A 288358-nucleotide genomic window follows, 5' to 3' on the forward strand; every position below is an offset into this window, starting at 1 on the left:
AATGGAACAAAATCAGAGACAAACACAGCAAAAGCTTCAAACGTTAGACATAATGGAACAAAATCTTCAAAAGTTAGACACAATGGAACAAAAGCTTCAAAAGTTAGACACCGAACTTGAACAAACACGTGAAGATTTAACTAATGAGTTACATAACATCGAATCGAAATGTCAAAAAGTCTGTAATGACGTAAAAACACAAGTTTGTGAGCATTTCCAACCTATTTTTTTGGCGGCATGAAAATGCATTACAGAATCACGAAGCAGCCATAAAAGAACTGCAAACTATTGTTCATGAAAATCATAAGACCTTGCAAGCTAAAATTTACTCAGTTGCATCTACCGATTCGGTTACGCAACTTGCAAAAACTCAAGCGAACTTAAAGGACACAGTAGATACTCTGAAAATTGGTTCAGAAAGACACACAGAGGAAATAATTTCACTATCGGATAAAGTAGCCCAACTTTCAGATCATTTCACTAACTTATCTACAAAGGTAGATGATGATCTGAATGACTCAAAACCTGTAGCCTTCACTGGCACTGAAGAGTATGGACAAATTAGAAAATTCAAACAGAATCAAAATCAAATCAACACACAGTACAAAAGCGAAATGCGAGAAGTACAAGATCAGTTGGCGCAAGTAATACAAGAATTACATATTTCAGAGGACACTCGCGCCCCAGTACGGAAAGAGGGACATAGCAATACAGAACAACCACAAAATAATAACACAGGGCATTTCGGAAATCATGAAAGGAATTGGCAAGGTACACTGAATTTTGAGATGGAACCGCCGAAACGGTGTAACAATGACCGACATGCGACTCGCCGACATGATGATTTTTGACTATAAGCTGTTCATTACTACACGTAAATTACAAACATTTAATAATTCTGGCAACGACATTCATCCACAAGCGTGGCTCCATCAATTCTCTCATTGTTTTCCTCCCAACTGGTCACTAGAACACAGATTAGAATTTATGTGTGGCTACTTAGAGAATGAACCAGTTGTAAGAATGCGATCGGTCATTCACGATTGCCACAGTGAAGGAGAATTTTATCATGCCTTCCTCTCAGTATATTGGTCTCAAGCTACACAAGACAGAGTAAAACATAGCATCATAATGATGAAACATTTCGAACAATCTGAATTTTCCAGTCTTGTCAAATATTTTGAAGACATGTTGCATAAGAATCAATATCTTTCAAACCCATATAGCCCTTCAGAACTCATCCCCATTTGCATAATGAAATTTCCTGAACATTTAAGGAATATTATTTTGGCAGGACGCTGCAAAGATGACATTGAAGCTTTTCAGGGACTGTTACAAGAATTGGAAATTGTCACTAAAAATCGCGGAACGCGAAAACAGGGACACTACAATTACAGGTCACATCCGTCACAATTCCTTGACGACAGAAACAATAACTGGACACGACATGTCTATTCTTACAACGCAAATCGTGACCAAAACAGACACCACCCATATGACAACCACTGGCGGAGTAATAATAGTTACAGAGAAAGATCGCATTTCCGTAGTAATGATTATAACAGAGACAATCGTAGAAACAGACAATATGGGAGCCAAAACAATTACTATCAAGGGAGAGAGAAAAACTTCAGACGCAACAGTTCAGCGCGCAGTTACGAGTCAGGGAGATATTCTCCACCACCTGACCGACAAACAAGAAACTATGTAAACTACCGACAAAACGACAGACCAGAACTCCATCAGAATTGGCGAGCTTCAAACAGAGCAGGGCCTTCTCGTCAAGGTGAATTTATAGAAGTTAGGTCTCCTAATCCCAATAACGGCGCGCGCCAACAAAGAGACAGACAATGACTTCCACTGCAGGCAGCCGCGTGCGCCGGCGGCCTCAGAGAAAAATAACATAGGCGCTAACCTTGAGCAACATTCCAGTGTTCCTTACTGACGTAACCACATGATAATTGCTTTTCAGTTGACAGTCTGCGTAGTAGGAAGAGTAAAGGTTTACACCACATTTCACATGTAAAACCATTTATTGAAAGATAATCTGCTTTTTAACTTTGTCTTTGCCATAAAGCTGTTCACATCACGTTACTAGTATACTTTGTCACACTAAGAATCTGTTAACATGCAACAATGTTTTAAAGTTAACTATCCAGTCTAGAACTTAGAGAACTTATTTAGACAGTATTTACGAGTGCATTGTTATAGTGAACAGACGTCACAGTGTTATTGTGTGTGTACATTCTTGCTTGTTAGTTGCACGATTACGTAACGACTATAAGGCTTACATACTTAGAACATTTACCAGTACTGCTAATGAGATCTTAATGCAACATTTTGGTTTACTTGAAAACACATTCTTTATTTGTTCATTCGGTGAGATTAAAGATGACTTAGCATTTGGTTTCTATAATAGCTACACGATTATATCACGACGCTACTAATATGTGACACGATTTACATTGTTGCTTTTGCGGTGTATCTGTTTTATATCTGTATTTTATATCTGCACAGTTTTTCTGTATTATTCTGGAAAGTAAAGCATGGTTTACTAGTAACTTTTGTGTGTATAGCTACAACGAGACAGCCTTTTCTGTAGCACAACAATACGTTACAGTACAGTACTTACTTCATCACGGCAATAAGCGTAGTAACTACGATATCTATACGCAAAGCATTTCACTTTTGTGTATCATGAGGTAAGTACATTGACTTCTGCAGAACTTAGTTTTCGGAGGACGATAACTACGACACTTCCACAGAGATTATCTTACAACAAGACGCACAGTTTAGCGCTACCCTTAAACGTATTTGAGTGATTAATTTTGTACTTAAACATTTATTCTTAAAGATATTTGAAATACAATGATACAAAGGTTTTCCATGATACATTTCATTCCATTGCTGTAATCTGCAACACCTGAGGATATAATTACATTAATCCTCAGGGGGGCACACGCCTACTTTGTGTACTATGTGTATGGCAAGCACAAGGAGCCCTAGCTAATATGGTATTTGCTTATACAACTTTACACATCGGTACCATATTTCTCGAACACATTAATTACACAGCTATCTGATCATTTAACTGGGAGAGACAAACATTCATTTTACTACATCAGTGAGAGATGTTTACGTAATTACAACGTTGGATAACTTCACACTTATGAAATTGTATTTTGTCTGTACTTTATGAACTGTTCATATTTTTTCGGAACCATTGTGATACTATGAGAGCTTTGAATGACATATTTGGTATGGGATCATGATTTTTAAAGTATGTTTGAGGCAGATGACACTTTTGACATGAACAGTGAATTTTTTTAGGTTTTCAAATTATTGGAGGAAGCTACGACGATTTTGAGAATTGACTGAGGTGTTATGATGTTATTTTTACGACGACGATGTGTATTATGCTGCTGAGGTATGTGTAAGCTGATGCTATATGAGTTATTTGGTTATGCTACGTATCTGTTATGATGAAATATTGAAGAAATGTCGACGAATAAGGTAAGGAATAATGAGTAGTGGTTAGGGACTCTGGTTTGTGAAAAAGGTTGTTGGAAACCAGGAATCGTACTTTAAGAGTTATGAAAACTATGTATATGCGTGAATGTATCACTATGCTGTCGAAAATTTTTTAACACTATTATTTTTAAATGATTTTATTTCTACAGATTTGCAACGGAAATTCTTGACCTGTGAATTTTTTTTATATGAGACTGCCACTGTAGAGGAAACTGGTGTCGTAAATATTTCGGTAAGACAATTAAGTGACCACCTGCACGTAATGCGTCGTGGGCACCCAGTTGCGCGACAACCACCTGACAAAAGAAAGCCATTAGTTTGTGCCTTTCAGAGGCACAGGTAAAAAAAAAAAAGGGAGGCCATTATCCTCGCTATTGACATTCCTTTGTAGAAAGCACCGCAAATACGACACGCTCATTACTGAGAAAGATACTTACATCTGACACCTGATTATAACAAACGTCTTTCTACGAGAGTTGAGAGAATTCTACTAACTTATGAAATGTCACATGAGTATTGAATGATATTTTTATGCTTTGTCCATAGTTGCTTATTCCATTTGATATCTAGTTTCCAGCTGTGTTGCAGCATTGGGTTTATAAAATAAAATTAAATGCATTTGCTAATGTGAACACTTTCTGTCAACATATCTATTAAATAACGATTTTATGATCCACATTCTTCAAAAAGGAACACTTGGAAAGGAAATAACAATAAGAAGGGACTAGTAACAGTAACTGCATACATAATTTTCTTTTCAAGTACATGGTAATATTTTTTTTTACAATAAGTTGTTGTGGTGCACCAGTTTAATTACATAGATATTAAGATCTGAATATACATTTCCCTTATCTGCATTGTTGTCTTTAGTGTAATATTTTTATGCTTGAGCTTCACCATGTTTAGATATAAGTTACTGCATTTGCTGCTGCTGTTTTCCTGGCATAGTGCTACTAAATATCACTTTGTATTACTCTGTTAAACTAGTTTTACTACTGATTTATTTTTCTTGTTTGCTGCGCATTGCCTTATATTAGTTGTAATATTGCTGCCTTTTTTGGCCAATTTCCATTTTTTTATCATTGCTTTTTGTGTAAATTGTTTTGTGCTGCTGCATTGCCTCATCCCTTAGTTAAGCATCTGAGCTCAGTAGATTTAAGTTAACTTAAGAGGGGGTAGCCTATATAAGAGAATGATTTGCGATGGATTGGAAGAAATGCATTGAGAAGTTATACGAAAAAAGTACAGAAATCAGGTATAGATAAGACTTCTTGGAAATAATGAAGAACGAAGGGAGATCTCCGAGAAGAAAAGAAAGTTTTGTTTGCAAAATACTGCAGTAAAACAAACCCTGTCCTTTCCTTGTGTTATCCCACTATTTGTTTGTGTATTTGTTTTCTTCCTGTCTCTGTGTACTGTTTCATAGAATTTTTTCTCTTCTAATACTAAGCTACATTCACTATGATGAGAAATACTGTTATCCTCAAATACAATTTGCATTAATAATATGCTATTTACTTCGTAAAGATGTTTAAACATTATTTATTCTGTTTTGTTCTAATGCTCATGTGTGAAGTTGATGTTTCAAAAGTTATTCTGATCTTTTATGTATGTACTTATGTCGTAATTTTTTTAACACTGATGTATATGTTATTTCGATTCTTTTGTAAAGCCTGTATTACTGCAAATGTTATCTGTACTATTACGTTCTTTAATGATATTTTTTTGTACCTTTGTTATTGTATTCTCATGTTATAAAATTGTAATTGACACCAGTTCATCAAATTAAGTAACTTGTAAATTACATTTCACTGCACACGTTTCCATTGGTCATAGTATATGGACAATATGTGAGAAGTAGGGACTGATAGTGTTTGCACATATGTTAATAACTTAGCAAGGGACTGGTTAACAGCATTGCTGGTTCTAAGGACAATTCCAAAAACTTTGTGAGTGGACAAGTGGTGGGTTATGGACTTGTTATGTTATCCGCAAGACTCTTCAATGGTGATTGTGCGCCTGCACAGTCAAACAGATGGCTGCTGGCCATCTCTACAAGGACTACAGTGGGTCTACACCTTTGACGACCCACCGGTACCATTATTTCTACAAGGACTGCAATGGGTCTGCACCTCTGGTGGCCCACCAATTCCGTAATCTCTACCAGGACTACAAGGGGTCTACTCTGTGATGACCTACCTACCAATATTCTTCAAAACTTCGACTGACTCTGCTGTGGGTTTGCTCTGTTGTGGCCCATTACCTGTCTGCATGTCAAGAGTCAGCACTGTCTTTCGTTGGAAGGACAACACTACTTCTTCAAGACTGCTTAGAAATCCACTACTTCCAAGTGCAATTTCTTTTATTGCTCAGACTTTGAAAAAAACACTGCAATTTTACTGTGATGAACGATCAGGACTGTCTTTATGGACTGTGAGAAAATTTTAGCTTCTGACCAACATTGTATCAATAAGTGTGTGTATTTGATATCTTTGTTATAGTAATTATGAAAAATTTTATCAAATCATTATTGGCCACTGCCCAAAACAATTTGTAAAAATTTTTTGTGGGGAGCATGGGGGCTATGTAAGTAGGCTGTTTAGGTTTTCTTATTGGTAACGCCACATAGCGCTCGGTATGAAAAAATCACTGGCTGTGCCGTATGCAGTCTGTGTTTAGTCTGCATTGTTGTCTGCCATTGTAGTGTTGGGCAGTGGCAGCTGGATGCTAACAGCGCGTAGCGTTGCGCAGTTGGAGGTGAGCCGCCAGCAGTGGTGGATGTGGGGAGAGAGATGGCAGAGTTTTGAAATTTGTAAGAATTGGTGTAATGAACTGATATATATATATATATATATATATATATATATATATATATATATATATATATATATATATATATATATATTATGACTATTGTTCTGTATTAAAATATTTCATTTGCTAACTATGCCTATCAGTAGTTAGTGCCTTCAGTAGTTTGAATCTTTTATTTTGCTGGTAGTAGTGGCGCTCGCTGTATTGCAGTAGCTTGAGTAACGAAGATTTTTGTGAGGTAAGTGATTTGTGAAACGTATAGGTTAATGCTAGTCAGGGACATTCTTTCGTAGGGATTTTTGGAAGTCAGATTGCGTTGCGCTAAAGATATTGTGTGTCTGTTTAAGCACATTCGTGTGTAATTGTTCAAAGAGGACGTTTCACATAGACCAGTCGTGTACAATTTTTCTAAGGGGACGTTTCAAAGTGTGAGTGTGTCTGTCACTAGTTTCGAGTGATGTGGTAAGATTATTTCATGATAACACCAGTTGTATAGCATCATCAGTGATTGAGTTTTATTGCCATAACTGTATAGCCCTATGCACATAGTTGTGTAATTAGGCCCGATATTTACGATTAATTATGTAATTAGGGTCGATCTTTGCTTCAATAAAGTACACTAACCTAACCTTCGTCTCCTGGATCTGGACAGTTTCCATATGTTGGGGTGTGCACTTGGGCTTTCCGTCCAGGAGGACAAGAGTTCGAGTCCCAGAAATGGCACTGCCATATTTAATTTCCCATTAATTCCAAGCGCCTCTGATGGTTAATTTGTGTTAAGGGGGTGCACTTGGACTTTCCATTTAGTACGACTGGGGTTCCAGTCCCAGAAAGGGAACCACCAATTTTAATTTCCCGCCAAATCCCGATTCAAAATTTCCACCTTTAGCAAGGGTTAGCAGATGGGGAGGGTGGAGAGGGGAAGGAGGTGTTTGGAGCCCAAGTGCAGGCTGAGAAAAACACATGACGTAATTGGGGAGTAGGGATGGTCTCGGTTTGGTGCAGGGGCGAGCAGGGGTGGGTGGGAGTGGGTGAAGGTTACTGACTGATAAATTTAATTAATTTCTATATCAGTCTGATATACCCCCATCTCCCTACTACTAACATGTACTGTGAGTATTCGGAATAGATTTTTAAGTTCCTCATCTCATACTGAGATATTCTAACACTGAGCTCTGATCATGGTTTCTTCATTGACAGAAAAAATTTGTTATAGGTCTTATATCTGAAGTGAAGACTTTAGGATTTGTTATGCTTGAAGTATGTGAAGCGGTGATTTATGGATTTTTATAACGAGGTTATTTTGAGACCATAAGAACAAAGGACAACAAACTTTTTATGATTGGCACCCAGATATTATTGATTTATAATATGGAGTATATATAAATAAATCTGGGTGCCAATCATAAAAAGTTCGTTATAATATGGAGTACCCCCCCCCCCCCCCCATGAACCATCGACCTTGCTGTTGGTGTGGAGGCTTGCGTGCCTCAGCATACAGATAGCCGTGCCGTAGGTACAACCACAATGGAGGGGTATCTGTTGAGAGGCCAGACAAACGTGTGGTTCCTGAAGAGGGGCAGCAGCCTTTTCAGTAGTTGCAAGGGCAACAACAGTCTGGATGATTGACTGATCTGGCCTTATAACAATAACCAAACTGGCCTTGCTGTGTTGGTACTGCGAACGGCTGAAAACAAGGGGAAACTACGGCCGTAATTTTTCCCGAGGGCATGCAGCTTTACTGTATGATTAAATGATGATGGCGTCCTCTTGGGTAAAATATTCTGGAGGTAAAATAGTCCCCCATTCGGATCTCCAGGAGGGGACTACTCAGGAGGACGTCGTTATTAGGAGAAAGAAAACTGGCGTTCTACGGATCGGAGCGTGGAATGTCAGATCCCTTAATCGGGCAGGTAGGTTAGAAAATTTAAAAAGGGAATGGATACGTTAAAGTTAGATATAGTGGGAATTACTGAAGTTCGGTGGCAGGAGGAACAAGACTTCTGTTCTGGTGACTACGGGGTTATAAACACAAAATCAAATAGCGGTAATGCAGGAGTAGGTTTAATAATGAATAGGAAAATAGGAATGTGGGTAAGCTACTACAAGCAGTATAGTGAACGCTTTATTGTGGCCAAGATAGATACGAAGCACACACCTACTACAGTAGTACCAGTTTATATGCGAAGTAGCTCTGCAGATGACGAAGAAATTGATGAAATGTATGATCAAATAAAGGAAATTATTCAGATAGTGAAGCGAGACGAAAATTTAATAGTCATGGGTGACTGGAATTCGAGTGCAGGAAAAGGGAGAGAAGGAAACGTAGTAGGTGAATATGGATTGGGGCTAAGAAATGAAAGAGGAAGCTGCCTGGTAGAATTTTGCACAGGGCACAACTTAATCATAGGTAACACTTGGTTTAAGAACCATGAAAGAAGGTTGTATACGTGTAAGATCCCTGGAGATACTAAAATGTATCAGATAGATTATAAAATTGTAAGACAGAGATTTAGGATCCAGGTTTTAAATTGTAAGACATTTCCAGGGGCAGATGTGGACTCTGACCACAATCTATTGGTTATGACCTGTAGATTAAGACTGAAGAAACTGCAAAAAGGTGGCAATTTAAGTAGATGGGACCTGGATAAACTGAAAGAACCAGTGGTTGTACAGAGTTTCAGGGAGAGCATAAGAGAACAATTGACAGGAATAAGGGAAAGAAATACAGTAGAAGAAGAATGGGTAGCTTTATAGGATGAAGTAGTGAATACAGCAGAGGATCGAGTAGGTAAAAAGGCGAGGGCTAGTAGAAATCCTTCGGTAACAGAAGAAATATTGGATTTAATTGATGAAAGGAGAAAATATAAAAATACCGTGAATGAAGCAGGCAAAAAGAAATACTATCGTTTCAAAAATGAGATCGACAGGGAGTGCAAAATGGCTAAGCAGGGATGGCTAGAGGACAAATGAAAGGATGTAGAGGCTTATCTCACTAGGGGTAAGATAGATACTGCCTACAGGAAAATTAAAGACACTTTTGGAGAAAAGAGAACCACTTGTATGAATATCAAGAGCTCAGATGGAAACCCAGTTCTAAGAAAGAAGGGAAAGCAGAAAGGTGGAAGGAGTATATAGAGGGTCCATACAGGGTCAATGTTCTTGTGGACAATATTATGGAAATGGAGCAGGATGTAGAAGGGCAGCTCGTTTTGTATTATCGCGTTATAGGGGAGAGAGTGTGGCAGATATGATACACGAGTTGGGATGGAAGTCATTACAGAATAGACGTTTTTCGTCGCGGCGAGACCTTTTTACGAAATTTCAGTCGCCAACTTTCTCTTAAGAATGCGAAAATATTTTTTTGAGCCCAACCTACATAGGCAGGAATGATCATCAAAATAAAATAAGAGAAATCAGAGCTCGAACAAAAAGGTTTAGGTGTTCGTTTTTCCCGCTCGCTGTTCGGGAGTGGAATAGTAGAGAGATAGTATGATTGTGGTTCGATGAACCCTCTGCCAAGCACTTAAATGTGAATTGCAGAGTAGTCATGTAGATGTAGATGTAGGTGAAGATGAAATGGGAGATACGACACTGCGTGAAGAGTTTGACAGAGCGCTGAAAGACCTGAGTTGAAACAAGGCACCAGGAGTAGACAACATTCCATTGGAACTACTGACGGCCTTCGGTGAGCCAGTCCTGACAAAACTCTACCATCTGGTGAGCAAGATGTATGAGACAGGCGAAATAACCTCAGACTTCAAGAAGAAAATAATAATTCAAATCCCAAAGAAAGCAGGTGTTGACAGATGTGAAAATTACCGAACAATCAGTTTAATAAGCCACAGCTACAAAATACTAACACGAGTTCTTTACAGACGAATGGAAAAACTAGTAGAAGCCGACCTCGTTGAAGATCAGTTTGGATTCCGTAGAAATACTGGAACACGTGAGGCAATACTGACCTTACGACTTATCCTAGAAGCTAGATTAAGGAAAGGCAAACCTACATTTCTAGCATTTGTAGACTTAGAGAAAGCTTTTGACAATGTTGACTGGAATAATCTCTTTCAAATTCTAAAGGTGGCAGGGGTAAAATACAGGAAGCGAAAGGCTATTTACAATTTGTACAGAAACCAGATGCAGTTATAAGAGTGGAGGGGAATGAAAGGGAAGCAGAGGTTGGGAAGGGAGTAAGACAGGGTTGTAGACTCTCCCCGATGTTATTCAATGTGTATATTGAGCAGGCAGTAAAGGAAACAAAAGAAAAATTCGGAGTAGGTATTAAAATCCATGGAGAAGAAATAAAAACTTTGAGGTTCGCCGATGGCATTGTAATTCTGTCAGAGACAGCAAAGGACTTGGAAGAGCAGTTGAATGGAATGGACAGTGTATTGAAAGGAGGATATAAGATAAACATAAACAAAAGCAAAACTAGGATAATGGAATGTAGTCGAATTAAGTCGGGTGATGGTGAGAGAATTAGATTAGGAAATGAGAAACTTAAAGTAGTAAAGGAGTTATGCTATTTGGGGAGCAAAATAACTGATGATGGTCGAAGTAGAGAGAATATAAAATGTAGACTGGCAGTGGCAAGGAAAGCATTTCTGAAGAAGAGAAATTTGTTAACATCGAGTATAGATTTAAGTGTCAGGAAGTCGTTTCTGAAAGCATTTGTATGGAGTGTAGCCATGTATGGAAGTGAAACATGAACGATAAATAGTTTGGACAAGAAGAGAATAGAAGCTTTCGAAATGTGGTGCTACAGAAGGATGCTGAAGATTAGATGAGTAGATCACATAACTAATGAGGAAGTATTGAATAGGATCGGGGAGAAGAGAAGTTTGTGGTACAACTTGACCAGAAGAAGGGGTCGGTTGGTAGGACATGTTCTGAGGCATCAAGGGCTCACCAATTTAGTATTGGAAGGCAGCGTGGAGGGTAAAAATCGTAGAGGGAGACATAGAGATGAATACACTAAGCCGATCCAGAAGGATGTAGGTTGCAGTAGGTACTGGGAGATGAAGAAGCTTGCACAGGCTAGAGTAGCATGGAGAGATGCATCAAACCAGTCTCAGGACTGAAGACCACAACAACAACAACATATAGAGTATGGACTATTGAAGTCAGTTATTGTTAGGGATTATGTAATTTTACCTTCAGGTAATGCCTTTATTGATTGTGGTTTGGTGTGTTTCTCTGATGGGTAGTATTTCTAATGGTTTGCGACAAGGTGTCATGAAACGATAATACAAGTCCATGAATTCACAGGATGATAAATACTTTGTTTCAAAAATATGTATTTTTTCTCTGTAAATAGCTACTTGAAGGACTGTACACGCTTAGTGTCATGTACTAGCGACTTTTAAAAAAAAAACATTCGGTAGAAATTGCTATTAAGCAAGAAGACTTGTGACATTGTTTGCCTTTTAATATTTTCACAATCCATTGTACATGTACTGGATACTATATTTCAATGTTTCTATTCTCTCACACGTTAAAAGAGATTTCGATTGTGATTATTTTCAATTAGATGTCACAACCGACACATCTCTATAAAATGTTATGTCAATGTTCTTAAGAAATGTTTGTTATTCTTTTTCACGTGATTTTAGAGTTTCCCATACGTAGTTTTAGATAAATCTCTCAGCTTCATTTTCTTTCTCTGTACTTAAATAGAACATATATGTTCTGCAAAAGCAAGACATTCATGGATTCACTTAGAGTTACTCTCTGCACTGTGAGAAAGTTCGACGTTCTCTGAATGTTTTAATTACCACGACATGCCACATCTGTTATCATTATTTTAGATTACTTGACAGATATTTGGTGGAAATGACAATGCATTGTCTTTTGTGGGTGGTCTGGATCTGAGTTTATTATGGACAAGCACTGCATCCACTGAGTCTGCTCATAGTCGCCTCACGAAGAGTAATGGTTCATGGTTTTCACTTGATAACCACTGATAAAGTTATAAGTGCTAAAAGACACTTCAACAAGTGCTAGGTACAGCTCTTGTACGAGATACATGAAAAGAAAATGTTTCCATACACATTTGCTACGACTAAAAGACAATGTAATCACAGTCAGTCTCACAAGCTTTTCTGCAGAATAACTACAGAAATAACAACCCTAAAATATCATTTTTCTGCACCTGATCACTTCAATGCGCCTGGCTACCAATGTAAACAACATTTGCAACTTTCCTTGGAGTGCAGCTGAACACGAAATATAGAAAGCTTTTTGCAAAATAATTGATGTGTGACTGAGCACTACTACTTACAAAACAAAAGCATTTTTCATGACTTCTTTACAGTGCGTAGATACATGTCACACAAACACACACGCACGCACGCACACACACACACACACACACACACACACACACACACACACACACACACACACATACATACACACACACACACACAAACCAATATAGTATATTGCCTAATCTTCTCATGTTTATCTACGATGTATTGTAATACTTCCTAGATTACTACCGGTACTACTTTTGTGTAATATTATGTAGACGAATTTTTCAGTATAATTGTAGTTTTGGGAAAAATCAATTCCTTTATTCCCACATATATTTATCAATAACGTAACACTAGACTCATGAATGAATTATGTAGACATGAACAGCATGGAATAACTAACAAAAGCTAAGTCAAAGAATAACTATATCAGTGCACGTAAATTAACACTTCACGGAATGTTTATGAAGCACTGTACACTTGTAGGGATCGATTGTCAGAAATAGGGCACTCCATAATCTTTACCATATTCAAAAATCATCCTTCAAAATTCTGGCAAGAGAGGCCGTTGGATAGCGAAACAGGTCTATTGTGAGTTTGTTACTTACATTTCTGTAATCTGGACATGCATTCGAAATCTTAAACGCTAAACGAAATTGTTGAGTTGCTTATTATTCGCGCAGTCTTTCATTAGAGTAGCTACGTCACTGGAAGATGCGCTTCTTTTGTCATTGCTGCTCGGTAGCGAGGAGCGTGGGAGTTCTGTCGTTAGATGAGTAGTAAGATATGCGCCGAGCAGAGGACTCGTTGCAATGTAGGCGTAAACATAATACATCAGTGTTTAAGTTAAAAGACTTGTGTCTGAATATTGTGAAAGAGAGGAGAAAGATTCGACTAGTGCTTTAGAATGAAATCAAACGTAATGAGATTAGAAAAGAATGTAAAGAGGAATGAAGGGAATATTTTTTATTTAGTTGCATCTCAGTCGCACGTAGTTGGGAATCATCGTTGACTGAGACATCCATATCAGGAACCTTAAGATTTTTTATTCAGGATTGCGCAGTTTTCACTGTAAGGTATTTCACATGATTATTAATTATATGTCTAACATTTGTGAGACAAAGAGTTTGATCAATGTTGCCCTTTGTCAGTGATAATGAGTGCTGCAACATGAATTTCAAACTAGTAATAATGTGAAACTTCCTGGCAGATTAAAACTGTGTGCCCGACCGAGACTCGAACTCGGGACCTTTGCCTTTCGCGGGCAAGTGCTCTACCAACTGAGCTACCGAAGCACGACTCACGTCCGGTACTCACAGCTTTACTTCTGCCAGTATCCGTCTCCTACCTTCCAAACTTTACAGAAGAGCTTCTGTAAAGTTTGGAAGGTAGGAGACGGATACTGGCAGAAGTAAAGCTGTGAGTACCGGACGTGAGTCGTGCTTCGGTAGCTCAGTTGGTAGAGCACTTGCCCGCGTAAGGCAAAGGTCCCGAGTTCGAGTCTCGGTCGGGCACACAGTTTTAATCTGCCAGGAAGTTTCATATCAGCGCACACTCCGCTGCAGAGTGAAAATCTCATTCTAGTAATAATGTATCAGATAACTTAAAAGCAGTTTGTCAAATAAATATTTTATCTACTAGCATCGCCTACATCCTCGATCCAAGTAATTTTTATTTAAAAACTCTTTCTTAGTGGTATGTATAAAATAGTTGTTTTCTAGAGCATTGCACTAAGCTCTCAGCAACTGTAGTTAAAAATTTGCATCTACCGCACAGAGAGTAGCAAACATCGCGTATCCAAGTGATTAAATTACGAGATAAGAAATTTTCATTTCAGGAACAGGTTGCTACGAAAATTATAAACGCACAGGGACAATTTCATCAACAACATTATTAGGGCAGATCCTTAACGCACTGAGACCACTTTTGTGTTTAAACAGATTGATGGTAAATATCAAGATTTAATTAGTTTGCGCTTTTTTAGAAAGATTATAGAAAAGAGCCAAATTCATGTTGTTTCTCGCTGGCAAGATATATTTGGTTTCTCTCGCACTTCTAAATGCACGAATTCACCCACAGCTATGCAACAGCTAAGTTACAACCGACCAACAAAGGTATACAATAGCACAAGTGAATTTATTTTAAACCGGAAGAAACAAAGCTCAGTTTTAAGGAAATCGTACAGTGCACATACAATTTCACAATACATTCACAGTAATTGTTCAAAAATTGTTCCACCGAGTTCAGTACATTTAGCTACATGTGTATGAATAGATTTAGTTGCTCGTTTCAATTTCACAGGGTTGTTCTTAATTTCGTATGTTACGTTCATAATGGCAGCAAATAATACCTCACGTGTATTGACTTCATTCTCATAAACTATATCATTCATCCATCCCCATACACAAAAATCCATTGGTGTGTAGCCACAGGTGAGTAGCCCCATGACCAATGGGGAAAATGTAATTAAATGTGTAGTAACGGCGTTGGTGAAATGTGGAGGAGCGCCGTCATGTTGAAAATTCTTTTGCCATCACGTAGCGAGTGGAACATCTTCTAGCAAGTGGGTCATTTCTTCTTGAAGGAATCGTAAGTACCTCTCGCCAGTTAGACGTCCTGGGAGAATGAATGGTCCAATAAAGTGGGTGTTAATTACACCACACCACACATTTATGTTAAATCGCTGCTGAAAATTGCGTTGCACTGTTGCCATGTGGGATTGCTTGCCCATATGTGCCCGTTATGTAAATTGTTTATGTCTGTCGAGTAAACTGTGCCTCATCAGTAAGTAAAATGTATTTGTGTAACTGTCGATTAATATTTAACCAGTTGCACATTTCCAAGCGTAGTGCAGGATCTGCTGAATGTAAATAATGCACATTATGTTTATACTAAGGATTCAGATTAATGTACTTCAGTGTATGCCATACCTTAGATTGTGAAATGCCCAATCGTTGATACATCTTGTACTGGTACCCGGGCTACGTTGAACAACATCCACAATATAGTCTTCACGAAACCAGCGTTAGTACTGATTATGAACGCTAGGTAGAGAACCTGTCTCCCATAACATTCGGCGCGTGAGTGGTGCTTCGGCAGCTCAGATGGTAGAGTACTTGCCCGCGGAAGGCAAATGTACCGAGTTCGAGTCTCGGTCGGGCACACAGTTTTAAACTGCCAGGAAGTTTCATATCAGCGCACATTCCGTTGCAGAGTGAAAATCTCATTCTGGAAACATCCCCCAGGCTGTGGCTAAGCCATGTCTCCACAACATCCTTTCTTTCAGGAGTACTAGTTCTGCAAGGTTCGCGGGAGAGCTTCTGTAAAGTTTGGAAGGTAGGAGACGAGGTACTGGCAGAAGTAAAGCTGTGAGTTCCGGGCGTGAGTCGTGCTTCGGTAGCTCAGATGGTAGAGCACTTGCCTACGAAAGGCAAAGGTCCCGATTTCGAGTCTCGGTCGGGCTCACAGTTTTAATCTGCCAGGAAGTTTCATATCAGCGCACGCTCCGCTGCAGAGTGAAAATCTCATTCTGGAATGACATGAATGTTTCTACATTCTTAATGGAAAGTAAACAAATTTTACTTGCATAGTAATCTTTGCCTCTCTAGATGTTCTGGAAAACTACTGTAGATAGACGACTGTGACATGTTTTATTAGATTCACCAGACTAATAACAACTAAATAATGGAAATCGTGCATTACTTTTGACTTCCTACAGTTTTGCGATGGTTTCATATTAGTGAAGTTGCTACGTTTCAGGCAAAATCTTTTATAAGCCGTAACTCTGTAACTAAAACTTTGCAGCCCTATGTTTATGGGAATTTTTTCTTTAGTTTTAGTTGTAGAATAACATACCAAAATATCTGAATATCTTCATGAATAACCCTCTTGTTGTTGTGGTCTTCAGTCCAGAGACTGGTTTGATGCAGCTCTCCATGCTACTCTATCCTGTGCAGGCTTCTTCATCTCCCAGTACCTACTGCAACCTACATCCATCTGAATCTGTTTAGTGTATTTATCTCTTGGTCTCTCCCTCAACGATTTTTATCCTCCACGCTGCCCTCAAATACTAAATTGGTGATCCCTTGATGCCTCAGAATATGTCGTGCCAAGCTATCCGGTCTTCTAGTCAAGTTGTGGCACAAATTTCTCTTCTCCCCAATTCTTTTCAATACCTCCTCATTAGTTATGTGATCTACCCATCTCATCTTCAGCATTCTTCTGTAGCAAATAACCCTGCATAAGTCCATAAAATCGGAATTGTCGTGCTAACTAACTACACCAATATCCGTTTGAAATGAGAGATATCATCGCCGGGTGTAAGACTGGTTCTTGTAACTACAGAACGTCTTATGCAGTTTGTCTCTTAACACGCTATATGACATTAAATTAATCCTACTGGAGCACTTATACTGTGGAACGAATGGTAGCGATGTAAAGGGTACCTGACTCTTTTATAATGTACAGATCTGAGCTTGAGCAATGGCTGTAACAACATACCAGTTCAATTAAAGAGGAACAAAAATATCTGAACAGACCATACAGTCTACGCGATCGAAAGAGTGAGCGCTGAGATAAACTTATTGTAATTTAAATTGAAGGTGGAAGGGGATACAAAGAAGAGGGAACGAAGTGAATCAGCTGGATAGGGGCTTCATGCGGAATAAGTAGCGACGAGCGAAAAGTTTCGGCCGGCCCGAGTCTCGAACCCAGGATCTCCTGCTTACTGGGCAATTGCGTTAACCACTGAATCACCCGTCAAAAATGTGCCGACTGTCTCGGCACACTCCCCGACAACCTCACATACCCACCAAGCTCCACCAATCTTCAGTCCCATTGGACATTCTGCATGTTTGTTAATTTTAGATTTCCGCTGGTGGTCGAACGTCAATGTGCATCTCCACTGAAGGTTGTGCTGTCATTGCCCATCGAGAAGAATCAGTTATACGAAAATGTGGTGTCTGTTCTTCCCGACATGTCTGAAAGTTCAGATACCACGTGAAATCCTCAGTTGTGATACATACTGTGTAAACTGAAGGCGTAGGGTGGAGAAATGAAAGAAAAGGAAAGGAACAAATGATGAGGAATCAGCAGCGACGGGTGAAAATGTTTGCTGGCCCGGACTCGAACCTAAGACGTGTCCGAAACAACAGAAACCACGATTTGATATAATAATATGTACATTTATTTTGTAATGTATATTGTGCCCCGATAGTAAATATAGCTCTGAATAGAGCACATCTAGTAGGCGAGAGTCGTGTACCTACCTCAAAGGCGCAAAGGATCGAGTCATTTAGTATTTGTACTAAAGTGGCAAAATTTGAGTCAGACGACTGACGTGCCTTAGCCGTACTTCTGATGCTCAGTAATGTCCTTGAAAGAAATTTGCTGACTTGGCTCCTCTGTTTCTTTGCCCAGTTATTCCTCGAGTGTTTTGTACACCATTTTGAAACAGATTCACCCGCGCCACATACCGTTATATTCTGAAACGTTCATCCGAATAGAATTTCTAATTCGGCTGTGCGTAGCGATCTCTTAGCTACTGCGGTATCTCATGTTTAAAATGTGCAGTAAGGCTAAAGATAATTATACAGAATGCTGGTACCATGAGAAATGTCATGCACTGCCTTCGAATTATCCCAACACTGCAACTATTTCGGTTGTGATTGACTGGAGGAAACGCATTACTCCAACAATTTTTTTGCTCTCACTGTCTGTACTTTAAAGTAAACATTCCTTGAACGAGACAACTGCTGTTAAAATACTTCTGTCAAACCGAGTCAGTCTAAATAAAGTAATGATTCTTTACGAAATGATAACTGGATGTCTATGGAATTATATTGATTTATAAGCTTTCATTAATTATTCTTTTACCATTATTCTTTTTGTAATTTGGAATATTTAGCTAAGCGATAAGTCACATATAGCGTTGCAGTCCTTAACAACTATCCTTTTCTTCGGAACCAACGTTGCTACACGTCCGACACACGCGTTTACAGCACAGTCCGAGTGGAACAGGCGAGAGCATCGAAACGTAATGGATAAGAAAGCCTCTACTGATACCACTGTATAACACGCACATACTCACGAAGTTTGCCTCCTTAAATCTTCGATAATATCGTTGAGAAGTACTTGTACGATAGAACAGAGGCTATCCCTAACGAAATCTATTGATTAACTGATGATAACAGAAGATAATCTAACTTTTCTTTTTGAGACTTTGTAAACATCTTACGAAACTACAGCGTAGCTCCATTATATATAGATTTAAGGCTGGAGCAGGTCACATAGAGGCATTGGACATTACCAATCATGAGGTTGCTGACCGCCTTTGCCGCTGTGTTGGCCGTTGCTTCGGCACAGGCGCCTACTGACCGATTCCCAGATGACTTCATGTTTGGAGCTGCGACAGCCGCGTATCAAATCGAAGGAGCCTGGAATGAAGATGGTGAGTTCAGACCGACTAACAGTGTTCCGCAGCAAAGTAACGAATAACGAAAGAAACTGTGTGTTACAACACGTTCCATTATTATTTTCCTGGCGTGCAGATTCACAGCCTCGACGCAATTTTTGAATGTTAAAACAATTTTAAGCACACACCTAAGGCTGCAAATTTCCTTATACTATATGACATTTATTGTATCGTATATTACATTACATTATTAGCCAGTTTCGGCCCATACCTATTTTGAAATGCAGGTCCTGTCTAGTGCGACGCTAGTACTCGTCTGTGTGTGTGCTAGTGTGTATGTGTGTCTGAAGGAGGGCGCAGAAACAAGTTTGTCTTCTTACTTAGAAAAAATAGTTTTGAAACTTTAAACATATACGAGTATCACGGCCAGAAGTGCCTTTGAAAATGGCCACACGCCGGAACTGACCAGAGAACGTAATGTAACTCATGACGCAATAAAGGTTACCTTGGGTAAAGAATTTGGCAGCCTAAGCTAAATGCTTAAAATGATTTTTACCATGTAAACTTTCAGTTAAAGAAGTCATCGTGTTGTGTTACATACTGTACTGTTCTGACATATCTGTATAGGGAAGGGAGAGAACATTCAAGACTACCTTTTCCACAACCACCCGGAATATACAACAGGAGACACAGGGGACGTCGCTTGCGATTCTTACCACAAGTACAAGGAGGACGTGCAGATGCTGAAGGCCATCAATGTAAGTATACTTTCCAAAACAAAGAAAACTATCTTCTACATTTTCAGATCGCAATATAACGTCTCCCTTCATTTTGTGTTCAATTCACTCTGGACTACGAAAAACTGGTGATTTATTCACTCTCCTTATGTGCTGCAGGAAGTGTTCTGTAGCTGTGTAAGAGGGCAGCTTTTCGCGAAAACGGATGTCAGTTAATTTTCAGGTAAAGTTCCTTTGAGTAAAAATCTAACGGTGAAATAAGTGGTGAACCTCAATTATGCGGAAAATAGTTGAATCTAAGAAAGTCTAATATCAATGTGTGTTCTGTAGAGCTACAACAGAAAGAAAATATCTGTATTATCTATGGGTTAGACGAATAAAATGAAATACAAGCAACATTACAGCAGCAGTTTCCAATTTTATGAAATAGACAATGAACAAGAAAGTAAAAACAAATCGGTAATACAAAAACGAAAGGACGGAAGTTTATGACATCATGTCCCGTCTGGGGGTAAATCCAGAAACGGGGAAGGATGCTGATGCAAAACTACCGTGTTCTTTCCAAAGAAACCATTGTAAAACTTGTTGATCGATTTGGGGAAACATGGAAAACGTAGTTATGCTGAAAAGGGTATCTGAATCACGCTGCTTGTACATACGAGTCAGAGCTTCAGACAGTGTGTCACAATCTCTTTCTTCCGGAACTTCGTACTCATCTTCATAGGTGGTCGCATTAAGTCTACAAAAATAGAAGTACAGTGCTTCTACATTCCTCACTGTATCGAGTGTGTGTTTCTGCCCTATAAGTGACAGTGATGAGGGCTTGTAAATTGTCTTGGTTTTTCCCGTTACTACGGTCGATTATGATAATGAAGAAATTGTAATCGAGTAGATCAAATACTGTCTCACAGCCTATTCCTATTCCATATTGCCGAGGGAGACTAGGAGCTTTAACGTCTCCGTGAGAATGTCATCGATCGTGAACGTTCAAATGGCAGATACTTGAAAAGTTAAAAAGAATGGTTGAACACGAAACGAATTGCAGTGAACAATTGAGATTAGGAAGAGTTTCGAGCACGTATTGTCGCTAGAATATTTAAGGGAGGGGAGGGGGAGAGAAAATAATCTTCAAAACAACAAAGTAAACTGTTTTCGCGAAGAGATTATCTGATACTCAACAAATCTCAACGATTCTTGTGAATAGGGCTGAAAAAATGAGAACTGTTCTTTATCGGGAACAACGTAAAATGCCCATGTGCAGACATAGAAATGACAGCAGCGGAAATTCGAACTGCATATCTGATTTTCTGTGAATCATTTCATTCTTACAGTAACAAATCCAATATCATTTTGAAGCTGCCATCGAACCCTATGTCTTCTACTGAGTGTCGTTCACAGATAAAAACCCAAAGGAATTACAATTAGCGTTATTCACCATTATTTCCATGTTTGTTTGGTGGGTCCGCAAACTGGAAATGTAACTTACATCCATTACCTACAAAATAATGTGGTTGCCTTCAACATTTTCTTTTCTCCGTTTCAATCTTCCACATTATTTTGTGAAGCTCCACACAATCTGAAATTCTTATTGTGCTGTGTTTTTAACTTAGTCCGCTCTATTGACCTTCATTCACGTTAAGGATAGATATATTTCTTTTTCAGGTCATGATTGTAATATATTCCACATAAATTACTCCTGATCGACAGCTTCTTTCATTCTGCAGAAGAACTGCTGTTGTAATTGTAAAAGATTGTGGGTATAAATTACTAATCCACGTCTGTATATTAAAAAAGAAAAGAAAAAGAAGCGTCATAAATGTTCATCGTACAGCCATATTTACAAATTACACTGTGACTGTAAACTGAGTCGTTCCAAATCATTACGAGTTATGGTGCAAAATTATTCATGGGACAATTCCTGTCTTTGTATGTTTCTTGAACCTATCACGCCTTCCTCTGTCGCTTCTTAGAGCCAAAACGTGAATTCCACACAGCACGACAAGCATAGTCATTACTTTGTGCAACTTCTTAATAGTTCTTCCTTAGTTCTCATTCGTTAGCAGCGATGCATTTGGTTGCGTTAGTCAAAATGGTACCTAGTTCTGCGCAAAAGTTCCTCCTGAACCTGTACCAAGTGATAACTTATTACGCGTACAGTACCACCTAAGCTGCGTGCTTCGTTCTTAATTTTGTTATGTTCACTTCCGTATCCACTAACCAATTCGATAATTACAGGGTACCTTTCTTGTATATTACACAGCTCAACCTCTCACATTTTTCGTTCTTATTGCGTGTATTTCTAAATCATTATTCATAGCTTTCCACAATGACAAAGACTTTTGTGAGGTCATTTCATCGCATATTTTCAGATATACAAAAATTAAAGCTGGATTTATCTTAAATATTCTGTTTCTTTTTTTCGTTTGTAACACAAAATGTTGAAATATTTTTCACGTCTGACCAAATTATGTGAATACAATTTCTTGTACTATGAAACTGCTTTCTCCAATACTGGTTAATCTATTACAATCTTAAATTATCATCATTCCGTAGTTTAGCATTAGTATATAATAACGATCAAATATCAACTAGTAATCGACAACTTTTCTTTGAAGCTGTTAATACTTTGTGATTGAACAGGCGAACGTATACCGATTTTCAATTTCCTGGTCACGTGTGTTGCCTACCGGGGACGTGGACGTTATCAACCAACCTGGTATCGACTATTACAACAACCTCATCAACGAGCTGCTCGCCAACGGAATTCAGCCGATGGTACGTAATAAATAATATTTTACACAAAGTTTATCTCGTAGAATAAACCTGTGTTGTGCATTCCAACACTTCCACATACTATGATATAATTGGTACCTGGAATCGATGAAAATATAAATAAAAATGACAGCTTTTAAACAACTGTAACAGGATCTATAAGCCATTGTCAAATACTGAATGTTTCCCTTCGCTCATGCAAGTATTAAAGCTAAAATTGGTCATAGTTTCAGATTATCTAGTTCACTATCTAATTGGGCATATTGAGAATGAAGCCCCATGCTTCTTGACAGAGCGTAGGCGGAAGATGCGGGAGACCCGCACTGCCGTAGTAGGCAAGGTCCTATGGGAGGAGGTTTGCCATTGCCTTCCTGCGACCGTAAGGGGGTTGAATGAGGACGATGAAGACGACACAACAACACCCTGTTATCTCGGCGTAGGATTCCATAATTATTTACCATACAGCATTTCACAAATTTCGCACTGTAGTATGCCATCTACAGGTCACTATGTACCATTGGGATCTTCCCCAACCACTGCAGTACATCGGAGGCTGGCCCAACGAGCTGCTGGCAGACTACTTCGTTGAATACGCCAGGGTACTGTTTGAAAACTTCGGAGACAGGGTAAGTAAAAAGTTTGAAAACGTTTATATTCTAGTCTCACATTTACTTCGCCTAGGAGCATAGTAGTGGTGTACGGTTCCTTAGGTGAAATGGTGGGTCACGTTCAACGAGCCAGCTACCTTCGTGCACGGCTACACAACTTTGACGATGGCCCCCTCTCAGCCCGCCAAAGGAATTGGCGACTACCTGGCGGCACACACCATCATCAAAGCCCACGCTCGGGTCTGGCACCTGTATGATGAGCAGTTCAGAGCTTCCCAGAATGGTCAGTACCTGAAGACAATTGTAATATCGCCTGAGGCAATTAAACATTACATTATCTCATCAAAAGCAGCCTATTAGTAGACATAAATATAAGTGGGTCAACTCTTCATCTTTATGAGGGCTTCAAATTTGCTGTGGGCACTTTCAATGAGATCTGTTACTGTCTTGGTATTATAGTAATCCATCCCCAAAAGACGAAACCTGAGAAGGTAGTGGTGGTGGACATTGGGTTATGAAGTGAAGCCCACATTCAGACTCATCCAAAAGAGTTCAGGACAAAATTCTTGGCGGGCTAGCCCATTGCACGAATGTTATCGGCCACAAACAATTCCCACACAGATGCTGCTTTACGACATGGTTCACTGTAATGCTGATATACTGATCGTCTATATTTCTCTACTGCATGCAGAACAGAATACAGTAAAATTTGTTCATATCTCTCCGCGGTTGGCATTTTATTAAGTGATATTAATTGGACTGCACGAAAACCACGAAAAATATTCCTGTACGCTAACGCTAGCCCCTCTATAGTTCACTTTTAGCACCACACATATTTATATTTAACATTCTCCAGGTGTTCACCAAACCCAAACTCTTCCATCGGATTGCCGCTGCTTACAGCGATTCATCACTCCAAATCACTCCTTTTCACAAAACTTTGTGGATTATGAGGAGCTACTTTGCCACTGCAGACCATGCTTTCTAACTCTGTCCACAGTCATGGTCCTAGATAGACTGATTAGACTGATAGTAGCAGTCTGGAGTGATTCCATCTGCTGATTTCGTCTCTTTTTTTTTTTAATTTATTTTCATTCCGTTCGTGCCCGTTGGCCCATTTCGCAATTAGAAAGACGGTACGACAGTGTATTAGAAATCAAGTTCTTGTCAGGTACATCGATTCGAACATAAGGACAATGGAACAACAAGTGTCCGATCAGAGAACAGCTCCGACTTGGCTGATAAACGGGCCAGGGGGCCATCGTTTAGCATCCCCTGATGGTTCAAATAGCTCTCAGCACTATGGGACTTTACATCTGAGGTCACCATTACCCTAAAATCATTCCCCTAGAACTTAGAGCTACTTAAACCTAACTAACCTAAGGACATCACGCACATCCATGCCCGACGCAGAATTCGAACCTGCGACCGGATCTGTCTCGTGGTTCGAGACTGAAGTGACTAAAGCCGCTCGGCCACAGCGGCCGGCCTCCGTTGATTTCATACCACTATTTTTACAACCATCCTTAGCAGTGACCGATGTGCCTGTTATCAGTACATCAAGTCGGCATGGTCTTGGTTTAGCTACGGCTGTTCGTTCGCATTTCTACTTTACAATCACCTCACCAACAGCAAACGTATTCAGTTTTAGAAGGGTTGAAATGTTTTCCATAGGTATGTTAGTCAGGTGACATCCATTGATCAGTCCAGTTTCTAGGTCACTGTACTTTCTTGGCCGACTTATTCTGCTGTAAGTGCCTCTCTGCTGACAGCATACTACACTACACTACACTTGTCCTAACGAGCAACCTTTGACTTGTGTGTGGGCAGAGTGAGCGTCGAGCGCTATTCCTATAACACATGATGTCATAATGAAAAGAGAACTGACTTAAGTGGACTGGCCTATCGGATGCGATGCCTCCATTGACTGACTCACAACACGGCCCTCCCCGTCTCCTTATATACTCCGTTACATCTAGTGCTCAGTTCTGAATTACATAAGAGTGTCCAGATACTTCTGATCAGAGAGTGGTAGGTAGATAAATGCACTGACAAGCCCCAATACATTACAATCAATGCTCACCGTAGTATTGAATGCTCATGTTTACGTTGAGAAAGATGATGCAACAAGGGAAGTATACAAGCGAAGTAGAGATATTCAAGGAACCTTTGTAAGGAAGATAAAAATCGCAGATGGGAATACACATTTGTGACGAAGGGAAGAGGGCTATGCCCGAGCATCTAGTAACAGTTATCTTGGAACAGCTGTTTGCACCTGATGTAGTGACCAAGAGTATGGGACAAGGTGTTGAATGTGGATGCCTCGTCGCTCATTGTCGATGTTAGAAGCTTACCTGTTCTGAAAATCTGGGCGGGCGGCGATCTCTCAGGTCTCATGACAGAGTACAGTACTGGCGTAGGCACGAGTCTTTTGGGGCACACTGATGAACGGTGCACATCGTTATTGATTGGCCTCTCAGTTAGACGACCCATGTAAGTTCCCGTGCTTGCCCAAGTCAGTTAAGGATGCAGGTAGTACGGGATCATCGCGAACGAACATGAATCAACTGGAACGATTCAGCTGGTTGGATAAATCACGTTTCTTGTCACAGCCATCATCCACGCAAACAGATGCTCGATACATGGACAATATCATGTATTCAGGCTCCTGGGCATAGTTTTCTATCGCCGGCTGCGGTGGCCTGGTGATTCAAGGCGCTCCAGTCCGGAACCGCGCTGCGGCAAGGGTCGCAGGTTCGAACCCTGGCTCGGGCATGGATGTTCAAAAAATGACTCTGAGCACTATGGGACTTAACTTCTAATGTGATCAGTCCCCTATAACTTAGAACTACTTAAACCCAACCAACCTAAGGACATCACACACATCCATGCCCGATGCAGGATTCGAACCTGCGACCGTAGCGGTCGCACGTTTTCAGACTGTAGCGCCTAGAACCGCTCGGCCACTACGGCCGGCCGGGCATGGATGTATGTGATGTCCTTACGATTAAGTAGTTCTAAGTCTAGGGGACTGATGACCTCAGATGTTGAGTCCCATAGTGCTCAGAGTCATAGTTTTCTATCATTGTGGCGGGGGGGGGGGGGGGGGGGGCGGCTGGGTTTCCATCGAGTACATGACGACAGTAGACTAAGTTACAGTGATACCAGTGGACTACGTGAATGTTCTCGACGATCACCTGCAACTTCTCTTTATCCGAATCCATGATATGCAGAAACGGTGCTCTGTTGCGTTCCAAACTTAAATAGACACGCTATTAAACAGATGGTTATAATGTATAGCCTCATCAGAGCCGTGCAAAACATGGAAGAAAGAGTCATACGAGAATGTACACTGCTTAACAGTTGTTAAAGAATACGCACGTGCTCTGCCATCGGTAAAATTTAAGTTCAAACTTCCTGGCAGATTAAAACTGTGTGCCCGATCGAGACTCAAACTCTGGACGTTTGCCTTGCGCGGGCAAATGCTATACCAACTGAGCTACCCAAGCACGACTCACGACCCGTCCCCACAGCTTTAATTCCACCAGTACCTCGTCTCCTACATTCCAAACTTCGCAAAAGTTCTCCTGCGAACCTTGCAGAAATAGCACTCCTGGAAGAAAGGATATTGCCTACACATGGCTTAGCCACAGCCTGTGGGTTGTTTCTAGAATGAAGTATTCACTCTACAGCGGAGTGTGCTCTGATATGAAACTTCCTGGCACATTAAAGCTGTGTGCCGGACCGAGACTCGAACTTGGAACGTTAGCCTTTCGCAGGCAAGTGCTCTACCAAATGAGCTACCCAAGCACGACTCACGCCCCGTCCTCACAGCTTTACTTCTGCCAGTATTTCGGTCCGGCACACAGTTTTAATCTGCCAGGAAGTTTCACATCAGCGCACACTCCGCTGTAGAGCGAATATTTCATTCTAAAATTAGAGTCGTTTATACTGAAGTGTTTAGTAATGACTACAGTTACATGGTGGCACAATGCCTGCTCGTGAAAATGTTAAGTGATGGGTAGCCAGACTGTTCTATTATTGTTCGATCGTTCCTCTTATGCCCAGGACATATGTCGGGGTTTGGTCAGTGGCACAGAAATCTTGCTCGAATGCGTCTATATAGAAGGCCCTACTGCACAGAAGGTAAAACTACTTGTATCATTACAATCTTCCCACATATGTCAGTCATGCCTCAGGGAAGTCTCATTTAATATGGACATGGCAGCCAGCACTGGACCCATGCTATTTTGCCTTCTGACATGCTCGCATTTAAATGGGTTGCCGGACAGTATTTTTAATCGATTTCATGTGTAAACTGCACTACTCGACGACAGGGAGTGAATTGGCACCCCACTGTGAGCAGTGATTGGAGGAACCAATTTCTCTGGTGTGAAGAGTTAATTATCAGTTACTTTAGGTCCTATCGTAGCAACCTAGTGTTTGTGTGACTTTCCTCACACAATCATAACCAAAATCTGGTATGAGGGGATGGAGCAACCACTTGATACGGTGAGGAAACGTATATGAACCAATATTTACGGTACGTTAACACTCCTACGAGGCGAATACGACGCCTCAGTTAGCTGCCAGAACGATGTGAGTTTGGCATTTATTACCCTACTTTGTCTAGACGAACTCATATCATGCCGTTGTCTTGTAGCAAACGTGTAGTTCAACTCATCACTGCAGTCACCATGGACTTGGAGTACAAACAACGGTGGTATTTCTTCGCTTTTGCTGTGAAGCGTCCATCACACAGAAAGTATGTTGGGACAGTACGGTTACCCACCAACTGCTGGCTTCCATCACTAAATCGTAGACTGTGTTGCAGCACTTTAAGCCGTCTATACGGTGTTTCAGTTCGCTAGAAACTATGACGACGCATGTCATCAATAACTTGGTGTCCTCAGAAATCAACCTCTGATGGCAATTTGCTTCGAATTAAGGCACTGGCGGTATCTGCAAGACAAAGTAAGATGTGGAATACATAGTACGCGCCACTAAGACGACATAGGCCTGTACGAAGTATCACGCTGTCGCCGCCATGCTAAGATATTCCAGCTGTCGTGGCAAAGGAGACATCTTTTCCCAAACGAGAAAATATTTCTATCTAATTTTTAGTAAGTCTAAATATCAAACGAACAGCAAGAAGGTGTTACAATTAACGTAAAAGGGCAGTATTTTTCGCAATGGGTGAAAGAAAGTGAAATCTACATATAAAGAAAGAAATGGCGAGGAATATCATTTCTCCTTGAATAAAGTTCAGGTCAGTTAGGCGTATGCTCCACGGAGATTAACATGCATGGTCTTGGTACTTTTTACGCTCGTAGTTACCTTAGTGTGCTCCCATTCCTCCATCTGTGTACTTTACAAGGTTCTTTCTACACTGAAGCGCCAACGAAATTGGTATAGGCATGCGTATTCAAATACAGAGTTATGTAAATACCCGGAATACGGCGCTGCCGGCGGCAACGCTTGTATAAGACAACAAGTGTCTGACGCTGTAGTTAGAACGGTTACTGCAGCTACAATGACAAATTATCAAGATTTAAGTGAGTTAGAACATGGTGTTCTAGTCGAGGCACGAGCGATGGGACACTGCTGCTCCAATGTAACGATAAAGTACATCTCTCAGGTAGCGATGGAGGAGGGCTTTTCCCCCATGACCACTTCACTAGCGTACCGTGAATATCAGGAGTCCGGTAAAACATCAAATCTCCGACATCGCTGCGGCCGAAAAAACATCCTGCAAGAACGGGACCAACGACCACTGCAGAGAATCGTTCAACGTGACAGAAGTGTAACCCTTCTGTAAATTGCTGCAGATTTCAATGCTGGGCCATCAGCAAGTGTCGTTGTGTGAGTATTCAAAGAAGCAACGATATGGACCTTCGAAGCTGAAGGCCCACTCGCGTACCCTTGATGACTGCACAACACAAATCTTTACGCCTCGTCTGGGCCCGTCAACACCGACAACGGACTGTTGATGACTGGAAACCTGTTAATGGATGGAGGAGTCTCGTTTCAAATTGTATCAAGCGGATGGATGTGCAGGGGTATGGAGACAACCTCATGAATCTTTGGACCTTGCAGGTCAACAGGGTACTATTCAAGTTCGTGGAGGCTCTGTATTGATGTGGAGCGTGTGCAGCCTGAGTGATATGGGACCCCTGATACTGGTGACACGTATGTAAGCATCCTGTCTGATCATCTATAACCATTCATGTCCATTGTGCATTCCGAGGGACCTGGGATATTCCAGCAGGACCATACGACAACCAACACATCCAGAATTGCTACAGAGTTTTTCCAGAAACAGGCTTCCGAATTTAAACACTTTCACTGTCCATCAGACTCCTCAGATATGAACATTATTGAGCATATCTCCGTACTCTTAAGAATATCTGGACAGCCCTGCAGGATTCATGTCGTCAGTTCCCTCAGCACTACTTCAGACATTAGTCGGGTCCATCCCAAGTCGTGTAGCGCTACTTCTGCGTGCCCGCCGAGGCCCTACACGATATTAGTCGCCTGTACCAGTTTCTTTGGCTCCTGAGTGGAATATTAACTATGGAGTCATTCTCAAAGATATAATGAAATATCAAGTGACATGGGAATACTATCGGATCATATTCTAGTGTATTCGAACACTTGTACACCAAAAAATAGTTCTTAAAACCACTAATAGGAGAGACAATTACTGACAATTTTTATTGAAACTGGGTTATTAAAGAGTTTCACTGGGTAATCTTCAAGCTTATATTTTGTGTCAGATATCCGGGCTGTATTCGTAAAGTAACCATCCTCCGACAATACGGCATTTTCTCTCCAGTTTGAACTGCTTGCTTGGCTAAACAATAAGCAGAGACCACTAGGTACCTTATTTGATTTAACCCTGCTATTCCGTTTGGATCTATATGGCACAAATATGTTATAATTGTCGCTTCTTATTATTTAAATATCCAAATAACTTTATAAAATTCTGTAACTTTGTCTGAAAATGCATTGGCAGTATGTGGTTAAAATAGGTTTTAAAGTATTTTAAGTCATCTGGTCATAAACGTCGTGAGTTGCACTCAAAATGTTTGTGTCAGTATGACCCGACATTAATATGATTAGTCTAAACTCAAATACTTCTTGTTGTCTCATATTTTATGGTAGTAATGGCTTTCATTGTTCATAGTACTCTCAACATTCAACAAGTCGACAAAGACACTGCGTTTACAACAATGGAAGTGTCATTAGGACTCGTCAGCTGTTCAATTATCCGTTTTCTCTACTCAGGTTGCGTTCTCTATAATTTGGAAGTAGTCTGAATTGTGACATAATAGCGATTATCTTCTGGTAAACCTTCCGGGATGTAAGGTCGTGGTCCATGAAACTCTTCAGCTCCTGATTATATCAGTTACTGGCGCTGAGTTGGAAGAACCGATAAATATCTCAACAGACGAAAGACAAATTTCCTAGCTCGAAGATCATGTTAGTAATGCATCAGAATGTGCGTGTTCCGATGATGTTGACGACAGGGCTCAGCCTGTTCAAAATAGTGTACAGGACTTCTGTTTTTAAAAACTGGAACCCGGAATGGCAGTTGCAACCACCAGCACAATACAGCCGTCTGCCTGCTTCGGACTTCGTCGGAAGTACCCCGGCAGTTATCAAGTATGTAAGCAGCAGAATATGTGATGTAAGAAGTTCATTTGGAGTATTATTTTCTACAGTACTTCACAATGAAATAATAGAGATGTCAAATACTCAGCAGCAACGAGTTATTGTGAACAATGGAAAGACACTGATGATTATCTTTTTCACGCATACTTAGGACTCCTGTTCCTTGCTGCTCTGTATCCCTTAAATGGGGAATCTACTAAAAGTTTGTGAAATAAGAATTTCGAACAACAATGTCCCTAGGAACATTCTGTAAAATATCGCTCGTCTTGCGATTTGATAAGAAGTCCACGAGAGAGGAAAGACGACATACTGATAAACTCACCGCAATTCGAAGTATCTTGAAGAATTGGTTACAAGTTCTTCCTAGACTGTATAATCCAGGGGAAAATGTGACCGTCGACGATCAGCTGCTAGCATTTAGAAGCCGCTGTCCATTCAAGCAGTACATCCCAAGCAAACAGGCAAAATATGGGGTTAGGATGTGGTCTCTGTGTGACAACAAATCTTCACATATACTAAAAGCCCAGAGGAGAGTGGAGCGCCACCAGAAAAAAAACAGGGAATGAAAGAAGTTGCTGATCTTACCTGTTATTTGCGAAGTCAGAATGTAACACGAGACAATTTTTTTACGTAATACAATTTGGAACAGCTGCTCCTGAAAAGGAAACTGACAGTGCTAGGAACCACACGTAAAAACAAGTCAGAGACGCCACAAAATATGACCGACAAGGAGGTTCATAGCTCTTCATTTAAATTCACAAATAACAGTACGATGGTCAGTTATATCCTTAAGGGAAATAAGAATCCAGTACTAATGAGCACTCTCAACCATGGTGGAGAAATAAGTGACAGTGCTGATAAGAAGCCAACAATGATTTTACGTTATAATTCAACCAAAGGGGCTGTAGAAACGCTCGATCAGCCAACAGGAACGTATATATGCAAATAAAAGTCCAATAGATGGCGCATGATAGTTTTCTACAATATTCTTGGTGTTGCTGCTTATAAACTGTATGTCTTGTGGACTTCGATTGACCCTAACTGGAATGCACGAAAACTGCCTAGACGGAGATTATTTTTGGAGGAACGTGGAAAGTCATTGGTTGCAGAGCACATTGCATCAGGGAAGCATTTTCCAAGAACAGGAGATTCTTTGAGAATGGTCAGAAGCATCCAGGATCCTGAAGGAGTGACAGGTGTGGCTAAATCAGCAACAACAAGAAACTCTACTAAAAGTGCACGCTGTATATTCTGTCCTTCGTCCAGTGGCATAAAATAACATGTTGGGAGTAAAGTTTAATAAACATGTATGCAAAACACACGTCGCTTACTTGCGTCTAAACTGCAGTGAGTAACAAAAAAAGAAAGTAACTTGGTCAGATGGACAGATGGTTGTTAAGAATGACCATTTGGGGGAAATTTGTGTTTGTTTCTAATATACCCAGCATGAATATTAAAATAATGAATTTTCTTTAGTGAAGTTGTGTGTATTATTATTATTATTATTATTATTTCACTATGATAATATTCTTCTCGGGTATGCAGCCGGATCATAACGTCTTCATGACACAATATTTCCGCGGTCCAACTGGCCGCCATCTTCAGGTGAGAGTGCTGGTGCAGTTCCGGCGAGACCGTGCACCAGCACTCTCACCTGAAGATGGCGGCCAGTTGGACCGCGGAAATATTGTGTCATGAAGACGTTATGATCCGGCTGCATACCCGAGAAGAATATTATCAATTATTACGCCGGGAAAGCCTTCGTAGTCACATTATTTCACTATGATTATTAACAACATACTTCAATACAACAACAATGTAGACGGCTTACAACTCTACTAAAAATAAGCTTGAATACGAGTTTTTCACCTTATGTCGTGACCTGAAAAGTACCTTTCTGTAGTAAAAGTGAACAGAACATCAGTGTTAAAATATTTATCTTAGATTCCGCATATATTGGATACTTTAGAACTAGGGAAAAGGTTCCCCAGTGGTTCATCAGATATCTAGCAATCTGGAAACAGAAGGCTGTCCTCAATAAATGTGGAAGAGATCTGAAACTGACTGGAATTTGTAAGAATAAGAGGCCACAGCCTCATGACTACATCTGTTATTTCTTTTTCCACGTGAAACAAGATTCATTCTCAAAGATGAGAGTCGGACCGCAAATAATTTAACTAGTAGTATAGGATGTCGTTGCTTATATTGAATAGAGAAATGTTCAAATGTATGTGAAATCTTATGGGACTTAACTACTAAGGTCATCAGTCCCTGAGCTTACACACTACTTAACCTAAATTGTCATAAGTACAAAAGCACACAACCATGCCCGAGGGAGGACTCGAACCTCCGCCGGGACCAGCCCCACAGTCCATGACTGCAACGCCTTAGACCGCTCGGCGGAATAGAGCATGTTGCATCCAGTTTCAGTCAATAAATTCTAAAAAAAAGTGAAAAGTTATTATGTACTCAGAGTATTAAATAAGCAGAATACTTTAAGTTCCTTTCGATGTAAAATTTAAATTTTTACCAAACATCTCGAATTATATAGTGATGGGCAGAAATGTCAATGGTAGAATAATATCTTCTTATAAAGTAGGAATCGTTAGGAAGTAAGTAATCTCTCGTGAGCTTACAAATGAAGCACAAATATTCTGAGTAAATTATTTATCAAGGCACTTTTGTTAACTACCCCATAATACTTTTACACAAGGATATTATATTTTTGTAATTATGCCAAGAAACACACCAGATGTCTTATCCGAGAACTCTGAATATATAAAAGGTATAGTTGATAGCATAGCTGTACTACTTTGTGCATCATACCAATCACTATACACTATGGTCTATAGTAAGATAATCTGATGGCTATGTGTTTTATAGGTAGCGTGGGAATCACGCTTAATATGGATGGGCTTGAGCCAATGACGAACTCGACGGAGGATGTAGAAGCTAGTGAAAGAGCAAGACAGTTTCAGGTGGGTACTGCAGCTCTGCCGTCAACCATTAGCAATTTTTCAGTGTGTTGCTACCCGCTTAGAGGGTGCAAAAGATACTAATCACTTCACATATATGGCCTATAAGTAAAATAATGATGTCCGTTAGGAAAGCTAATGTGTAATTTGTTTTGCAGCTGGGTCTCTACGGACACCCTATCTACACTCAGAGTGGTGATTATCCGGCAGTGGTGCGACAGCAAGTCGATGGCAACAGTGAGGCTGAAGGACGACCGCGATCAAGGCTACCAACCTTCACACAGGAAGAGGTCGAGTACATTAGGGGTGAGTATTTAAATACATTGCACTTGAAGAAAATTGAAATTGATTAATGTTATCCAGCACTGTCCAGAAATGATTCTCCAATAAATTATTGTCACATGTTCTCCGTCTTAGATCATTAGTACCAGCAACGTTTTCTGAGTGAATAATGTCACATCCGAAAATGTACGGTAAGAGCTACTGGTTTCCGAGATTCTGGAACTTCTCAGAATTCATAGGCAACTTTGATACAAACATACTGAGTAGAACCATGCCTGAAGAGAATAGCAATACATTATTCGTTAAAACTTCGAACAAGCTGTAAAGTATGATAAGACAGCATTCTTAATTAAATACGGAGTGTCAAGTAAGAGTAAAGAGAAGGACTTTTAAAATGTCGCCAAATAGCTTTCGGGAAAGTAGCCGCTCGACACCGTCAATAACTGCCGATATTTTTTCAGGTGAAGACTCTGTGATCCTCAAGGCACAAACACTAATAGAGGGAGCTGAGCAGGGAAGTACATCGGTATGCGAGGCATATACAGTAAAACAACAAACAAGGACGGTAAACGCGCCACTACATTGAAGTTGCGTAAAATCCTTTAATTTTTTATATGAATAGTTGGTTAGTACTTAGTAGCGTCTTCTGAAGAATCGCGTACACATCGTTGCCTCTGTGCGGCGGCGGCGCCTGATGACCAATATTGAAATCACGCTACATGGGTGCTAAAGCAAACCGGTTCAGCCGTCCTGAGTTGTCGTCGACGCATCTTCTTTATTGGTCGACTTGGATTTTTTATTAGGCAAGTTTTATATTTATTTGACAGACAAGTTGTGTGGTAACCATCTTTCTCGTTTGCGTCGTGGCCCTGTCCTGCTTGCCTACTTGGTTCTTGGTGCTCATACAATAGTGTGGCACAGTATTCTTATCTTCCCTACTGGATTCTGTGGTTGAATGTGCGTGATAACATTTGGTGTGATTACGACCCTGATTTTTATTTGTTGATAGAACTGTAGCGCACGCAACAGATGACAAGATACACACACAAGACCAGCGCCCATATCCCTACTGGGATATCAAAAGAAGGGAAGCTAGTTAATTTGTCATTATTTACTAAGATAATAAGGGGGTTCTTACTCTTACAATTATGGTTCTGAGCTTTCGAGATGAGAGGTAATTGTGTGACTGAAATTTATTAGAAATTTTTATGCTATTATTGAACATAATATGGTACCACTGGTCCATACTGTTATCGATACTGACAAGTATTGAAAAAGCTAATTGATCTCGTATTATCAGCCGATTAATTGTCACACTATAGGGAGGCTGAAGGGAATTCATTATTTTAGAACAACATGGTTTTGGAGAGAAGCAGCGATTAGTATGATTAATGAATAATTCAAGAACAGTCCTAATCGCATTTATTATTGTTGTAATACCTGCCGTTATTTAGACAGGAGTGACACCACCAGTAGTCGACCAAAGGTGTAAACGCCCAGAAAATGACCCCTACGTCGGGTTGAAACCGGTGGTGGTATTATAAGAATAATAAATTCTATTACGGCTGTTCTTCAATTATTGGAATGCCATTCGTCGCCTCGCCGAAGTACACCGCGATGCACAACGCGAAATGATGCTGCTACACAAATTAATGCGCAAGCGCGACTGCGCAGAACTGTGAAGCTAACCATAGAGATGCTTGAGCATATAATTTTCAAGTAAGCTCGTGAGACGAGCGAAAGAGTTGAGGTTTGGTTCGCGAGCTGTATCTACACTCCTGGAAATGGAAAAAAGAACACATTGACACCGGTGTGTCAGACCCACCATACTTGCTCCGGACACTGCAAGAGGGCTGTACAAGCAATGATCACACGCACGGCGCAGCGGATACACCAGGAGCCGCGGTGTTGGCCGTCGAATGGTGCTAGCTGCGCAGCACTTGTGCACCGCCGCCGTCAGTGTCAGCCAGTTTGCATACGGAGCTCTATCGCAGTCTTTAACACTGGTAGCATGCCGCGACAGCGTGGACGTGAACCGTATGTGCAGTTGACGGACTTTGAGCGAGGGCGTATAGTAGGCATGCGGGAGGCCGGGTGGACATACCGCCGAATTGCTCAACACGTGGGGCGTGAGGTCTCCACAGTACATCGATGTTGTCGCCAGTGGTCGGCAGAAGGTGCACGTACCCGTTGACCTGGGACCGGACCGCAGCGACGCACGGATGCACGCCAAGACCGTAGGATCCTACGCAGTGCCGTAGGGGACCGCACCGCCACTTCCCAGCAAATTAGGGACACTGTTGCTCCTGGGGTATCGGCGAGGACCATTCGCAACCGTCTCCATGAAGCTGGGCTACGGTCCCGCACACCGTTAGGCCGTCTTCCGCTCACGCCCCAACATCGTGCAGCCCGCCTCCAGTGGTGTCGCGACAGGCGTGAATGGAGGGACGAATGGAGACGTGTCGTCTTCACAATGAGAGTTGCTTCTGTCTTGGTGCCAATGATGGTCGTATGCGTGTTTGGCGCCGTGCAGGTGAGCGCCACAATCAGGACTGCATACGACCGAGGCACACAGGGCCAACATCCAGCATCATGGTGTGGGGAGCGATCTCCTACACTGGCCGTACACCTCTGGTGATAGTCGAGGGGACACTGAATAGTGCACGGTACATCCAAACCGTCATCGAACCCATCGTTCTACCATTCCTAGACCGGCAAGGGAACTTGCTGTTCCAACAGGACAATGCACGTCCGCATGTATCCCGTGCCACCCAACGTGCTCTAGAAGGTGTAAGTCAACTACTCTGGCCAGCAAGATCTCCGGATCTGTCCCCCATTGAGCATGTTTGGGACTGGATGAAGCGTCGTCTCACGCGGTCTTCACGTCCAGCACGAACGCTGGTCCAACTGAGGCGCCAGGTGGAAACGGCATGGCAATCCGTTCCACAGGACTACGCCCAGCATCTCTACGATCGTCTCCATGGGAGAATAGCAGCCTACATTGCTGCGAAAGGTGGATATACACTGTACTAGTGCCGACATTGCGCATGCTCTGTTGCCTGTGTCTATGTGCCTGTGGTTCTGTCAGTGTGATCATGTGATGTATCTGACCCCAGGAACGTTTCAATAAAGTTTCCCCTTCCTGGGACAATGAATTCACGGTGTTCTTATTTCAATTTCCAGGAGAGTAGTACGATACACAGCATTTGACATGTTACCACCTTGCAGACGGAGCGCCTCCGCACTGCGTCCTGTCCGCAGCACGTCCCAGCTACTTTCTACCCGCCACGCTACCGGCCAACCCTATTGATCGTTGCTCGAACGGCCAAGTTTGTATTGGCTGCCAACCTCCGCCCTCTACACTCCTCAGAATCGATCTTTCCGAAGTGCCTCAAGCAATGCCTGTGTTCAACTTCCTTAGTTTTTCTTTTGAGAAGCATACCGCATCTACTGACAATCCTTTTGAACAGCCCTTTACCTTTCTAAGCCCAACACATTCACACAGCATGCCCTCATACGTACCGGATAGATACAGGAAGACGATGAAATGTGACATATCGAAACATACTCAAAATAAAAAAAATTAGTTGCCTCCTACATGTCCTTTAGCTGCAATATTCATGAAGCGTACTCACACTATCGCGTCACAGTGTGGAGACGCATTATTATTATTGGAACAGTTTAACAGTATGTCGAAGAAACTGGCGTGTCATTATATTTTCGGGAAGTGTCTAATTTTTATTATTCAGATAATACTGCTCCTTATATGTAATTGTTGTACTATCACGCAGATTACTATATTAAGGATATTCTATCCTTACACTATAGATCTGATGATGGCGCCTAGTTACTATCGAAACTAGTCATGAAACAAACTTTTGAGATCAAGTAATCTTGGTTTCTAATATTATAAAACTCTGACTTCTTCAGTAAATATCAGTGAGTAATAGCGAACACTCTGTTCAAGAATCACAAGTGGAGGAGGTAAACTTGGAAAAGGCCGGGAGATATGGGAATATTTCAAATTGATTGCGTCGTAGTCAGACAGTGATTATTGAAACAGATACTGTATTGTACGATGTCTCAGAGCAGATAATGACTCAGATCTCAATTTAGTGATGATAATGAATAAACTGAAGTTTAAGAGATTAGTCAGGAAGAATTTGTGTATAAACAACAGAGATAAAGAAGTACTAAGGAACGAAGAGATACTCTTGAGTTTATCTAAGGCTTTAGGTACTGGCATAAGGAAAAGCTCAGTAAGCAGTTCAGTTGAAGAGGAATGGATATCCCTGAAAAGGGCAATCATAAAAGTTGGAAGGAAGAACGTAGGTATAAGGAAGGCAACAGCGAAGAAGCATGTAAAACAAATGAAATACTTCAGCTGATCGACGAAAGAAGAACGTGAATCTACAGGAAAATCCAGAAATAAGGATATGTAATCACTTATTAACGAAGTAATTACGAATTTCAGAGGCGTTAAGGTGGAATGGCTGCCTGAAAAATGTGAATAGAAATAATTGATGGTCGGAAGAACTGACAGGCATGTAGAAAAATCAGAACAAAACATTTGCTGAAATTAAAATCAAAGATGGCAACATTATGAGCGCCAAGAGAATTCTGCTTAAATGTAAAATGGAAGGGAGGGGGGAGGAAGCGGATAGTTGGAATGACTATATTGAAGCCCTCTATGTGGAGTAGGACTTATCTTATAAGATGATAGACGAAGAAGCAGTAGTCGATAGGGATGAGATCGAAGATCCAGTACTATAATCAGAGTTTAAAAGAACTTTGGACGACTTAAGTTCAAATAAGGCAAACAGGATACATAACAGTCAGTCTCAATTTCTAAAATCATTTGGGCCAGTGGCAACAAAACGACCATTCACGTTGACGTGTAGACTGTAGGAGACTGGCGATATACCACAAGACCTTCCGAAAACCATCATCTACACAATTCTGTAGACAGTAAGAACCGACAAGTGCGAGAATTATGGCACAGTCAGCTTAACAGCTCCTGTATTTAATTTATTGGCATGAATAATATACAGCAAAATCCGCAGTTGAGCATGGTTCAGATGACGATCGGTTTGACTCTAAGAAAGATAAAAGCACCTCAAAGGTAGTTCTGACGTTGCAGCTGTAATGGAAGAAAGACTGAAGGAAAAATCAAGAGTTATCATACGATTTTTTCATCTAGGAAAATGCTTCTACAATGTAAAATTCCTCAACATGTTCGAAATTCTGGAAAAAATGTGGATAAGCTATAGGAGAACCAGATCATGTAAAATACGTACAAGAACCAAGAAGAAGCAATAACACTGGAAAACCAACAACGAAATGCTCGGATTAAAAACGGGGTAGGACAGGAATGTAGCCTTAAGTTTCAACAGTGGGTTACAATTTAAAGTGAAAGGATTTCAGTAATAATATTCGCTGATGCATCCTGAGTGAAAGTGAAGAAAAATTCCATGATCTATTTGATGGGACGAACAGTCTAATAAGTACAAAATATTGAGAGAACATCGACGGACGAAAGACGAGGATAATGAGAGGAGGTAGAAATGAGAACAGTTAGAAACTTAAGATTAGAGTTGGGGTTCATAAAGTAGACGAAATAAAGGAGTTTTGGTAATAGGCAGCCAAATAGCCCATGATGAACGGAGCAAGGAGGAAATAAAACGTCGACTAGCACTGGCAAAGAGAGTTTCCCTGGTGATGAGAAGTGTGCTAGTATCAAACATTGGCCATAATTTCAGAGTTTCTGAGAATGTACGTTTGGAGTACAGCATTTTACGGTAGTTACAAATGGACTGCGGGGAAACCGGAGCAGGAGAGAGTCGAAGTATCTGATATGTTGCAAATTCGGTAACTGATAAGGTAAGGCTTTAGGACGTTCTTCGCAGAGTCGTCGAGGAAAGGAAATTATGGAAAACACTTGCAGAAAGAAAGAGCAGGATGATAGATTACCTGTTCAGACATCAGGGTAAACTGCCGTGGTACTGGTGGGAGATGTAGAGGGTAAAAGGCGTAGAGGAAGAGAGGGATTAGAATATACCCAGCAAATGCGTAGATTGCAAGTACTACCCTGAAATGAAGAAGTGAAGAAGTTGGCACAGAAGAGAAATCATGGCGGGTGGCATCAAACCGATCAGAAGACCGATGACACAAAAGAAAAGGATCTTGATAATTCAGTGTCAACGGTCTCCTTAATAATTCTATGCCAATAGCTGTAACTACATTGCAGAATCCCTGTACTGTTGTATTCCATAGGGATAACAATGTCAAGGAAATAATCATCAACAGGATATTTTTTTCGGCTGCTGTTAGCGCATGTGACACATGTTCTAAGCACCCCAGTCCTCCGCTATCCCGATGGTCCGACCAGTATATGACGTACAACAACTGCAAGGGGTACTGTAGACACCCGCATTACGCAAACCAAGATCGTCGCTTAGAGATTTTAAAATGGGCCCGAATGTTGGGTGGTGGTCGAAAAACACAATCCACACTATGTTTCTGCAGAATATGACCAATCCTGTGGGGAATAGTAGCTACGTAAGGTAAAATTGTCATAGGTTTTGCTATCTCGTTCACTTCGTCACCCATCCGACTAACTGTTGACTGATAGAGCAGTCTACGACCTTTCTGGTGAAAGGTGACTTCGAGGAGAGATAATTCAACAGACAAACTTTCAGCGTCTGAGACAATGTCGGTCTTGTTGCTGTTGTGGTCTTCAGTCTAGAGACTTGTTTGATGCAGCTCTCCAAGCTAATCTATCCTGGGCAAATTTCTTCACCTCCAAGTAAGTACTGCATCCTTCTTAATCTGCTTAGTGTATTCATCTCTTGGTCTCCCTCTACGATTTTTACCCTCGACGCTTCCCTGCAATACTAACTTGGTGATCCCTTGATGCCTCAGAACATCCTAACAACCTATCCCTTCCTCTAGTCAAGTTGTGCCAGAAATTCCTCTGTTCCCCAATTCTGTTCAGTACCTGCTCATTAGTTATGTGATACACCCATCTAATATTTAGCATTCTTCTCTAGTACCACACTTCTAATTTATGTCACATATTAAGCTCTTGGCCTCTTCGTGCAGTGAAAATTGTAAACTTCTCAATCAGTTCAGTCAAGTGATACAGCCTTTTATGCCATGTATTTTGATAGTTGAAAAACACTCATCAAAACCCATATGGTACTTTCCTTTGATCTAGTACTAAGAAATTTGGCAAGAAGCCAGATTTCGCAGTACAAGCCAAGAAAAAACTCAAAAACTGTTATTTGTAATTATATCACACGAAAAAAAAATTTTTTGTTGACATTTGTTATTCGACTTCAAACCGGAAATTGCAATATTCTGAGAAGTCTTGGTATCCGTGGGACCGATATCTTGCCAGTATCATATAATGAATATTCTGAATTCTCTGAATGGATAAACTGTCTCTACAAATAGTTAAATTTGTACGTAACTCTCAGTGCTCCTGCCCAATTTTTATTCGCTGAGCAGTGCTATGAACAGACAATTAGAGATGCAATGTGGAGCACTTTGTCACCTATTATTGCCAATATAAGAAATCGAGGAACGTGTCCTTAAGTCGGCAGCACTAACACCTGTGTGTTTTCTAAAATACGTGGGCAATACTTTCGTCGTTTGCTACCATGGAACTGCAATTTTACACTACGTTTTGGAACATCTGAATTGAATTCACACGAAATTCACTTCACGATGGAGATGGATGTCTTGGTAATGTGTAATGCTGACGTTATCTTGGGTCTTGCTGTACAGAGGAAGCCAACTCACAGTGTTTTTTGTCTTCAGGCTGGGTGTTGTCACCAGGTGCTTCAGCGTAAGGGGATACTTGGTACCTTGATTCACACGGCCCTCGTCATTTCAGTTTCTAAAATTCATATGATATACACTATCTGGAAGTCACCTTTCACCATAAGGTTTATAGTGACAGATCAGGCGCACTTTTTACTATCAGCCAATTCTGAATTGGCTGAACGAAAACAATAACGAGGAGACCGGAGGCATTTTTGCATCACGCACAGATTTTTCAACAGAACTGGCCATATTGTGCGGGGACATGATGTTAATTGTGTTCTGACCACTATCTAAAATTAGGGACCACATACTATTTGGTGATCTTACTTTGCATAAGGCGGGCATGTACCATATCCGTTGCAGTTGTGGTATCTCATACACTGGTCAGACCTTCAGGACAATGTAAGAATGGTGTATTGAAAATAAGCGCCACACACACTCATAACACTCGATTACGTCTACTGTTGCAGAACATTACCTTGCAACCATGGAATTTCACAACGCGCAGATTCTGGCGTGCACTTCCAGCTATATGGATAGTGTTATAAAACGAGCAGTTGATATTAGGACAACAAGTCATCGTGTGGTTAGGAATTTTTTGTTCTTAAATTCTGCTTGGAATAGTGCTCCCTGTCTCTTGTCAAACAGTGCTACTTGCTCACCTATTGGCGACTAATAGCCGCAGTCGATAACATCTGACGTGTGTCATCTTCGGTTGTGTGGTGGCGTTAGTGCCCCCACATACCGAGGTTTCAAAATTCCTTGTCCAACGCTCTCTTGTTCCATCTGTGCCTTGAAAATGACAGGGAAGAAATTCAACTTCCACTTTAAAAAATTTGAGGATTATGATCTTGCAGTCTGTCAACCTCTAGGGTGATATAAAATACCATATCACAATTGTAGTAATGGCCTCATATTTCCAACATTATCATTGTTCTTCGAATATTAGGCTTATACTCAATACATATTTTTTCTAAATTGAGTCATTGTGAAAAATAACTTTTGTAGGAGTTAGCCTCATTGAGGAAGGTAAACTCTACACCTACATTTACGTACACACGCCGCAAGCTATCGTACGTGGCGTGGCGGTGGGTACCCTGTTCCACTGCTAACCATTTCCTTTCTTGACCCACTCGCAAACAGAAGGAAGGAAAAATGACTATGTGCCTCTGTATGATCCCTAAGTTCTGTAGTCAGCATGAAGCCTCGGTTCTCTAAATTTTTTCAACACTTCTCCTCGAAAATAACTCGCCGTCCCTCCAGAGATGCGCATGTGAGTTCCAGAAGCATCTCCGTAACACTTGAGTGTTGTTCGAACCTACCAGTAACAACCCTGTGTGCCTCGGTCGTATGCAGTCCTGATTGTGACGCTCACCTGCACGGCGCCAAACACGCATACGACCATCATTGGCACCAAGGCAGAAGCGACTTTCATCGCTGAAGACGACACGTCTCCATTCGACCCTCCATTCACGCCTGTCGCGACACCACCGGAGGCGGGCTGCACGATGTTGGGGCGTGAGCGGAAGACGGCCTAACGGTGTGCGGGACCGTAGCCCAGCTTCATGGAGACGGTTTCGAATGGTCCTCGCCGATACCCCAGGAGCAACAGTGTCCCTAATTTGCTGGGAAGTGGCGGTGCGGTCCCCTACGGCACTGTGTAGGATCCTACGGTCTTCGCGTGCATCCGTGCGTCGCTGCGGTCCGGTCCCAGGTCGACGGGCACGTGCACCTTCCTCCGACCACTGGTGACAACATCGATGTACTGTGGAGACCTCACGCCCCACGTGTTGAGCAATTCGGCAGTACGTCCACCCGGCCTCCCGCATGCCCACTATACGCCCTCGCTCAAAGTCCGTCAACTGCACATACAGTTCACGTCCACGCTGTCGCGGCATGCTACCAGTGTTAAAGACTGCGATGGAGCTCCGTATGCCACTGCAAACTGGCTGACACTGACGGCGGAGGTGCACAAATGCTGCGCAGCTAGCGCCATTCGACGGCCAACACCGCGGTTCCTGGTGTGTCCGCTGTGCCGTGCGTGTGATTATTGCTTGTACAGCCCTCTCGCAGCGTCCGGAGCAAGTATGGTGGGTGTGACACACCGGTGTCGTGTTCTTTTTTCCATTTCCGGGAGTGTAATAAAGATTCTGTCACAGTTCCGTGGGGCAATCCTGACGATACCCAGCAGTTCTGGATGTATAATATGCTTATGTACGGAGAGTGAATTTCGACAGCAGCTTCATTTTCAAGACTGCCGGTACGTGATAAAATATGACGTCGCTGGACGGGGGAATGCATTGCAGTATGAAAATGTAACTGTGGAACTGATCATAGATGAATTGTTCGATTATTAGGATTGCAAATCAAATAGTTTAGAAATAAGAGGCAATCGTTGACGCTCTGCCATTATTTGATTAATATACAGAGACGAAAGTTTTGTGTACAGGACAATTTTCTAAATGGGTATAAACTTTTGGGATCGGTCCATAAACGATATGAAGTATAAAAGGTCAGATGAATGTATGACCGCGAGTGCATTCGAATGGAGGTACGTACACTTGAAGATGAAGTTTTTTGACAGTGTAAGTTTCCATGATTGAAAACACACATGAGAACGCACGAGGCATGTGGGAATACTTCGTCTCAGCTAGTGTTTTCGCCCCAAGTTCAGTAGGGCAGAGATATTGTCCATGATGGTGACACGCTAACAGATGAGCACTAAGGGACATCCGTTTCATAACTGTTGCCAATTCACACTGGCTTAAACGTGTGTTGTATAGCGCAGCGTTGGGAGACGACGATACATCATAACAAGCGAGGCGTTAAGCAGAGGACTTTGCGCAAATCCTCCACGTCGATTGCCACTATCATTACCAGTTACAGCGCGTGTAGGCCTTTCTACCCACATGCTTACCTTTATGGTGATGGTTTTGTCGCTGGTACGTCGCACAGGCCAGAACGGTGAGGAGATTTCTTGCATCCATCCTATTCACCCATGAGGTTACCTTTACGAGGAGCGGGGCTTGGATGAAATACTAGTTTATATGCTGAAGTAATACATATACAAACATTCTTAACAAACGTAATAAATGAATCATTCATATCAGGGAAATTCCCAGAATATTTGAAATAGGCAAGGCTTGTACCTCTGCTACAAACATATAACGCAGAAGACATAGGTAACTACAATCCCACTTCGGTACTGTCATCATTTTCAGAAATAGTAACCCTAGTTATGTAAAACAGATTAATGAATTACTTGAATAAACACAAGATCTTAAATGTATTGGTTTCGAAAATCGTAGAAGTACTCAGTCAGCAGTAATAGCATTCACAAAAGTGGTATTTCATCCTGCTGACAAAGATGAGTTGGTCGCAGGCACAGTTTAAGATGTTTCAAAGGCTTTTGATACTGTTGACCAGAGGATTCTACTATAAAAGTTAGAAGGAATTAAAAAGCGTTGATAGGATGGTGTGGGTATGTGGATCCGTCTCGGAGGTGGGTGGATATGTAAACGATGAAGACAGGCGACTTTACGTAGAAAAATTTTATTAACAATTATAAACAAACGTAGAGCAGCGTGTTCGCAGCAGGCAGACAGCAGGTAGTCGGAAATAAAGCTGGGATCCAGGCGCGCTGCATGGACGCGGTGATAAAGGCGTTTATCGAGGCGGGAAGCAAATAGCTTTCTGCTTCCACTGCTTTGTGACTGCCAGTGCTGGCTACGACGGGACGGCGGAGTGGGGACGGGTACTAACAGATAGGAGGGCCTGGACATGCATGACTGTTCAGGATGTTGAACACAGGCCTGACAGACTGGTAAGCGGCTTTGCTGTTTTGGATGGACCTCACTGCTTGCCTCAACACACGTGGCCGGGGCACAGCGGCTTGCTGCCGGGATTCCAGGTAACCACGAAGTTCACGTTCTGAAAACAGCCATGGTGTTTGCGTCATTACTACAGCGCTGGCTGGCACAGACACGGCGTCATATTACTACACTACTGGCCATTAAAATTCCTACATCACGAAGATGGCGTGCAACAGACGCCAAATTTAACTGAAAGGAAGAAGATGCTGTGATATGCAAATGATTAGCTATTCTGAGCATTCACAGAAGGTTGGCGCCGGTAGCGACACCTACAACGTGCTGACACGAGGAAAGTTTCGTACCGATTTCTCATACACAAACAGCAGTTGACCGGCGTTGCCTGGTGAAACGTTGTTGTGATGCCTCTTGTAAGGAGGAGAGAAAAGGTACCATCACGTTTCCGACTTTGATAGAGGTCGGATTGTAGCCTATCGCGATTGCGGTTTATCGAATCGCGACAATGCTGCTCGAGATGCTCGAGATCCATTGACTGGTAGCAGAATATGGAATCGGTGGGTTCAGGAGGGTAATACGGAACGCCGTGCTGGATCCTAACGGCCTCGCGTCACTAGCAGTCGAGATGACAGGCGTCTTATCCGCATGGCTGTAACGGAACGCCGGCTGTGGTGGCAGAACGGTTCTAGGCGCTTCAGTCTGGTCGCAGGTTCGAATCCTGCCTCGGGAATGGATGTGTGTGGTGTCCTTAGGTTAGTTACGTTTAAGTAGTTCTAAGTTCTAGGGGAATGATGACCACAGCACTTAAGTCCCATAGTGCTCAGAGTCATTTTTGAAGCGCTGTTGCAAAAAGACTGTCCTTGTATTCGGGAGGTTGGAGGCTGCAACATGTATCCGGCCATTCTGGTTCAGGTGGTGTGTGGTTTGCCAAAATTACTTCAGACAAATGCCAGGGCGGCATCTCCTGTAAGGGAACGATCGAATACCTTATCCCACCAGTCTGTAAGTATGTATAACGTTATTTTTTGTTGTTCTAAAATTGCAGTACTAAGACACATACAATATCCTAGAAAACGAGCTCTATGGATGAATAAAACTACTATTACTACAAGACATTATCACACGTCTGTGAAGGCAGGAATAAAAAACTGTTTTGAGTGGACAGTAAGTCTCGGTACGTCATGTGTCACTTACATGAGAATGTGAGTGGCGACAATGACGTTGCTTTGTATTTTCTCTGACCACCAGTTCTCAAGGAAATATTCAACAAATGTTTATAATGAAACAATTTAAAAGGTGCTTGTTTGCACAAGTGGTAACAGTTGAAAACTAACTGATTTTATATTATCGTGACACTCGAGCGAATTATATAGAGAGGATTTCTCAAAATCTTGACTAAGATTGCTTTGGAATCGATAGCGCTGCACATCTATTCGCCCAAAACAACACAACAACTTTCCATCTTTCACGATGAAGAACATGAGCAAACTCAACAAACAGTGCTTTACATCTACACGGTAACAATTATTGAACTATATGTAAAATAAGGTAAATTATTTACAAACTAGTGCGTAGTTTATTCAACGTGTAAACGTCACTACAGGTATTCGGATTTAAGTTACGAAATGTTCGATATTCCTGTGTAATTGGCGATGATGTGGTGTACACGAATAGCGAAATGCTGCATGACCCGCTGAAGTGTCAGAATATCGATGCTGTCGGTGACCTCCTGAAAGGCTTGTTTCAGCTCAGAGATGATATTGGGGTTATTGCTGTACACCTTGGTTTTAACATAGACTCACTAAAAGGAGTCGCATTAGTTGAGATCTGAAGAATATGGCGGCCAATAGAGTTCAATGTCTTTGGTTACTCCAGAGCCAGAATGCGGTCCCCAAAGTGCTATATCAGGATTTCAAACACTCTCCTGCTTCGATGGGGTCTACCTCCATGGTGCATGAACCACATCTTGTGACAGTGTCACTTTGGATAAAGGGGATGAAAGCATCGTCTAAAACCTTCACGTACCGCTCTGTAGTCACCATGCCGTCAAGGAATATAGCACCGATTATTGTGCAACTGGACATTGCTCACCACATAGTCACCCGCTGATGGTGAAGAGACATCTCGATCATGAAATCCGGATTCTCACTCCCCAATATGGGCCACCTTTGGTTTTTGACGAACACATCCAAATGAAAGTGGGTTTGGTCGATAAACCAGACCATGCTTGCATATTAATCCCCATCATGCCCTCCCTCGGTGCAGTTTGAACGTCCTAACGCAAACCGTTCAGACATTACGACGATTTTATTTCATATAGTTCAGAAGTTGTCACCCTGTAAGTAGAAGGTCTTCCTCCGATGTTAAACATTGTTACAGCAGCGTTGTAGACCCAAACGCTGCTTTAAACATGAACAATGGCCGTCCAGAAACTGAAGTGATGCGATTCCTAAAAAAAAGAAAAAAGAAAAAAAATTAATTAAACAAATTCTGGTAATACTGAACTATTAGAGTTCTGTTCTGCACATCACATTCTTTAATCTTGGCATAGCACGTAACTATCAACCATTGCAATAGTAGTGTCCTGTAGCATTCTGTGCATGTCCTTTATCACGCGTTTCTTCTAGCACTGCTGTGTCATCCGTATAAAGCGTTAAGAGACAGAGTAATTTCATCCACTTCTATTTGGTATCAATTTAGCGCGTAGTGAACTACCAGTTACGATCTACGCTTCGACCTTAAGCACCGACTATAATCTTTAACACGTCATTGGTTCCTTCGTAATGTACCTGTCTTTACAATACACAGGCACGTAAATTATTATTCGTATTCGGTTTTCACTGCGCCGTTGCTACGGCGTGGAAGAATGCGTTACGTGAGGAAAAGTCAGACACACCTGCAGTACTTTGTTGTTAATGTTAGAGCTGTCGTTTCAGTTTATCAGAAAACCGAAATAGAGAAATTATACCTTGTTACAGGGTCAGCGGACTTCTTTTCTATAAACCACTACAACACAACTTTCGTGACGCCAGGACTCACGGGCGATTCACCTTCCAAACTGCGTGACATGGCTGTAAATAGATCTGAGGGTCAGGTAAGTTTGGTGGAAAAACGTTTGAGGCAGGCAAGTATTCATAAATTGGTGAGGAGTGACATGTTCACCTCGAAGTTAAAATAGATCGAATGTTTGATAATCAGATTTTTCACATTGTCATAGCAGGAATCATCGAGGTTGAACTCGGGCCGTCCTATAACTCTTCACTTTTAATAACACAAAATGTTGCCGAAAATAAGGTCTTCCATAGGAAACGAGTTAGCTGGAACATGGGCTGATATATTTATTAATGACTTGCAAAAATTTCTTTTAAAGAAATTCTCAAACCGTATACATCACGTAGTTTGCTATAACATTATGTAGATGATATCTTGGTTATGCCAAAACATAGCGCAAACGATATCTATATCTTTGCACAACGTCTGTGTTGTAGGAACACCAAAAATTTACCTTAACACCAAAATAAAGGAAACAACTCTATTAACTATTTGGACCAGACGATCCCTGAAACTAACAATAAATGTATGTTCAGAACTTATAGGGAGACGTAAGTGGATATATAATATTATTCATGACAAATCCTATCGCTCACTGCGCCATATAGGAGAACATTTTATTGCCACGATGTACCGACTTGTTTGCTTGCCATTAGACAGCCAAAAATACCAAACGAAATAGCCTTGGAAAACGGGTACACATTCTTCTTTGTCTTGAGACTGTACCATAAGATAAAAATTAAGTCCATTAACATTCAAGAGCACAAGAGGCTAAAAAAGTAACAAAAATTTTGTACAGATTACATAGCATGGAAAAGAGTTTCAACAGTTGGAGAAACAGTTTCAAAACAAAACCTTCTGATACGCCTTCCTAATAAATCATATTCTGAAAAATCTTTTTAGATACAAGATGGGTAACATGTGTAATTTTGTATTGCAAAGACAGTTAGATATTTTAATATCAGAGTTAGGGAACATGCACATCCGCAGCACAGAACTGCATGTGGACTACACCTTACTGAATACGAGCCACTGTAACCAACTATAGGTAACAATATGAGTGTTGTACATACTGTGACAAAGGGCGACCTATTGAACGCTCTGGAGGAACTGAAAGACTACAGCTACTAAAGGCGACACCTTACTAAAATTCTAAATTAACAAATCGAATATTCACCGGACGCTGTTAGTCACTTCAGGGCAGGCTGCTGCAGTTCTTGCAACTCCTTATGTTGGGAAACAGCCCACTCAAATAGTAAATATATCTTTATAAAGATGGAGTGAAAGATTTTTCAAACTCGTTCACGTAGTTGGGAAAGAGGAGAAACCAAGATCTGCCAACAAGACTTATGTTGCCTAAACTTTCTGAATGCAAGAAACATTAATAATGTCGGACTTCTTCCAACTTCTTCCTGAAAAACTCACAGCTTCTCGTGCTCCGAGCGCTTTGAGAGCTATGTCCTTTTCAAAAGAGCGCAAGGTTCTCCACAGATTCCATTACTAGAACTTTTATCTGCACCCAACACCAAGGGTGCTATAGTTTTTCGAATTTGGTGCAAAATGGCGAAATACGTAGTTTCTGAGTACTTTTATTTCCGTGTCTGTTTATAAAGTAGAAATGTATTACATATTACGTTTCAGATTGGAAGTGAACATCTCAATGTTTGATAACAATTATTTCCTCTACAAAGGGATGAATCACAGGAACGGTGAGACGGCTTCTTCCTCTTCGTAATTGGCCGTCCATTTCCTCAATAATTTCCATAAAATATACTTCTCCATCACTTTCACTGGTGTATTTTCACGGCTGACTACTCTGTAGTTATTGCAAATGGTAGCAAATTTCAAATCTGCTTTTCTACAGGACCACGCTCCGCCACATCTCAACTTACACATGAGCACGAAACAACGTGAAGAAGACACCCAGGTGCTGAATCTTGCCTCGTTACGAGCCTCGGACCTAGGTCACTGTGAGCCCCACTCGTCGCGAGGTTTCCAGTTTCCTATGCAATTTTTGACTTTCTGGTAATTCCGTAAGGAATGCTATTTCTCATCATCTTCTGCGGGTGAAAAGATTCATTTCGCTCTTTGTGGCAAACTTAGCCAATAGCTGTTACTGCAAGTCGTCAAGTATGTGGGAACTGCTGACCGCTCCACTTTACAATGCGATAATAAATTGTCCTCCGTTGTTGTTGTTGTCTTCAGTCCTGAGACTGGTTTGATGCAGCTTTCCATGCTACTCTATCCTGTGCAAGCTTCTTCATCTCTCAGTACCTACTGCAGCCTACATCCTTCTGAATCTGCTTAGTGTATTCATCTCTTGGTCTCCCTCTACGATTTTTACCCTCCACGCTGCCCTCCAATACTATATTTGCGGTCCCCCAGCTGCTATTAATTCTTCGCTGGTAGCGTCTGGTTTCTTCAACGTGCCATGTGTTGAGTTTAGGTGTTATTTTCCTCCATAATAGTGCAAAACTTCACTTTTCCTTGAACGAAACCAAAGGATGTTCTATACATCCACTAACAGCGTGACTGGATAAAATCTGTTCTTCCGCTTTGGTCTACAGTTAGGCTAATATTGCCTCCATCCCTTCCTCTGTTTCTGTTGCAGGTAGGTACTCTCGGTCAATGGCATTAATATTATAGTTTTCAGGGTTGGTAGAAGGTGCTAGACCTAGATATGGAGTATTTTTAATAGTTTGGGAGGCGAATAGAAACTTTTAAGTAGCCATTAAAATTCCAATAATATCGACTTTTAAATCACTTTATTGACAGAGAAGTACATGAATATACATATTTTTGTTTCCTTGAGAGCTAGGGATGCGCCCTCCCCCCAACCGCACCTACACCCCTCTGCCTTCACCACTACCCCTTATGGGTAGGGGCGCTCTTCCCTTCTTTCTCTCGAGTAGTTGAAATACGTTGGAATATATTCTTGTAGCAAAATATATGATACTACCCACTTGCAGCTACCAAGTCATTCACGTTTTGAATGTAATCCACCTCTTGTCGGCCTAGTTCATCAACAGGTCGTTTAGCTTATTTTGGTATTGTAGATTGCAGCTGTAATGTCATTCCTTAACATAAATTCGCTTGGCATATGGCAGTTTAAATTACTTGGTTAGAAAGTCATCAGGATTTCATTTTGCAAATAAGATGCACTATTATTTGAACTTCCGTTTTCCCTGACACTGACGTGACACGCCTGTTGGTTCGTTAGGATGCCGAATGCTAGTTGCTACAATTCCCCCATGAACGTACATTTTGTAGCATAATTCATGCATTGTCACTTTACTAATCCTTTTCAATAACATGTGTAAGCAAATTCCTTGCTGCGTTTAACACTGTTATCCATTACTGTGCTCAGTCCTTTCCTTTCTTCACCATAACAGGTTCATCACTCATCATATTTTTTTAACTAATAAACGTGAATTCTCGGTATGCGGACTCACTTTCAGCATCAAATATACCGAATTTAATGAATTACATTACTCCACGAACCTTATTATTTTGTGCCAGTAGCTCTGAGTGTGATGTAAATATTAAATAAAATAGCTCTATTCGCGCCAAGGAATAATGCAATGTTGTCCGCTAAATAAAAGTTCCTACACACTTTGTGTTATTACTGATCATTAACGTCATTGTTTGGTAGATCATGTACGACACCTGTAACCACTCTTACATGCAAACAAGAAGAAAAATAGAATTCACGCAATCCCTGCCTGACTGTGTTACTAGCTACTGACTTAACCTGCGCGATGCTATATATGCTGTCCGTGCACAAATTTCAGTTGCAGTGTACAACACAACGTACAATATACTTCACTAAATAAACAGAAAGTTAAATGAAGGTGCTATAAACTTGGTGTTTTTGCGATTCTGCACAAAATTTTAAAAATTATACTTTTCTGACGTACTGTAAACCCACTGGTATCGGGTATAGAAAAACAGTTGTAGCAATCAAATTTGTTGAGAATTTTGTTGCATTTTTGAAAAGGAATCAGGCGCTGAAGCCCTAGGTGCTCACGAGTCTGAGTTTTCTCGAAACAACTATAAAAAGTTTTACATTTTCAAAGTTTTTGGACAATAGGAACTTCAACCAACATAAATTTAGTTGACAAAACTTGATTTGCAATACTTTCCTGCTTAGTCTCATTCACGTTTGTTATTCAATCTTCCGCCATACAATTAAAGAAATTTCGTACAATGAGAACGACATCGATAACGCTAAATCCAGTTACATTTCTGTCACTACTACTAAGCAGATACAGAGGGATGTAGGTTACAGTAGATAGTGGGAGCTGAAGAAGTTTGCACAGGATAGAGCAGCATGGAGAGCTGCATCAAACCAGTCTCAGGACTGAAGACCACAACAACAACAACAACAACTACTACTACTACTACTACTACTACTACTACTACTACAGAATCAGAATAAATGATAATCTATTACGGGTTTATTGTCAATAAAGAATAGAAACTGTAGAACGTAGCATGGAAATCAAATTCGCAGAGTGCAACAGACTGCTACCGAACAAACAACGTTACTCCATTTAATAAAATGGTAGACTGCTAGTAGGCATACTTGATTTACAACCTAAGTGTAAAATAATAAAAGGTATTATATTTGCCCCCCCTCCCATCCCAACTTTTTGAATTATGAAAACAATTGGCTGAACCCCACAGAAACAATCATTGTCTTAACAGTTTGCAGTCGCTAGTAATATTATTAATTAGTGTTTATGTTCATATTTTTCTCTTCCTCATAATACTCTCACTCATAAATATGCACGTCCATTCCTTTCAGACCACTCCGAGGATGATCATAGTGACGGGAACCGGTTACAGAACAGATTAAACTAATTTGTCAATAAAGACGCCAGCTTTCGATGACGCACACATTGCCCATTGTCAAGTGGTATGACTGCTATTGTGCTCCTGGCACGCCCTTACATACACTACCTGCCCGTTGGTGCCTGCAGCATCGCCATTTATAGGATAACGCTGGCCCGGCATTCGATGTGCCCGTTTTGCCCGTGCTATCGCTGGATCTCAAGTCACACTGATCTGCTGGCCAACGTCTCTATTCAGGGTGTTTTGGGTGACTTTAATTTCGATGACTTCTTCAAGTACATGGACCTAGGTGCGCAAGGTTTCGCCAGATTTTACCCAATGGCCGTTTTCTAAATCGTGCTTAACTAAAGCGGGACCGATATCTCCGTGGAATCGACATCGATAACAGGCATAAACCCCGACAGTCTTGATTCCCAGGATGGCTGAAGTATCTATACACATAATGTAGTTAGTATGGAACCCTAAATGCGAGAGATCTAGTAGCACTTCACCAATTTTTTTGATAATTTACTGGATAGCAGCTGAGGTATAGTCATCTGCGAGTTTCTCACTACACTTTACGTCCATAGTTTCTGTATGCTTATGCCACTACGTCTGTTTTCTCCATCTTGTTTCCACATTTTTGCCACAATCTACGTTTGTGCAGGAACTTTGTCCATGTTAGTGAGGGGATTTACCATCTCTTTGACTTCCTTGTATGTCAGAGGAGGGATGAGCTCGGTGATGGAATTAGTGGATTCTCCAGCAACTCAGTTTTATATTCAAAGTATGTTGCACTCTTTATATACTTCATTGAATACTTTCATGTATGTACTTTATATAATGACCAGGCTGCTTGGTTTATATTTTTTTTATTTACGAGGATGATATCGATTGTATGTTCATCATCAGCAGCTATTTAGAAGATTTATAAAAATAATACACAATCAAAGCTATATGCATTTTAAAACACACAGAAAATATTCAAATACTCAAGTTGTCTTTTCATTTCACATGCAAATAAAATATGATTCACAGAATTCCGTTTCTAATATTTATATTCGCATTTTTACTCTTTAGCGAATTCACTGTGGTAGGTAAGAAACTGAATTTAAACTTGCAGTTATAAATCTGTAATGGTAAAACGTATCTGTTTCTGCTGTTATTATTATCATCATTTGTAAGACAGCTTACAAACTGTTAATTTTTGTCTACAGGGTAAAAAGTATTTAAACTGACAAACTCTGGGAGATTGTAGGGGACATCAAAACAAATATTTTTCCCTACTATCATTTTTTCCTATGAGGAATATTTAAACCGTTAGAGGCAGATACCTCTGGCGGCAAATTAAACCAACAAACACTTTTCCATTTTTTATGACCAAGAGACTACACATTAAGACAACCGAATTTCAATTACAGCAGATTTTCAAAAATGCCTCCATTGACACGTAAACAAAGGTTACACCGTCAGATCATGTTCTGTCTGACACGTGCAGAAACCCCCGAAGTATCCTGAATTGTTCCTGCTGCTGCAGCTACTATCCGGACAAGCAGATCCTCTTCTGATTCAACAGGAGTTGCGTAAACAAGGTTGCGCATCCCTCTCCACACAAAAAAGTCCAGAGGAGACATATCTGGCGATCAAACAGGCCATGGTACAGGACCACCTTTGCCAATCGACGTTTCTGGGAACCGTCGGTCCAGGAATCGACGCAGATGACGGCTGAAATGAGCTGGGGCCCCGTCATGTTGAAACCACATTCCTTGTCTTGTAGGGGCAGCCTCCCAGAATTTGTCGGTTTAAATACTTTTCACCCTGTATATGATCCTCTTATAATATCTCATTAACTGGTTAATCTAAGAATAAATTCACCCATCTTCTAGATGAGGTGCACATATATTTAGGCCCACTGACCACTGATTTAATCTCTTCATCCTTTTATATTATAATATATAACCGCACATTGTCAATGGAAATCGATTTGTGTGCCTCTGATGCTGTAAAGTTGTATTTACCTCTCATTTAATTCCATATCCATGTAGCCTTATGATTTTCCCATTTCATATTTAACGAATATGCAATAAAAAATAAAGACTGCCCAAAATATAATAAGGATTAATAACATAGATACAGGAAATTCAGGAGCTGCAAAAATGATATTACCGAATAGTTTACGAAAACTTCTCGATAGTGCTATTATATAAGTGAAATGTATATTAAGATAGTTATATTTTGGGACTTGTAAAATTTCGCTATTTTCGCAAATAAACCAATTCCTTGTCTGTGACTGGTTAACTATTAATGAATTACTCGAATGTACTTCATTACTGTGAATACAATAGTGTGTGCCCACAGTCAATTGAGGAACTGTTTGTAAATCAGAATAAGTTTTGCAAAGGGTGAATTACTGACGAACTAGTAGAAGAAGTGATTTACAAAACCGAAACCCTCCTGCTGGCAAGTTTTAAATAGGTAATATAAGTAACTGGTATGGAAAGCTTCAGTACTTCCCATTGAATATTAATAATTTTTGTTGGCTTTTAATGTCTTGTAAATATGAAAGATAAATTTATACTCTAAATTAGGAACTTGGAAGCAAACAAGTATATAATATAAATTCGTCACAACATCGTAATACCCATTGCACAAAATAAAGGACATTAAAGAATTACCTAACTCTAGTAATTATTGTAACATGTCAATTAACAACAGGATCAATTTACAGATTAATTTAAATGACTTTTCATCAACAGATTACGCTAAGCACTCAGTGAAACTAACAACTGCAACATTGAAATATTGTATGCAGTGTGCCTTAAGTACTAGGATGAACAATTTCACAGAGAAGAAAGACTAATGTGGGAGATATAACACACTCAGTATCATAAAAAAGTAACATGAAGATACTAATAAATGTAACCTAAACTGTAAAAAATTTCTAAATGTTACCTTTGTACATAAGAAAGATATATAATAACATACTCAGCAATAATTTTTGCATGAAGACTAGGAATAATTATGTCTTACATAGTAATGTGAAGATTTAAGATATAAGAATAAAAAAATTAACGAGGAAACAGAAGAAGTCATTTATGTTATTGGTGGAGCACAAGAGATGGACAGATATGTTTCCTCAAAAACGATAGCCACAGTTAGGTTCAGATTTGCAAACAAAAATACCTTACAGATTTTGTCATGTGCTCCAATAAGAATGGGGATGGGAAAACGTGCAATGTACAAAAATTCCCTGGTGTGCAGAATTGAAGCAAAACCCACTGTTTCCACATCCTGTGACTAAAACACGATATAATCATACAAACTGTCTACAGTTGTCCGTACAATCGGTGTTTTGCATGGAAGATGTCAGTCCAGTCAACGCATAACCATGACAACGATGACATCAGGACTCCTATGAAATGAGGTAGTTTTTGATGGGTAGCTCCACATCCACAATCTCTGTGTACACAGGCACAGACGATGCAGTATGGCACTTACCACTCTCTGCGGTTGAGGGCCATAGGGAGAATGGAAGCAGAGCAATAGCAAACTGATTTGGTTTAAATGGCTCTAAACAGTATGGGACTTAAGATCTGCGGTCATCAGTCCCCTAGAACTTAGAACTACTTAAACCTAACTAACCTAAGGACATCACACAACACCCAGTCATCACGAGGTAGAGAGCGCCTGTTACACATACGTGGCAACACTGTTGGTATCCCCACGGTTCATCTAGGCGGTCAGTTGCTCAACAGTTGCACCTCTATTCACCCACACATATTTCCGCAACATAGTTAACCGATGTCATTTATGGTCCATGGTGCACCACAGTTGCCGCTGTGCTGGTTTTGGACAGCGTCTTTTGCCATGCATGATGTACCTTAACCACAGTGGGACGTGAACAGTTTATAGACTTAGCCGTTTCGGAAACGCTTGCAACATTGCCCTGAAGGCCATTTATCATGCCCACTTGGACTTCGGACAATAGTGGCTTTCTTTCCACATCACGGCAACAATCGCACAGTTTTACGCCTCCCCCGACACGATTTATGGACCCTAGTGCTGCTATTTGCCTTGTAGGAATCGTTATTGCACGTTGACGTCGAGCATATGCAGTTGTCACATTAGTGTGACTGGACCTTGTACTTTCAAAAGAAAAGATAGGAATGATTGCATGTAAGTAACTAAGCAATGTCAGGTTGTAACTAATCCATACATAAATCTTACAACAAGCTTAATATTATATCTGCGCGTTCATTCAGAAGAAGCAGGTGGTGACAGAAATAATATCTATAATATGTCTCTCTCCTTTCAGCGATTACCTTGGGGATTTCGGAGTCAACTAAACTGGATTGCCAACGAATACCCAGGATATCAAATCATGATAACAGAAAACGGTCTCTACAATAACGGAGGAAGGAACGACACTGACCGAATCGCATACTTTCATGTAAGTAGGAATTGCTACAGTAATATAGCAGCCATTTCCGTCTTCTGAAATTCTTTTCTTTACCTATAATGTGCTGCATTATTTCTAGGCATACCTTGGAGCTGTACTGGAGGCGATACACATTGACGGTGTTCCGATTATCGGATACACAGCTTATGGTCTCATGGACAACCTGGAATTTAACATGGGATTCTCGTGAGCAATTACGATATTTTTATATGCTAACAGAAAGAACGTAGTCTACATGTGGTCTGTGACTAACGTCCGTGTTTAGTAATCAAAACGTGTTCGTGCCCTGGTTCGACACTCGTCATTGCTTCAGTATTGATTAATGATCAGCGTTGGTGGCTGAAGCTTTCCGGCATAAGAAGCCATCCTCATTCGGCGCACGGCCCTGTCAAAGAGGGCGGAAGAGCGGACAGGGGTTCAGAGCACTCTCTTGTCCTTGGGGTGGGAAACTGCCCCTAAAGGCGGAAAAATCATCAAAGATCAACAGCATGAGAATGCAGAGGGCAATGGAAACCACTCTATTAATGACACATAACGTGTGTCCACAGGGCATGTGGCCTGTAACTGAAAATGTGTCATGACGAACTCTCCATTGGCAAAAGATTCCGGAATAGTTCCCCATTCGGATCTTTCGGAAGACACTGGCAAAGAAAAGGCGACCATGAGAAAAAATCGAATAACCAACGAAGGCTAATGTTTTACTAGTCAGGAATGGATGTCAGAAGCTGTAACGTGACAGGGAACTGTGTTTGGTCTAAGGTTATACTTTCTAATCTTGTATTAACTGCTGTTGTAATATAGTTTACTGAACCCGGAATTGATGAGACACCTCTTAAGTGTAATGAAATCATGGCTAGATCTACAGATGCATCTCAATGTGCGATAGCTGACAGAAAATCTGATAAGAGGAATGCAGAGGCTCCATCTCGATCAGTAGGGGTCAATGAAGTGAAACGGAAAGGCAAGGACTTATGGTAAGACGATTGTAGGGTAATATCAACAGTAACAGAAAATGGTATAACGGGAGTTAGATTCGTTATGAGTAGGCAGGTAGCGTAAGGAGAATAGCTCAGTATGATATACAATTGAAGAAGAGTGAACATTTCTAGTATGGGCAGTCACAGAAGTTGGAAAGCAAAACGTATGAACAAAGAAGTTAACTGCAAAGAAACCTTGGGTAACAGAAGATATACTTCAGTTGATCGACGAAAGAAGGAAGTACAAAAAAATGTTCACCGAAATTCAGGAATACAGAAATACCAGTCGCCAAGGAATGAAATAAATAAGAAGTGCAGGTAAGCTAAGACGAAATCGCTGCATGAAAAATGGAAGAAATCGAAAAAGAATGGTAGTCGGAAGCATGTACTCAGCATATAGGAAAGTCAAATCAACCTTCGGTTAAATTATAAAAAGCAAGGGTGATAACATTAAGAGTGCAATGGGAATAACACTGTCAAATGCAGAGGAGGGTGCGGATAGGCGGAAAGCGTACATTAAAGGACTCTATGAGGGGGAGGATTTGTCTGATGTAGTTTTTTGTATTGCATTAAAGCAGGGACCTAGAAAAGACGTAGCTCTCCATGGTTCACAATCTCACAACAGGGCATAGCAGTCCACCTACCCCACCGCCGCCCCACACCGTACCCAGAGTTATTGTGCGGTTTGGCCCCAGTGGACCCCCCCTCCCTCTTACCACCCCTTCACGCCCCTCCCCCCTCCCCGTCACGGGAACGTCTCATACCAGTCGACTGTAGCCCCAAATGTTTGCATGGTAGAGTAATTGTGGTAAATGCGTACGTGGAAACCGTGTTGGGGCAGCAATCGCTGACACAGTGTAGGTGTAGCGGAATAAGGGGAAGCAGCCCGCATTCGCCGAGGTAGACGGAAAACCGACTTAAAAACCAACCACAGGCTGTTCAATACACCCGACATCGACACTAACCCGCCGGGCGGATTCGTGCCCGGGACCGGCACGCCTTCTCGCCGGGCAAGCAGCGCTTTATGAGAACTTTAGAGGGCTTAAGATCAAACAACGCAAAAGGAATAGATAACATTCCGTCAGAATTTCTAAAATCATCGGGGGAGGTGGCAACAAAACGACTATTCAAGTTCGTCTGTATAATGTATGAGTCTGACGACATACCCTGTGACTTTTGAACAAATATCATCCACAGCATTCCGATGACTGCAAGAGCTGACAAGTGTGAGATTTATCGTACAATCTGCTTCACAATTCATGCATCCAAGTTGCTGACAAGAATAATATACAGAAGAATTGGAAAGAAAATCGAGTATGTGTTAGATGACGATCAGTTTGGCTTTAGGAAAGGTAAACGCAGTAATTCAGCAGCTGACAATGGAAATAAGACTAAAGAATAATCCAGACACAGGTTTTTTCGACGTGTAAAATGCGTTCAACAATGAAAAATGGTGCAAATGTTCCAAATTCTCCGAAAACAGCGGGTAAGCTATAGGCAGAGACGGGTAATATCCAATATGTACAAGAGGCAAGAGGGATTAATAAGAGTGTACGACCAAGAACGATTTTCTTGGATTAAAATGGTGTAAGACGAGGATGTAGTCTTTCACCATTGCAGTTCAATCTGTATATGAAAGAAGAAATTGTGGAAATAAAAGAAACACACTGGAGTGGGATTAAAATGCAGGGTGAAAGGATATCAGTGATACGATTCCCTAATGACGTTGATATCGTGAGTACAAGTGAAGAAAACTTACATGATCTGCTGAATGGAAGTGGTAATCTAGTGAATACTGAATACGGTTGCGAATAAGTAGACGAAAGAGACAAGTAATGAAAAGCAGCAGAAATGATAACAGCGAGAAATTTAATTTCAGCATTGCTGGCCACTGAGTAGCTGAACTAAAGGACTTCTGCTAACGTGGCATCAAAATAACCCGTGACGGACGGAGAAAGGACATGAAAAGCAGACTAGCATTGGCAAAAATGGCCTCCTGGTCAAGAGATTTCTACTAGTATCAAATATAGGCCTCATTTTGAGGAAGAAATTTATAACAATGTGTGTCTAGAGCACAGCATTATATGATAGTGAAACATGGTTTGTTGCAAAATTGGAACAGATAAGATTCGAAGGTTTTGAGATGTGGTGGTCTTGACGAATGTCGAAAATTAGGTGGACTGATGAGGTAAGGAATGAGGAAGTTCTGCGCAAAATAGGAGAGAACTGCAACAAGTGGAAATCACTGACAAGAAGAAGGGTAGGATAATAGGACATCTGTTAAGTCCTCAGGGAATGACTTCCACATAGTACATGCGGGGCTGTAGAGGAGAAAAACCGTGGAGGAAGATAGAGATTGGAATACATCCATCAAATTGAGGGCATAGGTTTGAAGTGCTTATCTGTGCTGAAGAGGTTGGCACAGGAGATGAATTCGTTTCGGGCCACATTGAACCAGTCAGAAGACTAATGATCCAAAAAAATTAATAAAAACAGAAAAATAGAAGCATATTTACTAATCAATAAAGTACAGCGGCTTCCTGTGAGCTCAGTACAACATAGTGGAAAGTCGATTATTCCACCATATCTTATAAAAAATGTCAGTTAGTTAGTGGGAGATGATAGAAAATTGGGAACAGAAGCAAACTAAGTGTAAAAGAGTGACCTGCTCGACATGACTGATTGTGTTGGCATGTGTTGGTGTATTGACTAATTTAGCATCCAATATCATAACGTTTATCCCACTACAATGTGAATAAAATATCTTCCGTGGATAATGCGAAAGTCATTCGGGTGTAAGGACGGGTTATAGTAATATAATAAGACGACTATTAAACCGACATTTTGACCATGTGAACAGTGATCATCCTCGATTGGAGAAGACTTTTGTCCCGGACGGGGACAGCCACCAAAAACGCCGAGACGATTGTTGTATGAATGACCTAATTTTTGAAAACTGGTCGGCCGAACAGCCAAAAGGGGTTTATTAGAATTGACACCAGACATGTAAGTGTATCTGATTGCAGAAAGAAAGTCGATTTTGGGCCAACTATGATATACAGTGTGATTCCGAGATGACGTTCCAAACTTTTAAGGATGTTGGCGAACCGTAAAATTGTCTGTCTCATGTAAGGGATATATATGCAGGTACTGTTACTGTTAAGATTGTGAGGTAGGCAATCCCGTCGAGCACTTAGACGTTGGGATAATAACTCTACTAATCGAATGCAGATGGCGTGCTGTGTACTGACATGAGCAGTTCTGCTATACGATGTCTGTAAGCTACACAGTGTCTGTAGCGTAGTACTTGCAGTCTGTGTGTAAAAGTTGTACTAATGTCTATTAACACTAACCATGCAGAGTTGCACCCAATGACGAATTTTGGAAAAATCATTTTTGTATATGGCTATCAAACGGAAGCAGCAGGGAACCGGATAGGTGCAGGACCAAGTATGCGCTTAGAAGACATCATGCTCATACCATATTTGTAGTACTGTTCTCACGATTAAGTTAAAGTCAGTGATTGGTACCACTGCACAAAGACCGTGAAAGACGACGAACAACACGGGGTTAGGAAATGCAGTGCCTGTTCGAGTGGATGAGGCTCCTACAACAAACTGTCGCTAGTTGCACGTGAAATGACCGTAGAGAACTGTGAGGTGAGTATTACCGAAAATGCAGCTATACCCCAGCATCCACAGAAATTGCGTACTTTGACTCCTTGCAACTTCGGATTTCGTGTCATGTTCAGCCGATAGCTCACGCACTGCCTTACAATAAATTCTCAGGTTCCGGGGTATGTATTCTTCATTGATGAAGCCTATTTTAACGGAGATGGAATGCTAAAGGCAGTTGTCATATTTGAGTCCATAAGGGACGCCGCACTGGAGTTGTGAAGAGCCAACACAGACTCATCAGGGTAGGGCACTGTTTAGCACACTAGACTCGCATTCGGGAGGACGACGATTCAAATGCGCGTCCGCCCATCCTGATTTACGTTTTCTGTGATTTCCCTAAATCGTTTTAAACAAATGCCGGGTTGTTTCCTTCGAGAGGGAATGGCCGCTTTCCTTCTCCATCCTTCCCTAATTCGAGATTCTTGTTTCATCTCTAACGACCTAATTGCCGGCGGGACGTTAAATTCTAACGTCCTCTTTCTCCTCCTCCTCCTACATTAACAGAGATCATGAGCCAATGTGTGTGCAGACGTTGTCAATGACTACATAACAGAAACGTTTCCCCCTCCTCCCCGCTCAATTGCTACAGTGAATAGAGTGTTTATCAGTGTCATACCATCGAGGTTCCAGGAACATATCATACTTGATATTGGTCAACGGATGTGGTCCCCATATGATAAAGCCCCACTTGACTTTGGACTGAATAACACTTTTGTCCGACATTCCCTGGAAAGTGGAGAGAAACAGGAGGTCCTGTTTCGTGGCTGCACGGTAACCTGATCTTAGTCAAATGGATTTATTCTTATGGATCAATGTGGAAACTCTTGGGTACGAGAGGCCTAAAGTGACTAAAAAGTATCTCTTGTCAAGAATTCTCGCTTCCTGTGGCACTATTTACACTACATAGGGGATATTAGAAGAAGTGGTACAACAGAAAATGTGCGACGATTCCATGATTACACTGACGCTGCGGGACACCATTTCGAATACCTGTTGTAAATATAGCAGCTCGTGAAACTTGTACAGGTAAATGATTTATGTACGTCCGACATCAATTGACGAGTGCTGTTACTAGTCCAACACGGAATGTCAACTGCGGGTATTGGGGATTTCTGAGTAGAAATTCTGTATGTCATAATCACGGATCGGGAGGCCAGGCCTTTAGTTTGAGCGCTACGCGGCTTTAAGGGGGAACCTGAGTAGATTTTCGCAGATGCTTGTCTAGTCGGTCTTCTCCAGACTGGAGTGCCTTACCTCTCGTTGGTACATTCACCCATCTTCCATGAAAGTGTGTAACATCTTCAAGGAATCAACCTGTGTATTATACCTGATGGCTTGTAACATTTCGTTATTGCTAATACATGTTTTAAAACATACTTTGGATCTCTATTTATTTACTTATGTTCTGTAACATTTCTCGTATCATCTAATCAGAACAGTCTCATATACACACTGGTGAGTCAAAGCATTACGACCACCTGCTTCTTAGCAAGTTATTTCATCCTTGGAAAACAACAGAGCAGCGAAATTGTGTAGTATGACTTCGACAAGGTCTTATTATGTGGCACAAGATGCCTAGCGATCCCCTACATTATCACAGAACTCATTTAGTCTTTGTCCTTTCTCATTCCTTGTCCTAAGCCCATATTATCCTGTCAGCTTGTCCTCTACTCCTTCCCCTACAACTGCATTCCAGTCGCCCATGACTATTACATTTTATTTCCCCTTGCGTACTGTATTACCCTTTCAGTACCCTTATGTTCGTTCTCTATTTTTCATCTTGCTACGTCGGCATGTGTACCTGAACTATCGTTGTCGGTGTTGGTTTGCTGTCAACAAGAACAAACCTATCCCTGAACTGTTCACAGTAACAGACACTCATCTCTAACTTCCTATTCATGAAAATCCTAGTCTCATTATACCTTCTTTGCTACTGTTGTTATCACCGTATACTGATCTGACAACAAATCCTTGTCTTCTGTCCATTTCGCTTTACTGAACCTTACTATAACTAGATTGAGGATTTGCATTTACCTTCCAGATTGTCTAGCTTCCGTACAAAATTCAAGCTTCTGACATTCCACATGCCGACTCGTAGAACTTTATCCTTCAGTGGATGCTGATAATGAAGGAAAAATTAAGCTGTGTCCGATTTGGGAAACGGGACTGTGAAACTTTTCATTATGAATCAATGAACCTACCCCCAGACCACGGGTATCACAATTGTCTTTAGTTTTATAAAATACGCTACTGGCCATTAAAATGTCTACACCAAGAGGAAATGCAGATGATAAGCGGGTATTCATTGGACAAATATATTATACTAGAACTGACATGTGATTACATTTTCACGCAATTTGGGTGCATAGATCCTGAGAAATCACTACCCAGAACAACCACTTCTGGCCGTAATAACAGACTTGATGCGCTGGGCATTGAGTCAAACAGAGCTTGGATGGCGTGTACAGGTACAGCTGCCCATGCAGCATCAACAAGATACCACAGTCGATCAAGATTAGTGATTGGCGTATTGTGACGAGCCGGTTTCTCGGCCTCCATTGACCAGACGTTTTCATTTGGTGAGAGATTTGGAGAATGTGCTGGCCAGGGCAGCAGTCGAACATTTTCTGTATCCAGAAATGCCCGTGCAGGACCTGCAAAATGCGGTCGTGTATTATCATGCTGAACAGTAGCGTTTCGCAGCGAGCGAATGAAGGGTAGAGCCACGGGTTGTAACACATCTGAAATGTAACGTCCACTGCTGAAAGTGCCGTCAATGCGAACAAGAGGTGACCGAGACATGTAACCAATAGCACCCCAAACCATCACTCCGGATGATACGCCAGTATGCCGATGACGAATACACGCTTCCAATGTCCGTTCACCACGATGACGCCAAACACGGATGCGACCATCATGATGATGTAAACAGAACCTGAATTCATCCGAAAAAATAACGTATTGCAATTCGTGCACCGAGGTTCGTCGTTGAATACACCATCGCAGGCGCTCCTGTCTGTGATGCAGTGTCAAGGGTAGCCGCAGTCATGGTCTCCGAGCTGATAGTCCATGCTGCTGCAAACGTCGTCGAACTGTTCGTGCAGATGCTTGTTGTCTTGCAAACGTGCTCATCTGTTGACTCAGGGATCGAGACGTGGCTGCACGATCCGTTACAGCCATGCGGATGAGATGCCTGTCATCTCAACTGCTAGTGATACGAGGCCGTTGGGATCCAGCACGGCGTTCCGTATTACCCTCCTGAAACCACCGATTCCCTATTCTGCTAACATCCATAGGATCACGACCAACGCGAGCAGCAATGTCGCGATACGATAAACCGCAATCACGATAGGCTACAATCCGACCTTTTTTCAAAGTCGGAAACGTGATGGTACGCATTTTTCCTCCTCACAAAAGGCATCACCACAACTTTTCACCAGGCAACGCCGGTCAACTGCTGTTTGTGTACGAGAAATCGGTAATAATTTATATACACTCCTGGAAATGGAAAAAAGAACATATTGACACCGGTGTGTCAGACCCACCATACTTGCTCCGGAAACTGCGAGAGGGCTGTACAAGCAATGATCACACGCACGGTACAGCGGGCACACCAGGAACCGTGGTGTTGGCCGTCGAATGGCGCTAGCTGCGCAGCATTTGTGCACCGCCGCCGTCAGTGTCAGCCAGTTTGCCGTGGCATACGGAGCTCCATCGCAGTCTTTAACACTGGTAGCATGCCGCGACAGCGTGGACGTGAACCGTATGTGCAGTTGACGGACTTTGAGCGAGGGCGATTTGTTGGCTTGCGTGAGGCCGGGTGGACGTACCGCCGAATTGCTCAACACGTGGGGCGTAAGGTCTCCACAGTACATCGATGTTGTCGCCAGTGGTCGGCGGAAGGTGCACGTGCCCGTCGACCAGGGACCAGACCGCAGCGACGCACGGATGCACGCCAAGACCGTAGGATCCTACGCAGTGCCGTAGGGGACCGCACCGCCACTTCCCAGCAAATTAGGGACACTGTAGTTCCTGGGGTATCAGCGAGGACCATTCGCAACCGTCTCCATGAAACTGGGCTACGGTCCCGCTCACCGTTAGGCCGTCTTCCGCTCACGCCCCAACATCGTGCAGCCCTCCTCCAGTGGTGTCGCGAAAGGCGTGAATGGAGGGACGAATGGAGACGTGTCGTCTTCAGCGATGAGAGTCGCTTCTGCCTTGGCGCCAATGATGGTCGTATGCGTGTTTGGCGCCGTGCAGGTGAGCGCGACAATCAGGACTGCATACGACCGAGGCACACAGGGCCAACACCCGGCATCATGGTGTGGGGAGCGATCTCCTACACTGGCCGTACATCTCTGGTGATCGTCGAGGGGACACTGAATAGTGCACGGTACATCCAAAAGCGTCATCGAACTCATCGTTCTACCATTCCTAGACCGGCAAGGGAACTTGCTGTTCCAACAGGACAATGCATGTCCGCATGTATCCCGTGCCACCCAACTTGCTGGAGAAGGTGTAAGTCAACTACCCTGGCCAGCAAGATCTCCGGATCTGACCCCCATTGAGCATGTTTGGGACTGGATGAAGCGTCGTCTCACGCGGTCTGCACGTCCAGCACGAACGCTGGTCCAACTGAGGCGCCAGGTGGAAATGGCATGGCAAGCCGTTCCACAGGACTACATCCAGCATCTCTACGATCGTCTCCAAGGGAGAACAGCAGCCTGCATTGCTGCGAAAGGTGGATATACACTGTACTAGTGCCGACATTGTGCATGCTCTGTTGCCTGTGTCTATGTGCCTGTGGTTCTGTCAGTGTGACCATGTGATGTATCTGACCCCAGGAATATGTCAATAAAGTTTCCCCTTCCTGGGACAATGAATTCACGGTGTTTCAATTTCCAGGAGTGTACATTCCGGACCCTGCACAGAATAAGAAATGTATAGACCACTCTGCTACTATATTTGTACCGTATAAACGACTAGGTTTGTCATATGTGTGTTTGAGATTAGTTACCAAATATCGCACTTTTTATTTCTTTTAGATGTTTCAAACATCCGATGATGCTGAGTGCATGAACTAACTACACTATTAGAATCCTATCAGATTCTCCAGCCGAGCTGGTCGGTCGAGCGGTAATTTTAATTCTTTGTACTCAAATATTTTCTGGGTTGAATTCAGACATGTCCTTAGAAAAATTATAAAATATGAAACGTCCCCTTAGAAAAATTAAGAATTACTGTACTAGTAAGCTTCTACGTTATTTGATACAAAGGCAGCTGAGTAAAACTGAACGTACTCATACAGTTCTCTCTTTACTTATTCTGATCATATCTAAACTGACACACAATATCTTCAGCATGATGCAATCAGACTTTCAAAAATCCCTACAAAAGGATGGCCCTGACTAATAACAACCTATACCTTTCATGAATCACTTACCTCACAAAAATCTTCGTTACTCGAACTACTGCAATACAGCGAGCGCCAATACTGCCAGCTAAATAAAAGATTGTATCTACTGAAGGCACTAACTACGGATAGGCATAGTTAGCAAATGAAAGATTTTGATAGAGAACAACCAATGTATTTACCTTAATAGTGTTCAAAAGTTATCATATACATGTCTATCAATTCATGAAATCCATTCTTACATATTTCTTTTTTCTGGCGGACACACGTCCAGATCGTCCGCTTATAGTAACCTCTCAAAACTCTGGAATCTCTCACTCCACGTCCACCACTGCTGGCGGCTCACCTCCAGCGAATATTCCAACAAGAGTCCAACCAGCTACAGACTGCATACAGCACAGTCAGTGTTTCTCATACAGAGGGTTACGTGGCGTTACCAACATAAAAACCTAAACTGCTTTCTTACAGTATTCCGTGGTCCAACTTCTGGTGATCATCCGTGAAACGTCTCAAAGAATTTTCGACGTTATCTATTATGTGATTTATATACATTGTGAAAGGTAATGGTCTCATATCAGTTTCCTGGAGCTTCCTAGAAGTTACTTTTACGTCTGAAGCCTTCTGTCCGTTCGGAACAATATTTTGTATTCTTGTTGCTGGAAACTCTTCAACCCAATTATACAGTAGTGCCGCTATTCCGTACGCCCGTATTTTGCTCACTAGGTGGCAGTTTGGAAATGTATCCGAAGGATTCTCGGAGTCAAGGAATACGGTGTCCACCTGGGCGCTGTAGCTAGTGCTTTCTGGGTCTCGTGAATTGACGGAGTCAACTGGGGTTTACGCGAAAGCTGTTTTCAGAAACCATGATGGTACCTACGGACGAGATTTCTGGCCTCCAAAAATGTCACAGTGCCAACCGCTTGCCGCAGCAGTAACATCGGTTCCCGTCAGATCAGCGAAGTTAAGGAGTGTTAGGCTTTGCTAGCACTTGACTGGGTGACAGATCACGTCTGCCGAGCGCAGTAGACAAGCGGCGTGCACTCATACTTTATGACGCCAGTTGAGAAGCTACTGTACTGAGAAGTGCCTGCTGCGGTCACAAAAGCTGACAACGACTCGGAGAGCGATGTGCTGGCCACATAGCCGCATCCAGTGACGTATTCGCCTGAGGATGACACGGCGGTCGGTCGCCACTTTTGGGCCTTCCGAGGACTATTCGGGCGGAGTTTGGAAATGTCACAGTATGTGAACATCACAGCACTACAGGTTTTAGTTTTGTGTGTGCGACGACCCGTCTTGGAAAGGGAAATGACCTGTGTTTCTTCCAACCATCAGGAACACTTTGCTCCTACAAAAACCTACGGTACACTGCAGTTAGAAGAGGGGCAAGTACTTTGGCACACTCGTTACAGCATCAATACGTTCCGTTCTTCAATGACACGTCGAAATAAAGGTTGTTGATTAACTGCTTTATGAGCTGTAATTTATGTGATTTTCTCGTCGTGGTCGTTACACGCGATGCACTTGGGAGGAATTAATACCCTGTACCATTCCTCTAGAATCGTTCGCTCTTAGAGTTTCATAAGGCAGCTCTCCGTGATAGACTACACCTCTCTTGAAGCGTCTGTCACTACGGTTTACAGACGTGTGATTTGCACGTGACATAAAGTGTTGCAATTTGTTTCATCTCCAGTATATATTCTATTAATCCATCCTTTTGAGGATCGCAGACGTACGAGCAGTACTCTACAACCGATGGAACAACTGCTATGCAAGCGGCTTCTTTCCTGGTGCAACACATTTCCCTATGATGCGTCCAGTGAATTCCAGCATGGCCTCTGGTTTTCCTACAACTAGTTTTAGATTGTCTTCCACTTTTATTGCTGTGTTCAGTAATTTATCTTCAGTGGCATAATCTAATAGTGTCGGATCTCCATGTCTATTTGTGCGCAGTACGTTAAATTTATTCAAATTCAGGGGAACTATGAGTATCTGCTTCAATGATCAGTGCTCCGGAAGTCATTTTGCATTTCGCTTCAGTTTTCTGGTATTCACGCAACATTGAGGGTGTGGTTCTGCATGTGATAACTAGATGTTTCGTGTGTTCTCTGTTACAGTCTGCAGTAGTCGGCGTACAACTATCCTATTGACACGTCGTTGCCTACCACACACAGCCCACTCTGGAGGCGCTGCTTCCTCCTCTTATCGAGCTGTTCACGGTTTGCCCTTGACACTGTGGCACCTGAAAAATTAGAGGCGGCCAACACTAAGAGATGAAGAGTTCCGTGCGTCACGTTCCCATTAATTAGATATTATCAAATCGATGATATCTAGCTTCTTGTCTAATCTCCTCTCTTCTTTTTCCAGTCCTGACAACATCTCAACCACGTGACATGCCCATCTGTTCTACTCTCTCCTACAAAACACGTAATTCTATATCTGTTTCTTATGACGGCCCTTTGCTATGTAGTCTCCAACCCTGATCAACAGGGTATACAAAAGGAAAGGAAAAAACCAGGTGACTACTGAATCCATCAAAACGACTGTTTGAACTTAGGTTTGTTTAAATGACGGTAAAATAATACAGAAATTATTTGAACTCAATATGTTGAATCGTTAGGTATAACATGTTTGTAACAGTACTACGACTCATTTATCGGCGTTTGTGTCACACTAGGTCATCTTGCGTCATTTTCTCATGCGATTGCATCATAGAGATTTACCATCGAATTGTGTTTTTATTAGTGACTCGGTTGTTAAAATAATAGAAAAGTAAACAACACAGTGGAGACACAGATTATCAACGTCGTCGACGGTACAAACACCCCTACAACACTAAACACGTTTCTGCATCCATTGACAATATTGAAAGTGTAAAAGAGGATTCAGTAACTCATTGAAGTTGCAAATAGTTATCTGTTGAGTTCTATGGCAGCTGAAGTAATCCATGTTTTAGAAATAAACCGCTTTCATATGTATACGATGTTTTATGTTTACTGGAGCATGATAATTTTCGTGATATGAAATCACATCTTCAGGGGTACATACGTCAGTAAAACATTAAACAGTCTATCTCAAAAGAACTAGGATTACTGTATCCTAGTGCTTAGGCCGTATTGCAATACAACCAGAGCTGACTGTTGCCTAGCCTGTCGGACGTTGATAGTAGGAAAACAACACAATGTCTGACAATGCACTATTTTCCTACGCAGGTCACGTGTCCTTAAATGAGCGAGATCTCCAACCTTCCACACAGCCGCTACTGGCGCCGCACACTTCAAAGCCAGTCAGTTTCATTTCCGCTCCACTACTTCGTGTTACCTTCTAGTTCTATGAGTCACCAGAATGGTCACTAGGAGGCCATTTACCGAACATCTTAATCTCTCTGAAGTATTTATGTTGGACTGGGGCCCAACTGATAATTTAATTTTCATAGTTTAGACTTTCCTTCCGTGTGGTAATTTAAGTTACTTTATTTGGCCTTTGCATTCTACATAATTATTTGCCCGTATTACTGGGAGACTTAGCACTTAAACGATCATTTAACTCTCCTAATTTGGAATTGTATCAAAAGTGCTCGCTTGACTGTATAATTTGGAGTTTGCATCAATGTGATAATTTGGGACATTTTGTGAGTCACATTTCGGCTTTTCATGAAAGCAAACCGTATACGCTGTCTGTTAATTTTGATAGGATTGTCATTGCTAATTACGTAGCCACCTGTAGAAACAGTGGAAATTTAAGGACTGCAATTAACTACTCATTAACAACCATATCAAAAACCACCAAGAAGCGAAACGATATATTTGGATGTACCTCAAAGAAGTTTGTGAGCACCGCCATCTACCAATAAATTTGCTTGTACGACTTACTTCAATGACATAGTAATTATTTCTGATCATTTTTGCAAATGTCAATATAGATGGCAGTCATTTTCGAGTTTTCACCAGTGAATTAATTTGCTGTAGTAACAGATTTCAGTTGCCTTCGTATCTTCCCCAGCAATTGTAGAACTATTTGCTTTCCACCTTCCAACCTACCCCCGTCGCCCGACATAGTGGCCACCTGTCGTAACTCTGGCCTTCCTCAGTTGCAACTTGTACACGTAATTTTGAACAACACGTCCTGTAGTTGCTTGCAATTAACATTTGTGTAAATGGACAATCAATCTCGAATATATATTCGAGGGCAAGTTATTGATGTAGTTAACACATGCATCTATCTAACATATACTTTCAAAATAACTGAAACATTGAAAGCCAATGCTCATCGAAGATGCACCGAATATATAAGAATACCGCCGAAAGTTACTACGATTTTCGATTTATTTATGAAAATTCTGGCTCATTGCACTTAAACATGGAACTGAACTTCGCAGTACGATTGAGATCACAATGCAATAAATTAGCCACTTTCACTTAAAAGCAGTTTTTAACTGTGACATATGGCCAGTGTCGCAAACCACATCATTTTTTGTATATTATGTTCGTAGGAAATACAAATATGGATGAAACAGCCAATCGCTATCTAACCTACATGGTCACTCTGAATAAATTGTATGACTTTTTTAAAGAACAAGACCTGTTGTGGAAAGTGACACTATATTTTACAAAAAGGAAATTGCCTGTATTGTTCAAATGTTCAAATTTGTGTGAATTCCGAAGGAACCAAACTGTTGAGGTCATCGATCCCTAAACTTACACACTACTTAAATTAACTTATGCTAAGAAAAACACACACACTCATGCTCGAGGGAGGACTCTAACCTCCGGCGGGAAGGGCTGCGCAATCCGTGATATTCGCCTGTATTGTAGAATTTCCAAAATACTTAAGCTTTAACTGAAATGCGTAAACTCAAGCTATCCCCCCCTTTTCTCTCACTCCCTCGCTGCCTCTCCATTCCTACATCCATCCCTTCAGCCCCCCCCCCCTCCCACCTCAAAAAAAAGTCTCTCTCTTAAGCTTTAACTGAAATGCGTAAACTCAAGCTATCCGCCCCCCTTTTCTCTCACTCCCTCGCTCCCTCTCCATTCCTACATCCATCACTTCAGCCCCCCCCCCTCAAAAAAAGTCTCCCTCTCATCCAAGTTAAACAGCTCTTGTTAATGTCTTAATCCAGTGTTTGTACCACGATTGAAGTAAGACACAATGGATGTTCAAATTATATATTTCCACATCTCAGCTGCTGTATGGAACATCTTACGCTTATCAGGTATCACAATGCTATTTCCCCACACATACACATAACTGTCAAGTTTGATATTTGAAACATGACTGTGAACACTTAGATTAAGTGCCCCAATGGTATTTGCGTGCGTAAATTGCTATAAATCCTGTAACTGCACAAAATGCATGTTGATGAAAATACTATGGTGAGCATGCAACCAGTTAAAGCTGACACATGCAATCAGACATTCCAGATTACGCTCAGCTCCTGGTAGAATGCACTTAAATTATAACTTATGGCGTGATTTTGTGATTTCATATTAATTTCCACAATGTTAATTCCTGTCTAAATTGTTCTAAAACCGCACAAATCCAGCATTCTAAGTAACTAGTTAACATTTCATCCCAGGCCTGAATGAGAGTGCCTGAATATGCAACATTTCAGGGTCAAGAGGGTAATGCATCATGTTCCACACTAGAGAAATATAAATTGATCATAAATCTACATGCATTGATTCTCCACTGATATTCAGCAAACCAACAACATGTCTTTCGACACTTCCGCACAGCACATCGTAAAAATATTCCACTTCTGACGATGTGTTGAATATTGGCATTTCGATCGTAGGCAACTTGAAACTCTCTTACACATGGTGCCAAGATCAGATTATGAACACCTGACCTTTTAAGTTTTTTCATAATGCATCACATTACCAAGCATCAGTTTAGGGAGGAAGAAGATAATGCATCATGTTCTGCCTTGAAAATTATAATCAATCATAGTGAAGGGCTAATATTGTTTCTTATTACATTTTATTTTCACCTACTAAAGGTTAGGAACGAAAAACTGGGCAACTATGGACCAGACACATGATCTGAGGCTTCCATACAAACTGAATTACGACTAATAGTAACAACTTCGTGTGGATCAATGGCTTGGTGCGAATCTTACTATTGGGTTCCTCTTTGGCGACTTGCGTGTTATTAACCCACCTCAGATACCCAGCTAAGGTTAGAGGACTTGCAGTGTAACGTCGAATCCGAACCACGTGTTGTTTGTGGTGACTCCTCACATCGTTGAGAGGTGAAAGCTAAGTTGAAACTCAGATTGAAACGTATGTAGATTTGACTAGATCCCGCGACCTCTTGTTTTCCTAGTACAGGCTTTGCTTCTAGACGATGAGGACTGACATGTAGATCGATGGGGTCTGCAAGTTAATTTTTGGGTATAAAACAATGTGGCATAAATGGTCATATATTTGACTACATTTACTTAGTATCTTAAATTATATACATGGCTAATTAACCATAGACTTAAGTACTTGATATAAATTTCAAACTGATGCCTTTGCTCCTTTTGATTGAACCCAATATTCGTCGTACCGGAAATGCTTATCCTCTCGTCACTTCACTAATCCCTACTTTATCTAAATAGAACCTTTGCTTTGGTCCTTCCAGACTTCCTGGATACCCTACTACGTTCAGACTTCCAAGGCCCAACTGTTAGAATGTCTCCCATTTCTCGGGTACACCTCCCGCTTGTCAGTCGTCTTCCGCAGACACGAATGGAGGACTACGGAATCTTTCGCCAAAGGAGAAATCACAACGATAATTGTGCATCTTCATGTTTTTGCGGAGTAAAGACAGTTCAATAAAATTTCGGGCGTGCAGCCACATAAATTCAGCTTCTTCTTCAAATATTTCGGCTGAATACCGACCAGCCATCTTCAGAGTGACCCGAGGTGACTAACTCCCCAGAACATGCTCAGTCGTTTTAAACTTGACCCGTCCGAACCACTGCGTATGCGGTAAAGATGAACAGTTAACTGAGTGACAGCACATACCGGAAGATAAGTAAAGACTCCAACCAGGTGTTAAGGAAGACTGCTTCGCTTCTGAACGCCTGCCCCCTTCCACGAGATGTGCGAACATTGCAACCAACTGGCACCGTTCCTCCAAGGTTTATGGCCTTCCAAAGATCCACAAGAATGGTGTTCCTCTACGTCCGATGGTGAATAACATCGACTCTCCAGGCTATGATTGTGTCAAACACTTAGCGTCGTTATTAAGGCCTCTGATGGGAAACTGTGCTCATCACATCAACTGTGTGGACTTCATTTACGAACAGAAATCACTCAAACTGTAGAATTCTGATATGATAGTTTCGATTTAGTGTCGTTGTTCACAAAGATTTCTCTTTCGGAATCATTGTCTTTCATTGGAAAGGCTTTCGATAAAAAGATTTCAGCTTTATTTGATCATGTTTTGACCTCGACATATTTATTATTCAATAACGACTTATAGTGTCGCCACGGATAGTTCTTTGTCGCCTTGGGTGGCCAACATTTTTATGGAGGGCTTCAAGAAGAAAGCGCTGGAATCTGCTAGCTTGAAACCCACAGTGTTTTGGAAGTATGTTGAAGAAACGTTTGTAGTGAGCTCCCATGGTGAAGACAAGCTAAAAGAATTTTTAAATCCTCTGAATTCTATCCATAGACAAATTCAGTTCATTATTGAAGTTGAGAAATGTGGATGGTTTCCATTTTTAGATGTGATGGCACTTTGGGACATGTAGTGTACCGAAAACCGATCCATACGGATTTATATTTACGCCCAAATAGATGCCACCGTTCTTCGTAGACGATGAGTAGACTCAGAACTCTAGTAAAGAGAGCACACTCCATCGCTGACGAGAGCAGTCTGGAGAAGAGTTTTTTAAGCCAATGGGTACTTCCCACAGCAGATACGTAAGTAGCTACAAATGAAATCAACAATGGGCACAAGAAAAGTGGAAGAAGACACTGAAGGTTTTAAATCCATGGCTTTTCCGTCATATAGGGGAAGCCTTTCCTCAAAAATAGGACGGATGCTCAGAAAACACAATGTGAAAGTGATTTTTCCCCCTCCACGGAAGACAGCAATACTCCGGCGTTCCGTTAAAGATGATTTGGTGCTTTGGAAGCCTGAGGGTTTACAAGATCCCCTGTGAGAGCGGCCGTTCATACGTCGGACAGACGACACGTACAGTGCAGGAGAGAAGTACAGAGCACCGTAGGTACACCCATCTCATACAACGTAATAAATCTGCCGTGACCGAGCACTGTATTGACACTATTGTGTACTATAATGTCGAAACATTTTAGCCTCGACTCCATCTTTCTGTGACTCAGTAGTGAAAGAAGAAATTGAAATTCGGTTGGCGACGAATTTAATTAATAGACATAGCGGCTTCTGCATGGACGAATCATGCAATACGGCAATTTCTGTATTTAAATCACAAAGACATCGCGAAGGTGCTGCTCTCCGTGACACATCGATATCACCTTGTGGATCGACTGCGCAGCCATAGATTTAACTTCCCAGCATATGTTACACCTCGTTGCCGCCTATCAACGTCTCTGGCGCCTTGTGTACCTTTGGCTGCATGCGCAGTGGTGCGGTAAGCGGGTTCAGAAGGACAGAGCAAGTGTTGCAGCTTTAGTCACCTAGCCTCACTCTGGAGGTGGCTAGACGGTAATCAGCCGAAATATTAAAAGAAGAAAGTGAATTTAGTGGCTGCACGCCCGAACTTTTATGGAGCAATCACGGTAATTTATCAGTCACAAGCCACGTGTCTTGTGGATACAAAAAGAGTGCCTTTAAAGCAGTTGTTTCCATTGCCTTTTGCATCCTCATGAGGACAAGAGACTGCCCTGAAACTCTGTGCGCCCTTCCACCCCGTCTGACAAGGCCGTGGGCAGTATGTGGGTATATCCTTCTGTGGGGAGTCTTTGGCTGCGATTTCTGACGGCTTTATTCAAAATTAAAGCTTTGCCTGGATTATAACCCAGGATCAAGGGTAATTAGGTTACAAGTGAAGACAGTACGCCTACACCAGGTCATTGTTGAAGAAATGATTGACTGTGTTAAGTTTTGGTTGTAGGATAACTGCAAACGGTCCACAAGAAGGGCATTTCAAAACCAGCCACTATTAGCGTTATGATGTCACGCTATTAAAGCATAGTGTGTTCACGAGATGAGTCATACCTCCATAACAGTAAATGGGAAATCTTACTAGAATAAGTCACCACAAGAATAAACCGAAACTGAGCTACAGCGATAATAAACGACCGCTCCTTTATTTGCTTCGGTTTACTCCTAAGTAAATGACCAAAAACTATTTGTATTTTGTTCCGAAGTGCCCCGTTATCATACAAGCAAACGTATCAAAGACTACAACTCTGTCTTATCAGGCAGGAAAAAGAAATTAAAATGAGTCAATTTACTCCAAAGAGAAAGCCTTCATTTACTGAAGAAAACGAAAATATTAATTCAATTAGCACATTTCGTAACTCAAGGGGTTGCCAGAAGGAAGTCCTAAGCCTTAATTTATAAAGAATTTTAGTGATAATTTTACCTGTTGTGTTTTAGAATGCACCAAAAGCCGGTAACAAGTAGTCCTGTCTATGCAGCTAGAAAACAGTATATTATTCAACTTTATAAACTATGCAATTGCGTATTGATGGTTATGTTTTGGAATTGAATCAAACATAAGGTATGTAATACCACAAAAATTTTAGGCGCCTTGCCACCGTTCAAACAGTTCTCCCATTCCCGTCGGAGGATCGAGCCCTCCCTCAGGCATGGATCTGAGTTAGATTAAGTAGTGTAAGCCAACGGACTGATGAGCTCACAGTTTGGTCCCGTAGGTACTTACTTCCATAATCTCTTGTGGCTTATCGCTTTCCTTAACCTGCCTTTGACGGCCGGGGTGCCCGAGCGGTTCTAGGCGCTACAGCAAGGAACCGCGCGACCGCAACAGTCGCAGGTTCGAATCCTGCCTCGGGCATGAGTGTGTGTGATGTCCTCAGGTTAGTTAGGTGTAAGTAGTTCTAAGTTCTAGGGGACTGATGACCTCAGACGTTAAGTCCCATAGTGCTCAGAGCCATTTGAACCATTTTTTTAACCTGCCTTAGGTTAATAAGGAAAGGTCGAAATCTGAATAAGGTTCTCGTGAATACCATGACATCTTGATGTCCGCTAACGGAAAATGAGTTTCGTGTTAAACAAAGAGCCAATTTGGTATCTCAACGTGCTTCCTACGCTTTTTATTCACCTTGTTAATTGCTACTGACGTGTCTCCAGAATATTCGCCTAGCTCTCAAGCATTGTGGCTGACATACACCGTGTGGAGTATCGGAGGGAAGGGGCATAATTTTATTTCGCCGTTTCACAGTGTCAGTATTATGATCAAAGATATTGTTGCAGTGCAGCTGGAAGTAAGTACAAGCTGGGTGCCTGTCACATTCTTGTACAGTCTCATCTTGCTGTCTATCTACAATTAGCTAGTCGTGCCAAATGTGGTTCTTAACTCAACCAGTTCTTCTAACATATTCTTTGCACATGTGCTACATGTCTGATGGTTCTGTCTCTTGGCATACTGCAGTATCCCTACCAACATGACATTATACTGTTCAAGGATTTAGGCTCGATAACAATATCATATTGCGAAACACCTAGTAATAAATGTTACCACATAAACTCTGATGCACGCAACCTAGATATTACATTCAGAAAAATTTCTGTTTGCAATCTGCATGACAGAGAGGGATTCAGTGTGAAACTATATACACTCGTGTAAAACTATTTAACAAGTTATTGATACTAGTAACGTAAGAAATCTTAAACTCAACTTGTTACTAGACTGAAGTGTGAGCACTCGTTATTAGTATAGTGTTTGGATGTGTCTAGTGTTTGAATGTGTGAAATGCGAAACACAATCTCGATGTTGATAGCGATCCCTACACTATTCCTAGATAGTTTTCAATCAGTAGAACATACTTAGTTTTGATAGCTGCTAGTCTGTGTAATTGTGCTCATACTCTCATGCAATGTTAGTGATAGCACATATTAAGTATGCATCTATGGATCATGACATTTGTTTATGTAAACACTTTCTTGTTTACTACGCAGACGTAAGACTGGTCTGTACGAGGTGGATTTCAGCAGTCCAAACCGGACAAGGACGCCCAAGGCATCGGCCTTCTTCATGGCAGAAGTCTTTAGCAGCAAGCAGCTGCCCGACCCGTACAATCTGTAGGAGGTTCCGCGCTCGCAAAGCGAGACTTATAAGCCATCATGTCCATGGACTGTATAATATGATCTCTTGTCAAATACAGTATTGTTACATGAAGTAATAAATGTATTGTTAGCAACTATTGAACATATACGTGTCCAAGGACTGCCTATGTAAATAAATTTCTGCAAATGGGTAGTTGTACCTTGCAGTTTCGATCATGGCCCTCTCTCAGCAACCATACCTACGTTTTAACGGAGAAATAACACATCCAACCGGTCTGAGGTTCTTCATTACAAGGTATACATTCCGAACGCTGGAACACTTTTAATTTTTAATTTTTGACTGGAGGGTGTTGCCCGTAATGTTGACTATTGTCCACTCGCAATCTAACTTCACAGTTACAAGAATTTCATTCAGATGAGGACATCGTTAGAGGTGACGAAACTTACGTTAATAAATTAAAAAAATATTTGGAACCTGTTGGCTGCGTTATTTCTCCGCTGAGCTGTACTTTGATCTCTTTCTTCCTTTCACTTTGCTAGGTGCGGTATGGCGTATCAAGAGCTGAAAAAGCTGCACCCCACTTGTAGCATAAAATTTGGAGAAAGATAAAAAAATGTTTAACTAGTTGCAGAGTGGTTCCATGCAGAATATGTATACAAACAGTTTAATTTGCACTTATTTTTTCACACTGTTACAAAAATCGTAATGTATAAAAAATATAGAAACACGTCGAAGAACACATACTTGAGTATTAATGCAGATGGTAGCCAAGCCTGCCCGTCTTCCTGTTCTATTTGACCAGGAACGGCAGCTGTCCAACGTCCTCATTACGTTGCATGTGTCTGTCGGGGTGCAGCCAGTGTTGTGCATTATCTTGCATCAAGCTGAATCCGGACGTGGACAAACTATCTGCGCACGTATGGTAGGTGTTTCCGTAAGCAAGGTAGACTGAAGATTTATTTCGCATACAAGAGGCCCAGGAAAACGTCGTCCGCTAAGTCACAGCGTGGTCGAAAATGTGTATTGAGTGATCGTGACACGTGGTTGAAGAGGATTGTGAAGAAAAATCAGAGGTGACAGCTATGTAAGACACGGCAGAACTGAATATCGCACACGTGAACCTAGAAAGCACCACAACAACACGAAGGGCCCTCCATAAGAAAGGAATTGCAGGGCCTGCTCGAATTCCAAGACCACTCATTACTGATGCAAATGCCATAAGAGGAAAATGTGGTGCCGAAGCAATGAAACGTGGACTATGGAGCAACAGAAGAAAGTAAGTTGGTCGAATGAGTCTTGTCTCACACTGTTTCCAACCTCTGACCGAGATTACGTGCCAAAAGTGAAACATAGGACACGTTCGTGAGGATTTCGGCAGACATGTCGTGGTGTTCCATGGGATCCGTGGGTATTTTGCAACATTGCATCATTAACATGGATTATGTTAACATTTTAACTTACTCCGTCCACTCCACGGGGCAATGCTAGCTTCCAATCGCTGATGGTTCCAAGACAACAGGACTCCTTTTCATACAGCTCTCATCGTCCACGACTGGTTTTGTGAACAAGACAATGAAGTGTCGCATCTCCCCTAGGTACGACAGTCACAAACTCTCAGTAATATTGAGCCTTTAGGCCTACTCTCGTGAGAATGATGGTTATCGTTATCCGCTTCCGTCATCGTTACTTCATCTGGCCATTACACTGCCAGACGAATAGTATAAAATACCCTTTAAAATCATGCAGTACCTATTTAATCCATTCCGAGACCGTATTGACCATAGTAATGTGTTTTGGTTTTGATATTTCCATTCTGTGTAGGTTGGCTCGTATAGGTGACTAATAACGAGAGGAATCTCGCTGAAAAAATAATTACAGAAAAATTAGTTTTATGACCGGAACACATTCCATTCAAACACATGATTAAATACATATAAGTTTATTACATTAACGTTACCAACGCTTGTAGGAAAATTTTAGTATATTATTGCAAAATATTAATACTTCCAGTAAGCTGGAACATGTGGGTGTATTGTGGTTATGGGGCAGAAACAGGTTTCAGCACACCAACTGCCAAGAAGGCGTACCAATTCTCCATCTTCACCTCAACCCACCAATCCCACCAACTGTTAACTTTACTACGTCTATCACAGAAGTGAGAAAGATTCATGGACAGGTGCTACATTCTGCTAGGTAGAGGTTAAGAGCAGCAATCAGTCACATGTGCAATAACACAGTCTCGCTACTTTTGAGAGTGCTTTTCAATATATGCTTATATTAACTTCTGGTTTCTCCGTTGAGCCAGAGTCGTGACTCTAATCAGCTACTATTTCACTTTTCTAACGGTTAATTTTAACTGTTAATGAACTACTCTGATTAGTTCTGTCATCTGATTTTGTGAGACAGTATTTGGTACATAGCGACTGCTAGCTTACTACTGGAAGGATTGATAGGTGTCCTTGCTGCACACGGAAACCTAACTGCATCGAAATGATGGCTTTTAGAACGGCCATTTCTAAGAATCTACGGTACCTTTGATCTGAATGTGGCACTTTTGATACCTGGTGTCATCGCCTAGCTCAGCAAATACTGTAGAACATAACATGCAGAAACTATCAGGTTACCTTCTATTCGGAAAGCTGTTGCACTCATCGACTGTTATATTGACTAGTAAACTATAGATTGCAGCTATCAGTCTTCCTTTTTAAATTCTATTTTGCGGATCTAGACTTCGTATAGAAGCTAGCCATTCTCAATGCTAAGATAACATGAAGTACATAGTCCGATGATGTCATAAAATGTTACTAGAAATGGCTTAACTCATATGGTTTGTGTATTAAATACTACTATTATTTTCGCTCAAAGCATGTAAGTCCCTGTTGAATGGGCTTCACCCACAGTTCAATGAATACTACTGTTTGCGGAAGGCAGGCTGTATGTAGAACACATCGGTTGGTTACATGGCGCCATCTACATTAACTGTGTACATAAAATTCAAGGGAAGTAAACCACTTCAAATTTGCATGAGAATCACATAAAACGAAATATACCTAAAATTATTATATTTTTCTGTATTGTTATTTCACTCCACAAATGGGGCTCGCTGGCGGCGGCACAATATGCTGTCCTTCACCCAAGAGAGTTACAGAAAAACGTAGTCAAATAAGAAAAGAGCACATAACATAGAATGGCATAAAGTGATGAATAATCAAGAACAAAAATAGATGAGAGTAAACGGTAGATTTAAAAACAACTTAGATGAGAGCCACACACAGGCAGAGAATGAACATTGTAAGTCGACACGAAAACAAAGAAAACCTCACAGGGGGAATACAAATAAAATATGTTGGAGACACTGTTGTGCTGGTGGAATGTAGCACTGCACACGACACTGAAGAACCCTTGACATCACAACAAAAACTGTTAAAAATCACTGCACCGAAGGGGGCCTACCGGCAGGTAAATGGAGGATGGGGGCAAGAAAAGGAAGGGGAAGATACAGTATGGGGAACCCAGGAAGGGTGTCGTTGGTCAGTGGAGGGGAGAAGGAAAGGATCCGAGATCCTAAGGGGGGTGAAAAGGAGAAAAGAGGTATTCAGCAGGGAAAAAGGAGGCAGAAGGGAAGGGGGAGAGGAAGGGAGAGAAGGAGCCCTGAAGAGAGGGGGGATCGAAAAAGGAGGGATTTGATTTGTGTAGGGTGGGTGGATGGAAGGTACAAGGACATCATCCAGGAGGGTGAGTTGGCAGTAGCCACTTTGGACGACATTATGGAGTGTGTGGAGATGGAGATCAGGTGGGGAACTGTGGTACAGGTGCAGCACTGGGATAGGGTGGGAGAGGATGGGGGAAACCAAAGGATGGGGGGGTGTCCAGTTTGTGGGAGTCGTATAGGACCTGTATTTGTTCAAGAAACAGGATGAGATTGGGGAAGGGAGTCAGATTATAAAGGATCCATGTGGGGATGGGAGATGGATGTGATAAGTGAGGCAGATTGCATGGCGCTCAAGGACTGAGAGGGATTTGTAGTAGGTGGGGAGGGTGGAGATCCAAGTGGGGTGGGCATAATATAGGATGGGGCATATGAAGGACTAACAGGTATGTAGGATAGTGGAAGGGTCTGAACCCCATGTTTGACCAGAGAGGAGTTTGAGGAGATGGAGATGGTTATATGTCTGGGCTTGGACTGTGAGGAAGTGGGGGGTCCAGGAAATTTGGCAGTCTAAGGTGCAGTGGGAGGAAGGGGTGCTGTGGACTACGATGATTGTCTGGATCTTGGAGGGATTGATCTTAAGGAGCCATTGGTTGCACCAGGCAGTGAACAGGTCAAGGTGGGACTGGAGGAGAAGTTGGGATTGTTGGAGGGAGGAGGCAAGAGCAAGGAAGGCGGTGACATCAGCATATTGCAGGAGATGGACAGGATGAGGGGACCACGCCATGTTTGCCATGTAGAGGTAGAGGAGAGGAGGTAGAGGAGAGGGGAAAGGACGGAGCCTTGGGGTACATGTGCGGAGGGATAGAAGGAGTGGAGTTGGTGTTGTGGCTGGTAACATAGTTGATGGGGAGGGGGTGAGTCTACAGTTTGAACAGGAGGCCAGGATGCCACACAAAGTAGTTGGCGCATTCAAGGTCAAGGGACACAAAGATGGCTGACTGACAGGAACTGAGGTGAGTGGAAAGGAGGGTTGTCAGGTGGAGGAGGAGATCATTGGCAGAGAATGACAGTCGGAAACCACATTCGGTCAAGGGAAGGAGGTGATGCTGGTAGAGGTCGGGGTGAATGCAGTGTGTAAGGATGGACTGCAGGACATTGCTGAAGACCGATATGACACTAGAAGGACGATAGGAAGAGGTATCAGAAGGGTGTTTAGCAGGCTTGGGTAAATCTTCCACATGTCGCAAAATTCTTTACATTGTAGTCTGACATGTTTCATATTTGCCAGCTAGTAATAAAATTTCCATGTTCACTCCCTGTGAGCCCATTTTTATTATTAAAACATCTAAATTACATCAGATGGGTAAAACTTTTTAAATTCTTTAAAAATTTATAAGACACAAGAAGACAAATGCTGTATACACCTATTAGATGATATGACTTGAATATTTTTATCTTTATATTATATCTCCATTTATTAAAACATAATAAGTATATTGTTCATCATATTTACTAAATAGTTCACAGATGGCGCCAAATCTTATTCAGATGCATGGTTGGTGCAATTTGGCTGTTCTGCTATAGATATAGAGGGTAAATGCAAAACAACCAATACACTGAATTGCTATTATTAATACTGTATATCCATCAGAGCTAACGTATCATGAAAGTAGAACTGTTGGTTAAGAGTTATAATCATACAGTATTATGCAAATTGCTGTTACGCATTGGCAAGATGCCAGTGGGAAGCTAGCAAATCACAACGCAATATTAAAAATTCCAAGATGGGGGAAATGTAATTACATTAATGGAAGGTTTAAAAGCCCACCCCCCCTTCCCTTTCCCCATCTATCTCCAAACAGTCACAGTGCAGTACTACTTACATTTAGCCAATCATAGTGCAAATGATCTAAGATGGCGGATGTACTGCATTTGTGTCAATTGGAAATTCAATACCATCAATTTTTCTTATGGAAACATATTGATAGTGAGCTTTGTACCACCTCCGTTTCCTCTTTCTTTCCAACCAGTCAGAGGGTTGTATTAGAAAATGGCGTGAGATTTATAGTAAACCTCAACTTAAAAGACACTTTATTTTCTTGAAAGTCAAAAATATTCATTATTTCCAACAGAAAAGTGGTGAATATTCTAATTATTTACGTTCAGAGCAATTGTGTACTATAACCCCCCCCCCCTATTCCCAAACAATCAAGAGCTAAAAATAGTGCCAGATGTGAAGTGAAAGAAAAGCTAATGTAGGCTGCATCTGACGTCCCACACATCTGTTTCTGCCCATCTTTCCACCTCTTTCTCGTGATTAAATGTAACCTCTGTGAAGAGGAAGGTTCCTTGAGATTTATTATGATCCCGAATTTGAAATGAGAAAATGTTTAAAGGAAAACTACATGAAGTACATTAATATTGTATAAACCCCAAGAACCCATTTAACTTTAGGAAACTCCAAACGCAAACCTCAAAATAAGAAGTTTCCCAAACCTATTCAAATTCTGATAATAAAATCATTTGATAGTGGAAAACAGTAAAATACTATGAAGCTAATTTGATAAGTAATGAGACAATATACTGTAATTTTGCTTACCATTAACAGCAAAACCCAGATAAATTTGCATTTAAACATTAATTAATGGAAATAGGTCGTTAAGTGGCATGTAAATAAAGCTCGCGTACTTTGACAGCTGTCGGATTCAAAGTTCTCTCTAATACGCCAACTTGAACCAATTTGCGAATAAGCTATTTCTTTGTAATTGATCGGCGTAAATAACGTCAATAGCGTATGCTTCAACTTACACGTCTGTCCATGTTTGACAGTACAATACACAAATTCTCCTGTCTAAATTCTGTGTATACGCATCAAAGCACACCCTTCCAAAACAAACGTACAACACATGCAACGACTAGTACAAATACACTGAGAAGCGAAAACAAATAAATGATGACAATAACTGCTGTTAGTGGTGGGGTCAACAGTTACTGAAGGTGGACAGTCTTTACAATACACTACATTTATTTACAGAGAGAAAGATTAAATTGGATACAGCTGTGTTTCTCGAAGAGAGGAGTGGTTTTGAGTCTTACCTGTTCTGCGTCGGCGTGATGTAGCGACGGCGGTATGAGCAGTTTGAAGTTGCTGATATGAATCCTGTACGATCGTCCACTCGCGTCCCTGGCATTAATATATCCTCTTTATTTCTTACATCATGTTCCGAATGGCGGTAGTAATAAGTTGTGTAGCATCCATTTGTCGTAGGCTGGAACAAATTAACTGGCTATGGCATCACCTGAAGGTCGTATTAGTTCAACTACAACTTTCACACACGATAGTTTGGCGCAGTCCACTGGAAGTGTTTTAATTAACATTCCGTTTGGTAATACTTGCCCTCCGCGATTGTCTGCATCACTGTTCGATCCGACAACTATCGACACCTCTCTCGCTCCATAGTTCTTACAACACTTCTGCTTATTGCATTCTGTTTCACACAATTCATTTAAGACAACTATCAGAAAGACCATCAGAAATAAAGTCCAACGCTTTACATAAGGAACTCGTACAGAAAACAGCACAGTAAACATAGTCACACACATACACACTTCATGTTCTACACTATATAACCAAATGAAAAATATTTTATGTCATCAGAAATAAATCTATGAAGTACAAAGTAATACGCGACAGGAAAAAAAATCTATTTAGTAGTCATGGCATCACACATCTCAACATTTTCTTGAGAAACTGTAAATACTCCGATCTCTCAAGCTTTTTCATTAGTCAGTCACGAATATGCATGCACTACACATACAGTATCATGTAGCCTCACCACATGTGTTCACCTGCTGCTGTGAAGCAGAGAGAGAGAGAGAGAGAGAGAGAGAGAGGGAGAGAGAGAGAGAGAGAGCTACAACTCAAAAACGTTTTTCACGCGTTGTTTAATATATTCGTGTTACATTCTTTAACGTATTTACATACATTTCACAAATACTTACTTTTTTTAAAAAATAAAATCTTGTTAAGATCCATAACTAAATTTTCCTATCAGCGAGATGTGGTAAACACCTCTAGTTGCAATCTACAATTTACATTCTATAAAATAAAATAAAATTTCTATGGATCACCAAATTTTTCAGTCAAGAAAGGTCGTAACCAACTCAAGTAACAATCTGCAATTTATTATTTACAATGAAACCGAATTACAGTGGCTGACTGCATTTTTCAATCAGAAAGAGGTGTATTGACATAAAATTACAATTAACATCCATTTATGTTTTTACAGGTTTTTATTTTATTTACAGTCATCGTTATGTTTCATAGGGTAGTGACCCATTCACTATACAGGCCAAATCAGCAAGTATCAACCAATTACCACCTTGCTCAGACAAAGCAAGTTTGTGTTCCCTAATAATAGAAACAAGAATAATTTTGAATTGAATCATGTCCAGCACCGTCGATTTTTCATTTTCATTTCAAGAAAGATGCAGTAACAATCAAGTAATCAGTAAGTTCTTTTGCCAATGAACGTTTCACACCTCTTTTTCTCTGCATTATGCGTTATATATCCGCTCCCACAGCGTAGATTTTTGCTCTCAGACTCAAGAAGTCATTAATTACTCTCCGGACAAATCACCATTCAGTAGACCAAGTTTCTTTGTTTGTCTACATGGGGATGTCATAAATGTTGTTCGATGGGTATGCTCATATATCTAATCACCAGAGCACATCTTTTCAGTTATATCACAAATATTTGATACTCTTACATGATACGTTAGGCTATCTGTATCGGTGAAGCTGTCTTTATCGATGAACCATATTAAAATTTGTTGGGTGAATTTTTTTCAGCTTATATTAATAAAGAAAACCTACAAGTAATGTTTTCAAAATATCTAGACTCGCCGTTTCCATGGCTAGATGCTTGTCAAAAACGAATGTTGAATCTGATCATTTCAATCGAAACTACCTTTTCTTTGAATACGATGCTGCACTAGAAATTATGTTCTGCGAGCAGGGCATGGTGTAAGTCTCCCTTTCAACGCGTTACTATTTTCAAGTCCCGCGTTGTCCATATATATTGAATAGTTTTGGTGAAAACGCCATTGTTCATCAACAACTTTTTTCCGAATTACATCTTCACACTCATACATGTTTCACCGTTGATATTAATAACTATATACTGTTTCACTCAACCAAACTGACAGACTGACAATATATGGTGAATTCAGTGGAGAAGAACTTTTTTCTTAAGGTACTGCTTTAAGATTCTATATTGAACTACATAATCTTTTTTATTGTAAAAGATGGAATTGAATTTCTTTGGAATACCTGACAAGCTGTTTGCAACGTGGAACAGATTTCTTCACACATAAAGGTAGATGATAGGGGAGACCATGCTTATATTCAGGTAACTATACATCAACTTCTAGGATGTAGCCCACGATTGAATAATTGAGTACTTTCATTCATCGAATCTCTCAATAGGCATCTATGAACATTCAAATTAAGGTAGGTGGTTGTCATGGCCCCAGCACACAGCCTGTTATCACCAAGAAATGTAAGATTAATCTTTATGTTCACCGTAGTCAGCCATGTACCTATTGTTCACAACTCCATATCTAAGGGAGCATAAGAATACCACCTCTGATGATGTGCTCAACGTATTACCGTTGTTCAATGTATAATAAGTTGCAGATTTGCTTTAGTGGTTTTCAGCAACACATCCCACGCCCAGCCAGATGAGGTCAAATAATAGGCAGAAACTAGTTCGTTAAAACAATGTGTAAAGATGTTTTCGCACACATCAGCTAGAAGCAAAATATCGCTTTTTAAGTATACGCAGATGATACAAAACGTTATGACGACTCCCCACTGCAACGATGGATGCAACAAAGGGGCGTTCGTGGGCAAGTGCCTTGGTAACAAAACTAAGCGGAGCAGACACATACAAGGGATCATCCTGAAGACGATATGGGCTGTAAATGGGGAAATCCTTTGATATAACCCACAGATTATTCTTACGCAGAGCCTGCGAACGAGTATCTCGAGAAGAGCGAAGCTGGTCGAATGTTCACGTGCTACTGTCGTGAGCATCTGCGGATGACGCTAAAAGGTTCGACGTTCACGACTCTTCACACAACATGGGGTTTGGAGGTTTTTCTGCTCTGTAATCTAGGATAGTGGTGACCTTTGGCATCTCTGCCGAAAGAGCGCAATGCTGGTACACTACAAGTGTTTCTGAGAGCACCGTTCATCGTACATTGTTGAACACGGAACTCCGCAGTAGACCATGTAGTACAATAAGTGCATACCCTTCACGTGTTTAAACCAAGTTTTACGCACATTTACGCTATCGGGGATGCTTAGTAGCAGCCAGGCTAAATGTACATTTGACAATAAAGCGTCATAAAGGAGCATTAGTGATGAAATCATAGGAGGCAATGTTGTGCAACGTTAGTAGGGACGGGATACGACAATTCAGGATTAGGGTCTTATAGTCTGCGACAGTGTTGCGAGACAAACTTCCGTCACAATGTCCGCAAACGGGACGCCAGATCCGCCTAGCAACAGCGATCTGGACGCCCATTGGCTAAAAGTTGACCGAGGGAGAAAGGTGGGGTTTATCTTGTCCGAGGAGCGGGAAGAGAGGGCGAGTTAGTAGCGAGCCGCCGCTGAAAAAGCACGGTCGAGTAACCGGGGGCGGCTCCAAAAGAAAGATCGCGAGTAAATATTACAGCTGTGAAGCATGAGATAAAGTGAAGGTTAGTTATCTGTGAACGCCACGTGTCGTGGGCAGTGTGTATCACGATTAGTCAGAAATGTGTTAATGTATCGTAAAGGGTTGAATAACGGCGTAGACAAGAGCCGCCATGTGCGTCTTCAGGTTTTGGCGGCGCAAAGACTGTTCCATTAAATTTCGGGTGTGCAGCCGCAAGAAATCTCCTTCTTCTTCTTGTAATATTTCGGCAGTATAACGGTCAGCCATCTTCAGAGTGAGCCGCCATGTTGGAAATTCTGTGAAGTGTGTTTCAAAGGCTTTTCTTTATGAAAACGAGTATAGTACAAAACGTTGATGACATTTAACAACTGGCATCCCGAAACACTCCACTTCAGCAGGATCACCTACAATGAACCTGGCGCCTGAGCGCCTGAGCGCCTGAGCGCCTGAGCGGACTATCGAAGCACCAAGACATCAAGGTAGTGATACAGAAGCCAGAGAAGTAAGGCAGAGTCGCTTCCTTCTCGCTACAATGCCAGTAAGGGCATTTTAACCACCCTTACATGTTCACATGCTGACCCAACGACATAGTTAATTATGATTCTAGATGGCATTGAACCTGTGGTTCGATCATCAATAGAAACGTGTCTGCTCTTCGGGTGAATCACATTTTTGCGACATTAGGCCGATGGTCGTCTGCACAAACGCCATCATCGAGGCGAACGGCCGTTCGAAACGTGCAGCCCACCACAGACGCAGGCTGCAGTGAGTGGTATTATGCTACGGGATACATTCTCCTGCGCTTGCGTGGTACATGTGGTAGTAATCAAAGACACTCTGACAGCTGTGAACCACCTGCATCCCTTTATGCTTGATGTATTCCCCGACGTCGACGTCATCTTTCAGCAGTATTATTGTCCGTGTCTCGGAGCCACAACCATGCTGATACAGCAGCTTGAGGTGCATTATAGTGATCTCTCATTGATGTCTCGGGAACCAAATTCGTCTCATGTAAATCCTGTGGAACCCATCTGGGTCGCTATCGCGCCTCAACATCGCGTACGAAAATCAGCGGCTCCTTATTTGCGCGAATTACGTGGCATATGTGTAGACGTTTAATGCGACATACCTCCACAAACCTACATACAAACTTTCCGATCCTCGGCAAGCAGAATAGGTGATGTATTTTGTTCTAAAGACGGAATAAGAAGCTACGTATTAAGCAGATGGTCATAATGTTTTGGCTCATCAGTGTATCTGTGAGTATCCTCCACACGTGTATGTTAACCGTGTTCTTTGATCGATAGCTCACTGCTCAGCTAGCCTTAGAAGGTCTCTTTCGGTTTCACCATCGAAACGTATTCAGCGTTTACGTGCTCGTAGGGAAAGAGAGCTTTCTTGTTGACTCAGCTGAACTGCTCACTGTTAGGGAAACGCTCACTTGTTTTCTTTAACTTTTCGGGCTTTAAATTTGAGACGCATTCTTTCAGGTTACCTAGAAGTTGAAGAAACCTATAAAATGAAGTTTTATGTCGCTGCATTATCTGACACAGATTTAGCGTCTGTTTTGTATTTTCCCATACATTCTGCAATCATAGAAACGTGGCTTGAATTCATCTTATCTGTTTCTTTCAGTTGTTTGCGGACGTTCATGATTATAAAATGTGCATCCTGATTTGTTACATAGTGAAACACAACAGGCACTATGCACTTAGAACTGTAAAATACGTGGCACCGCCAAATCTGCCTGTAAAATGCCAGTGATCCCTATGTGTCACATGTGTTTTCGTGAAGTGTTCTTTTCAACTGTAACAAAATTCTTCCGTAGAAAATGCTTCTTCCTACTCGATGCTAATAATCACGGGGTTGTTCTGTAACAAGTAACTTTTTTTTTCGTTCGGCAATCTGATTGGTAGCCACGAATGCCGCCTGCACCTCAGTACAACTGAAACTCTAAATATTCAACTCTGTAACTGCAGTGCACTTAGAAAGCACGTATAATATACTGTATATGAACATCAACTGCGTTGTCAACACCTGACTGCGGCAAGCATTCTGTATCTGCATAATGAATACAAGTAATTTCAATTTTTTGTTATATCACTAGAATTTAATGATACGTTTGTCTGCATGGGGCATCATACGTCTGCTTTGAATAGTGAGCGGTCAAGTAAACACGCTGCCAACTGCTGCTTAGAATGGAGATAGCACGAATAGTGTTCACACAGTACAAGGAGCGATGTCAAGCAGTGATGTTGACTTGTGCTAATCTCGAAAGGTGTTTAATGTATCAGAAATTGTAATTTTATGTGTTTGAAACAGGCAGCATTAGAAATTCACATTCCTCTCATGGTTAATATGTTTCGACTCATGCAGCTGAACCACTCGAAATTTTTTCTTCTTGTTCCTTTTCTGCTTCTCCTATAACCATCCACTCTTGCTCTGTTTAGTGTATGCAGTACCCAATAGCTAACGTATTTATCATTTTTCTCAAGTATTAGCACGTGATTCAGTTCACTGGGAGCTGAAATTGTAGCAAAGTTTAATTTCCTTACATTTGGCCAGTATTTAGACTCTAATTGGGCCTGCTTAATTACAGTATATAATTCTGCTACGTTGGACCATTGTTCTTTGACTTGATGTTTATGACTGCATTTTAATCTGTTAGTGCTTTATGGAGTTTTTTGTATATTCCAGCACGAAATCCTGTGTTTACCTAAATGTCAACGCTAAAATTCATGATTTCCTTAAACGCCCACCAGAAATCGCGAAATTTTTCCTGCTTTCTTAAAAGTCACCCCATGGCATTAGATGACTGACATTCATTCATGTCATCAAAGGGCAAAAGGAGATACGTTCTTGGTGTTCATATATATTTCCCTGGTCTCACCTGACTTGAGTAACCACTTGAGTGACAATTATGTCCCTACATATTCGAGTTATAAAAGCCGAATCCTTGCAAACTGGTTGTAGACCATCGTCACTGTTCTTAACACACTTTTGGGATATCTCGCCCATCGTTTTGTAAAGCAAACGCGGTTTTCGTGACACATGTTTCAGTAATAATTAAGTACATATATTAGGAACACGAAATAGTGTGATCTAGAAGTAAATGGCTTGGTTAATTTTTATGTGACCATGAATTTCAAATATATCAAGCGTGCCAGACTTGGCGAATCGGACTTGATGCGTAATATAGGAAGCAGGCTCTATATGATTACTACAATTAGTAGTTGTTCTAACGAGATAACCGTAGTGGCGACTAAACAGAGCTCGCCCAAGCCAGCATGAAGTGAAGTTCACCGAGACTTCCCAGTAATGGGCTGTTAAACATATATACAGGGTGGTCCATTGATAGTGACAAGGCCAAATATCTCACGAAATACGCACCAAACGAAAAAAACTACAAAAAACGAAACTCGTCCATCTTGAAGTGGGAAACCAGATGGTGCTATGGCTGGCCCGCTAGATGACGCTGCCATAGATCAAACGCATATAAACTGCGTTTTTTAAAATAGGAACACCCATTTTTATTACACAGACTATTCGTTTACTACGTAAAGAAATATGAATGTTTTAGTTGGACCAATTTTATCGCTTTGTGATAGATGGAGCTGTAATAGTCACAAACGTATAAGTACGTGGTATCACGTAACATTCTGCCTGTGCGGACGGTATTTGCTTCGTGATACATTACCCGTCTTAATGCTTCGTAGTTTTTGTGTTTGACGCTTATTTCGTGAGATATTTGGTCCGGCCACGATCAATGGAGCACCCTGTACATGGTATTAGGGTCACAAAAAGTCAAAATTACAGTATAATGTGAATATCTGATGGTAATATTATTACCATGAATGACTTACACATTTGCAAAAGTCCGCACAGATAGAGGGTAGGAGGAAGAAAGTTAAGGCACTAACAACAGAAGGAAGAAAGACAAAAAAATATTTGGCAGAGATATTTCCATTTCGCGGATTTCAACTCAGAGTCATTAGTATTTCAAGTTCATGCATTATGTGAGTCTCTCCTTTAGAATAGCAGAACCTAATGATCGATCATTACAACTGTCCACATAAAATAATTCACAAAAAATTGGTCTCTCCTCACAGTCCCCTTGACTGAGGCGCAAAGGCACCAACATGATTATATTTAAGTGGTGAAATCAACTCTAGATACCTTTCACTCAATTAAAGTGTCCATGGATCACAAATATTTAGCAGAATAGATGGATTACAAAATTTGTCCCCCTAAAGGTCTAGAACAACATATCACACTCATAGGCTTTACTGATTATTATACTGCATCCAGCTGAAGCTAGCATAAAATTCCCAAGGGCAAAAACTGCAGCAGGACTTTCGAAAACGCTCTAAGCACTAAACATATGAGATCATCAGTGCCCTAGATTTAGAACAACTTAAACCTAAGGACATCACACACATTCATTCCCGGGGCAGGATTCGAACCTGTGACTGTAGGAGCAAGATGGTTCCGGACTGAAGCGCCTAGAACCACTCGGCCACAAAGGCCGGCAGCAGGACTTTCTGAAGTTATTAGATTCATACAAATACTCATTGTGGATTGAAACTAAGATTTAAATTCGTTAAATACACACTGTATACAGATGTACTTAGACAAAATAGAGTTTTACTGTATTTTACTTAGAACTTACATCTAAAGTTCTTAAAGTTTCAGTACATTTCTCAGCCACATAGCTACCACAACTAAAAGTTTTCTTAGCCGTTCAGTTTCTGTGATCACTTATTACATGACACAAGGGTATAAATTGTTTGGCCCTTATAACAGTTTCTTCCTTAAAAAAGGTTTTGGATAAAAATCATAAGGTATGTCATTTATGTCAATTCATATGGAAGTTTCAACTGGAACCGATGGTGGTGACTGAGTTGCAAACGACGCGGGACTGTAGGCATGCTTGCATGACGTTGCAGGACCCATAGTCGGAAGCCACGAATATCCAGGTAAGGTTTTCGTAATCCGTTGTGAGGATACCTAGAGGCCACTCGGAACAGGGTTCCAGGAAGTTATTAAATCCACCTTTGGAGAATCACAAGAACAAATTCGTAGACGCGAAATGGAATAGCCGAAAACACAAGAAACAGACGTGTGCATTAATAAAAGTTCATTGTAAGGTACAGTTACTTCGTTGTCTGTAAATGATGCTAATGGACATCACTCTTCACGTGAGGCAGGAATATCACTTGATGAGCATGACAGCTGCAGCTTGAACATAGCCAGTTTACATTAACACATAGAGAGTTTCAAAACGTCTTTATTACTTAATAGTCAATCTAGAGGTAAACATCCACTGAAATAGCATACAGTGTATCTGTGATTCGTTTTGTCAGGTGGTAAACTCTCTTCATTTGCTCGTGTAATGTTAAGAATGCAGACGTTTGCATCAGAATGCCGACAACTATTGCATTTAAACCATCGCATTGGGTGGCTTAAGAATTCAGGTTGCGCCTAGCTGCCACACTTGCCGGTACATGCATAGTTGGTGCTGCACTTCTTAAAATTCCGAACAAGTGCAAGTGCTATCAGCGATATCACAAAATTTAGTGCTATCGACAGGAAAAAGCTTATACCTTTTCTGACCTCAGTCACAGTCCATCCCCGCAATGTTCCAGCACTAACGAGTACAACAAACTTTCATTGTCAACTACCTTTCCCAGTAGGCGACTCTTACTTCTTACCACCACCTACCGTCATTTCACATTTTATTCATCTTAACTAAGAGTTCTGAACGTACACAGCACAGTTAATTATTTGCATTCGATCAATTATGTTGATACTCCTCTTCGCTTTATTTATAAAATGTCATGTACATGGTCAAGCAACACTCACGTCTGATTTAATACTAATTGACTAAAAATTCGTATAGAGTCCCTAAATAAAAAAAAACTATTTATATATTTGTGATTTTCTTCTCTTGTGCAGTGAGAACGTACGATTAACTAAGAAGTAATACATCGTGTTTTCATGTTATATAGTCTATATTGCCTCCTCGTCAGCTCCACACAGCCAGGTACAGTGATTTATTCAGTTGATAAGGAGTAATTTAGCAGCTCTTAATATATACGAAACAGCACATTACAAGCACCATTACGCACAGATACTGTTCTCAACCAAAGAAGACAGAAAAGAAAGCTCTCACCGCGAAATTCAAAAGGGGAAAATCTATTTATTTGAGAATCTTACATTCAGTTCCACAATTTCTTTTACTTAGTAACTTTATAACATATGAGAAGTAGAATATCGCAATAAAAATACTTTAACTGGCAATTATCAGCTAGTGTTTCAGATCCAGAAACCTTTCCTTCAGTTACAAAGATATCGCGTTATTTATTAGTAACTATTCAGATGAGAGGTCATTTACTAACTACCTACAAATATACAAATATTTTTCCCAGATTTGCAGAAAAGAGAAATCTAAATAACATGTGCTTCTCTAATTGTAAATCTTCGTTTAAATCCTTGGATTTATATTATTAGGACTTAGATTTTTCTCTAAGTTCCAAAATTTCCAGCTAGTGGAACATTTTTAGCACATTAAGATTAATTTTGACATTTGATAATAACAGTAACGAATAAAATCCTTAGTAGCTATTATTTGTTAGATTACATGCTGTAGCAGTCATTCAGCGTAAATATTAATCTATCAGATCATTAGACATATATGGTTTTCCTTGAATACATAATCGTTTTAGGTTGTACTACCTCCTTACTGTTACCTTCCACTGAGAAGAAAATAGCTGTTTTCAGTGATAACAGTGGCTAAGATCCTTTTCATATTCTGATTTTATTACTTCCTCTATTAATATTTGTATATTGTTATCACAGCTAATTTGTGATAGTATAAGCTAAATGAAAAGATACCAAAATAGTCACTGCTCTTTGTAAATACTTCCATAGGTGCATCACATTATATTACGTAGTCACCTCTGTAACAAACAGAAATCACTAAACGATTAAGCAGACTGTAGTTAATCTGTTAGATAACTTCCAAGGGACATGGTTACTTACTGTTACAATCATGAGGTGTGGACATTATGATCCCTTTCATTGTATAAGAAGAATACTTTCACATTATGGCTCACCCAGACCTTCAGCCCCAAGTGTACATACTTATCTTAGTAGTCACCACAGTTAACCTTGCACTTTCATGTGTGTTTGCCTCAATATAATTATTTGTTTAGGTCTTTGAGATGACTATTATTTACCCTTGAGTTCATGTGAACTAGTTACTGGCTTCTACACAAGACAGAATTTGTTTTATCCCATAAAAGTTCCACGAAAGTTCTATAAACCTGTTTACTTGTCCGTCATTGAAGTTCCATGCCTGGTGGAAGACTGACTTTTTGGTCCCTTCTGTGCCGTCTCAGTGACAATTGTGTTGTAAACACATTAAAACAATCAAAAACTTGGAACGAGAGGTGTGTCTCGCGACGAAATAGATGAACAAGAATTTATGTGTTTTACCGACCGCATAGGCGGCGTAAAATTTTCCTGTTTCATAGTAAATATTAGTTTTAATCTTAGTATCCAAGAATAAACTCCTTAAAAATAATAACTTCTATGCTAGTAATAAAAGAGAAGAACGATCCTAGATCGTTCTTCTATTCCTCTCTCTTCGCTCGTTTGAACTAATATCAAGCAGACATATTGTACCACGAAAATAATGTAAGCATTTGTAGTGTTAACCTTGTTAATATAGTACGTCAAAGTTTATATGTGAGTTAACCGATATTCAGTGAGCCCTCTGTCATTTTCCTTGAATTGAATTAATTGTTATTATGACGTTTACAGCACCACAATTTTAGCGGCCGCTGCTTCAACGGACGTCATTGCACGTTGTCGTGTACAACGAAATCATAGCGGATGCGCAGAGATCGCTCGCTTTAACATTTAACAAAGAATTTTTCACAGCAACAAGTCGCACCGGAGAGCAACATTAGTGTTAAGATTTTAATTTTCAGCTTACGCAGAGAGCCAGGATCGACCACCAGAGCCTGAATATCATGGTAAGAGGAGTATTTTTCGAGTGTTGTGTAGGTCCACAACAATGTCAATATCTGAGTCCATGTTCTTGAAGTACAAATACGCAGAGGATAATTATAATACTGTTATATTTCCATTTTAAGTAATGTTCTTGAAAGTAAATCAGTCTATTATGTTTAATGGTTTTACTGCTCAGTTGCGGGTTACGTAAAAGTATAACAAATTTTGAAACAATTCTCTGAAATAGTTAAATAAATCAAAAGACAAAAATCAAAGTGTGCATTAGGTCTCTTTGAATGATAAATTTCAAGTAAAAATCATTTAACGATTTTGGCATATTGGACCACTTTATTGGCGCCCAACATGGGGTATGAAGATTTATATGTACATGTGTATGTGATTTATGTAATTACATAACACTTTTGTGATATTAATGCCCATATAAGAATTTTTTTATGTACAACGACCAACACCCTGAAATGAAAGAAAGAAGATATTCTTAAGGAAACGAAAGGATCTGAAATAGCAAAACCTGTACAACAGAAAGGTACAGCATAAAGTGCAAGAGTCCTGGAAATACTAATAGGAAATATCAAGGCCATACACACATGAAGAATCCTTGGTAAAAGCGGTAAACAGTGTTAACATTGTAGTAAGCGCATTTGTGTATGTATTTGAGTCTTTTATTTTGGACGTGGTGTACGTACTTTTGTGTCAGTGTTTGAAATTGTATTTGTGCCAAATTAAATCCACGATGGGTGAAATACATTAGGCAAATGCTCCTGTATCTGACGAGCACCATTTGCTCGATATGGAAGTAGAAAACAATGTTCAGAATGGAGATGAACCCCATGCCATCGAATCTAAAAACACCTTTCGAAGCGGAGGGTGAGGCCCTGTGGATACCAAATAATGCGCCGAATAGTAATGAATATGTGAGACCTATAACTCCACTGCATGTGCAGGGGGGGCGAGTCAAGTGGCAGGATTGGTGGAACACCTGTGTGTTCACCTATTTCCGACCCTTTAACAGAATTTTTGCGACGACTCCATCAGAAACTTTAACAAAGGGAATAAAATTTAGGGAAAAACTGAGCAGCATACGTTCCGTACTAGTGGAAATGCGCGGCATATTCAAATAAACACCAGATCTAGTATAGAACTTAACTAGTGAGATGCAAAATTTAGAAATAGCTCTGACTAGCCTTAAAGAGGAGGTTCAAAACCTGACAAGGTCTAAAAAGAGTAAATCGTGAAGTCTCATCAAAGATCGAAGTAAACATAAAATCAGCTGTTGAACAAGCGACAGCGGATCTCAACGCGAAAACTGGCGCCAGAGTTGCCACAATTCAAGCAGAATTAGTTCAGCTAGAGTCGCGTGTAACAGCGGAGTTACGAATTTGGCAAACAGATGTCGCTCGGAGAGTAAAACAAGCAGACAGTCGAGGACCGGCCGGCCACGGTGGTCTCGCGGTTCTAGGCGCGCAGTCCGGAACCGTGCGACTGCTACGGTCGCAGGTTCGAATCCTGCCTCGGGCTTGGATGTGTGTGATGTCCTTAGGTTAGTTAGGTTTAATTAGTTCTAAGTTCTAGGGGACTGATGACCTAAGCAGTTGAGTCCCATAGTGCTCAGAGCCATTTTTCGAGGACCGGTAGCCAGTAAGGTTCCTCGGCTGGAAACTAGCAGTAACATAAACAATGCGCAGAGCGATTATGCACATGCACCGACGGTTGACAACAGCAGTTCACAGTGCGCCTGGTGTTTAGGATGGAGAAGAACAGTAGAAATTCATTATGCCATAAAGAGAATAATGTTATTAAACATAGGCAGTTTCAACTGTTCAACAGTGAAAAGCATACCGTACACTCCGTGGTGTTCATTAAAAGATTCCGCAATGCTTTTCCATGGCGATGGACGGAAAGGGAAAGAATTCAATTCATTGTATCACTAATACAAGGTGACGCGGCCCTCTGGAAACGGACGCGTCCGAGAGATGTCATACCATGCAGCAGTTTGAGTATGCATTTGACAAAAGTTCTGGTCCAGTTGTGTACAGGTCAGACTAAGGAAGAAGTTGTACAGTTCTGAGATGTTCAAATCAAGACTGCGAAAGCCCCGCAAGTATTTTGTAAAGTATATTAATAAAACTAGATGCTGGGATGAATCAGTGTCTGACCGGGACATAATAAGGCCGGAATATGACATTGAACAGTTTATGGAGGTTGTTCACTGTGTAGATTGGCTTATCGAAGACATAAAAAATCATGCAGGTTGTAGTCAGCAAATTGCTGAAAATAACTGCAACAGTTTTAACCAAACACCCACTGGTAATGATAACCGTAATGAATGGAGGCAACCGAATCGGAGGACGAATAATGGTAATGGGGATACTAATCAAGGTAGGAAAAGGCGTCACGACAAGTGCATGAACAGTGGTTACAATGGTCAAGGTAACACGCAGTGGCGGAGTAACCGTGACCAAGGGCGCGAGTACAATGAACAACCAGCGGAATGGAAACTAAATACGGCACCACAATGGGCACAGAATTCCAACCAACTTCCGATTATGACAGCTGATTATAGCAACCAGCAAGAGTATCACAATAATAAGGCTTATCAAACTACACGACAGGAAAGGCAAAACAGCCGACCCAACAATCATAATAATAATGAAAATCGTAATCTGAGGATAGTGGAGGTGACCGACAACTGTCAACCCACTGTAACCGACACGGCAAACTAGAACCAGCCACAATCTGCTCTCCATTACTGGCTTTGAGAGGGTGTAGTGAGGGCACATTCCACACACAAGACGCAAATATAAAAATACCGAGGTACAATAATGGAGTTAACATTGAGGATGAATGAAGAATCTTACCTCAGAAGTATAAACAAATCGATAAAGATGTTGTGCAGGCCGTATAACAAGCAGAAACATACGGCGTTCCGATCTTGGTGATAGGGGACACAGGTGCGTCAGCGAACTTCCTACAATTGTATCAGCACATACGTCGAACTAACAGTAGACCTGTTGAGCCGTGTCACGGCTCAGCTCATTTGATTTACCCGCGAGATTATTTCACTTGTTTTCGCCGCACCGATAGGGGGCGTGATCGCTGAGCGCTGTTGGCGCTGGTGGGCGAAGCAACAGTTTTGGAGGAAGGCTCCGTCGGGAGGAGGCGACAGGACGGAAGCGGCGGGGAGTCAACTGGTGCCTAACGATTAAGGACTGCGATGAGTCTTGCTGTTTGCGAGCATGTGGGGAGCCATTGTTCGTTGTGACAACGCTTCACTTCCTGGACTTGAATCTTTCGCCGACCGAGATGTCATCGGTTACAGCACCTGGTATTGTGGAATTGATCCTAAGACACAAAGTAGACCTAGTTATGTATACAGTAATATGCCATTAACTTTCTATACTCGTTCATGTAGAAAAATCAGTAATGATGAAAAAATACATGTATGGATGAAAGGACTTGGTGTACTTGTGGGTAGGACGGAATGCTACCTTGCTTAGTGTGGTTCTCCATGACCAGTTATTTTTTGTTGGGCCTATCACTCGAGTGTAACAGGAAAATGCATTGATGTGGTTCTCGTCACCTGGCTAAGGCCGAAATTTTCATATTCTTTCATTATATTTAATGATCATTACTTTATTATGTGGTTGGTACTTGTAGCCAACATTTGTGATTTGAAATACTTCAGAGAGTATCATCGTGTGCCAGGTGTCTACTGTGAATAATTCTTAAATTATTTCATAGTGTATGGCACGGTATCCATTATCATCGATCATTTTATGAAAGTTCTGTCCAAATTATTATTACCTTAGACTTTGTTAAAACTGGTGCTTTTAAATTGCAAAATTTCTTAATTCTACTAATATTGCTTGGGATAAACCCATCTATTTCTTGATATTGCCATATTTGTGTATTAAGTTGTGTTTCTTCTCAAGACTGACTGAATTGATTTTGGAACACGTGGAGCGAGTATTTAAATGAAAATGTGCTAGATAACACAACTGTCGTGAAATTGAAAACTTGACAGTGTTTACTCAGGTCTCCAGTCGTTAATGTTATATCTGTCTTGTAGCTTTCTTAACTGATATAACACAATTTTGAAATTTTGTGTATTTGTCAGGAAAGGTGAACTGATGTCACATGAGAGAAAAATAAGTGACATTTGTATAAGATTTACGTAAGCTTAAGTGAAATTAGGAGGTAAAAAAAGAACAGAACTGATTATCATTGCCACTTTTATTTATTTATTTATTTTACCGGCAGTAAAATGTTGCACTCTTGCCAAATTGGATTTTTTACGCTAAGCAAGCGAGCATTCCGTCCTCACCACATGCTACCAAACAGCCATGCTCATCGCAGTCCTTAATCGGCAGGCACCAGTTGAGTCTGCGCCGCTTCCGTCTTGTTGCCAATCGAGCCGTCCTCCAAAAACTGTGGCTTCGCGCACCAGCCTCACCTGACTTACCGTTTTAAAATCACCGAGTGAGGGGCTCAATCGGAGCACAGTCTCAAGTGATAAGGCGCCAGTTGCAATTTGATTTCAGAGTAGAATATAAAGCCATATAGAGCTAGTTCCTATTAGTCAAGGAGTTGTCGATTCCTTGCATCCTGGGACTAGAGTTCCTACGCCAGAGGGACGCAACAATCGACGTCTTGTGCGGAGAAATAAATCTTGTAAACAATGGTACCGGTAAGAGAATAGTACTGCTAATGTCACGCGCAAAAGAAAACCACGGCAAGTACTGGCAAAGCTTTCGTGTAAATTAAGAAAATCTACAGGTTATTCAGTCAGATGCAGGTTTATGTGAACCAAAGGAAAGTATAATCAATTTATAAATCAGATCACCGAAGACAAAGAGAATACATAAATAGCAAAGTGTTGGAATCGGAGTATTTGTCTCCTACACAACAAAAGGAAAATACTCTGCTGCTAATATAGTATAAGAGTGTGTTCTCAGAGAGGCCGGGTACTATCAAGGGATATACCTACAACAAGGAAGTAGTGACTCGTTGCAAGTTTTGCCATGCTAACTACACCGTCCCATAACCCGAAAGTAGACGGTAACTAAAAAGATATATAGACATTTAAAAAGGTTTGATCAGTAGAACAGTTCATAAATTTGTAAATAGTATTTTAAACTTATATTTTATTTTCTAATGTGAAGACAGAATATTTCAATACTTGTATGTAGAGAAAACCATCCATTAAAAGTTAGTTTATGTGAGTAATTGCACCAAGGCAGAGCAATACTGTTATTGAAATCATTTCATATGTTGAAAAATATCATGAGTGCCATAAGTTGAGTGTATCCTAAAGACTAATTCAAGCGTAAATGACAGCGCAGAATACTGAAAGAATTTTAATTTGATTTTTGCGTTAGAGTCTGGAAAGAGTGTTATTCCATGTTAGTAATTAAGTATGTGGATATAAATATTGTATATTATGCCCTTAGGATTAATGTTGAAAAAATAGGTGATTTAAGAACACTGATTTTAAAGGAGAATACGAGAGTAGGGTGCGCTGACACCACAGATACCTCATGTGTCGTGTGTGCAGGAAATTAATGTACGCGTCTAAAGATAGGCCTTCTGAAATAGAACCTTCATTGAAAATAATAAGAGTTTTTCTTTAAATAATTATGACTGATTTGCAATTGGTTAGACAATCATAAACATAGGCGCTAGCATTTTGAGCCTATGTGAATGTCTTAGATGTAAAAAAAAAAGGCTCAGGTGCAGCGTGGGAAGACGTAGGGACAATCTGTTGCAGAGTCCTATGTTCAATAGGTTGTAACACAAGATCTGTTCAAAAATATCAGAGCTCTGCTGTGGTGTCAGACTTGCCATAGACAACACCTTTTCCTACTCTACAGAGCAGCAACTCTTTCGATGTCCTCGTTCAGCAGTGAGGAACCGTCTTTAAAAAGTTGTGTACGTATGCAGATTTTGGTTTCTAACAGCTTCCCTCAGTTTTTTTACTCGTAAATCAAGTGCCGTGATGGTTTCTTTCACAGACCCATGCGCCATTTCCTTCCCATCCTTGCACAGTCGGAGCTGGTTCTCCATCCGTAACAACCTCATTAACAACGAAACATTGATTTCATCAATGCCGACTGGGAACTAATGTATTTAATTCCTTTGTGTCTCTAATCATAGTGGCGACTGGACCAAATGGTGTCTGTACTTTCGTACAGTCCAAGGGAACAGACACCACATACATAATTAAGACGAGGACGACCAACGGTATCTTCAGTGTTGATACACTCCATGCTCGAATTCTTACGGGGATGAACGAAATTCCGCTAGTAATGAGGATAATGGGCAAGGGGCACTGTATTACTATTTTGTGTGTATAAGCTGACAATTTGGGTCTGACTGGAGGCCTGCTATGGTAGTCCACGCAGTTGTGATGACCACTGCGTTTAGCTGGCGCATTGGTCAGTGCATGTGCCTAGAAAGCAGGAGATTCTAGTTAGAAACCGGATATGTCTACTTTACGCATTGATTCCATCAGTACCAACTGGCAGCTAGTCTTTTTAACTCCTTCATGTCTTAAATACTTCCATGTTTTCTTTCCACACGGGTGAGATTTATTTTCAGTCTGTACAGAATCACCTTCTCATAGCAATTTATGATCATGGCTTCTGGTGCAAAAACTGAGTGGCTCAGGGGCTGCTAGGGAAGACACCTTCTGAAACTGATTTTTCTGGGCCTCTACTTCCTCCTGGAATTTCGTTGCTTCCGCTTTCCCTGGAAATAGTTGCACTTCGTATGTTGGTGCATTAGTCTTCTCTGGCTGGGCAAATGACTGTTTTCCCTTAGAAACTTCTGTATGCCCCCGAGTGACATAAGAGAACGAGCTTTTCCATGCTCAGAAACTGTTAATACATCTCTCGGCTTTACTTGTACCCCTGTACTCGTTGTCCCCAGTCTTACTAGATAAAGGTACATTCCTGCCACAGGTACCTGGGTCATTACATATAATTTGATCTGTCCTTACTCAGTTACACAATAGCTATATAATAAAAATATATCCAGCTTCTTTTCCATCACATCACGTAGTACCGCAGCAAATTCTCTTCCCATGCAGCCATGTCAAAAATTGTTGTAGCGGTAATAACACTGAACGTAGTTATTTGTTGATTCCATGGTAATCTGTTGCTTGTGATGGGAGTAGATACTGTTCTCGCATAGCACACATAGCGATATAAAAATACTCAGCGATTGCTGGAGTTCTGTAATATACAACAAGGGCACCTTGTAGTTACCAAATGGTGATTGGATACGGCAGTGGTGACTCTTGTGTGTGCCTGTAGACCCATGACTGCTTTTTATGCAGGGTGACAGCAATATAGTCGTTATGATCATGTGCAGTACTTACGTGAAATGTATGTTGTGGGTGGCATAATCGCTCTGTGGTCAGCTTCAAAGGTCAGTTCTCAATAGTGTTCGTCGAAAAGAACATCGTCTTCCCCTATCATTCACTCCCATTTGACCTACGACCTACCTGGTGAGTGTAATCCGAAGCACCATGGAGTCATTCTTGACAGGCTTTCCTTTTCTTTTCGTTGCAGCCGTATCTTGTAACGAAATTTCAATCTCCCATCTATACAGGTGAGGTTGTGTTGCTATATTTTAGATGAACAAGTTGCACTATTGGTGGCTGCTCTTTTTTCTCCTATTGTTTGCGTTGACTATCACTTTTTTTTGCGGATTGTTTTCTCAAGGTGGTCAGCGATTGCAGCGGTATGGCGAACGGCAGGATGCAGCCACTGACAGTGACGAGAACCTGTGGGCCACAGAAAAACTGCACAGCGCTAGGTGGCAGCATTTTAGCCTTGGTAAAAGGCTGTTTCCCCCGTAGGTAAATGGATGGAGAGAGGGAGACCCTTTCTTTCGGCAGTTTGTGTGATCCTATCGAGGATACAACTGTAACTGCTGCCTCTCGGCAATCTTCTAAGATCGGCTTTTGCAGTAGTTGTGTTATTACGATGATTTTTTCTCTATACTCCAGTACATGTTTCATTATGACCCACTCATTGTGAGTGCTGTTATTTTTGCGACGATTTTTAGTGTAACTTCTACAGTGATGCACTTCTTCCATCAGTAGTGGTAGCTTGCATGGACTTCGATTACTTGGTCTGCAGGTTGATTGTTGAGCAGAATTCTATAGCGAATTCCACATCAAACAGCGATAGATACAGACCCTCAGGTAATACACTTATTAAACTCCTCTGTGCCCAACACTAGTATCTCGTCAGTGGAACATATTTCCGAAATATATAAAGATAGTATCCCCACCTTTCTCCCTCCATCTTGTAGGTGTAGGGTGCAGTTTCAGTGCGTGTGTGACTAGTTTTGAGTGGTACTGTGAAATGTTTTCCTTGGCGGGTAATACCTGTTGTAAAGCCTCGTCAGTTTTTCAACTGTATTGCGATTTTAAGCAGGCCTTGTGTTGTAGTTTCAAGTGGTATTGTGAAATCTTTTCCTATCAGTGTAACACCTGTCAGATGGCGTTGCCAATTTTTGAGCTGTATTGCGATTTGAGGCACTCCTTGCTTAGCACTTTGCATGTAGTTGTAAAATTAGGACCGATCTGTATGATTAATTACATAATTAGGACTTTACTTCGTTCTCAACCAAAATAAAGAATGTATACTCATCTACCCTTCCTCTAGTGGATCTGGGTAGTTTTCATGTGTTAGGGGCGGGGGGTACACTGGGGCTTTCCAACCAGAAGGAACATGATTTGAGTCCTGGAAAGGGCAACACCATTTTTAATTTTCTGCTAATTCCAATCTTGTTTGTAGGTGTAATCATGTAACGCAGTTGGGTTTTCCGTTCAGAAAGACCAGTGTTCGAGTACCAGTAAAGGTACTGACATTTTTAATTCCTGAGTGGGGTGGGGTGGTATGTTAGTCCAGCTCTGAGACAAATACTTTCTGCAAATATTCTAAATGCCAGTAGGGTTGGTGGAGGAGTGGGTGGTTCGGCAGAGGAGTAATTAATTTATCAGTGCAATTAATTTGTATATGAATTTTACATCAGTTTGATATCAAAATTTGGGTGATACACGCAGTACCCTACTACTGTGGAGTCCTTGTATCAACAAATTTAGCTGCACCGAAAGTGCGAAATGGCTTGCTAGTATGTCAAAGTGTCACTGAAAAGACTTGGGAACTATGATGTGAAGCATAATTTTGCGATGTATCACAACTTTGAAATAATTTTCCGGGATGAAATACTTCAGCTTTTTACGTTCTGGTACAATAGCTTTAATCTTCGTTCACAGGCAATATAATAGATTATTTGCACATAATCATCCTCCATCTCATAGATACTACTAGTATAGTTTCGTATAGACTTATATACAAGGGGCAGTCATATGGAAAAAAGTAAACTGTTTATTAATTCAAAAGTAATCACAAAAACTGCAAATTTTATCCCACTGTGAGACTTGATGGTCAATGTGTTCACGAAAAAATGTTTACAGTTGCCTACACAGGCATGATTGTACACAGGTGTTGCCCTTCTCCTTGAAAGAAATCGATGGCCATTAATGTCTTTCTTCATGCTCGGAAACTATGGAAATGGCAGCAAGAGATATTGAGACTGTATGGAGAAAGTGAAAGGACTTCCCAGAGAAATATCTAAAACGTAATCGAAACAATCTTGGCAATGTTTGAGCCGACGCTATCCTGGAACAGAATGATGCCATGCACTAACCAGCTGCTCACTGACTTTCTGGGATACGGTGTTACAGATGCAAAAACTGAAGCGCATCATAAAATCTAAACCCTCAGGAATGTTGACAAATGGCCTCACTGCGTTTCAGGATAATGGTCATCCACATGTTTCCACATCTTTCGACTATGCTGCAAACGTTTCGGTGGGAAGCTCTTACACATCCTTGAGACGATTTTAATATCTTTGAAACCCTAAAAAAGGATATTCGTGGACGTCGATTTTCTACAGATCAAGAGGTGCACGTCTAGGTATGGTCATGGTTCTTCAGGCCACCGGAAACATTTTTGCATGTAGACACTGACCATATTTTCTCACAGTGTGATTAATGTAATAACAATTTTGGCGATTACTTCTGGAAACACCTTACTTAATGTTACATTTATCGACTTGGCTTCCCTATATTTCAGGAACCACTGCAGCCATTGACATGAAACTTACACATGACATTAAACTGCATGTAATGATGCTACTGAACTACAATAGTTCCATTTTAGCCTCTGATTTCAGAAATACAATTTTTTAATTATATGGTTAAATTTTTGCATACTTTATTCTACATTAGCCTAAATAATTTTAATTATACATAACATTATTTCTTCTTTTAGTTCAGTAGATTTAGAAGATGTATGTTATTACCCCCTCAAAATTTTAATACTCTACTCGAAGTGATTTGAGATTTAGAGAAAAATGCAATAGAAAATGTAAATTTTCACCAAGGGTTTCTAAAGTTTAAAAAGATTGTAACTCAATATGTGCTTAACTTTTTATTTTTAGTTACTCAGAAGCACCCTGCACCAAATTGTATATCATGCTCTTGATCTTTTTCCACGTTTTTTCATCTTTTCTTCTCTCTGGACTCAGTGGCCAACTGTGCTGCTTACTCTGCTTTATCAGTGCGAATCTTGTCCATCCGTTCAGGATTGGCAAGGTCTCAGTAAACAGGTTTTATGATATCCATGACTGCTGCTGGAATGGAATTTGTATGGCTGCATGAACTGTTTGAGTACTGGGCATTGCGATAATTGCAGTTTCAATCCGGTCCAGGAGGGCGAAGGTGGTGTACTGGTTTTTCATCAGTTGACAGTCTGTGGAAGAAGGTAGCCCACAGTGCCTGCTTCATTTTCAAAAAATCTTCAGTATTATTTCTAATGGCCATTTCTTAATACTGCTGTAGTTCATCAATCATTTTTTCTGTCAGCGTGCCTCTTATAGTTTTAGCATCAGAAAGTTTCTTGTCTTTCAAACTTTCTTTAAACTTCCTCAACTTAGTGGCCATCCTCTGCTGGACATGACGAACACATTCCAGTTTTGTAATAATCTTCTCACCATAAGGCTGAGCGGCTGCTACACTGTTAATATGCTTTTGAGGCTCCATCACTAAGAACTTAGTGTAACACTCTCCCCTTTCGTTCACAGATCGACTAAATATTTCAATAGCTGCAGAGGCCTCCATACCACCACTTGTTCCTTCATAATTTCTATGACAGATATGCCCTTCAACATTCCCTGATTTACAGCTATAACAATGTTTGTTTAAAATCTGGAAATCTATTACCTTTCCGGTATCTACACTGGTCACTGTACACCAGAATTCTTAGAACTGTAGCCGCACTTCTGCCATGTGCCATTAAAACCTACTGATATGTCAGTCACACCATCATTTATTTCAACAGTTTCGTCTGCAGCACCTTTCATTGACTCATATGCAACAGATTCCACAGCAGCTCCAATAAATCCTGCATACTTGTCGATTTTACAAGGTGGGTGTGGCATATTCATTATGGCACACATTGTTTCTGCTGCTGTGTGTCCTTTGCCAATAGCGCTCAATCTACAAAACCATCTAACATTTACTTCAAAATAATTATCTTTAGACTTATCAAAATTCCAAAATCAAATGACTATACTTAACTATCACAAATAATCATAAGTTTCCTGGCAAGTCCATTTGATGTAAACTAACTGGCTCTCCACATATTTTACAACGCACACACTCAGAAAACACCCTTGTTAGGGTGTGTAAATTTATCAGAATATAACCTAACCTACCATTTACATCACTTTCGTTATGAGGAAACTGTGTATCACAACGTTTTATTTTAATCTTCGAAGCACTAACGCGTGTTTCTCTAGATACTGACGAATTTGCCTGTATTTGATTGCCTGTATTTGATTGCCTGTAACTTAACACGCCACATGTTGAACGCAGTGTTTCCCTTTGTTCGAAAAGCTATTACCATGAAATCGACGCTTCTTAAAAACACTTCGTTTTGGCGTCATGCTTTACTTTTTGAGAGATTTGCCAATTTATTCGTCACTTTTCCTCGGAAAAACGTTAACACTTCGACAAACAACGCGTGTTTATACTATGAAACGATACGATACTGCTTTTGACAGACGTACCAATACAAACACGTAATTTAACCTTTATAACACAGCAATCCACAGTCTTCTATACAAAAAATTATTGATTTTATTAGATCTTGAAGCAATGCACCTAAAAATTTTAACATTTTCAACTGGTGTAGATTATATTTAAAAAAATAAAATACTTCCCATGTGAGTTTATAAGTGATATATATATATATATAATGAGCCAAAAATCCGAAAATGTGAAAGAAAATTTTCCGTTCTAACACCCCTTAATTTTTTCAGAAGTCTCGTTTTCATTTGGCTGATCTTGTAGTTACTATGGCATTCAGATCTCTATAATTCAGAGGAAACGACTAGCATTGTATCACATAAATCGTATACGCGGTTGAAAACTGCTCTCACTGTGTGTATAGTGTCAGCGCTTTGACTCACTAATTTATATACATACAGCACTTGTCCACCACTAACATGACCACACATTCACATTCGTTAACCTTTTCATATCGTACCTTAGATTCAACATCTCAAATCTCTTTACTCACCAAAGCATTTTAAAAAGCCAGTTCGGGTGTGGTCATTAAATTTTCCACTGTAGGATGCCCACTAAAGGATTTACATTGCTTTCTATTTTAATTTGAAAACGTGTTATTTACTTGTTGATTCACACAGCTATGTGGAAAAAACGTTTAGCCTCAAAAAATACGTCGGGGTCATGATGCAATTAGAAAGATATTCAGATAGCCACACACTACGCATTATTGTCATCTTGTCATTTAACCACCATTTTTTCAACAATGTTCCTTGTGAAGAAATTACTATTTCATAGCCTCGAATCGATGTAATTTCATTTCGTTAAGTATCAGTCAGTTGTAGAACGTAAGTAATATGATTCGGCGTAGCTATGTTGCAGTTGCTGATTTATGCTGAGTTACCGATGCCAGATGCCGGATGTCGTCTTTTTAAATCATTGCAGCGCACATACATATTACTCCATCAACACACAGCATTGACTGTTTGTCTGTGAACTTCCATTTAAAAGTTCTTGGCTTTTGTAGGAAAAATGTGGCTCTGTATCTCAGGTAAATCTTAGGGGTTTAATGATGGACGTTTAAACGCATTAATCCACAGTGATCCACTCCATTGTGCTCGAGTATTGGCAAATGTGATGAACTGTGATCATTTCACCGTCGCACGACACACAATGGAGAAGGTTCAAAAACCGGGTATATTGGTACCGCATGCTCTAAGCCAAAAGCACAAAAATCGCGTGGTGGCATTTTGCTCGTCATCAACTGACTTATGAACAACACCCGGCATTCCTATCCCGTATTGTCACTCGCGACGATAAATGTAGTCTTAATACAATCGTAAGGAAAAGAAAGGAACGATTGAACCCAAACAAAGCACGAAATCCCCGTACGAAGACCTTCGCGCATCCACAGATAATAATGTTACGCATCCGATGGAACAGCGACGGTTTGGTGTTCTACGAATTGCTTCCCCGAGGTGTAACCATTCCTGCTGATATTTATTGTCAACAACTGAGACATAATGCAGACTCAGTCCAAAAACGACGGCCCAGCACACAGAGTGAAGTGATGCTAGTACCCTATAACGCCCACCCGTATTCCGGTAGACTGATGAAAGACATTATACACGAGCCCGATTGGGAAGTGATTCTGCTCCCACCTTATTCACTTGATCTTGCGGTGTCGGAGTTTCACCTTTTTCGTTCTCTACCGACCGATTTTCGAAGAGCTTTCTTTCCGGGTGGAAATGTGCTGCAAACCTGACTCGATGAGTTCACCTCATAAATGCGTGATTTGTACAATGGTGGAATCGAAAAGCTACTCCAGCGTTGGCAGACTGTTCTAACCAGTGAAGGAGAACATATTATTGATTACAAGTGTCTGTTATGTATATCTATGTATCTATGTATATCTGATTTCATCTACAGGCAAGTAGGTAACACGTGCAGTACCTCAAATGACGTGCAGTGCACTACAAGACAAAGAATTCGCGCACCACACTCCATGAAAGACAACGTGTTAGCTGAAGCAATGCACACAAGTTACAGCTTGCATGACGATCAGTAGTGCTCTTACAGACTGAATTCGTATCGCCACTATATCAAATGATATGCTGTTTATCGCATACCATCTGCGTCGCAGTAAAGAAAATTCAGAACAGAATTATTCGCTCAACTATGCAGGCGAGCATAGGATTACATCTACACAAGATGCCTTTTTAAATGTTCTTTTCATCAATTCTTATTCTCTTTGCTGCTCACATATTCGGCAAAATGGATTCTTTAAGATCGGTTCGTGGAGTGAAAGCTGCGGAGTAAAAAATCGACGTACTTTTATGCAAATATCTCCTATATTTCATTTAACCAGTCCGTCTGTTAACATGCATCCTAAGTGTTGCTACATTCTGTGCGATTAGGTGTTGAGCAGCAACGACCGTGATTTCACCTGCTGTTGGGAGAAACGTTGAGCATAATACTATCTCTAGTGAAATTTAAGATTCAGCAGTTTCTTACCATTGTAATTAAGTTAAGATCGTAATTGTAAATACATTATCTGATGATTTTTGATCTTTAATTTAATAATTATAGAACAGAGGAAACTGTTGATGATGATGATCACGAAACAATGCCGACAAAAATGTGTAATGAGAAAGAGAGGCGAAGCGTTGAGAGTAAGTAAATCTTTATTGAAATTTAAGGTATCTCAGATTTTATATTTACTTCCGATGTAAGATCGTAATTTTTCAGGAAATTAATTTATGTTTTTGTTCCCTTCTTTAACAGTTAGAGATCTCGCAAAGGAAGACAATGATGATTATGAAGATGATGAAGGAAATGTTGTAGGGTAAAGCACTTGAATACTCATATTTCACTGTGTGTGATTGCATAATGTATGAAACGACTAGGCCTATTAGACTAAGTTCATTGTGAATTATTGTATAAATTTAAAAAAAATAATATTAATCTCAATATTATTTATTGTTTTGGGCGCTTCCTCTTAACCCGCCTGGTTATAATGTTATTGCCTCAAAGTAAGCATTACCGAGAAAAGAGCGTTGATGGTGATGATGATGATGATGATGATTTTGTAGTAATACTGTACGCAACTTTTTGGATTTCTTGCATTCATAGGAGATGAAATTTTATCATAAGGCAGAATGGAAGGAGTGTTAGGATATATAATCTGATGTATATCCGAGAGATGAAGGCCAGCCGGAGTGTCCGTGCGGTTCTAGGCTCTACAGCCTGGAACAGAGCGACCGCTACGGTCGCAGGTTCGAATCCTGCCTCGGGCATGGATGTGTGTGATGCCCTTAGGTTAGTTAGGTTTAATTAGTTCTAAGTTCTAGGCGACTGATGTCCTCAGAAGTTAAGTCACATAGTGCTCAGAGAAATTTGAACCATTTTAGAGAGATGATGTTGATGATGACGCTCACAGGGAAATATTGTACATTATTTCTTTAATTTTGAGTGCACACAAGTGAACTGAATTTTAGTGATTGGGAAGAAGTGTAAACAGAGACAGGCAGTAAGTCTCTTTTGGTGCGTAAATCGGAGATATGGTGAAGAGGCAGGCGTGGAAATACTTTATATAATTTCTTCACGTTGTCTGCGTACAACTGACATGAAATTTCATAACTAGACACTATAGGATTTACAGAAGTGTACAAATCAGAGAGATGATGACGTTGCCGATGTAAAAATTGGAAATTTTTCAACTTGGTAACAATTCAAGTAAGGCTTACACAACTTCCTGGCTATCTCTGAAGTTAGAGGGCTGTACATAGTGATTAGTCTGTTCCGTTTTAGTTCAAAACAGCATTGTGCTGTTAATGGTGGTTTCTTTTGAATGAATGTAATTTTTTAAATTTCCCCCCAGCAGTATTTGCATTTTACGGTTTTCCCAACATCACCATATTGCATTTTTAAAGAAAGTTCTTGCCATTTCAGTCTTGCATTTTTTCTTGAGGTTTGCTGCCATCTACCTTTTTTTCGTAATTTCCAGCCGCAACCATTTTGCATCTTTACATTTTCCCTCCACTGCTATCTTGCATTTTTCAAAGTTCCTGTCGGCATCATTTACGTTTTGTTAACTTTCCCCCATATATGCCACCTTGATACCATCATGTACTCAAGGTCATGACATCCGTGCATCTGATGAGCTAATATAAGGCATTTATGATCATATAACAGGCACTTGATGAGCCTGTAGGTCAAATGAAGATCACAGCGCGCCACGTAATTTGTAGCCATATTACTCACCATCCTCACTACTTAGCCTACGATTTAGTGGTTTCAAATATATTCTACCAAATACATCGTGGTCTTAAAGAGGCATCTGTGAGTAGAACAGATAACAGATATCCCGGAATTGTGGTTGCGTGGTGAACATACCAGAGTCAAAACTGCTCCAGATGTGGAAGATCTGCACACGCTGTAAGTGATAAGATTAGTAACAATAGTCATGGTGAATGTTCCACATGGTCGTCTAGCTAACCCTGTACTCGCGTGCCAACTGCCTGGTACTGACACGCCAGTCATATTCTACAGTATTCATCACATTTTGTTCATGTTTGGTGTCCGAACATTTCGGATACATAGTAGTTGATGTCCTGCTTCCTGAAACGACCCTGTCTCAGACAAAGGTCGAAACGCTGTTGCAAATCTTGAATGCTGTAGTCGTTTCAGGAGGGAATAGGGGGATAGGTGTCCTGGTACAACCTTGCTGACTGCCGCCCATTACTACTTGCCTTTCTATAAGTAAACACCATGTCAGCAAGCTCTCGATTCGAGTATGGAACCATTGTGTACAAAGTTGTACAACATCCTTTACAACGTGAGTCAGCAAGAGAAGTCAACCGGACACGGCATTACCGATTACTATTACTTATTCGGTCAGGTAATTACGTATGAGGAACTGTACCACCCTCTAGGAGGAGGCAATGCATACTGTAAGGGTGGCTGCACGGTACAGCCGTATTAGACCACAGTCTCTGTAACAATGTATGATTGAATAAATAATCTCTAGCATTGAAACCATGCATTTCTGGTCATAAGTTCATTAGACGTTGTTTTGTTCGGTATCCTCTCATTGATGAATCCCTAGAGTTCAGACACGGAGGAAAAAATTACCCTATACATTTTGTTCTTTTTCTTTCATACATGTCCGAAAGAACAGAGACCACCTCTGATTGAGACACTATACATATAACAGTACATGCTCGTGATGGCGAATAATGATACCTTGTGTACGGATGCACATTACATCTGAACTACTGGAGGAATCAGGAGAAACTGCGAAAAATATGTAGCAGGCGACAATTTGAGAACTTGTACTGAATGGGAAGAGTGCTTGGGTAGTCACCGCCGACCCACTCCCGGCAGAGACCACAAAAATGTGTTCCCAGTCGGATGGCGTGAGGACAGGATGTGTATTGATGAGATTCAAGTCCTTCGTGGTGGCCAGAGCACATATGGCCGAATTATGCCCGACAGGGCAGTAGGCCTGGTGAGGAAGGGGTGGTTTTCGCCCATATGGAGGGGTGAAGAGATAGGGATTTTCGTGGTGCGGGTATGCCCTGTCACGAAGGGACTCGGAGACATTCCGTAACACCGCCCGCACGCTGGGCCCCATAAGAAGGGGCACGTATGTAGCCACCGCCGCAGCAAATGGCAGTGTCTCGATGTGCGTACCCTCGTCATGTGTTTGCATCTCATCCTCCCCATCTGGAGGGAGAGCAGGAGGCTCCACGTCCATCTGAGACGCTGCACTGTCCCGCTCGGAGGCGTGAGCAAGGCGTGGGGCAGGAGCATGTGTCGTGTGCCTCAGCACACTTCAGGCACGCAACAGTGCCCCTGCACACCTTGACAGTGTGCCCCACCTTTTGACACTATTGGTCTGTTCGCTTCTACGGGCGCCGTTCGCGGCGGCATACCGTTCATTCCGACCACTTCAGCCCAGAATTCCAGTGCGGCCGCAACCTTGCCTCCTTCCCCGCGTCCATGCGACCGTGAAGCAGCGAGCGGTGCTTTTTTATTTTCTTTATTGTATTTCAATTCCCCATCAGGGCAGGTTGGCAGCAGCATATGCGCTGCTCTTCAGCCGAAAGACATAGAACAAATAATAGAAGACATTTAAAAATAACAAAGGAGAGAATATGGTGAACATAGATATAAAAAGGGGGAACATCATGGAAGGCATAAAAGTATCGACGGATGGCGTGGCACATAACGTAACACTGACGGCGAACCTCAAGGTAGTATACAACTAAAATCACACTTCTTGACGCACAGGAGAAACAGCACTAAACACAACACTGATGTGGCACACTGATGATGATCAAACCAGAGGATCTGCCAGGCGCTAGGATATGAGGGAGGCCTGAAGAAGGGATGCAGGGGAAGAGATGGGGGAGATGATTGGGGAGGGGGGGGGGGCTGAAGAGGGTCACGTAGGGCAGGATGTGGGAAGGAAAGAGGCAAGTATGGGATGCAGGATCTCAGGGGAGGGGGGGAGGGGGATGGAGGAAAATCCGCTTAGGGAAAAGGTGGGGAGCGAACGATGCGCCACCGCCGTGCACATTGTGGAGGGTTGAACCCTCTGCTGTGATCGAAGTTCTAGCGCCCTTAAGGCGCTTCTCCTTCTGGCATGATGTTTGTTGGGAGATGGGATGTCGTGATGTGTCGGTATTGCTTGACTTCTGTGCTTGTGGTTTTTTTTTAATATATATATTAAAGAAGACAGGACAGAGAAAGGGATAGTAGAAGAGTGGCGGAAAAGGAACGGCCCGTTGACTAGCCGGGAATATTATATTAAATTATAGAATAAAGGATATAAGGAGGAATAGAGTGAGTGAAATCGAAAGGCCATTATCTTGGCCGCCTCTTCTTCGTAGCGGCGTCTTCATATTGGTGGCAGACAGACTTGAAGTGATGGTTTGGGGGGGGGGGGGGGGGAAGAAAAAGTAGTCAGAGAGTGACAGTTTGAGAAGTTGAAAGAGGAAGGGCCTGTCGTGATTAGGCCAACATTGGGGGGCAGAGTGGGTGGAAGGGAGGGGTGGCGTGCTTGTGAGGGTGAATGACATGACATGTTGGTGGATGATCGTTGATGTGATAAAGAGTAGTAGAGATGAGGTGGCTTATGCATGCGAATTCATGGGGGGCGGAAAAGAAGGTCTGGCCATCGAGTGGTGGCTAGACGATGAACACGGGTACCCAGGGAGAGGATTAAGGGATTAGGAGAGTGACGTGTTTGTTGGTAGAAGGAATTGGCTGCAGATAGGATGCGGGTGCGAAGGAGCGGCACGTCGGCCAGGTTGTGGAGCTCTTGGGTTGGGAAGTCGAAAGGGAGGTGGAGGGCACGCCGGAGAGCCCGATTCTGGACGGTTTGGAGCATTGCCCCACACCACCGCCGCATATTCAAGGATGGGACGAACAAGGGAGGTGTACAATCTAACAGCAAGGTGTGTGGGGAGTGAAGAGGTTGGATTCATGAGAGGGTAGAGCAGGCAGAGCCGCCCCATTGCCTTACGACGCACGTCATCGATGTGGGGTCGCCAGGTGAGACGCTGGTACAGGGTAACACCCAAGTACTTTGCAGTACGAGTCCAGGGGACTGGGGTACCAAGGACCGTCACCTGAGGGAGCCGAATGGGAATATGGCGTCGGCAGATGATAAGGACTTGGGTCTTGGAGGGATTAAATGCCAGACGCCAGGTCCTAGCCAGCCATGCAAAAACGGCGGCTCCTTTATAGCCCGGGTCCGGGCCACTGCGCCTGCGCGAGAAGCGGAAGAGCAGCCCCTGCGATGCGAAGAATTGCAGGGACGCCGGTGGTAGAAACTGGCGAAAGTGATAAATCTAAAATTAAAATGAAGTGGATTGAAAATCAGACTGTTGTTGTTTTATATCAGATAAAATAGGGTTCAGTATCTTGTTTAAAGGAAAACATCTGTCTCTATTAATAATGTTCTCGGATGATCGTATTTCGATGGATTCCTTGAGTACACAATCCCAATAACTAGAAGCCGGAGCAACAATTTGTTTCTCTTTAAACGATGTTTTATGCTCTTCGTTGAGACAATGCTCGGCAATGTCAGATTTTTCAGGCTGGAGCAAACTTATGTGACGCTGATGTTCCACACATCGGTCATGAACAGTGTGAATAGTCTGCCCAATATCGGCCTTTCCACATTGACAGGGAATTTTATAAACTAGGTTTTCTCAATCCCAGATCATCTTTAACAGATACACACAGGGCCCTAGTCATCGCCAAAGGCAAAAAGACACTTTTAAATATTATATTTCCTGAGAATTCTAGAAGTTTTTGAAGAAATACTTCCAGCAAAGGGTAGAATAGCAACTGATTTACTAGTACCCGGCGCTGGTTCACATGATGGTCCAAACTGAATGTTGTTGTTGCCTTCAGTCCTGGGACTGGTTTGATGCAGCTCTCCATGCTACTCTATCCTGTGCAAGCTGCTTCATCTCCCAGTACCTACTGCAACCTACATCCTTCTGAATCTGCTTAGTGTACTCATCTCTCGGTCTCCCTCTACGATTTTTACCCTCCACGCTGCCCTCCAATGCTAAATTTGTGATTCCTTGATGCCTCAAAACATGTCCTACCAACCGATCCCTTCTTCTAGTCAAGTTGTGCCACAAACTTCTCTTCTCCCTAATCCTATTCAATACCTCCTCATTAGTTACGTGATCTATCCACCTTATCTTCAGTATTCTTCTGTAGCACCACATTTCGAAAGCTTCTATTCTCTTCTTGTCCAAACTAGTTATCGTCCATGTTTCACTTCCATACATGGCTACACTCCAAACAAATACTTTCAGAAACGACTTCCTGATACATAAATCTATATTCGATGTTAACAAATTTCTCTTCTTCAGAAACGCTTTCCTTGCCATTGCCAGTCTACATTTTATATCCTCTCTACTTCGACCATCATCAGTTATTTTGCTCCCCAAATAGCAAAACTCCTTTACTACTTTAAGTGTCTCATTTCCTAATCTAATTCCCTCAGCATCACCCGATTTAATTTGACTACATTCCATTATCCTCGTTTTGCTTTTGTTGATGTTCACCTTATATCCTCCTTTCAAGACACTGTCCATTCCGTTCAACTGCTCTTCCAAATCCTTTGCCGTCTCTGACAGAATTACAATGTCATCGGCGAACCTCAAAGTTTTTACTTCGTCGCCATGAATTTTAATACCTACTCCAAATTTTTCTTTTGTTTCCTTTACTGCTTGCTCAATATACAGATTGAATAACATCGGGGAGAGGCTACAACCCTGTCTCACTCCTTTCCCAACCACAGCTTCCCTTTCATGCCCCTCGACTCTTATTACTGCCATCTGGTTTCTGTACAAATTATAAATAGCCTTTCGCTCCCTGTATTTTACCCCTGCCACCTTTAGAATTTGAAAAAGAGTATTCCAGTCAACATTGTCAAAAGCTTTCTCTAAGTCTACAAATGCTAGAAACGTAGGTTTGCCTTTTCTTAATCTTTCTTCTAAGATAAGTCGTAAGGTCAGTATTGCCTCACGTGTTCCAACATTTCGACGGAATCCAAACTGATCCTCCCCGAGGTCTGCATCTACAAGTTTTTCCATTCGTCTGTAAAGAATTCGCGTTAGTATTTTGCAGCCGTGGCTTCTTAAACTGATAGTTAGGTAATTTTCACATCTGTCAGCACCTGCTTTCTTTGGGATTGGAATTATTATATTCTTCTTGAAGTCTGAGGGTATTTCGCCTGTCTCATACATCTTGCTCACCAGCTGGTAGAGTTTTGTCATAACTGGCTCTCCCAAGGCCGTCAGTAGTTCTAATGGAATGTTGTCTACTCCGGGGGCCTTGTTTCGACTCAGGCCTTTCAGTGCTCTGTCAAACTCTTCACGCAGTATCGTATCTCCCATTTCGTCTTCATCTACATCCTCTTCTATTTTCATAATATTGTCCTCAAGTACATCGCCCTTGTATAAACCTTCTATATACTCCTTCCACCTTTCTGCCTTCCCTTCTTTGCTTAGAACTGGGCTGCCATCTGAGCTCTTGATATTCGTACACGTGGTTCTCTTCTCTCCATCGGTCTCTTTAATTTTCCTGTAGGCAGTATCTATCTTACCCCTAGTGAGATAAGCTTCTACATCCTTACATTTGTCCTCTAGCCATCCCTGTTTAGCCATTTTGCACTTCCTGTCGATCTTATTTTTGAGACGTTTGTATTCCTTTTTGCCTGCTTCATTTACTGCATTTTTATATTTTCTCCTTTCATCAATTAAATTCAATATTTCTTCTGTTACCCAAGGATTTCTAGCAGCCCTCGTCTTTGTACCTACTTTATCCTCTGCTGCCTTCACTACTACATCCCTCAGAGCTACCCATTCTTCTTCTACTGTATTTCTTTCCCCTATTCCTGTCAATTGTTCCCTTATGCTCTCTCTGAAACTCTGTACAACCTCTGGTTCTTTCAGTTTATCCAGGTCCCATCTCCTTAATTTCCCACATTTTTGCAGTTTCTTCAGTTTTAATCTACAGGTCATAACCAATAGATTGTGGTCAGAGTCCACATCTGCCCCTGGAAATGTCTTACAACTTAAAACCTGGTTCCTAAATCTCTGTCTTACCATTATATAATCTATCTGATACCTTTTAGTATCTCCAGGGTTCTTCCACGTATACAACCTTCTTTCATGATTCTTAAACCAAGTGTTAGCTATGATTAAGTTGTGCTCTGTGCAAAATTCTACTAGGCGGCTTCCTCTTTCATTTCTTAGCCCCAATCCATATTCACCTACTATGTTTCCTTCTCTCCCTTTTCCTACACTCGAATTCCAGTCACCCATTACTATTAAATTTTCGTCTCCCTTCACTATCTGAATAATTTCTTTTATTTCATCGTACATTTCTTCAATTTCTTCATCTGCAGAGCTAGTTGGCATATAAACTTGTACTACTGTAGTAGGTGTGGGCTTCGTATCTATCTTGGCCACAATAATGCGTTCACTATGCTGTTTGTAGTAGCTTACCCGCATTCCTATTTTCCTATTCATTATTAAACCTACTCCTGCATTACCCCTATTTGATTTTGTGTTTATAACCCTGTAGTCACTTGACCAGAAGTCTTGTTCCTCCTGCCACCGAACTTCACTAATTCCCACTATATCTAACTTTAACCTATCCATTTCCCTTTTTAAATTTTCTAACCTACCTGCCCGATTAAGGGATCTGACATTCCACGCTCCGATCCGTAGAACGCCAGTTTTCTTTCTCCTGATAACGACATCCTCCTGAGTAGTCCCCGCCCGGAGATCCGAATGGGGGACTATTTTACCTCCGGAATATTTTACCCAAGAGGATGCCATCATCATTTAATCATACAGTAAAGCTGCATGTCCTCGGGAAAAATTACGGCTGTAGTTTCCCCTTGCTTTCAGCCGTTCGCAGTACCAGCACAGCAAGGCCGTTTTGGTTAATGTTGCAAGGCCAGATCAGTCAATCATCCAGACTGTTGCCCCTGCAACTACTGAAAAGGCTGCTGCCCCTCTTCAGGAACCACACGTTTGTCTGGCCTCTCAACAGATACCCCTCTGTTGTGGTTGCACCTACGGTACGGCCATCTGTATCGCTGAGGCACGCAAGCCTCCCCACCAACGGCAAGGTCCATGGTTCATGGGGGGTCCAAACTGAATAGCACGATTAATTTGATGATCAGTATACCCGTTGAACCTGAAGACAGCCATAACACGATCTAGTTCCTGTGTCAAATTTTCTGAATCAGGAATGGCATAAGCCCTCTTGACCAATGTATGTAGAACTCCCATGCGATGATGTGGTGGATAACAGCTTGTAGAATGGAGATAGCGGTCAGTATTTGTGGGTTTATAATATACACCATATCCCAAGGTACCATTTTATTTTTTTATTTTTTTATTTTTTTACTTTTTGGTACTGAAACATTCAAAAAATGTATTTTGCCATCATTTCCAACTTCCATCGAAAATTTGATGCCTGGGTGTAGACAGTTAAAATGATCTAAAAGCCGATTAGCAGCTTGGAATGGAAGCTCTTAATCGGTGGCCAAACAATGAAAATATTTTCCACGTATCCTCAAAAACATGAAGGTTAAAGAGAAAAAGTCCTGAGTGCGATATCTCCGAAATCTTTCATAAAAAGATTGGCGACAACAAGGGAAAGAGGATTCCACATCTACATCTACATCTACATCTACATCTACATGACTACTCTGCAATTCACATTTAAGTGCTTGGCAGAGGGTTCATCGAACCACAATCATACTATCTCTCTACTATTCCACTCCCGAACAGCGAGCGGGAAAAACGAACACCTAAACCTTTCTGTTCGAGCTCTGATTTCTCTTATTTTATTTTGATGATCATTCCTACCTATGTAGGTTGGGCTCAACAAAATATTTTCGCATTCGGAAGAGAAAGTTGGTGACTGAAATTTCGTAAAAAGGTCTCGCCGCGACGAAAAACGTCTATGCTGTAATGACTTCCATCCCAACTCGTGTATCATATCTGCCACACTCTCTCCCCTATAACGCGATAATACAAAACGAGCTGCCCTTCTTTGCACCCTCTCGATGTCCTCCGTCAATCCCACCTGGTAAGGATCCCACACCGCGCAGCAATATTCTAACAGAGGACGAACGAGTGTAGTGTAAGCTGTCTCTTTAGTGGGCTTGTTGCATCTTCTAAGTGTCCTGCCAATGAAACGCAACCTTTGGCTCGTCTTCCCGACAATATTATCTATGTGGTCCTTCCAACTGAAGTTGTTTGTAATTTTAACACCCAGGTACTTAGTTGAATTGACAGCCTTGAGAATTGTACTATTTATCGAGTAATCGAATTCCAACGGATTTCTTTTGGAACTCATGTGGATCATCTCACACTTTTCGTTATTTAGCGTCAACTGCCACCTGACACACCATACAGCAATCTTTTCTAAATCGCTTTGCAGCTGATACTGGTCTTCGGATGACCTTACTAGACGGTAAATTACAGCATCATCTGCGAACAACCTAAGAGAACTGCTCAGATTGTCACCCAGGTCATTTATATAGATCAGGAACAGTAGAGGTCCCAGGACGCTTCCCTGGGGAACACCTGATATCACTTCAGTTTTACTCGATGATTTGCCGTCTATTACTACGAACTGCGACCTTCCTGACAGGAAATCACGAATCCAGTCGCACAACTGAGACGATACCCCATAGCTCCGCAGCTTGATTAGAAGTCGCTTGTGAGGAACGGTGTCAAAAGCTTTCCGGAAATCTAGAAATACGGAATCAACTTGAGATCCCCTGTCGATAGCGGCCATTACTTCGTGCGAATAAAGAGCTAGCTGCGTTGCACAAGAGCGATGTTTTCTGAAGCCATGCTGATTACGTGTCAATAGATCGTTCCCTTCGAGGTGATTCATAATGTTTGAATACAGTATATGCTCCAAAACCCTACTGCAAACCGACGTCAATGATATAGGTCTGTAGTTAAATGGATTACTCCTACTACCCTTCTTGAACACTGGTGCGACCTGCGCAATTTTCCAATCTGTAGGTACAGATCTATCGGTGAGCGAGCGGTTGTATATGAGTGCTAAGTAGGGAGCTATAGTATCAGCGTAATCTGAAAGGAACCTAATCGGTATACAATCTGGACCTGAAGACTTGCCCGTATCAAGCGATTTGAGTTGCTTCGCAACCCCTAAGGTATCTACTTCTAAGAAACTCATGCTAGCAGATGTTCGTGTTTCAAATTCTGGAATATTCCATTCGTCTTCCCTGGTGAAGGAATTTCGGAAAACTGCGTTCAATAACTCCGCTTTAGCGGCGCAGTCGTCGATAACAGTACCATCGGCACTGCGCAGCGAAGGTATTGACTGCGTCTTGCCGCTTGTGTACTTTACATACGACCAGAATTTCTTCGGATTTTCTACCAAATTTCGAGACAATGTTTCGTTGTGGAACCTATTAAAGGCATCTCGCATCGAAGTACGTGCCAAATTTCGCGCGTCTGTAAATTTTAGCCCATCTTCAGGATTTCGCGTTCTTCTGAACTTCGCATGCTTTTTCCGTTGCCTCTGCAACAGCGTTCGGACCTTTTTTGTGTACCACGGGGGATCCGTTCCATCTCTTACCAATTTATGAGGTATGAATATCTCAATTGCTGTTGCTACTATATCTTTGAATTTGAGCCACATCTCGTCTACATTCGCATAGTCAGTTCGGAAGGAATGGAAATTGTCTTTTAGGAAGGCTTCTAGTGGTACTTTATCCGCTTTTTTAAATAAAATTATTTTGCGTTTGTTTCTGATGGATTTGGAAGAAATGGTATTCAGCCTAGCTACAATGACCTTGTGATCACTAATCCCTGTATCAGTCATGATGCTCTCTATCAGCTCTGGATTGTTTGTGGCCAAGAGGTCAAGTGTGTTTTCGCAACCATTTACAATTCGCGTGGGTTCGTGGACTAACTGCTCTAAATAATTTTCGGAGAATGCATTTAGGACAATCTCGGAAGACGTTTTGTGCCTACCACCGGTTTTGAACAAGTATTTTTGCCAACATACCGAGGGTAGGTTGAAGTCCCCACCAACTATAACCGTATGAGTGGGGTATTTATTTGTTACGAGACTCAAACTTTCTCTGAACTGTTCCGCAACTGTATCATCGGAGTCTGGGGGTCGGTAGAAGGAGCCAATTATTAACTTAATTCGGCTGTTAAGTATAACCTCCACCCACACCAATTCGCACAGAGTATCTACTTCGACTTCACTACAAGATAAACCACTACTGACAGACACCAACACTCCACCACCAATTCTGCCTAATCTATCTTTCCTGAACACCGTCTGAGACTTCGTAAAAATTTCTGCAGAACTTATTTCAGGCTTTAGCCAGCTTTCTGTACCTATAACGATATCCGCTTCTGTGCTTTCTATTAGCGCTTGAAGCTCAGGGACTTTTCCAGCGCAACTACAACAGTTTACAACTATAATTCCGACTGTTCCTTGATCCAAGCACGTCCTGTAATTGCCAAGCACCCTTTGACATTGCAGCCCATCCCGCACTTTCCCGAGGCCTTCTAACCTAAAAAACCGCCCAGTCCACGCCACACAGCCTCCGCTACCCGTGTAGCCGCCAGCTGAGTGTAGTGAACTCCTGACCTATTCAGCGGAACCCGAAACCCCACCACCCTATGGCGCAAGTCAAGGAATCTGCAGCCAATACGGTCGCAAAACCGTCTGAGCCTCTGATTCAGACCCTCCACCCGGCTCTGCACCAAAGGTCCGCAGTCGGTTCTGTCAACGATGCTGCAGATGGTGAGCTCTGCCTTCATCTCATAAGCAAGACCGGCAGCCTTCACCAAATCAGATAGCCGCTGGAATCCAGAGAGAATTTCCTCAGATCCAAAGCGACACACGTCATTAGTGCCGACATGTGCCACCACCTGCAGCTGGCTGCACCCTGTGCTCTTCATGGCATCCGGAAGGACCCTTTCCACATCAGGAATGACTCCTCCCGGAATGCACACGGAGTGCACACTGGATTTCTTCCCCTCCTTAGCCGCCATATCCCTAAGGGGCCCCATTACGCGCCTAACATTGGAGCTCCCAACTACCAGTAAGCCCAACCTCTGCGATTGCCCGGACCTTGAAGGCTGAGAATGATCCTCTGAAACAGGGCAGGCAGCTGCATCTGGCTCAGCCAGAGACAGTGCCTGAAACCGGTTTGTCAGACGCACCGGGGAGGCTTTCTGGTCAGCTTCCGGGGACGCCTTTCGCTGCCTGCCACGCCTTGGAACGACCTCCCAATCAACCACAGGCGAGGGCTCAGCTCCACTGCGGGCAGCAACCGGGGCAACCACAGCGGCAGACCGATCTGGGGACAGACGGGATGAGGTTGACATCCCCGTGATACCCGAGTCCGGCTCCCCACAGTGGTGCCCATTGGCAACAGCCTCAAGCTGCGCGACCGAAGTCAGCGCCGATTGCAGCTGTGAGCGAAGGGATGCCAAGTCAGCCCTCATCCGAACACAGCAATCGCAGTCCCTGTCCATTCTAATCGATGTTTAACAACAGTTACTGAAACACGAGTCGGTGCCTAGATAACGCAAGCGGAACACGCAAAGAATGTATCAACTAACCTGTACAAATGCCTAACGACTGCGCTACAATCTGCTGAATTTACGATTACAGTAACTAAAACTCGAAACTGCACCTCCTATACGAAACTCACACGCAATTTAAATAAGAATCTACGAAGTAAACACTAAAGCGCGATGCTACAACTGTCAAATACTATAATACGCCCGAAATATATGAATTAAACAATGCAAGTACCCAAAAACACGCAAAGAAATTAATTAAACTATGTAACAAATAAGAAGCTAGGGTTATACGACTTGCTGCTGCAGCTGCTTATCCAACGGCGGCAGGGAGCACACTGACTGGCCAACCGACTCTGGCCGTTCACAACAAAAACAGAAGACACGACTACGCGAATTTGCACTATTCAGGTACTAAGGCGCGATGCTACAACCCTCAAATACTATAATACGCCCGAAATATACGAATTAAACAATGCAAGTACCCAAAAACACGCAAAGAAATTAAACTATGTAACAAATAAGAAGCTAGGGTTATACGACTTGCTGCTGCAGCTGCTTATCCAACGGCGGCAGGGAGCACACTGACTGGCCAACCGACTCTGGCCGTTCACAACAAAAACAGAAGACAGACGACTACGCGAATTTGCACTATTCAGGTACTAAGGCGCGATGCTACAACCCTCAAATACTATAATACGCCCGAAATATACGAATTAAACAATGCAAGTACCCAAAAACACGCAAAGAAATTAAACTATGTAACAAATAAGAAGCTAGGGTTATACGACTTGCTGCTGCAGCTGCTTATCCAACGGCGGCAGGGAGCACACTGACTGGCCAACCGACTCTGGCCGTTCACAACAAAAACAGAAGACAGACGACTACGCGAATTTGCACTATTCAGGTACTAAGGCGCGATGCTACAACCCTCAAATACTATAATACGCCCGAAATATACGAATTAAACAATGCAAGTACCCAAAAACACGCAAAGAAATTAAACTATGTAACAAATAAGAAGCTAGGGTTATACGACTTGCTGCTGCAGCTGCTTATCCAACGGCGGCAGGGAGCACACTCATAGCTACACCATCAGTTTGTTCAAAAAATGCGCCATTAAATAAAAAATATCTCGATGTCAACACGTGGCGACACAGCTCAGTAGTTTTGTCCTCGAAAAGTTGACCAATTAACAACAGAGACTCTTCGAAAGGTACCTGGGTGAATGGAGAAACCACATCAAAACTAATTAGAAGATCAGATGTTCCAGTGTATAAAGATTTCAACCGTTAAATAAAATCAGTCGAGTTGGATAAATGATATTCACATTCCCCAACGTAAGGTGGTGGTGGTGGTGGTTAGTGTTTAACGTCCCGTCGACAACGAGGTCATTAGAGACGGAGCGCAAGCTCGGGTTAGGGAAGGATTGGGAAGGAAATCGGCCATGCCCTTTCAGAGGAACCATCCAGGCATTTGCCTGCAACGATTTAGGGAAATCACGGAAAACCTAAATCAGGATGGCTGGAGATGGGATTGAACCGTCGTCCTCCCGAATGCGAGTCCAGTGTGCTAACCACTGCGCCACCTCGCTCGGTCCCCCAACGTAACGGCTGAGGACGGAAGCAAGATATTTAGCTAAATTATGGCTCTGAGCACTACGGGACTTGGCTTCTGAGGTCATCAGTGCCCTAGAACGTAGAACTACTTAAACCTAACTAACGTATGGACACCACACACATCCATGCCCGAGGCAGGAGTCTAACCTGCGACCGTAGCGATTTAGCTAAATTATTAAACATTGATATACGGAAACATATGTCGAGAAAGTTTGGAAAAGCTTTTTTAATTTTTAATTTCTTTCTTACATTATTTCGCATTATGATGACGTGTCGCTAGAAGCAGTGAACTGGGTAAGTCCCAGCACATTCGCTGGCCTCTGTATCTCTTAAATGATACATCTCTTGTTTCGCCACAGCCAGCTTCAATACAACGATGCAAATTTCTTTAACAGCCTCATTTCTAGATCGCTGTGACAAACTAATGTCTTGGCGAGTTAGTTTGCTCTTGACCAATTTCTTGGTGGCTGTGAGACAAGTGAGTGAATGTAGTTCAGACTTGGTCAGCTGTTCGGATTTGGCATGGTAAAGTGGAATAGACGCTTCCTGCTGCGTTCTGTTGCTTAGGAAGAAACTGCTCCACATTGTAGAGCAGACATTGTAATGAGTAAGGAATCGAGTGACACCAAATCAATCTATTAATTTGATGAACGTTAGTTTCTCATCCGGAGGTTATTTTGAGAATGCTTGGTTATGTTACTCCGTGCGTAATTATCCCATCGCGTGTTTTCGAGCAAGCGTGCAGGGGCAAGCTTGCTGTCACTAGTGGTTTGGAAGCTGCTTGTTGCGTCACTTACTGCTTTGCTTGATGGCAGTGCCAAGCTGGTTGCCCACCTTGTCGTTAAATTAACTACACGGGTCGCAGCCACTCTGACAAACGGCCAATCGATTACAAAGCGGGCTCTGGGAGTGACAAATGATAATTAGCTTCCAGGTGCTGATAAACGTAGCTCATCTTGTGGGGCACTGCTCACTGCTGCTACGAGGCATTACACTGCATCATCTCACTCAGATAGGGCAATGGGATGTATGGAGGGAGTTCAAATTTGAAATGATCACTCTGATAATTAACTATTCACTGCTTCTGGAATTCATACATACTCAAAAGGGGAGAAAGTACCATTTCACAGCTGGCTACTACAAGTCAATAGCTAAAACATGTTTAAAGTATTGCAATGTGAACCTACTCATTTTGTGCTGCTTGTACATATTAGATACGCAGGGCCAAATTTTATTTATTTTTTATGAAAGTGTCTGTTCAGTGACTACTTTCTATTAATTTCTGGCGTGAGGTCACGTGACATAATTTGTTCTATTGGACGTTACGTATATTTGTGCATACACAAATGGAGAGACAGCAAACATTTTGAGTATCTTCAAAGTATCGGGGCTTAGCTGTCACTATATATGAGAGTAGTCTACGCCGTTCATCACATACACGCATACCAACCATTCTTATTGACTGTCCTTAGGATTCCATCAGAATATTCCAGTAACTGAACAGCAAGTAGCTAGTGGAAAAACATAGTTGACTGCTCCAAGAAAGTAAATCAGAAACAGAAGAATAAGTACTGTGTAGCATCGTCGAAGACGTCTCGTCACGTAAGGTGTTCGTAGAGTTTCAATGTTAGTGTGTTAATTAAGTAAATTGTATTGTAGTTATACCAACGAATGATCCAATGAGGCACTTCGTCGATTCCTTACGTTTTCTCCTCATTCGATAATTTCTCGAACGTTACGTGCCGTCATCTTGACTATAGCTTCAAAAAACTCTTGCAACTGCACTATTGGGAAAAAAATTCAAATGAGTTTCGATTTCACTGGGCGAGCTTATTCGATTTGAACAATGAGCAGTGAAATCATAATTGAAATTCCCATTAAAAACTTGACATCTTGTGATGTTTAACAATGATATTTATTCTACAGTTTAGAACCGACTTTCGGCTTCCTAGTCAACCTCAGACAACGTATTATTAAAATGATAGTCTACACAATATCAACGAGGTTTTGTAGCAGCACAAAGATTGTTTTTCCGAAGACACGTAACCTTCTATGCGTATATATAAACACGAAAAACACAAATTCAGAAACAAGACACAAACCGGTATACCTAATACAGTAACTAGTCAAAAGTGTCTGGACACCCGAACGTAATGTGAAATTGACCGCTCGATGTCGTGTGAGGTAGAACTGCCCATAAAGAAGAAGGCGGGAAGTATTGCGTTGTCAGTACAAAAGCGGTAACAACAGCATCAGCAGAGTTCAGTGACTTCGCACATGGCATAGTCTCTGGGTGTCACTTGACTACCTGTGTAAAACAAATCGATCGGGACATTTCAGTCCTGAAACTGCGGAGGTGGACTTTTCCTGGTGTGATTATGAAGTGTAAAAGCGAACGAACAGCCAAAGCAAGACCACCTCATGTACAGGAGAACAGTGAGCGTCGAGCATGGCGGAAGGTTGTTGCAAAAAATCGAATGAAGTCAGCGGAAGATATCACTCGTAAGTTCCAAATTGCTACCAGCCCTCCAGGTAACACAGTACCTGAACGTATATAGTTAAAAGTAATGAGGTACAATGGTCGAGCAATTCCTCATACCCCATACATTTCTATTCTCAGTGTTAAGCGACACTGGAGGTCATGTGAAAATTAGGGTTTGGAGGTATTTTTTCGTTGTTAGGGTGTGGTCCCCTTAATTGTGCTTCAGACAGTGGTAAGTGCAGAATGATGTGAAGGCATTTTACAGCATTTTGCACTGCGTACACTTGAGGAACAGTCTGGAGGCTGAAGAGCACGACAATACATCTGGTCATAAGTGCATCATCTGTGAGGCAGTGGTCTGTGGACTGTAAAATTCCGACCAATAGGCCTCCATGACGATTTTGTTTCTAGTCTCCTACTCCTTAGAAAGTTCACTCAGTTTTGTGATTACAGTCTTTTGTGACAGAAATGCGCACAATTTGACAGAAAAATTGCAGGAAATACTAGAAATTCCATGTCTTTTCTAAGTGTACAACATTGATTTTCTGTTCAGAATAATGTAGGAAACAATATTCCAAGTATAGAAATGTAGAGTACATTTCCTGGATTTTGGTTTGCTGGCAAATATCTGTGAAGTACTGCCTACGTGTAGCGCAGAGGCACATTTTTCTCAGTTTGATTTAGAGCCTCTGAAGAGTTTACAGTTCGCTATTTCTCTCGTGTTTCGTATTTATCCTGAGTATGCCATCAATTTCTTTCATTCTTTACAAAGTTTTTGGCAGTTAGGACATGTAATAGACTTCATGTCTAAAGTTGAAGAATTATGTGATTTTGCTTGGCAGTTGCCTAGTCCCAATGGCTTCAAATAAAATGCTTCTGTTTCGCCTGCATAAACTTATCTCGTCAACATAAACATAAACTGGACTTTTTGAGGCTACATAGCAGTTTGTAGCATCAGATTCACCGACCGAAATCAAAGTCTGTCAGCGATCACTGCAGCCAAAACTACATGGGGCAGCGTCTTACTGGAGTTGGTTTGCTATTCCTCTCCTCCGACCTGTTAAGATATCTCTGTACCTTCTCTCCTCAAGCCATCGGAAAGTATGTGGCAGAGGGTACTTTGCGTACAACTGACACTTCCCTCCTGACCTGTTCCAGTCGACAATAATTCGCGTTAGCAACGATTGATCGCAAGTCTCCGTGATAATCAAGCTGCGGGCCTATGGGGTAGCGTCTCAGTTGTGCGACTAGATTCGTGATTTCCTGTCAGGAAGGTCGCAGTCCGTAGTAATAGACGGCAAATCATCAAGTAAAACAGAAGTGATATCAGGTGTTCCCCAGGGAAGCGCCCTGGGACCTCTGCTGTTCCTGATCTATATAAATGACCTGGGTGACAATCTGAGCAGTTCTCTTAGGTTGTGCGCAGATGATGCTGTAATTTACCGTCTAGTAAGGTCATCCGAAGACCAGTATCAGTTGCAAAGCGATTTAGAAAAGATTGCTGTATGGTGTGGCAGGTGGCAGTTGACGCTAAATAACAAAAAGTGTGAGGTGATCCACATGAGTTCCAAAAGAAATCTGTTGGAATTCGATTACTCGATAAATAGTGCAATTCTCAAGGCTGTCAATTCAACTAAGTACCTGGGTGTTAAAATTACAAACAACTTCAGTTGGAAAGACCACATAGATAATATTGTGGGGAAGGCGAGCCAAAGGTTGCGTTTCATTGGCAGGACACTTAGAAGATGCAACAAGTCCACTAAAGAGACAGCTTACACTACACTCGTTCGTCCTCTGTTAGAAAAATGCTGCTCGTTGTGGGATCCTTACCAGGTGGGATTGACAGAGGACATCGAAAGGGTTAAAAAAAAGGGCAGCTCGTTTTGTATTATCACGTAATAGGGGAGAGAATGTGGCAGATATGATACACGAATTGGGATGGAAGTCATTACAGCAAAGACGTTTTTCGTCGCGGCGAGACCTTTTTACGAAATTTGTCACCAACTTTCTCTTCCGAATGCGAAAGTATTTTGTTGAGCCCTACCTATATAGGTAAGAATGGTCATCAAAATAAAGTAAGAGAAATCAGAGCTCGAACAGAAAGGTTTAGGTGTTCGTTTTCCCGTGCGCTGTTATGGAGTGGAATAGTAGAGAGATAGTATGATTGTGGTTCGATGAACCCTCTGCCAAGCACTTAAATGTGAATTGGAGAGTAGTCATGTAGGTGTAGATAGCATGAATCTCGAATTTTACCCACCCGTTCTTTTTGTGAGAGGTACGAAGGAGGAAGCAATATACTGACTGCCTCTTCTCCTCTTTCGGAATTTCGACAGTAAATTACAGGGTGATTCAGAACTCCTGTCTTGCAGCCTCTGACACTAGAGTTTGCTCTTCTACGGATCTTCTCTATTTCGTGTATTATTCCTGTTTGTAACAGATCCCATTCTAACGAATAATATTCAAGTATTGGTCGAAATAGAGTTTTGTCAGATACCTCCCTCGTTGGTCGACTTCACTCCCTCAGAATTCATCAATGAATTCCAGTCTGTCATCTCCCGTAACTGTGATGATTTACGTGTGTGTTCCACTTTAAGTCAATCTTCGCTCTTAGGTATTTAATGCATTTGACTACTTTGAGCCGGCCAATGTGGCCGAGCGGTTCTACGCACTTCAGTCTGTAACCACGCGACCGCTACGGTCGCAGGGTCGAATCCTGCCTCGGGCATCAAGGTGTGTGATGCACTTAGGTTAGTTAGGTTTAAGTAGTTCTAAGTTCTAGGGGACTGATGACCTCAAATGTTCCATAGTGCTCAGAGCCATTTGAACTATTTAACTGCTTTGAGTGATTGTTCCGTAATCTTGTAATCACACAATAATGTGTCTTGCTACCTGTTCGTGCTCATTACATTACATTTGTCAACCGCCAATCCCTGAACCAAGCGTCGATCCTCTGCAAGTCTTCCCGTATTTCGTTATTTTCTATCATTGCGACTCCTCTGTGTACAACAGCATCAACCGCGGCCAGCCTCACAGAACTTCCGTAGTTACCCACTTGGTGATTTATGTATGTTGTGAAATGTAATAAACGTGTCATGACCTCTGAGAACTTCTATCCGTTAAGAACTATCAAGGTTGCATGTTCATGAATGATGAGCTACTTTCAGCAATTTTTCTTCGCCACTGCAACTGCAACTTTCAGAGATATTCATGATGCGTCTTTAATGTACCGGCAACTGTCAATCTGGCGTGTATTCTGTCGTTTTTGTTGTATTTTGTAGGTCGCCGATATGTCGCCAAAATAATGCAGTTGAAACTGTCTTCTTCTAAAAGTATTCTAACAGACTTTGTCCAGGTCGAGTGAAATCGCACTAACGTTCTTTTGAGACATACTCCTATAAAAGCAGAATTAAAGATATTTGAGGATAAAGTACGCCTGTAGTTCCTGGTATACCCGGTGCTCCATGCGCCGTTGATATTATCAAACCTCGCCCCCGGGCCTTTCAAGTATCTTGTGTATCAGTATCCAAACGGTTATCCAGACGAATTTGATCGCTTTCAGATTATCTATGCCAGGAGAACACTTGAAGTCTTGTCGTGCAGTAACTGTGTTGAGTACCTACAGCGTTATTTACCTCTGTGTAAAATTACCATACCGAGGGCCAACAGACGAGGGAAATAATAGTACTTGGTCAGAAATTAGTGAAGGCATTTTTCCTTGACATCTCTGCTCCCTATCTAAGCTGCTACTGCTTAAAAGGCTGCAAAACGTCGGTTCCCTTTCTGTAGTCAGTGCATTCGTTTCGCGTTCAAATCGTGGAGTTACGGACAAGAACGCATACACCATATTGTACCCTACCGATATAAACAATGTCATTACACACTGATAAGTCAGATCATTATGATCACTGTACTTTGCGATTCTCAAAGCTGGCCGGTGTGGCCGTGCGGTTCTAAGCGATTCAGTTTGGAACCGCGTGACCGCTACGGGCGCAGGTTCGAATCCTGCCTCTGGCATGGATGTGTGTGATGTCCTTAGGTTAGTTAGGTTTAAGTAGTTCTAAGTTCTAGGGCACTGATGACCTCAGCTGTTACGTCCCATAGTGCTCAGCGCCATTTGAACCATTTTTTGATTCTCAAAGTCACCTAGTGGTGTTGCGGAAAATGAAGCGACAAGGGCAGTACAGGGTAGTTGTAGCCAAACTTTCGGTTGCCAGGGGGCCCTCTGAACAAAAGTGATCACAGGTCAATGAATCTTTAGAAAGCATTTGTAATGACATACGGAAGAGAAATAACGAATAAGATAGAGAAAGAAACACATTTCAATTTCCACATGAGAGGATAACATTTGCTAACTGCAAGTCATATTTGCATTCGAAGTACAAACGCTAAGTGGGACGACAGCCTCGAACCGCAATAGAGACTGCTCTACTGCTACCAGAAATATCTCTGCTGGGATGTTGGTTGCCACCCTCGCTACGCTTATCCCCACCCTCCAACGTGCGTTAATGTCTTGTTGATAAACCCTATCCGTCAGGTAACCCCACAGCCAGAAATCACACTGGTTCACATCTGGTTATCTTAATGGCCACGCGATTTGGAAAGACTGGCGAGAGTGGTTGTCTGACCTCACGAGCAATGTGACTTGGAGCTCCATTGTGGTTCAAAACAACTGAGTACAAAACACCTCTCTTTCACAGAAGAGGGATGACGTGTTGGTGAAGCAGATCACAGTAACCTACGCCGTCCATAATGCATGTCTATGGTCCTCGGTGTCCGAGTTCCTCAAGGAATAATGGAGCAGTCATGAACTGTGCCTGCCGTGACACATCACACTGAGAACCAAGGCAACTTCATGTAAGTTCTTTGGCAGTGACGATCCCAGAATGCGACAACTCTGAGTGTTCACAGCTTCACTGAGAGGAAAGTGTGCTTTGTGAGTCAACAAAATGTTTCAGAGCCACATGTCGTCGACATCAACACTTGCAACATACAATGTCATTGACTCCAGCTTTGCAACAAACATGAGAGCTACGTCTACTCGAAAGTCTACGTCACATTGCCGTAGCATGTGGGTAATGTAAAGTTTGTACGGATACCATTTCAGCACTCTTCGGTGTGTTTCCCGAAGAGTGAACTATGGAATGCTCAGCTCTCGTAACACATCTCGAACACAGCTTGAAGATCGCACATTACGTTCAACATTCTCAGCCATGACAAGAAGAACTTTTTCACCAATTTGTGTCGCCAATTAATTCCAACTTCTCAGTAATGTTTTTCAATCCAGATGTGGAAAGAGGACCTCTCTATATTGCTTTAATGCGTCGATACTCGCGAAGAGCTTTGCTTTGATAAAAATAGCGTTACGAATAAGGTCCTGCTGACCTTGTCCAGATCAATCTAGGCTGCAACTCTGATGTACATTGATGCTTGTGTTTCAGGCCTACGTCGATGTATCGTTATCAGCTCCTAACGGCCACTCATGACACTAACACTATTACCAACACAAATCCTACAGCGTAAAGTCTGAACATCGTTCCTATAAAATTGGGTGACCAAACTGTAAATAGTTTTCCGTCTACAGTGGCACAAGTAGCGAAAGGTTAATTGTAACACCATGTATATAATCGGAGCAGAGACAAATGGGGAATCATTCTAGCGACGATGTGTGTAGGAAATGGTGATATTCACTTACACAAGCGTCTTTGACGTAGGGCAAATTGTTATGGCATGCCACCTGACAACGAGCGCGTCGGAAACAGCTATTTTGGGCCGCAGTTGGTGTGCTGCTGACGTGGGCATCTGTATAAAATGGCTGAAGTACGATAACACCACAGGAGACTACAACATGTTCCACGTCCGCACCCCGATGAAAAAAACGTAAGGGCCGGAGGCTTGTCCGTTCTGCAAAGGTATGATCTGTGGCAGATCTGACAACAGAATACAGTTCTGTTGCATGTAGAAGTATTTCGGAGTGGGCCGTACGGTGCACATTGTTGAATACGTGACTCGACAACAGACGACTTAACGTCTTTTCCTCTAGTGATTGAATAACTTTGTCAGTTTTGATTGCAGTGAACGTGGGATCATTGAGATTGGATTCTGGATCACTCGAATCGTGTCGTCTCGTCAGATGTATAAAGTTTCTTGTTATGCCAGTTTGATGGTCTTGCTCAGGCACGCCGTCATCCTGTTGAACGGATGTCTGAAACATGTACCGTGCTACGGGTGCACGCCAGCAAGGTTCGTGTTATGCTATGTGACACATTCGCCTAGGCTTCTGTGAACTAGTGAGCAATGTCCGGACTACCCGCATTCCGTTTTATTGCATGTCTTCCCCAACGATGACAGAATATGACGAAAGGATAACTGCTCGTATCACACGGCCAGACTCTGTCTACAACAGTTTGAGAAGCGCGGTAGTGAACTCAGGTTAATGTCTTGGCCATGAAATTCCCCTTGTCATACGCCGATGGAGCAGATCCGCGCATGGCCGGCCGCTGTGGCCGAGCGGTTCCAGGCGCTTCAGTCCGGAACCATGCGGCTGATACGGTAGCAGGTTCGAATCCTGCCTCGGGCACGGATATGTGTGATGTCCTACGTAACAATAACTAACAAGTAGCGTTATAGTTTCAGCAGAGCATTTCAATTTTGGAACAGCACATTAACAGAAAAAGAGTCTTTTTCATACAGAAAGAGTACACAATGATATACATTTTTCACTCACACAGACAATGCTGAAAAACACTCTAATTTCGACGTTTTGCTGTCAATCCAAGCCAAGGTAGACAATTGTGAAGCAGCAACAGACGAAGACAGACAATATTTACAAAAAGTTTTGCAACCACATTCGCATGTTTTTGACAATTCATAATGTACTATGCGAGGATTTGTGTAGGAACTCCAAGTGAAACAGTGTAAGACTTTTGCCTGGTAGCATAAACCAGTACCTTTTATTTGAAGAGACAAAGTGAAATAAGAATTAGAACCTATACCCACACAGCGCACTATTGAACCGGTGGCAAGTCCGTATATCAGCCCATTACACATGATTCCCAAAAAAGACGGATCCCCCAGTTCGTGGTCTTGCGGTAGCGTTCTCGCTTTCCGCGCACGGGGTCCCGGCTTCGATTCCCGGCGGGGTCGTGATGACTGGGTGTTGAGTGTTCTTCATCATCATTTCATCATCATTGACTCGCAAGTCGCCGAAGTGGTGTCAAGTAAAAAGGACTTGCAATTACGGCGGCCTAACTTCCCCGCGTGGGGCCTCCAGGCCAACAATGCCATACGATCATTTCATTTCATTTTGTAGAGAAACAGACAGACCACAGACACTTGATGAATTGCCACAATATTTTCATGGAGTAACAGCATTTTCGACGTTACATTTACAGCCTGGATTTTAGCAAACATAACTTCACCCTAATTGTAGTTTATACGTTGCCTTCTTATGCTTCGGTAATTGTTATCAGTTCTGAAAATTACCTTTTGGCATTACCATATCATCAGAAACTCCCATTCGTGCTATGAATACTATTCTTCCATTTGATATAAAAGAAAGGATCACATCGTATGTCGGTGACATACTTATTGCGAAAGCAACTTGGCATAAACACAATAGTACCACTAGATGCATTCTCACGTCAGGGTATTACAGACACCCCACGGAAATCATAGATTGGAAAATCATCTATTAACATTTTAGGCCACATATCGCTGTTGTCGGAATTAGACCTGACCCAGGTAATTTCAGGCTATCCGAGACATCACTGTTCCCACAAATGAAAAACAACTATGATGTTTTCTTGACCTCATTAATTTTTTAAGTGTTTCATTCAGAATAGAGATTTAGATATACCAAAACTTTCTCAGCTAAGTGGTAAAAACTGAAATTGGTTCCCGAATGATCAGGCATTAACTGAATTTCTTAATTTTAAGCATTCTTTACTGAACGACCCTTTATGATCACGCTAGGACCTTTCAAAAGATTTTAGTAATGCAGCAGACAATTTCAAAACGACTATTGGTGTTCATCTGTTCTACGAAATAGAAGACAATGGAGTCGTCGTATTGAAGGGTGTTGCCTTTGCCAGTCGTGTACTTTCCCCAGTAGAAAGAAATTATTCCATTACAGAACTTGAAACGTTATCGGTCCTCTGGGCTTTTGCAAAATTTTGCTTTTTCTGATATGGTAAACATAGAAAAGTCTGTACGAATCACCGCACAGTTCAGTTTCTCATATTCGCTATGTTTTCGTTTAAGTGTTTGCGACGATGGAAACTTCGCCTACAGGAAATCAGTTTCACAATCATCCATGATCCAGGCACCCAAAATGTAGTCGCTGACACTTTATCAAGATCTCTTACTGGTTCTCAAACGACTGCTTCCACACGGTTTTGTCAGTGAAACTTCAATCTTCTTTACGTACAGCATCTGCGTTTGGGTACTTTGTGTCTTCTGCATTAAAAAATATGGCCAAACAACGGGTTTCTCTCGCAGCTTGACTTGGCCAAATTCATGTTGTATTCTCGCAGACAGATATATTTGGTTTCTCTCACAGTTTCAAATACACAGAGTCGCCCAAAGCTAAACAACAGTAAAGTTACAACCAAGAGAGCCAGTACGAACGCAAAATCAAACGAAAATATTTGTTAAAGCAAACTTTCAGTGCCTTCGTTAACAGTCAGTAGCGTGACAATGTGTCAAGTGCTTCACGGAAATATAGGAATGTGATGGAATCAACCTGTTACCTTTATCTCTGTTCATAGAATCTCCTATGACAAAAGGGCAAGCTCAGTTTCGCAAGAAAAAATTTGGAAATTTGTGGTAAGGTCTTATGGGACCAAACTACTAATGTCATCGGTCCTTAAGCTTACACACTATTTAATCCAACTTACGATAAGGAAGACACACACCCATGCCAGAGGGGGACTCGAACCTTCGATGGTGGGAGCTACGCGAACCGTGACAAGACGCCCAAGACCATGCGGCTAGCCCGTGGGGAGGTTTCGCAATAGCGATGCCTCCAAAACAGTGCTGATTTGTGCACAGAATCGTCTCCTTTCAAGGCATTTTACTATTTTCGGACTGAGAATAAGTTCTGCTGCACACTGACGTTAAAAATGTTGGTCTGTAATTTTGTTGGTCCGTTTTTTATCCTTCTTATATACAGGAGTGACCTGCGCTTCTTTCCAGTCGCTTGGGACTTTGCGCTGGACGAGAGATTAGGGATAAAGGTAAGCTAGTAAGAGGCCAGTGGCGTAGACTGCCGTAGAGTTTGTGCAATTGTGAAAAGACAGTATGCTTGTCCGAATCTCTTGCGCAAACAACTTATTCACTGGGAAGCTTAAAAATTCGGCTTTACTTTTGATAACTTCTACTGCCACTCCAGACTAGTCAATGAGTGACCGGACAGAAGCTTTAGATCCACTTAGCGCGTTTACATGGGGCCAGAATTTTTTTCTGGTTCTTGGGAGGACTTATTGCTACGGTATGGCGGTGGTAGTTGTAAGCCTGACGTATCGAAATTTTTAGAGACGCATGAATTTTTATTAGCTTCTGCCTGTCGTCATTTGCAGTTTCACTTTTGAACCGAGATGCAATAACTTTTGCCTCTTCAGCATTTTTCGAATTTCGTTGTTAACCCATGGTTGGTCTTTTCCGTCCTTAATACAGTTACTCGGCACATACTGCAACACAGTATGATTCACTATCCTTTTTAAATTTGCCAGTAATTCCCCTGCGTCGATCGTACTGGAACTAAAAAATATTAGTACATTGTCTAAGTGGGATGTTAACAACTCTCTGTCTGCTCTTTATAGATGCTCCCCGAGTTCTTGATTGGTTTATTAAGTTTAGTAACCAAACTCGTTATGATGACTTCATGCTCACTAATCGCTATCTCTATACTGGCACAGTCGTGGCAGTCTAATTATCTTCTCAAGACAGATTTTGGGAAACATGTTCATAACAACTTCGCGAGACTCCTTGTCTGTGCCCCATGCGATCATGTGGTCATAACAATCGTCTTGTTTCATAAACGATTCAAGATATCGAAAAGAGGTTTACCGCCATCGATACTAGGCAATGAGAAACATACGTTGCATGATTTTTTATTTGTTTTATTTTTTAATTATCAGTCTTGTGACTGATGTGAATCGAGCGCAACGAATTCCTCTTCTGTGCGAACGTCTTCTTATCAGAATGGCACTTGTAGCCTATGTTCTCAGTTATTTGCTAGCCGTATTCTAATCCATGTTTTCCTATGTGATTTTTACCGTCTACAGCTCTTTACGATACCTTGTAAGTTATTCCAAGATGTTCTAACAGAAGTCCTACCATCCTGTCTCTTCTTCGTGACAGCGTTTTCCATATATATTGCTTTCCTCGCTGATTCTCCTGATTACTTCCTCACTCCTCACATTACCAGTCCATCCAGTTTTCAATGTTCGTCTGTAGCACCAGATCTCAAATGTATTTGTTCTCGTCTATTCCACGTTCTCCACAGGCCATGTTTCACTGTCATATAATGTAGTGCTCCAAACGACCATTTCAAAATTTCTTCCTCAAATTAAGGCCTGTAATTGATACCAGTAGGCTTCTCTTGACCAGAAATGCCATTTTCCTACTGCTAGTCCGTTTTATATATATTCCTATCTTCCACCATCACGAGTTATTTTGCAGCCTAGGCAGCAGAATTTCCTAACGTCATCTACTGTTAGGAAGTTAAGTTTCTAGCTATTTTCATTTTTGCTACTTCTCACTGCTTTCCTTTTTCTTCGATTTAGCCTCAATCCATACTCTGTACTCATTAGAATGTTCGTTCCATTCAGCAGACCCTGTAAATTTTCTTCAACTACAATGAATCTTACTACTGATACCCTTTCCTCTTGAATTTTAATTCCACTCTTGAAGCTTCTTTTATTTCCGTAATTGCATCTTCCATGTATAGATTCAACGGTAGGGGCGAACGACTACATCCCTGTCTAACACCCTTTTTAATCGAAGCAATTCGTTCCTCCTCTCCAACTTTTATTGTTCACTCTTGTTTCTTGGAAATACTGTGTATTGCTCCTTTTTCTCTATGGTTTCCCCTACTTTTCCCAGAGTTTCGAGCAAGTTGCACCGTTTTAACTTGTCTAATGCTTTCTCCAGGTCTACAACTCGAATGTATCTTGATTTTTCTTCAGTGTTGCTTCCATCATAAACCTCAACGACATAACTGCCTCTCCGGTATCTTTATCTTTCCTAAAGACATCGTGCCGGCCAGTGTGGCCGAGCGGTTCTAGGCGCTTCAGTCTGGACCGCGTGAACGCTACAGTCGCAGGGTCGAATCCTGCCTCGGGCACGGATGTGTGTGATGTCCTTAGGTTAGTTACATTTAAGTAGTTCTACGTTCTAGGTGATTGATGACCTCAGATGTTAAGTCCCATGTCGCTCAGAGCCATTTGAGCCTAAAGACATCGTCATCTAGCAAATCCTCAATTTTCTTTTTCAGGCTTCTGTATATTATTCTTGTCAACAACTTAGACGCAAGAGCTGATACGCTGATTGTGCAATATTTCTCGCACTTGTCAGCTCTTGCACTCTTCAGAATTGTGTGGATGATGTTTCTCCAAAAGTGAAATGGTGTATTGCCAGTGTCATACATTCAAACCACCAACTCGAATTGTCGTTTTGTGGCCACAATGCTTTCGGAAATTCGGATGGAATGTTATCTATCCCGCGTTCTTCAATCGTAAATCTCCCAAAGCCCTTTTAAAATATGATTCTATTATTGGATCCTTTATCTCTGCTCCATCGACTCATCTCTCTTCTCCTATCGCGTCGTCAGCCAAGTCTTCCCTCTCATACAGGCCTTCAATGTATTCGTTCCACCTATCCTCGCTCTCTCTTCTGCGTATAACAGTGGAATCTCCATTGGCTCTTACCACCCTTGCATTGAATTTCACAGAAAGTTCTTTCGGCTTTCCTATATGCTGACTTATTTCTTCCGACAATCATTTATTTTTCTATTTCTTCACATTTTTTAAGCAACTACTTCATCTTTGATTTCTCAGCAACTTGTATTTTTGTATTCCTGAGTTTCTCTTAACATTTTTATAATTCCTTCTTTCGTGGGTCATCGGCAGTATTTCCTCTGTTACCAATGAAATCCTTAACAGTTACGTTCTTCGTACCTATGTTTATCTTTCCAACTTGCGTGATTTCCCTTTTTAGAGATTTCCATTCAGTTTCAACTGAATTGCCTTCTGAGCTATTTCTTATTTCAGTATCTATAGCCTCAGAGAACTACAAGTATACCTCTTTATTCCATAGCACTTCCGTACCACAATTCTTTGCGTATTGATTCTTCCTGACGAGTCTCTTAAACTTCAGCCCACTCTTCACCACTTCTAAATTGTGATCTGATTCTGTATCTGCTTCTGTGTACGCCTTAAATCTGCTACTTGATTCCGGAACCTCTGCCTGACTATGACGCAATCTAACCAAAATATACTCGTATCTCCCTATTTTTTCCAAGTATACCACCTCTTGTGATTCTTGAACAGAGTATTCGCTATTACTAGCTGAAATTTATTGCAGAACTCAGGCTTTTTCCTCTAACATTTCCACTACCAATCCCATGTTCTCCTGTAACTCTTTATTCTACTCGTTCCCCTACAACCACACTGCAGTCCCCCATGACAGGTTCTCATCTCTCTTTACGTGCGAATTCCCTATTCAATATCCCCATATACTTTTTCTATCTCTTCATCGTCGGTTTCCAATGTCAGCGCGTATACCTGAGCTATTGTTGTCTGTGTTGTTTTGCTATCGATTCTGATGAGGAGAACCCTATCACTGAACTGTGGCCGTAACTCACTTTTAATCCTACTTTCCTATTCAAATCGAATCATAATCCCGTTATAACATTTTCTGCTGCTATTGATATTACCCTATCTGATCATAAATCCTTGCATTCTGTCCATTTCACTTCACTGACCCCCACTGTATCCATACTGAACCATAGCGTTTCCCTTCTCGTATTTTCTAGTTTACCTACCGTGCTTCATGATTTATTCTCGAAACTTTCGTGCCAAGACCAGGAAGTAACTCCTCTGCAGCAGTGAGAGATTGGTGGCTCAAGACGCATATGGATGTATGTAGCTCTGCTCGTTATACACTTCCACAGCACCTGGACAACGGTTCACTAGCACGCGTGTACACCTTAACAGCAGCAAAACGGCTAGATCTGAATTTGTGGATATTTCACAAGTCGAACGTCTACGGCCAGTAGTCGTTTGCTTCCATTTTCAGCCAATGCGCTGACAGTACTGTGTGAGGTACTAATTATGTCTGCCGTATTACTGTTTTGTACTTATCTCTACTTCGTGCAGTTAACTAACCCTTTGACAAGTGTACGTAACTTTCGCAGTTAGGCTCTGAGCACTATGCGACTTAACTTCTGAGGTCATCAGTCACCTAGAACTTAGAACTAATTAATCCTAACTAACCTATGGACATCACACACGTCCATGCTCGAGGCAGGATTCGAACCTGGTACCGTAGCAGTCGCTCGGTTCCAGACTGTAGAGCCTAGAACCGCACGGCCACTCCGGCCGGCCTTTTGCAGTTAGGATCTTCGATGAACATTTCCATTTTTTTTTTTTGTCATCAGTCTGCTGACTGGTTTGATGCGGCCCGCCACGAATTCATTTCCTGTGCTAACCTCTTCATCTCAGAGTAGCACTTGCAACCTACGTCCTCAATTATTTGCTTGACGTATTCCAATCTCTGTCTTCCTCTACAGTTTTTGCCCTATACAGCCCCCTCTAGTACCATGGAAGTTATTCGCTCATGTATTAGCAGATGTCCTATCATCCTGTCCCTTCTCCTTATCAGTGTTTTCCACATACTCCTTTCCTCTCCGATTCTGCGTAGAACCTCCTCATTCCTTACCTTATCAGTCCACCTAATTTTCAACATTCGTCTATGGCACCACATCTCAAATGCTTCGATTCTCTTCTGTTCCGGTTTTCCCACAGTCCATGTTTCACTACCATACAAAGCTGTACTACAGACGTACATCCTCAGAAATTTCTTCCTCAAATTATGGCCGTTATTTGATATTACTAGACTTCTCTTGGCCAGAAATGCCTTTTTTGCCATAGCGAGTCTGCTTTTGATGTCCTCCTTGCTCCGTCCGTCATTGGTTATTTTACTGCCTAGGTAGCAGAATTCCTTAACTTCATTGACTTCGTGACCCTCAATCCTGATGTTAAGTTTGTCGCTGTTCTCATTTCTACTACTTCTCATTACCTTCGTCTTTCTCCAATTTACTATCAAACCATACTGTGTACTCATTAGACTGTTCATTCCGTTCAGCAGATCATTTAATTCTTCTTCTCTTTCACTCAGGATAGCAATGTCATCAGCGAATCGAATCACTGATATCCTTCACCTTGTATTTTAATTCCACTCCTGAAGCTTTCTTTTATTTTCATCATTGCTTCCTTGATGTACAGATTGAAGAGTAGGGACGAAAGGCTACAACCTTGTCTTACTCCCTTCTTAATACGAGCACTTCGTTCTTGATCGTCCACTCTTATTATTCCCTCTTGGTTGTTGTACATATTGTATATGACCCGTCTCTCCCTATAGCTTACCCCTACTTTTTTCAGAATCTTGAACAGCTTGCACCATTTTATATTGTCGAACGCTTTTTCCAGGTCAACAAATCCTATGAACGTGTCTTGATTTTTCTTTAGCCTTGCTTCCATTATTAGCTGTAATGTGAGAATTGCCTCTCTCGTGCCTTTTCTTTTCCTAAAGCCAAACTGATCGTCACCTAGCGCATTCTCAGTTTTCTTTTCCATTCTTCTGTATATTATTCTTGTAAACAGCTTCGATGCATGAGCTGTTAAGCTGATTGTACGATAATTCTCGCACTTGTCAGCTCTTGCCGTCTTCGGAATTGTGTGGATGATGCTTTTCCGAAAGTCAGATGGTATGTCGCCAGACTCATATATTCTACACACCAACTTGAATACAATTTCAGGTTCGATCATATACACCATTTAAGCGATTTTAAGCTAAGTTTGTGATTTATGATATAAAGGAAGGATGAAGCACGGCTAAGGTGGCTGCGCTGCAGGAGGCAGGTTAAGCCTCCTCCCTCCCTCCTTCGTTGCACCTCCTCGTCTCACAATGGTCCATGGGGTTTCTGGACCTGCCTCCACCACTCCCTAAAATCTGCCAATTTACAGATAACGCACAGTACAAACGGTTGCTGCACTCGCTTCAATATGTTTGCTACAGTATAAACAGTAAACAGTACCGCACGTTTCTTGTACAATAAGTTGCAAAACGCACTTTCTTGTCGTCCAGAGAGAAAGAAGATAACCAAATCGTCACTTTACTGTTACATCGAGGTAGCTTAAAAAAGCTCCGATTTTCTTTTGAAAACTTCTTTTTACTGAAAAAGGAGTTATCCACTTGTTTCACTAGTTCATATGACTAGTTAACTACTCGCGGTTTTCAAAATAAAGCAACTGCTAATCATAGACGTATTGATTTGCTAAGAAATATGCAGTAATGTTGAAATATGTTGGAAGTGTTTTAATCACACATTTGATGTCGAATCCTCAGAAAATAAAGTTATTCACTCACTGTTACACCTTGAAACAAAACAAAAAATTTGAAAAACAATTCAGATATTTAGAACTCACTCACCAAATCTGCAGAAGATCGTTCTGGATCTCCTAGATATGGCAGGTCTTCTCAGAATAACCGATATTTCAATCCTAGTGCAGGAACACTGACTTGAACAGTGACTTTCTTTGCGTTTCCTTTCTTATAGACAGGACTGAAATGTACAAAGATTCGATGTTATTACAGGAAGTAACGAATGTGGTATTACGTGAAGGGCTTATGAATTTTCTTCTTGTCGCAGAGTGACAGAAATGAGATTCAACCACCATAAAATTTGCGTCTGATTCCTAAGACTACCCAATACTACACTTGTGTTTTCGGCAGTTGTTTCCTTCATCGCTATATCCACTACACGTTTATGGATTCCAAGTGGATTCAAAATTGTGTTCTTACTAACTTAGATTTGTGCTCTTCTTTCTGACAATTAGAAGATAATAGTGAAGTTTCTTTTTAAATCCATTCTTGCGCTAGTCTTTACACATATCTTTTCTGTGTTTCTATGGATAAGAATCCTTTTCTACTTTAAGTAATGTATGAATCTTTCAAAATGATTCAGCCTTTCCCATTTTCTAAATTCTTTAACACTCCAATCTTCAGTTCTTTCGACGTGGCTCTCTCTTGCATACTCCTGGTACATGCACTTCCTTGGACGAAAGGTAGCATGTACCGGACTGCTGTCTGATTTTGGAAATATTTGCTGCCCATTGGTCTGAACATTTTAAATTTGTTCTAGTGCTGCTTTTTCTTGAATGTGTTTCTTCTACGACTTCTGAATTCTAGTTTAGAGGGCTGAGGCACCTGTAATGTCATCTTCAGGTGCCCTTTTCATTGGCTGCTGTTCTTCTTCTCTAGTATTATCTGGCTTTTAATACTTGACAATGGAACTCCCGCCCTTCTTCGAGACTCTTCAGCTGATTATGGTTCATATTTAGTGGCGAATATGAATGGAGTAATACACAGCAAATCTCCCACAATACACTCCTTAGACGATTAGATGAAAACCGCAACACATTACTGTTTTTAGCTAACGTACTATTGTAATTAAAAACAAGAATTATGAAAATTCCTGACTTAATCACAGGGTAATTTACCTGCATAAACTGTGTGTAGCATAAGAGAGTATTAAAGAATTTCACCATGTAGTTAAACACTGAAGCCGCTGAAGGAATTACTAACAGTCTGCCGTCTGGTAATCTCTTAGCTCCCTCCTTATCCAAATCGGAGAAATACAGTTCTGGAAGTGTCAGTTGCTACGTTGATAACGAGCCTATCAACAAAATAATCCACGAAGCTAAACAGTCGCCGAATTTTCTCATCTTCTTTCATGACGAGCTGTTCTATATGCGGCCAACATTCGGCAGTTACGTGAAAAAGCTTCACCCCTTAGTTAGTATGTCTGGCACCTTAACAGTCTTGTTGCTTCTCGGGCCAAATCCTGCAACTTGACTCAAGATCAGCTCTGTTGGGTTGATATGGTAATGGTACAGTAGCAAATGTAAAAATTCAACATTTGTATATGTGCCCGATGGGGTGAAAATTAATCTTTCATGTTTCTACGTACTTATCTCCCTCTGTGGTATAAAATGATGGACGTTGTCCAAATAAAGAGGACTTGGATTACCATTTTTGCCTCAAAAAGTTAAATTGTTATGTTTTCTTAATTTAGACCACTTTTTTGAACAGCCTTTCATAAAACATCGATAATCAAGAATTTATATGTGAAATGGAAATAGGAATTTCGCTTCCAATATGTAATTATAAACAAGAAGATGTGCATTATTCATAAAGAATTATTATGAGTTCTATAATTCCGAGATGTAGGTATATCTAATTGAACGAAGAAAAAAAATGATACTGCGGAGATATGAAGCAAAGTACGAATCAACACAATTTACTCACTTTCAATTACGCTACCAACTGCGCTAGACGTTTAATGAGAAGTTCGTTTATCGACTGTATTACATATAACACTGGGGTAACTTCAAAGCCGATTATCTCTATAAATTTATGTAAAACGTTAAGAATAGCCCATTTTCCCCACTTTTAACCGTTTTGTACGCGCGTGTTTCACTACGGAACACAAAGCAGCCTCAGTAATTTTCATACTGCGCACTAACAGCGTGACAATCAGAGCACAACACTGCAGAGGCTGTGATTTTTGAAATAAAAACTCCGTACCTAAAGCGTGAACAAGAGAAACGTTGATGGCTGTTAATACATTTGAATATCTTAAAGTTTCATTTAACGTCACTTACTAGTAAGATAACTAGTACGTAAGTAGGACTTACTTCCAAGACAGTAACAACAGCAGGGGACCTGTGCTACGACTTGTGACCTTTCATCGCGTTTGTGTTTGTTTACATCCTATTTATTCTTACGATGAACGGATTATAGTTTCGTTTTTGGGCCTCATGTTAGGGGCCAGTGTAACGTAATTTAATTTAATAGACATATGCTTTGATAGATTTTAATAAAGAGGCGTTAAAACAAAACAGATATAACTCTAATAATACTACGAATAGTGTAAAGTAATTTAATTTAGACCGACGCGGATCAGCAATAAGCAAACTAGCTCACAACTCGGGGTTGTTACGGGATTATAAATAATTAATTATCTGTCTCTTGAATCATCACTGATATTCTTCAATGTGTATAAAAAGTATAGTTAAAAATCATGTGCTTATAGCACCAGATAATATTTCGTATGTCTGTTCATTGTGAAGTAATAAATCCCGTAACTCGAGATCGTGGTCTCGAATACCAGTATAGCATAATCCTTTGCAGATGAAATCTTATACTTGAATCAGGATCCTGTGACCAGGCCTTTTTCTGCGTGCGATGTCATGTCGCAACCTTGAGAAAATCTGAAAGTGAAATACATTAAATTATTCGTAGGGGGCGCGTAGCTCGAGGAATCTGAAAGAAAATTTCGTGTCCTACCTGGCGACACATATCGAAGATGAGCTGAAAGAAAATTACTGTTTATTTTCTAGTATGGCGCCTAACAATGGTCAATGTTTCGCTAAGGCCACGTCTACTCAGGACAAGTAAGGTTTAGGTTTACAAGTAATTATGTACCGTACACAAACTTTAAGTCATGATCGACTATATTTTAGTTTCGTTTACAACTTACATACTGTTACAGCAAGATAATCTCAGGCAATCGCTCTTTCCTCTTCGAGTCCACGAAATGCTGAAGACCAAAAAAAGAAAGTTACTCACAGAATCTCGAATGCCCGTGGAATATATTGGAACATAATGCATTTTTTTATTCTTTGGTGTACATCGCCAGCTATTCAAATAATAATTATCACTACATGGCAGTTACAAAATTTCAAATTCATGACCACCATAGGAAACAAGTACTACCTTCAGCATGACAATGCCTGACAACACACGAGCGGTGCTATATCTGCCATAATCCGGTGACTTGAGTTCACTTTCATCAATCATCCAAGACCTGACTTGGCCCCATATGATTTTCATCTGTTTTCAACACTAAAGGAATACCTCCGAGGACTTCCCTTTGGTAGTGGTAAAGCGATGCAAGCAGAGTTGACATTGTGGCTCGATAATAAAGTCCAACCGTCTACAGTGATGGTATCAACAAACTAGTCTCTCGTAGGGAGAAACGTGTTCGTTGTCAAGTTGACTATATTGAGAAATAAATATACAGACATGGAGAACAACTATGTAGAATGTTTTTATAATGATTTTATATGCATTTTTTAATTTTCATATAAAAATTCGGAGGCATTATGTTTCAGCACGCACTAGTATGCGTAGCACGGAAATATTCCCTCGTTTAGTCACGTGTACAGTATAATAGGTCTGACTGAATGACGCATAATTGCCCAGCCAAAAACACTTAGGACACACTTGAAACTTGCAGACGTTGATGATCTATTACTTTAGGCGTCGTTTAACGAGGAGTTTTTCGAAGTTCCACGCCTAAGGGTGTGAAAGAGGACGGAAAGGTTTTTTTAAAAGAAATGTTGCTAGTCAGACAATTTCGAAACTAGAACTAGGAGAACTGCTACTTAGGTTCTCGGTCAGAAATAAAAAGGATATGTGCCTCAGAAGTTTTGGAAATTCATCCTCTATGGAGTTCAAATAGTGGGCGTGTTTTCTTCGGAAACAAATCTTTATTAAAGAAGTACTGAAGCGTTTTTCAAGCTACATCTATGACAATTGGCGCAGTATTTGGAATCATCGTTAAAAATAAAAAATAAAAAAGTACTTGTTGCATGGCTTTGGAAACTCAACATCTTGTTGTTGTTGTCTTCAGTCCTGAGACTGGTTTGATGCAGCTCTCCATGCTACTCTATCCTGTGCAAGCTGCTTCATCTCCCAGTACCTACTGCAACCTACATCCTTCTGAATCTGCTTAGTGTACTCATCTCTCGGTCTCCCTCTACGATTTTTACCCTCCACGCTGCCCTCCAATGCTAAATTTGTGATCCCTTGATGCACCAAAACATGTCCTACCAACCGATCCCTTCTTCTAGTCAAGTTGTGCCACAAACTTCTCTTCTCCCCAATCCTATTCAATACCTCCTCATTAGTTACGTGATCTATCCACCTTATCTTCAGTATTCTTCTGTAGCACCACATTTCGAAAGCTTCTATTCTCTTCTTGTCCAAACTAGTTATCGTCCATGTTTCACTTCCATACATGGCTACACTCCAAACAAATACTTTCAGAAACGACTTCCTGATACATAAATCTATATTCGATGTTAACAAATTTCTCTTCTTCAGAAACGCTTTCCTTGCCATTGCCAGTCTACATTTTATATCCTCTCTACTTCGACCATCATCAGTTATTTTGCTCCCCAAATAGCAAAACTCCTTTACTACTTTAAGTGTCTCATTTCCTAATCTAATTCCCTCAGCATCACCCGATTTAATTTGACTACATTCCATTATCCTCGTTTTGCTTTTGTTAATGTTCATCTTATATCCTCCTTTCAAGACACTGTCCATTCCGTTCAACTGCTCTTCCAAGTCCTTTGCCGTCTCTGACAGAATTACAATGTCATCGGCGAACCTCAAAGTTTTTACTTCGTCTCCATGAATTTTAATACCTACTCCAAATTTTACTTTTGTTTCCTTTACTGCTTGCTCAATATACAGATTGAATAACATCGGGGAGAGGCTACAACCCTGTCTCACTCCTTTCCCAACCACTGCTTCCCTTTCATGCCCCTCGACTCTTATTACTGCCATCTGGTTTCTGTACAAATTATAAATAGCCTTTCGCTCCCTGTATTTTACCCCTGCCACCTTTAGAATTTGAAAAAGAGTATTCCAGTCAACATTGTCAAAAGCTTTCTCTAAGTCTACAAATGCTAGAAACGTAGGTTTGCCTTTTCTTAATCTTTCTTCTAAGATAAGTCGTAAGGTCAGTATTGCCTCACGTGTTCCAACATTTCGACGGAATCCAAACTGATCTTCCCCGAGGTCTGCATCTACCAGTTTTTCCATTCGTCTGTAAAGAATTCGCGTTAGTATTTTGCAGCCGTGGCTTATTAAACTGATAGTTCGGTAATTTTCACATCTGTCAGCACCTGCTTTCTTTGGGATTGGAATTATTATATTCTTCTTGAAGTCTGAGGGTATTTCGCCTGTCTCATACATCTTGCTCACCAGCTGGTAGAGTTTTGTCATGACTGGCTCTCCCAAGGCCGTCAGTAGTTCTAATGGAATGTTGTCTACTCCGGGGGCCTTGTTTCGACTCAGGTCTTTCAGTGCTCTGTCAAACTCTTCACGCAGTATCGTATCTCCCATTTCGTCTTCATCTGCATCCTCTTCTATTTCCATAATATTGTCCTCAAGTACATCGCCCTTGTATAAACCTTCTATATACTCCTTCCACCTTTCTGCCTTCCCTTCTTTGCTTAGAACTGGGCTGCCATCTGAGCTCTTGATATTCATACACGTGGTTCTCTTCTCTCTAAAGGTCTCTTTAATTTTCCTGTAGGCAGTATCTATCTTACCCCTAGTGAGATAAGCTTCTACATCCTTACATTTGTCCTCTAGCCATCCCTGTTTAGCCATTTTGCACTTCCTGTCGATCTCATTTTTGAGACGTTTGTATTCCTTTTTGCCTGCTTCATTTACTGCATTTTTATATTTTCTCCTTTCATCAATTAAATTCAATATTTCTTCTGTTACCCAAGGATTTCTAGCAGCCCTCGTCTTTGTACCTACTTTATCCTCTGCTGCCTTCACTACTACATCCCTCAGAGCTACCCATTCTTCTTCTACTGTATTTCTTTCCCCTATTCCTGTCAATTGTTCCCTTATGCTCTCTCTGAAACTCTGTACAACCTCTGGTTCTTTCAGTTTATCCAGGTCCCATCTCCTTAATTTCCCACATTTTTGCAGTTTCTTCAGTTTTAATCTACAGGTCATAACCAATAGATTGTGGTCAGAGTCCACATCTGCCCCTGGAAATGTCTTACAACTTAAAACCTGGTTCCTAAATCTCTGTCTTACCATTATATAATCTATCTGATACCTTTTAGTATCTCCAGGGTTCTTCCACGTATACAACCTTCTTTCATGATTCTTAAACCAAGTGTTAGCTATGATTAAGTTGTGCTCTGTGCAAAATTCTACTAGGCGGCTTCCTCTTTCATTTCTTAGCCCCAATCCATATTCACCTACTATGTTTCCTTCTCTCCCTTTTCCTACACTCGAATTCCAGTCACCCATTACTATTAAATTTTCGTCTCCCTTCACTATCTGAATAATTTCTTTTATTTCATCGTACATTTCTTCAATTTCTTCATCATCTGCAGAACTAGTTGGCATATAAACTTGTACTACTGTAGTAGGTGTGGGCTTCGTATCTATCTTGGCCACAATAATGCGTTCACTATGCTGTTTGTAGTAGCTTACCCGCATTCCTATTTTCCTATTCATTATTAAACCTACTCCTGCATTACCCCTATTTGATTTTGTGTTTATAACCCTGTAGTCACCTGACCAGAAGTCTTGTTCCTCCTGCCACCGAACTTCACTAATTCCCACTATATCTAACTTTAACCTATCCATTTCCCTTTTTAAATTTTCTAACCTACCTGCCCGATTAAGGGATCTGACATTCCACGCTCCGATCCGTAGAACGCCAGTTTTCTTTCTCCTGATAACGACATCCTCCTGAGTAGTCCCCGCCCGGAGATCCGAATGGGGGACTATTTTACCTCCGGAATATTTTACCCAAGAGGATGCCATCATCATTTAATCATACAGTAAAGCTGCATGTCCTCGGGAAAAATTACGGCTGTAGTTTCCCCTTGCTTTCAGCCGTTCGCAGTACCAGCACAGCAAGGCCGTTTTGGTTAATGTTGCAAGGCCAGATCAGTCAATCATCCAGACTGTTGCCCCTGCAACTACTGAAAAGGCTGCTGCCCCTCTTCAGGAACCACACGTTTGTCTGGCCTCTCAACAGATACCCCTCCGTTGTGGTTGCACCTACGGTACGGCCATCTGTATCGCTGAGGCACGCAAGCCTTCCCACCAACGGCAAGGTCCATGGTTCATGGTGGGAGGCTCAACATCTTAGGTGGTGAAATTTATTACATTTATATACGTTTTACTTAAAATATATTTCATGAAATTATTAAAATACATCACCATGAAAACAGAGTGCTTTTTTGGTCAAAGTATATTTGGAAACGACCAAAGTATATTTGGAAAAGAAGTGTGAGAAGTTAGGAGATGTTTGCAGTTTGCGAGCTAAATTAGCTATTTAACAGTCACCACAACGGAACATGTTTGTCAGAACTCAATAGGAAGAGAAATGGTTATCAAATACATTAATTTTCACTGGGCCAAATATATGGCTATAAAATTATTTTTGTTGTAACTGTGATCCAAACTAATACTTACCGATGAAAAAATGGATTCAATGGTTAAATACGATTACCTGTTTAGCAATGTCTGTTTGACACGAAAGAAATCATTGCCGGGAGTAACAGTGGCTACAGTAACTATAGAACGGCTTATCCAATTTGTCTCTTCACACGCTATATGAAACTAAATTAAACCCACTGGAGAAATTCAACTGTGAAACGAGTGACAGGGATGTAAAGGGTAACTAACTCTTTTATGGCACGCTAATTTACAGTTAAGCAGCGACTGAAACAACATTAAATTCCATTCAACAAAAATATCTGTGCAGACCTTACAGTCTACGAGGTCGAAACAGTGGGCGCTAAGCTAGTGCTTACTATTAGAAAAACTGACTGTGGAATGGGGGAGAAAGGAAAGGGAAGAAACTGGATCAGCTGCATAGGGACTTCATGTGGAATAAGCGGAGACGAGCGAAAGTTTTGTGCCTGCCCGGCACTCGAACGCGGGAGCTCGTGCTTACTGGGCGTTTGCATTAACCACTGCACCAGCCGGCCACAGCGCTTATCACAAATGTGCGGACTACCTCTGCTCGCTCACTGACCATCTCACATTCCAACCTAACTCCATTAACCTTCATTTCCCTTCGATGTTCTGCTCGCTAGCTAATTTTAGATTTCCGATGGAGGTAGAACGTAAATGTGCATCTGCACTGATGGTTGTGCTGTCATTGTCCACTGAGATGAATCAGTTATATCACTGTGTGTTGTCTGTTCTATCGGAAATATCTGAATCAACAGATATCACGTGAAATCTTCAGCTGCGATACGTATTGTGTAAATTGAAGATGGGTGCGGGAGCGGGGATGTGGGGTGGGGGAATGAAAGGGAAGGAAAGGAACAAATGATGTCAGCTGCATCGGGACTTTATGAGAATCAACGATGACGAGCCAAAATGTTTTCTGGCCCGGAATTCAAACCCGGGACATCTCCGAAAGAATGGACATCACGGTTTCATATAATAATACTTGTGCCCCAATTGTAAATTCTGAGCCATATCGTAGCACTGCAAAGGGCGAGAGTCGTATAGCTACCTCAAAAGTGCAAAAGATCGAGTTATTCAGTATTTGTACTATGGTGGCAAAATTTAGGACAGGCAACTAACGTTGTCTTTTCCGTATTTCCACTGCTCCGTGGCGTTCTTAAATGGAATTTGGTGACTTGGCTCTTCTGTCTTCTTGTCCATTTAATATCGCGAGTTTTTTGCACACCATTTTCAATCAGCTTGAGCCGCGCCACATACCGTATTATTCTGAAACATTCATCCGAACAGAAATTCTAATTCGACTGTGTGTAGCGATTTCTTAGCAACTGCGGTATTTCATGTCTAAAATCTTTAAAAAGGCTAAAGACAGTTATAGAAAATGCTGGTACCATGAGAATGTCATCCACTGCCTTCGAATTACGCAGACACTGCATCAAATTCGCTTTTTATTTGGTGGAGCAAATGCGTTACTCCAACAATTTTGTTACTCTCACTGTATGTGTTGTAACACTAAACGTTGCTTGGGCAACATACTGCTATTAAAATACTTTAATCCAATAGAGCTAGTTAAAAAAAATTGCTCTTCTAAATTGAGAACCGGCTGTCCATGGAATTGTATTGATTTATGAGCTTTTCCAAAAAAATGTAAATAATTATTCTTTATAATAGTTTCGAATATTTAGCTAAGCGATGAGTCACATATACTGTTGCAGTCAATGACAACTATCCTTTTCTTCAGAGCCAATGTTGCTAAACATCCGTTTACAGCACCGTCTAAGTGGAACAGGTGAGAGTATCGAAAAGTAACTGATAATGAAGCCTACTGATAACATTGTATAACACTCACCTACTCATGAAGATCCCTCCGCACACATCCGATAATATCACTGAAAAGCACTTGTATGTTACAACAGGGGCTATCCCTAACGAAATCTATTGATTAAAAGATGATAAAAAAAAGTAATCTAATTTAATTTATTTGAGTTTTTGTAAACATCTTACGAAACTACAGCGTAGCTACATTATATATGGATGTAAAGCTGGAGCAGGTCACATAGAGGCATTGGCCATTGCCAATCATGAGGTTGTGGTTCGCCTTTGCGACTGTATTGGCCGTTGCTTCGGCACAGACGGCCACTGACCGATTCCCGGATGACTTCCTGTTTGGAGCTGCAACAGCCGCGTATCAAATCGAAGGAGCCTGGAATGAAGATGGTGAGTTCAGAAAGACTAACGTATCCAGCAACAAAATAACGACAGGGAGAGAAACTTTGTGTTGGAACACGTTCGATTATTGTTTTCCGAGCGTGTGGATTTACAGCCTCGACGCAGCTTCTAATTCTTAAAACAGTTTTAAGCATCCACCTTAGCCTGCAAAATTTCTTATACGGGCTGTTCAAAAAGTCTCTTCGCAGTGCCGTATGATTGTTAGCCGCACATGCCGTACGATTGTTCGCCTGTCTGGGTTTTTCAACGAAACAATTAACGCACAACGATACTGCAGTGTTATTCTGTCCCCATTCGTAGAACTTGTGTTAAGTGAAATACTGAACAATTACTTTCAATAAGGTGGTGCAACCAAGCATACAGCTCGCGTTTCAATGTCACTGTATGCCGATGTTTTTGCTGATCAGCATAGTTTCAGAGGGATTTTGGCCTGCACGATCGGCTGACCTAACACCAACAGACTTTTTCTTCTGCGATGCACCGAAAGCGACTGTCTATAAAAAACGTCCAAAATCCATCGATGAATTGAAAACTGCAATATCCACTTTCACTGTCTCTGTTACAGAAGAAATATTACAGCTTGTGTTTGGAAACATTGTTAGAGGAATTGAATTGTGTATTCAACGACAGGGGGGACAATTTCAACATTTAATGTGAAAATCTGGAAGTAAAAATGAATATTCAATAAATTAGTAACTTGTATTTCACTGAGTTTCATTTCGGTATATTCACTGCAGCATTCGGCAAGCGCGGCTAACAATCATACGGAACTGCGGAGAGGCTTTTTGGACACCCCGTACAATATCACATTCATTGTATTATGGTTCACATTACATTATCAGGTGGTTTCGGCCCGTATCTTTTTTTAAATGCAGCTGCATATTTAAAAATTGTCTAGTGTGTGTGTGTGTGTGTGTGTGTGTGTGTGTGTGTGTGTGTGTGACTGTGTGTGTGTGTGTGTGTGTGTGTCTGTGTGTGTGTATGTATGTGTGTGTATGAGGAAGGAGGAAGTTTCTTTTCTCACGTAGAAAAGAAATAATTTTTATTTGACACATATACGAGTATCATCGAGGCAACTGCATTTGAACGTTTACACACGCCGGCACTGGCCAGCAAATGTAATATAATACTTGATACAATAAATGTCAACCTTGTATAAGGAATCTGGCAGCTTTCGTTGAATGTTTAAAATTATTTTACCATATAAATGTTCAATTATGTTTACTGTTTACAATAACGTGTGGGGTCAATATGTTCCAAGTTGTTGCTAGTCGAAGACAAAAGTCAACACTAAATTTTCGTGAAAATATTCATTGTGAAATATTCCGTACTGTACTGTTCTGTTGTATCTGTACAGGGAAGGGAGAGAACATTCAGGACTATCTCTTCCACAACCATCCTGAATATACTACAGGAGACACAGGGGACGTCGCCTGCGACTCTTACCACAAGTACAAGGAGGACGTGCAGATGCTCAAGGCCCTCAATGTAAGTATACTTCCAAAGCGAAGAAGATCATCTTCAGCATATCCCGATCTTAACACGTCTCTCTTCATTTTCCTTCAACTCATCCTGCACTGCAAAATCATGGTGATTTATTTGCTCTCCTTATTTGCCGTAGGGAGTGTCTGTAGTTTTACAAAAGTGCAGTTTTTCTCGAAAACGAATGCTGGTTCATTTTCAGGTCCTTTGAGTAAACATCTGAGGGTTAACTAAATGGTGAACTTCAATTATGCGGAAAGTAGTTGAAGCTAAGAAAGTCTAATATCAAAAGCCACTACAGTTTGGGACTGATGAAGCGTTCTCTCGAGCTACAGGAGAAAGAATGCTTCCGTATTATCCAGGAGTTAGATGAATCAAATAAAATACGAGCAACATTCCAGCAGAAGTTTCCTATTTTATACTGCGACAGACAATGAACGACAAAGTAAAAAAAATTCGATAATACAAAAACGAAGTGATGCAAGATTACGGTTAAATGTACAGACAGCGACAAGATTATTTTATTTGGAACTAAGTCCAGAAATGGTTGACAATGTTGAAGCAAAACTGGTGTGTTCTTTCCGAAGAAACCATTCTAAAATTCGAGTTGTTAGATTTGGCGAAACTGTGGAAAAAATAGTTGTTCCGAAAAGCGTATCTGAACCTGCCCTTCATATATACGAGTCAGGGCTTCTGCCAGTGTGACTCAGTCCCTTTCTTCTGGAACTTCGGACCCATTTACGTAGATGGTCAATTAAAGTCGATGAATACGAAAGTACAGTGCTTCCCTATTCCTCATTAGGTCGCATATGTGCTTGAGCGGTGTTAGTGATGAGGGCTTATACAGTCTCTTAGTTTTATCGTTTTACTACGGTGCATTATTAAAATTAAATGACGGACGAGGAAATCCAATGCTGCCACACAGCCTCCTCCTCCATATTGTCTAGGAGCTTAACGCGTCTGTGTGTGTGTGTGTGTGTGTGTGTGTGTATGAGGGAGGAGGAAGTTTCTTTCCTCACGTAGAAAAACTAGTTTTTATTTGGCACATATACGAGTATCATCGACGAATCTGCATTTGAACGTCACCACACGCCGGAACTGGCCAGAAAATGTAGTATAATACATGATACAATAAATGTCACCTTGTATAAAGATTATTCTTCTTGAGAATATCGTGGGCCGTGAGCGTTCAAATAGCACATACCTAAAAAGTTGAAAATAATGCTTTCACACGAAACAAATTACAGTGAACCATTCAAACTGGGAATGTCTTCGAGCACGTAATTTCGCCGGAGAAGTTGGGGGAGAGAAATAATGTTTCAAATAACAAAGTAAATCGTAGTCGTGAAGAGAGAAACATGTGCAGGTCCAGTAACACATTAGAAGAGTCTGTTTTACATTCAACAAATCTCTACAATTCTGCTGAATGGGACTAAGAAATTGTGGTCTATTATTTATCAGGAATAACATACGTAATAAGACAAGTGCAAACCTAGGGGTGACAGCAGCAAAAACTCGAACTGTATATATAATTTTCTGTGATTCAGTTGATTCTTTCATTAATGAATCTAATATTATTTTCAAGCTGGCATCGCAGTCTCTGTCGTCTAGTGAGTGTAGTAACCAGATGAAAAGACAATGGAATTACAATTAGTGTTATTCACTATTTTTTCCATGTTTATTTAGAAGGTCTGCAAAGTAAAAGTGGAACTTACATCCCATACCTACCAAATAAGAAGTTTGTCTCCTCCTTTTCTTTTCTAAATTTTCGTCTTTTATAACTCCACACAATTTGACAGTCTTATTGTGTTGAAATTCCTTATAACTTGGTCAGTTCTATTGGCTTTCGTTCCCTTGAAAGATAGATGCATTTCTTTTTGCAGATCACGAGAGTGATAATAATCCCTTGATATTCTTCCGTGGTTCTAGAAAAATGGTTCAAATGGCTCTGAGCACTATGGGACTTAACATCTGTGGTCATCAGTCCCCTAGAACTTAGAACTACTTAAACCTAACTAACCTAAGGACATCACACACATCCATGCCCAAGGCAGGATGCGAACCTGCGACCGTAGCAGTCGCGCGGTTCCGGACTGAGCGCCTGAACCGCTAGACCACCGCGGCCGGCCCCGTGGTTCTATATGTGTATTATTATTTTTGTGATTGTATTCCAACCCATATAGTCCGAGGACGTAGTTTTGACTCGGTAGTGCTCACTTACGGGTTTCCCCAAGGTTCAATCTTAGGATTACTGTTATTTCTCATGTATGTCGAATATACAGTAAGCAGAATTAGTTCCTTTTGCAGATGACACTAATATTGTCATGAAACCAAGCATACAAACAGAAGCAGAATAAATGGTAAACACTGCTTCCAGAATGAGATTTTCACTCTGCAGCGGAGTGTGCGCTGATATGAAACTTCCTGACAGATTAAAACTGTGTGCCCGACCGAGACTCGAACTCGGGACCTTTGCCTTTCGCGGGCAAGTGCTCTACCATCTGAGCTACCGAAGCACGACTCACGTCCGGTACTCACAGCTTTACTTCCGCCAGTATCCGTCTCCTACCTTCCAAACTTTACAGAAGCTCTTCTGCGAACCTTGCAGAACTAGCACTCCTGAAAGAAAGGATATTGCGGAGACATGGCTTAGCCACAGCCTGGGGGATGTTTCCAGAATGAGATTTTCACTCTGCAGCGGAGTGTGCGCTGATACGAAACTTCCTGACAGATTAAAACTGTGTGCCCGACCGAGACTCGAACTCGGGACCTTTGCCTTTCGCGGGCAAGTGCTCTACCATCTGAGCTACCGAAGCACGACTCACGTCCGGTACTCACAGCTTTACTTCTGCCAGTATCCGTCTCCTACCTTCCAAACTTTACAGAAGCTCTTCTGCGAACCTTGCAGAACTAGCACTCCTGAAAGAAAGGATATTGCGGAGACATGGCTTAGCCACAGCCTGGAGGATGTTTCCAGAATGAGATTTTCACTCTGCAGCGGAGTGTGCGCTGATATGAAACTTCCTGACAGATTAAAACTGTGTGCCCGACCGAGACTCGAACTCGGGACCTTTGCCTTTCGCGGGCAAGTGCTCTACCATCTGAGCTACCGAAGCACGACTCACGTCCGGTACTCACAGCTTTACTTCTGCCAGTATCCGTCTCCTACCTTCCAAACTTTACAGAAGCTCTTCTGCGAACCTTGCAGAACTAGCACTCCTGAAAGAAAGGATATTGCGGAGACATGGCTTAGCCACAGCCTGGGGGATGTTTCCAGAATGAGATTTTCACTCTGCAGCGGAGTGTGCGCTGATATGAAACTTCCTAACAGATTAAAACTGTGTGCCCGACCGAGACTCGAACTCGGGACCTTTGCCTTTCGCGGGCAAGTGCTCTACCATCTGAGCTACCGAAGCACGACTCACGTCCGGTACTCACAGCTTTACTTCTGCCAGTATCCGTCTCCTACCTTCCAAACTTTACAGAAGCTCTTCTGCGAACCTTGCAGAACTAGCACTCCTGAAAGAAAGGATATTGCGGAGACATGGCTTAGCCACAGCCTGGGGGATGTTTCCAGAATGAGATGTTCACTCTGCAGCGGAGTGTGCGCTGATACGAAACTTCCTGACAGATTAAAACTGTGTGCCCGACCGAGAGTCGAACTCGGGACCTTTGCCTTTCGCGGGCAAGTGCTCTACCATCTGAGCTACCGAAGCACGACTCACGTCCGGTACTCACAGCTTTACTTCTGCCAGTATCCGTCTCCTACCTTCCAAACTTTACAGAAGCTCTTCTGCGAACCTTGCAGAAATAGCACTCCTGAAAGAAAGGATATTGCGGAGACATGGCTTAGCCACAGCCTGGGGGATGTTTCCAGAATGAGATTTTCACTCTGCAGCGGAGTGTGCGCTGATACGAAACTTCCTGACAGATTAAAACTGTGTGCCCGACCGAGACTCGAACTCGGGACCTTTGCCTTTCGCGGGCAAGTGCTCTACCATCTGAGCTACCGAAGCACGACTCACGTCCGGTACTCACAGCTTTACTTCTGCCAGTATCCGTCTCCTACCTTCCAAACTTTACAGAAGCTCTTCTGCGAACCTTGCAGAACTAGCACTCCTGAAAGAAAGGATATTGCGGAGACATGGCTTAGCCACAGCCTGGGGGATGTTTCCAGAATGAGATGTTCACTCTGCAGCGGAGTGTGCGCTGATATGAAACTTCCTAACAGATTAAAACTGTGTGCCCGACCGAGACTCGAACTCGGGACCTTTGCCTTTCGCGGGCAAGTGCTCTACCATCTGAGCTACCGAAGCACGACTCACGTCCGGTACTCACAGCTTTACTTCTGCCAGTATCCGTCTCCTACCTTCCAAACTTTACAGAAGCTCTTCTGCGAACCTTGCAGAACTAGCACTCCTGAAAGAAAGGATATTGCGGAGACATGGCTTAGCCACAGCCTGGGGGATGTTTCCAGAATGAGATTTTCACTCTGCAGCGGAGTGTGCGCTGATATGAAACTTCCTGACAGATTAAAACTGTGTGCCCGACCGAGACTCGAACTCGGTAAACACTGTTCTTAAAAGTATCATTGACTGGTTTTCTACGAATGATCTCAGCCTCAGTTTTACAAGGACACAGCATATTCAGTTCTGCATATCTAGCAGTACGTCACCATGCAATGGTAACAAATTGATAAATAGGGTGGACATTTCAAAATTCTTAGGTATCCTTCCTGATAAGCATTAAAATAGGAAAATAACGTTTTTGAGCTCCTAAAACAACGCAGATCAGTAACATTGTCATTTAGAATCATTGCAAATCGAGGAGAGAGACAAATCACTAAGTTGCAATACTTTGCATGTTTTTATCAATAACGTCATGTAGAATAATGTTTGGCGCGACTCATCTTCAGGAAAGAAAGTCTTCATTGCTCATAAACGTGCCATTTTTATACATCTGCTTAAAGCGTTGGGCAGTCCGGCTACTGCTTCACAGTGAATTTATTCCCTGATGAAGTTTGTTGCAAATAATCCCCTACAATACAAAAGGAACAATGATATGCATAATTACAACAACAGAAGGAAAAATGACATTCCATAGTCGGCATTAAGGTTGTCTTAGCGTAAAAATTGATGGACAATGATGCAACTAAATTTTTGATCACTTACCCAGTGACGAAATTTCTGACAGGGCGTAAAGTAAAATTCGAAATGAAAGTGAATAAGTCTTTGCATGTGTTCGGCGTATCACTCCTTCCTATGCCATTACTTAGAACCAAAACGTGACTTCCATACAGCACGAGAGGCATAGTCATTACTTTGTTCAGTTGCATAATAGCCTTTCTTCTTACTTAGTTCTTGTCCGCTATTAGCCATGGATCTGGCGGTAAGTCAAAACGCTACGTAGTTCTCTACAAAAATTTCACGTCAGTTTGTACAGATTGAAAGTTTATTATGCATCCAGTGACACCTAAGAAGCGTACTTGGTTCTTAATTTTGTAATGTTCACTGTCGTATCCAATCATCTATTTGATAATTACAAGGTGCACTTGGTGTGTAGTAGAGAACTTTACCTCTCACATTTTTGTTTCTATAACTGCGTATTTCTAAATTGCTGTTCATAGTACACATAGCTTTCCAGAGCGGCAAACAATTTTGCAGGGTAATTTCATTTCATATTATCATATATTCAACAATTAAAAGTTGGCTTTATATTAAATATTTTGTTTTTTAAGTATTTGTTAGCAAAATGTAAAAATATTTTTTACTCGTGGCTACGCTCGGTGATCTATAGTTTCCTGCACAATCAAGCTATCTTCTGAAAGGTTAAACAGGTAGATAATGTTCGAGATAAATATAATTCCGAAGTTCAGCATTAATATATGAACTTACAATCAAATATCAGCTATTAACTGACTATCATTTTTCAAAGATGTTAATACATTGTGCTTGAACAGGCCAACGTATACCGATTTTCGATTTCTTGGGCACGAGTGTTGCCTACCGGGGACGTGGACGTTATCAACCAGCCTGGTATCGACTACTACAACAATCTCATCAACGAGCTACTCGCCAACGGAATTCAGCCCATGGTAAGTAAGAAGTAATATTGTCCACAAACTTAATGTAGTACAATAAATCATTCTTCCGTAATGAAACACCTGTAGTTATTGTAGTAATGAAAATATGAATAAAAGTGTCACAGATTTTCAACAGCTGTGACAAAATCTACAGGCCACTCCTGATATCTGAAATTTTCCCTTACCTCATACAGTTACTAAGACTGAAATCCCTCCTGCTGTCGGGTTATGTAGTTCACTATTGAATTGGGCATAGCTCATATGCAAGTCATTTCTTTTAAATAAAAGAACTGACGTACTACACATTTGATTGTGAAGCTTTAGGCACTTCTGACCATGCCCCCTGCACAGCACATCCCACAAGCGTTGGCTGGGACATTGTTGGAATTAGGGGTGATTGTTCCCAAAAATACTCAAACACATTAAACCTGCGCGTCTTTGACAGTACGGCAGGCATTAGTGTACAGAGAGACCAGGAAAATCACAGTAGTTTCACACCATGCGGTTGTATGTTATCTTCTCTGTAAGTCAACAGTATACGAAGATGAACAGAAAACACTCGTGCTTGGCAACCATTGAAGAAAACGGTAACTAGCTTCTATTGTGTTAGAGAGAGTAGTATCAAAAACGTAACTGCTGATATTTCGTAGGGTACAGTGGAACGACAATGACTTGCAGTATGGTGCCCATAGAATCCAAGTGAACGTAGCTGATGACTGGACTGGTCTCAGCACCGCTCCACAGGATAAAAAGAAAAAACAGGAATGAAAAATGTATAGACATTAGTTCCTCTAGCAAACGGTTATCACAATTAGCAAACAGATGAGACGAAGTAAAACTGAAGGAAAATAATAGATTAAGCATTGACGTCGACGAGATGTGTACAGATATGACACCCAAATGAAATGATGAAGGATAGGGAATAGTGGATACGATCGCCGCAGTCGATTTACGGAAAACTTAATTGGATGACGAGACAGAGAGTGGATCCTCTGTCTTCTAAACCTGAATCCAATATAATAACCAATGATCCTTCGCCCACGGCGAGTGTCATGGTGTTGTGAATAGTACAAGAAATATGTATAGTTAGGTAGTGGCGAAGACGTCAATAGTAGCTTTGTAACTGCAAATAGATTTCTTATCTGTAGGCTCTAACACAAGTAATAAATATTGTACGGAAAATGATGGTATTATATAACCTTATACACAAAAGCGCCAAAGAAACTGAAATAGATATAGAGATACGAGTATGTAAGCAGGCAGAATACGGCGCTGTGGTCGGCAACGCCTATATAAGACAACAAGTGTCTGGCGCTGCTGCTATATCGCTTACTGCTGCTACAATTGCAGGTTTTCAAGATTTATGTGAGTTTGAACTTGGTGTTATAGCCGACGCACAATCGATGGGTCACAGCATCACTGAAATAGCGATGAAGTGGGGATTTTCCCGAACGACCATTTCATGAGTGTACCGTGAATATTAGGAACCCAGTAAAATTTCAAATTTCCGATATCGCCGCAGCTCGAAAAAAATTCTGCAATAATGGAACCAACGACGATTGAAGAGAATTGTTTAACATAACGGAAGTGCAAGTCTCCCGCAAATTGCTGCAAATATCAATGCTGGGCCATGAAGAAGTGTCAGTGTGCGAATCATCATCACTACTGATACAAAGCTTTATGCCTCGCCTGGAACCTTCAACACCGACATTGGACTGTTAATGACTGGAAACATGTTACCTGGTCAAACTAGTCTCGTTTCAAATTGTATCGAGTGGATGGATATATACTGGTATGGAGACAACCTCAAGAATCCATTAACCCTGCATGTCAGCAGGGGACTGACCAAGCTGGTGGGGCGTTTGCATTTGGAGCGATATGGGACCCCTCATGTCTCTAGATACGACTCTGACAGGTGACACGTACGTAACCGTTGTGTCTGATCACCTGCATACATTAATCTCCATTGTGCATTCCGACGGAATTGGCCAATTCCTGCAGGCCAAAGTGACACTCCACACGTCCAGAACTGTTTCAGTTTGGCTCCAGGAACACTTTTCTGATTTTAAATACTTCCGCTGGCCATCAAACTGCCCAGACATGAGCATTATTGAGGATATCTGGCATGCCTTGCAACGTGCTGTTCAGAAGAGAACTCCACCCACTCGTACCTTTACGGATTTATGGGCAGTCCTCCAGGATTCATGGTGTCATTCCCCTCCAGCACCACTTCAGGCATTATTCGAGTCCATGACAAAAGTCAAAGTACAGAGTGCTTGAAATACAGCTCCAACACAAACCGTCCTGCATATAACCATGGTGGCCACAGAGCTTATCGTTGCTTTCCAATCAACGGATCATGTAAGGTGTACACTTTATGCATACCCCATTGTGGAAAGGAGGTTGAACCAAAAACATAAGCACATAGTCTGGTAAACAAGAACTGTGCACCAACAATTCCTCTCCTGTTCAGGTGAAATATGGGTGGTACTAGTTTCCCTCACCTCCTGAATTCGAACAGATATTGCAGTTCGACTATACGGTACACTAGTTCGCTCTCTGTCTCTGTTATGGAGGCGACAGCCTATTTTCATACCAAGAGTTCTCAGAACTTATTAATCCTCTTCAGAGTAATGTAACATGTACAAAAAGTGTGCAAAAAGTAGTAGAAAATGAGCAGAGGTTACGCATTTAGGATACAACCTGTAATGTTAACCACCGACCCTGAAATATATTGTGCACTGAAATGACGTTCTTTTTTGTTGAGCCGTATCGAAAGTACACTTCTGTCACAACGGTGGTTGCTTTGGTTTGCTCCAGAAGGAGCTGTAGCGTTCAAAGTATTAGCTCAGTTAATTTCAATAGAGATCTGAAGATTTACTTAACTTCGTATGTTCCACTTCTACAGCAATATTGTGAGTATTTACAGTTATCTCTGAACAGTAAACATCACTTGATACACTCAGTGTTACTAGTCTCTTCACTGGAAGAAAGACCGAGCTAATTTTAATACAAAATTCTTCCTAAGACATTTAATACACAGATGGCCTGCCCATGACGATGCTGAGGTGCTATGGTTAAATCTTTTCCTGGTAGAAAGTTTTCAGACTGGCAATGCCTTGAGCTAAAGTTGTGAAATTTTTAAATGATACCAAGGCTGTCTCTGTAGGCATGAGGAGCGTAACCGACTATTTGGGTGTGTTACAGAAAGATACACAAGATTTCATGTTCATTTATGCATATTAACGCAGTATGCAGTTTATAGGCTAACACACATTTTTTTTTCCTATCGAGAAGAGCTGCACCAGCTATATTCAATGAAATCATGTAAATATTATCTCGACGTAACTTTTACTTACATCTATTTGTTCACAAACAGTTCAAGAGCTGTCATTTTTTATATTAATTTCCAATGCACTGCCAGCTTTCGAGCGGACAACACAAGAAAATACCATCTCTGAGATCGTTTACACCCATTTAACGTCAGCTCACAGGTTCCATGGTTAATAAATTCCTACATGCGTACAGTGATCAGTGATAGGTAATCACCAGATAAATCCTAAAGTAGGTGAGACCAGGAATCTCACTGAGGTAGATAGCAAAGTAATTTTCCGAACTCATGTGCGTTTGACATCTTCTCTAGCAGTTGAAGTTATTAGAAGCTCAACTGGTTGTCTGAAACACAACTCCATTCACCAAACTCCTGTTCGTACTCCTATAATTACATGAATCAGGTGTAAATGCTGCAAGATTTTCTTTGAAAAGACAACGACAGATTTCAGTTAAAAATGGTTCAACATCTGAGGTCATCAGTCACCTAGAACTTAGAACTACTTAAACCTAACTGACCTACGGACATCACACACATCCGTGCCCGAGGCAGGCATTCTCCTGAGTAGACACCAACCGAAGATCCGGATGAGATACTGTTTTACGCCCGCAATATTTTACCCAATATAATTCCATCATCATTTAACACACATTACAGCCACATATCCTCGGGAAAAGTAACATCTGAAGTTTCTCCCTGCCTTCAGCTATTTGCAGTACCAGTATAGCAAGGCCATTTTGGTTGATGTTACAAGGCCAGATCAGTCATTCATCTAGACTGTTGCGTTTCTGCCCTCTCCACAGATACCCCTCCACTGTGGTTGATCCTATGGCACAGCTATCTGTATCGCTGAGGCAATGAAGCCAACCGACGTCGGCAAGGCCTGTGGTTCGTTGGGCAGGTTTCTTATTACTACACCAAAAAAATGGTGAATTTTGTTACCGCTATATTATAAGTTTCACGTTGTAGTATGCCGTCTGCAGGTAACAATGTACCACTGGGACTTGCCTCAAGCACTGCAGTACCTCGGAGGCTGGCCCAACGAGTTGCTGGCAGACTACTTCGTTCAATACGCCAGGATACTGTTTGAAAACTTCGGAGACAGGGTAAGTAAGCATTTCAGAGCGTGTATAGGCTAGCAACACGTTCACCTCGCCTATGACCATAATGGCGATGTATGCTTCCACAGGTGAAATGGTGGGTTACATTCAACGAGCCAGCTACCTTCGTGCACGGCAACACAGATGTGAGGATGGCCCCCTCTCAGCCCGCCAAAGGAATTGGCGACTACCTGGCGGCACACACCATCATCAAAGCCCACGCGCGCGTCTGGCACCTCTACGATGAGCAGTTCAGAGCCTCTCAAAACGGTTAGTGCATCAATACCAAATGGGATGTCATCTGATCTTTGTAACCATTACATTATCTGATCAAAAGTTGACATAAATATAAGCGGGCCTACTCTTCGCCTTTGTCATGACTGAACTCTGTTGACGACACGTGTAATGAGATCTGTAAATGTCTCTGGCGGCTTGGCAGCCCATCCCCAAAAGTCGAAATCAGAGAAGGTAGTGATGGTGGACACTAGACTATGGACTGAAGCCGACATTCTGACTTATTCAAAAGGGTTCAGGAAGGCCAGGCCATTTAACGAATGTTATCGGCCACAAACCACCCCACACACAGATGCTGCTTTACGACAGGGAGCCCTGTCATGCTGATACAGTCATCGTCTCTGAACTGTTTCTCTACTGTATGCAGCCCGCAATGCCGTAAAGTGGGTTCATACACTAAGTGATCAAAAGTATCTGGACACCCCCAAAAACATACGTTTTCCATATTGGTGAAGTGAGCTGCCACCTAATGCTATTTACTCCATATCGGCGACCTCAGTAATCATTAGACACCGTGAGAGAGCAGAATGGGGCGCTCCGCGCAACTCACGGACTTCGAACGTGGTCAGGTTATTGGGTGCCAGTTACGTCATAGGTCTGTAAGTGAGATTCCCACACTCCTAAACATCCCTAGCTCCACTGTTCCCGATGTGAAGGGACACGTAAAGCACAAAAGCATACGGCCCAACCTCGTCTGCTGACTGACAGAGGCCTCTGAGTTTTGGCTCTGAGCGCTATGGGACTTAACTTCTGAGGCCATCAGTCCCCTAGAACTTAGAACTACTTAAACCTAGCTGACCTAAGGACATCACACACATCCATGCCCGAGGCAGAATTCGAACCTGCGACCGTAGCGGCCGCGCGGTTCCAGACTGTAGCGCCTAGAACCGCTCGCGCACCTCGGCCGGCGTCTTCGACAGTTGAAGAGTGTCGTAATGTTCAATAGGTAGACATCTATCCACACCATCACACACAAATTCCAAACTGCATCTGGATCCACTGCAAGTACTACGACAATTAGGTGGGAGGTGAGAAAACGTGGATTTCATGGCTGCTCGTAAGCCATACATCACGCCGGAAAATGCCAAACGACACCTCGCTTGGTGTAAGGAGCGTAAACCCTGGACGACTGAACAGGGGAAAATACGTTGTGTGAAGAATCACGGTATACAATGTGGCGATCCGATGGCAGGGTGTGAGTATGGTGAAAGCCAAGTGAACGTCATCTACCAGCGTATGTAGTGCCCACAATAAAATTCGGAGGCCTTGGTGTTATGATGTGGTCGTGTTTTTCATGGAGGCGGCCTGCACCCCTTGTCGTTGTCTGTGGCACTATCACAGCACCTTCCTGCTTCCCACTATTAAAGACCAAAAAAATGGTTCTGAGCACTATGGGACTTAACATCTGAGGTCATCAGTCCGTTAGAACTTAGAACTACTTAAACTTAACTAACCTAAGGACATCACACACATCCACACTCGAGGCAGAATTCGAACCTGCGACCGTAGCGGTCGCGCGGTTACAGACTCAAGCGCCTAGAACCACTCGGCCACACCGGCAGGCTGTTGAATTCGGGGATGGCGATTACATCTTTCAACACGATCGAGCACCTGTTCACAGTGCACGGCCTGAGGCGGAGTGGTTACACGGCAGTAACATCCCAGTAATGGACCGCTCTGCACAGGGTCCTTACCTGAATCGTATAGAACACCTCTGCGATATTCGAGAGCGCCGACGTCGTGCCAGTCTTCACCGACCGACCGACATTTCCTCAGTGCAGCACTCTGTGAAGAATGGGAGGCCATACCCCAAGAACCTAGGTTGACTGCTGGTAGCAGTCAAGAACTCATGAACGATTCCATCTGGTGATTTCATTTCTTTTTTTTTTCAGTTTATTTGCATTTATTTCTTGCCCATTCAGCCATATCAGAAATGTAAACACGATACTACAGAGTATTGCAGAGGATGTTCTTGTTAACTACGACGATTTATTAAGTGGTATTAAGGAAACTGCACCATAATCACGAAAAATATCCGCTTACTGTGACGCTAGTCCCTTCAAAACTCACTTCTACCACCTCACACATATACATCTAACGATCTTCAAGTATTCACCAAACCCAAACCCTTTCATCGGATTGCCGCTGCTTACAGCGATTCATTACTGAAAATCACAGAGGCGTAGGTCTTTATACATCTCCTCGCTGCTTAGCACTGATTACAGAAATTTGTGGGTTCCCATGCTTACCCAAGAGACATTCAGTTACGATACACTAATAAATAAGACTTTGTGACCACGGCTCGTCGTGAAATTGAATGTTAGTGATTACGACCCGGAAACAATGCAACAACGAGAGCATATAAGCGAAGTAGGGACAATTGAGGAACTATTCTAACGACGATAAAAACCGCAAATGGGAACATACATTGACGTAAGTAACTATAACGAAGGGAAGATTGTTATGGCTGAGCGCCTAGCAACAATCATCTTGGAACAGTGAAGGTTGTCAGCTGTTTGCATATGGTGTCCTGAGAAAGAAAAGTAGTAGAAGGTGCCATCTGTAACAGGTTCATTACACAATACAATACTGGGTAGGCATAAGTCTTTAGGAGAATACTGAAGAACGTTGCACATCGTTGTAAATCGGTCTTTAGGCAGACGACCCATTTGAGTTTCCATACTTACCCAAGACTTCGTCAGTTACGATCGCAGGTGGTACGGGATAATAGAGAAAGAGCCATGGTTCAGCTGAAACTATTCAGCTGGTAGGATGAATCACATGTCTAGTCACACCAGATCCATGGACTGTCCAGGTAAGCCATCATTGACACGCCTTTGGTGCAGCCTGTTGGGCATAGCATTCTTCCATTGATGGCGGGGGATTCATCTGGTTTTCCATGGGACATGCGGTAGTAAACTAATGCAAGTGACAGCATTGCACTACGTGAAAATCCTATCACCTGCTACTATTCATTATTAAAGTTTTCCCTGATGGCGTTGGTATCTTCCATAGGACAAATGTTCATTAAATGGAGCCATAGTTGTGCTATAAAGGTTTGAGGAAGATGATAGCGAACTCGCGTTAGTGTGTTGGTCACCGACTTTTACCGATCTGAATCTGATGGAAAGCATGTGGGATTCTATCAGGTGACAGCTCAGCAGCCCCAAACCACCGACCCATAACTTAGAGAAACTTAGTGACGTGTGCGTAGCCTTCTGGTGCCAAATTCTTCGAGAAACCTACCAAGGATTTGCCAAACCGATGCAGAATCAATGTTTTGTTGCTTTCCGAAGTTTAATAAACACGCTATTAAGCAGATGGTTATAAAGTATTGTCTCATCAGATCCGTGTAAAATATGGAAGGTAGTCATATATTGACATTGCATGACAGTTCTTAAAGAACATGCACGTGCGCCCTTCGCCACTAGGATAAAGGTTGTTTACACGGAAGTGTCTCATACTGACAACGGTGGTATCGTGGCACATGGCCTCCAAATGGGGAGCAACACTGTTCCATTATTGCTCAATCGTTCCCCTTATGTCAAGGAGACTTGTCGGGATATGGTCAGAGACACAGACATCTTGCTCGATTGCATCTCTGTAATAGCCTCTGCACTACTCAACGACAGGGAGTGAAATGACACTCTATTGTGAGCAGTGATTGGAGGAACCAATTTCTCACGTGTGAATAGTCAATTAACAGGTAATTTTAGTTCTACTATAGCAGCCTAGTGTTTGTGTAGGGTTCCTCACACATTTATAACAAAAAATGGTGTGATGGGATGGAGCATTCACTTGACACGATGAGAAGTGTTCTCTATAGTGCCGTAGTCCAAATAAATACGCAACTGATCGGTTGCTCGGTTCCTATTATCAAAAATATCTGGACCAACATTTAAGGTATGTTTTTAAGTAGGCTGTTTCGGTTTTTTTATTGGTAACGCCGCCGCCACGTAGCGCTCTGTATGAAAATCACTGGCTGTGCCGTGTGCAGTCAGTGGCTGATTGGCATTGTTGTAATACTCGCCATTGTAGTGTTGGGCGGCTGGATGTTAACAGTGCGTAGCGTTGCGCAGTTGGAGGTGAGCCGCCAGCAGTGGTGGACGTGGGGAGAGAGATGGCGGAGTTTTGAAATTTGTAAGACTGGATGTCATGAACTGATATATATATTATGACTGTTAAGGTAAATACATTGTTTGTTCTCTATTAAAATCTTTCATTTGCTAACTATGCCCATCAGTAGTTAGTGCCTTCCGTAGTTTGAATCTTTTAGTTAGCTGACAGTAGTGGCGCTCACTGTATTGCAGTAGTTCGAGTAACGAAGATTTTTGTGAGGTAAGTGATTTGTGAAACGTCTAGGTTAATGTTAGTCAGGGCCATTCTGTTGTAAGGATTACTGAAAGTCAGATTGCGTTGCGCTAAAAATTGTTGTGTGCCAGTTTAAGCACAGTCTTGTACAATTTTTCTAAGGGGGCGCTTCATGTTAACATTTGTATCAGGCGAATTCAGTTCCTCGAAGTTTGGCATTTATTGCTCTATGTTATCTAGACGAACTCATATCATGTAGTTATCCTGTAGCAGAAGTGTAGTGTATCTCATCACTAGTCATCTTTGACTTAGAATATAAACACCAGTTGCATTTCTTCGTCTTTGCAGTGAAGCATCCATCAGACGAGAAGTATGTTGGGACGGTTTGGCTCCCCACCAATTGCGACGTCCATGACTGAACCTGCGAGCGGATTGCAGCACTTTAAGCCAACTATGTAGTGTTTCAGTTTGATAGACACTATGACTTCCCATGTCATCAACAACTTGGTGCCCACAGCAATAAACATCTGATGGTAATTTGGATCGAATTAAGGCGCTAGACTAAGTAAGCAGTTACTACACCGAGGATTTCAGACGTAAATAGAAATATTAAAAGAAGGTAGGAAGATTTTTCTGTTTATAAAAAGTGACAAAAAGCAGATTTCAGAGTACTTGACGGCTCAACCCAAAAGTTTTATCTCAAGTGCAGATAGTGTTGAGGATCAGTGGACAAAGTTCCATACCATCGTACAATATACATTAGATCAGTATGGACCAAGAAAGATCGTAAGAGATGGAAGACAGCCACCGTGGTACAGAAACAGAGTTAGAAAACTGGTAGGAAGCAAAGGGAACTTCACAGAAAATATAAACATAGCCAAAGCCTTGCAGACAAACAAAAACTACGCGAGGCGAAATGTAGTGTCAGGTGGGCTATGCGAGAGGCGTTCAATGAATTCGAAAGCAAAGTTCTATGTACTGACTTGGCAAAAAAAAAAAAAAAAAAAAAAAAAAATTTTGGTCTTATGTCAAAGCAGTAGGTGGAGCAAAACAAAATGTCCAGACACTCTGTGTACTCGGGTACTGAAACAGAGGATGACAGACTAACTAATACTAACGAAATATTAAATTTCTTTTTCCAAAGCTCTTTCACAGTGGAAGACTGCGCTGTAGTTTCTTCTCTAGATTGTCGCACACATGACAAAATGGTAGATATCGAAACAGACGACAGAGGGATAGAGAAACAATTAAAATCGCCCAAAAGAGGAAAGGCCACTGGACCTGATGGGATACCAGTTCGATTTTACACAGAGTACGAGAAGGAACTTGCCCCCATTCTTGCAGCGATGTACCGTAGGTTTGTAGAAGAGCGTAGCGTTCCAAAGGATTGGAAAAGGGCACAGGTCATCCCCGTTTTCTAGACTGGATGTGCAGAACTATAGATCTATATCTCTGACATCGATCAGTTGTAGAATTTTGGAACACGTATTGTGTTCGAGTATAATGACTTTTCTGGAGACTAGAAATCTAGTCTGTAGGAATCAGCATGGGTTTCGAAAAAGACGATCGTGTGAAATCCAGCTCGCGCTATTCGTCCACGAGACTCAGAGGGCCACAGATATGGGTTCCCAGGTAGATGTCGAGTTTCTTGACTTCCGCAAGGCGTTCAATACTGTTCCCCACAGTAGCGCAATAAACAAAGTAAGAGAATATGGACAATCAGACCAATTGGGTGAGTGGATTGAAGATTTCCTAGATTACAGAATGCAGCATTTCATTCTCAATGGAGAGAAGCCTTCCAAAGTAAGAGTGATTTCAGGTGTGAAGCAGCGGAGTGTCGTAGGACCGTTGCTATTCACAATATACATGAATGACCTTGTGAATAACATCGGAAGTTCACTGAGGCTTTTTGCGGATGATGTAGTATATCGAGAGGTTGTAACAATTGCTGTAGTAAATCGAGAGGTTGTAACAATGGTAAATGGTACTGAAATACGGGAGGATCTGCAACGAATTAACGCATGGTGCAGGGAATGTCAATTGAATCTCAATGTAGACATGTGTAATGTGCTGCGAATACATAGAAGGAAAGATCCTTTATCCTTTAGCTACAATATAGCAGGTCAGCAACTGGAAGCAGTAAATTCCATAAATTATCTGGGAGCAGGCATTAGGAGTGATTTAAAATAGAATGATCATATAAAGTAGATCGTCGGTAAAGCAGATGCCAGACTGAGATTCCTTGCAAGAATGCTAAGGAAATGCAATCGGAAAACAAAGGAAGTAGGTTACAGGACACTTGATCGTCCACTGCTTGAATATTGCTCACCAGTATAGGATCCGTACCGGGTAGGGTTGACAGAAGAGATAGAGAAGATCCAACTGAGAGCAGCGCACTTCGTTGCAGGATCACTTAGTAATCGCGAAAGCGTTACGGAGGTGATAGATAAACTCCAATGGAAGACTGCAGGGGAGATGCTCATTAGCTCGGTACGGGGTTTTGTTGAAGTTTCGAGAACATACCTTCACCGACGAGTCAAGCAGTATATTGTTCCCACCTACACATATCTCGCAAAGAGACCATGAGGATAAAATCAGAGAGATTAGAGGCCACACAGAGGCATACCGACAATCTTTCTTTCCACGAACAATACGATACTGGAACAGAAGGGAGAACCGATAGAGATACTCAAAATGCCCTCCGCCACGCACCGTCAGGTGGCTTGCGGAGTATGGATGTAGATGTACATGCAGGAGACGTAAAAACCACAGTATCCTCCCTATATGAAGAACGGACTACCACGGCATAGCGATGGTAAACAGCACTGAAGCCTGATCGTGGCACATTGCGCTCCACTAATCCGCTATAGGCCTGTACAAAATTTCACGTTGTCGCAGTCATGCTAGCGTATTGCAACTGTCGTGCCAAAGGAGAGATCTTTTTTAAAAAAAATAAGAGATCTCGATCTCATTGTTTTTAGTGTAGTATGTTTTTTGTTGGGATCGTAGGTACTGGCAAGTCAAAATATCAAAGTAACAGCAAGAACTTTTACAATTAACGCAAAAGGCCATGATTTTTCGTAACAGATGAACGTAGGGTAAGAAACTGAAATCTACACTTGAAGAAAAAAAAGCGAAGATTATTATTTCTCCGTGAACAAAGTTCGAAAGACAGTCGTGTACTCCACAGAGAACAGCATGCACCGGCAAGGGATTTTTTATTCACCTAATTATCTTGGTGTACTTTACAGGTTCTTTAAGTATCGAGTATGGTGTCATCCTCAAAGATGTAATGAAATATCAAGTGACTTGGGAACACCATCGCATCATATTCTGGTATACTCGAGAACTTGTACACAAAATAATTGTTCGTAAAACCACCAATAGAAGAGACAACTACATGACAATTTTGACTGAACCAGTGTTATTTAAGAGTTTGTCTTGGTAATCTTGAGGCTTATGTTTTGAGTCGGATTTGCTGGGTGTATTCTTAAAGTAATCATCCTCAGATAATACAGAATTTTCTTTGCGGTTTGATCTACTTGCTGGACTAAACAGTAAGCAGAGGGCAGTAGATATCTTATTCGATTTAAAAATATTCGTTTTATATTTTGCATATGTTGGGTAAAAAAAGTTATCCAGTTCTCATCAGGCTTCTAGCAATCAGCATGCAGAAGGCAGTCCTCAATAAATGTGGATGAATTCTGTACCTGACTGGAATGTTGCAAAAATAAGGGTGCCACAGGGTCGTGACTATATCTCTTATTTCTTTTTGCACATGAAACAAGTCTCATTTCCGAATTATGAGAATCGTGCTGCCAATAACATTACGAACCCTACAGTACGTAACCAAGAGTAAGTTGTTGTTTACCTGGAACGGAACATGCTGCATCCAGGAATTCAACAAGAAGTGAAATATTACTTGACGTTTTAAGTAAACTGAACATTATAAGTTCCTTTCGTTCTACAATTTAAATTTTTACCCGTACATCTTGAATTATGTAGTGATGGGCATGAATAGCAATGGTAATCTCTTGTTCTTAAGTTTGAACCAATAGCAAGTAAGTAATCTCTCGTGAGCTTACAGATGAAGCATAAAAATTGAGATTATATTATTTATTATGGCACTTTATAATACTTTTACACAACAACATAAATTTTTTGTAATTATGTCAAGAAACACATCAGACTACGTTATTTCCACGTTGGAAATATAGAACAAAATCTGGCGTCTTATTCGAGAACTCTGAATACAGTAAAATTGTAGTTGGCACACTACCTGTATTATGTAAGTGATTGCCTCGATATGTTTTACAGGTAGCGTGGGAATTACACTCAATATGAATGGGCTAGAGCCAATGACGAACTCGACAGAGGATATAGAGGCTAGTGAAAGAGCACGACAGTTTCAGGTGGGTACTGCAGCCCAGCCGACAAGCATTTGGGGCTCCTGCAACTTTTCAGTGTGTTGCTAGTGACTTAGACAGTGCAAAAGATACTAATCACTTCACATATAACGCCTATAAATATAAAAGTGATGTGCCTTAGGAAAACTAATGTAAAATTTTATTCTGCAGCTGGGTCTCTACGCACACCCTATCTACACTCAGAGTGGTGATTATCCGGCGGTGGTGCGACAGCAAGTGGATGGCAACAGTGAGGCGGAAGGACGACCGCGATCAAGGCTACCAACCTTCACACAGGAAGAGGTAGAGTACATTAGGGGTGAGTACCGAAATACGTAGCAGTTGAAGACAATCGACATTGATTAACGATATACAGCACTGCCTGGTAAATATTCTGAAATAAATTGTTCTCACTCTCTATTAAATTTTCTTCTCACATGTTCTCCATCTTTGATCATTAGTACCAAAGACTTTTTCTGAGCGAACAATGTTACATCCGAAAATGAACAGTAATATCTGCTTCGTTCCGAGACTGTAGAACGTCTCAGAATTCATCGGAAACTTTGGTAGCGACATGTTGAGTAGAACTACTCCCGGAAAGAACAACAATATATTATTCAGTAAAACTTTCGAACAATTATCAGTTAAATTAATTAGTTTCATATCGTTGAGCTGTACGATAAGAATATATTACTAATTATATATGAAGTGTCAAGTGAGAGTCAAGAGATGAACTTTTAAAATATCTCCAAATAACGCTCTGACAGGTAACCGCGGATATTTTGACAGGAGAACACCCAGTGATTCTCAAGGCACAAATACAATGAGAGGAAACTTAGCAGGGAAGTTCAAAACATCGGTATACAGGGAACATGCAGCAAGAAAAACACGAGGACGGTAAACAAGAGCGCTGCTAAACAACTAAAGGTGAACAACCTTTGAAGTTACCGATGTTGAATATTGCTTAACAACGGGTGTGCATGTAGCACGATTCCGACTAGAGTAATACCGCAATAGTCCATCTCTATTAAATTTAATCTATTGGACTGCATATCTGGTGTCCGCCTGCTTAACATAGTGGTGACGGGCTTGCATACATGCAGCGAGCACGAGTTCGATTACCGCCCGCGCTGGGGATTTTCTCCACTCTTGCAGTGGATGTTGTGTTGTCCTCATCATCACAGACCCGAAAGTCGACCAGTGTGGCGTCCCCCGAAATAGGAGTTGCAACACGGCGGCTGAACTTTCCCGGATGGGGCTTCCTGGCCAATAATGCCACACGATCATTTCACTTCATTTCCATGCCTGGTTCTACACTTGCATTATGCTGTATGCCATGTTAGTGTTTATTGACCAGTTGGAACTACGTTCCTGTCTAATGTTTTGTTGCGTAAAATGGGTTAATTTTTTATGTGAGCAGTTGGTTAGTATTTAGTACAAACTTCGATGTATTCTCGTACAAAACGTTGCCTTAGTACGGTGGCACCGTCTGACGACCAAGCTTGAAATCGCCTAACATGGGCGCTAAAGAGCATCAGATCAGCCATCCTGAGTTGTCGACGATGCTTCTTCTTAACCGATATACCTGTACTTGCTCCTTATTTGTGCTATGGATTTTTTATTTAGCAAGTTTTATATGTATTTTACGAACCAGTGTGGAGCTGTACTCTTATGATTGGAACAAGTTATCAGTATGTCGACGAAACTGGTGTGCAACTATATTCCTTGGAGGTATGTAATTTTTAGTATTCAGGTAATATGGCTCCTAGTGCATAATTGTTGTATGATCACGCATATTACTAGATTTACATTTTTTTCTCCGTACACTGTACGTCTAAGGATGACAACTAGTTATTATCGAAATGGGTCATGAAATGAGCTCGTTCAGATCAAGTGATATTGGTTTTTAATATTATAAAATACTAATTGACATCTGCAATAAAATCAAGTCGTAATAGCGATAATCAGTTCAAGAATCACAAGTGGAGGAGGTATATTTGGAAAAGGCCGGCAGAGATGGGAAAATTTCAGTAAGATTACGTCGTTTTCAGGCACTGGTTATTAAAACCGATATTGGATTGTAAGATGTCTAAGAACAGATAATGACTCAGGTCTCAATGTAGTAATGATGACCATTAGACTGAAGTTTAAGAGATCAGTCAGGAAGAATTACAGGGCAAAGAAGTGAGGTGCTGAATTACCAAGGAATGGAGAGGTACGCTTGAGTTCCTCTGAGGCTATAGATAATATGACAATGAATAACTCAGCAGGCAGTTCACTTGAAGAGGAATGGAAATTTCTAAAAAGGCAAATCACCAAAATTGGAAAGAAAACATAGGTATAAGGAAGGCAACAACTAAGAACCATGAACAACAAAAGAAAAGTTACAGCTGTTCGACGAAAGATGGAATTACGGAAATATACAGGGATATCCAGGAATATGGAAATACCAGTCACTTAGGAACGAGATAAACAGGGAGTACGTAGACGTTAAGGGGAAATAGCTGCCTGAAAAATGTGAAGAAAAATAATAGTTTTTCAGCAAGACTGACTGCATGTAGAAAAGTCAAAACAATCTTTGGTGAAATTAAAAGCAAGTGTGGCAACATCAAGACCGCAATGGGATACCATTTAAATGGAAAGGAGAGAGCTGATAGTTGGAAAGACTACAGTGAAACCTCTATGAGGGTGGGGACGTATGGGATGATAGAAGAAGAAACAGTAGTCGATAGGGATGGGATCGGAGAGAAATTGTTATAATCGGAGTGTAAAAGAACTTTTGACGACTTAAGTCAAATAAATAATAAAGGATACATATATTCCATCATAGTTCCTAACATCATTTGGGCAAGTTGCAACAAAACGACTATTCACTTTCATGTGTAGACTGTATGATTGGTTCAAATGGCTCTGAGCACTATGGGACTTAACATCTGAGATCATCAGTCCCCTACAGGATTCGAACCTGAAAACCGTAGCAGTCGCGCGGTTCCGGACTGAAGAGCCTAGAACCGCTCGGTCACAACGGCCGGCAACCTGTATGAGACTGGCGATATACAACAAGACCTTCGGAAAACGTCATCCACATAATTCCGAAGATAGCAAAAGACGACAAGTGCGAGAATTATTGCACAGTCAGCTTAACAGCTCATGTATACATGTTACTGAGATTAATAGTATACAGAATATCGGAAAAGGCAATTCAGGATGTAGTAGTTGACGATCAGTTTGTCTTTAGGAACGGCGAAGGCACGTCAAAGGCAGTTCTGACGTTACAGTTGTAATGAAGCAAGACTGAAGGAAAATCAAAACCTTTCATGGGATTTGTCGACCTGGGAAAGACGTTCGACAGTCTACTATGGATCAAGATGTTCGAAATTCTGGGAATAATAAGGATAAGCTACAGGAAGAGTACAAGGGTCGCCAATAAGTGACGCCCAACATATTTATTGTTAAGAGTCAGAATTTGGTGACAATATACATCAACATGTCTTGTCCATGCACTATTTTTCTATGTTCTGTGGCAGTACGCCAAAGTTGTGGAAGAGCATGTAGTCCCTGCTGGTAAAAGCTCTTGTCCTGTAGGCGTAACCATGTTTTCACTGCATGAGAGACACTTTCGTCTTCTTCAAAGTATGATCCCCGTAGAAAATATTTAAGCCGCCCAACGAGTTGCAAGTCCGAGGATGACACGCCTGTACTGTAGGGTGAATGAGGCAATGATGTCCAACCCAATTTGACGATGTGTTCCCAGGTTCTCAGACTCGTGTGTGGGCGTGCATTATCGTGTTGGAGCAAGACTTCTGCTAGATTTTCGTCCATTTGAACACGTCGGAAACTCTTCTTGAGTTTATTCAGTCTTCGAGTGTGCCTCTCAATTGATGGTTGACCCTCTTGGTATCACATCCTCGAGAATGAAGCCATCACGAACCCAGAAGACTGTCACCATGACTTTTCCGGCAGACGGGGGCGGTCTTGAACTTTTTCTTTTGTAGTTAGTGAGGACGATGCAACTTCATTTGTTTCCCGCCCAAAGTGGTGAACCCAGCTTTCGCTCCCCGCAACGATCAGTGATAGAAAGGCCTCTCCGTCGATCTGAAAACGCTCCAACAAATGAAATGAAATGGCAGTTCTTTGAATCTTGCGGTCCTCTGTGAGCATTCGTGGAACACATCGGGAGCACCTTTCTGAATATCCTAGAGTCTCGGTCATTGCAAACGCACTTCAAATGCTGAACGGCAACTATAAAACCAATTATCGAGTTGTGATGCGCCGATCTACTCGAATAATGGCATCCGCACGATTCATCATGTCTGAAGCAGTAGCTATGACAGGACGTCCTGAGCGTGACCGATCATTGAGCTCTGTTTCTGCATTTCCTGATGCTGTAACTTTCTTTAACCACCGCCTAACTGCACTACTACCAACTGGCAGCATCGCCATACACGGCACACAAACGTTTATGCCTGTTCACCAAAGTTTCTTATTCGGCACACAAGAAGTCAATAACAGAACGCTGCTCGTAATCTAACTCGTATGTAGACGTCATTTTAACGCTGTGCTACGTGTCGGCCATCTGTCAGAACGTTTCGAAACTTTACCGGCGCACAGAACAAACATCAAATGTGAAGTACCAAGAAGGACGTTTGTCTGTGTATTTAAATGCCTCCTTTAAAAAATGGGGGCTTGTAGTCTTTCGCCCTTACTTTTGTATCTGTAGGTCGAAGAAGCAATGAGAGAAATAAAAGAAAGTTTCAGGAGTGGGTTAAAATTTAAGGTAGAAGGATTTGCTGATAAGATTGCTATCCTGAGTGAAAGTGAAGACGAATTATAGGATGCATTGCATGGAATGAAGCGTCTAATAGGTACAGAAAATGGGCTGAGAGAAAATCGAAGAAAGACGTAGGTAATGATAGCAGAAATGAGAACGGCGAAAAAAATTAACATTGGATGTGGGATGCACAAAATAGACGACATGAAGTAATTCTGGTAATAGGCAGCAAGATGTACCATGGTGGACGGAGCAAGGAGGACATAGAACGCTGACTAGCGCTGACAGATAGGGTATTCCTGGTCAGGAGAAGTCTGCTGGTATCAAATAATAGTCCTCAATTTGTGGAAGAAATTTCAGAGAACGTACCTTCGAAGAACACCTTATATGGATGGGAAACATGGACTGTGGGAGAGCCAGAAGAGAATCGAAACGTTTGAGATGAGATGGTACAAACGAATGTTTAAAATTATGTTGACTGATAAGGTAAGGAATGAGGAGGTTCTGTGCAGGATCGAAGAGGGAATCAATATGTGGAAAACACTGACAAGGAGAAGGAAGTGGATGATAAGACATCTGTTAAGACATGAGAGAACGATTTGAGTGGTACTAGAGGGAGATGTGGACGGTCAAAAGCATTCAGGAAGACAGATTAGAATACACCCAGCAAATAACTGAGGAAGTATAATGCAAGTGCTACTCTGAGATGAAGTGAAGAAGCTGGCACAGGAGAGGAATCATGGCGGGCGTCATCAAACCAGTCAGAGGACCAGTGACTCAAAAAAAAAAAAAAAATCTTGATAATTCAGTCTCAACTGTTCCCTTAATAACTCTATTCCAATAGCTGCAATTGCTTGGCAGAGTCTCTGTAATGTTGTATTCCATAGGAATACCGGTTTCAAGGCACTCTTGATCAATAGCACTGTGTAGGATCCTACGGTCTTGGCGTGCATCCTTGCGTCGCTGCGGTCCGGTCCCAGGTCGACGGGCACGTGCACCTTCCGCCGACCACTGGCGACAACATCGATGTACTTGGAGACCTCACGCCCCACGTGTTGAGCAATTCGGCGGTACGTCCACCCGGCCTCCCGCATGCCCACTATACGCCCTCGCTCAAAGTCCGTCAACTGCACATACGGTTCACGTCCACGCTGTCGCGGCATGCTACCAGTGTTAAAGACTGCGAAGGAGCTCCGTATGCCACAGCAAACTGGCTGACACTGACGGCGGCGGTGCGCAAATGCTGCGCAGCTAGCGCCATTCGACGGCCAACACCGCGGTTCCTGGTGTGTCCGCTGTGCCGTGCGTGTGATCATTGCTTGTACATCCCTCTCGTAGTGTCCGGAGCAAGTATGGTGGGTCTCACACACCGGTGTCAATGTGTTATTTTTTCCATTTCCAGGAGTGTAGAACAATGACATCCTCTTTCTGAACGCAGTATCTCAGTCGAAATAGGGGGATGCTGAGTGAGTTTTGCAGACTAGGGAATGGGCAGTTGCTGTGTGCAAAATGTGAAACCAAACATAGTCGCTATGGTAAATACATCAGCTGATAGTGTGTGTAGTACTACATTCTCAAACTATGTGTTTGATCAGGGGTTGAGAGTAAGAAATTAATGACTAGTGTAGTAAAAGCCTTTTACATTATTAAATAACTCGTTTGTAATACGGTATTGTGGATAAGGGACAAACAGAATGAGGTAGCACTGTATTAAACAACCTGTCCTTGTATTCGGGAAGTTGGAGTCTCCATCTTTATCCGGCCATCCTAATATAGGTTTTCCGTGGTTTGCCGAAATTACTTCAGACAAATGCCAAGGTGGTATTTGCTATAAGGGAACGACCGACTACCTGTGCGATCCTTGTCATCCATACTGTAAGTATGTAAATGCCCGTATAGATACATTATGTAATTTTTTGTTGCTCTTAAACTGTAATACCAAGCTGTGTGGCTCGTCCTGGTGGAGGTTCGAGTCCTCCCTCGGGCATGTGTGTGTGTGTTTGTCCTTAGGAAAATTTAGGTTAAGTAGTGTGTAAGCTTAGGGACTGATGACGTTAACTGTTAAGTTCCATAATATTTCACACACATTTGTAATACCAAGACACGTACAATGTCACAGGAAATTAGATCTATGGGTTAATAAAATTACTATTAATAAAAGTTATTTTCATATCCTTGTGAAAGCAGGAATTAGGAGCGGATTAATGAAGTTTAGTAGCTGACGGAGGTTTTTTAGGTGAGAAAGAAGACCCAGTTATCTTGCTCTTGAAAGTTAAGAAGAAACCTTGAAAAACTGTTTTAAACTGTTTTGATACCAAAAAATATCAAACAGTTGCAAACAGTGTTTCATTTTAGACAAAAATGTTTTAAATTTCCTGAAATGTGTAGTATTCACAAACTTTGCCTAGGTAACTTCTGTTATATGACTATTAACACAAAGCTACTAACTCATAATAGATAGTAGCATAATAGATAGTAGCATTGTAGAAACACGCGCTACTTGAAGCATGACTCCTGTCTTTAGAACAAAAAGCAATGGCTGTCCAAGTGAAAAAAGTCCTGGTAGTACTGAACCACTGGAAATCCACTCTGCACACCACATTCTTCAATCATGTTCTAACACGAAACATTCGATAGTTGCAATAGTAGTGTTCCTTAGCACTCTATGTATGTCCCTCAGCAAGCGTTTCTTGTAACACAGCTGTGTCACTAGTATAACGCATTAAGACACATTGTTATTTTATACCTATTTTATTAGCGCGTAGTGAAGTATCAGTCACGCTCTCCGAGGACCTCAAGCACGGACTAAATTCTTTAATTGGTCCCTTCCCAGTTTATTTGTCTTTATAATAAACATGCACGTATATCATTATTCGTATACAGTTTCCGCAGCGTCATTTCTGCACCGTGGAACAATACATTACATGAGAGAAATGCAAACAAAGCAACAGAACTTTGTTCTTAATGTTAAAGCTGTCGATTCGATTTACCAGGTAAATGAAATAGAGGGATTATACCTTGTTACAGGGTCAGCAGACTTCTTCTCGATAAACCACTACTCAACGACTTTCGTGACGCCAGGAATCACAGGCGATTCACCTTCCAAAAAACGTGACATGGCTGTAATTACAACGTCTGGTGAGGTAAGTTTAGTGGAAAAACATTTGAGGCTAGTGTTCATAAATTGATGAGGAGTGACGTGATCACCTTGTACGGTAAATAGGATCGAATGTTTGATAATCTGATGCATCACTGGAAAATTATCGAAGCAGAAATAGTCGAGCTTGAACTCTTTCTCTCCTACAACTACTTCTCTTTTAGTAACACAATATGTTGCCAAAAACAAGGCCTTCCAAGGGAGACAGTTTAGATGTAACATAGGCTGATATATTAATTAATGCTTTGGAGAAATTTTTTTATGTAAATTCTCAAACCGTAAACATCACGTCATTTACTATAAACTTTATGTAGACAATATATTTTTTATGCCAAAAGGTAGCGCAAACGATATCGCTGTTTTCGCACGTTGGCTGTGTCGTATAAACAGCAAAAATTTATCTTACCACCGAAATAGAGGGAAATAACTGTGTTAACTATTTGGATCTGACGATCACTAAAACAAACAATACAGGTAAGTTCAGAACTTGGACGAAATGGTACACACAATATTAAATAAAATTATAAACAGCCGACCAGTTGCAAAGGATAAAGAATTCTTTACCTAGGTTTCAAAAAATTTAAATTTGTCTTCTTCAGAAGATGCCCTAAGGAAAATGAATATCATAGCTTACATTAGGAAAGTATGAAGCTTAAGTCAAGAATAGATTTTAACATAAATTAGAGAGCTCTTGCATTACAGAAATATGAGAACGACGTCTGGTACTTACAATTTTACATTAGCAAGGACTAATGTACCATCGCCGTTTTTACAAATGTCGGCGTAGATCCATTTGTCAAAATTAAAATGTAGTAGCCCTAGAAATAGGGTTTGTCACGTAAATATAAATTAGTACATGGATCTTGCAGAGCTCACAACCGACTGAGTGTAATCGGCCAGCGTAGTTTCTCTGCGACCAGGGCAGGTGGCGCTCATGGTGCGAACCATGTACTGTCTATTACAAAATCCACTATACAAAGTGAAGTATGTAAGAGAATTATCTGATTCTATGTAATTTTATTAACATGAAATTTGACAGTAGCATCAGTTTACAGATTACACTAAATGGCTGTTTTCATCAACAAATATACACACAGTGAAACAAAGAAGAACAACAGTCAAAGGTTGTGAGCAGCTTGCATTAAGTACCTGGAAGAACAAATTCACAGTGAAAACAGAGAGTAATGAGGGAGACATAATATAGTGAGTACCATGTGAAAGTAGTATGAAGATACTAATAACTGTAAACAATGAACTGTATAACATTTGTACAAGTTATTTGTTTACATACGGAAGATATATAATAACAGATCCAGCACTCATTTTAACGCAAAATCAAGGAATATTAGTGCCTTACATACTATCATGTAGATTACCAACATAAAAAGATAATAAAAATTTAACAAGAAAAGAAAAGAAGATGGCTAGATGTGTTTCGTTAAAAAGAAAAAAAGAACTACGTCAAAATTTTCACACACCACTTTCTTATACAATTTTTTACGGGCTGCAATAAGGATAGTGAGAAAAGGGAATATACAAAAATAATTCAAAACGATGGATAAGAGTATCGAATAGAAAGTTTTCAGAGTTAATAGACACATTTGCGACCCAGATGGTCACAATTTGCAAGTTTAATAATTTCCATGTTCAGTCAGATAGAACAAGTAGAATGCAAAGCCGTCTAGAAGCCTGTGAAATAAATAGAAACTATCAGAATCTTTAGAATTTATAAAACGTTATTTTCTGAGAAACTAATTCAGTTTTTGAGAGTGATAACATAGGTATATGCTGTGGTGTTCTTATCAGAGTCTTCGCGAGTCAAGAATTACTGACAGCCAATATTAGGCTACCAAGAGGAAGAGAACCGTGACACCGTTCTTATTGGGTGTAACTGCATTTTATTTTGAGTATCCTATGTCCCTCTCTTCCTCATATTGAGGGTTTCATGTTTTACTGAAGTGTATTTTCTATTGGTTGTCATACGGCTTATATTATGACTATAGGCATAAAGTGTTGGGTCATCACTTTTCCATTTTGTTCAGATGTACATATGAGAATGGGATCCGATACCATGAAGCGTTCCTGTAAATAAAGGTCCATATAATCTGAAAACGGTTTATTTGTCACATATGATGGCGTTATGTTTCTGATCAGCAGACATTGCGTCAATGTAATGGGTTAAATTCCAGTTCACTCCCTAGAGCCTCGTGGTCCGAGAGAATATGGTGGGATTCTCGGATCTGTTCCAAAGCCTTATATCATTAGTAAATGAATAATTTTGAATTGTAGTTCTAAGAATCCACGGTAGACATATTCATCGGTGGAGGGGGGAGGGAGGGGCATTGGCGAAGGAAAGGTGTTGTAATTAGTACACTGTGTTTTTACCTATAAGGACATGCAAATCAGGATTTATGTGGGTTTTACACTGTGGACAGATTTTGGTCCTTTCTCACGGTCCAGTCAAATTAACGTCACCACCTCTCAAAAGCCTAAATAACCAAATTTGCAGAGTGGACAGCTGCAACGCGGCAGAAAAGGAGTCGTTGAAGTTCTGGAAGGTACCGACAGAGATGTGGAGTGTTGCTGACTCCAGTGCCGTGACCGGATGCGTTAGCGTTGTCGGCTGAGGATCTATGGAGCAAATAGCTCGATAAAGGTGGTCTGTAGACTCTCTGTTGGGTTTAGACCAGGTAGTTTTGTGACGAAGGGAATATGGTAAACTTATCTTTGTGCTCCCCGAACCACACACGCTCACTGCGGACTGTGTGGCACGTATTGTCCTGCTGGTTCCGAGGAAAATAAAAAGTCGCATGTAATGGTGGTTACGTCCCAAAGAATAAACATATACTTGTGTAGATCCATTGTGTCGTCCAGAATGACGAGATCACCCAGAGAATGCCACGAAAACATTTCTCAGACAATAACACTCCCTCTCCGACCTAGATGAGTTTTGCAGGGACGTACACACCTACGGTCATATATCCAATGGACCCCAAAAGGTGATTCATCTGAAAAGGACACCTGTCGGCAATCAGTGGACGTTCGGTTGACTTCGTCGCCAATGGAGAGTCATCTGCACGGGTGCATGAAACGGGTGCCTGCTGCACAGGCACATACGCCGCAAGTTTCACTGAATGTTCGTTCAGGAGTCACTGTTGGTGCTCCGTAAATCACCCGTTGCTCAACAGTATCACGCCTCTTCTTCCATATATATCTCCACGCCCTTTTACCAAATGCGACATACCTTAACCACAGCGGCACAGGAACAGTCTATAACTTAGCCGTTCCGGAAACGCTTCCTACATCGACCCGTAGGGCATTTATCACGTCCGTTTCGAATGTGGATAACAGTGACTCTATTTCCGCATTATGGCAAGGACTGCACTGTTTTTCATGTTCCCCGACACGCTTTATAGACTCCACCCTTTATAGACCCTAAAGCTGCCTCCTGGAAGTTGACGTCGAACATACCTACTTGTCACATTAATGTGACTGGATCTTGTAATTTCGAATAGAAGACATGAACAATTGTATGTAAATAACTGGGTAATCCCTGGTTGTAACTAATGAAGAGATAAAACTGACAACAAACTTCATTTTATACCTGCGCGTCCATTTTGAAGAAGCAAGTGGGGATAGAAATAATGTCTGTAATACGTATCTTACCTTTCAGCACCTTCCTTGGGGGTTTCGGAGTCAGCTGAACTGGATCGCCAACGAATACCCAGGATATCCAATAATTATAACAGAGAACGGTCTCTACAATTCCGGAGGACGAAACGACACAGACCGTATCGAATACTTTAATGTAAGTAGAAATTTCTACAGTAATGTAGCAGCCATTTTCATCTTCCGAAATTCATTTCTCTACCTGCAGTATGCTGTATTATAACTAGGGATACCTCGGAGCTGTGCTGGAGGCGATAAACATCGACGGTGTTCCGATTATCGGATACACGGCTTATGGTCTCATGGACAACCTGGAATTCAACTCGGGATTCACGTGAGTAATTATGATATTTTCATGTGTTCAAACAAATAATACAGACAAAACACAAACACATTTACCTATCAATAAAACCCTGCGGCTTCCTATGAGCTTAGTACAACGTAGTGAAAGGACGATTATCTCATAAAACAAGTCACTTCCATAGAGTTACATAATAGAGGATTGTAAACACAGACAGGAGCAACGTTTGCTCAACATGACTGCTTGTATTGCCATGTGTTGGTACATTTACTAATTTACCATACAATATCATAACGTTTACGTCTATACAAAGCGAAAAATATCTTCTCTGTGTTAGACGAAGGTTATTTGGGTGTTAGGACGCATCAATATACGACATTAAAAATACTAGAAAATCGACTTTTTGACCTTATAGAAGTGATCCTTCTCTGTTAGAGCAGTTTTTCTTTCTCCCAAACGAGGACAGCTACCAAACTGGTCGAAACCTTCGTTGTATAACGGTCTTAATTTTTGGAAATTGTTCGGCCGAACAGCCAAAACGGCTTTATTCGAAGTCAGACCAATCGTGTAATCTGTTTACAGAGTCAAAGTCGATATTGGGAGCATGTGCGATAAACAGGGTGATTCCGTGATCACATTCCGAACCTGTTTTATCAGAGGTGGAATGCTAAATACAATAGTCATGTAGTCGATGAGAATCCCCTCGCGACAATTGTGAAGAGCAACGAACAGACCGAGCGGCGTAGCGCAGTGGTTAGCACACTGGACTCGCATTCAGGAGGACGACAGTTCAAACCCACGTCCGACCATCCTGATTCAGGTTTTCTGTGATTTCCCGAAATCGCTTAAGACAAATGGTAGGATTGTTTCGAAAGGGCACGCAGTTTTCCTTCTCCATCTCTCCCTAATCCGACCTTGTCTTTCGCCTCTAATAACCACGTTGTCGGCAAGATGTTGGAAGCTAATTTCCTCTTCCTCCTCCACCATAAACACAGATCATCAGTCAACGTTTGAGCAAGGACTGTCAATGATTATGTACTAGACCCGTTTCTCCGTCCTCCCACCTTTAATGCTCCAGTGAACAAAGTGTTCATCAGTATCATGCCATCGAGGTTTCTGGAACATATCTCACTTGCTATTTGTCAAAGTATATGGTCTCAAATGTGATGGAGCTCCACTTCACTTCGGACTGAAGAACACCTTTATCCGACATTCCCTGAAATGTGGGTAGGCAGTGGAGGTCATGTTTCGTGGCCAAAGCGTTAAACTGATTTTACTGAAAAGGATTTTTTGTTGTGGATCCATGTAAAAAGTATCGGGTGCAAGAGGCCTAAAGTGACTAAAGTGGATCTCTTGTCAAGAATTCTCGCTGTCTGAGACACTAGTCACACCACGTCGGGGATATTAGAACGCCGGCAGGAGTGGCCGTGTGGTTCTAGACGCTACATTCTGGAGCCGAGCGACCGCTACGGTCGAAGCTTCGAATCCTGCCTCGGGAATGGATGTGTGTGATGTCCTTAGGTTACTTAGGCTTAAATAGTTCTAAGGTTTAGCCGACTGATGACCTCAGAAGTTAAGTCGCATAATGCTCAGAGCAATTTGAACAATTTTTTGATATTAGAACTGGTACAAGAGCACTTTCTGCGCCGATGCCATGCTTGCACTGATGCGGCGGCACACTGTTTTGAGCATCTGCTGTAAATGTAGCAGCTTGCAAAACTTGTAGAGGTAAATGATTATCGGTCTCTCCAACATCAAGTGACGTGCGCTGTTACAAGTCCAACAGGGGAGTACGGATCGGGAATTCTGTATCTCATCATCAGGGTTCGTGAGCACTGCGCGAGTTTGAAAAGGGAACATGAATCAACCTTCGCTTATACCTTTCTGCTCGGTCTTTTCCAGAATAGGGTCCCTGCCTTACACTAGTCCATTTACCCTTCTCCGTCTTCCAAGAAAGTTTGTAACATCTACAAGGAATCAACCCTTATGATACACCTGATCGTTTAGAACATTGTAGTAGAGCTTCTTTCTTCTTTTCTAACAAATTTCGGATGTCAGTGTTTATTTACTTCTGTTCTGTAACATGTTTCATATCGTCTAATCACGATGTTACAAGAATCTGATTTATACATTGACGAGCCAAAGCACTATTATCACCCACTTCCCAGCAAGCTGGTTCATCTTTGGAAAACAACTAAGGAGCGACTGTGCATGGTATGATTTCGACAAGGCATTCGTAGGTGGCACAAGGTGTCTACGCACAGTTAACGCAAATCCCCTAAATTACGCGCCAGTGAATTGTGGGGGCCGAGTTGGCACGAAATTGCGCACCGGATCTGTTCCGTCTGGTTCAGATGAGGCTAATTTGGTGGCCAAGGCATCGGTTTATGTTCACTGTAATGATTCTCAAACAAATGTATCACGGTTCTGGCCCTATGGAACGGTTATTTTCCTGAACATCAAGGGAGGCAGATGCCCTTCAGTAATATACAGCCAGTCGACGGCTATATTGTTGTCTTCTATTACTATCACAAGTCACATGGCAGACCAGGTGGATGTCTCCCGTGGCACAATACTGCCTTCACCAGCTTACTTCGTGATGTGGTGCGTGTTTGGAGCAGTCGTTCGCCTTGTTGACGGCGTACCCAGGCACCACCATCGATCTGGTGTAGCAATAAAGGCGACATGGCGACACATTACTCCTGATCAACACTCCAATCTCGATGATTCCGTACCCACTACAATCGTAATATGACGATGCTGCTGGGCCTACATGGGAAAACACAGGGATAGTCTGTTGCAGAAGCCCAAGTTCAACAGTTTGCACCAAACCATATGCTCAAAAATACCAGAACTGTCCTGTGGCGTGAGATCTGTGGCGTCAGATTTGCAACGCCACCTTTCCTCCTCTACAGAGCGTGAATTCCTCCTACCTCCTCGTTCTGCGGTGATGCATAGTCGAAAAAAAGTCCCGTACTGGCGGTTTTACCGTCCTTCAACCACTTTCCATAGATTATCAAGACATTAGCATGCGAACAGTCGACCAACTGCTCGTTTTCAGTCGATGGGCCGTAACTAAATGCCCTTCATAGACGTCACTTAAGTCAGTGGATTTCCACATCTGTGACCCGTATCGTCACTAGAACATCTCCCGATTCGTTTGTGTTCCGTTTTTATACTCGTCGTAGTCAGTGGTCTTCATTTGCCTCAGGAGTGCGTGATCCGTTCTCGACAGTCTTTTTTTCTATCCTCACCTACATACTCTACCAAATTAATTACTTCAATCCTGTGTCGTGTAAAACGTAAGTATTGCTCCTTTCGGTTACAGTTTTCCATAGACCTTTTAACGAGCGAATTGGCGCAGATGTTACGACCCCTGATTCGCATTCTTAAGATGAGCGTTCCTCCGTCCAGTTATACAGGGTGTTACAAAAAGGTACGGCCAAACTTTCAGGAAACATTCCTCACACACAAAGAAAGAAAACATGTTATGTGGAGATGTGTCCGGAAACGCTTACTTTCCATGTTAGAGCTCATTTTATTACTTCTCTTCAAATAACATTAATCATGGAATGGAAACACACAGCAACAGGACGTGCCAGCGTGACTTCACTTTGCTACAGGAAATGTTCAAAATGTCCTCCGTTAGCGAGGATACATGCATCCACCCTCCGTCGCATGGAATCCCTGGAGAATGGCGTATTATATGACAGCCGTCCACAATACGAGCACGACGAGTCTCTACCGGGGTTGCGTAGACAAGAGCTTTCAAATGCCCCCATAATTGAAAGACAAGAGGGTTGAGGTCAGGAGAGCGTGGAGGACATGGAATTGGTCCGCCTCTACCAATCCATCGGTCACCGAATCTGCTGTTGAGAAGCGTACAAACACTTCGACTGCAATGTGCAGGAGCTCCATCGTGCATGAACCACATGTTGTGTCGTACTTGTAAAGGCACATGTTCTAGCAGCACAGGTAGAGTATCCCGTGTGAAATCATGATATCGTGCTCCATTGACCGTAGATGAAAGAACATACTGACGAAACTAAAATGAGCTCTAACATGGAAATTAAGCGTTTCCGGACACATGTGCACGTAACATCTTTTCTTCACTTGTGTTTGAGGAATGTTTCCTGAAGGTTTGGCCGTACCTTTTTGTAACACCCTGTAGAAATATAGGTTTCGAGTGCCTTCCCCGAGTCTTTTCTAATCGAGTGCCGGGGTTGTTTCTTTCAGAAGGTCACCCAGTTTCCCTCCCATCCTTGCACAGTCGCAACTTCTTCTCCGTTTGCAACAACCTCGTCATCAACGATTTCATCAATTGCGCCAATGTTGTTAATTCCTTTGTGTCTTGATTCATGGTGGCTGTATGTTCAAAATGGTGCCTTCTTTCGGACATGCCCGAATGAACGGACAACACACACATAATTAAGGCGAACACGGTCAATGATCGCTCCATTGTGGTTGCACAACACTCTCGAACTCTTAGGGGGACCGGCGAAGTACTGGGGATAATGAGCAAGGGGCAATGCGTTAGTATTGTGTAGAGAAGTTGAGAATTTCGGTATGACGGAAGGCGTGGAAGAGCAGTCCGTGCAGTTGTCCTAACCACTGTGTTCGGATGGCATACTGGCAAGCTCATGTGCCTGCCTAGTAAGCAGGAAACCCCGGTCCGGTCCAAGTTTTCAACTTCCTCAATTGATTTCCTATTGGCAGCTAATCTCATAAATTCCTTTGTGTCTCAAATATTTATCTTCCATTTTTTCTTTATATGTACATGTGATTGATCTTCAGTCTGTACATTATCACGTAATTCGAAATTTATCTTCAAGTTTCCCCATCCTGATTGTAATTTACGATAATGGTTTCGGTGTAAACATTGAGTAGATCCAAAGTGCTCGCACCTTCTGAGAACGAGATGTGTAGCCACTACTTTCCTTTGGCATTCCGTTGCTTCTGATTTCCGTGTCAGTAGTTGCACTTTGCATGTCTGTACGTCAGTCTACACTTCTCGGCTTTACAAATAATTGTACCCGAGAGCTCAGAAACTATTAACAGCCCTGACGTCCTTACTCATTGTGCCACATCTTACTGGATAAGGTTGAATTCCTGCCACTGGTCCTTGGACCATTGCGTTCAACTCTTATCTATCCTTCCCCAGTTCCATATTTGCTGCATGGTAAAATATCGCCAAGTTCTTTATGGAGATTTAGTTCTCTCCTAGCTAGATTCACTCATATCAATAATTTTTGTGGAGGTTATAACACCGCACTCAGTTATCTGTTTACGCTATGGCAATTTGCTACTTGTAATCGCTCTACTCCCTTTCTCACATCGTTGAGTCTCACAAATGAAAAGATGTTTCAGCCGAGTAAAGTCCTTGAATCTCTTTGAGGAGTCATTAAGAAGTGCCGGCCGCAGTGGTCTAGCGGTTCTAGGCGCGCAGTCCGGAACCGCGCAACTGCTCCGGTCGCAGGTTCGAATCCTGCCTCGGGCATGGATGTGTGTGATGTCCTTAGGTTAGTTAGGTTTAAGTAGCTCTAAGATCTAGGGGACTGATGACCACAGATGTTAAGTCCCATAATGCTCAGAGCCATTTGAACCATTTGAACCATCATTAAGAAGTGTTTCAACTAAAGCAACATTATCAGTCACGTCTGGACCAGAAATGAGCGCCTTGGTTTTCGGAAAATGTTTCATCGCAAGAGGTTGAAGCTGATCGTTCCATAGGTCTAATTTTTGTTTTATAGCATCTGTTATCAAATGGTAGTCTGTTAGCATTAAGACATTTAAGAATTTAAATAATTAGTGATGTGAAGCACAAAAGATTTTGTCATTACGCTACTTACGCTCAACTCAGCTTTTTCCCCAAATAGCCGCCATCAGTTGTGGCTACATTCTTATCGTCTCTGAGGCTCATCTAGTAATCACGTCCAATGACCATTTTCGTAGCTCATAATAGTGTGCCCGCATATTACGCACTTTGCATGGCCATCAAACTATAGAAAAGTAATGCAGTTCTCCACTTTTTCTATTTTTGTACAAATGCGTACAGGCCATAGTATTTCTAATCAAACTTAACAATAGTGGTTTTGTTATCACACTGTTTGCGCGTGGCAACACGACTCTCCTGTCCGAGCGGCTTCCGGCTGCTGCCTTTCTTTTCCCCAACCTCCTCTCCAGTCAGCTCCAATGACCGCTGCGCTCACAGCGCTAGACAGGGGCGTGGCCGGAATATTCGGGACCGCGGAGCGCTGTTTCAACATATCTGCTGTAGAGGGTGAGAGTGATGTATTGCGGTGGGGATGGAAGCACTTCCTGTATGTGTGTGTGTTTTGACATTGTTAGTCGATAATTTTAGAAAACAAATTTTTCATAAGTTTTGCTTTTTTATTCTTTATTACTACAGTTTTGATTTCTTATTGTAATCAATGAATTAGTGTAAAATTAGACTTTTCTTGTTGCTATGTCACAGAGCAAGTTTATTTTCATTTGTGGGCCATTATAGGAAATAATCTTCCTCCAGAGTGAGCGTAGACTGTTTTTATCCCTTGGTGATCGTGATCTTAATTTTATAATTTATATGCATTCGGGACTGTGAACGGAACAAAAATTTTGATGACTACTCGGCTACTACAGTCGGTATCGCTTAAACTACTGCGTTTACGGTATGCGTGTTTGAGATTTGTTACGCAGGATACCCATTTTAAATTCTTTTATTTGTTTTAAAAGTCTGAAAATGCTGAGATCATGAAGTAAATCAGTATGATTGGGAAGAGAAACAGGACAATGGACTGTGATACAAAATTTTAGAATATTATATGATTCTCCAGCAAGAGAACACAGCAGGTCTATCAGGCGGTACTTTTAATTGGTTGTTCTCAAATGTTTTTACATAGCAATTCCTCCGCCATCTACCTAGTTGACATGCGAGATGTATCGCCTCCTGCAACTTCCGATGTACTGCACGATATATACCAAATACACCGAAACTCCACAGCTAAGCTCTGGAGAGACCTTAAAGGGTGTGGAGGAGAGTATTTCAGGTACGACTATCCTCTCTTCCCTCCAGTGTTCGATTACATCTACACCTACACTCCACAAGCTACCTTGTGGAGTATGCTGGAGGTTACTTCGTGTGCGATACTCATTTCTTGTTCCAGTCGCGAATAGTTCGGGAGATGAACGACTGTCTGTAAGAACCGTTGTGGGTTCGTATCTCTCTAGTTGTATCTCCATGGTCTTTTCTCGAAATACACGCAGGAGGAAGTTTTATATTCGTTGACTCATTTAGAATAGAATGCCCTTGGAACTTTAACAATAAACTATATCGTGATGCGAAACGACTTTGTTGCAGAGTATGCTACTGGAGCTGAGTTATCATTTCTGTGACTCCTTAGTGATTAATATATGAATCTGTAACGAAACGTGCTGCAAACGAAATGTGCTGCTCTTGTGAGGATCTGCTCTATCACTGCTGTTTGACGTGGATCCCATAGAGACAGGAAACGTTTAAGTATAGGTCGAAGAAGTGTTTTGTAAGCTACTTTCTTTGTTGATGGGCGACGTTTCAGGACCATTCCAATGAACCTCAATTTGGTATCTGCCTTACTCGCGCCGGCCTGAGTGGCCGAGCGGTTCTAAGCGCAACAGACGCAGGTTCGAATACCGAGCGAGGTGGCGCAGTGGTTAGCACACTGGACTCGCATTCGGGAGGACGACGGTTCAATCCCGTCTCCGGCCATCCTGATTTAGGTTTTCCGTGATTTCCCTAAATCGTTTCAGGCAAATGCCGGGATGGTTCCTTTGAAAGGGCACGGCCGATTTCCTTCCCAATCCTTCCCTAACCCGAGTTTGCGCTCCGTCTCTAATGACCACGTTGTCGACGGGACGTTAAACACTAACAACCACCACCTCCACCACCAGGCTCGAATCGTGCCTTAAGCGTGGATGTGTGTGATGTTCTTAGGTTGGTTAGGTTTAAAGTAGTTCTAAGTTATAGGGGATTGATGACCTCAGAAGTCCCGTAGTGCTCAGAGGCATTTGAACCTTATTCGCGATTAATTTTTTGTTGGCGCTGTGTTTCAAATCGCTCGCTACCGAGTATCCTAGATGTTTTATGAGAGTAACTGTTGCCAGTGATTGTTCTGCAATTCTGTAATCATACAATAAAGGGTCCTTCTGTCTATGTATTCTCAATGCGGTATATCTGGTTGTGTTGGGAGTCAATTTCCACCTCCTGCACCTAGCATCGATCCTTTGCATTTCGCAACAATTTCCTAGCGTCACGATATCTCTATATGCAACAGCATCATCCGTGAAAGGCCTGGTGGAACTTGGTCGACGTTATCTGCTAAAACATTTACAAATGCTGTGGAAAGTAACAGTCCTATACCACTACCGTGACGCATGCTCAAAGTTACTATTACTACTGTTCGGAAAGACATTCTGTGTTCTCCTTGGTGGAAACACTTCAGTTCATTCACACCGTTAATCTGATTTTCCGTAGGCTCGTAGTTTGTTCGTTAGGGTGCAGTATGTAACGGTATCGAAAGCATTCTGGAAATCATGGAACTCGGCCTCTACTTGGACGCCTGTATCTAGTGCTTTCTGGGCCTCGTGGACGAACAGAGTGAGCTGGATTTCAAAAACCATGAAGATTTTAGGCCTCCAGATATATATGAATTTGAGCGTCAAACATGTCGCAAACTTCTACAACTGACTAAAGTCAGAAATATAGACGTATAGTTCTGTACGTTTGTTAGACGAGCCTTCTTGGGAATAGGAATGACCTGTGATTTATTCCAACCTTTAGAAGCACTTCGTTCCCACAAAGAAATACTGTATACTGCCGCTAGAAGAGGGGCAGGTTTTTCACAAAAAAATGTTTCAAATGGCTCTGAGCAATATGGGACTTAACATCTGAGGTCAACAGTCCCGTAGAACTTAGAACTACTTAAACCTAACTAACCTAAGGACATCACACACATCTATTCCCGAGGTAGTATTCGAACCTGCAAACGTAGCAGTCACGCGGTTCCGACTGAAGCGCCTAGAACCGCTCGGCCACCACGGACGGCAAGTTTTTCACACACTCTGGTTAGAATCGTATTCGTTCCATCCATGAATGATATGTCGAAATTACTACAGCTGATAAACCGCCATACGAGTTCTAATTTCTATGATTTTCTTGTCATGATCGTTACGCGCGATGGTTTTGGGAGGCGTTAATGTCTTGCTCGACTATTCTAGAATCGTATGCTATTGGAATTTCAGAAGTATACTTGCCCGTGATGAACACCACCTCTCTCGTAGCATCTCCCAGCCGGCCGATGTGGCCGAGCGGTTCTAGGCGATTGTCTGGAACCGCCCAACCGCTAAGGTCGCAGGTTCGAATCCTGCCTCGGGCATGGATGTGTGTGATATCCTTAGGTTAGTTAGGTTTAAGTAGTTCTAAGTTCTAGGGGCCTTATGACCTCAGATGTTAAGTTCCATAGTGGTCAGACCTACTTGAACCATTTGAAGCGTCTCCCACTATGGTTTACTAAGACGATCACGTGACGTAAAGACTTGCTCTTTGTTGCACCTCTTATATATATTCTATTAATCAAACTTGGTGAGGACTGATGCTCGAACAATACTCTACAACCGATGGAACAACTGTCGTGCAAGCCGCTTCTTTCCTGGAGTAATACATTTCCTTACGTTACGTGCAATTGATTCCAGACAGGCCTGTACTTTTCCAACAACTAGTTTTATATGTGTGTTCCATTTTGTATCGCGACAAGCGGTTACTCTTGGAATGTAACGGTTCTTGCTGTTCTCAGTAATTTATCTTCAGTAGCGTAACCTAGCAGTAATGGATCTCTACGCCTATTTGTGCGTAGTATGTTAAATCTATTTGAATTCAAGTGAACTAGTGCAGCTGCTTCAACCATTAATCCTTTGGAAGACTTCTTGAATTTTGCTGCTGTTTCCTGGTGTTGCAACCCTTCTAAAGACAACAGCTTCGTCAGCAAAGCACCTCTGGGAAGTTCTGCTGTTGTACCCTTTATTTGTACTGTATAACGGCACTATTAAACTCATCCGTGTAAGTGATTATTTTCCACTCTCCGTGCGTTCTGTAAGTGGATAGTTGCGTTCCTGATAGTCTCTGTGCCTTGTTATGTTTCAGGGCAATAATAGCTGCACACAACATTGAAGGCGTGGCTTTACATGTGATGACTAGATGTCGTTTCTGTTCTCTGTTGTAGTATGCAGTAGTCGGTGACCAGTCAGGCTGTAATTACGTCTTTATCTACCACAGTCCAATCTGGCGGCGCTGCTTTTCCTCTTATCAAGCTGTTCACGGTTTACCCTCGACACTGTGGCACTTGAAAGCCCAGAGACAGCCAACTCTAAGAGATTAAGTGTTCTGTGTATCATGTTCCCATTAATTAGATATTATTAAATCGAGGATATCTAGCGTGTTTTCCAACCTTCTCTCGTCTGTCACCAGCCCTGACAACATCCCATCCACGAAACAGATCCGCTCCCTCCAAGACAGCACGTAGCTATAAATGAATTTCTCACGACGATCATCCACTGTGTAGACTACATCCCTGATCAACAGGGTATACAAAAGAAAGGAAATCAACCTGATTAGTGCTTAATCCATCAAAACTACAGTCTAATCGTTGGTTAGTTTTAATGAGAGTAGAATAGTATAGAACTAATTTAATCTCAATATGTTGACTCCTTAGACATAACGTGTTTGTGATAGTACTGTGGCTCATTTACCAGCATTTACCTCACACTATCTTCACTTGTGTAACTTTCTTATGTGAACTGTCTCAGATGAATTTACCCTGAAATTGTGTTTCGATTACTTACTGGGGTGTTCACATAATCGAGAGGTAAACAACACAGAGTAGATACAGATTATAAATGTCGTCAACGGCTCACACACCCCGATTAGGCTAAACACGATTGTGTGAAATACTGTGCGTCCACTGAAAATGCCCAGTGGGAAGAAGATGGTGCAGCAGGCAAATAGAAGTTGCAAATAGTTTCCTGTTAAGGGCAACGACTACAGATGTAATCCATGTTCCAGACATAAACCGCTTTCAGCTGCAAATAAAGTTTTTTGTTTACTGGAGCACGACTAGTTTCATGATATCAAATCACATCTTGAGGTTATATACGTTACTAGCACATTAAGTAATCAATCGCCGAAGAAGTACCATTACTGTATCCTAGGCCTCAGGCACTATCGCAGTACAGCCAGGGCTGACGGTTGCTCACCGTGTCAGACGTTGACATTAGGAAAAGAACAACGTGTTTACCGGCTGGCTACAGGAAGGCACCGATGACGCAATACTTTCCTACGCCGATAACGTGTCCGTAAGCAAGCAAAGCCTCTAACATTCCGCACATCCGGTATTTATGGTGCCACACAGCTCAGAGCCAGTTAGTTTCGGTTTCACTACACTACTTCGAGTTACTTTCTAGTTCTATAAGCCACCAAGCTATGTTAATCAGGGAGTCGTTTACAGAACATCCAAATCTGTCTGAAGTAGTTGTTTTGGACTCGCCAACCAAGTGTTTATTTATGTTACATGATTTGGACTTTGTGTCTACATAATTATTTGCCCCTCTTAGTTGGGAATTTGCAATTAAACGATCATTTAACACTCTTAATTTTGAGTTGTACCCAAAGATCTCGCTTAACTGTGTCATTTGAACTTTGCATCAATGCAACAAATTTGGAAATTCTGTAAGTCACATTCGAGCTCTTTATGCGAGTCAAACACTATGCACAGTGTGTTCAATAAATGTGTTGATTTTGTTAGCATTGTGGTTGGTAATCCATTGCAACACCCATGAAGATACAAAACGATGAATTTGGATGTCCTCCAAAGAATCGTGTAAGCGCTGTCATCTATCTCTGATTTTTTCAGCTTTTCCTCTTATTAATCTAAGTCAATTTTCTTGTCGATGATTAAGTTCAGTGAGATGGTAATTATTTCTGAACATTTTTTCAAATGGCCATGTACTTGGTTCTTAACTTCGAGCCTTCACCAGGTAGTTAATTTACTGTAGCAACAGAATTCAGTTTGTTTTCCGTTTCTTCCCCTCCAATTTTAGACCTGCTTGCTTTTCACCTTTCCACTTATCCCCGCTACACGACAGAGGGGCAACCTGTTGGGCCCGTGGCCTTTCTCAGCCACAGCTTGTAACTGAAGGGGCAATGTCTACACTTTATTTTCAAACACAAATCGTGTCTGTAATTAACATTAGTATAAACGGACAATCAAGGTATTTATAGGAGAAAAAGGTATTGATGCAGTTAACACAGACATCTGTCTCAGGGATATTGTAATAATAATTGAAATGTTGAAATCCAGTATTAACCGAAGATGCTGTAAATCTATTACAATACCATCGAAAGGTGCTCTGATGTCCGATTCAGTGACAAGTAGTATATCAATGAAATTTCTAGCTCATAGCACTTAAACATGGAACTGAATTTTGCAGCATGACTGACAACACAGCCCAATAAATTAGCCACTTCTAATTAAAAGCAGTTTTGAACTGTGTGATTTGACCATTGTCATAAACTACACCATTCTTTGTATGAGATCATGCTGATGGAAAGTTTATATACAAATATGGGTGAAACAGCCACTCAGTATATACCCACCATGATCACTCTCAATAAATAGCCCTACGTTTTCAAAAGAGTAGATATGTAACATTCACCTGAATTACCATAAATGACACCATATTAAAAAAAAAGAAAATTGCCTATATTGTAGCATTTACAAAACACATACGGTATAAATGACTTGCGTAAACTGATGCTATTCATTCCCCCTCTCTCTTTCCAACTCTCCCCCTCTCCCCCTCTCTCCCGCCCACCATCCCTCCTTCCCTCATTTCAGCCCCTCCCCTCTCTCTCTCTCTCCCTCTCAGTCTCTCTCTCTCCATCTTGCAAGTCTTGCAAGATAAGCAGCTCTTGTTAACGTATATAGCCCAGTGTCTGTACCACACTTGATCTAAGGCATAATGGACGTTCAAATTAAATATTTCCACATCTACACTACTGTATGAAACATCTCACGCCTTACAAATTTTATTTCTCCGTGCACAAATAACTGTCACGAATGATATCTAAAACATGATGTAAACTCTTAGATTAAGTGCCCCATTGCTGTTGTCACATATAAATTGTTATAAAGCCTATAACTGCACAAAACGCACGTTCATAAAAATACTAACATAAACAGACAAGAAGTGATAGCTGACACGAACAATCACACATTCCAAATTAATGCCAGCTCCTGATAGAATGCAATTAATTTATAATTTATGCCATTTTTGTGAACTCTCAAATTAATTTCCACAATGCCAAATCCACATCTGAATTGTTCTATAACTGTACACAAGCAGCATGCTAAGTAAGTAGGTAACTTCATCCTAGGCCTGAATGAGATTACCTCAATAAGCACCATTTCAGGGGAAAGAAGATAATCCATCATGTTCTACACTAGAGAAATATAACTAATGTTATTCTCTTCTAATATAGAATTTCTTAATAAGTTCTTGATCTTTAATCGTACAGTTATCTTGTACTGGTATTCAGGACAACAACACCAAGTGTTTCGACACTTTAGCAAAACATGCCATACAAAACTATGTCATCTTTGACGAGGTGTTTAATATTGGCATTTCGATCCGAGGCAACTTGAGGCTGTGTTACTCATGGTACAAAGTACAGACTGTCAGCACCTCACATTTTTTTAAGTTTTTTGATAATGCGTCACTTCACCAGCCATGAATTATGGAGGAAGAAGAAAATGCATCATGTTCTACCTTAGAAAATTTATAATCGATCACATTGATTTGCTAATATTGATCTTTATTGCAGTTTCTTATCGCCTACTAGAAGTTACGACTAAAAAACTGCCCACAAGAGAATAGGGATCATGCTCTGACAGTGCCATACAAACTCAGTTATGAACAATAATGATAGCTTCGTGTGGCATAGTGGCCTGTTGCAAGTCTTTCTATTGGACTCCGCTCTAACGCCTTGAGTGTTCCTAACTTACCCAGTTATGCAGCCAGGGTACTGGACTTACAGTTTAACGTGTAGTTAGAAACACGGGTTGCTTGTGGTGACTCCTCACATCTTTGAGATGTGAAGGCTAAGTTAGAACGAAGATTGAAAGAGACAAAAAAATCCATAGTCCAACCAAGATTCGATCCCGAGATCCCTCGTTTTCCTGTCTCATGCTTTAGTACTGGAAGACCAGGTTTGACATGTACATAAAACATTCATTTGCAGGTTTTACAAATAAGTTTGTAGATATAAAAATTTGACTTCTGTGGACGTTGTTGTCGTTGTTCTGGTCTTCAGTCCTGAGACTGGTGTGATGCACCTCTCCATGCTACTCTATCTTGTGCAAGCTTCTTCATCTGCCAGTACCTACTGCAACCTACTTCCTTCTGAATCTGCATAGTGTAGTCATCTCTTGGTCTCCTTCTACGATTTTTACCTTCCACGCTGCCCTCCAATACTAAATTGGTGATCCCTTGATGCCTCATAACATGTCCTACCAACCGATACCTTCTTCTGGTCAAGTTGTGCCACAAACTTCTCTTCTCCCTAGTCCTGTTCAATACTTCCTCATTAGTTATGTGATCTACCCATCTAATCTTCAGCATTCTTCTGTAGCACCACATTTCGAAATCTTCTATTCTGTTCTTGTCTAAACTATTTATCGTCCATGTTTCACTTCCATACATGGCTACATTCCATACAAATACTTTCAGAAATGGCTTCCTGACACTTAAATCTATACTCGATGTTAACAAATTTCTCTTTTTCAGAAACGCTTTTCTTGCCATTGCCACTCTACATTTTATATCCTCTCTACTTCGACCATCATCAGTTATTTTGCTCCCCAAACAGCAAACCTCCATTACTACTTTAAGTGTCTCATTTCCTAATCTAATTCCCTCACCATCGCCCGACTTAATTCGACTACATTCCATTATCCTCGTTTTGCTTTTGTTGATGTTCATCTTATATCCTCCTTTCAAGACACTATCCATTTCGTTCAACTGCTCTTCCAAGTTCTTTGCTGTCTCTGACAGAATTACGATGTCATCGGCGAACCTCAACATTTTTATTTCTTCTCCATGGATTTTAATACCTACTCCGAATTTTTCTTTTGTTTCCTTCACTGCCTGCTCAATATACAGATTGAATAACATCGGGGAGAGACCACAACCCTGTCTCACTCCCTTCCCAACCACTGCTTGCCTTTCATGTCCCTCGACTCTTATAAGTGCCACCTGGTTTCTGTACAAATTGGAATTAGCCTTTCGCTCCCTGTATTTTACCCCTGCTACCTTCAGAATTTGAAAGAGAGTATTCCAATAAACATTATCAAAAGCTTTCTTTAAGTGTACAAATGCTAGAACTGTAGGTTTGCCCTTCCATAATCTAGCTTCCAAGGTAAGTCGTAGGGACACTATTGCATCACGTGTTCAACATTTCTACAGAATCCAAACTGATCTTCCCCGAGGTCGGCTTCTACTAGTTTTTTCATTAGTCTGTAAAGAATTCGTATTAGTACGTGTATTTTGCAGCCGTGGCTTATTAAACTGATAGTTCGGTAATTTTCACATCTGTGAACACCTGCTTTCGTTGAGATTGGAATTATTAGATTCTTTTTAAAGTCAGAGGGTATTTCGCCTGTCTCATACATCTTGCTTACCAGATGGTAGAGTTTCGTCAGGACTGGATCTCCCAAGGTTGTCAGTAGTTCCAATGGAATGTTGTCTACTCCGGGGGTTGTTTCGACTCAGGTCTTTCAGTGCTCTGTCCAACTCTTCACACAGTATCGTATCTCCCATTTCATCTTCATCTACATACTCTTCCATTTCCATAATATTGTCCTCAAGTACATAGCCCTTGTATAGACCCGCTATATACTCCTTCCACCTTTCTGCTTTCCCTTCTTTGCTTAGAACTGGGTTTCCATCTGAGCCCTTGATGTTCATGCAAGTGGTTCTCTTATTTCCAAAGGTCTCTTTAATTTTCCTGTAGACAGTATCTACCTTACCCCTAGTGAGATAAGCCTCTACATCCTTACATTTGTCCTCTAGCCATCCCTGCTTAGCCATTTTGCACTTCCTGTCGATCTCGTTTTTGAGACTTCTGTATTCCTTTTTGCCTGCTTCATTTACTGCATTTTTATATTTTCTTCTTTCATCTATTAAATTCAATTCAATATTGCTTCTGTTACCCAAGGATTTCTACTAGACCTCGTCTTTTTACCTACTTGATCCTCTGCTGCCTTCACTACTTCATCCCTCAAAGCTACCCATTCTTCTTCCACCGTATTTCTTTCCCCCATTCCTGTCAGTTGCTCCCTTATGCTCTCCCTGAAAGTCTGTACAAACTCTGGTTCTTTTAGTTTATTCAGGTCCCATCTCCTTAAATTCCCACCTTTTTGCAATTTCTTTAGTTTTAATCTACCATGCCTGTAATCTTACATTATTTACACCATTAATGAACTGCAGACTTCATTATTTGATATAAGTTTCATCATGATATCCCTGCTGCTTTTGTTGTTACCCTATATTCGTTTGCCACAAATCCTTATCTACTTATCACTTCATTAACACCCGACTTATCTAAATACAGCCTTTGCATTTGTCTTTTCAGATGTCGTATCTGTACTTCTGGCATTCCACGTTCTGACTTATAGAAGGTTATCAGTTCGTTGGATAACGAATAAATTTCTCATGTTTGCCTTCCTCTGCTCAGTCACCTACCGGAAAGACGAATGGGGAACTAATCCGAAATCTTTTGCCATTGGAGAATGACAATTTTTCCGTTACATCCCACCTGTTCTGTGAATACAAAATGGCTGTCTTTTAAAGCAGTGGTTTTCATTGCGTTTTGTTTCCTCATGCCGCTGACTGATTCTGATTCCTCAGCTTTTTAGGGGTAGTTTATCAGAAACAGTACAAGAGGTTGCCCTGGAACTCTATCTATCCCTCCACCTTATCTGCAAGACCGTGGGCAGAATGTGGGTATCTACCTATGCTGGGAGTCTGCTGCTGCCATTGCTGGCGATTTTATTCAAAATTAAAGCAGTGGCAGCGTTATAATCCAGTACACCTACTAGACCAGTTCATCGAGAAATGGTTACTTGTGTTACGTTTTGGTAGTACTTTTTACTGCTGACGGTCCACAAGAAGAGCATTCCGAAAACAGTCACCATAAGAGTTACAGTGTCATGAGATGAGGCGTACCTTTATAAGAAGAAAGTAACGTCTTACTAAAATACACTCCTGGAAATTGAAATAAGAACACCGTGAATTCATTGTCCCAGGAAGGGGAAACTTTATTGACACATTCCTGGGGGCAGATACATCACATGATCACACTGACAGAACCACAGGCACATAGACACAGGCAACAGAGCATGCACAATGTCGGCACAAATACAGTGTATATCCACCTTTCGCAGCAATGCAGGCTGCTATTCTCCCATGGAGACGATCGTAGAAATGCTGGATGTAGTCCTGTGGAACGGCTTGCCATGTCATTTCCCCCTGGCGCCTCAGTTGGACCAGCGTTCGTGCTGGACGTGCAGACCGCGTGAGACGACGCTTCATCCAGTCCCAAACATGCTCAATGGGGGACAGATCCGGAGATCTTGCTAGCCAGGGTAGTTGACTTACACCTTCTAGAGCACGTTGGGTGGCACGGGATACATGTGGACGTGCATTGTCCTGTTGGAACAGCAAGTTCCCTTGCCAGTCTAGGAATGGTAGAACGATGCGTTCGATGACGGTTTGGATGTACCGTGCACTATTCAGTGTATCCTCGACGATCACCAGAGGTGTACGGCCAGTGAAGGAGATCGCTCCCCACGCCATGATGCCGGGTGTTGGCCCTGTGTGCCTCGGTCGTATGCAGTCCTGATTGTGGCGCTCACCCCCACGGCCCAAAGCACGCATACGACCATCATTGGCACCAAGGCAGAAGCGACTCTCATCGCTGAAGACGACACGTCTCCATTCGTCCCTCCATTCACGCCTGTCGCGACACCACTGGAGGCGGGCTGCACGATGTTGGGGCGTGAGTGGACGACGGCCTAACGGTGTGCGGGACCGTAGCCCAGCTTAATGGAGACGGTTGCGAATGGTCCTCGCCGATACCCCAGGAGCAACAGTGTCCCTAATTTGCTGGGAAGTGGCGGTGCGGTCCCCTAGGCACTGTGTAGTATACTATGGTCTTGGCGTGCATCAGTGCGTCGCTCCGGTCCAGTCCCACGTCGACGAGCACGTGCACCTTCCGCCGACCACTGGCGACAACATCGATGTACTGCGGAGACCTCACGCCCCACGTGTTGAGCAATTCTGCGGTACGTCCACCCGGCTTCCCGCATGCCCACTATACGCACTCGCTCAAAGTCCGTCAACTGCACATACAGTTCACGTCCACGCTGTCGCGGCATGCTACCAGTGTTAAAGACTGCGATGGAGCTCCGTATGCCACGGCAAACTGGCTGACACTGACGGCGGCGGTGCCCAAATGCTGCGCAGCTAGCGCCATTCGACGGCCAACACCGCGGTTGCTGGTGTGTCCGCTGTGCCGTGCGTGTGATCATTACTTGTACTGCCCTCTCGCAGTGTCCGGAGCAAGTATGGTGGGTCTGACACACCGGTGTCAATGTGTTCTTTTTTCCATTTCCAGGAGTGTAAGTCACCACAAGAATAAACCAAAACTGAGCTACAGCAATCTCAGATGAGGCGTTCCTCGATTTTCCTAGGCAGACTCCTAAATAACTTATCAAACACAATTTACATTTTTTCAAAAGTGTCTCCTTATCATATGTGGAAAGTTGTGGAAAACATGAACTCTGACTTATTATGCAGGAAAAAGAGATAGGAGAAAATCAGCTTACCCAGAAGAGAATGCCTTAATCTACTGAAGAAAAAGAAAAAATTAATTAAAATTATACATTGTGTAGTTAAAGAGATCGGGAGAAGAAAGTCCTGGGACTCAATTTACTAAGGATTAACATTACCCATTGTGTTTTAGAATGCAGCAACAGCTGGTAACAAGCAATCCAGTTTATACAGCTAGGAGATGCTGTATATTATACAACTGTATGAACTATGTAACTTCAGAAACTGTTCTGCCTCACTGTATTGATGTTCATGAGTTGGAATACAAGCAAAACAAAAGCACGCATATCACAAAACATTCTCTTGTGGGTTATCGCTTTCTTTTATCGATAATTTCAATTAATACGAAATGCTCCAAATCTGAATAAATGTCTCATGAATAGCATGGCATCTTCACATATAATAATGAGAAAATGAGTCTAGTGTAAACCAGAGGAGTAAATTTTGTATTTCAGCTTTTTTTCTACATATTATACTAACCTTGATAATTAGTAGTGGCATGTCTCCAGTACATTACTCTGCTACCTCTGAAGCATTGTCATCGACAGACCCTTCGTGGCATTTTGGGAGGGTGGGCGGTGAGGGGGTGGAGGGGCCCAGTTTTATTTTGGAGCTTTTCAGTGTTCCTAAATTGGTTGAAGTTAATGTTGCAATCCAGCCATAAATAGGTCTCTGACGGATGCATGTCCCATTCTTGTACAGTCTCCACTTCTGGTCAATCTACAATTAACTAGTCGTTTCAGACGTGACTCTAAACTTAACCAGTCTTCTTTTCTAACATATTCTTCGCAAATTTACTGCTTATCTAATGGTTCAGTCTCTTGGCAGTATCCCTACCGATTGTACTGTAAGTTTGCAATGAATTTGATACCAGATGCCTCAAGGACTTAGGCATGATTACAAAATCATATGATGGTACATCTAGTAATAAATGTGGCCACTTAAGCTTTGATGTACGCAACCTAGATATTAAACTCAGAAAAATTTTAATTTCCAATTTGTATGACAGTGTGCGATTTAGTTTGAAACTATATATGCTTGTACTAATCTCTGTATCAAGCTACCCGCAATAATAAGGTAAGAAATTTCTAACCCAATATGTTACCAAGCTGAACTGAAGTCACTTGTTATTAGCCGCTCCTGTGTAGTGTTTCAATGTGTGAAATAGGTAAACTCAAACCCGAGGTAGATAATGAACCATATAATATTCCTAGATACTTTCCAGTTTAATACAATCTACCTAGTTTGAATAGCTGCTCATTTGTGCAAATGTTCTCATGCGTTCATCCAATATTAGTGACAGTACATATCAGAAGCACATGTGTGGATCATGACTTTTAAATAAATACTCTCATGTTTACTATGCAGACTTAAGTCTGGGCTGTACGAGGTGGATTTCAGCAGCCCAAACAGGACGAGGACGCCGAAGGCATCGGCCTTCTTCATGGCAGACGTCTTTAGCAGCAAGCAGTTGCCCAGCCAGTACAACGAGTAAGACGTTCTGTGATCACTACACAAGACATAAATGAGTATGTCAACATAGTGTTTATTATGATCTCTTGCCAAATACAGTACAGTTATATGAAGTAATAATTGTATTGTCAGCAACTACGGAATGTAGATTTTTTTCAACCATTGTCTAGGTAAATAAATTTCTGAAAATGAACAACTGTACTTTCCTGTTTTGACCATGTTTGTCTCTCACTAACTGTATGTAAGTTTCAATGGAGAAATAACACAGCCTACCGGTCTAATGTTGTCCATTACAAGGAATATGTACGGTTCCAAATGCTGGCAAATTTTTAATTTTTAGTTCCTGACATGAGCACGTATTTTTGACTGTTGCCCACTCACAATGTAGCATAACGGTTGATAAAATTTCATCCACATGAAGGCATCCATAGAGATTTCGTAATCTAGGTCTACATAATAAAAATTATTTGCAGCAGGTTGACTGTGTTACTTCCCCATTGACTTATACATTGATGAATTCCCGTAAGGAAAACGTGGCCCCGAGGCTATAAAACGTGGGCTATGGAGCAAAAGAAGAAATTCATTTGTTCGGATGAGTCTTGTCTCATACTGTTTCCTGCATCTGACTGAGGCTATGTGTCAAAAATGAAACATAGCGCATGGTATTCCATGGGATCCGTCGGTACATAGCAAGACTGCGTCACTGACAAGGATTGCGTTACCATTCAAACAGCTCTCATTCTCCATGACCGGTTTTGTGAGCAAGACAAGGAATTGTCACATCTCCCCTAGGTACAACAGTCAGAAGCTCTCAATAATATTGAGCCAGTGGCTCTACTGTCATAAGAAGGTTATGGTAGTTATCCCCTTCCATCATCGTTACCTGATCTGGTCAATAATTTGCAGGAAGAATGCTACAACATACCCTTGAAAACCATACAGGATATATTTCCATCCATTCAGAGACCGTATTGACCATAGTAATGTGTTTTGTTTTTCATATTTCCATTCAGTGTAGGTTGGCTCGTGTAATAGGCAATGCCGACTAGTAACGAGAGGAAACTGGTTGAAAATATGACCATTACAAATATATTTGATTTCTGACCAGAACACATGCCAATAAAACATATGATTAAATACACCGAAGTCTATTACCTGAAGATTACCAACGTTCTTAGGAAAGCTTTAGTATATTGTTGCAAACATCAGCATGTCTAATAAGCTGCTGATTTTAAGATTCGTAATACCCCTACCCACAAAAGTCTCACAGCAGTGACAAACATATGTATGTCTTAAGTTTATTGGGCAGAAACGAGTTTCAACAGACCGACTAGCAAGAATGCACACCAATTCGCCATCTTCAGCTCAACCCGCCTACATGACAACAAAAGGCCTCTAACTCTCAACTAGCTGTGAACTTTGCCATGCCTATCAGAGAATCTAGAAACAATCCTTGACAGACAGTACTTTCTGCTAGGTAGAAGTTAAAAAGTGCCAACCAGTCACATGTGCATTCTCCCACTCTCTCTACTTCTATGACTACTTTTAAATATATGCTTCCATTAACTTCTGGTTTCTCTGCTGACCCACACTCATTACTATGGTAAGCTCATGTTTCTCTCTTCTAATTGTTAATTTTAATTATCAGTGTATTATGCTGATTAGGTATGTCATCTTATTTGAGGAGACAATATTTTGTACGTAATGATAGCTACTCAGCTACTGGAAGGTCTGTTAGATGTCCTTGTTGCACACAAAAACATACCTACACCAAAATTATGGCATTTACGACGACGATTGTCAAGATTTTATGGTCTCACTGATCTGAATGTGGCATTGCTGGGAACTGGTGTCATCGCCAGCCCAGCTAGAGAATGCAACACTCACAGAAACCAGTTTCCTCACTTTTTTGATGTACCTTAACAGCTAGATGGGAGCACTGTATCAGTGCAATAGGCACAGTCATTACCATAGTATACATGTCTGTAGGTGTAGTAGTGCTCTTTTGAGTATTCAGATGTTATATTGATCTTACTTTGATCACAATATGTAGCACATCTATCAGCCGAGACCTTACACATCGAATATTTTACCAAATTAATTCATTAATTGTATGTTTTACGAAAACCTAGCCTTTTACAATGACCTTTTTCCTTTTTTTCACATAATTATTTCAGCTGGATTGAGAGGGGTCACAAACGAAGGGGTATGATTATACTTCTCCTAGTTTGAGAAAGCTGAAGTCGAGGTTCACAAGGTTACAGAAATCTCATGAGATTGTAAAATGAAATTTCCGATTTTTTGCCTATATTAGATATAAAAAGCTTCTATTGTTTTGTGTTCACACTTTGGAATAAAAGTTAATACAAATGATCAGGTTTGAATAAGAATTCGTAAATCTCTGTATTACTTCTATGCCATTTTTTTCTAGAATTTGCAGAAACAAGAAGAATGTGATTTGTGTTTTCAGTATAAAGCTTTATTACTAGTTTCTAGCAATTCAATTATCATATTTTTCATTTTTAGAGCTATAACAAGACATTCATGTAATGCTAAATCTCATGCATTTTGTGGCCTACAATAGTGAAACTAAATAAGAAAGAATATTGTTAATGTATTACCCCATTACTGAAAATATTTTGCGCCATTTGCATCATAAATAGTTTATGTAAGTGATATACAACACAAAAAATCAGAATGACCCTCCAAGAATGAAACTGTTTCGTAACTTCCTATAACTAGTTTTCTATCCGTTTACCATGGAGCGGTACAGAGTGGAGTTTTATTTGCATCCATTTGCCACAAGACTCTTACACATCCTGCCAAGCATTAGATGCACTTATCTAATTTTTATGGGATATTTCACATGTATCCCTTTGCTTCTGATCCTGTCATACATGTATGGGTGTTCAGTCTGTCATAGTCCTGTGCTGAGCAAGACTCTAGCTGCAAGTCAGAATATGAATTCTTACAGCAGATAGATTCTTGGATGTTCATCCAGAACTGCTCGAATTTTGAACGTCTCGGTATATCAGTTTCTGGTGAGGTATTTCTTGAAAATTGTGTTTGCTAATTCTATCAAAATTGCTGCTTAAGAATTTAGTCATTTGTGGATCTGTGATCTTGATCTTACTACACAGTTCAGACAAAAGTTTATTATCTGACATGTACATGTCACACATTTAATATTTTACATTATGTGTATTTGTACTCACCTGCTAGATCTTGCACCATATCAATCAATCAATTTGGAAGAACCTTGCTCTGTGGAACATTAAATATATTATTTTAGTGAATTACTCCCCAACTGAGACTTCGAATGTAGGTAACGATGCATAGTGATTAATCTTTATTGTTGCAGTAGCTTCTTACATGAATATCTTATTGTAAATACTTCTGCATCTCACTTCTTTTTAGACTTTAGAGCATCCCTTGAACACTTGGAGTACTGATAAAATAGTTTTAAGAAGAGCTTATAACCAATGGATGTTTCGCACCTCTTGTTCTAGGCATTATGCGTTGTGTGTTAGCTTCCACAGTGTGGATTGGTTTTTTGCTCTCAATCTTATGAAGTCAGTAATTTCTCTCCTGACAATTCACCTTTCATTAGACCCATATCCTTTTTTGTTTCTTCAGCGGATGCTATCAATGTTGTTGTCAGGGTTTACCAAGCTATCGAATCATATGAGCACATTGTTTCAATTATACCATAAATATTTGATATGTTTACATGACTTTTGGGCTGTCTGCACCATTAACCCACATAATAATATTTTCAGTCAAATTTTTTCACCTTCTAGTAATAATGAAAGTCTACAGCAACGTTTGGGAAATATCTAGAATGGTCATTTCCATGGCAGATAGTTGTCGAAAATATTGCTGAATCTGCTGATTTCAGTCTCAACTACAGTTTCATTAAGTACGATGCTGCACTAGAAATAACATCCTGTGAGCAGAGCAAGAGCAGCATATCTCCCTTCCAACACGTTACCATTTTTAAGTCGCTCATTTTCCACATATGCTGAATATTTTTGCTGAAAACGCTGTTTTTCATGAAACACTTTTTTCCGAATTACACATTTGATCTCATATGCTTCTCAGCATTAATATTAATACCTCACTCAACCTAACTCATGAAATGATAATATATGGTGAACTTAACAGAGAAGTAATGTATTCTTAAGGCACTGCTTTAAGTTTCTATAATGAATCGCATGATCTTTCTCATTGTACTAGGTGGGACTAAATTTCTTTTGAATATTATATATATGTATATGTGTGTGTATATATATATATATATATATATATATATATATATATATATATATATATATATATATATATATATATATACACTTCTAGGATATAGCTCACATTTAAATAATTGAGTATGCTCATACATCTAAATTCTTAACAGGCATCAATGATAGATTATGGTGCTTCATCATGGTCCAGGAAATCAACCTGTTAGAAGCAAGATATTTAAGACTCATCCTTTTATTCAGCCTTATTTTCTGTTGAACCTTTAAATTCTTACACGATCTGAGTTCAGGCAGGTATGGACCACATTGGTTTCTATCCAAAGATTATTTACCCATATTAGTGCGAAAGGACCATATGGTTAATATATTTTTTGTTATTGATTAATAATACTTAATTACTATTTTCACAGATTAATGTGTTGAATTTCGAATTCAGTTGTATAGATTTTTTCTACAAATAGTGTTATACTTTATGGTTTATTTATAGTTGTTTTGAATTTTCTTTTTGGTTATTTGTGTTTTAATTAGTGTGGATATTTTAATTTTATTTGAGTGGAAGGTTTTAAGTTCTATTCAAATTCGTAAAAGTCCAAATAAAGTAGGGTTTGCAAGGATCCCTCAAACTTTCAGTGATGTTATTAAGTTGATTTGTAAGCCTATCCTTATTATATGTATTCATTCACTTTATTATTTTTCTCTTTTTTATAGTAATTTCATTGGTGTTTATACAGTAATAATTTCTAGGTGATCTTCTAATTAAAATTATTCTTTGTTATGATCTTTACCTTCTGTTGCTCAAACAGTTTTGTATGATGTTGGATTAGCTTTAATTTTATTGACATTAATTATGTCAATTGGCGGTTTTAATATGTTTCATTTTATGAACTATCAACTTTATTGTTTTTTTAGCATTATTTCTTTTCCTTAAGCCTTAGCATGGTTTGCTTCTCATTTAGCGGAAACTAATTGAAATCCTTCTGATTTTGCTTAGGATAAGTCTGAAATAGTTTCAGTGTTTAATATTTAAATGATGCAAGTGGTTTTATTTTACATTTTTGGCTGAATATATATGAGATTGTTGTTAGCTTTAATTTTTTGTATGGTGATTTTTATTCTTTTATTAAACTTGCTATTGTATCTTTTGATTCTTTTTTTGTGTTTGATTTACTTTACTTTACTTTTTGTGTTTGATTTACTTTACACCCATTTCGTTATGATAAATTAATATATTTACCTAGAAATACCCTTTTACCTTTGTCTTTGAATTTTTTATTTAATTTATTCATTTAAAGATTATATTCATTTCATTCATTTCGTAATATTTATTGAGAAATGTTAACAGTAGAATTAAGCTTCTAGAATGATTTCAAAATATATGCCTTTCCTAAGCTAATTAAATTATTTATTTTATTCCTTAATTGGCTTGACTTATGCCTTTGCTACATGAACATTTGTACTCTTATAATATATGGTTGTTCAACTGGTTGTTTTCCAATTCATGTTAGTAAACATACTGCAGCTACTATGATTCAGACTAGGATTTGATTGATAGTTTAGAATTGAATACCTCAGAATAGTGTATTACTGTAAAGTGGTAAAATCATTAAGATTCTAATTCATAAAAATAATGCTATAACACCTCCTAATTTATTAGGAATTCACCACAGAATTTAATGAGGAAATAGGATATATCGTTCTCGTTGAATGTGAACTGGTGTTATTAGTGGATTGGGAGGTACAAAATTGTCTGGGTGTCCTAGAAGATAAAGGGTTATTAGATATAATATAGTTACTAATGATGTTATTAATAGACATGTGATTGAATCCTTAACAGTCAAATATGGGTGGGATAGAAATTTTTCGATATCTCAGTTAAGTCCTAAGGGGTTATAAGAGCATGTTTGGTGAAGGAAGAAAAAGTTGACTGCTGTCATAGCAGCAATAATAAACCGTAATACAAAATGAAATGTAAAGAATCAATTGAACATTACGTTATCAACAGCAAATCCTTCCCACACTCATTGAACTAAATCTGTTCCTAAATATGCAACTGCACATAATAAATTATTAATTACTGTTGCACCTCAGAATTATATTTGATCTCAATGTGGAACATATCCTATAAATGTAGTTGCTATATCTAAGAACAGAATTACAAAAACATCCACAATAGATTCCTTCTCCTATGTGCTAGTAAATGTAAATGCTCCACTTGCAAGTAAATTGCGAATGATTCAACCTTTATTTACACCCTGACAGATGAGGGCTATACTACTAAATGCTATGTCAATCTTATATGTACAATATATAACTAAAAACACTCATGTCACGATTTCAGTTATAATCCTTACAAGGACCAAAAATTCCATCAGAATGATATATTTGTTGGTACAGATAGATGAATGAGGGAATTATTTAAAATTTTAATTAAAGAATGTCTTAAATGTAGATGTTTTTTCATTAGTACAGTTATATAATATTATGAATAGGTACTTGGTTAGAATTAGAGTTTTTAGCTAATGATAAAAGTTAATGAATAATAATATTTATTATTATTGTAATAATAAATAAAGGTATATCATATAATTTTTATAAAGTTATTGTTATTCCTTGATAATTGATTGAAGCATTATTAATCTGGTTTGGTAAATTGAAAAACTTTATAAAGATTATTAAGTCTAAAATAATTAATGCTGATATAATTAAGATTCATATTATTACAGTAAGAATTATAGTAAATCACTTAAGTTGAAATGTCGCATTTTATTCAATTCTTGTGGTATAAATAAGTAGGACTAACATACCACCAAGAAATATGAGAAATATTTCTTAACACAATCAATAATTTTCTATTTTTGTTCCTGTTAGTAATCCAACAAGAATGGTTTTGTAGGATAAGGAAGAGTATTATTTATATTGGGTGTCTTAATTTAGTAAAATTAATATTTATTACATTTGATAAGACATTATTATTATTTTGATCATTTCAGGTCATAGTTTAATCAAATGTCGGTTTTGGGAAGCCATTATGAAAAGTTTTAAAATTGGGTGTGATACTTATTTCCAGTTTACAAACTGTTAAATCTAATGTTTTTAGCACTTTGTTGCTTTATCTTACTGGTGATTATGTTTTTTCTTGAAAGTGTAAAAACTTTTTAATTGTTCAGTTGAGACTGATATATATTGTTGTTTCTTCATGTGCAATAATTATTACTTTTCTTACAAAATTTTTTATTATTATTCTTCTGTTTTTTTAGTTTCTCTTGTTTGTGAGGGAAATTTAGGACTTTTTATCTTGTTTCCAATATTCGGTCTCATGGTAATGATGTTTTAAATTCTTCTGGAATTTATTTCTGTTAATATATTTACTTATGACTTTTTTATCCCTCTTTGTCTGCAAAGTAATAGTTGATGGTTGCTTCATTCTTTATTGGTCCCGTCAAGTTTTGTTTTTATAAATAAATTAGTTAAATAAGATAATATATTATTTTGATATTGACTACTTTTCATTTAGTTTGATTTTTGAGTAATTGGATTTGTTCATTAATAATTACTGCAAGAGGTTCAGTATATTACCTCCATTTTATTGTAATATTTTGTTTTTAAATTTTCATTTTAATAATTATTCTTTGTTGTTCATTTGTCAAATTAAACCTTCATTCTTTGTATATTTTTGAGGCTATATTGGTTTCTTTATTACTTTTAATTTTAGGTTGAGGTTACTGACCTGAGAGCTTACAGTGTGGTTATTAATTAATTTTTTATACTTTAGTTGCTAGATTACCTTTCCTGTTAGCTTTATTTAACATTTCTGATTTTGATAATTTATATTTTGCTTTGTTGATTGATTTTGGTTGTTATATATGTTTTTTTATAATTAATGCTTTTTTACTTAAGATACCTACGTTTTTGGTTCACCTTTGGCTATCTAAGGCCCATGAGACGCCCTTATTTGTGATAGAATGATTCTTCCTTGTGTTCTGTTGAGGTAAGGTATTTTCCATGTCACTAAGGTTATTTCTTATTTGGGGAGTCACTTTAATCATTTCTGGTTGCGTTAAAGCTAATCTGTTGGTGATATTGTTAGAGTTATCTGTTTTGGCTAGCTGATTTAAAGTATTTTTTTGCTTATTCTTCTGTTGCTCATATAACAATGGTTGTTAATGGATTAATAACTATGAATTGATGAAGTTGTATAGGTTCGCTTCCTTTAATAGTTGGAAATAGTTTATGTTCTTCTGGTTTCTTTCGTCTAACTTGCATTTCTTATAAATGCTTAGGTAGATATAGATTGTTAATTAACAAGAGAATAGTTAATTTAATGCCTAGAATGACTTGGTCAGTTATGACTGCTCCTCTTTTGTTAAATTTGGTCTGTGAATTGAAATTATTAAAAAGAATTAAGTCTTGATCCTATTTTGGATTTTTTTGTTCTATTTGTTTATCTTTTTTTAGAGCTCATGATATTAATGAATGAATATATTCTTATTCTGAGCATGGTGTTTATTATTCTGGCATTTATAGTTACTCTCCAAGTTATTTTTGGGAGTATCATCTTTTACTTTTACATTGATTGCCATTAAATATTCTTGCTTTATGGGGTGTATATTTCTTTGTATAAAAAGCTTAAGTATTTTAATTAAAAATTTTGTTTTTGTGTTATTTAAGTTTTCTGACATAGGCCATATATTAAATTTCTACTTCTTCTTTAAGTTCTTTTTATTTTTTATACTATAATTTTCATCTTGGGTTTTATTATTTACTAATTAGATATAGAATTTTTGTTGAGTGAGAAATTTTAATTTAAATAGTTTTATGTTTGTGACGACTTTAGTTCTGGTTGAATATCTCTTATTTTTTTATCTTTTGTTATATATATTTCTTCTTTGGTAACTAATTGCAGAGAGGATTAAATATCAGGGTAGTGAAATATAAATCGTTTTATTGTTATTGTTTTAATATTTATTCTTTCGATTGGATTTTGATTATTGGTCCTGATTTGATTAGAATTTTTCTGAGTTGAGATGGTTTCGGACTGTTTTCTTACTGTTTCGTTATTTTTTATTAAAATGTTAAGTCTTGTAATGCTGCTATATTAACTGCTTTGTCGAATTTGACTCATGATAATGCTCTTTTATTTTCTATTGCTTGAATGTTATTTTGCAGTGGTTGGAATTATATTTATTATTATGACTTTATTTCGATTTCCTTTGAAATAAGGCTTATTAAGATATTAATTGTTTTACTGGTACAACTATGAGAACTCATATCCATTTTTTTCTTGACATCCTGCTGCTATAGCAGCACCTACTCCTCTTTGTGCTTTAGGCCATTCGTCTTCTCTCACTACTGCTTAGGTTTATTTATCAGTTTGTTTTAGACCAATATTACAGATTTATAATTGAGGTTGATTATTACTTTTAATTTTTTATAACTTTCTCTATGTCCGCAATGGGAGCAGATTTTGAGTGTGATTTAAAGAAGATTATTGCTCTTGCTGCATTGAGACAAGTTGGTAGATTAATGAGAGTTTTGGCTATAGATTAACCGAAGCTTGATTTCTTTCGTTTTCCTTCATCATGCATTACTTAAAGTATTATTGCTTACGTGTGCAAGTTCAATAACTCATACCCTAAAGCATTCTCAGGATATTCATTTTATGGTTTCTATTGTTAATTTTGTACCATTAACTATCAGCTTGTTTTAATGTTTGTGGTTTATCTTTATGTGGTTTACCTTTTTTGGTTGAGTTTTATTCAAAGTATTTAATTCTTGAGATGATTTGCTTAAGATCAATTTATTTTTTAATTTTTTCTTTCATCTTTTCTATGGGTTTAACTGCATCTTATTATTTTCATTTATTTTACTATTGAATATCTGGGGATAATAATTTCTACTCAACCTTTTCGTCTGATGATAAGGGTTACTATGTTTCATTTGGTACAATTGGTTTATTATTTGTTGCTGTCTTTGGTGGTAGCCTTTTGCCTTCATTAATTTTTCCTATTTCTCATTAATTGCAATTTTCAAAACTTTTTGTTTTTGGTTTATGTGCTTATGTCTAAGTATTATTTTTCTCGTAATTTATTTTCTTTGAAAATATTGACTTTTGTTAGATTTGGTGGTTTTATATAATTGATAATTTTGCTATCAACTATGTTTGTTAGACATACACCGTGAAAGTTGGATTATTATTCATTAAAGTCTTTCAACTATGGCTGGGTGAATTATTAGTATAGATTACTTATTTACCTAATTAATTATACGCAGCATTGATATGACTCAAATTTATCAATTTATCTCGTAATTTTTATGTTTTGAATATTTATTTTAGAGGTAATCTTTTTCTTGTAACTAAATAACTCATAAGTAGAGCATTAAAATGAAGAGGTCAAGGAAATATTATAATTTTTAGATATTTACAAATATAATTTATATAATTTTTACAGTAAAATGTAATCTTTTATTTAAACTATATAAATGTTAGAATTGTTAATGGAGTTTAACCAATAATATAAAAAATTAGCATCTTTCATATTGGCTTTACATTTCCTTAGTAGAAACTCTGTAGTTAATTGTATTATTAACAGAGATATGCTTCTTTTAGGTTTCAATTAATGAAGAGGAAGGGTACATCGTTTACGAAACTGACTGCAATATTTCGATTCTTATTCTGTTTGAGGATGACTGATTGCATCAAACATTTTCAATGTGACTCAAATTTTATAGTTATCTACAATCCTTTATTCTACTTTTTGTAGAGGTTAATTTCATTCATGATATAAGCCTCCTAATAGGAGTAGAGTGGAGAGTATTGTTGATACTATTCAAATATAATGTATGATGTTTTTGAAAAAATTATAATTGGCAGAAATAATGTGATTTCTACATCAAATATTAGGAAAATTACAACAGTTAAGAAGAATAGGTGGGAGTATGCTGATCTTTTCCGATCGAATCCACATTCAAATGGGGATCTTTTTTCTTGGTAGTGCTGTTAATGATTATCAGAATAATAAATCTAATAAAAATCCATGTCGATATGACTAGGATTGTTTTTCATGTTTTATATCAGTCTTTTGTTTCAAAGTCAAATACACTAGAAAAACAATTATCTAATTCATCTATAAACTGAGATATACAGGAATAATCATGGTACATCTATAAAGTGTCAATGCCATGCTGCTGTTTCAAATCCATTAAATAGATGTAATCATTTTGCTAACCCTGATACAAGATCTATTGCTCCAATTGGTTATGTTAATGGCCTAGATCTATAATCTACTAAGTGGAATGTGTGGTTTGCGTTTCTAACATAAGTTTAGCACACTTCTCTAGAATAGAAAGTCCTTAAAATTGAGAAAATGTAAGCCTGGATTCATATGGTCTAATAATTAATAATCAAATTAAATTTATTGCTAAGAATGGTCCTGTATTTACTAATAAGGTTACTAATAAGTTTCCAGCAATTATAAATTCTGCTAGTCGTACTGCTAATGTATCTGGTCAGATCACATTTACAATTGCATCAATTAGTACTATAAATGATATTAGTGCATGTGGAGTACCTTGAAGGAGTGTAAATATACAGGATGTTGCAAAAAGGTATAGCCAAACATTGAGGAAACATTCCTCACACACAAATAAAGAAAAGATGTTATGTGGACATGTGTCTGGAAACACCTAATTTCCATGATAGAGCTGATTTTGGTTTCGTCAGTATGTACTGTACTTCCTCGATTCACCGCCAGTTGGCCCAATTGAAGGAAGGTAATGTTTACTTCAGTGTTGTGTTGGCATGCGACTCATTGCTCTACAGTACTAGAATCAAGCCCATCAGTACGTAGTATCAACAGGTTAGTGTTCATCACGAATGTGGTTTTGCAGTCAGTACAACCTTTACAAATGCGGAGTTGGCAGATGCCCATTTGATGTATTGATTAGCATGGGGCAATTGCCGTGGCGCGGTACGTTTGTATCGAGACAGATTTCCAGAACGAAGATGTCCCGACAGGAAGAGGTTCGAAGCAATTGATCGGCGTCTTACTATAGCATGGAACATTCCAGCCTATGACTCGCGACTGCGGAATACCATGAACGAGGAGGACACCTGTAATGGATGAGCCAATTCTTCGTGCAGTTGCCGATAACCCTAAGGTCAGCGTCAGAGAAGTTGGTCCTGTACAAGGTAACATTGACCATGTCACTGTATGGAGAGTGCCACAGGAGAACCAGTTGTTTCCATACCATGTACAGTGTGTGCAGGCACTATCAGCAGCTGATTGGCCTCCACGGGTACACTTATGGGAATTGTTCATCCAACAATGTGTCAATCCTCTTTACAGATAAGGCTTCATTCCGACGTGATCAAATTGTTAATTTTCACAATCAACATGTGTGGGCTGACGAAATCCGCACGCAATTGTGCAATCACGTCATCAACACAGATTTTCTGTGAACGTTTGGGCAGCCATCATTGGTGATGTCTCGATTGGGCCCCATGTTCTTCCACCTACGCTCACTGAAGCACGTTGTCATGATTTCATATGGTACACTCTACTGTGCTGCTAGAACATGTGCCTTTACAAGTACGACACAACATGTGGTTCATGCACGATCGAGCTCCACCACATTTCAGTCGAAGTGTTTGTAAGCTTCTCAACAACAGATTCAGTGACCGATGTATTGATAGAGGCGGTCCAATTCCATTGTCTCCACGCTCTCTTGACCTCAACCCTCTTGACTTTCATTTATGGGGGCATTTGAAAGCTCTTGTCTACGCAACCCTGTTACCAAATGTAGAGACTCCTCGTGTTCATATTGTGGACGGCTGTGATACAATACACCATTCTCCAGGCCTGCATCAGCGCATCAGGGATTCCGTGTGACGGAGGGTGGATGCATGTATTGTAGCTAATGAAGGACATTTTGAACATTTCCTGTAACAAAGTGTTTGAAGTCATGCTGGTACGTTCTGTTGCTGTGTGTTTCCATTCCATGATTAATGTGATTTGAAGAGAAGTAATAAAATGAGCTCTAACATGGAAAGTAAGCATTTCTGGACACGTGTCCACATAACATATTTTCTTTCTTTGTGTGTGAGGAATGTTTCCTGAATGTTTGTCCATACCTTTTTGTAACACCCTGTATGATCAGTGTGATTAAGTCATCCATATAGTAGAAATCTTAATCGTACTGGTAATGCAACTGTGAATGTTAATGCTAAATGTCTTGTTCTGTCAAAAATATATGGCTATGAAATTGTTGAATAATATTATAATGAAAATTGAAATAAAGATAAATGTTTTCCCAATGAATGTTTTTGATCCAAATAATATTTTAAATGCGTTATTTAAGGTTACATCTAGTTTATTTCAAATAATATGTATGATTGTGAAAGCCAAAATACTGATGGGATTAATAACAGCCCTAGAAACTTTCTAGTTAAATTTAATGATAAATTAAAGATTTTAGTAGATGGATCAAATGTTGAGAATAGGTTTGTTATCATTTTCACGTTAGATACTTATCACAATTGTTGTTCTTTCTGCTCTTTTAAGAAGATTATGCTTAAAGGAGAAAAAGTTTATTTCATTAAATAGAGTTAAAGTGGCTGAAAATATAATAAATAGAGAGAATCGTATGAACAGAGATATTTGAGGGGTTGCATTAAATTTCCCCATCATAAGTAGGTATTAATTTACTGTTATTTGGTTTAAGAGACCATTACTTACTTCCAGTCATCTGATGTTTGAAGGTGAACTAATTATTTAGTTATTTTGGATTGTCACTCTAAATTTATATATTTTAACTAACTCCATGATTTATCTAGACATAATCACTTGATAAATAAATTTACTGAGGTTATTGCAGTTAAATTTAGCATAAATCTGTGGTTTTCTCCATAAATCTCTCAGCATTGATCGAAACATATTGCAAGCAGATTTTTGGTAAATGTTCCTAGATTTAGGGACCCAGCATGGCATCAATTTTAACTCCTAGAGCAGGCACACTCATGAGTGTAGAACATCTGAAACTCTCATTAATACTTGCACTTCTGTATTTATAGACAGAACTGTCCAATTATCTACATCTAGTAGTCGAAATCCATCGTTTTCTAGATCTTCTTCTGGTGTTATGTATTTGTCAAATTCTACATATATGAAGCCTGAGTATTCATATCTTAATTATAATTGTCATCTGATTGTTTCAATTGTGATTATGGTTTCTACTAAGTCGTCAAGAAAATATAATAGTTAAAGTGAGGGAAGTGCAACAATAAATTGTCCATGAGGTATATTTCGGTTTTTGTAAGCAATAAATAGTGCATGTCTTAGGGTGTAGCCTACAATTACTGTAATTTGTAACAGTACAAGTATAGTATGGTCATGGAAGAATGATAATTGCTCCAGTAATGGTGAAGATCAATCTTGAAGTGATAAATTGGACTATGGTGCCATGGTAAATTTTTATTAAAAGTTCAGACGTGTATTTGTAGAGCTTAAATTTACTCTACTAACCTACCACATTAGAATCTAGAAATTAATGGTAATTCTGAGTAACTATGTACTGCAGTTGGAATATTTTGTAACCATTTTGTTGATCTACTTATATTGCCTCTGAATATGATTGCTCGACTTTTAACCATTCTTTTTCATGTAATTACAATAAATACAACGATTCCTACAATAGGAATTGTTTATGCAATTTTTGAAACTTCATTTCATGATACTTATGCATCTGGGTAGTCTGAATGTCATCGTGGTATTCCTGCTAATCCTAGGAAGTGCTGAGGGAAAAAGGTCAGGTTTACTCAAATAAACATAATTGTTAACTGAATTTTTCATCATGTATTGTTCATGGTTAGCCCTGTAAAAAGTGAATAACACCCGCTATGATTGCAAATACTGCTCCTACAGATAATACGTAGTGGAAGGTGGCTATTACACAATATGTATCTTGTAGTACTATCTCAAAGGGTGAATTTGCTAATACTAAGCCTGTTAATCCACCGACTCTAAATAGAAAAATAAATGTACCTATTGTTCATAACTGCATGTCTGTGGGAGAAATAACAATTTCACCTCTCATGCAATGCTCAACATATGTTTTTTGTCATCAATCATCTGACTGGTTTGATGTTGCCCACCACGAATTTCTCTGGATGTATTTCAATCTCTGACTTCCTTTACAGTTTTCGCTCTCTACAGCACCCTCTACTACGATGGAAATCATTCCCTGATGTCTTAACAGATGTGCAATCATCTTGTCCCCCCTCCTTTTAGGTGTGTTCCACATATTCCTGTCCTCTCCGATTCTGTAAAGGATCTCCTCATTCCTTACCTTATCAGTAACACCTAATTTTCAACATTCATCTGTAGCACCACATCTCAAATGCTACGATTCTCTTCTGTTCTGGTTTTCCCACAGTCAATGTTTCAATACCATACAATGCTTTACTTCAGACGTCTATTATCAGAAATTTCTTCCTCAAACTACTTAATTTAGTAGACATCTCTTGGCCAGGAATGCCCTTTTTGACCGAATCTAGTCTGCTTTTGATGTCCTCCTTGCTTTTTCCATCATTGGTTATTTTAGTGCCCAGGTAACAGAATTCCTTAACTTCATCTACTTCATGAACTACAATCCTGCTGTTAAGTTTCTCACTGTTATCATTTCTACTCCTTCTCATTACGTTCTTCTGTCTTCGATTTACTCTCAGTCCATATTCTGTACTTATTAGACTGTTCATTCCATTCAGCATATCATATAATTCTTCTTCACTTTCACTCAAGGCAGCTTCCATTATTAACCAAATTGTCAGAATTGACTCTTGAGTGCCTTTATCTTTCCCAAAGCCAAACTGAGCGTCATCTAGCGCATCCTCAATTTTTCATTCTTCTATATATTACTCTTGCAAGCAACTTGGAAGCATGATCTGTTAAGCTGATTGTGCAATAATTCTCCCACTTGTCAGCTCTTGCCATCTTCTGAATTATGTGGATGATGCTTTTTCGAAAGTCAGATGGTGTGCCGCCAGACTAATACATTCTACACACCAATGTGAATAGTCATTTTGTTGCCACTTCCCCAAATGATTTTAGAAATTCTGATGGAATGTCGTCTATCCCTTCTGCCTTATTTGATCTTAAGTCCTCCAAAGCTCTTTTAAATTCCGATTCTAATACTGGATCTCTTCTAAATCACATCACACTAATCGTCTCCATCGTATAGAGACTTTCAATATATTCTTTCCACCTATCCACTCTCTCCTCTGCATTTAACAGTGGAATTCCCGTTTCACTCTTAATGTGACCACCCTTGTTTTTACTTTCACCATAGGCTGTTTTGATTTTCCTGTATGCTGAGTCTTCACAATTTTCCTGCAGCCATTTCGTCTTACCTTCACAGCACTTCCCATTTATTACATTCCTCAGGGACCTGGACTCGTATTTCTGTATTCCTGAGTTCCCTGGAACATTTTTGTATTTCCTCCTTCCATCGATCAGTTGAAGTATTTCTTCTGTTACCCTTGGTTTCTTCGCAGATATCTTCTTTGTACCTATGTTTTCCTTCCCAATTTCTATAATGGCCCTTTTTAAAGAAGTCCATTCAAAAATGGTTCAAATGGCTCGGAGCACTATGGGACTTAACATTTTAGGTCATCAGTCCCCTATAACTTAGAATTACTTAAACCTAACTAACCTAAGGACATCACACACATCCATGCCCTAGGCAGGATTCGAACCTGCGACCGTAGCAGTCATACGAAGTCCATTCCTCTTCAACTGTACTGTCTACTGCTAGCCCTGGTGGCTGAGCGGTTCTAGGCGCTTCAGTCTGGAGCTGTGCGACTGCTACAGTTCCAGGTTTGAATCCTGCCTCGGGCATGGATGTGTTGATGTCCTTAGGTTAGTTAGGATTAAGTACTACTAAGTTCTAGGGGACTGCTGACCTCCGATGTTAAGTCCCATAGAGCTCAAAGCCATTTGGACCATTTTCTACTGCCTATTGAGCTCTTCCTTATTGCTGTATCTATAGCCTTAAACTTCAAACTTATCTCTTCATTCCTTAGTATGTAAGTATCCCACTTTTTCGCTTATCGATTCTTCCTAATGTCTTAAACTTCAGCCTACTCTTCATCTCTGTTATATTGTGATCTCAGTCTATATCTGGTCCTACTTACGTCATACAATCCAGTATCTGATTACAGCATCTCTGTCTGACAGTGGTGTAATTTAACTGAAATCTTCTTGTATCACGTGGCCTTTTCCAATTATACCTCCTCCTCTTGTGATTCTTGAACAGACTATTCGCTATTAATAGCTGAAACTTGTTACAGAACTCAATTAGCCTTTCTCCTCTCTCATTTCTTTCTGCAAAGCCCATATTCTCCTGTTACCTTTTCTTCTAGTCCTTCCCCTACAACTGCATTCCAGTCTCCCATCACTATTAGATTTTCGTCCCCCTTTACATACTGTATTATCCATTCAGTATCCTTATACACGTTCTCTATCTCTTCATCTTCATCTTTCGACGTCGGCATGTATGCTTGAACTATCATCGTCGGCGCTGGTTTGCTGTCGAGTCTGATAAGAACAACATCGTCACTGAACAGTTCACAGTAACACACTACGTGCCCTACCTTCCTATTCATAATGAGTCCTACTCCCATATACCATTTTCTTCTGCTGTTAATGTTACCCTATACTCTTCTGAGCAGATAGCCTTGTCTTCTTTCCATTTCACTTCACTGACCCCTACTATATCAAGATGGAGCCTTTGCATTTCCCTTTCCAGATTTTCTAGTTTCCCTACCATGTTCGTGCTTCTAACAATACACGACCAGACTCGTAGAACGTTATCCTTTCGTTGATTATTCAAAATTTTTCTCGTTGTAACTTTCCACTTGGCAGTCCACTCCAGGAGATCCGAATGGGGGATTATTCCACTATTCCTTAGCCATTTGTCAATGGAGAGATCATCATGACACTTCTTCAGTTACAGGCCACATGTCCTGTGGATACAAGTTACATGTCTTTAATGCAGTGGTTTCCATTGAATTCTGCATCCTCATACCGTTGATAATTGCTGATTCTTCCACCTTTAGGGGCAGTTACCACCCCTAGGACAAGAGAGTGATATGAACCTCTCTTCGGTCCTTCGGCCTCTTTGACAACGTCGTTGGCAGAATGCGGGTTACTTCTTATGCCGGAGGTCTTTGGCCACCAACGCTGGTTATTAATCAAAATTTAATCAGCGGCATGATTCGAACCTGAAACCAAAGATGTTTTGGAAATGAATCAAAGACGCTACCCCAAGACAATGCGTGCAACATATCGTAGTTGCTCAATATGAGTAATAAGCTGCAGTTTTTCTTTCGTGGTTTTTAGCAACGCGTACCACACCCAGCCAGATGAGGTCACATTATAGGCAGGATCTAGTTCGTTAAGACGGTGTGTGCGGAGGTTTTCATACACACCAACGAGGAACAAAATATCACTTTTTAAATATGCACTGATGAGACAAAACACTACGACCACTCCCCACCCTGAGACTGGTTGTGGGAAGATTACGTTCGCTTACATTGTATAAGAAGAATACTTTCACATTACAGCTCATCGTAAAACCTTCAGGCTAAACTACACATACTTATCTCAATAGTCAGCAGAGTTAAGGTTCTACTTTCTTTAGTATTTTCCACAACAGTACTTATCCATCCAGGTGTCTGAGGATGCTAATACCTACTGGATTGTAAATATGACAGAATATGTTTCATCGCATAAATATTTCAGAAAAGTTTTATACACATGTTTACTTACCGATTATTTAATTTTTATATCTAATGGAAGATTGGTGTGTTCCTAGGTTACATTGTCCTTATCAAACAATGTTTAACTATCTATTAGGACCTTGGCAATCGACACCATTTCCGCTCCATAGACGTAGCCTGATATTACAGTGGTCATTTCTTATCTCACTTTATTAAGTGAATTTCTATTCCAATATGTACAGTAACTAGTTACTCGTTTACCATATTAACTTATATATAATTTATGAATAACTGTATGCAACATGTTCATCTTTCTCTTTTAACGACAAGGCCCCTTCTGCGCCACTTCATTTCAGGATGGGTGATAGAAATGGTGTGGGAGAGGCAGTTTTACGGTGGGGGGCGGGGGAGGGCATACTGTAAGACCGTGCTAATATTGTCAGGTATGTATTCAAGCAGCCTTTTACAACACTGCAGCCATCCTGTGTGCTGTGTGCTTGTGAAAGCAGCCGATCACAGGATGTGCTGGCACTCTGATCCGCCTGTGACGTCCATTGTGCTGGGTGATAGGTAGCATTTACCGCAAGCAGCTCACATAGCAGGCGACGCTGAGCGTGCCTTCTACGGTGAAAAATGAACGTGGCTCGTCAAGGTCCTGCAGAGACCTGCTGGCAACACATCGTCACTCTTACTCGCACTGCCCATGTCGTGCTCTTGAATACAGTAACTGACATCAGAAATCCGTTGCCGAACGGCATTGCTCCAGTCTCCTCCCCCCATGGATCAAACAGGCAACAAGAGAATGGCTGATGACGTCTAGGTGACCAGGAGTCTAGGGCGCACCTCCCCCAGCCGGATCTTACAGTTAGTCGATGTCCCTCAGAGGACGGTTGCACGCACTACTCTGGCTCCCTGCATCAGTGAAGTCTCCCAAGTCCCGCTGCTGCTACCCCACAGGTAGGCACGCCTTGCCGGAACTGTGAGAGTGAATCTTCATCACCAAGTGTCGGCAGATTTCTCTGAAACATAGAAAGCCTGTCATTCTGTCCACTTCAGGACGCAGACAGAATGTCTGCACGACTGAACGCTTTGCGCTGCAAAATTGTATTATTTATAGCCATCTATGCTTCTGACATAGTTGTAATGGAGGAGAATGAGTAATTTTGATCCTATTACTTGCCTCATCTGCTTGTCCCAGCTCACTCTGTCCCGCACTCGGATTGCTAAGTCATTTAAATTTGCAATGTGTGAGTTTCTCAGTAGCATGCAAGTGCCCAAGCTACAGAATATTAATTCACCCCTGGTCACATCGGGTTAGCTGGTTAGCTGATCCATGATCTCAACAGTAACTGGTGTCTGAAATTCCTGGCTCCTTCAAGTGTTTTGGTGTAATGTCAATAATATCATCCTACAGCTTACTCAACTAGCACAGCAGTGGGGGTGGCATCTACTACCTGGTCATGGTAGCAACAAAATTTTAAAAATTCGCAATTCTTGCAAAAACTATTCAGGGGTGTAGGACGCCTCCCCCCTTCGAAAGATTCGTGTCGAAACTTCTAGATTACTTTAAACCCAGCAATAAACGCCATACCATGCTGATGGCAACACCCAGCTCCAACTATGACCTGTCCCATGCCCAGTTCCCCCTTATCCACTTCTAACATGATCTTAATCTCAAAGTGTGGTCTCCAGGGACATACTACAATAAAGTCCCATGCTTATACTACTTACACCTGTACTACTTAATACAGAGGATTTAATTTCATCAACCGTTCGCTCAGCCTATGTCGGCTAACCACTCGATTAGAAACTGATGAATCACTGGATCTAAAGGTTACGCACGTCTTGGTTTATTAAACAAATAAAATATAAAACTTCCCATTAGGAACACGCCACAACTGATAGCTAAAAGGCTTATCGATATAATCTAGTGCTGACGACTATCTTTAGAAGTTTGAACACGTCGTAACGTCTGCTCCAATGAAATTTTCCATGCCGTGACTCAAGAAATTTGTCTAACAGACGAATGACGTCAGCGTTGTGGGTGACATGTGGAATACCCACAGTGACCCTTCCGGCTAACTAAACGTATTCCGCGCCAATGTCATGATAGTTGTACCAATGAATATACCCTGTTGGCAGAAGTTCTTCCAGCCTATCTCACAAGCTGTACTACTAATGATAATATCACTTTCCAGCAACTCTATTTTCTTAGCCCCTCAAGTTTCGTTTTTTCATAGGAATTTTCCAACACAATTTCTCGCGTAAAGTCCAAGTACAACCTCTGGAAGTAAAATTGCGTGGGCATGATTCCCTTTCCACAACTCATATAATTTTTCTCTAAAGACATACTTGCCTCAATGTTTGTATATCAATATTTACTAGTCTGACTAACAAGTTAGCAATAACCACTTGAGTTCACGTCTCCGAAGTTACTAACGACATAACTTCATGAGCTTCCTTATACCAAAATCAACAATATCCCTTACATCCTTATTCGTGTCCATTTGCTCATTATCTCCCCCCCTTCATTTCACTGGATGTAGGTGAATAGTATAACAAGGTAAATTCTAACCAACCTCTGCTGTAGGTAAGTAATCCGTTATATACTCGTATGCCACTGCTCCATCCGTTCTTACACTTACCCTAGCAATACAAAAGTAAATTGTGCTAAATTACGTCTTGGGACTTTAACTATGTTCCTTAATTCTGCTAGGAAGTGCTTCTCTGCCAGCTTTCATGTTGGAATCAACACCAGACTGAGCCTTGAGTTTATCATATCCTATATTGGTCACCTCATTCCTTGCATTAGTCCCAGGCGATCTGCCAATGCATGGAGTAACCTGACAATGGTGAACTTTTTATCCAAGAGACTTAACTGTCCCTCTATCTCCCACACATCATTCTTCAACACATATTTTTGTATCACTGGCATAGCAAGGTAGTTCCATAGTTAGCTCCCGTACTAACCTCATACTGATTGACACACCCCACTCGTAACTAAACAGCCGGGCTGAATGTCTTTCTACTGAAACTTTTGTACAACTCGCCATTTGCTGGCTCTGACCAAGTATGTAATTTAATTTCCGAACATGCTCCTCATTCACTGTATCATACACTGTTGTTAGGAATTTACCTCTCACATTAATCAGTCACTTTTCCTCTGAACTACCGTTCGTGGTACAAGCCACAAGTAGTGATAATTGCGTCCATAATTTACCATAGGAAAGCTGCATTTCATGGTTTTCCTCTTGCACATCTCTAGAAGCGTTACTTCCCTCAGCCTCTTTATACAGTTCCGAAAAAACATCCATCTGTGAAATTCACTCATAATTTCTTAGATCACAACTGTTGATTCTAGTGTCCACTGATGTCTCGTACGCAAGACCTCCGATTTCCTAGAGAGCAACCCACCTCATTCCAATGTTTGAAAGACAGTTAAGCGCTGTGCTTCACTCACGATGGACTGTGGCCAACCCAGGATGTCCTCCGAAATCGCTACCTGAGAAAATGAATCGTCCATAATGCCTCCCTTCTTTCTAAACGAGTAACTAACAACAAGTAGAAACAAGAAACAACAGCAAAAAACGGGGCAATAACTCTACAATAATAAAATGTTTATAAAAACCGTATTTGTTACGTAAGCTGTAGAATGTTATATTTATTCTCTACCGATTTCTATTGATATATTTATCACGAAGGAAAAAACCATAAGCTACAAAAAATAACTATAGAATATACACTAATATCATTGCAAATGGAGGAACTGAGAAGTCGTCTTTAACCAAAATACTTACACATTGTGCCTCAAACGAACAGCCACATATTTTTGTCATATATATATGACCTTACAAATTTATAAATGAGGACAGTTACATATCACTTATCTTAATACTTTGTCTTAACACATTCCATATGGACACTCTGCGCCTTCTCACAATTACATCTATGCACATTTGGCGGTAAGTCCAGTCATTGATGCATTATAAGTGTTAAAGCTACAAATACTATGTGACCGTCAAAGAGGTGAAGTTGAAACACATACAAAGTATGAATACCTAAAAAATTACAAATGTTCTTTGCTCTATCCGAACACTACAGCAACAGGAATACAGAAATAACATGGTGTCCTTCCTCTTAACATCAAAATAAATATATACATTGTTATGATGTGGAATATCGAATTTAGTGTTACAGACGTTAAAAAGAAGACATTAATCTGCATTCAACATTGTGAAAGAAGTCAATACAAAGGACTGTAACGGAGCAAGGCATTAAAAACTATTACTCCATGTGATATTTTCAGACGAGGTTATTATGTAAGTAAATAAAAAAAGGCAATAAAACTATGATATCGAATTTTCTTATTTTGAGAGAACTGAAGGCCCATCTGTCGTTTAAAAGCATTCAGCAACCAAGGCTACAGAAAATGTTTTTTACTATACTCTAAGACCACCAGTTTCAACGGACTATGTTCATCTTCATATCTGTAAGAAATTGCATATAAATGGAATATCTCTCATAAATAAAGATGTAACATTTTCCACTTCCAGTCTTTATAATAACAATTTCAAAGTTTAAGATTAAAAGTTACATCTTAACTTATGAGACATATTCCATGACTATGCACTATCTTATAGACCTGAAGATGACACCTTAGTTCGTCTTAGGTTGTCTTAATTTTTTTTTTTAAAGTTAATGCAATCTTGGGTGTAGAATGGCTTTTTTAAAACATGAGAAGTGTTAAGACCAGGTGTAGAAGCTAGCTGTTCAACCTGCCCGACTTTAAAATTACGTTAGTCATATTAACCCTAATGGAAACCATTACCTGACAGTAAAAGCTCCACAGAATGATTTCACTTTAGCACAAGTCATACTTGCAGACATACCATCTAGCTATTATGGGTATTAGTTTCCATATAAGGCAGAGAAATTACTTTATGCAATTTATACATTGTTCAATAATGCATTTCAGTAAAAAGGCCACAAATAAATGTAATTGCAAAGAATGTAAATCATAAACACTGCCATGCAACATTTAATTAACAACACTAACCGGTAGGTTCCATAAATCCCAATAATCAGATGACAAGCATGAAACCTAGACTTCTGGTGACAGATGGTACAAAACCTAGATCTCAAGTAATGGATGATGTAATCCAAAGGACAGTATGATTTATACCTTACATCATCTGCTTACTCTGGCTGTTTTCATCATATCTGGACTTTTGAAGATAGTTAATGTCTCATTACTTGGATGGCCAATAAGTCGCTGTTTACATCTTATCTAGACTTTGATACTTAGTTAACCTCTCATTCCCAGGATGGCCATATCTTGTGTAGCTAAGGCCACCAGAGGGGAGTTGATATATCCCTATAGTAACAAATGACCTGTACCTTGACCTTGGCCTTAAATGACCAGTTGATAATAGTAGTACATTGGTAGTAAAGTAACATGTATTTCTACTTTTACTATCACTTATTTCAGCAGACATTACTGTCTACTTATATTTTAAGCATTCTAAAACAAAGTTTTCGGTAAAACTAGTGATGTCGCATTAATCTGAGGTTTATACAACCAAAGATAAAAACTTGCACCTAAACTATCTCCTATTGATGGTCAGCTACACTACTAGGTAAACCAGTGTTACATCAAATCACAAAAGATCCCACCAGGACTGACAAAAATATATAGTTATAAATGTATCATCAATTGTATATAAGGGTAGGAGCATAGTATTTATTTTGAAATGTGTACAAAAACAGTAAATATATTGGAGGAAAAGGAAACATTGAGGAAAACTTAGTAAGAAAAATCATATTACATTACAGTGTTTCATGACTGATGATTGTTGTGAAGTACATCTAAAATAAATAAATCAGTCGTTATGAATGTTATATGACAATAATAAAAATTATCATTTCTAAAAATTGAAAGAAGGAGAACCATTTTCAAACCAATTACCTTCAAAAGCGAGTGAGAAATAATTCGAACTATTATTACTCATCTTAGTGCTATTGACACATACAGAAACTAAGGGCACACATATCCCAATATGAATTTTTATATCTTTCATGCAAGTAGATGACTGGTACATTTAAAGAGAAACAGTTAATGGCAAGGGTTACTGATAGGTACCTGGAGAAGGTACATTTGAAAATGAGCTTGATGAACACCTGTACTGAGCAAATGAAAAATAATGTAGCATGCATGTGAAATAAGATTACGTACCATCATACCCTGTATCTGGTAGCAAACATTGGAGTGTTTATGCTATCTCTTTCTATCCCTGTAGGTCTTCCTACAGGTCTCTATCATTTTATAGATGCAACTGATATTTATACAACAGTGTCATCCGTGAAATCTCACGCTCAACTGCCTACTTATCCAATAGTCATTTACATGTATTGTGGAAAATAATGGTCCTATCCACCCCCCTTGGAATACACGAGAATTAACTTTAACATTTGATGACTTCTCCCCATTAAGGAACATCAAGCTTCCATGAACATGAGTGGTGAGCTGTGTTGATGTTCGATCGTGATACTGCGACGTTCAGTGATGTACAGGGGTGGACAAAATAATGGAAACACCAGAAGAAATTCAAGCTGGAACATACAGTACATACAGATACCAACCGAATCTGCAAGTAGCACTGTTGCAATGTCCTCAGCAAATTGTATGTGTCAGTCTTGGTCAAGACACTGTTCTCTGTTGTGAGAGGAAAAGGTGTTCAAGAGGTTTCGTAGGGCAGACTTAAACCATGTAGAAGGAAACCAGAAAATATCATCTGGTAAGTCACAATATGGATGAAAGTGTATATTGAGTGACCGTGATAGATAGCAATTGAAGAAGATTGTGACGAAAAATAAGATATTCAGAAACGTATATTACTCGTAACAATGTATATTAAGGAAAACTAAAAACCAAAAACGTGGAAGGACCACCATAAGTAGGGCGAGCTGGAATTTCTAAAGCAGCTCATCAGTGATGCAGATGGCTCCAAGAGGAAATCGTAGGCTCAAAGACACAAAACCTGGACTATGGAGCAATGGAAAAATGCCATTTGGTGGGATGAGTCCTGTTTCACACGGTTTCCAACTTGTGGTCGAGTTTACGTTTCAATAACAAGGCATGACTAGGCTTCGATGACGATTTGGGCAGCCATATCATGGTTTTCAATGGTCTTCGTGGTTACTCTACAAGGTCACACTACTGCTAAGGGTTATGTAGCAAGTTTGGCTGATCAGGCCCATGTACCATACAATGTTTATTCATCAAAAGTGATGACCTGTTTAAAAAAGACTCGACCCCTATTCACACAACTCGCAAAGTCTAGGACGTATTTTGGGCTGATTATGAATTGTCGCATATCCCATGGCCACCACAGTACCCAGATCTGAATATTATTAGACTATTACAGTCCTCTTGGGAGAGAAGAGTCCCTGCTCGCTTTCTACCTCCATCACCATTACCTGATACTGCCACAGTTTTACAGGAAGAATGGTATAGGTTTCTCTTGAGAAACACAAAGGACCTGCATTTATCGATTCTGAGACGACTGGAAATGGTTCTGGGTGTCCACTGTTTTCCTACACGTTATGGGGCAATTTAATGTGTTATATATATTTTATGTTTCCATATTTTCGTCCACCCCTATACGTGCTGTATCTTGAGTGCACCGTATTCTGTTGATTTTGCCGTGTGTGTATCATTTTCATTGTTTTATGTGGAGTCACCACTCCATCCGCTAGATACTGGTAATTGATCTGTGTTCTTCTAAAAGTGTTCCCAAGGCCTTCATCCAGGTCGATCGCCATGACACTAACATTCGTTACACTCCTTGGCTTCTGTTGGTGTTACATACACTGGTAAGGTGCAGACGTTCAGACAATTGAGATAGATGTACTGCTGTGGCCCTGGTTATCGTTCGGTGTTGCATCAGTGCTTCATATGATCGAACCTTGCCCTCGTTTCCATCTATCTGTACGATATTTGCCAGACGGATATTTCAGAACTTTTTATCACAGTCAAATTACGTACGAGGAGAACAATACCAAATCTTGCGTGAAGTGTCGCTGCCTAGAGACCCACAGCGTTATCTCTCTCTGTATAAAACCAACATTTCGAGTGGCCATGGACGTGATACGTTGCTGTACGTAGTTGGCCTTTCATTCAAACTCATTTTCTAGTAACCGCTTGACTACTTAGAACACTACGGAATGTAAGTGTTCCTTGTCCAGTCAATATCTCCATTTTGTGATCAAACATTAGAAATATGGAGGTGTATGATACACATACAAATTTCACTGTACTAATATAAACCATTAATCCACATGTCAATCCACACTGATAAGCCGAAACATTTTGAGCAATCCCTAAAGCGACATTTAAGGCCACTGTGTGGCGCTGAGTGCACATAAGGATAACATATAGGTGGAGCAGAAACGATTGATATATCACTCATACGAAGAGACTGGTCAAAATGGGGAAATTTGTTGACATAAGAGACTTTGATAACCGACAGACTATTTTAACCAGGGCTGACGCACAGCATACTGAAACGACGAATCTCTTCGGTGGTTAGCGTGCTTCAATAGTGATCGTCTGTGGAAAGTGGCTGAATGACTGTGAAACTCCCACTAGATGACAAGGTGTTGGGCATCCATACCCTTGTACAAAACATATGGGACAGAGCCTTGTCCTCTGCGTAAGGCACATTGTTGAACAGAGGGCTCTGAAGCAGAGGACTCCTACATATTCCCCTTTTGACCAAACGACATGGTCAGTTATGACTGCAGTGAGGATCGAGGTATGACCATAGTTCAGCGCAAATGTCTCATCTGGTCAGATCAATAATATTCATAGATATCAGTACACCAAGTCAACGGTCGTGTCCAGCTGACCATCACCCAGGAGAATGGATATTCGAATCATGCAACGTGCTAGGGTCGCAGTCGAGTTGCGGCGGTTTTGTAGTATGGGAAAATTTCGCCTAAGCTTTTTGTGACCTATTCCAGGAATCGAAGGTAACGTGACATCTGTAGATATGTTAACCATATTCCAGATCTTCTTGCTTCATACCTCCCAAGATGATGACTCCGTCTTCCACAAGAACAATTATCCGTGTCACTAGGACAGATTCATGCTGTAGAAATTTAAGGACCCCGTCAACGGATTTCCTTTAATGTTTTCACTACCGTGTTCATCTGACCAGTGTGATACGAGTTACATTTGCAGAGAAACAAATGTATGCAGTTTCAGAAAAAAACTGTATGATTTATTCAAGAACAGATGCTTCACACATTGTCGAAGTTAACAACTCCTGGCCCTTATTCGAGCTGTTATTCTGCTTGGTATAAACTGGTGGAGTTGTTCCCTGTCCTTCTAAGGGATATAGTACTAAACTCTGTGCACTTGGCCTGTTATATCTTCAAACTCCCGAAATGGTTAGAGAGCCCAGCCCACAATACTGCACACGTTCTCAGTTACGGAGAGATCTGGCGACCTTCCTGATTAAGGCAGGGCTTAGCCCACCCAATAAGCTGTGGGGTCTAACGCATTGCTTTTGTGGCGAAAAGAAGTGACGGTCCCTGCCACGAATCGGCCCGGTGGATTAGTGTCGAGGTACGGTGTACCGGCCAGTCTGTGGATGGTTTTTAAGGCGGTTTTCCATCTGCTTCGGTGAATGCGAGCTGGTTCCTCCTCAGTTACACTATGTCGGCGATTACTGCGAAAACACTTTCTCCACGTACGCGTACACCGTATTTACTCTACCACGCAAACATTGGGGTCACACTCGTTTGGTGTGAGACGTTCGCGTGCGGAGGGGGGGGGGGGGGGGGGTCACCTTCAGGACCGAACCGCACAATAGTTTTGGACTTCGGCGTGGTGCGGCGATGGTGTGGGTGGACTGCTGTAGCCTGTTGTGGGGTTGTGTAGCATTGTGGGCTATGGCGAGGACGAGGCCTCTCGTCGATTCTAGGTCGCCAGTTACAACGCAGGCCTTGGCAAGCACGAAGGCTAGCAGTAGAAATACTTATAGTGTTGGCGGCCACTACCTTGCTGAAATGTAAGCCCAGGATGTCTTGTCATGAAGGGCAGCAAAACGAATCGTGGAATATCGTCGACAAACCAATGTGTTGCAAGAGTGCCGCAGATGACAACCAATGGATCCTATTATGGCATAAACTGTCTCCAGAGCACATTTCTCCAGGTTGTTGGGCCGTATGTCAGGTGACATTCAGGTTGGCGGGATCTTCTCTGGTCATGAGGGCATCAGTTCAAAGCGGGACTCATCACTGACGACAGTTCTATTCAATGAGATTCCAGTCTGAAGACGTGTCTGGAGACACACCAGAGACCTGTCACCCAACCTCACTGTCGCCCATCTGACGGCCCAACAACCAGGAGTGGTGGTTTCAATTTCCTCAAACACTTCCATGACGTTTCCACTGACGATTAGGGACTTAGTAGTAAAACAGAACATGAAATTGAGCTTACCAACCAAATACCTTTGAGACATTCCTCCTATTGCCTGCCACCCCCTAAACTGTGGAAGTTGAGAAATATAACTGATAAGTTACTTGAAGAAGGGATTATTAGGACGACTCCATCTCCCCCCATTCTGGTGCTAAAGGGGAACTGATAATGTTTTAAGCTGGTAGTTGACTATTACGTCCACAACCAACAAATTACTTTGCACACTCTAACCTTGCCAACTTTCACACCTATTTCACATTCCTTTCTTTGGTATGTTATTTTACAGGTTTTCTTGCCTTAATCAGGCTCATTATGAAATTCTGCTAATTGAACAATCTCAATTTTGTACTGCATTTTGTGCTAATTACAATTTATTTGGCTGTGGCAAGGTGCCCTTCCCTCTGCCTACCAATGCAGCTGTATTGTCCCATTTGTTGGACATTGTTAATGGGAAACTTACATTCAACTGCCTAGTGATGAAGTTTATAGACAGACTTTTCCTGAATACCTGAAACATCTTTGTAAGGATTTAACCTGCCTTAGGGAATTTCGATTGACTGTAAAAACCTTGCTAGAGACATCTTACCCATGTGGGAATATCTTTTCATGGTCATCATGTGTGTGCTCAAGTAATGAAGAATGATAATTAATGCATTATAAAGAATAGAATATTTTACTGACATGGCTAACACTTTTAGAAAACTAATTTTTATGCTTTCCAGCTGACCACACACTTAATAAACTCCAATTCAAAGGAGAGCCTTTTTTGTTTGTAGCCTTTAATGCCCTAAAACAGGCCCCCCTTAATGCTCCATTCTTTGTTATTGTGCAGAGAGGAGACCCCCCCCCCCCCCCCAAGTGGGATCATTGACGATATCACTTTATTAAATATTTTTTCCATTCATAAAGTACGACTGTAGGCTTCTTGGGCATACTGTGGTAGAAGGTGCTGGCCAGAAGACCGTGGTCGGCACATTCCAGCCATGTGCTCCTCCGTCAGGCTCTAGTCCAACGGGTTGCCTGCTCTGACGAGGGTATGCTACTAGCAAGGAGCGTTGGCGGAATCAACCCTCCAATCAGAGACTAGTCGTGTGATCACGTGGGGTCGCGGCCGGGGGCGGCGAGGGCGGCGAGGGCGGCTTGGAAACAGCACCGCGACCTCTTAGCTTCAGACCTCGGCCCCGAGTAGTCGCTCCTCTAGCCTCTGCCTCTCCCCTCAAACCTCCTGATGAACAGACAGAAAACCCTCTTGGGGCTGCTCAGCCCTACGTAGGCACCCACGTACCATCTTTACATGAATAAATAGGGTCAATTCAAGCTTAATTACTTTTAATTATTGCAACGCCCACAATTTTCCGCTCCTGTCAACTATCCTGACGAACACTATACCTGAATTTCAAGGTGAATTCATTTTGCAGATAGACACCTCCATTACTGTCATTCTGTTGCAGAGAGACCATCAGCTGATAGCGTACATCGCAAGAGCTCTTTCTTTTCATGAACTTAACTAGTTGACCTCTGGGATGGTGGCGTAAGCTGTTCTCTTTGGCATAAAAAATTTTCAATTCTTTCCAGAGCACAGAAGATTTTATCTAGAGAGCGACAGCCAGGCCCCACCAGTTGGGTTTTGTCTTGTCTTCACAAAATGGGACAGGCAGGCTTCTTGGGCACTGTGTATTCAGTTTTTCTGTTGTAAGGCATCTGGATTTTAGGGACCTTATGTGAGCTCAGTCCATAACAACAGTAAGATACAGTATGAGATTCTCAGAAAACTATATTATCACCAAAAGGCAATTGCAGTAATCTCATGTAGAGAAAACTAGCAAAATAATATATACCAATATAAGCATAGGGCATGCATAAGTAAGTTAAAGTAAAACGCACATCGGAGATGAACCGAGCAGGTGGTTAATAGCATTGGAAAATCCCACTAAACAAGAGAACGCCGAGCTTCAGGCGCAGAAAGGGAAAAGGCCACAACAATACATGATTCCTTTTAAAGTAAATATGGCCAGGACTGAGGGTATGTGGCTGCATGGCTTTAACTGGCCTAACAAGAAAAATAAAAATTCGCCTCTAAGGAGACTGCGGTTGGCTGAAGCCGTACTGGGAGATGCAAACGCAACATGGTAGGGAGATATCCACTATATAAAAACATTTTGAGAACTAAAAATTTCTAGATCCCTCTCGTCTAGCGGCAGATTGCAAAAGTGTGTGGAAAATAGTGAGGGCGTTGAGAGCCTTGCACCTGCGAAGTGTGGACGATATGCCTCACGTATTGTGGTGACAGATTGCAAAACGGGAATTTTTGAGGCCAATGAAATTTTGCGTGTCACTCCAGCCTTTAGCGAGTGTGCAATAGATATTATTTTGACAAGGGAAAAATTAATGTTCTATGGAACTCAGGAAAGTTGAGACTGAGAGACTCAGTCAAGGCCAGAGAAGGGAAATAGTGTTTCAGATCCAGCACGGAAACAACGCCGATGCAGATCCAGATTGGTAAAGCACCATCGCGCATTAGCCCACAGCAAAGGTTGATTCGAGATTTTGCTCACTCCAACCTGCGTACACTTCGACCATTGAATATCAAAAGGTAGGATACTAACCTACCCTCACATTGAGTACATGAGAGTATTTTCATTGGTTTAAAAGGTAAATTTATTCTCCACTAACTTGGTGCATTGACCAGCTACAATATCGTAGAAGTAAATTTGTAGAGATAACGATTTGATAATTGCCAGTTTGCTCTGTCCAAGAGTTAAATATTTGGTTATTGAGCGTTGAACGTAATTGAACATGATTGTTGTGTTTCACTTGTCCCTGAATGCACAGTTGATAAATTATATGTAAAATGAAAATGGGAACAGTTGTTTTGTCTTTCTAGAATAGATCCCAAACTTTGACTTTTATTGATTTATGCATTCTAGGTACGTGACAGCTGCATTTCTAATTAATCTGTTGTGATCCGAGCATAATATTAGCTGCCTTACAGGGCCAGACTCATATTTATATAGAATGGCTGTTTAACACTGGGCTTTAGAAGACAATTCAGATACATTATCCAACAGTGCACATATCTTACACTGTTAGTTACTTAAAAAGCAGTGACAACCAGATCGAGTCTCTAATCAAGGCGTAAAGAAGGAAAACCTTTGCAGGACGAACGTACTTTTGGGTTCAGCAATACCATCCTGATAGTTATTCCCTCTTGTTTCCAGAGTTTTGTCGAGAAGAACGACCAGAACCAAAGGATTAGTTGCATTAATAACCAGCTTCATCAAGGTCAATCGGTTCAAAAGTATCGTTTAAATAAGAGTATATTGTATTATCGCTCTAATTCCAATGGAGAGCTTAAAATCTGTCTTCGTCATGAACGTAATCGAGCAGTTTTTCAATATTTCCAACCGTTGCCTTGTGGACAGCATTTAGGGTCCTAAAACTCTTGTGAAGTCTAAGCGGCATCTTACTTGGCTCTGATTAAATAGTGGTCTCAGAAGACTGGTTGGACAGTGTCAGGAATGTCAGACACCTAAATCTTATCCCTACACCCAGTGAGGTCTTTTACGGTCAAGTCGAGAAGAAGATCAGGGGGTGGGGGTTGGGGAGGGGTGAGGGGGACACATACATGTTAGTAATGGTTGTTGCCTTGACATGCATTGTGTGGTTTATGCAAAGCTATTGCGTGAAGACTGGTTTGAGTATTTCCCATCTGAGTAGGATATTCTCATATTTTAGGGTACCTAAAACCTTCGTTAGTGATAATGCACCTATATTTACGTCATGTCAAACCTCAAATTTTTGCTTTAGGATTTCCATTACAACCATTCCATTTTACTCTGAGTACTCCCGCACTGAGTGGGTTAATAGAGATCTGAAACCTGCACCTACTATCTAACACTGTGCAGCTCAAAGTAACTGGAATAACTCCATTAATTGATTAAACTTTGCCTTCTGTTTATCTATACACGAGACCCATAAGACTACAATAATAAAGTTTATTAACGATCTTTTTTCAGAAAATGCCGATCCCACTACTCTAGTCGTGAACTGGAAGACAGCAGTTAATAATAGAGATGGGGCATCCGCTCCTAAACTGATTCATGGAGTTGAATCTTTCAAAGGAGTGAACAATCAGTGATCCACAAAAAAGAACGGTAGCACCAAACGTTTCCCACTGCAGAGAGAGAGAGAGAGAGAGAGAGAGAGAGAGAGAGAGAGAATCGGAGCAGATCAGTGGGGCCTCTGCTGGTCGGAGCATACTGCACGCCACACAACACAGCCAGTGCTGGCCTCTGCCCTGCTTCTGCCTTGGCTGCCAGCATTGTGTTTTACATATGCTGTACCGTCTTTGTGCTTCCTCTGCTGCATGCAGTGTCTGGCGCACCTTAACTTAGCATCACACTCAGTCGGCGATCATTTCAGTCGCATGTCCTGCCCTCTGGGTATTTGATGCGAGCAACAGAACTGAGAGCCTCCTAGCGGAGAACATAAGAACTGCTTGCAACAACTTGCTCGTAAGAGAACGGACGATTTGTCTCGGAGCGGGTGACTGGTGGCCGTTCACCGCTCATCCCACCCTCGGAACTCGACCGCTCAACGTTCACCCCATCGTTCTCGACTCTCGCCAGAGCATTGAGCGAAGCAACTCAGGTGTCACTCTGGTCTCTACGGTCTTGGCTCATGCAGTAATACAGCTCGCGGCTCGACCTGCTTGACTCAGCGCCTCTGCACTGGAGTTTGTCTCTACTGGATATTGTTCTTTGTAGTATGCATATTACATAATTATGTTATGTATACATCAATTGTTTTTATTTTATTTTTATTTGTTTAAACTGGTCAGATTAGGTTCATAACGACTCTTCTTACTATAGGATTTTTTTATTATGGACACTGGAATTTACGCTTTAATTACGAGCAAACCGATAAACATATCGCAAAATGTGATACACCAATATTTTCCTTGTTTTATTCTGCGTAAGGCTATATGCAGTACTTTGGCCTTACAGACATATGTATATATTTTTTTTCTTATTGTAGTACGGATTTTGCGATTTTAGGCGTCTTTCGAAGGAAATGTTCACTTTAAAAATATATGGCTTGTGATGTATTTGTACGAGGTTAATGAAATTTTAATACATTATAGCCAAATATATTGTTAATGTAAATCTCAAGCTACAACATTTTCCGATCACCCAAAAAACCACAACAGTGCAAAATAAATAAATAACCAAAAACTTTGTCATATCGTGGAAATTTCAATAAACAATACAAAATTCTTACTCATTATCTGTGTTACTTCAAAATAGGATCAAATAAGATCAAAATACAGGTATAGTACTGGAATAAACCAAGTTTAAAGGGCAATGTGCCTTCCATCTATTTTCGATTGTGAATGAGTGGTGAGTCATGAAAAAGAGCTAGTTCATTTCAGGGAGTGAACAGTTCTGATCCAATCTCTGAAAAGTGCAGTTTAGCCCATCTCTAGTTAATAAGATTTGATCACCACATTAACGACAAGCTCACAGATACAGCACAGGTTGTCATCCATCCTCACTGCCGACAGGAGACTGCATCATGATTAAGGACCTGTAGGGTCACTGATGGTGGAGCAGAAGTTTTGTAGGCTTCTGTGAGTTCATTGAGAAGCTCAATTATGTAAGTCCATATAAGGCAGTTTCTGTAGGTCGTAGTTAGTCTGTCGTGTGCTCAGTGTGTTCTAGTGCTGCTATCGTCTCATAGTAACTGATCCATAGTCTTCGATGTTGTGTGCCAGACTTAATCTAGTCTGGGTATCTAACTTCTTAAGCTGCACCACCAAGTTAACACCCAGGCCTGGACTACACAAAATTAATGGGTAATAAATTTATGGTATAGTTGCTGTTAACATTGCTTCAGACCTCACCAGAAAATGGGAACTGAACTGTTACCTTTCCTGATTTTCATTGTTAATTTTTCAGTCGTTTGTGTTCTCAGTGTTACCTGAATGTTAGTGCGAGTGATGTTATTTACCGATGTTGGCAGTACCCGACTTATCTTTCTCTGGGTCAGTTGCTAACTGTTAAGCATTGTGTTTAATGTTTTTAATGTATGACATCGGCTAATGGACCTTTATACTTACTGATTTCTCTTAAGTTATTGTGATAATTCAGAGAGAACTTAGTTTTAACATCATTAAACATCAGTTACATTTTTGTAGAGTTATAAGACAATTATGAATCAGCTAAGTAAGGCTGTAAGGATTACAAAAAAAATTTACAATATATGTTCAAAGACTTGAGCAGGATTTGTGAAAGGAGGATGATTAACAGTTTTCATTGTCATTACACCATATCTGACTCTGTCCAGCGTTGCCTCACAGCAATAGGCAGATCAAAAGAAATGTTGAAACGCCTCATAAGATCCACATTTGTATAGCTAAAATATGAATGCACACGACAGGTTCACATTTTAAATAACATTATACAAATTCATACTTATGATGAGTGGACCAACTTGGGAGGAGTAAAAATCAAATTTCCCTAACCAAGGAGAAGGACACTTACTGTTTGACGTATTTCTGAAGACTCAAACATTCTCACCGGTAAGAAATTATTGTTATAATCAAAACTAAATGTGACATCACAATTTAAATTCTCATGACTGAAGTGAACATAACTGTATTGAGTTATCGTCCTTTCATAAATATCTGCAGGATCTGGCTCATCCTCATCACCAAAATTCAAGTCATCCTTAGGTGTATATTAGTATGACCTCTCTCATACTAATGACAAGCAGCTGTATCTTCACCAAGCCTTTCTTCAATTTTTGAAATCGTCTTATTAAATGCTTGGTTTAATTATGATCTTCTACTGTCAGTCTTCATTTGCCCCATATATATATATATATATATATATATATATATATATATATATATATATATATATATATACTTGACTTCTTGAGAATCACCAATATGTAAAGTATCATTTGAACCCTGTTCAGCACTAACTGTTAATTGTGCAGCAGTAGTAGCTAAATTGTCAACTTTATTACCTCCCGTCTGAACCTCTTTCCTATTCCATGACTCTGCCTGTACTCTTTTCTATATCTTCTAGGGATGTAATATAGTTTTAAACTTGTTCCTGAATATGAAAAATAACTTCTTCACTTGGCATGACATCTAAGCTTTTTGACAAATTTGTTTTGTGTCCTTCACACACACCCTTTAAAATCAGAAACTCACCTTGTGCTTGCTTATGACATTCATTCACAATCAACTATTATTTTTCGTTACTCTCCTCTATAATAACAATTCTTTTTTACACACCAGCAATACTCCCATCAAAATGAGGATGGAAGTCTTCCCTTACATAAGGGGTAAGTACATCAGATTTCTCTGGATCTTCGTACACAACAGATTCTAATTTCTGTTCTAAATTCTGTATTTGAACCTGCACAGCACTTATATTTGTTTGTCATTCCCCTGAGCTATTCTCCACTTGCTTCCCCAATTTATCTGTATTCTTCTTTTGTGCCTTTGCACTGGACTCTATTCAGTCTACTAATTTCTTAACCGATGTTCTGTTACTGTCCTCGAATTTTTAATCATGTTTCTTCACAATAACTTTTAATTCTTTTGGATCACATTTTGTTCTTTTGCATTAATCTCTAACATCTCCCTAAGACCTTTCATACTAAATTCCAATGTCTGCCATATTGCTTGAATGTTACTCATCTCACAATTGGATTTTAAAACCACATCAATATTCTGTTGTTGAAAGTGAACATGGCAGGCAAAAAGGCTGCAGAATTGTCTACCACATCATCACAACCACTGACTGGACAAATAGAAGTTCGACTTCAGTCAACTACACCACGACATATAATTGTATCACTATCTGGAGTTTCAGCTTGAACACCAGTAACCTCCATACCCATTAAATCACTAACATCAATACCTTGAACAGCAGAAAGATACAGAACAATACCAGAACCAGACTGCTCTAACACCCTGTATCTTTCACTTCTATCTTGACTCTGCCAATTTCTATCCTTTATAGCCAGCATTGGGAATATTCATTATGAAACAAATAATGAAAGAACCAAATAATCAGGAACTGCCTCATAGAAGCACTCCTATTCACGTAAGTATACAGAAAACACAACTCCTATTTCTACACACAAATGGAAAACTCTTCCAACAATTCTCCATAAAATCTCCATAAGCCATCATATTAGCAGGTAAAAGCCAATAATAGTCACAATCCCTCCTCAATATGCCCCAGTATCTAAAAAATCAGATACAAATGAAAATGAAACATGATATGGGCAATATTCAAAACTTAAATATCTTTTGATATGCGTCAAGTTGACATTATGTTTAATAAAATGCGACAATAACAAAGTACACCAGTAATAGGAGCTCATAAATACACAAAAATGACGTACATGGGTAACATACCAGAGAAGATAAGTAATTTATTTAAGAATTCCGAAATAACAATAACATATGAAACTAACAATACTTTGCAAAATAAATTACCACACACTGTAGGTAATGATAACGACAGAATTCTCAGATCAGGTGTTTAAAAGATCCAATGCGGTGATTGTAGATAAATATACACTGGCCAAACAGGCCAGAGATTAACTATAGGATACAAACAACATGCATCAGGTACCGCATGAGCAAAATCAGTCTTCGGCCATCACATAACTTTTAATAAGCATGCAGAAGGGACGGTACAACAGAATTTGCAAGTCCTTAATTACGGTAATACAGGCTTATTACTAAATATTTTGGAGGAGATCGAGCTATGTGCCCATTATAGAGATGAACCATCAGTGCTTCTCAATGAACAGTTGGATTTGGTGAAAAACATTTTTATGGTCTCTTTGACGAAATTCTATGAACACATATGTACTCTTTTGTTCAGAAAATTATAGGACCCAGTTGTATATTGGCAGAAATGTACCTTAGAACAGTATGATAATATTTATATCACAATCTTAAACTTTCAACTAGAAATATTCCTAAATATGACTCAATTTTTAGTAAATCAGTTTTATGGCATTTTAAATGTTTTCACTATTGTGTCAATCCGTTTTACACTGATTGGTTGATGTGAGATAGAGGGAGAAGAGGTAAACGGAGCATCTTGGTATTTAAGCAAATTCCCATCATTCGCTGGCACCAGTTGACATCACAGCAGCTGAGAAGAGTGCTCCATCTACCATCTTCGAAAGATGCTATGGGTATAACAGGTCTTGTTGTATTTTATCCTTATAAGCATTACGTCATATTTTATTGTCAATCTAGTAAGATTTCTATTACATTCTAAATTAAATTACAGGTCTGATGATGGTCATGTGATATGACCAAAACCGGTCACCTATGTTTTTGTAGCATATGTGGTGCGATTAAGACTGAATTTTAAAAAGAAAAAATAATTTAAAAGTTTTTTGATCGCTGTTCCAAAAATTTTTATTATAATTGTTTAAATAATCACTCTGTATACAAAATATGTGCTATAAGAATTTCGTTAACAATTACAGAAGCACAAGAAGTCTCAACTCACAGCCTAGAATGTTCTTTACAACCCCAAGTCAACATCAAATGGAACATTTTTCAAAATCCTGAAACAATTTGATGGTAAATAACTAAATAATGAAAATAGGAAACCATGGCTTCATTCAACATAATCACCATCCTCTAGCTATGCGAAAATGATAGTACACACAACCTGCCTTGCACTCTATTCAAATTCCTGTATGGGTGACAGAAGGGTGGCTTGAATAAATCTCCAGTTTCCAGAAAGTGCATTATTAAGCAAAACTCATCATGTTCAGCCTTATTAGCAAATTACAGCAAATAGAAAGATCTAATAATATGACTCCCTCTAGTTATATTTAATCATTGACATGCAAAATGTATGATGCAACACTACAGTTATAACACAGAGCAAATGCAGCTCCAGTGAATGGGCAATGGTATTTAAATACATAGCCCAGACAATTAAATATATGAACTGTGATAAGAGGTTACACTTAAGAAAACTGAACAACTAAGAGACAAAGACTTTCTCAGTATTCTTCCAAAAATGGAACATGAATCTTCTCCATTTTGATACAAAATATACAATGAAATGATGTCTTGATTGGATAGTAGTCTCGCACAGTTTCCTTTCGCACAAAGTGCCCCCCAAGCATATATTTCTACAAAAATGAAAAAATGTTCACTGTTCCATAAAATATCGAAAAACTGAGTTACTCACCGTTCTTAACCACATCACCACTGATGAGTACATCAAAGCTCCAGCCAGTATGAGCCAAAATCTTTCAGCATACTTTCAGCTACTGAATAAGAGAAACCTCCCCCACTGCACGACAACAAAAAGCGATCTCAACTTCAAATCCACAGAAAGACAAAAAAATGTTTCATACAATTTCCATATGCTTCTCAGGACAAGAGAAAAATATATCTTCAAACGAGCCACAAAATAATGAGATTTTCGCCACGATCACTGCATATAGCTTACTCATAATATTCCTTCCTAAAAAATTCAGCTCCATTAGCAGAACATTCTTCCTACTGAAACAGATCACCCTGACAAATTCCAAGAAATGTATATGATTTATACTGCATTTATCCATCAGCACTAGGTGTTACTGCAAGCGTAGCCAGTAACAGAAACAGTAGAATGCATATAACTCACCGCATGGGATGACTCACCTGACCAGTTTATAGCTTTCCCCAACAGAATGTACTTTGCAAGAGCAAACTATTGATAAGTGTTATCACTACACTGATATCTCAAATGACAACCAAATGGTCACAAATGTACTGTAGATTCCTATACACATTATTGTCAAGTCCCCACAGAAAATATGTAACTCTCCATTCCAAAAATGGAAAAATAACTAAAGAAATGAAACTGGGATTAGACAAATAACGTAATATGTCCGCTTTCTTTTATGTAACTTAAGATGTTGAACACAAATCACATAAGATTATAATGCAAACACACTTTAATATATTAGAGTATTTTGAAATATTCTTTTTAAATTGTTCATCCCAAATACCCATTACAATTCTTCAGTTGTGAATGATTACTAAGATAACGTCAAGACGACTGAGTTATTAATGTGATAATGGTGAGGCAAGGTATTGTGGAGTCGTAAGATCTATAAAGCACCCACCACCTAGCGAAACTATGCATTAAGGAGTTCTCACATTACCATGCCTTCAAAAAAGTGTACAACTGATTAATGGAAGAATAATATCTTTTGGTAAGTGCCTCACAATTATTAGCACTAGGAAACAATAACAATCTTCAAAGAAAACTGATGAATGCAAGAAAAATAAATCCAATTTTGACTGACATAAGAGGAACAAATTTTTGGTCAATATGATACCGAATACATCCTGACAGGTATAGCAAAATGTAAGTTGCATGTAATGTATTCAGAACACATATACTTGTAGTCTTCTGAAGCAGAATGTCTGAATAAAATCTTCTCGGTTTTCGAGTACGAATAAAATTCTTAGGTATTCTATGCCTTTATTCGCTACATTTGTCAGGCGCAAAAACCAATTATTGTAGGGGCTGGCCACTTCCCTCTCCATTGTTATTTCAATTCCTCCGAATGGGATTGGGTTGACAGTGGATAAAAACGCTCTTCAGCTAAAGGTTAAATAAACTGTATGTAAAAGTTGGTTAAAATGTATGAAAAGGTGACAATAACAGATGATTTTGTAAAAACGCATTAGTGGACGATATTTACGATTGTTACGTAAAAACAAGTAACAATAAATGAGATTTTCGTAAAATACACATAGATAGAAAATATTGATAATTGTCAAAACTCGTTTCACGATTTTATATCATTGTTAAAATATAATCACTGGTGAATGTGAATGATGCAATGGTAAATGGTAATGCTACTTGATACATGGAAAGAGTTATAATGATGAGTGTGACTGTGCCTCTCTGTAGAGCTACATGTAGCGACTAGTAGCCAGCAGGGTGGATGAAGGGGAAGGGAGATAATGGAAGGCTGGTGTGCGGTGGAGCATTGTTATTAGGTTTGAAAAGCAGGGAATATCTCGGTACAGGCTAAAATTCCGATGGAAGAGGATGCTTAAGTCATGAAGGTGCATGGAAGCTGGAATATGGATGTAGCTGGCCCGCAGGGTCCTTGGCTTGCTTATTAGTGGGTGCTAAAGTGGGTGCTGGGATTGCGTTTTGTGATTTATGTATCGGAGCCGACGGTGCTCCAGGAAGAAAAGAAGGTTTGAAAAGTGGATGAGTTGGTACATGGGAGCTGAGAAAGCATAGCGGATATGGAAGGCGAAGCGCTGTGCATGTCTTTCCTAGATACCAGGGACCTATAGAATTTAGGCAAGAGAGATGTCCAGGCAACGTTGATGTAGGTTAGAAGGTGGCAGATGTCGGATTTATAGGTGAGGATAGTAGTAGGAATAATGTAGACTCCTTGTGTGGCTTGTTGATTGTTTTAGTAGTTTCACTCAGTTTTGGTCTTTGTGATGTGTGCTCTTTATTAGTTTCCTATCGAGAGTTTGTCCTGAATATTTTACTGTGTTAGTCAGAGAAACTGGTTGATTGTAGATGGAGAGATGGAAATCTGGACGATGGAAACGCCAAGTGATGGGACCAAAGACGTGGGTTTGCTTTCCTGTGGATTTATTTGAAGTTCCCATGTATTACAAAAGTCTACCAGGAAATTCATGTGCCGCTGGAGGGAGGCTTGATAGAGTTGAAGGATGTCTTCAGTGGTTAAATAGGGAGTATCGTCAGCATATTGAAGGAGGTATATTGGAAGTGGCGATTTGGAAATGTCTGCCATGTACAGGATGTAAAGGGGGGGGGGGAGGGGCGGAGGCAGAGGGTACAGACTTGTGGCACGCCTGCTGTGGGGTGATGATATGGGTATAGGCGTGGTTGATTGTGACATATGTATCACGCTGGTGAAGGAAGGATGCTATAAGGCAGTGCATAGATCTGTACCTTGAAGAGCAATCCACAATGCAATACCTGCTCAAAGGTTTTTTAGATATAAAAAGAGACAATTATGGTGGACTTCCGTTTATTCAGTTGATTAGAGATTAGGTGGGTAAGGTGAAGATGTCGTTTCGTCGAAAGAGCAGTTTTGACGAAAACCGCAGTTGTTATTGCGAATGGGTGCGTGGATTGCAGGTACTGATATGTTCTTCAGGTTTTAACGAATTCGAAGATTTTTCTGAAGACTGACAGGAGGCTAATGATATGATGAGATCTGTGAGGATGTTTTAACACGTTTCAGGAAGAGGAGGTCTTTGGACGTTTTCTGCCACGCTGGGTAATAACCTGTCCAGAGGATTGCACTCTAAAGAATGGCGTCAGGTTTTTTGACACGCTCTGGGACGTTCCTTGAAGAAGCGGTGGGTCGTTTACACAATGTTGTCAGGTGTTAATGGAGTACTTAGTCCCGTTCATTGACTGTAAGAAGTAGGGTGATTGTGTTGGTACGTTCATACATATATGGGTCCATCAAAAACTTAAAGCTGGAATCATGTGGGATGGTGATTGTGACTTTCGGTAGGATGCAAAGTGGTAAACTTTAGTTAGGTTTGTCTGGACATGAATGTAAGATTGATAGATGGGGGTGGAGTTGTTTGTGGAGGGCTACGGAAGGGTTTCCAATACTTCGTCGAGTTCATAGGTATTTCGTTTAGTTCAGTGCATATAATGTGCCATTCTGAACGTTGTTTCGCTTGTCGATGGAGCTGTTGGTAACGAGTGAGTGTGTACCAGCGATTATTACGAGGGATTTCTGTTCTAGCACAAATGAATTTTTAGAGCAAGACAAAAGAACTTGGAGGGAGAGCAGACCGGCTGTAGAAGGTAGTCTGGAGTGGGATAAGATTGGAATTAGCATCCAAGACGGTGTGTTGTCGGAAGTTACCTTGACTGTGGATGACATTAAGATTTTGAAGTCACAGTTTCCGACCATGATATGAATTGGGACACGATATGTGTTCCAGAGTGTACAGGAGTAATCCTTAATATGTTGGGGACAATGGCTAGATGTGTGGCGGGTTCGATATATAGTATGAGCTTTGGTGAAGGAAAGCTAGGTGACCACACCCAATTGTATGTAGGAGTTCTACTGTGGTGCTCCTCAAGAGGTTGGAAGAAATAAGAGTGGCACCAGGGGTGGTATCTGCGTCAGGATGGGTGTGGACAAGGATATGGATATTGGTGGCCATTGAGGATGTTTTTCGGCGGCTGTGCAAGAGTGAAGTTAAGGCTGTCTGTTATTATGTACATGGTAAAGGTTCAGTCTACATGGATTAGGAAATTGCACAGGATGTAGATGGTAGCAAGGGTTAATGTGAGTTTTGGGAGAAAGATGACGAGGATGACGTGCTCAGTTGGAAGTTTAGGAATAGTTGGGGAGTAGTAGTATTGGGATTATCAGCGCAATGTAGGCTGTAAAGATACGTGCATGTGGAGTGATGAGATGGAGAAAAGCATCGTTGAGCAGCAAGACATGGAATTTGTATTGCTGGAGGGCATGCATAAGAAGATATTTACTGGAGTGGAGGGAATGAATATTTTGGTATAGGATGTTGTGCCATTTTCTGTAAAACAAGGAGGTGGTTGAAGGGTAGGTTTTGACTAGTGCTTTGATACAATAAAAAGTGAAATAGGCTTGGCTTTTGGAATATATGACGTAGATACTGGATTAAGAAGATGGTGCATGTGGGTGTTGTAGGTTATATAATGTCTTTCAAAATCCTGCATGTTTCGCAGGATTAATGTTACGAAATGGATTACACCCTCAACGGTGGGTGAAGGATGGAGGAAGTTGTTTGTGTGGACTGGTGCATCAACTGTGAATATGGGGCTGTGAGTTCAGTCTGTAGGGCGGAGGATCTGGATTTGCATTTGTGGGAGCAGATGGAGTGAAGTAGATTGCAGGTGATGCAGGTAGGTGGGGAGTTTACGTTTGGGCATTGTTCGTAAAGGTAATTTTATAAGCAGTGAGGAAAGTGTTTGGCTTCCTGTAATATTGTGTCAGGTGTCAGTGTACTGGTGGTATCGCTGACGTCTCCGCACTTATGTATGGGCTCGAGATGCATCTACAGGATTCTTCTTGCGGTAAAATAAGGTCTAATACTTGATAGGTATGTCACTGGTGTCAGGTAATTCTGAGAAGACTCGTGAGGTCCATTATCTCTTTGAATGGGCTGGCGTTGCTCACATGGATTTCCGATTTAGAAGTTGACTTCATTTTCGATCTCTTAGTTTGTCTAAGTTAACCATTTTTATCACTGCTTTGAACATTGTGGTCGCCTCGGAGACTGGTGTTGCATTGGCCGATGGTTTATAAGAGCCGTAATGGTGGCAATTCCTCAGATAAAGGAGATAATTCGGAAGAGGGATTAATCGAAATGAGGATCGTTTAGCGATGATTGAGTCTCTAGTAGTGATTTCTAAAAGTTTTCAGATAAAAACAAAAGTTTCATTTTTTTTTCGAAAATCCTGAAATACATTTTCGAATGCTTGCAAGATATCGAGAAGTATGGCTGCGTATACCATATATTCTTTAGTATTGTGTTTCAGTTTATCATAATTTTACAGAAACAGAATTTTATTGAACTTTTTTCTGAAATTTTCTTACTTTTTGAGCTGCATTGGTACTTGCTTCAGGCTGCATGTGGTCCGCAAGCCACTGGTTGGAAACCCCTGATTCTAAACACTAACTGCACCTAAGCTCTTTCCAGTTACTGCGTCATGTCGTTCAGTGGCCTCCTTTAAAAGAAGTACTCACCGTAATACTCTCAAAAGTTCACGAAACACACCACACGGTGTTGTTAATCAAACATAAATTTATCGTGCAAGTAACTTTCCAACTATTTCACTGAAAAACGTCACTGGGTGTTTTAATACTGTAGTCGCTTGACGATTATGGTAAAGGAACTGGAATTTGCTAGGAGCAGTTGCTTACGTTCTACTCAAGAAGACGTCTGCCGAGCGGCTCCTCGACTCAAATGCAGCTCATAGCCCCTGCCTATTTGCGGGAAATGTATAATTCTGATTAGCTGATGATCTGAACACATGAGAAAAGTTTCTGATCTCAAATATCCGCGGTAATCCCTAACACTGACATTACGATTAAGAAAGTAAACATGAAAGAACTTCTAAATTTATAAAAGTAAATATCAACAAAAGCAAAACTACATCCGATTTATTACTAGAAATTAAATATTAATCCATTAAACTCCTAACTTTCATTGTGACTGCTTTTATCCAAATGCACAGTGGACGTATGTCACATGCCTAAGAGTTGCACAGGACACACCCACACATACTTCTATACTGTACACACTTCACGTATGTCCTCCAACAAAGAAATGTTATTGCAATTTTAAGAAACTTTTATATCTCCTTAAGTACTGTATATAATAGTATGCCATTTAAATTTACAGTTTTTGTAGTAACACCAGACTGTGTGAAATAGACTGGATAAAAATAACAATATTTCCTTTAGATTGATAGGATGTGTACACATGTTTCCATTGTATCAGAGGCTGGTTCGGTGCTCAAGTGCACAGCGTGTGCTATACGTATGCTAGACCAAAAAGTTTGTCGACAATCTAACTAGTAACAAAACATTAAATTTTGTTACAGTTTGATATCAAAATTCTAATGTCTTTAATTCAAGGCAATATATCGTAATCATTTTACAACTTTTTACCAAAATCTTTTTTTTCTACAGAAGTCCCATTTGTTCTTCTGGTAAATGAAACTACTTTTAACAAATAGATGGCCTCTGAAGTTCTTAAAAACTTTATCCTTGTTGTGGTGGCAGGAGAGCCAACACTGTGTTACTAGAGGAGACAGAAAGGCACGCGTTTTAACTCACGCAGGCTGGCGAGACGTCTGGAATAGGACAAGGATATTAGACTTCAGAAAAACGGACGTAGCTGGTGGAATACTTAACTTTAATCCATTGATGACGAACGTCGGTCTTGACGGTACATGATTCAATATCAATAATAACTGATAATGGCGCCTTGCTAGGTCGTAGCAAATGACGTAGCTGAAGGCTATGCTAACTATCGTCTCGGCAAATGTGAGCGTAGAAGTCAGTGAACCATCGCCAGAAAAGTCGGCTGTACAACTGGGGCGAGTGCTAGGAAGTCTCTCTAGACCTGCCATGTGGCGGCGCTCGGTCTGCAATCACTGATAGTGGCGACACGCGGGTCAGACGTATACTACCGTACCGCGGCCTATTTAAAGGCTACCACGTAGCGAGTGTGGTCTCTGGCGGTGACACCACAATCCTATTACAAGCTTCCCACTACACTGACATGTACTAACTACATCACGTATTTTACTTAAAGGTACTAATGGCGGGTACATATATTCCTCATAATCAGTACTGGTTACATAGAGAATTCGATAGTTAATTGTTCCTTTTCAATTACTACGCAGAAAAACGAATTATTTACCAAGTATTTTATACCCAGAAATGACGTTACTCAACAAGTATTTGATTCAGTATTAATATTATACAGTATAATGTGAACTAACGGCCAGTAACAAAAGAAAAGTAGTACATTAGGTGACACTAGATTACTTAACTCAGTTAAAGAAGAAAGGACATTAAAGACAATTCATTCTCAGACTAACTGTGCTGGGTTTATTTCAATAGTGGCACAAGTCAATTTTTGTTCATTGTGAGATACACAGTCCTAAAGTTAAATGAGTGCTGAAAAATCTGCAGTTGATATACCAGAAAAATTCAAGCATATGGCTTCTTGCTAGAGATGAACCTTTCCTCCGGTTTGTTTGGATGATTAATCTCAGAAGCATTATAGGTAGAAAAGTGTAGGTAATGGACTTGTACCACTATTGAAATAAGCCCTTAATATGTTACTGTTAATAGCAGTTTCCTATTACCGTGGAAGCATTTTATTTTTTGCCCATTTTTACCAAAAAATGGTAAATATATTTCTATTTTTTTTTCCTGGATGGCATTAAACCATGTGACTTCATGAGTCACAAAAGTACCCACCGCCAGAGTAGACAGCTGCCCATTCCCTGGAGGAAGGTGACAGGTATCTGTTCAGTATCGTCAGCTGTGCTGTCGTCACAGATGCAGCCAGACACTTTGCTGATGGTTGCATTCGAGTGACACTATGCCTGGCCCCAATCTTTGCACTGTCGCCGATGCTGGATGCCTATTGTTATACATGTGAGACAACTGCACACTCCCACCAAGCTGTTCCTGATGTACTACAGCCAATGGCTGCAATAAAGAAATTAATTAAGCGAACCTGCTGTCATCTTGACATCTCATTTCACTCTCCTTGGGTGACAATCCATGGGTCATTTAAGGTTAGAAACACATGAATCCTGAAATAGATATCTATAAATGTGGGAAGGTATTCCAAAATATATTAGTGGCAAAGAGGACGTAGTATAATATGCTGCTGTATATTCATTTCTAACTTCTGAGAGCAGATGCAATGACGTTCTGAGAAACAAGAATTTCCAGTTCACAATGTGTAAAGAAATCATAAATAGAAGAAACTATAATTTTTTTAAATTTGTTTTTAATGAAAACTAAGGAAGCTATCGTAAATATTTCAGTATTTTTACATTCATTGTGGATTAATGTACGTTATATGAAGCAAAAGGAGCAGTTAGATTGGCGACTGTTAAATCTCCACCAGGCTGTAACAATTGCGGTTCCACCAACCCCCGCAGTTTTATCTGCTGTTAATTGTGCTACCTTTTCTAACATTCTGCATACTTCTTTCAACTCTAACACACCTTCTGTCTCTGGTTCTGTGGGAGCTTTTTCCTTGACAACACTCATTTTTGCTACTAATATTCACAAGATAAGAAAACAAAATACGATAACTTAATTAATTCTCAGTCTAATCATGAATCATCTCGACTCCCGACATTGCCTAGCCGTATCTCCCTAACGATTACATAAAACAACATTTTATTGGAATTTATTCTGTACATGGTGGTGAGTGGTTATCAAGGTGTACATCTAACTGGCACTAACTAATCGTGACATCTATTACCCTTAAAATTAGACATGTAAGCTAGTTCTTTACTAACAATATCATCTACTTTACAAAATGCTTGACTGTCAAACATTTTCTCCATGACCAAAATACCGTTACAATTTTTTGGACTCACTTTACCATACGCTGTAGGTTCAGATATTTCTGTATGAAAGCAATGTCAGTGATCTGCCACTAGTGTTGGATGACCCGTGGATTGTCACAGTGAAAAGAGACGCCAGAACGACAGTAGATTTGTTCAAATGACTTTTTTATTCAGCCTTTGGCCACAGAACATCAGGAACAGCTCGGTGGAGGTGTACAGTTGCCGCTCATGCAAAATAATAGACGTCGGGCATTTCTGACTGCAGTAAGAGCAAGGCCAAGCATGACATCACTCGAACGTTGCGGGAAGCTGTGGCTCCGGTTCGGATTGTAATGAAAGCGTGGCAGTGCAGCTGACGATACCGTGTAGGCGGCCGTGACCACCCTCCAGTGTGTGTGCGGCTGTTTGCTTCTACAGCTGCTGTTCTCATGACTCAAGGCAGGCTACTCAAACCCTTGGTAGAACAGTGGACCAGTTATTGGGTTGATGCCGCTCCTCGTGTCAAAGGCCCTTGGTGTGGGCTACAATAACGGGACGAAAATATTTTAGTACACAAATCACTGAGTAATTATATTCTCCATACTATATATTTTTAGGGATTAAAGCACATACTCTGACACTTATGTGATGGTATGTGCAAATTCTAAAGGTGGCAGGGGTATATTACAGGGAGCGAAAGGCTATTTACAATTTGTACAGAAACCAGATGGCAGTTATAAGATTAGAGGGACATGACAGGGAATCAGTGGTTGGGTAGGAAATGAGACAGGGTTGTACCCTATCCTCGATGTTATTCAATCTGTATATTGAGCAAGCAGTAAAGGAAACAAAAGAAAATGACATTGTAATTCTGTCAGAGACAGCAAAGGACTTGGAAGAGCAGTTGAACGGAATGGACAGTGCCATGAAAGGAGGATATAAGATGAACATTAACAAAAGCAAAACGAGGATAATGGAATGTTGTCGAATTAAGTAGGTTGATGCTGAGGGAATTCGATTAGAAAATGAAACAAAGTAGTGAAGGAATTTTGCTATTTCGGGAGCAAAATAACTGATGATGGTCGAAGTAGAGAGGATATAAAATGTAGACTGGCAATGGCAAGGAAAGCGTTTCTGAAGAAGAGAAATTTGTTAACATCGAGTACAGATTTAAGTATCAGGAAGTCGTTTCTGAAAGTATTTGTATGGAGTGTCGCCATGTATGGAAGTGAAACATGGACGACAAATAGTTTGGACAAGAAGAGAATAACTTTCGAAATGTGGTACTACAGAAGAATGTTGAAGATTAGGTTGGTAGATCATGTAACTAATGAGGAGGTATTGAATAGGATTGGAGAGAAGAGAAGTTTGTGGCACAACTTGTCTAGAAGAAGGGACAGGTTGGTAGGAGATGTTCTGAGGGAACAAGGGATCACAAATTTAGCACTGGAGGGCAGCGTGGAGGGTAAAAATCGTAGAGGGAGACCAAGAGATGAATACACTAAGCAGATTCAGAAGGATGTAGGTTTCAGTAGGTACTGGGAGATGAAGGAGCTTGCACAGGATAGAGTAGCATGGAGAGCTGCATTCAACCAGTCTCTGGACTGAAGATCACAACAACAACAACATGTGCAAAATGTTTCCGTCCTTTTGTTAATCGATATCAGCATCGGCGATTGCTATACTGCACTCAGCTGGCTCTGCTTTGCAATGCCTGTCGACCATGGTTAGCTTTGCAATGCATAACACCCTTGCCTGTCTGCAGCTGGCTTTGTTGGAACTCACTTCCACTTTGGCATACGTTTTGACCAAATACAGTCGATACACTACAATAGTTCATTAAGTACATATGTACTTAACTCCACAAAATATTACTCTCCTTACGTGTCCTATTCGTGATTTACATTTTGTTGCAAAACATGTTCAGTAACCATTACGAATTCCCAACCTTATCTACACTAGCTACACAACAAAGGCAAGAATGAAAGACAACTGTGGAAAGTTCTGAATGAAGAAATATGTCGACAATATGAAACTAAGACCAAATAATACTGTCATTAATTCAGGGGCTTGGTACCTGTTAGACACCTGATGATGCAAAGACTGTCAGTCCCTGAGGTGTGTTAGTTACTAATATATCCATATTCACTAGGTGCGTTAGTTACAAATATATCCACATTCAATATACGCCACTACACACTCTTTCTTTCTGCAGTAGCGTATAAGGGTTGTCTCATTGCTCCTCTGAAGTATAATGATTTCTTCCTAGAAAAAAAATTCTCTTCCATTACAATCTCATTAAGTCCAAAGTCATTTCCTTTGTCTTTATGCAAAAAATTTCGCTCTGACTAACATTTCCGTACTCAAACCTAACATTCTAATCAAATTCTGGTACAGCTATACATACTGAATATTTATAGGTAACATAAGTTGTGGCACTGCTGCTTTCTTACTTTCTGCTGTGGTTATATTGATGTTTTTTTTCCAGGAACTGACATGGTAACCACTTTTTTCCTATATGGAATAGCATTCAAAAAAATTTGCAACACCATGTATAATCCAAACTTCTATCAAGAAGAAACCTTCTCACCAAATATCGTAGCTACACCTGTAGGCTGTCCTGCTGTATCTTCACTAGGTTCAGAATCAAGTTCAAATAGCAAGTCTTCCACTATTTAAAGCCAGTCGAATCCTACCCATTTCTGTTACATAGCCCACATAGTAATGGTACCCTCTTCCATTTTCACTGTCTTAGCATTAGTTAATCATCTGTTAGTGACCAGACGAAACGTTTCTCCAAATATGCTCTGGCTCTAATACTGTCAGATTCAGCAACTGTTTCTTCTATGTTGCCAAAATTTTCAAAATAACCTCCAGCTTCTTCGGCTTCTGCGGCTACATTGCTACTATCAGAAAAAGCATTATATACATTCTATGTAAAGCTTCCTCTGCCTGTCTATTTTACTCTTCGCTATTAACAGTGCTTTCTCTGCAATTTGCTACAGGATTCTCATTGGCACTGCAATGTTAATTTAAACGATAATCCTGCTCTAAAACATCAATATATAACTTCTGCTCTTTGCCATCGTAGTTCCTAAAATTACTGCTATTATGTTTCCTCTCACAAAATTATCCGACGTTTCTGTGGAAAGGACATACCCTGATTTAATCCCTCTCTTCTTTTATATTTGTTATTACAGTACCAGTATTGTAATTTTTTGTTCGTTGTCGATTCACAAATGCTTACACATCGCTAATAGTTTATTCCTTCTTCTACCATATCATTAACACTGATGTTTTGTTGTACATGCTGTCTAGAAGGATGTTCTTCCATTCAGCTGATTGCTTTTGTCAGTAATCGGCATTCCTTTTCTGTCATAAAACCTACTTGCAGTAAAACCCTTCGTTATCTATACCTTCCTCTACAGTTTTATTGTCTTTTTAGTCCTGTTCTATTTACATGTGTCTCAGCCCTGTTCTCATTTTGTCTAATCTGAGACACAAAGACAACTTATATTATATTTCCATAACAATCAGCTAAGTCTCTAAATTATTTATCGAACACGATCAAAGCTGTTACACAGTTTTCCTCAAACCTCTTCATAAAATCCTTTTCTGTGTGGCATTTTTCATCTGATCAAAAATTATTCAGCATGTCACTTGTTTCTTCCTCCCCTAATACTCCTCACAGAAAGCCTGTTTTGAACTTCTCATACTGTTATATTTACCTACTGTCAAATTTTTCGATATACAAAGATCTCCCCTGAAGTTTTACAAAAGAAACCTAGTTTTCTGTTTGTTGTTTCATCACTTGGGGAATACTTCTTTGCAATCACTTAAAATTACTTTGGGTGCACGCTTTCACTGGTTTAAAGTCTCAAAAATGATCCATGCAAACAAAATACATTGTCAGATGATCTTGCAACACCTCGGTATATAATAGGGCCATTACCATTAGTTAAATTTTCTTTAGTATTTTTAGTCTACAATCATCCTCGTGCAGGTTCTCTGCTACAGTTGTACTGCACTGTATTATGTTAGTTTCCAAGTTCTTGATTCTGACAGACACTTGTAAACCAGACTGTTCACACTTATCCTCCACTTCCTTAATTTTACTATCCAATATATTGTACATATTCTCTCATGGTTTTTCAATGTTATTTACTCGGTTCTGTGCTTTAGTCAGCACGTAACTATACAAACATTCTTTTTCTTCTCTTCATCAACTTGCTGCATACGATCTATTAAGCAACTTCTTAGTACTACAGCAGCATCACTTCATTCCGGCTTTAGTTCACAAACTTAGTCTTTCAAGCTATAATTAAGAAATAATTGTATCATTTGAAAAGTCCCCTTATAAAAATTATACATGACTGTGCTTAAAATGACACAAAATATTTTTAGCGCAACGCAATCTGACTTTCGAAAATCCCTACAAAAATATGGCCCTGACTAACATTAACCTATACATTTCACAAATCGCTTAACTCACAAAAATCTTGGTTACTCGAACTACTCCAATACAGCGAGCGCCACTACTGCAAGCTAAATAAAAGATTCAAACTACGGAAGGCACTAACTACTGATAGGCATACTTAGCAAATGAGAGATTTTGATAGAGAACAAACAATGTATTTACCTTAATAGTGTTCAAAAGTGATAATATATATAGCAGTTCATGACATCCATTCTTATAAATTTCTAAACTCCGCCATTTCTCTCCCCACATCCACCACTGCTGGCGGCTCACCTCCAACTGCGCTACACTACACGCTGTTAACATCCAGCTGCCCAACACTAGAAAGGCAGACAATAATACAAACTAGCCACAGACTGGACACAGCACAGCCAGTGATTTTCATACAGAGCGCTACGTGGCGTTACCAATATAAAAACCTAAACAGCCTACTTACACGTTCTTTAACGATTGCCTTAAACCACAAACTCTGTTTTTCACTTCCTGCAGTAATTCGACTTTAAATCTGTTAATGTTGCCTTAAATTCTGCACATAGTTTATTAAACACTTCGTTAAATTCAGAAACCATCCATTTATTTTAATACCAATATTAAAACTCAACACACTCATTTTACTGTCAATATCAGAACTCAGTCCAATCATTGTGCTGTTAATAACACAACCCAATCCATACATTTTAGTGTTAACGTCCCAAATGTGCTTAATAACACTCATAAATATTATTGAAATACTATCTTTGTGCTCATAAAACTCTTACAGTGAATCATTTTTTGTTTCTGTCACAATAGATGGTATAAATGTAACACCAGTCTCAAATATCGACTCTCTTTTTATCTCTTGAATAGGAGTTCATGTAAACTTAACATTAGCTTCTAACTTTGGCTTCCTCTTTATTACTTGAACTTGAAATGGTGTAAATCTATCATTAATTTCGAGCCCTGGCTCCCCTTTTATTTACTTCATAAGTAAAGATGGAAACATAACATCAGCTTCCACGACGTCTTGTTAATTTATTGGTCAATTAATAGCCGACTTCGAATTTAGACAGCAAATATTATTTGATTCGGACAAATTAGACTTGAATTCATCGCCTGTACTATCAGTTACAAGTATTGTCTCTTCCACATCTCCCCCTCCCGCCCCCCCCCCACCCTCATATTCTCTTCAGCTATTACAGAATTACTGTTTCCCTCCACGTTCACATTTCTTTAAACTCTCACATACCCGACAAAATAAAACACTATTTAGCTCCTTCTTTCCAGTGACAGCACTGCGAGATAATACTGCCAATCCGTCTCCCAGTTCCCAAAGTGTTGTTACAGTTTACAGGTCCACGCGCCTTCCACTGCTGCGAACTGCACTTGGCTTCCAACCCTCTCACAGCTCGCCACTGCATGCTGCTGGCTTAAAGCTTTATTTTACTTTACTGCAAATAATGAGAGCTCGAATAATCTGCTACATGACAAAGCGTTTTAGGAAATCCAGAAATATGGAATCAATTTGAAATACACTGTGAATATCATACATTACTTCATGTGAGTTAAGAACTAATTGTGGTATAAAATGACGTTAATTTCTGAATGCATGATATTTATAGATTGATCATCTGCTTAAAGGTAACTCACAATGTTCAAGCACGGTGTATGTTCCAAAAACCAACTGCAAATAGAAGTCATTGATATAGGTTCTTAAATTCGTTGGATAACTGTTATTTCTCTATTTTTATGAGTATTGGTGTGACCTGTTCAACTTTCCAGTCTTTAGGTGCGGATCTTTCGTCGAGAGAGCGTCTGGAGATGGTTGCAAGTATATAGAATTGTGTCAGCTACCCTGAAAGGAAACTAATAGGTGTACAATCTGGAATGGAAAACTTGCCCTTATTGAATGATTTACCTATAAGCTGCTTCGCTTCACTAAGTATGTCTGCTCCCAAGTAATCTCATGTTGGCAGCTGTCCTTGACTTCAATTCTGGAATAATTACTTCGTCTTCCTTGGTGAAGCAGTGTTGGAAAAGCGTGTTGAGTAACTTTAGGTTTAGTGGTATTACCATCTGTAACATTACCGTTGCTAAGTTGTAGTGAAAGTATTGTCTGTGCCTTACCGGTGGTCTATATTACACAGGATCAGAATGTCCTTGCATTTTCTGCCAGATTTCGGGCAGAATTTTGTTGTAGAATCTGTTAAGAGCATCTGTCATTGAAATGCGCGCTAAATTTCTAAAAATTGCCAATCTCGTGAATTTTTCTTTCTTTTGAATTTGGCATACTATTTTCGCTCCTTATCAACAGTATTCATACACGTTTTGTGCACTACGTGGGATCAATGCCATCTCTCATTTAATTAATTTGTGCATATTTCATAATTTACATCGGTAACATTTCCTTGAATGTGAGCCTTACCTACTGTGCGCTTACATAGATAGTTTGCAAGGAATGGAGACTGTCTCTTTGGGAGATGTGAAAACAATTTTCATCTGCTTTCTTTTAATATATTTTGCGTTTATTTGAAGTGAATTATGATGCTAAGGTATTAAGTCTCGCTACCACGAATTGGTGCTCACTTATTCCTACATTCGACTTCACACATCCTATTTGTTCTTTTTTTTGTTTGTAACAGGTAAAGCTTCTTTTTGAAACCATTTACACTCCGAGAGGTACCCTGAAAAAATTGTTCAAAATAATTTCGGAGAAAGCATTCTGTACTATTTCGGACAAACTTTACGCATGTAATTTCGCCAGCATATGGAAGGTAGATTTAAGTTACGATCAACTGCAGTTATATGAGTGAGATACGCGTTTGAAATCAGACCCAGGTTTCCACCAAGTGGAATTTATCTGTCCCTTCTCAATACCGTTAGGTTCCGCAGTGCTTGCTATTAGCGGCTGGAGCACTGGTTCTTTCCCAAGACATCTTTGACAATTTACAATTACAACACTGATTTCTGCTCTCTTCGTGTGCTTTTCATTTGCCTTGGATTCTGTATTTCACAGAGCCCCCCCCCCCCCCCCCCAAAAAAAGAAAAAAATAACCTAGTCCACTTCTTACAGTCTCCACTGCTCCACTAAGGCTATACACATAGCCATCTCCTTCGTTTAATCAATACCTGATTTATTGAGCGAAACCCGAAACCCTACCACCCACGACTAGAAATCTGCAGTCTACTCAGCTCTGTGTCAAAGTCTGCCGCCATTTCCGTCCACGATGGTAATGATCGTCAGTTCCGCCTTCGCTACACGAACTAGACTCTTAATCTTTACTTCAGATAGCTGCCTGAAATCAGAAAGAATATCTCTCGCCCTCTCTCTCCCCCCCCCCCCCCCCCCTTGTTCACACTGGACTTCTTCCCTCTTTTGCAGCAATATCACTGATGGGTTTCATTATACGCCTAACACTGGAGCTCCCTAGTACCAGCAATCCCATCCTGTGAGACCTTACAGGCCGAGAGGCAACAGGGCAAGCGACTGCATTGGCTCGGAATACTTGTCAGCCGCAGATAGCGCCTGGAGTCTGTTTGTCAGAAGAACTAGAGAAGTCCCTCGATCTGCCCCTGGCGTGTCTTTTGCTGCATGCCACACTTTAAACCGATCTCCCACTCGACCAATGGTGAGGGATGAACCTAAATGCACGTGTAATCGGGGCACAGGTTGCACGGGATACCCTTAACCATCTTTATGGATAGCAGAGACTGCGTGGAGTCGGGATATTTTTTAGATTAAAATGTTTTAAGAATGTACGGAAAGGGTTTCAGTTTTGTGATACGCTACTGTAGTTACATAGTGGATCCCCATGTCTGAGCCCCCTCGACAATACTCATTGGCAGCAGCCCCCCCACTGCGTGACGCAAACCAGCACCACTCACAGCTGTGAGCCAAGGCTCACCAACACAGCTCGCAACGAAACACAGCAGTCACAGTCCCTATACATACGAAAGATGGCAGTCTATACACTAGACGGTTAATAAACGCTGTACTGTGCATAGTAAACAAACGTGCTATAAATTTAAGAATTTTAACTAAAAAGCGCAATGGAGAAAAGAGTAAATTTCTATTAGTTAGAAGCTCTTAAAACCCAGTAATGAAACGGTGTTCTCTGTTGTATTCCTGCAGGGAGGTAAATTGCCGCAAATTATATAAATGTATCACCCTATTTTTCTTTCTTGCTTGAAAACGAAAAGGTCGTGGGATCGAAACCCGATCAGTCTACTGATTTTATTCAGTCCTCCTCTAACTTCTAAATGATGTGAAGATTGGTCAGAAACGACACATAGTTTGGATTTCACATTATGCTGTTGGTCCCCTATGCCCGTCTGGATAACTGAAGTAGATTAACGACATACAAGTCGCTGAAGTGACGTCCAATTGCAGCAGGCAATTGAATAACATGAAATTATTTCCAAAATGTATTTCTTCTTAGAAACATAAATTATATTACAGTAAATTCAATAAATTTAGCTTCTTTAATTGTTATTTCCGGTCACTATGTTACTCCAAATTCGTCATCGTTCTTTAACTGCTGTAGCTTTGGTTGTGTTAATCTAAACAGTAAGGTATTCCGTGTAAAAGTTCTTTGTCACGTATTAATGGGGGAACAGCTATTAAGCATACAGTTCTATGTACGTTGTGTGTGTAGTTCGTAATTTCCAGTGCCATTATCGTATCCAACGGTCTATTTAATAATTAGAGGGAATTTCTGTTGTATACTTCACAAATTTTCCTGTCACATTCTTCGTTCCTGTCATTTGTATCTAAATATCTGTTCATGATACCGCTTCTCTGAATGACAATTTTTCATCGTAATTTCGTAAAATATATTAAGCACTGTATCATACAGACAAGATGGACTAATTTTAAATATTGTCAGGTGATTGGTTGACTAGAAAAAGCTTGGAAATATTATGCGCATACAAGAATCCTCTGTGACACAATTCGTTCTTCTACATGGTACAGTGTTCCTTTTTACTGATTTAATGGAATTTATATTATCTTTTGAAAATATTAGTATGAATTAGAAAACTGGTTGTACAAGACAAACCGTAATTTAACATAATGATTCCCTGAAGATTCTACTTCTGCTGCATAAAACATGAAATTTTCGTTATTGTCTTACTCCCTTGTTTAGTTTTGATGGTTTCTGCACTCCAGCTATATCGTTGCATGAGACCAACGATTTTGTTGGATGGCGAATTGTTAGGCGGCTGGGACCGATGTGAAACATTACGCCTTCCCTGTGTGAACATAGCCAGCATTGCGAATGGAAAAGATCGGAAAAGTTATTTCAGGGACGTATGGATTTGAAATGGCGGATTAAGTGATGAATGATCAGTATCAGTAAGGAAATGAGTGACACTAATGAGATACATCTACTGCGAAGACTAGGAAGAGAGAGACTGAATAGCATTCACGTTCTACTCAGGACAAGAGGAGGAGTGCGCTCTCTTTTTCAACAGAGCGCAAAAGTTATTTACATATCATTGCTTTTCAAAGACGAATCGTTACCATACAATTAAATCTTCGGCTCACAAGAAGTTTCATATCATTTTGCACATTTGTGAACACACGGAAAAAAATTATTTATCATACTCAAAGAATATCCACTAAGTTTGGGGCCTATTGTCGTTCGTTGTCTTCACATGAGTAAATACTTCAGCGCCTCTGGATAATGCAATTTATTTTGTCTACATAAATATATAACAAATACTCAACTATAGAGAATTTAGCAAAGTAATTTGTGGTATTTCTGTGATGAGATAACACACTTTTATGTAATCAAACAAATGAAATTCCCGTTTAGTCCGTGTCCTTTCGTAACACTGTTCAAAAAATGTTTTACACGTCACCGTTATTAAGTTATTACTGAGTAAGTAGGTTTACAAGTTTCACAGAAGATACATTTGTCTTTGGTAAAATTGTACATTGTTGTTTAGAAAATTGATATTAAATAGCAGTACAAAAATGAGTTCTTATAGTAGGTTGACAAAGTTTATATGTTTGTTCTTTTATTTTTCATCAAAAACGGTAAACTGCGCTCACAGCACGACTCTCCTCAGACGATGTTGCCCGCGTTTGGCACGAAACGTCAGGGGAAAGTATTTATACTGTTTGACCACGGCCTCTCAGACCGGAAATTTTAATTAATGGAGACACTGGCCATGAAAGCCTATACGTCATGATTACGTGTCATTTTATGCCAACTAAAAGTTCATGTCTTCCATGGATCGTGTGAAATTTTCTTTCTACTATACAAAGTGCATTTTACATTTATGTTATTTACAAGTGATGTTATTTACAGAAGATGATGTTGGTTACAAAAAAAAAGAATATCTCGCTCCTGTAGTACGTAGATAAAAGAGGTGGAGTCCTACCACGCCCACACCGGCATGATGGCCGATACGAAAGGTCTGCTGCCATCTCTGCATAAAGGGTTAGTGTTCACTAAAAGTGAGGTGTCGCAGGATGTGGGTACTGCGATGTTTGAGTACATCTGGCTAAGGTTAGCCACTTATATGTGCTCATCGGGAGATAGATTAAGCCGAAAATCGAACGAAGGGTAGCGGTTTTAAGGGCAGAGGGAAAAAAGAGCCAAGGCAAGCGTCAGGGGAAATAATCCTCTGCCATAGTAAGAGCAGTAGCGGATGTCTTGCTGACTGCAAGGGTAGGCTATGTTAGAAGCGGGTATCATGCGATCGGATACCGTGTCATGCCAAGTTTCGTCATAAGAGGTCAGTCCTAGACGTTGCTGCAACTCGGTGTGCTGTAGTATGCGTGTGCTCGGTGTCTCCTTGGCCGGCTTCGGTACCCTCGTCCCTGTAACAGAATAATTCAGTGCTTTGCCATAACGCCCTCTGCTGCGCCGTGTCGTCAGTGACTTGGCGCAGTTTCATCAGTCTGTTTGCTGAAAGGCATCCTCCTCTACTGCACGGCGCAGCTCTGCTGCATCGTAGCCTCGAGTAGCTCCGCTTGTTCAGTGAGCTTCGCCTCTTCAGCGTCGGTGAAATGCATGCCGTTCGCTCGTGCTTGCGTGATGAATGCTGCCTCCTTGACTTCTCGGCCTCTGTGGGGGGGGGGGGGGGGGGGGGGGGGGGAGCAGGGGCCGCTCCCGCGGCTGCTGGGGCAGCAGCTGGGACAGGCGAGCGAACGTTCTTCTGCGAGGTCGCACGAGTTTTCTCAGGTTTTGCTGCACGGAGGCCTTGGGCGAAGACTGCGCGCTCCAAGGTCTCTTTCTTCTCTGCAGCCACGGCGGCTGCGAAGGCAGCCCTCTCTGCCGCCTTGATGGCTTTGAAGGCTGCAGTGGCCTTCTTCACGGAGGTGCCGAGTTCGAGGCCCAGTTCTTCTCGGGGGCGCGAACTGCATCCCGACTGCCCGTTTCCGAGAGGTCCTCCCTGCCTCTGGTAAGTGGAGCTCCTACTATGTCGTCCCTCAGCTGGGCCGGGCTTGTCTACGCCCTACTTCGTTTCCGATGTCGTCTTCTCTTCTTCCGTTGCGTCGGTGCGGCCGCCTCGCCGCCACCGGCACGGTTGCGGCTTGTGAAAGCCGGGCAGCCACGCCAGCTGGCGACGTGCGGGCCGCCACACCGGACCCAAGTCGGCAAAACGTTGCTGCCGCAGTCGCAGGCGAGGGTGTCGTGCTCGCCTGAGCACTTGACGCACCGCGCCGGGCTGTGGCAATATTTCGCGACATGCCCTTGCCCTGGTACCTGAAGCACTCGGGCTGGGGGTCAATGGCGGTCAGGAGAGCTTCTGTCGTAACCGGGAAGCCCAGCAACTTACACAAGTCGAAGACGTGCTCCCGCCGTCGGCTGTTTGCACGGTTCTTGTTGGTCCGGTTGTGCAACCTTGCAGTTGCATTACCAGACCCTCTTCGCAATAGCCCTTCCCGGACCGTTGCCTCGTCACAGCGCTAAGGTAACCCCCTCAGGAGTGTCTTGGTCGTCTTCATCCTTCCTACGGAAGGCGCCTTCTCACGCGCTGGCGGCGTGTCGACAATGTGGTCGGCCACTGCGACCTTGATCGCCCTGTGGTCGGCCACGTTTGCAGCTCGAACACAGATCAGCGAGTCTGTATCGACAGACTCGTAGACCACCTCGTTCTTAGCGCAATTCATCATAATGTCGAACAGCGTTGGCCACCTGCCTTTGCATTTGACATAGAAAGGGGGGAGAGGCCGCGACTCGTCTACTGGGGACTTCCTTGTTTGGTCTCAGACCCAGAGAGCTGCACAACCGAAGCGACAGGTTTCCTCTGCGCATACTTCTTTCCCATGCTGCGGGGCGCAGAGCACGACAATCTGCAGGCTTTGTGAAAACAACAGGCGACAATTTGGTTCCCGCGGCGCCCACAGCACAGACACCTCTTCACAAGCTCCCTACGGCCGAGTAAGCGTAGCGCGCAACGGCAGTGATGCGCTCGCCTTGCTGGCTCAGGCCACTCTGCTCTCTAACGTGCCTGTAATACGTAGCTGTGTGTTTAAAGTCTTTATCTCGATTGCCTGATTCTTACACATAAGTTACTTTTCGTTCTTCCTTTCATAACATTCGTCGCTGTTAACTGGATTACTATCTTCTTACCTGGTGTATACTAAGCAGTGATACCCTAGCCACGGATCGGATGAGCAAAAACCCCCAAATAAATCATCTCGCATTAGAAAAGAGAAACACAGAAACGTACCCTCAGAAAAATTATACTTGACTGTGCTTAAACTGACGCACAATATTTTTTAGCGGAACCCAATCTGACTTTCAGTAATCCCTACAAAAGAATGGCCCTGACTAACATTAACCTATACCTTTCATGAATCACTTACCTCACAAAAATCTTCATTACTCGAACTACTCCAATACAGCGAGCGCCAATACTGCTAGCTAAATAAAAGATTCTAACTACTGAAGGCACTAACTACTGATAGGCATAGTTAGCAAATGAAAGATTTTGATAGAGAAGAAACAATGTATTTACCTCAATAGTGTTCAAAAGTCATATATACCAGTCCATGATATCCAATATTACAAATTTACTCTTTCTGATGGACACACGTCCAGATCCTCCGCTCTCAAAATTCCGACATCTCTCTCCCCACATCCACCACCGCTCTCGCCTCACCTCCAAGTGCGCAACGCTACGCGCTGTTAACAGCCGACTGCCCAACGCTACAATGGCGAGTGTTACAACAATGTCAACCAGCCACAGACTGCACACAGCACAGCCAGTGATTTTCACACAGAGCGCTACGTGGCGGCGGCGTTACCAATATAAGAAGCTAAACAGCCTACTTACATAGCCCCCATGCTCCCCACAAAAAATTTTACAAATTGTTTTGGGCACTGGCCAATACATATTTGTTAAAATGTTTTGACAATTACAATAACAAAGAAATCAAATGCACACACTTATTGATACAATGTTAGTCAAAACTAAAATTTTCTCACAGTCCATAAAGACAGTCCTGATTATTCAACACAGTAAACTTGCAGTAATTTTCTCGAAGTCTTAGTAGTAAAAGAAAATGCACATGGAAGTAGTGGATTTCCATGCAGTCTTGAAGAAGTAGTATTGTCCTTGCAATGGAAAGACAGTGATGACTCTTGACAAGCACACAGGTAATGAGCCACAACAGAACAAACCCACAGCAGAGTCAGTCGAAGTTTTGAAGAATATTGGCAGGTAGGTCATCATGGAGCAGACCAATGTAGTCCTGGTAGAGATTACGGTATTGGTGGGCCACCAGAGATGCAGACCCACTGCAGTTCTTGTAGAAATAATAGTACTGTTCAGTCATCAAAGATGTAGACCCACGGTAGTACTTGCAGAGATTGCCAGCAGTCATCTGCTGTGACTGTGCAGGCGCACAATCACCATCGAAGAGTCTTGTGGACAATATAGCAAGTCCATAAACCACCATCTGTATACTTACAAAACTTTTTGGATTGTCCTTAGAACCAGCAATTCTGTTAATCAGTCCCTTGCTGAATTTTCAACACATGTGCAAGCACTAAAAGTCCTCTTTTTTTTCACATATTATGCATATAGTATGACCAACAGAAATGTGTGCAGTGAAATGAATGCTCACAAGTTACTTAATTTGATGAACTGGTGTCCATTACAATTTTATAACATAAGAATTACATAGATACAGAAAACATCTTGAAAACATAATAATACATATAACATTTGTAGTAATACAGGCTTTACAAAAGAAGAGAAATAGACATATACATCAGTGTTACAGGAATTATGACATAAGTAAATATATAAAATAATGAGAGTAGTTTTTGAAACATTAATTTCACAGATGAGCATTAAAACAGAACCGAATAAATAATGTATAAACATCTTTACAAAAAAAATAACATATTATAAATGCAAATTATATTTGAGGATAACAGTATTCCTCATCATAGTGAATGTAGCTTAATACTAGAAATATTCTACAACATAAATCTTATTAGCTAAACACATAAAGACAGGAAAAACACAAATACACAAGAGTACACAAACACATAGCAGAACAATACAGGAGCAAAGGTCAGGGTTTGTTGTCAGTGTAACATTTGGTACTGCAGTCCAACCGAAAACTTCATTCCATAGACCTTTCGTCTTACTTCAACATTTTTTTCCACCAAAAAAACCCTATCCAAGCATGCTTTCTGTATCTATATGTTCACATATTTGTTACCTCATTATTTATTTTCCATTATCTTACATCATCATTCATTTCCAAAGAAATCCTACCTATACCTGTTGTCCCTAAACCCTACTTTTTTGTTCATATCCTCTTTCAAAATACTTTTTGGCCAAAACCATTTTCTTACAGCTTCTCAATGCATTTCTTCCAATTCATCACAACCCGTTCTCTTATACAGCCTACCTCATCTTAAGCTAACTTAAATCTACTGAGCTCAGATGCTAAACTTGGGGATGAGTCAATGCAGCAGTACAAAACAATTTATGCAAACAGCAACGACACAAAATGCAACATGGCAAAGCAAGCAGCAATAAATATAAATTAGCAAAGTAATTGCAATATTACTACTAATATAAGGCAATGTGCAGCAAACAATAAAAATAAATCAGTAGTAAAACTGGCTTAACAGAGTAATACAAAGGGAAATTTAATAGTATTATGCCTGGAAAATAGCAGCAGCAAATGCAATAACTAATATCTAAACATGACAAACCTCAAGCAGAAAAAATGGTACACTAAAGACAACAATGCAGATAAGGAAAATATCTATTCACATTTTAATGTGTATGTCATTAAAGTGGTGCACTACAACTTATTGTACCATAAAAATTACTAAGTACCTGAAAAGAAAATTATGTATACAGTTACTGTTACTAGTCCCTTCTTATTGTTCTTTCCTTTCCAAGTGTTCCTTTTTTTGAAGAATGTGGATCATAAAATTATTATCTAACAGATCTGTTAACAGCAAATTTTCACATTAGCAAATGCATTTAATTTTAATTTATAAAACCAATGATGCAACACACCTGGAAAACACATATCAAATGAAATAAGCAACTGTGTACAAAGTAAAGCATAAAAATATCATTCAGTAGTCATGAGTCAATTCAGAAGTTAGTAGAAATAATCTCAATTCTTGTAGAAAGACACTTATCATAATCAGGTGTGCAGATGTACGAATATTTCCCATCAATTCATAAGCATTTCAGTAAGTAGCACAAAGTAGGAGTAATCATATGTTTCCCAGTAATTAGCGTGTCTTATTTGCGATCTTTTCTACAAAGGAAAGTGAATAGCAAGGTTAATGGCCTCTTTTTTCTCCACCTAATGGCTGTTTCTCGAGGCGGCTGGCACAGCTGGCCGCTCATGACGCATTTCGTCAAGGTCACTTGGCTTTCTTACTGAAATACTTATGACAACAGTTTGTGCTACAGTGACAGTCTCATATAAAAAATTTCACACGACGAGAATTTGCGTTACAAATGTGTAGAAACAAAATCCTATAAATATATCAGTGTCCAAAAAATGTTGGACACCATTGTAATACATTCACGCATGTACACACATTTCATAATTCTTAAAGTACGATTCTTGGTTTTCAACATCCTTTTCCACAAATCAGAGTCCCTAACCACTACTCATTATTCCTTACCTTATTATACATATACATATTCGTCGGAACTTCTTCAACATTTCATCATAAGAAATACATATCAAAATCAAATTCCTCATATATGGTAGCACCATCTTATTCATCATAAACATACCTCAACAGCACATACACATCGTCGTCGTAATAATATCATAACATCTCAGTCAATTCTCAAAATCATCGTAGCTTCCTTCAATAATTTCGAAACCTAAAAAAAATTATCTGCTCATTTCAATACAGTCATCTACCTCAAACGTACTTTAAAATCATGATTCCATACCAAATACATCATTCAGAGCTCTCATAGTATCACAATGGTTTTGGAAAAATATGAACAGTTCACAAAGTACCAACGAAATACAATTTCATGAGTGTGAAGTTACCCAACTGTGTAATTGCGTAAACATCTGTCTCTGATGTAGTAAAAAATGTTTGTTTCTCTGTTAAATAATCAGGTAGCTATGTAATTTTGTGTTGGAGAAATATGGTACCAATGTGTAAAATTGTAAAAGCAAATACCATATTAGCTAGGGCTCCTTGTGCTTGCTACACACGTGGTACACAAAGTAAGTGTGTACCCCCCCCCCCCCACCCCCAAGGATTAAAGTAATTATACCCTCAGATGTTACAGATTACAGAAATGGGATGATATGTATCACAGAAAACTTTCATTGTAATTCAAAACTCTTTAAAAATTAATATTTTAAGTACAAAATGAATCACACAAATACGAGTACTGCGGCGCTAAATTGTGCGTCTTGTTGTAACATAATCTCTGTCATTACTTGAGGGTAACAAATGGGCCAAGTGTCATAATTATCGTTGTCTGTAACCAAAGTTCTGTAGAAGTCAATGTACTTACCTCGTAATAAATGAAGTGAATTGGTATGTGTATTGATATTGTAGTTGTTACGCTTATTGCCGTGATGAAGTAAGTACTCTACTGTAACGTATTGTTGTGCTACAGAAAAGGCTGTCTCATTGTAGCTATACAGCAAAAGTTTCCAGAAGAATTCAGAAAAACAGTGCAGATATAAAACAGGTACAGCGCAAAAGCAATAATATAAATTGTGTCACTCATTAGTAGTGCAGTGAGTTAATTGTTTAGCTGTCAAATAAACTAACCACTGTGTCTTCTGATATCTCTCAGAAAGTACTTTAAATCCAGAATGTATTTTAAGGTAAACCAAAATGTTGCATTAAAATCTGATTAGCAATACCGGTACATATTCTAAGTATGTGAGCCTTATGGTCGTTACATGATCGTGTTACTAACAAGCAAGAATGTACACACACAATAACACTGTGTCCTCTGTTCACTATAACAATACGTTCGTAATTTCTGTTTAAATAAGTTCTCTTGGTTCTTGATTGGATATTTATGAAACGTCCCATTAGAAAAATTATACATGACTGTGCTGAAACTGGCACAGTATTTTTTAGCGGAACGCTATCTGACTTTGAGTAATCCCTACAAAAGAATGTCCCTGACTAACATTAACCTATACCTTTCATGAATCACTTACCTCACAAAAACCTTCATTACTCGTACTACTGCAATACAGCGAGCGCCAATACTGCTAGCTAAATAATAGATTCTAACTACTGAAGGCACTAACTACTGATAGGCATAGTTAGCAAATGAAAGATTTTGATAGAGAAGAAACAATGTATTTACCTTAATAGTGTCCAAAAGTCATTATATATATACCAGTCCATGATATCCAATATTACATATCTACTCTTTGTGATGGACACACGTCCAGATCGTCCGCTCTCAAAATTCCGACATGTCTCCCCCCACTTCCACCACTGCTGGCGGCTCACCTCCATCTGCGAAACGCTACACGCTGTTAACAGCCGACTGCCCTACACTACAATAGCGAATATTACAACAATGCCAACCAGCCACAGACTGCACAGCACAGCCAGTGATTTTCATACAGAACTCTACGTGGCGGTGGCGTTACCTATATAAGAAGCTAAACAGCCTACTTACAACACATGCAACAAAACCACATCTAGTCTGACCTGAAGGAAAGCGCAGCATAGCTGTCCTAATTCGTGGTCTGACGTTTGTAGATACATAGAGAAACCTGTTCCTTCTCATTCAGTCACTGTACTCGCCATGATTATTTATGTACAGGTATTTACAAATCACATACAGATATGTATGGTCTGTGAGTTTCATTGTCTAGATGAACATTTAAATTGAGTATCTCGGTTTAATTGAACATGTGCAACCACTCATCACATTCTATGCACATGTGTGTTGCTTCTAATTCAATTCCGTGTTCTTGTTTACTAATGTTTATGTAATGAATGTGTCACACATTCTTATGGCAAAAGAAACTGCCTCTAGGTATTTAAGATAATCTAATTATTTACAGGGATAATGTCTTGCCTGACACTATCACATACCTGCAGACAACAGGTAATCAGCTGCTGTTTGCACCTCATTTTCGATTTCACAACCATGACCTTCCCTTCCTGTGAATCCATATTTCTTAAACTGAACTCAGTCTACATTAAAATGAATCACACAAATATATGTAGAAAGCCAGTCGCTGTGACCCAGCAGTTCTAGGCGCTTCAATCTGGAACCGCGCTGCTGCTACATTTATAGGTTCGAATCCTGCCTCGGGCATGGATGTATGTGATGTCCTTAGGATAGTTAGGTTTAAGTAGTTCTAAGTCTAGGGGATTGATGACCTCAGATGTTAAGTCCCATAGTGCTCAGAGCACTATTGTAAGACGTGTTTATTTCTATTGTTTATTGTCAAATCACAATTTATGAAAAATGTTTATATTTTATTAATAGGATTAAGTAGGAATAATTAAGATTTGTCATGTAGGAAATAATTGTGGTAGCAGGGAATGTCTGCACTGAAGTCTCCTCTATATATCTATATATATATATATATATATATCTATATATCCTTTTACAACAAACTATGTAACCCTTTCTTAGGATTTCTTTCTCTTGCTTATTAATAACAAATGAAATATTCCCTTTGAAATTTATTCTCTTTCTCTATCTTCTGGTACAAATTTAATTGCTGGTTATAAAAAGTGATTTTCTGATTATTTCTACGAAACACAGAATGTGTCGTCGTCGCGGCCCTCAGTCGTTATCTGCAATAGCCCAAAACTGTTCCTTACCTTTTTTTACTGTTACTGGATCTCCATGTGACTGCTACATCGAACTGCGACATGAATATACTTACTCTGTTTTACTATACTCTATTAGTTGCTGGTGGGCTTTCATAATAAGTGGCTGTATTTATTACTAAAGCTGACGTTATTCTTTAATAGCAAAGCTGACGTTATTCTTTAATTAATTTGACTGTAATTACGTAATTCATAGTTAAACTTTTTCATGACAACAATAAAATTTTTGCAAAGTTTTACGTTGATGATTTTTTGGATGGGTTATAATTAGAAATGCAATATTGCTGGCAAAAGTTAATTATATTGTGAATGGAATGATTTTACAAACGTTCAAATGGGACTTACTTTTTACAATAATCTTACAATTAGCAATGCGCAAACATACCTTCAGTAGTGTTGAGTTTCCCAAAAAAATTAATTCAATAATATTAGTTCCTCGTATTATAATAGTTAGCTGATGTCTCTGTATATCCGTTTATAACCTCTTGTAAATCATAGCTAGTGGCTGGCAGGCCCACCACTCCTCTCAACCTCTCACTTCAGACCTGCTACCGACTCGCTTCACTTCTCGCTTACTACTGACATCCTACGAACGCTAAAGTGCAGTCTCTCCTGCAAACAATGCTTTCTGGTGCAGGCAATCCCTGCTACCAATATAAAATGTACCAACGAGCGGTCTTTCCTGCTCTTTTCTTAAAATGTATCCATACGCGGTCTCTCCCGCCCTTTGTAAAATCATACCAATTTGCGGTCTCTCTTGCCAACAATACTTTGGTGCAGACATTCCCTGCTACCACATTTATTTTCTGCATGACAAATATTAATTATTCCTACTTAATCCTATTATAAAATATAGACATCTTTCATAAATTGTGATTTGACAATAAACAATAGAAATATACGCGTCTTACACTATGTAGAAGGAAACGGTTACTGGCCATTAACGCTAATATGTTCTGAATCACCTTTTATATTTATGTGCACAAGAGCACATTCCTAATAGTGAAAATCAATTCTCATGGCCCTAGACATAATACTAGATATAATACGTCATGACTATTCATGGATTGATCAGGTGTAAATTTTCTAAAAAAGGTAACTAGATCGAGGACTGTCTTCAACTGTTTCTTGGTCGAAGGAGGCAAGAAATTGTCTTTATTTTTTCTGGATCAGGAACAACTCCAGAAGATGAAATGACGTGTCCTACAAGTTTAATCCTTTCCCTCGCAAACTTAGACTGTGACTCCACAATCTGAAAATTTGTCAAGCACTTTCTCTAACAAATAAATACGTTTCTTCTAACTACCAGTTAAATTAACAAATCTTCCACGTACAGTATTATTTGATCTAATAACTCTGGGCTAGAACTTTATCGAGAACTGAAACAAAGACTAAGCACCAATATTTAGACCGAAAGGTAGGACTCTGAAATGGTATGACCTTCCAGCGAACATAAATGTTGTCTGCCTTAGAGAGTCTTCGGTCAGTGCCAGTAAGAGCAGCGCAGATCGAATGTGGACAGGAACAGAACATCACGGAATTTTTGTAACTGCTCTTTCAATACGTCCGGCCTAATCCTTACCTGAAGAATTATATTTACCAGGCTACAGATTAGCTGGCTGTTTCTCAAGGAGTTCCTTGTGGGGTGGGGGATGGCTCTGTACGTAAAAAACAGTATTTCATTTGAATCCACAGACGTGTCACGATACTGCACTGAACAGATATTTGAAAGTTGCGCAGCATTTGTTGGATTTAGTGAAACTAAACTTCTAATTGCTGTTGTTTATAGGTCCCCTATCTCCGACTTCAGAGCATCTTTGCTAAAGCTAGAGAGGGTTCTTGATTCACTTTGTAGGAAGTACCAAAAGTAGTTATATGTGGTGACTTCAATATTAATTTTGTACATGATTGTGCAAGAAAAAGGATGTTGGTAGATCTCCTAAATGCATATGATCCGATGCAAACTGTGTTTTTTCCCACTAGGGTGCAAGGGAACAGTAGCAAAGTCATAGACAATATTTTTATTCACTCTTTATTGCTAGATGGGCATTCTGTTAGTAAAAGGGTGAATAGCCTTTCAGACCATGCACAAATTTTAACACTAAAAAGTTTTTGTACGCAAACCAATGTCGTATTTAATTACAAACTATGTAGGAAAGTTAATACAACAACAATAGAGTGTTTTTCAAAACTTGTCAAGGAACGAGAGTGGCAAGACGTTTATAATGCCGATAATATTGATGACAAATAGAATGCTCTCCATAACACATTTCTCATGCTCTTTGAGAGTTGCTTTCCACTAGAACATTCTAAACAGGGTACTGGCAGTAATGGACAGCTCCTTTCGCTGACTAGTGGTATAAGGATCTCATGTAGAGCAAAGTGGGAATTATATAAATATATTAGAAGCAGTCACAATCAAGCTACAGTAGCCCATTACAAACAGTATTATAAGGTGCTTAAAAATGTCATTAGCAAGGCAAAAAATATGTGGTATGCAAATAGAATAGCTAATTCACAGAATAAAATAAAAGCCATATGGTCAGCTGTGAAGGAAGTGTCTGGTCAGCAGTACAAGGTTGATGATATAAAGTTAGTTCGCAGTAATAATATTTCTGTTACTGATAAATAAGATATATGTACAGTATTTAACAACCATTTTCTGAGCATTGATGGTGAATTAAATAAAAATTTAGTTGCAACAGGATATCATATAAATTTCTTAGCAAATGTCTTTCCGAGATTGACATCTGAAATACTCCTCTGTGATACAAAGCAGAGGGAGATTGAGTCAATAATGAAATCACTGAAAACTAAGGACTTTCATGGTTATGATGGAGTGTCTAGTAGAATATTAAAGCACTGTGCTGCCCATGTTAGCCCTGTATTTAACCATATTTGTAATTTTTCCTTTAGGAATGGTCAGTTTGCTGAGCGATTAAAGTACTCAGTAGTAAAGCCGCTTTATAAAAAGGGTGAAAGGGATAATGTAGATAATTTTAGACCTATTTCTATGCCTTCAGAGTTTGCAAAAGTTATCGAAAAGGCTGTGTATGTAAGGTTAATTGATCATTTTATATCAATCGATTTGCTATCAAACGTACCGTCGTTTGACACCTGAAAATGCTATATTCTCTTTTTTCTGTGAGGTACTGGATATGCTGAACAAAACGTTTCGAACGCTTGGGGTATTTTTTGATTTAACAAAGGCATTTGACTGTGTTGATCTCACAATATTGCTCCAGAACTTGGACCATTACGGAATAAGGGGAGTAGCTCACAATTGGTTCACCTCTTACTTTAGCAACAGGCAGCAAAAGGTCATTATTCAGAATGTTGATAACGGCTGTGATGTGGGATCTGAGTGGTGTACTGTCAAGTGGGGGGTGCTCCACGGATCAGTGTTGGGGCCGCTCCTGTTCCTTATTTATATAAATGAAATGGCCTCTAGTATTATGGGTAACTCTAAAATATTTCTGTTTGCTGATGACACTAGCCTGGATGTAAAGGATGTTGTGTGCAACATTGGCTCGGATTCAAGTAGTGCAGTACATGACCTCAGTTCATGGCTTGTAGAAAATAAACTAACGTTAAATCACAGTAAGACTCAGTTTTACGGTTTCTAACACACAATTCAACAAAACCTGACGTTTTAATCTCACAGAACGGGAAATTCCTAGGTGTTCAGATAGATAGGAAGCTGTCGTGGAAAACTTATGGACTGATTTTCTTTCAGGTTCATGAACATTAATTTTTAATCTGTTATTACTTTTATGTTGTAAGTTCATGTACTGGCACGTTCCCTGACCTTGGAGATTTCCTCCTCAATTTGGTACTAAGGAACTTGACATGTAAATAAATAACTAAATAAATCTCGCGTCGACAACAAGACGTACGCCTCCACCCAGCTACGAAAAGGCCAGTAATGGGCTGTTATAGGGCGAAAGCGAAGGCTCAATAATGCGCCACTGTAACATTTTCTGGATCTTCTCCTTGACAGCCTCTCTCCTACTCCACGGAATGCGTTGAGTGGCAATATCTTTTGCGGAGAACTGCTTCCATTTTGTACACGTAATCTTTGATTGCTCCAGAGTTTTGTCAGAAGACATTGACATTTCTTGCAAGTAATATATGTAATTCCTCTTTTTGTTCTTCTGAGAAAGTCTTCACTTCGTCGGTTTTGTTTTGAAAGATGCAGAAATTAATCTCTTTGTAATAGCTGTTCTGCTGTTCACGTGCAAGGTCTCGGTACGGTGCGTGATTGGTGCAAGCTCAGCACTCTATTCCTTATCAAATTTAACTGTATTCCTCGATAGAATCTGTCATGTTTGACTTTTGTTTTGATCATGTTCTGGACCAATTCTTCCCCTCCTGACTTTAAACAGCAATTCCCACTCTGGTGGTCGATTTTAACGTCCGTCTCATGCGTGACTTCCGTGCTCATGAGACAAGACACGGTCTAATTCTTCACTACAGGAAATGTGCATAAGTCTGCTCCTCTCTCAGACTCGGCACAGATCTGCGCCTGCGTCGTCACTGTCTGGCCTCTGGTACCAATAGAACCAGACACCATACAATTCCGAACTGGTAGCGTGGGAATGTTGACAGATTGAGTAATCTTTTTGAAAAAGTAGGCCGCAATCACACTTACATTCGCACCTGTGTCCAGTATGAGAATGATGGGTATAGCTCCAACTACAGCAGTAACAGTAGCCTGAACAAACTCTGTGTGATTTGCTAGACAGATTTCTGCCTCGTTAAACAATTTTCGAAAGTCAGTGTCGTCGTTATGCCTGGGCACGCTGAACTGCTCATTAAAAAGTTGCCCCTAATCCGTCTCGCGACTGACGTCAGGAAGCAGGGTGCTGCTGCGTCTGGTTTGACACACCGAAAGTCACCGGGAAATGCACTTGTCCCATGTCGACTATCTGTACTTCATGACTGTAATCCTTTCATCATAAGAATAAACGTTATGTAAACAAACACAAACGCGATGATTGGCCAGAAGCCGTAACACACGTACACTGGTGTTCTTACGCTCTTGGAAGTAGGTCCTACTTATGTATTAGCTATATTACTACTAAGTTACGTTAAATGAAACTTTATGCTATTAAAAGGTATTGACAGCCATCAACGTTTTTCTTAATCACGCTTTAGGTACGTAGTTTTTATTCCAAAACTCATGTACAGTCACAGCCTCTGCAGCGTTGTGCTCCGATTCTTGCGCTGTTAATGCGCAGTTTGAAAATGGGGGAGGTTGCTTTCTGTTCCGTAGTAAAACACGCGTGTGGATACCGTTAAAAAGCGCCGAGAAATAGGCTGTTCTGACTGTTTTTCATAAATTTACGGAGATAATCGGCTTTGAATTTTTTCAGCCACTGTATGTGATACAGCTGATAAACATGCCCACGTCGTACGTGCAGCGCAGTCGGTAGCATCATGGAATTTTAATCATACACAATTCATGCTTCGTTAGTTGAAAGCTCCCCACTATCATTTATTTTCTTGTTCATTTTGAAAACCTACATCTCGCAATTATAACACTCATCATTTTTGTGAATAATGTACATCTTATTGTTTCTAATCAAATATAGAACGCGAAATTCCTGTTTTCATTTGAAATAAAAATTCTTAATTATGGATGTTCATAAAAGTAGTTTAAATTATGAAAACATAACAATTTAATTTGTTTGGCAAAGATGAAAAACCAGATCCTCTTTATTTGGACTATTTAAATCGTTTTATACCAAGAGATAGGTAAGTATCGTAGAAACAAGAAAAACATCCATTTTTACAGCATTGAGCACATGATACAATTGCTGCATTTTTACTTATGTCCCACTACAATAGTCCGCCGGCTCATCCGGGTGGTAACGTGCTTGCCTCGCATGCAGCGGGCCTGGGTTCGATTCGCGGCTGGGTTTGAGATTTTCTATGCTCGTGGGTGTGGTGTGGTGTTATCCTTGTCATCGGGCGCAAGTCGCCCAATGTGGCGCCGACTGAAATAGGACTTGCACTTGGTGGCCGAACCCTAATGGGACCTCCTGGCCAACGAAGCCATACGATCATTTCATTTCCCATTACAATATGAACCCAACAGAATTGATTTGGAGCCGATTTGCAGGATTGGACCTGAGAAGTTAGAAGATTTTGACGCTGACAGACGTACTGAAACTAACGCATGCAGCTTTTTCACATATCACTGCCGAACGCTGGCGGGATACAGAACGGCTCTTCATAAAAGAAGAAGAGAAAATACAGCGCCTGGTTGGCTTCGTAGATTCTGTTGTTGATAGGCTTGTTATCAACGTAGCAGCTGACACTTCCAGAACTGAAATGTACTTCTCTGATTCGGGTAAGGAAGGAGCTAAGAGATTATCAGACAGCTCACTGTAATTAATACCCTCCATGGCATCAGTATTCAACAGTACGGTGAAATCCCTGCAGTATGCTTTTGCATTGCACACAGCTCGCTCAGAAAAATTACCATATGTTTAAGTTAGAAATTTTCATCACTCTTATTTGTAATTGGAATACTATGAGAACGAGTGCATGTTATACTTTCCGTCTTGTCACCTAAGAAGCACGGTAGGGCTGGAATTTCTCCGAATTTTATTTCATTGCAGGTTAGGTGACCGCTGGCTGGCCAGTGCTGTGCACGTTTGATGCCCCAGTAAAGCTGCTGTCCCGCATTTTTGCTCAGTCTATGTGCGTGTAACACAGCATAAGACGCATCCTTACGATCGTTCTGGATTTTACTCTTCACAGCTTGGCTTCCGCTCCACGTGAAACGAAATCCAATGAGATTCAAGCAAACGGTGTAATTTTCATACCAGGTTTATTCTTATGATGAACAGAGTACAGCGTTTCGCGTTCAGTTCGGTGTAGGTACGTCATTGTGTGAAGATCGGTGATTTGCATGAGGTGACTGACAAGCGCATTCTGCGACCACTTACTGTTGTAGCCCTGTTGAAAATGGTTCCTATGGCTCTGTTGTCAGAGCCCGTTAGAATTCGCATTTTGGTTAGCTTGATATTCTGGATCATACCGGTTGTTACTGCGACGCGGTCGCTGATAAATTGGTTTTCCGTTTTGTAGACTTCAATTATTGAACTGTTGTGCTTGTCCGGCTTGCCACGTCACTGTGACCTAGTTACGAGCCTTGCGGCTTGTATTGTTGCCGTGTCCGTTTTGGTTTATGGAAGGCGGTGCAGCATTGTCGGCACTCCTTTCGCATCTTTCTATATCAGGTCGATCGTATCCAGTATCTACAGGAAATGCTCTAAATCATTGTCGGGTACAGAAATTCATTTTTCTCTTCTGTCCACAGGCAACTTTACCTTCAGTTTGCGCCGCACATCTTTGTGTGCTAAGGGCTCGTCCCAGTAGGGAGAACGCTAACGCACTTTTCAGAGTACTTGCGTAATCCACCCTGTTCTGGATTGTACCTCTCGAAGTTGAATACTTGTTTGCTCAAGCACTGTTGTATTCCAAAGGACCAATATTTGCAAGGAATGCTCTTTCTAATTGTTTGTATTCAGTTGAAACTTCCGGGCTGAGAGGCCGTGGTCGATGTATAAAATTTCCACTTAACGTCTCGTCTCCATCTGCCGGATACATCTTCCGAGGTCGTCCGGCTACTGCCACTGAGACTCCAGGTACTCTAGCATTTATAGAGCGCATAGAGGGCACCACCATTTGTCACGTAATGCCGAGGGTATGCCTATCTTTGGGAGGCGTCATCATTCTAGATTAACAGTAATCGATTGTCATTCTGCTGGCGCAACGTCGACATCCTTATTGTGTCTAACTTTAAAACTTCCTCTTTTCTATTAAAATTGTTATGGTGTTTGTGAATCTATATTGCTTCACTATATATGCGACAATGATAATGGGATGTTCGTGCTAGAACGCTTGTCTCATTAAATTTAATGTCATGGTTCTCATCTCGAAAAACATGTTCAGCTACGCCCGATTTTTCGATGTGTCCTAAGCGACAGTTTCTTTTATGTTCGGGTAAGCAGGTGTTTACACTTCTTTTCGTTGTTTCGATATATACTTGTCCACAACTGCATGGACTTTTGTATATCCAAGGTGTTGCTAGGGGGCGTCGGGCGTCTTATGCAGTTCTTAAAAATTCCTTAATTTTCTTGATGGGCCTGAAGATTGTTTCGATCCCATACTTGGCCAGAACTTTCCTGATACGGTCCGTGACTTTATTAATGAACGGTAGGAATACTTTTCCAGTAGGTGACCGTTGCTGCTCTGGGCTTCTGGCTTCTTTTCTTCTTTGTTGGAGGGCTCGACCAATTTCCTTGCTGGTATATCCGTTTTTCATGAAGGCTGATTTAGTTCATATTGTAAGTAATCAGATTTTGTTGGCTCGGTCAACCAAGGTTTCATGACACCTCTTTTTTGCCTAGGATGATGAAGGCCTACATTGTATGATTAATTGGTTGTAGTTCGTGCAATTTTCCACTACCTCGGTCATCCGTGGGCCACCGTCTCCTTAATGTGTCATCCCACAAATTGAAAGCTGTGCACCTTGTTCCACGATCGTAGCAACGCATTTATAAATGGATAAACACCGCCGGAGTGAATACCTGAAACTGGCGGTCTCTTAACATACTCTCCTCTAACAAAATTCCGGTTAAGATTGGATGTGCCCCCACGGATTCATTCGGGTGCTGCACTTCGGGACTGCCAGGGTTGAACTCACTGTAATACGGTCCGGCACTGGCCGCACCTCTTTCATATACATTGTGCTTGCTTGTAACCAATGTCGATCCATCGCGCTGTGACTACTGAATTGTTTCGACAGCGCAACGCACTTCTTTGGCCTTTGTCGTAACCTCATTGCGCCATTGTGAAAGTTCGTTTTCTAAAACACGTTTTATGCCATCTATTTCTGCACGGATGGTTTACCCTGTAACTCTTCAGCAACTCCTTCTCCTCCACCGCGTTGTACCACGTCCTTCCATTAGGAATTTATTTTATCATTGAACGGCTTGCTTTCGTTTCCAGCCATTTTGTAAATTCGTTAGCGATTCCCTTTCCGTGTTCGTCTAATCGTTCTTGCAAAACTCTTTCGGGTTCTATGGTTAAATTTACCACTCTTTGGGTTAACTGCTACACCGTGACCTCAATAGTTTCTTTGCAGTCTGCAGGGATTACACATCTTTGGATAACTGGGCCAAAGCTTGCGAAATGCTGTTGTACGACTCTCTTAGACTCGAAATTTCTGTGGCCATTGTAGACGAACTATTGTTTATCCTAGTGGGTAATTATTCGTCTCTCTGAACAAGAGTGTTATTTACTTGAGCGACAAGCTCTTTATCACGCTCGTTAAGCCGATCACTTAGTTGCTGAAACTGCACGCTCATGAAAGAAGAAATTTTATTTAACAGATAAGAAAAAGGATCTACTGCCTGAGGAATCTGATAAGCGCTCTCATTAAATTGTAACTGCACATTCGAATTCTTTAGCGAAATGGGTGTGCCAATATTCCCCATTGTCATTGCTGCCGTCAACGACATTTGTCTCAGCAGTATCATTAGTCTCTGAATCCGTATTTTCATATTTTCCTTTGTTGTGATACCCAAAGGTATTACCTTTTGAAATGACTTAATTTTGCAGTATATAATAAATGACCTACATAATTTAAATAGAGTAAAGCTATTGCAACAGGATGACGACAAGATGGAAGCTCAATTTCAAAACAGCACACGAGCACTATGTTCCGTCTTGTGTGAACATAGCACGAAGGCGGCCATTTTGCTACAACTTTGTAAAATAGGTAAAACTAAATACCATGAATCAGCTACGCTTTGTTGTGTGTCCGCTTTCTCGTGCATCTACCGATGTAGCAATTATTTTGTTGCAGCTGGCATTTAGTTTAGTGGCGGCAAGCATCAATTTTCCTTTTTACGCTAGTTACGACGTTGATTCATCAAACAGAAAAATACAAACATTAGCTACGAGCAAACAAATTTTGTTCGAGCTCTACGTTGGGCGCCAAATATAATGTTTCTTTTTACTGATTTAAAGGAAACTGTACCATCTTCTGTAAGTACTAGTATCAACTAGAACAGGTTGAACAAGAAACATCCTAACTTAATGTAATGCTTTGCTGGAGGCTCTACTTCTGCAGAATAAAATATGAAATAGATAACTTTACGTGATTGTCTTGCTCCCTTATATAATTTTGATGGTTTCTGCAGTCCAGCAGTATCGTTACATCACACCAACGAACTTTGTTCCATGGCTACATTGTTAGGTGACTAAGTCCAATCTGAAGCATTACGCCTTTCACGTGTAAACATAGCCAGGATTTCGAAAATAAAAAATCCAACAATTATCTCAGGGACGTGTGGGTTTGAAATGATGGAGTAAGCTATCAGTGAAGTCTGTCAGTGTTGTTCGTCCATGGCCATCAAGAAATGTTCCCGAAACTTCTCTCCAATGATGCCTGAAACATTAGTTTAAGATGTTACTTAAAAACCGTCTTGATTGCAAATATTTTTATTTTTCATTTTATTTTTTATTCATGCTACGTAGCATGTGAAAACTGCTGGATTTGGACGGGTTACTCCTGTAACTG

General features: G+C 40.6%; 1 protein-coding gene and 1 non-coding gene across 4 annotated transcripts; both read left to right on the top strand.

Moving 5' to 3' along the window:
* Positions 1-14042: 14042 nt before the first annotated feature.
* On the top strand, positions 14043-14117 carry Trnat-cgu (transfer RNA threonine (anticodon CGU)). The gene has a single exon. It is a non-coding gene; the product is annotated as a tRNA-Thr (tRNA).
* A 4728-nt stretch (positions 14118-18845) lies between these two features.
* On the top strand, positions 18846-209526 carry LOC126281854 (myrosinase 1-like). 3 transcript variants are annotated; one of them, XM_049981112.1, is made up of 11 exons: positions 18846-19050; positions 19642-19772; positions 22392-22526; positions 23027-23149; positions 23234-23414; positions 33689-33783; positions 33939-34086; positions 48695-48810; positions 57916-58050; positions 58139-58245; positions 79245-79551. In XM_049981112.1, the coding sequence occupies exons 1-11, from the start codon at positions 18915-18917 to the stop codon at positions 79369-79371; spliced, it is 1434 nt and encodes a 477-aa protein (XP_049837069.1). In that variant the 5' UTR covers positions 18846-18914; the 3' UTR covers positions 79372-79551. The 3 variants fall into 3 exon arrangements, with proteins under 3 accessions (XP_049837069.1, XP_049837070.1, XP_049837068.1); XM_049981113.1 differs by lacking the exons at positions 19642-19772; positions 22392-22526; positions 23027-23149; ... (5 more) ...; positions 58139-58245; positions 79245-79551 and adding exons at positions 157331-157461; positions 163415-163549; positions 167852-167974; ... (5 more) ...; positions 188804-188910; positions 209221-209526 and having other exon boundaries at positions 18887-19050; XM_049981111.1 differs by lacking the exons at positions 18846-19050; positions 19642-19772; positions 22392-22526; ... (6 more) ...; positions 58139-58245; positions 79245-79551 and adding exons at positions 155801-155961; positions 157331-157461; positions 163415-163549; ... (6 more) ...; positions 188804-188910; positions 209221-209526.
* The last annotated feature ends 78832 nt before the right edge of the window (positions 209527-288358 follow it).

The sequence above is a fragment of the Schistocerca gregaria genome, chromosome 7 (assembly GCF_023897955.1).
Source record: "Schistocerca gregaria isolate iqSchGreg1 chromosome 7, iqSchGreg1.2, whole genome shotgun sequence".
NCBI lineage: Eukaryota > Metazoa > Arthropoda > Insecta > Orthoptera > Acrididae > Schistocerca > Schistocerca gregaria.

Coding starts and splice junctions, on each gene's coding strand:
- LOC126281854 (XM_049981112.1), top strand. CDS start 18,915: ATGAGGTTGCTGACCGCCTTTGCCGCTGTGTTGGCCGTTGCTTCGGCA. Junction 22,527..23,026: donor CCAACGGAATTCAGCCGATG/GTACGTAATAAA, acceptor TGCCATCTACAG/GTCACTATGTACCATTGGGA. Junction 58,051..58,138: donor ACCGAATCGCATACTTTCAT/GTAAGTAGGAAT, acceptor CATTATTTCTAG/GCATACCTTGGAGCTGTACT.